Source organism: Manduca sexta, chromosome 4 (genome assembly GCF_014839805.1).
Source record: "Manduca sexta isolate Smith_Timp_Sample1 chromosome 4, JHU_Msex_v1.0, whole genome shotgun sequence".
Taxonomy (NCBI): domain Eukaryota; kingdom Metazoa; phylum Arthropoda; class Insecta; order Lepidoptera; family Sphingidae; genus Manduca; species Manduca sexta.
Genome location: NC_051118.1, coordinates 7,774,470 through 8,062,827, shown reverse-complemented (window position 1 = coordinate 8,062,827; position 288,358 = coordinate 7,774,470). Strand labels below are relative to the sequence as shown.

Below are 288,358 nucleotides of genomic sequence, written 5' to 3'. Positions count from 1 at the left end.
TGTACAAAGGATAGTGTTAACGTAGAAAGAAAAAAAGGCGCTGCAACTGTGGCCGTTTCTGTATAATTCTTTTATGCAGACACTCTTGTCATGAGAATAAAGCGATTTCAAATCTCCACTATATTTTACAAAGTACAAATTCCTTCTTAAGGTTATAACTTGTTTTTGAGGCTTTCTTCAGTAAGGTAAAAAGTAAAATATTTTTTAAACTCTGTTCAGTGAGATAAAGAACTAAGAATTATTAAAATAATGTACATTAGTGTATGAAATTGTTTATTAGGAGCTATTTAGTGGAGACGTCTATAGCCGTTCTGCAGAACGTCTCTAGTATACAAAGGATAGTGTTCATGGCGGCGGTGCACCTGTCGCCGTTCTTGGATAATTCTAAAGTACACAATCGTGTTAAAATAATAAAGCGAGTTATAATCTCTGCTATATTTACGACGTATAAATTTCTTTCTTAGATTTTAAAATATTTTTTAACTCTGTTCAGTGCGGTAACGCAGTAAGAATTATTAAAATATCTTCAATTAGTGTGTAAAATTGTTTATTAGGAGCTATTTAGTAGAGACGTTTATAGCCGTTCTGCAGAGTGTCTCTAGTATACAAAGCATAGTACTAATGCAAGCGGTGCAGCTGTCGCCGTTCCTGGATAATTCTTCTGTGCAAAGGCTCGTGTCATGAGGATAAAGCGATTTCTAATCTCTATCATATTTTACAAAATAGCTTTCTTAGATTATATATGAGTTGTTGCTTACGGTTTATCCTGTGTGAAAAACCTTTCCTGCTACAAAGTTTCCTAAAATACTAAAGATTCATAGTGCTACCTTTACGACGTAAACGTTATGTATTTTAAAATTAATATTGGATTTTTGTACTCAGTATGAGTACGGAGTGGTGATAGCCTAGTTGGTTGTGGAACGGACTGCCGAGATGAATGTCCGCAGGTTCAAATCCCAAGGGCATCTCTCTGACTTAAATAAAAAAAAATATGTGTGTATTCTTAGTGAATTATCGCTTGCTTTAACGGTGAAGGAAACCTGCATACCTGAGAAGTTCTCTATAGGATTTTCGAAGGTGTGTGAAGTCTACCAATCCGCACTAAGCCAGCGTGGTGGACTAAGGCCTAATCCCTCTCAGTAATAGAGGAGGCCCGTGCTCAGAAGTGGGACAGTATATAATACAGGGCTGATGATGATGATCAGTACGGAGTCCGAAACTTGTGATCGAAACGGGGATAGCTTCATTCTCTATCGCATCATGGAATGGAATACACAGAGTGAAAAATAGGTGCATCAGTTGCGCCTCTGCCTACCCCTTTTGGAACAAACAGCTTGTGTGTGTGACAATTAATAAAAATCATCTAAAATCTCCCATCGCTTGTAACATAGACCCAATTAATTTATAGCCGTTGTCTGCTTTGTCTTGGACTTCCGTTCCCTGTGGTGGATAAATAGTTTAATTTGTAATAATGAATGAATTACAGGTTAGCATATAAATATTTTTTAAAAGTACAAAATATATTTAGCGTCTGGGTATTTGTGGCGTAAACTACTTAACAATAAATATACAATTATGATTATTGACCATTGATAAAAAATACGCAATAGTCTTGAGCTTTCTTCTTCTTCTTTTATATTACAGCTTCCATGGTTTTTTTTTTTTTTTTTTTCTCCGTGTTTAACAATGTCATAAATATTTTACATTTTCGCTGTCTACCAGCTAACTTAAGAACTAGTGGTAGCCTGTGGCTGTGGTTCACATTGGGTGTCAGGGGGGGGGGGGGCGAGTTTCCGCTATTTGATACGTAGCTCGCCCCCCCTGCTTCCATGGTTTATTCGTCGGTTTTACCATGGTGAAACAGGATATACACAGTCTGATCCCGGAACGCAATACTTACGTGGGCCACTATAACGGGTTTAAAATCTTGTGTACGTTGATCGCTATCCGGGCGGATATGAAATATTTACCACCAGCAAAGCAGTTAGTGTTTATATCTATCAAGTTAAAAATTTACTGGATCTTATGCATCATATCTGACTCTCACCCTTAATTTATGGCATATAGAGCCGTAGCAAAACAGTTCGTGTTTATTCTATCTGTCATTAAAAGTTGAATGGATCTAATGCATCATATCCAACTCCCATTTTTTAACTTGTGGCTTAGCGCCGTTGTCTAGTTGCATAAAAAAATAATAAATTCCAAATGTAATAAATGTTTATGATAAATTCTATTTACGCTCCCAAGTCTCAGATATTGATCCTTGAAACTAGTCATAAAATTTTGATTAAAAAAAAATTTTACTTTTATGTATAACTATTATGAATTTTGCAAACCACACGTTCCATGAAAAACTTCGTGTGCTCATAAAAACTCACACAACTTACTCTCATCCCTTAGACGCCCTTAGTGTTTGCTTTAGCTTGATTTAATATTTATATAATCTTTAGTAAATGTTTAAATGTGACAATTATTGGAAATCCTAGAAAAAAAAGTTCTGAGCAATAAGAGTGATGCAGTTTCTTTACAAGTAATCACAGCATGCAATAGGACGTCTTATTTCAGTATGTGTTAGGTATCTATCTACCTTTCACGAACTATAAATCGGTGAAATTAATGCAAAATAGGTCTTACTTAATACTATTCTGGCTAAGACTAGTTATTAGCAAAATGTGAGTAAACTGTTTAGTAATAAGGGCTTTTTTTGTCAAACTGGATATCAACAAGGTTACTACAGTAATTTAAAATTTAAAAAAATCGCCGAACTGGAAAGTTGGCACTGGGAACAGATCTACGGGGTGGTAGATAAAGAGGTACGTATAATAATTTTATTTTACTAGTGGTAGGTCTCTCATATGTGACAGTCCGCCTGGGTAGGTACCACCGCAATGTCTATATCTGCCGCCAAGGAGCAATATGTAGTCAAGGTTGTGTTCCGGTTTGAAGAACAGTGTAGCCAGTGTAACTACTGGACATAATAAGACTTAACATCTCATGTCTTAAGATGGTGAGCGCAGTGGAATACCAAACAATAACTTTTTAATTCAAGGTGTTGGATGGTGTTTCTACTGTTAATGGCCAGTCGTATCGCTTACCACCAGGCGAACGGCAAGCTCGGCTCATCATTCAAAGCAATAAAAAATTACACGCACTTACTATAAACTCATTCACCATTATTGACAAGCCTTTAATTCCCAAAGGAATAGACAGATAGCAAATAAACATCTAAAATTCTTTTAAAAATCCAATTTACCAGCAAATATTAAACTCGTATAATTTCTCATATTTGAGACGCAATCTTTCGAAAAACCGACACAAGAATTTGATTAAACTTATACATTTTATAGCAGCGTATATGAAAATAGTTTTCCCTCGCTTGGGGCAAAACTTAGATGTTTAGCTATGCGGAAGTGTTTAAGGTCAATGTGAAGAAATTTACAAGGTCATAATAAAAGGGCAGGTCATGTCTTTATTGTTGAAAGGGTAAGCAGAATCGCAGCTAACACATTTCTTTTTGCTTAGCAGTAAACTTTATATTATCTTTTTCTATGATCATAGAGAGAAAATAAATCGCAATATCTTAGAAATGAATTGGCAGACTAAACACGTTAAATATCAGTATATTATAAATCTTAGTCCAAACAGACAATGTGGACATAGCGAATACTAATACATGAATATAGCTTTGAATTACTAATAACTGCGTAAAATTGGGCGAAGTACGTATCAAATAGCGGAAATTGGCCCTCCTCCCTCCCAACCCCCTATGATACCTAATTTGCGAAAACACATTTACGTAATAACTGATGTAAAATATAATGTAACACTCGTATACTCATTTGGGATTCAAAATTTAAGCTATATAATGTATACAGGGTTTTTTTGCGGAGGCACGCGGGGCCACGTAGAGACCCTAAAGGAAATTTCGAAAGTATCCAAAAAAATCCATAAAAAAGTATAGGAAGGGAGGAGCGAACAAAAATTTTGGACTTACAACATTCGAGAATTAACATGCCCCATATTAAAGTGACAAAAAGGCCTATATATAACAACTGGCTCTATCTAATTTAAAGCACCTGGATATTGTTTTAGAACAATTTATTTGATTATTTATTTAAAACTTTTTTGTACACCAAATATGTAAAAAGAAAACAAAAAGAAGACAAATTTGCATACAGACGGTGGAAAAGAATACATTGGTGGTACAAATGGCGGTCTTATCGCTCGAGGCGATCTCTACCAGACAACCATTGGATGGAGGTGATAAAAATAGTCGAAAGGGCAGTTTAGGGCGTACGTAAAAAGATAAAAAAAATATATATGACTCCAAACAATCTAAAATAAATTACAAATTAAAATGTGTATTTTTCTTATTACTCCACCTATGACCGTGAACAGTAGCATGGATCCAAGAGATGACATCCCCTGCAGAGATCAATGTGACGAAACTAGGAGCAGGCGCTTGCTCGGAGCAGTCTGCTGGTTTCCAAGACGACACAATGCCCATTAAAACTCCGTTTAACACCACTGGTGCTCCAGTGTCCCTCTGGAAAGAGAACGAAGGAATTAATGAAGCGTAGAAGAATAAGGTAGTTAGTTAACTTTTTTAAATACATTTATCCAAAATGTTTTTCATCCAAAATCTAACGAAAATTTATTTTCTAAATTTACAAAATAATAAATGTTATAAAGCTATGAAATTTGGTGGCAAGGGAAACTGTCAAATTACAGACTAGTGAAGTATGACGTCACCCAGTGCCACCGGCCATAACACTTCGGGAGTGAGAAAAGGAAAGCGCGATAGCACCGCCATGCGACCTTTTGCTCACAAATAATTGTAAAAGGATTTCTGTAGCCAGTAATAGTTCTTTTTATTTTAATCAATATCAGTTTCTAACAGTTATCTTTAGTCTTTTAGTATTAAGCTTTGTAATGATCTCTTTATATAATTCCTCACCCCACAAGAATCCGTCTTGATTCCAGGATCCAAGCACATCACCACATCAGTTCTATTGACTTCTAGACTTGTAAGCTCATCAGCGCACTCATCAGGATCTGATGGGTGCAGGTGTGATACCGAGAGTATACGCCGCCGGATAATGGAGTCCATTGATTCTAGGTGGTTGGGTTTGGATTGATTCTGATTCTGAAAAGGATGTACTTACATATTTTGATAACGATGACGGGGGACGAATGGGTACCTTATAAATAAATTAATATTAACTGGTCTCCTATCAGGGGACCAATGGGCACTTGAATAGGTGACGAATCTACAACTTTTATTCTAGGGTATGAGTTATAGGGGTTGAGTGGATTCGAGACCTTATAAAGCTAAGTGACCCTCTGCGTCTCTTTGTTTGATCGCGATAAACTCAGAAATTCGAACGAATTACCGCTGGCAATGCCGCGACAAAAAGCATGTTTTAGATAAATACGAATTCTTTAAGTCTGAGTTTTACTTTATGATATTAATATAAAATAATAGTGGCTTCAACTAAATTGTTTACATTCCTTTGAGACCTTAAATATTTTAAACTAGTCTAGGCTTAAATTATACTTTGTATTCCATTTAGGGCTGTTATTTTAGAAGAGAAACATTAATTACCTCCTATAAAGTTATAAATAGGTATATTAAAAAGAGAAAAATAAAAGTCAACTCTTATACTGAGCAAATAATATTAGTGTAGTAAATCCAAGCAAGCAGTTCATATAAGACTATTTTAAACTTACCAACGCAGAGAACCAAGAAGTAACTAGATAATGGGTTGCAGCAACAACCCTGGATGTCTTCTGCAACCTTATAGCCCTGAGGGTTGGAGTAAATCTCACTGATTTTGGTAGCATCAGCAGTGCGATGTCAAATACCGGCCTTTGGTCGTCGAAATAAGGATGGATATTGAATAACTTGATCGGCAGAAGGATACCACCCTTCTTGTAGTTAATACTGCCGAGTCTCACTCTTAAGGATTTGAGTGATTCTCTTGTCCTGGAAAAGACATGTTGTTATATTCATTTGTTTGGCATTGAGAAAATATTTGATGGAATCTTCTGGAAGGGTGCCGTAGTATTAGCTAGTGTGTGAGCCGATTTTTAAAATATTTTGCCAAGTTATTATTGTATGTTACAAGATCTATACAAACGTTTCACGATTTATTATTCGAAATTATGATAGCATAGCTAAAAGTACTGTAAAAGAAAATGCAGTTTAAGTTATATTTATATTACTGAAATAGTTAAACTCCTGTTTAGTGACCTTTATTTTCATAGTAGGGAATATCAGAAATTTTGATAGTAAGTTTTTTTAATTACGCGGTGGTTCGTCTTCACTTATTTCAAACCAAGAACTATTTGTGGGAACTCAAATTTAACCTTTTGTTATCCATTATCTATACACATTATAAAACTAAGTTACCATTTCTGTCTGTCTGTATGTTATCAATTTTTCCTAAATCTACTGAACGGATATTTATGAAATTTGGTATGCACATAGTTTAAGACCTGAAAAAGTTATAGGATAATTTCTAACCCAGAAAAATATATAGCGGCGTTTTATCCCGGATAACTCCTACACGCGAGCGAAGCCCTGAGCAAAAGTTATGTATAATACCTACTCAAATAAAATAATAAGTTACTTACAGAAAGAGGCTATCAGCAGCTGTCAACACCCAATTTTCGTCGATCAAAGCTCCAGCACTAATATAAGTGGATCTTCTTAAAATAGCTGCTACGTATGGAAATATTTCACTATCTGTCACCATAGTGTGATCTCCCAGATCAGAATACTTAGCTTCCTTTACTTCTAAGGAACTTAGTCTATCTATTTTAGCATTATTTAACGGTAATACTATTATAATATACGGTAGAAGTGATGTAAGCATTGTTAATACGTTCATTGTGGTTGAAACTGCGAGATTGTTGTTCGTGTATTGTTTTCTAAATATTTAAAGTTTTGAAACAATGGTGTTAGGTGCCAAAGCAGTAATCGTTTAGTTGTATACCTTTGTGGTTTCGGAGTTCTGTATTTTAACTAGGCGTTACGATTCCATTTTCTTTGACCTTTCACTGAATAAAAGTCATAATGTGAGAAGACATACAAATAGTCTCAAAATTAATTTAAGACATTGTCGATATGGAAAATTACAGTGGTTGCTACGCAGAGATAAAAATTTGCCTTTAATTTGATTTGAAAATAGTTATCTATATGGAAAATTTCTTACAAATCCATTTAGCAGTTACTACTTTACCTTAAAGTATCTTTGGAAATGTTTGCAGTTAAAGCACCTGTTTTACTAAGAGTATAAGATATAATTTCGAATTTTAGGTTACTTCTAGATTATGATGGACAGAAGAGCTCTTTCCTAAACTACATATATGTCCGACATATATTTTGACATGTAATTGGTTATTGTTAAGATCTAAGTTATTTTCCTTGGCTTTATTATTTATTTAATTATTTTTTTTCACTATTCCTAATAATAATATCAGCACTTCTCAAAATTCTTGGAGAGTTTTTCAGGTATGCAGGTTCTCTGACAATTTTCCTTCACCGTCAAAGCAAGCGATATTTCACAAAGTAGACTCATATAACTTTAAAAAAGTCAGAGGTGCGTGCCATTCCTACCAACTCTAACTAGACTATCGCCGCTTCGTTTTCCCTGTTGATTCCCAACAATATATTATATTTAAATATCTTATTTAGATTGACAATGGCAGCTTTATTGTTCTTTATAACAAACAAAAATTAAAATACATGTTTACAATAGTTTATTATAACAAAGAAGAAAGAAGTAAGACTTTAATGAACGACAATATACCCGATCGTCCACCGCCAATTAAACTAAGTTAGTTTAACTTAGCTCGCATAGTTGAGCCAGTTTTTTATACATGTAGAATAGTTGCCGGTGGTCGATCGTCTTAAGATATAGAAAAAACTACCACGTAGTTACTAAACTACCACGTTCGCTAGAAATAAATAATAATCATAACATTTTTTTTCTATCGAACATTCATGTCATAAAATCATCCCTAATGAAGGTAAATTTTGGTCATGTGATCAAAAATTACCTTCATTTGGGATGGTTTTATGACATGATTTTTCTTTTAAATATCTAAGTAATTGCAACAGATAACGCCATTTTTTTATTCTTGATGAACTAGTCGTGTTTATAGGTAATTATTTAAAGAATTTGATTCTACCTCCATATAATCTGCTATTACCACGGAAAATAAACTTATCAGACGTGAACTAATGCGCCCAGAACTGTCCTTAGAGGCGTTGATCGTGAGTGAAATTCAGACAGAATATTATAACCAAACTTCACATCGCTGTAAAAGAAAGTGTTATTAAACATTCAACAACCACAGCCATAACATATTTTACAAAGCACATTTCACCAAAGTACCCAATGTTACAACGATACACGAGGCCATTAGCGACATCGGAGTTTTCTTAGCATTGCATTACTCCCATGGGCTGTCTTTTCGGAAGCTTACTGAAGCGATAGTCTCAATGGATAAAGATTCTTTTATCTAGGGATGGCTATCTATGGCCCCTTTTGTAGGGGATATCTGTCACAGCCAACGATGGTCTCTGCTGGGGATGTTTATCGGCTAAAACAGCCTTCAGCCACAACGGACTGAAAACCTCGCTGCACCATGGTAAGAAAAAGCCTTCCACGTGATCATGGAACGCGAAGGAGTAAACAAAATGAGTTGAAACCCTCGGTGCACGAGGGTCACTCGGAGAGGCCTGTGGAAGATATACAAAAAAAGTACAACATATACAAAAAAAGAAAAAATATAAAGAAATAATACGATGATTATACGTATTCTGCCAACAATGTTACATCGAAAAAAAAACTGCTTTTATCACGGATTTCGTATTTTAATTTTCTCCGGACGTTTCGAATACTGTAGCCTCGATGCTCACGGGCGGACTGAGGTATACATCGTCCTCGTCAACATTACAATATCTACCTAAACTTTACAATTACACAAATTAAAATTTAAAAAACCGCTGTAAAATCCGAGCACTCATTTTATAAAGATAAAGATATATTTATTCGGCGAATTTGGGTAAATAACGATGACCAAACATGAGATTCGTCAGAGCAACCATATTCAACCAAAAGATGGTATGCGAAATTACATTTTCTTCAAGAGTATAAAACAAAAAAAATTCAAAGCATTTATTTCAATATTTAATATTCGCGTAAATAATATAATAAATTATTAACCAAGACAGTTTGCCTTGAGAATGCACACTGGAACTTTTAAATGGACAGACAAATAAACTACAAATAAGTACAAGTTTTAACAAATTACCCCGAACTGAAATTAAATTCTGTCATCCATTGGTGGTAAGACGTATACTCAACACAAATTATTGGCGGTTTCTCTTTATTTTCATAAGTTCCACTCAATTCTGTATTCACGTCTAAAATGAATGCTTACATTTGCGGCCAATAGTTTCGCTTCCCTAGCTATACAGATAAATAAAATTCAAACGTATATATTTTTTTATTGCTTTGAATGACGAGACGAGCTTGCCGTGCGCCTGATGGTAAGCAATACGACCGCCTATAAACAGTAGAAACACCATCCAACACCTTGAAATACAAAGTATTGTTTTGTATTCCACAGCGCTCGCATTCCTTAGGCATGAGATGTTAAGTCTTAAGTCCAGTGGTTACACTGGCTACAATCTCTGATTCTTAAATAATGTCTTTTCCTTAAAATGATTCCACACGGTTGTTATAAAAGCGAGTTACTTTCTATTTACGCAGTTAAATATTGAACTAATTTTAATATAATTTGGAATGGAGTAACATCAAACCTCAAGAATGGACGAAGTATTCTTTATTAACTGTTTTTATTTGTTTCTGTCTCATCGGAGAGTGAAGGAACAGAGAGTGCTGTATATTTATTTATTTATTTGAACAGCCAACAAAACATACACCTTACATAGTTTTTTTAACAATTCAGTAAATAATTGCTGCAGTGCTGTTTTAATTACAGGCTGTCACAGCATATACATATTATTGTTACATTATTGCGAACACTTCTACATTTCAATAATATATTTCATACTTGGATAATATTCTTTGAAATTGCCGTGGTAGATAAAATTCTGTTAAAGGATTTATCATCATTACTTTTTATCATTTGTAACAAACCGAATTTCGTGGAAGACATAATAAACCTAATATTAGTAATTCCCCCTTACTTTGTACCACTCAGCTGTCGTTACAAATCCTACGTAAGAAAGAAAAGTATTGGAATAAATTCTGTTTGGGCTTTGGCATTTATTTTTTCTTTACTATAATAAGTTTTATTGTACTCCCGTTCTCAAGTGCTGTTCAAAGTACGCTTGAAATATTGAACTGTTTTCTCTATATTTTTTCTTTCGATGTTTACACTGTAATAGTTTTTAGATGGAGAGTAAGTCTATCGACTGCAGGGTAGGTTCTAGTGGGCTCCTCGTACTCAAGATGTCATGATGTATGTATTCATTGTCTTGAATATCAATCAGTCATCATTAACAGGATCGGAGCAATGATATTCAAAAACTATAGATTTGCCAACTATGGACAATTTGAAGACTCGAGATTATTCCAATTAGAACATTGCTTAAGCTACACGGAAGTTTGTTAAATAGTAACTATTTTTAGTGTTCGTACTGGTAGAAAAACTACATTACCTTCACTGGTCATTATGATTATGAAACGCCTGATGTCAGAGCTTCTGCATCACCCGCGAAAAACAATGACGCTTCTGTTGCTAAATAACGACTGAATATTATGAAAAATTATTGAGACAGTACTAAACGAGGGTTTACTGCGAAGTCATAGACTTAAAGAGTATTAAAAACCAATGTAAAAAAATAGGAATGTGCAAGAGTGCACCTGTGTATTGCGTACATACTTGTGTACTATATGTTCTGCGTATTGGCTGATATCCGTTGAGATTGGCCGTCGTGGTCGAATTCAGCTAGGAAGGATTCATTTATATTATATTAAATATTGCTCGCGACTCCACTCGCGTAAACGCGACATGCCTGGAATGAATGTAGCCTGCCTATGTAACCCAAGGAAATATACCTTCCTATCATTGAAATAATTTTCAGAATCCGTTAAGCAGTTTGTTAGATTCATACTCTATTTCAACCATGTAAAGAATGAATTTCCAAAAATCCCATCTTAGTACTTACTGAAGCACTGAGAGACATGCACGCATGCACTGAAATTTTGCCAACCAATTCTTAATTGACATTTAAGAAATGGTTGACAAAATTTCATGCTTCTACATCTAGCGGTTTTAACTCATTTTCTTCTTTTATGTGGAGGTATATAGAATACGGATATATTTAATTTATTATTTCTATGGCCGCAAGTGCAATGTAAATTAGTATTGCTATTATCGAAACAGCTCGTGTGTGAAGTGGCATGTCTCCGCTACTTATATTTAAATTAACTTTATATGCCGCCACGAAGGCGTCATGTAATTGGATTTCGTGAAGAATATTTACTCTTGAAATTGCGAGAATTCGTGCATTCTCATTTTTAGAAGTAAACGTATCTACCGGAGGTCCCATGTAACCTAATTCCTGTTGGCTTCCCTTTTATGTAAAATCTAATTATGCTAAATAATTAAATAAAATCAGACTTTCAATTTACAATGAGAACATTCCAATATAGTTTAGAAACACTAACAAAATTACAAGACATCACAGAACCAACAATTACGGAAAAAAGAATATTATGTTTGAGGGTGCGCAATTTAAAATAGTCTTCCAAACAATATAAAAGATGATAAATCTATAAAGATATTTAAAACAAGGCTAAGGAAATTGGTGAGGGAAGAAATAGCTTAAACACATGTAAAGATTGATTGAGCTAATTATAGTTTTTAAGTAACTTTAATTCACTAACACTCATTGTAAGTGGACATCTTGTCTTTAATGAATAAATAAATTCTCTAAACCCAAATATTATTAGAATGATTTGCAAATTGACTGCTTTCGTAGCGTAGAGTGATACATACGCGGTACAAGTACGACTACCGCGCTAGGCCCTAGGTCTGAATGCCGGGTCGGGCGAAAAGCAATTGTGACTGCGGTTTTTTAAAATATAACATATACTCTGCCACAATGGCGGCCTTTAACGACAAGAGAACCCAGGCGAAAGCAAAAAGAACGACGTGAACCCCGAGCGGAGCAAAAAAAGTTCCACGATTTAGCAATTTTGCCAGTAAGATCATAAAAAAAACCGCCAAGGCATAGCGCGAGGCCCTTGTCAGTACGAGGCTCTGAGCCGATGACCGGTTCACCTTCTCCAAAGACCGCCTCTGCTCCGCCAAATCTACCGTCCTACCGTCAACAAAACAGAAAATAAAAATTAATTTCGTAAAACCGTAGTTTTTGCGTATTTTTACGCAGTTTTCTTCACGGCTAGACAGAGATGATCTTTTTAATTGGGAGCTGTACATTTCGCGTTAAGCGGATTTTTGTAATCTGCCTTGGTAGATGAACTCGAGTGCCGTCTTGCGCGCTCGTTTTGATATATAGTTAAGTACAGTAACGCAACTTTGTAAACTATTATATGTATTATAATTAATAAAGAAATATTAAAAACGTAGAAAAATAAGTAAAGATTTAGATGATTTCTAAATCTCTTTTAGAATTATAGTAAAGTATTGTTACATATAAATAGAGTAGCATCGATATGTATGTACGTCAATGTAGAGTGCGAAGTATATTTAGGCGCTGAAAATTAGAACACGTGCAACGCAACGCGGCGGTGTGGTGAAATCAATATTTCTGACTAAAAACGAATTCAAAATAGAATATCATTTGATTTTTTAATAGTTTTTGATAATACTCCAATCATAAGAGTTTACTCAAGAGAACAGAATCATTTTTTTAAACTGAGGTGTGGCCTGATACGGTTACAAACGACCGAACAAAACGTCAGCGAAAAATCCAAAAAAAAATGTTTACGTTCTATTACCTATTCCTGCTTATTTTTCGCAAAGTGATTGATATATAAGCTCGGTAACTTTGCAACATTATAAAAATATAAATTGAACTTGGCATACTGATCTCCACTTCACGTGCTTACTCTATCGAAAGAGGCTGCGTTATGCGGAGAAACTACGGCACGGTGATCCAAGACCCGTGTCAAGTCTAGACAAAACAACTAAAATCAACGATGCGAACACAGCGCAGATTCATTTTGGTGAGTGCTAAAAATCTTGAAATATAAACAGATAACTTTTAGGCGACGCGCAGACGCTGTCGAGTTATTGCTGTTTACTATAAAGTCGTTGGTAGTAAATGACGTTTGTTGAAGTCATCGAAGCATTGGTGTAATGATTCTTAAAGTTTAAAGCGTCTGCAAAAGCAGTTTTTAACCCAAAAACGGAGCAGTTTATCAATTCGACGTGAATTTTTTTTTTTAATGTTTCAGAGCAAAAATATGTGTGAGTTCCGTTTATTTGTTTGTACTGGGATCAAACATAATCACAAAAAATACAGTGTAAAAGTACTGTCAAAATAGATTAGTTACTCATGCAATAAATATCATATGTCGACCTGGACTTTGGATATATTTGATAACCGCCCGGATAGCGACAACAGTACACAAGGTGTTAAAACCCGCCATAGTGGCCCACATGTATCGCGTTCCGGGGTCAGCCTGTGTACATCCGGTTCCAACAGACCAGCATAATTGTGTCGACTGTCGAGGGGTAATCATCTCTCCTCAGTCGACATTCTATTGGACCCCACTCCACTTACCATCAGGTGCAGAGAGGTGAAATTGGCGTGCACGTATAAAAAAAAAATATATAATGAGTAGTATTTACGCAGAATTTGTGAAAAAAGTCCTTAATATTTCAATTGTTTAAAGTCCTACTTCACAATACACCTTTATGCTACAGTTGAACTAAAGACTGACCCCCTTATTCATATACTTTATTTATCTAAGGACGGAGCATTGCTGCGATAACTAGTCTGTTTCTCAGCTTTGTTTATCTGACAGCTTGCTGTTTGTTCAACTTTGTTTTTCTGACAGCCAACTAGTTCAAGTTGTTTCTCAATATTAGTCAATCACAACAGCCCTATGTCTACGCACTGAGAAGGCTGCCATGCCGTCAGCACTGAGAAACAGATTTGTTATCACAACAATACACCGTCCTTATATACATAACGTCTATGAATAAGGGGGTATCTTTGTAATTTTTCTTATAAATGTAGGCGTCTAAAATTGGTGTTTTATTAATTCCAAGCATCACATTTTTGCTTATTTATTATTTAATAAGTTTAAGGCTGGTTAGAATATCTTCAAAATAAAGAACCAGCGCCCATACAAAAAGCGGGCATGTCCTTTTTGGCAGATTTTGCATCATAATATATTTTTGCCACAATTGTATTTTAAATGCACTGCCATCTAGTTGTTCTATTTAAAACTAATAGCGCATATGAAGCTCAGTTGACTGAAAGCTATGGCTGAATTAGCATTTAGTTTATACATCTCTCATTAGATGTCGCTTTACAATAATAACTGTTTACATAGTAACACGTTTGAGTAGTGTATCTCTTCAAGTATAGAGGTCGAGGTATAACCACATTTGAATGACTATATAAAACAGGGGTGGCCAACCGGTCGATCGCGACAACAAGTCCAGTCGATCGTGGCAAGGCAAAAATAAAAATACGTAGAACAGATCGCGGGACATACCTAATCACTAACTGCTGCACGCATCGTCTTGTATCATTTTTTAATCAAAATAATAATAAATTGTGTACTGAACTATGTTGTTGCATTGAAGATTTCAAGATGTATGTAGCTTGGTAGATCGCACAGAGTATCCTCAGTGAAAAGTAAATCTTGGGTCTTACCAAGTTGGCCACCCCTGATATAAAACATACAAATACACGATTTCAAGTTATAATATACTATTAAAATTAAACTATTTCTCAGATTTTATCGCGGTTTTAATAATTTTTGTTTCCTTTGTGTCGTGTCGTGTCGAAGACTGCAGCCTGGAGAGCTGAGGTGTTGTTTATCCGCAAAGTCAAACTCAAGAACTTTGTTCTAAGTTAAGTTTAGTTAATTCTATTTGACCGCGCTAAATGAAGACAGTCGTGTTCAGGTCTGACAGACCAAGAGGACGATATCACTGGCTATTCGTTGTAAAAATGATTCCCTAAAACTCTAATACCTCACAAGGCCGCAGTTCCGTCCTCGCCGCCCAGGACCACGCCACGTTCACCGTCCTACCGACCCTTGTCATAGTTCCCGCCCGCGTGCCGACGAATACGGTAATACATATATTGTTTAGTTTGCCTATCCCTAATCGTTGATGTCTCACCGTCATCCGGTAGCTGTCCCGAGCCGAGGTTCGTAGCCCTTTAGTGCCTTCAAAACTCCGGTCTGTTTGTATAAGCTCACCCTTGTCATGCAAACAAACGAGTCATATTTTAACTAGACACTTCATTTTCAAAAATATTTGGCGATGTTTGTTTAGTCCAGTCCACTGACTAAATTATTGGAGTTTAATTTCTAAAGATCGATGGCTTAGTTCAGCGCCATGATGCGGTTTCAATCGATGTTCTGCGTGCACTATTTTTTGTGCTACGCTGACCATTTTAATTTTATGGATAAACGGCGATGTTCTTGTAGCGGTACAATTAATATACATACCGCCATCTCGTCAACATCAGCGGAACTTCGAGAAGACCTATGTGGTATTGACACAACTATAGGGATTTATCGCATAGTAATCACGCAAGATGGCGACAGACGATTATGGATTACGCTTGCACAATTTGAGCGACGCGTTGCATATATACCACCTCCGAATAGGAACCGTCGGAGGGGCCGCGGCCGGACACAAGCAACATCTGCCTTACTGGAAATCTTCCCTCTTCCATAGAGGAACGCCACCAGCTGATCCTCTACAGCGGTGTCTACCTTGACGCCGATACATTCTAAAAAATAACGTAGAAATAAAGACTTAATATCTAGCTACGAAGTATATATCTAATACAGACTTCAATTGCCTTAAACAATGCACTTAATCGAATACAGAGGAACAATGTTTTCATGTTAAAATAAATCCAGTTAATATAGAATGTTATATCGAGACGTCGCGATGGCGCTTTGGCCAAACCTTTTAATGGCGGGCATGATCGGTTACTCTCATGAGAGCTTCTAGCTTGTTTCTAAGTCTACGCTTAGAAAATGTCTTTGTGCTATTTAACAAATTTTTTTGGCTACCATTTTATAAAACTGTCAATACTTAAAACCACAAAATAATGAGGTAAACTCAATAAAACACAAACATATTCCAAATATTTATTATAAATACACATATTAAAATAATCACATCGGTATTATAGACAAATTAATTGATTCTACAGAATAACTTTTTACAAATCATGCGTAGATCCCGAAAAAGCCTGCACACCTAAAAATTTTTCATGAAAAATTTGAAGGTAAAAGTTGAAAATACCAGGTTGACACCCACAGTAAATCTGCGTGGTGGACTAAGGCCGAAGCCCTCTCAGTAGTACAAGCCCAGCAGTGGGACACTATAGAATACAGGTATAATTTTATAACATAACTTATATTTAACACCTATTCTTCGAAATTAAACTAGTTTTGGGATTCTATCGCAGTATTGATATTTAAATTTTTTCACGATGTTTCGAAGACTGCACCATTCATAGTCACGGGAGGAGTGTGGTGTTGGTCATCGAAAAAGCCAGTTACAATATCTACCTACATTTTTCTTTTTTTTCAATTTTGTCATGAAAATAGTGTGAGTTCATTCTGCGTAAATCAGACTTTGAATATTATTTTTAAATTGTAAAATGTATGTAGATATTGTAAGTGACGTTTTCGTCCACCTACACCTCAGTCTGCCGCGTGATCATGAGGGCTGCACTAAACATAATAAATCATAACACTTATTCTATTTGACTTAGATCTTACAACACAGAGTAAACAATTTGCAGTAGAATAAAACAGTTAAAAGGTATTATAAAAGCCATCGTCGAAACAGTGGCGGCCTTAACAACGCGAGGCCTGAGACGAAACCAAGATAAAAACGACGCGAGGTTACGGGTGGAGTAAAACAAAGGACTCCGAAACTTCTCTTTTGTAAAAAAGGTCTTCCAAGGCAACGCGAAGCTCCTGTAAGTGCCTCGGGCGGCAGCCCGAGCCCAGGTAGCAACCTGGTCCCCCCCCCCCCCAACCCGCAAAGACCTGTGGTCAAGGTAACATATCTTGATACTTTCAGAACTAGCAGTGCCCGAGACTTCGCCCACGTGGAAATCAGTGTGTCACTATTTTTTCCCGCCTAAATCCTGACTCACAAGATTTTTTAAATACTTAAGAATAATCTTTTGGAGTATTTGTAACACCTTTTGCTATAAATTACTATAATTTGTATTTGAAAAACATTACGCCTCTATCCCTGAAAGGGTAGACAGAGGGGTCATCCATGGCACCCCACTTTCCACCAAGAGTGTTCCTTCTCATGATGTAATCATTTGTATTTGAAGTCCTTAATTTATACAAAACCAGAGTAAATGATTAAGTTTATCATTTTACATAATTAATGGGTATGCTAAAGTGGTTTGGGCATTTGGAGACGATGGATGATGGGAAACTGACAAAGAGGGTTTATAAGGCGAATGTGGATGGAAGAGCCGGTAGGGGTCGACCACATCGAACCTTCGAATGAATATCTGATACTCTCAGTAAACGTCAGGTCAAAAGTATCCGGAACCGGCAGGAATGCATGAAAAGATTGATGAAGGTGGAGGAAGCGAGAGAAGTACGTAAGAATCGTAAAAATTAGCAATCCATAGTCTCTGCATACTCTTATAAGATAGAGGCGCGATACTATGTATGTATGTATGTAAAAATTAACTGTATCACAATTTCTAAGCGTAATATCCACTCTTAAATCCATTCTGAATAAACGTGGTATTGCTAACGTTCCTTTGACTTAAGCTTTTGTCGCAACTCTGTTCCTTCTTCTTGGATGTAGTGACGCGCGTGAGGCTGGTGAAGTTCTCGTGAACCGGCCTTGACGAGCAGCAGAAAGCACGGCGAAATTCACGGCGGAATTTACCTGGAAAATATCGGTCAATATATTAGTCTCTGTCAGAATAAGAGAAGAGAGAAGAGAAGGTTCTTATGAAAGAATTTTTTTTTAAAAATTGCGCGGAAAATTAGAAAATTAAACGAAAATATGTATTTTATATAACTGTCAATTGTTTGAAATAACTGTCAGCAATTGACAGAATGCGCGCTGCAAATTCATAGTTAAGACGGGACAACGTCTGTCGGGTCAACTAGTTAATTTATAATTGTGCATTCGGAGCAGGTAATCAAAGATCTGCAAGATAAAATGTTTATAACTACTCTAATATGATAATATACATAGTTTTATATAAGAAACACACAAACAAATATAATAAGAGATGGGGGTCACTATAAATTCTTGGGACTTTAATCTCTGTAGCTTTTGCGCTCGACCAGAGTGAAAGGTTTTTTCGGGATAAATATTTATCTGGAATAAATGTTACCTTTAGCACTACGGTTTAATGTGACTTTCTATTAGTAAAAAATATATATTCCAGAGGCGTTATTTTCTATAGCTTTTGCCTGCAGCTCCACCAGAGTGAAAAGTTTTTCTGGGTTAAATATTTTCCAAGAGGTAAATATTACCTATAGCACTCACGATTGATGTGGCTTCTTATTAGTGAATAATCAAATTCGGTTTCGTAGTTCCTGATACAAGCGCGTGTAAAGCGTGTTATTTCGTTTTATTGTGATATAACGTTATTAGCTCGAGGGCTATTCATACTTTCAGATGAATTGAACTCTTATAATGCTTTCAGATTCCACATGTATTTTTATCGTCTTCTAAACAGGAGATCTTAACGAGTTGAAAGCAAAAAAATGACGTAAGGCCCCGGGCGAAGCAAAAAACATCCCCAGTTTTTAAAAAATACAGAAAAATTAAAAAAAAATGTCCTCCAAAGCCCCTATAAGTGCGAGGCTCCGGGCGGATTCCCCTAAAAAATTCTTACTTCCAGAACATATCCATAAATGAAAATGGGCTTGTATTCTCAAGGAGGTATACAAGATTTTGTAAAATGAACTGTATCTTACCGCTCATAAAGTTGTAAATTAGTGGGTTGACGGCGGAGTTCGCGTAGCACATGACGTGAGAGACTAGCGCTAAGAAAGTAATGGCGTCGCTCTGTTCCATGTCTAAAGTGTACCTGGTAAAGGAGATTGTCAAATTTAATACAATGATTATGTCTTTTATAAATAAATAAATAATACAATATAAAACTCTATTGTACACACATGAAATATAAAAAAAAAAATGGGCACAAACCAAACATAATGATTTCTTGAGTTTTCGCGAATAAAACAACTTTTCGGATTTGATTGCAGTTTTTTATATTATAGTTTCTCCCGAAGTTTCAAAGACTGCAGTCTTCATGGCATGGGCGGACTGAGGTGTTGATCATCCGAATAGTCAAAGTTACATTATCTACCTAAATTTTACAATTATACAAAATGAAAAATGTAGGCTGCAAAATCTTTAAAATGTCGGGAGAGAATTATAACATAAAAACGCGATGAAATCCGAAAAATAGTTTCATTCCAATGTCTAACATTTGCTGGACATAAGAAATCATTAGTTCGAAAAACTATTAACTATTTTAACACAAATAAAACTGTCAGTCTGTTTGTCCAGTGTCTGAACTAAGCCAATAAGTTTAAGTTCGTATTTATGTTTGTTAAACTGCATTAACATTTTAAACCAATGACGTTTTACACATAGACGCGTCATAGACTAACACAATTGCACATAAAAATAGCGCACTATTTAATATAGTCATATACCTACACAGCCCTAGCAACTCGCATTGATACGGCCCGAGAGTCGACCGCCGCGCCGTGGCCATCTAGTTTATTGGTCTCAGGTCGCCATGACAGTCGAATAAAATAAAAATAAATTAAATAGTATAGTAGTAGTAGTATACTGTATACTTATTACTAACGTATGAAATGAAACGTTTTTTCATTCACAATTGGAGTATAATTTGTACATCGTCTAAAAACACAGGAAGGCATCTTATTTATACAAATACAAAAGTTAGTAAGCCGACTAACCGCGCCAGTAGTTGGAGGTTGACTAAGTGAATGTCGGGCAATTACCTTGCTTTCGACTTGCCAATATTGAGCTCGGACAACGTATCTATGTAATAAATCATCTTAGTTTGATACATTCAATGTTTGTAATTTGTGGTATTATTAATTATATGTTACTATCTGACCAGGCAGACGTTGTCCTGTCTTGCTTTGAATATTCAATACGAACTGCGGTTTTTCGTTTAGTTTCTACTCAAAACCACCTTGGGAACTAAAGCGATATTTCAAAATTTACATTCATCAAACGCAAAGTTGCTTTCGTTACGTTTTCGGGGATTTTCCAATTTCGAAGTAATTTTTTTATTTTTTCTTTTAGTAAGCAATTTCTACGAGGTATTAGAAAACTTAAAAGAAAAGATGAATGAATTCAATTAAGTCGTTCTCAAGTTAGCGTGACCAAGGAAAATAGGGATTCGATTTATACCTATATAGATGTTTCGGTTCAATATACACTGTTTATTTTGTGAATATTCTGTAATTATTGTGTAACTAGCTTTTGCCTGCTCTCCATGTCAAACTCCTCCATAGCAAATTTCATCCTAATACATTGGGTAGTTTTTGAGTTAAACACGTTTAGGCAAACAGATGTAGCGGGGGACTTTGTTTTATAATATATTTTTGTAGAACTTGTTAAGAGGAACAATCCCGTCATACATCATTGTTGCAACAACTTTAAACGTTTACGCAGCAACGGAAGCTCTCAAAAGTAATAAATTTTCCCCGTTTTTGCAACATGTTTCATTACTGCTCCGCTCCTATTGGTCATAGCATGATTATATATAGCCTATAGCACTCCAGGAACAAAGGGGTTAGGTCTTAGTCCACCACGCTGACCTAGTGACGATTGGCAGATTTTACATACCCTCTATATTCTCATAGAAAACTTCTCAGATAAGTTCCTCACTACGTTTTCCTTCATCGTAAACGCGATAATTTACAAAGAATACACATATAAATAGAAAATTCAAAGATGTCCTTGGGTTTTGAAACTGCGAAATTCGCCGTGGTAGTCTGTTCCTCTCCCAACTAGGCTATCGCAGCTTTCACTCCTTGGACTATACTACTCATGTTATATTCACTAGTATGTAAAAACGAATAAAGAACCTCCTCATTTTGGAAGTCAATTAAAATAGATCACTATACAGATAAATTTGAAACGCGTCCTCAATAAATTCTATAAATATCTATTTCTAAGAATTATATAAAAACTCTCGAAGTGCTAATAAACAGATTACAAAATGCTAATAACGAAATTTACCATTCTTAAGGTTCATTATATCGGTAACGGAAACCTTTTAGAACACGAAGTTTATAAAATAGCTGACGTTTCACGAACTAAAACTCATAGAAAACAATGCAATTGGAAATTATGCTTGGCATACAGATTTTGCGCCTAAAGTCTGAATCCAGCTTTTACCGCTCGTCGGCCCACATACGCTACTACAAGTCTGAATCCAAGTCCTGCAGGTCGTCAACCCAAATACGCCGGAGGGGGGGGGGACGAATTACGAATCAAACGGAACCTCACTCACCCCCCTCCCTCGCCCATGTAAGACACAATTTTCTATATGTTAAAGATAATAAAGCCTATTTCAAATCATGAAAAAAATCATATACGCTACCAGTTTTTTATATTATAATTTCTTCGAAGCTCTTGCAGTCTCCGCGGGCGGTGACACGAAGCCTGCAAAGTCTTCGAAACGGGAGAGAATTATAATATAAAACTGCGAGAAAATCCGTAAAATAGTTTTATTACAATTAATATCTACTTGAGATTTTAAGATGAGATTTATATATTACGATCCTAAGACAAGATGGTAATTAAGGATTCTCTGGACACCCCACCGCACAAACACATCAGATCTCAAAAAACTCAAAATAGAAAACACTCAACGTCTGTCTTTTATCTTTCTGCACCATGTTGTGATGTATTTCGACCATATCGCACGTAGAGGCTAACAACCTGGAGAAACTGGTTGTGACGGGAAAGGTCGAGGGCAAAAGACCCAGAGGTCGAAACCTGAAGAGATGGTCGGACCAGATCTCCGGACAGCTGGAGATGCCCATCAGCACTCTTCATCAGGCGACGGATCGTACCAATTCAAAGTCAAATAGTTTATTACAAGACTTACATAAAAGCTTAAAATATACAAAAATTAATAAAATTACAGGAAATTATTATAAAAAACACAAATTACCAGGGGTACCCAAATGTATCGGTAATTGGAAACAGATTTCGCAACGCAGGAGTCACGATCCTCAGTAATTACAACGATTAAGAAGAGAAAAGACAAGATGGTAATACAAAAATTATATTATAACAAGTTATTTGAACGGAACCATTGCTACGACAGCGACAACCAGTTCAAAGTAACGTATATTCACATCCGTGATTCAGAAATTACTGTCGATTTCACACCAAAGTGTTATATTTACCATGGCCTCCGTTCTAGCGTAATTATAATTAACACTGGATAAACATAACATGTTAGTGATATTTTAACCGCATTTATAATGTATACTAGTAAGATATTATACTGGTGGTAGGTCTTTCATATGGAGAGTCCGCCTGGATAGGTTTGTTTGCAAATGTTTCAGCCGCCAAGCAGCAGTATGTAGTCACTGTTGTATTCCGGTTTGACAGACATTGTAGTCAATCTATTGGACATAATAAGACCTAACATCTCATGTCTCAGGATGACGAGCGCAGTGGAATACCAAACATTACTTTGTTATTCAAGGTGTTGAATGGTTTTGTTATATTGATATGGCGGTGGTACCTACCCAAGCGGATTCTCACATATGAGAGGCCTACCACCAGTTATACCTACAATTTACCTTATTTCTCCTACTCCAATGATATTTGCATATTGTATACTTTATAATAAGTATGTCGCGTACATTACGATACCAATTAAAAAGTTACTTTGAATTTGCGACGTTTCGTGTTGATAATCTAAAAAGAATACTTATGAATTTATTTTCGGCAGCGCGCTTTAAGGACCTCTTTTGAGCAAACGGCCTTGAGCATTCGTTTCATACATTTACGGCGCACAAGTTTTGAGTGGAAATATTCAAAGATCTACGAATAATTGCTTTACGAAATCAGCTTTAAAGGTCTTATTGTAAACTTTAAAGTAACAAAATATTCCTTATTTAATTGATGATTAATTATGAGTACTTGTAGGGATGTACGGAATTAAACAAAATTATGGATTTTCATGAAAATTTTACATAATATCCACATTATCAAAATTTGAAACGACCAAAGTAAACATAACATTGCTAGTCACTGCGATTTTGATTAAAATAAAAAGAATTATTTACTACACAAATACTTTCACTAATATCTCACCAACCAAACGACTTATATGAATGTCAGAGACCAACTGCCAACTACCAAATACCTCGGTCTGACAAACGTTCAAGGTTTTTATAGCAAAAGGTGTCATAAACACCCTCACAACAATATTTCTACCCCAAAAAATACTGTAGACATATTCAGGGTCATTTTGACATTGGCGTTACTAAATGAAACCACATACTTATCTACTTGGAAATAAAACTTTACAATTTTTTTTTTTGAGCCGGAGATGTAAAATAAAAAAGTGTAAGTTTCGAACAAAATAAATATTAATAAAAAGTCATTTTAATTTTACGCGTCCTTATGCCACTATTATTACTATAAAATAATTCATCGCAACAGCGATATCATATTTTCATTCAGAAATGCACTCACGAACAGCCCATATTCTCATTAAATTACAAAATTATCAAAAAATCTAAAAACTAAAACCAAGATTTTCGGTAATAATATTGGTTATTAATGTATGATTTTGGCACAATGTCAGCAAAGGTGAAGATGAGAATGTGGTTTCTTTTAGTTACACAATGTCAAAATGACCCTGTATGCCTAAATTTTTTTCTATATTTATTATGAATTTTGAATAGATAGCTTCTAAAAATACGATTGGCGAGTAGAAATAGATAGATTCGATAAAACCAATAATGCCGGCATAATCGTGGACGGAATAGCGGCGTTTTAAGAAAAGAAAGGCATTATTGTCTGCCATCGAATTCGCTCGTGACTTCACCTCCATTCTGTCGTGGATACCAATTAGCACTTTAGTCAATTAAAGAGTAGGCAAATAAGATGTTTTTATTACATAGATACGTTGTCCGAGCTCAATACTGGCAAGACGAAAGCAAGGTAATTGCCCGACATTCACTTAGTCAACCTTCAACCAGTGTCGCGGCTAGTCGGTTTACTAATTTTTTGTATTTTTATAAATAAAATGCCTTCCTGTGTTTTTAGACGATGGTCTAATTATACTGCAATTGTGAATGACAAACTGTGAACGTTTCATTTCATACGTTAGTAATAAGTTTACACTATTTAACTTATTTTTAACTAATAGATGCATTTTATTCGACTATCATGGCGACGGGGCGGTCGACGCTCGAGCCCACTCGTGTCACTCAGGTCGTATCAATGCGAGCCGCTAGGGCTGTGACTATAGTAAGCGCGCTGTTTTTATGTGCAATTTTGTTAGTCTATGACGCGTCTATTTGTAAAACGTCATTGGTAGGCAATATTAAAAAAAGACCAACGGCACCACGAACTTTTGCGCTTATATTAATAATAGCTGTACTGTAAATTTCCCAGGATGAAAGGCTATGTTCTCACCAGGATGTCAAACTATCTCCATACGATATTTCGACGAAATCAGTTTGGTTGTTTTTGAGTTTTTCGCGTTTAAATAGACAGATGCGACGGTAGCATCGTTTTATACTATCTAGAAACACAAGGATAAAAGTGGGGTAAAATAATTTGTTCTTTTTTTAAAAGACATAATTTTAAGTACATTTGGGTTTTTCTGCTCAGTATCAACTCTGATTCTGAAATTTGTGCTCGATATGGCGATAAGCTCGCCCCCTATCACATCATGGGACGGAACACACTTGGCGAAAAGTGTTGCGCCCCTGTATATCCCTTTGGGTATATATGCGAGTATGTTTTGTTTAAATTATAGTTACATTTTTTTAGACTGTTTCTCATCAAATACGACTGGACCAAAAATATGATGAATCTTACCTCAACACAGACAGGAGGTGAACAGGGAAGTAACACACCGCGAACATGACGACAACAGCTACTAACATCTTTGCTGCCTTCCTGCGGGAACGCAGTTGAGCTGAAAATAAAAAAAATAAAATAAATAAAGACTGCGTAGAACGGAGCATCAACCTACCATAGTGTCTGCCTGTGTATGACGGGTTTTAACACTTTTTGTACTGTGGTCGCTATCTGGGCAGATATAAAATATATCCTATCACCAGCAAAGATAGTAAGCTAAGGAGTACGATGAACACCTTTTACAATAAGACTATTTACATACGTATTTGTGTCTTCGTCTGTACTCAAGTATCTAAATCATATATAAATGCACTCCAATATAGAATGAAAGCAACACCCACCATCGTATTAGGCCATGGATTCCCAAAGTGGTCCAGGCCCCCCAGGGGTCGACGGGAGACTTGACGGAGGTCTACCTTGGCGTGACCAAAATAGAGGTTCACAAAACGTAAGCGGGGGTCTACGAAAATGTATCTGGTTTTAATAGTAAAGAACTAAAATGTTGGTTTGACTTCACCTATATAGGCAGATAATATTTCATGAAGCTCAGCGACTTTTACACGTAAAAACTTGCATATTCTGAGGAATATGGTAGAAATTTCGGATCTCCGCTACCTATAATGAAGTTTGTACAAAAGTGCCAGATATTGATATATTTTTCGATTCCCTTAATAGATTTATAAACAAATGTAGAAGTTCTTTTTAATGGCATGTTATAACATTTATATTATTCCTCAGTTACTCGCGGTTAATCTAAGTATGCAATTTTCTTAAGCAATGTGTACATCTTTAATTGGTGCATGTATCAGTTATTAAGCCTGTGTAAAGTGTATTAGACTGTTGAATATATGTACTGTTGATGTTCCTATAATAGTAAATAAATAAATAAATAAATTTAGCTGCCAGAGGTCCACCGGAATGAGAAAATACTGAAAGTGGTGTATGAAAAAAAAGTTTGGGAACCTGTGTATTAGGCAGTAAAATTAGAACCGGTTGAATCATAGACAAAACATTTTAAGGTGGTAGCTCAAGGTCCATTTTCATACATTTTGTTTCGGCTTTAATCTGGGTAACTAAACAAGTATTGGCAAGTAAAGAATTTAAATTCACGTCTAGTTAGTGATTAGTTCTCGCAGTTGAAAGAAAAATGTAAAAATAATTAATAATCATGGATATTTCTGCCTTTAAAATTTCGTCATATTAAATTTTAAAGGCTGAAATATCCATGATTATTAATTATTTTTACGTTTTTCTTTCAACTGCGAGAATTAATCACTAACTAGACGTGAATTTAAATTCTTTACTTGTCAATACTTGTTTAGTTACCCAGATTAAAGCCGAAACAAAATGTATGAAAATGGACCTTGAGCTACCACCTTAACTGCAATGTTTTTTAGTTTATCTATGGCCCTTATGATGATAGACGGTGGCGTGACGTCAGCAGCATCGATATTTCACAATAAATTCGGTCGTTGCCATTTCAACAACGTAAATTGGATTCGTTGTAAATCAATTGGCTGAATGTGATAAGAGAAAATATTTTGTGAAAATATGATGTGGAATGTTTTTGCGACCACCATGTGTGTTATTTAGCGTGTCGAAGTGTTCCTACCAGAGTTCTAAGGTTCTACAGAGTGGGCAGCGGTGAGGGTCGCCGGAGTCTGATGGATGAGGGCGGCCCAGAACCGGTAGGCTCAATGGGGTAGGCTTATATCCAGCAGTGGACGATTACCGGCTAATGATGATGATAGAGCGGGCATTGGCAAGATTGTAATAATTTTGCGCTCATCAATCTATCGTGAAATAGCAAAACACTAATGTAAAATACTTGATATTTTTCGATATCGTGAATTGCACGTTTTTAATGCGCATATTAGTATATTTTCTGTAAATATGTTATTTTTTTATTAATATCTAAGGACGCTATGACATCTTGTTACATTACTTTTAAAGATATTTATATTGTACGAAACTGCAAAAAAAGTCTTTTACATCAGAGGTTCGAGTAACTTGTAAAGTGTTATTTTCAAGAAGGTAAGTACGTGGTTTGTTTAGTAACGCAATGTCAAAATGATCTTTGTCGTTGAATTTTGTTTAGTGATTTTCTAGTGTTGTATACACTTCTATTTGGATTCTGACTAGCCATTAGATCCACTGTAATGTAATTTAGATTATTATTGTTAGTAATCTGTTAAGTGTATCATTATAAATAAATAAATTCGGTTTTATTTTTACTATTCTAGGAGTAGGCATTATCTCTATTGTCGTCATTTATTTTTATTAAAAAAACCGTGACCTCCATCTCCGACCTTTAGATTATCGCGGGTTAAGCGTGAAAGTTCTGATCAATATTATTTATTATGATAACGGCTGAACCAATATAGATAAACTTTGATGGACAAATAATGCATCTAAATCACCCGATAAAGTATTTATCGGTTATTATGCATATTTTGTGGGTAGGCCGGATGTTTGTCGTACTCTCTTAGATAGGGGCCGCATAAATACTGCTAAAAAGCAGATTTCATGTTTAGGAGCTTATCTTTTTTAATCTATGTGTTTAGAGTAGTGATGCAATGGATAGCAATTTAGCCGGATACCGGATATCCGGCCAACCTTGTACCCGGATAGCCGGATATTCGGCCGCCGAATATCTAAGCATTCAAAATACTCATTCCTATAGAGAACTGCTCAGGTATGCAGGTTTCCTCACGATGTTTTCCTTCACCGTTAAAGCAAGTAATAATTCACAAAGAATACTCATATAAGTTCAAAAAGGTCCAAGTAGCGTGTCCTTGGGTTTTGAACCTGCGTACATTCGTCTCGGCAGTCCGTTATACTTTCAACTAGGCTATCGCAACATGTTTCTGTTATATTTCAAAGATGTAACAGAAATCATTTGATTTACGGCCCATCGAACAAGGAAACTTTTGAATCGACATATAAATTGGATCAATTAGATTAAAGTTTCTTCAGAAATACTTACCGTTGGCTTTAATTGGTTTATTCTTAGCATTGATCCGGAGTTTTGGATTGTTAATTGGCCGTAACTAGGGGCGATAACTTTTAAACATGGTAGGTTTCTCACATGTGAGAGTCCGCCTGGGTAGGTACCACCGAAATGTTTATTTCTGAAGCCAAACAGCAGTGTGTAGTTACTGTTGTGTTCCGGTTTGAAGGAAATTGTAGCCAGTGTTACTACTGGATATAATGATACGTAACATTTTATGTGTCAGGATGGCGAGCGCAGTGGAATTACTAAACAATACTTTGTAATTCAAGGTGTTGGATGGTGTTTCTACTGTTTATGAGCGGTCGTATCGCTTACCATCAGGCGAAAGGCAAACTCGTCTCGTCATACAAAGCAATAAAAAAAACGGAAGAAAATTATAATATAAAAACCGTGATAAAGTCCGAAAAATAGTTTGAATGTTTAACATTCGTGTAAACATTAGAAATCATTAGGTTTGGAATGTTTATCTACAGAAACTAATTAAAATATTTCAACCTACAGAAAGAAGGAACGATAACAATATATCAACAGAAAATAAAAGAAAGCGTTTTTCACACAACGGAATAATTAATATTATTTTTGTTCGTCTGTTGTGCAGAAACTGTGGAAAACTGTACACCCACGATTATTTAAACATTGTTAATTTCACGTTTGATTTCAATGAGAACTAGGAGTGAGTACTGCCATGATATAATGTTATTTTTATTCCATCACGGCGAACTGATCGCATCTCACCTCATGGTAAGTGTAGTGGTGTTCAATAGAATGTCGACTGACGAGAGATGATTACCCCTCGGCAGTGGACACAATTATGCCGGCCTGTTGGAACCGGATATACACAGGACAATCCCGAAACGCGACACTGACATGAGCTGTTACGGCGGATGATTACCCCTCGGCAGTCGGCACAATTATGCCGGCCTGTTGGAACCGGATATACACAGGTTGATCCCGGAACGACAGTTATGTGGGCCACTATCGTTGGTTTTAACACCTTGTGTACGGTGGTCGCTATCCGGGCGGATACAAAATATATCCGACTAGGCTACCACAAGCAACAAAACCGGTTCTATTTATTTTTAACGATTTTAGTGAGAACTAGGACTGCCTCGATGTAGTTGTATTACAGTACGACTGCAGTTCTGAAGTCTCGGGTTCGATCCTTTGGTCGGCAGTGATATTGGGTTTTTCTACTCAGTATCAGCCCGGAGTCTGACATTTGTGTCCGATACGGCGATAGGATCGTCCACTATCACATCAAATCTATACACGCAGCGGAACGTGAGTGTATTAGTTGCGTCTCTGTCTACCCGTTCAGGGGTAAAAGCGTGATGTTTTTTACTTTAACACTTACTCTGTTCAGCCGGGGCTAGTTTGATGGTCTCGGCCTGGCCTGGAATCTTGTCTGAATGCCACAGGACCCGCACTATCTGAAGGTACGCCACAGTCATCAGCAGGAGTGGTATCCTGAAACATTTGGGTTTATGAGGTCTAACAATAAAATTATCTTATGGAGTCTACGAGTCAAAGTCATTACTAGATTTCCTTTTTATTGGTTTCGCGGAGAAAGTCCGTTATAACTACCGCCCAGCCTTAATGGGGGGCGACTGAGCGGTTATGTTGGGGTCACTTCACCTGACAACCTGGCGTTGAGCCGCCCGGATTTGATGACCTTCGGGCGACCGCCGGGCCGAGTCCCTAACCCTATATACAACGCACGGCATACCAACTAAAACTCGACGGTAGCACTTTTCGGTGTATTAGGGACGGCTACGGGCTTCCTCTGATGGAAGTGTATAAGTTGTCGTCCGCAGCCGCTGCTGAAAGTCTTTGCTAAACCTAATAATTTCATTGCGTTTTTGGTCTAAAAAGGAGTATAGGAAGGAGAAGGAATATTGTGTAGCCACGATGTGATCGTGGCTGCACAACATACGGGAATGGAATAGAAACGGCCGAAGAACTGTTCCGGCTAGCCATGAACAAGGAAAGGTTCAAGGAACTGACTGCCAACCTTCAGTAATGGAGAGGCACCTAAAGAAGATGTGGTCTAACAGTGACATCGGCTTTTGAGATTTGTGGGGATCCGATATATTCCGATATATTTTTGTTGTGTTTGTTATTGTCAGGAGAAGGATCTTATGAAAGAAAAAAATAAGGAATTTGAGCGAAACGTTAGAAAATTTAAGAAAGTTAATTTCAGCAATTGACGGAATGCGCGCTGCAAATTCATAGTTAAGACGGGACGTCTGTCGGGTCAGCTAGTTAGAAATATATTTATTAATACAATTCCCGACAACCCTTATTCATGAATCACGCTTACGACAAAATTAATATAATATAATTTTCTGAGAAACTTTATTGTTTTACAGGATATTTGGAAAATTGCTATCGAAAACGGTAAACAGGGAAGTAGCTATTGCTAAAGGTTCATCACAACTGAATTTAAAAGTGTTTGTAAAGTATCCTAGATTTAATTATGTTTATAAGGAAATTTATTTACCATTTCAAAGAAATATTTTCGCCCAGTTCCAGCTACCTTTGAGAATAAAAATAAGTTTACGATTTCTTTGTCACGCTACCATTGGTTCTATAATTACAAATACCAAGATATTTTTCTTGCATTGCACGTGTTAACCTACAATATAAAGAAAGAATTATCTTCTGTCATTTGGGACGGAAATAGTGTTACTAAGCATTCGTTGTATGCACCTCTTAAAAGATACAAGCACGACAAATTAGTCTTGAGTATGAACTGAATAGTAATAACCTTGTTAAATAATAAGGCTGCAAAGCGTTAGCTCTTGAATCCAGTTTAGCCTAAAATATTCGAACAAGATGCAACGGATTAAAGTTCACAAATATATGTAATAGTATTAGCCCTGTATACTGTCCCACTGCTGGGCACGACCCTCCTCTACTTCCTATTACTAAGAGGAATTAGGCCTTAGTTCACCACGCTGGCTTAGTGCGGATTGGGAGACTTCGAGGTTCGTAAGCAGTTAGTGGGTTACTATTAGCATAGTCGCTTAATTTTCAAGGGTTGCGAGCGCCTAAAGTCCGTTGTGTTTGTATAAGCCAGCCCTTACCAGACTAACAAACGTAGGGTAACATTAAAAAAAATCATTCTCTGCCTTTCCTCATAAGCTTATTTCACTATTTTATCGCCTTCACTCACCTCTAGGCCACATATGAATTTATCATACGATCCATTCCACTCATCTGGTACAAATCATAAAATAATAACATATTGCATTCCGCATCCCACATACATAGCCTTATACTGACCCACTACTGGATACGGTTGTTTACTTCTAATAGGGTTTAGAGCTTAACCCACCAATAGAGCCTAACGGATTAACTAACAAAAACACGTCCTAAATCAAACCAAAAAAAATTAGAAGACCTAACAAAGTTAAAACTTTCTTTGCGTAACGACTCCACGCCCTTTTTACGAAGCAATTTTCCAAGTCATTTTTTACGGAGAGACTAAGTTTTATAATAAATAAAAGAGACAAAACAGATGCTTTTCCTGTTATCCAAACGGAGGGACGTTTGCGAGTAATTGAAACCGTTTTTCTTCTAGATCATTCCATTTAAGTCCGCCATTGTATACCGTAAGGTAGAATAGATATTAATGATAATAATGAAGGACTTAGCGTGGATACAACAATAATCTATACATATTAAGCTGAAGAGTTGTTTGCTTGAACGCGTTAATCTCTGGATTTTTCCTGTGTATTGTGGAATGAGTGTTAACGATGAGCTAGTACTCAACCACGTAAATTTAAAATAGGCATTATAAGATACTAGCTTTTGCTCGCGGTTCCGCCCGCGTTATAAAGTTTTTCAGGCTAAAGTTTTCCATTATCAAAGTAGTAGTTTCCCGGGAGCCTATGTTCGTCCCAGGGTCTCAAACTGTCTCCATACCAAATTTTATCTCAATACGTTGGGCAGTTTTTGAGTTTAAGACGTTCAGGCAGACGGATGCAGCGGGGACTTTGTTTTATAATATATTTTTTTAGAACTTTTTAAGAGGAATAATCCCGTCATACATCATTGTTGCATAACTTTAACCGTTTACGCAGCGCACGCAACAGAAACTCTCAAAACTAATAAATTGTCCCCGTATTTGCAACATGTTTCATTACTGCTCCGCTCCTATTGGTCATAGCGTGATGATATACAGCCTATAGCACCCCTCAAATAAAGGCTATCCAACGCAAAAAGATTTTTTCAGTTCAAACTGGTAGTTCCTGAGATTAGCCATTACTGCTCCGCTCCTATTGGGTATAGCGTGATGATATATAGCCTATAGCAATCCACGAACAAAGGGCTATCCAACGCAAAAAGATTTTTTTCAGTTTGGACCGGTAGTTCCTGAGATTAGCCATTACTGCTCCGCTCCTATTGGGTATAGCGTGATGATATATAGCCTATAGCACTCCACGAACAAAGGGCTATGCAACGCAAAAATAATTTTTCAGTTTGGACTGGTGGTTCCTGAGATTAGCGCGTTCAAACAAACAAACAAACTCTTCAGCTTTATATAATAGTATATAGATTTACTCACATATGACGAAAAACCCTCAAGTGACAAGTATGTTCATAAAAAACATTACATCGATGGGAATTGAATAATTAAAACCAAAACTATATTTGCTAAAAAGTATTTGCGTTGCCAACAGAGTGGAAGATTAGGTTTAGTGTTGTGTTGGTGTAAGCCGGCAAATGGTAGGGTCTGGCTTTTTGTTACGATGGCCGTGCCCTTTATCGGCTTTATGAGTTAGTGGAGGGAATCTCAGGAAGTATTAAACCGATTTTGATTTTTTTATTCACTAATAAGAAGCTATATTACTCCTGAGTGTTATAGGCTATTTTTTATCCCGGGAAAACTTACACGGGTGGAGCCGTAAGCAAAAGCTATATTATATTAAATTGAAAGATGACAAAGCACAATATTTCATTTTTGTTTGAAACAAAGGTAAACAAAATACATTTTACGTAAATGATACCATAACTTAAAATCCTACTAATATTATATGCGAAAATTAGTGAGGATGGATGTATGTTTGTTCCTGTTTCACGAAAAAACTACTGAACGGATTTGGATGAACCTTTACAGTACTATTGGTTATATATCATAATAACACATAGGCTACGATTTATAATGATTTTGGGCAATTTGGTCATAATATAACGAAACATATCAAGTAAGTCGAAAAAATATGTATCCCGGAAAACTCCTTCACGCGAGCGAAGCCGCGAGAAAAAGCTAGTATACTATAACGCAAAAATTCGTGCTAGACATACTGCTCTCTCTGGATGCAATTCTATACTATGTATATACATATGTATAATCGGTGAGTTAATCCGATTCGATTCGACTCGACGCGCCTAATCGACATGAGCCTCACGTTCTCATTATATTACATACTTTTCGCAATATTCCCTTGCCAGTTGAATAAGACAGACCATTTATCTACGTCCGAGCTGCTGAAACTCATTGGTTCACGTGCTTCTATTATATTTCCACAACGAAGAGCCCTTAAGACGGTTCCTTCCTTCTTAAGTTCCTTCCTTCTTATTTTCCTTCAGCAAAAGGGACGCTAATAGTAATTTTAGAAGTTTTTTTTAAATATGATACGGCAAAGTGACGCCATTGCACCTGATGGAGTGGAGTGGGGTCCCATAGAATGTCGACTGACGAGGGATGATTACCCCTCGGCAGTCGACATAATTATGCCGGCCTGTTGGAACCGGATATACATAGACTGATCCACAGACACACGTGGGCCACTATGGCGGGTTTTAAAACCTTGTGTACGGTGGTCGCTATCCGAGCGGATATAAAATATATTCTACCACCAGCAAAGAGCACCAGTGTGTGCAGCTGTTAACATAGTTTCTTTACTTTCCCTATTAAAGTTAAACAAATTAAACTGACCTTCCAAGGTTAGTAAGGTGACGAATTTGTTTATCCAAAACACTCCCGACGCTTTACGTCTGTTTACGAATGCCTAATGGACTTGTAATCAATGGCTACTCCAAGGGAAACTATTTATAAACGAAACAAATATTTAGAAAGTATTTGATAAACATTACTCTTGGTTAATTAGTTTAACGCATAAATCGGCAAACAAGCAAACAGACCACGTCCTAATCTTTGATTATCTCCACTTCCATCCCTAGAATCAGAACAATCATGGATATTTGGGGCTGCAGAAAAATCTGCACAAAAGCAACAGCTAACTGTCTCTTTAGACTTTTGTTTCCTAACTATATGAAAGTAATATCAGCCCTGTATTATATACTGCCCACTGCTGAGTACGGGCCTCCTTTTCTACTCAGAGGGATAATCTTGCGTCTAGTGCGGATTGGCAGACTTCAAATACCCTCAAAATTCTTATAGAGAATTTCTCCAGTATGCAAGTTTTCTTATGATGTTTTGCTTCACCATTAAAGCAAGCGATAATTCACACATAACGCAAGAATTTTCACATAACCTGCGAAAAGTCAGAGGTATGTGCCCTTTTTTGAACCTGCGGACAATTGTCTCGGCAGTCTGTTTCATTCCCATTTCACTTCACTTCCATTAGCTACCGTTACCTTTTTTCTTAAATATGAAGCGAATGATTTTTATATCAATACTAGCTTCCGCTCGCAGCTTCGCCCGCGTGGATTTCGGGTTTCAAAAATGGAGAAGGTGCTCAATTTGTCGGGATGTTTTTTTAATTTATGGTGGTATGCAGGTGGTCCGATTGTCCGGTCAGGGTCTGATGATGGGATCCTGGTGAAATCGAAGGAACTTTTAACCTTTAAGGTTGCACACGAAATGACGGAAGCTTAAAAAATGGAGTAACTTCTCCCGTTTTCCCAACATTTTCCATCACTGCTATGCTCCTATTAATTGTAGCGTCATGAAAAGTATACTATAACCAGCTCAGGAGTATGAAAAATAATTGTACCAAGTTAAGTTAAAATCCGTCGAGTAGTTTTTGTTTCTATAACGGTTATACAGACAGACAGACAAAAATTTTACTAATTGCATTTTTGGCATCAGTATCGATCCCTAATCACCCCCAGTTATTTTGGAAATATATTTCATGTACAGAATTGACCTCTCTACAGATTTATTACAAGTATAGATATGCAAAAGTAGCTCAAAAATTGTCCATAACGAAAACATGCATTTTAAAGTAAAACAAAAGAAATAATATCGTGAAGCCAACCAAATAACTAATGATATATTAAATTTTGTGACTGTTCAATTTAGTCGGGTCCGCGATATCACTTTTGTTGAGTTTCAGAACGCGACATTACATTATTATATTCTGTGCTCCAACGCACACTGCTTTGATGTTAGGAACACACCTACATTGCTTAGACAACAGTGAACTTTATACAATAGCAATAAAGCTCAAATTGACTCTACGTATTAGTTAGAAAACGTTTGTATGGGAAATAGAAAAATGCTGTTTTGAGGATTTTCCCGGCAATTATTCGAATTTTTCTCACCTTTTAAACCTTCCCTAGACCTCCACGAATAATTCAAGACCAAGATAAGATAAATCCGTTCAGCCGTTCTCGAGTTTTAGCGAGACTAACGAACAGCAATTGATTTTTATATATATAGATAAAAAAATGTTAGTTTTCCAAAATTGACCGAAAATATTTTTTTCCAAACGATAATGCATTATCAGTTAATCAGTTTCCAATCTTGCCCAATCTAGAAGTCAAACCATGATATTCCCAAATAAATACATTAGTACTTACGTGTATATGAACACCACTTTCAAGATATGCCACACCAGGTCAGCCTGCGAAGACCAGGTCGCGATGCACTGCACCAGGTACTCCAACTCGAACCTTAGAGGAACTGGCTTGTCGGTCTTCAGCACCACCAGGTCTGGTGAATCTGGGACCAAAGATTTCTTGATAAACGTATGCATATATCTGACGGTACTAGGTTGTAATGGATTTAAGATTTAGGAGGGGTACAAGAATTTCTTGATTATTGTAGGCATTAATCTGATAGAACTATGTTATAATGGATTTAGGTTAGGTTAGAAGTGGTAGATTAATAAGGAGGGAGGTGGTTTTTGTATGCGAGAGTCGAGCTGGATAAATACTGTCGAATCTGCTGGTAAGAATCTGTTTCAGTTTGCAGGTTACTGGAGCAGAGTAATTACTGGACGTTGAGAGAGTTAGCATTTCGGGATGACGAGCATGTATTGTAAGAATTTGTACAATACATACTTTAGTGATGATAGAAGAGATGCTTAAGCTTAAGAACATTGTAGCCTACGTAACTACTGGACATAATAAGTCTTAACATCTCCTGTCTCAGGATGGCGTGCGCAGTAACGAAACAATACTTTGTAATTCAAGTTGTTAGATGGTGTTTCCACTGTTTATAGGCGGTCTTATCACTTACCATCAGGCGAACGGTAAGCTTGCCTCGTTATTCGAAGCAATAAAAACATCATATCGTAAAATAAATTATCATGTCTTCTGAAGTGTTTGTGAAGTATTTTCCTGGAATTGTCGGGATATGGAACATCTTATAACTCGATCGGATCGTTTACATTCACAAATGGGATAGCTGATTACGACGGAACGACTTCATCGTGACTCGAATAAGAAGGACTAAGATTTCGCTTGTTTATTTTTGCACGATGTCTTTTTCTCAAATAGTAGTCGTCAGATAATAAGACAAAGCATTATGCCTTTTCCTTTTTAGGGCTAGTAGTAGTGTATTATGTATAGTTCGCCAGTCAATTGATTTGATTTAATTAGGATATAAAACAATTGTACAATAAATTCTTTAAAAGTGAAATTAGATATTAAAATTAAACTATTTTATCGCGGTTTTAATGTTTTATCCACTTATTCGTAGACGTTTTTTATCTAAGGATGAAGCATTGCTGAAATAACAAGCCTGTTTCTCAGTGCTGACAGCATGACAACTTTCACAGTGCGTAGACATAGGGCCATTGTGATTGGGTAATATTGAGATACAATAATATCTATGAATAGTTTTCTCACGACGTTTCGAGGACTTTACAGCATTTGTGGTCACGGCGGGGACTGAGGTGTTATTCATCCGTAAAGTCAAAGTTACAATATCAATTTTATTATTTGTTTTATGCGAAAGTTTGGACTGATGTTTTTACTTAATCACTTCAGAACAGCTGAATAGATCTGGATGATGTTTCTCACAGAGATAGATGACAGTCTGGAATAGCATATATGCTACCTTCAGACTGCGTCGGTGGCATAGTTGTAATTGTACACGGTACGAGTACGACTACCGCGCTGAGGTTCTGGGTTCGAATCCCGGGTCGGGCCAAATAATTATAACTGGGTTTTTTCATCTTTCAGTCACAGCTTGGAGTCAGGAAGTTCGCGGTGTGATACCCACGTGCCTCAGAAACCATGTAAAGCCTGCGTCTGATCTCTCTCCGGTCATGTCGGATTGTCGTCTCACCGGACTGTGAGAGTGAACGAACAGAGAGTGCTTGTGTATTACGCGCACACTTGTGCACTACAATATCACTTGCGTACTTGGTTGATCACCGTTGAGATTGGCCACTGTGAACGAAATTCTGTTAGGAATCACTTACTTATATGTACCTCATACACCTAGAAAGTATATAGCGGCTTTTTTAACAGGAAAAAACTTTTTCACAAGGACGTAGCCGTGAGCATTTTATATAACTCCAACCGGGATTGAATTTGAGACTTCAGTACAGCACTCATATCGCATACACTATACAACTCATGGGACATTAAAATAAACTATTTCATTTATTTCCCATGACGTGATATGCAAGAACAGCATTAAAACATCTAACTCCTATAATAGTAAAGGGTTAATCTCATTCAATACTCAAACTATTCCCAAAACAGGAATTGACGACGATAAACGAAATGATATAGGCCATAAAAACTATAAAGGTCTAAGAAACAATTATGCAGTCTCAAAACTAAAATGAGCCATTTTGAACGATTCTATGCCACAAACGAAGCAATATCGAGCGACATATGACCGTAAGTCCCTTTAACACCCTTTAAGCCTAGTCTTAGCAGATCAATGCTATGTCGAAACGCAGGCGAAATAGAGAATCGCAATGTTTTTTGTTGCGACTATGCCTAATTATTGACACACGAAAATAAAACTTAAGTTAATGGAATTAAGGAATATTGCTTGCAGAAGTCGATCTGTCGTTTTATTACTCATATAAACTGAAAACAATTGCTAATAACGCAGTCACTCGTTGATTGACTATTAGAGCCGGGGCAAATATGGAGCGCAGCGTAGAGAATTTTTCACTGTCAAACTATTATCGACATTGTTTCATTGAAAAAATATTCAAAATCCTATAACACAAAAACAAGCTTCATTACATTGTTGTTAATGTAATTACGGACGAATTCGTGCACAAATTCAATTTCATGTGACACTTTTTTATTGCTTTGAATAGCGAGACGAGCTTGCCGTTCGCCTGATGGTAAGCAATACGACCGCCCATAAACTATAGAAACACCATCTAACACCTTGAATTACAAAGTATGGTTTGGTATTCCACTACGCTCGCCATATTGTGACATGACATTTTAAGTCTTATTATGTCCAGAAGTTACACTGGCTACGATGTCCTTCAAACCGAAACACAACAGGCAAAAATAGACATTGCGGTGGTACCTACCCAGACGGACTCTCACATATGAGAGACCTAACACCAGTGAAGGTTCCAGTTTAAAACCAGCGCCAGGCACATTTTTTTTTCTTTTTAATTTCGACGAGGAAGTTCCTTATTACTACCGCCCAGCCTTCGTGGGGGGCGACTGAGCGGTTATGCTGGGGTAACCGTGCCTTACGGCCCGACGTTGAGCCGCCCGGATTTGATGACAGTCCCCTGCTGCCCGCAGACGACCCCCTTCGTGGCCCCTATTAGTCGCCTCTTACGACAGGCAGGGGATACCGTGGTGAAATTCTTTAAACGCCTCCATTCCACAGGTCGGAGCGCCAGGCACATCTTGCCCGTCATTTAGTGCTGAACTGATACCTTTTTGGCAATATCAATCAATATCATATGTGTACTTTGCCCGAACCCTCTATGTATCATTGTTATTTTAGTTATGTTATAAATGTTTGTATGCGTCCCAATATATTGTACGAATAAATGTTTCTTTCTTTCGTTTTTGATCATTCTAAGAGAGCTGGACATGGTCTTCGTGTGTAAATTTTACCCAAGTCTACTTAGCGAACTATGTTTACTTTGAACAAACATAAAAAATAACAATGTTTTGTATTTATAACATTAAACTGATCAAAGGGAACGAAACCGAACCCAATCTTCATTTCAATGCAAATAACTTAGGTAATTTTTATTAGATTAGTTTTTGACAAGGGTCTTCGATAACTGGACATAAATTCCTTCATCTCATTTAACATGACTCGTGATTTTGATCAAAATATTATGAAAGATGTTTCATAACGAAAAGAGTTTGTACTGATTATGTTTATCTTGAATTTTTTCGTCAATATTGCTTATAGAGTAGCTTTTATTCGCGGCTCCAATCTTGTAAAAGTCCTTTCCCAGGTAAATTTTTCACTATGCATATTTTCGTTATTATAATATAATAATATACAATATCAACCCTGTATTATATACTGTCCCACTGTTGGCCTAGTGAATTCCTATAGAAAATTTCTCAGGATGTTTTCCTTAACCGTTAAAGCAAGCGATAATTCACAAAGAATACACACATGATTTTTTAGAAAAGTCAGAGGTGTGTGCCCTTGGGATTTGAACCTGCGGACACTCGTCTCGGGAGTCCGTCCCACAACCAACTAGGCTATCGCCGCTTTCGTTATTATAGCTTATAATAAAATAATATTTATTTATTGGATCGGTAGTGGGTATGTACATTAAGATCTAAAGAAAGCAAACTATCCAGTTACAGGCAACCATAACTAACAAAAAATATTACATCGGACATAATTAATATTAAACAAACACACAGCACGCCTTTAACACAGCGGTAGGCAGAAGTGTAACCATGGCATTCACTTTTATATATTGTTGTAATCACACGGTGGGATGGGAACCTATGGGGTGGGGGAACCTATCTATTAATTATATTTGTCTTTATTTTAAATTATATTTAGTAGTATTAGTACCTACGTCGTATATATCATTCAGTAAGTTATCATAAGGGTAGTCATCACTTAGGCAGCTAGTGAAAGGCTGGTAGGTTAGCTAGGTTAGGGCTCATATCCTCCCCGGTGAGGATCGCGATGTGTTATCCTTATATTTCCCCCTACCTGCCAGCCCGAGCTGGTTACTTCGGTTTGAACCTTGTTTTAAATATAAATTTTATCCCTAATTATAATGTCCATAATTATATAAGTAATTTTAATTGTTGTTTAGAAATAATAATAATTATTATTTTAAATTGTTTTGATGTATCATAAGTGCATTTTTTTTTCGCCTACGTGATAAATAAAGTTTTTTTTTTTGTTATGCCAAATATTTTTTTCTTTCTTTATATTCTATCATCATCAGCTGAATATCCATTGCTGAACATGGGCCTCTCCTAAAGATTTTCAGATTGACCTATTGGAAGCGGCCCGCATCCAGCGACTTCCTTCGACTTTTATGAAGTCATCCATATTGAATACAAATTCTAGAGTAAGCTGATACAGAGCTAAAAATTTATTTGCCTGACCCGAAGAACGCAACAAAACTACGTCACTTAATAAAAATATACCCTTTACAATATTCTCTAACTGGATAATTCAATTATTACTGTTAAAATTGTTACAAGTTTCGTAATCTGACAGTTCAGTTTTAATTGAAGAAATTTATGGAAGTTAGTCCCTCGTTTCAAACCTCGATTTATTATCTAGGAGTGTTGAAGTTTTGATTAATGTAAATACGAGTTCTTTGTGAATTATGGCTTGCATTAACGGTGAAGGATAACATCGTGAGGAAACCTGCATACATGAGAAATTCTCTATAGGAATTTTTCGAGGGTGTGTGAAGTCTCCCAATCCGCACTAGGCCAGCGTGGTGGACTAAGGCCTAATCCCTCTCAGTAGTAGAGGCAGTATATAATACAGAGCTGATAGTATATTAGTTTTGGATTTGATTTTTTTTTCTTGGTTCAGGGCAAGATTTACCTGCCGATGGCCTACTGGGAGCAAGTTGATATGGATAAAGAGAAAAGTATGATTTGTAGATAAAGTCGAGAGCACATGTTCCCCCCACCCTCTTCCGCTTTAACAATAACATAGAGGTGAGCGTAATTGCGCGTACGGAATATTAGGAATGGAATTGGTGAATTCATTCGAGTTTCGACGGTATGGGGCTGATCGATCAAGCAAGTCAAGTCAAAAACTTAGGACTTTGGTTGCTTTCCATTTGCCAACTTTTTTAGAGTCTCTAGGAGGGGGGGTTCAGCTGTGTTCCATGCCCCCCCCCCACCCCTGGTGAAGGGCTGGGATGGTGAACCTTTATGAGATAATTTGCCATTATTAAAAAAATATTTGCCGGTAACATTCCATCAAGAGCCGACCTTATCTGTCCGAGTGTCCCTTTTTAGCTACCTTTTTTATGACCCAACAAAGTTTTGGTTGGCGTTTTATACATGCTCGAATTATTTTTTCTCGTGCCGCCATAGGCACGGTGCCAATGGTTTGCGATGACAGCGCTCTGAGGTCCTGGGTTCGAATCCCGGGTCGGGCAAATGATATTTAGGTTTTTATGCTCAGTATCAGCACGGAGTCTGGAATTTGTACCCGATATGGCGATAGGCTCGCCCCCTATCACATTATCGGATGGAACACACTTAGCGTAAAGTGGGTGCGATGGTAGCGCGTCTGCATATCCCGTCGGAGAGTAATGTTGTAGTTGTTACATTAGCTAATTTTATTCATATTATGTAATATTATTAAGTTATATTGATTGAAGTTATATCTGACATTCTCAGTAAAGGCCAGGTCAAAAGTACCCGGCACCGGCGGGAATGCATGAAAAGATTGATGAAGGTGGAGGAAGCGCGAAAAGTATGCCAGGATCGTGCAAAGTGACAATCCATAGTCTCTGCCTACCCCTTTATGGGATAAAGGCGTGATACTATGTATGTATGTATGTATGTATTTTATTGTAACAACGTTATTATTCCCAAATAAACAAAATTAAAATAAAAAATCACTACGTAACACAAAAACTTCGCCGTCTACTCGGAACACAGTAAATCGAAAAAGAATCAATCCAAGGATTTAAACCGAAGACAGATGGAGGTCAAAAGTGGCCCTACATTGATTTTGTTTACAAATTGGCGGCAATAAAGCCCGTCCCCGTGGCTTAAGCCGCGGCCTCAATTCCTTAAGTCTTTTCCAATGATGCCTTGTGAGGCGAGTTCCGATTATTTCGTAACTTTGTTTTTTTTAGAATGATGACATTAAAGACATATATATTCACGCCTTTCTACGAAGGGGTAAGTAGAGGCGCAACTAGTGTTACGACTAACAACTAATTAAGGTACTACAATGTACCTTAATTACAATTATTATTTGTAATTAAGGTACATTGTGTTTGTTTATGTTGGAACTGTGACTAATAAATCGTTTTTTTTCTTTCATTCTGAAAACCAACTAAATCATAATTATTAAGTTTTGAATATACGCGAAATATAAAAAAAATAGTTTTTTTTTTTTATTTTCATTATTATAATTTATAAATGACCAAAGACTTTCTCGCCCTCACACCCACCACTACAATTCCTGTAAGCCAAGATCAGCAGTGGCACGCATTTTATAACACGTCGCGATGAAGTTCGCCGAGTCTCAGGGAACACTAATTTGTTCTTTGTATACATTACCAATAAGAAAGTAGTCTTATCCGTTTTAGCTCATACAAAATCATTCAAGAAATTACGAAAAATAATTTAGCGAGTGCAGATCCGTGGCCGGCGGTCATGCGCGCCAGCGACGCCGCGCTCCACCACCACCGCGTAACAAAATGCTGTCTTATAAACTTATTTTAGCGCTAAGAGGTGGTTAACAATTGCTTAAATAGCTGTCAAAAACATCACCGGTTCCTAGTTTAAACCTTATTAAGAGGCAAGATTGCGGGTTTTGACTTACAGCTCAAGTAAATTTGTGTTTTAACTAAGTATTGCGAAATTTTTATAAATAATACTGATGATGTCTATATAAAACTAAAACAATCTATCCATAGATATCTGAATTGTAATCCTAAGTCCTTACCAAGAAGGGATAATATAATGTGAAACAATATTTCATTTCATTCAAGAGAAAAATACCATGTTTCCATGTATTTTTCGGTATAATGGAATACTCAAATAAACATTGACGCACACTTATGGAATAGAAAAATATATTTAAACGCAACTTTATTTCTGAAATGTAAGAGACCTAAAGCTTATACGTAAACACATCACGTTATTGTCTCTGGGTAGGCAGAGAGGCAACCGAGGTTCCCTTTTGCTAAGTATATTCCGTTCCGTGTGATAGTAAGCGAACCTACCGTTTTATCAGGAACTTCCTTCAGACTCCTTACTGATACTGAGAAGAAAAACCCAATTAATTTTACCGATTTGGAATTCGAATGCAGGAGTTCAAAAGGTTCGCACCACGCATCCAATAGAACTACGCCATTGAGGCAGTCTTAGGTTTTTTTCCTTTGACTCTTACTTTAACAGTTACTTTTCGTTTCGCAAAAAAATCATAGCTATATTTCCATGATAATATTATAAACACAAAAATCGTCCGTTAGTCTTTTATATTTTCACGAATAAATTGTACGTGGCGCATAAAAAAACAATGAGAAAGAAAAGTATATCGGAAAAAATACATGCTAACGGTTACAATTACACACTATGAGTGTGAGTAATATTAAGATTAAACTAAGATATAAAACCGTTCTGGTCTTTAAGATGCAGGCTTTTCTTAGTTTAGTTTCCCTGTTATATAATTTTTTTAAAATTCTGTGTAAGTTCAAACAATTTTTGTGCATACGTCAGCCTCATGTGAATAGTATTATGTTGTCATTTAATGTTGTGCCAAATATGGTTTCTATATTAAAAAAAAAAAAAACTTAAAGTACGGCGGGAAAGGAGAGCAGAGAGTCTATTTCACAAAACGAACGTCGAAACATCGGTCCGAAACGGAGAAACTACGAAACTACGTATTTCGTTTTTCAAAGTAGACCCTCAGCGCACCTCGTGGCAAAAATGAACATTAAAGTTAAGCTGTGTTCAATAAGCACTAACAATTAATTATATGTGGTATGGAGATAGTGTGAGTCCCGAAGAAGACCATAGAATATTTTAGCCCGGGAAAATATATACAGATCATCTCGGAAGACCTTTTTCACGTAACTTGAAGCTAGCAAAAATCTAATCATACTAATATTATAAATGCGAAAGTTTGTGAGGATGTATTTATGTTTGTTCCTCTTTCACGCAAAAACTACTAAACCGATTTGGATAAAACTTTACATTAATATTGGTTATCCATCAGAATAACACGACGGCTACAATTTATAACGATTTTGTGTAATTTGGTCATAATATAACGATACATATCAAGTCAGTCGGAAAAAAATTGTTATCTTGGCGTACGCTGCCTAAACCGTTGGAGTTGGACGAAGATGATGTACCGTAGGATTGTTTGTCTTAAATAGTTCTAAATAAGAGTCCGTCCTTTTTTAGCGGGGCTTTTATCCCGAAAAACTCCTTCACGCGGGCGAAGCCGCTAGCATAATCTAATTTCTCTAAAATATATTAACTGATAATAAAATTTATTTGAACATTCGGAATAATCCTTTTAGGATCTAGTGTGCCTCAACTTTACCGCATGGAAACAGCGAAGTGGAATTCCATTATTCGCTTCAATGATCTTCTTGGATTGATATATGGGCATAAATCGCTACAAATATTTACTATTTATTGAACATTGCCTTATGTTCCCATGTCTATTACGATGGCAATGTAACTAAACATCATGAGAGTTTTAGTTAGTTTATAAGTAGGAAAATAACGTTAAATATCAACTAGCTGTGCCCGCGGCTTCGCCTGCATAGTAATCAGTGTGTTTCAAAATTTTTACCACGTAAATCCCGACCCGCGAGAATTTCAACCACGCGACTTCTTCAACAGTAATCGTTATATTTCAGTAAATTTACATAAAACCGTAATGTACTAGTAACCTAAACCTTCCTCCAGAATTGCACTATATTTTAGTAAAAACTGTATAAAAATCCGTTCAGTAGATTTTGAGAAAATCGATAACATACAGACAGAACGGACCTTGTTTTATAATATTATTTGTTTTATATGTACAGATTTATGATTCTTTAATAATTTTGTAGGTGTGTTAAGTCTGCCCGCAATAGAACAGCGTGGTGGACTAAGGCCTAAACTCTCTCAGTAGTAGAGGCTCGTGCCCAGCAGTGGGCAGTATATATCTGATATCATAGGGGTGGCATTATTAATTGAAGACTTTGCAGCCCGTCCCGTTACCACAAAAGCTACAATGTCTTCGAAAAGTCGGGGGAAAATTATAATATAAAAACCGCAATAAAATGCGCAAAATTGTTTTAATTTAACGATTTTATGAATTTTATAACACAGTTTAAACCAAACCACATAGTTATACTCTTTAACATAAAGTTAAAACACGTCAATAAAATTCAAACTTAATTTTTTTATCTATATCGATCCAATTAAGATTATTGGCCAAGATATAGTCCTAATAAACGTCTAAAAGTAAAGTTACTTTGTCCAGAATATAACAGTGAAGATCCAAAATAAATCTATACGTACCTAAAAAGCTGACGTGTTTGTTTGTATGTGCTAATCTCCGGAACTACTAGACCTATTTATATTTATCTTCTTTCTCAGTGTCATATTACCGTGATGCACCAACAATGATTATCTCTGCACCACCCTAAGGTTGACTGGTAGATAACGCCTATGGCAATAAGTCCGCCTGTATACATTTGTATATTAAGTGCAATAAATAAATAAATATTTTGATTTTTGTTCACCAATAGGAAGCTACATTAGTCCTGAGGTCTATAGACTATTTTTTATCCCGGGAAAAGTTTCATGGGGCGGAGCCGCAGTCAAATATGTATAATCTTGTTAATAGCAGCAAATATGAGGGTAATTAATGATAATGACCCTATAGAATCATTGACAATTAAATACGATTAAGGCAAATTGACTCCTGATGCCATTAATGGACTTAAGCCTCAAGATGTCAACAGAATTGCTTCCTTAATGTTTTATGGCTTGCGTTTCGCGATATAAGTCGTGTTCCGGGACGCAATAAAACCCGGATTCATTTCTGAAATGTCGTTTATTTGTTAATAACAATTTGGTCGTAATCGGCTTACCCATACTTGTGTTTAACACGAATGAAGAAATAAAATATACTTAGGAAACAATCGGCTTGTTCGTTCCTCATTTTATTATTAAGTTGTTCAGCTTGTCTCATGATTAGCGATATATCTGCACTTAATAATAATATTACTTGAACTTCGAATTTCTAAGCAGTTATACAGCATCACGTGTTCTATTTTTAGGGGTAGCCAGAAGTATTACTAAAGCCACATTTCCTTTAAATAAAAGGGAAGGCTTTGCATTTTATTTACATCTACATTGCAGAAAACTCCATTTGTGAGTTTATCCGACGCAGGAATCGAACCCTGCCTCATAGACTGCCTCGGTGGTGTTGTACTGCATGCGTGGTACAGCAGCGCTCTGAGGACCTGGATCCGAATCCCGGGCCAGGAAGTGATATATGGGATTTTTTGCTTAGTATCAGCCCGGAGTATGGATTTTGTACCCGATATTGAGATAGGCTCGGCCCCTATCACATCATGGGACGGAACACACTTTGCGAAAAGTGGCTGCCCTGGTTGCATTTGCATACCCCTTCGGGGGTAAATGCGTGATGTCTCTGTGTGTGGAATCGAACCCGAGACCTCAGCACGGTAGTCGTACCGCACAACCACGCAACCAAGACAGTCACCTAATAACAAAGCATACTTACTGAAAGACAGAGACATGATCCATATGATGAGTATGGCGGTCTTGGCGCGGCTGGTTGTCGACTTGAACTTGAGCGGGAAGCAGATCGCGTACCAGCGGTCCACCGAGATGAACGTCAGCGTCAGAACGGACACCGTCACGGACACAGACTGGAAAGAGAAGATGATTAACTAACTGCTACAAAGGAAATACATATATTGTTAATTTTTAAGTTTGGTAGTGGAAGGAAAATGAGGGGATCATTTGGTGCTAAGGAATTATTGTCGGAGACAACTGTATTGGATATAATAGATTGGGTTTTGGTTTTGTCAATATTCGAAATAAGTTTCGAATTTTATCGTGGATTTACTAAGTTGTTGGTCATCCGAAAATTCAAACTAATATATGCCTATATTGTACAATTATGCACAATTTTAAATAGTTTTCGCTATTGACGGTGCGATCTACGTAGAATGATTCTTTTGATTTGTTTTCGCGAAAAACAATTTCATAAATCTTTCACAATACATTTGTTTGCGTTCCAGGAAATTAAAAAAACACCCAGTCATACGATGTTTTTGTTATGCATGGTCGGGCGGCGGGTGGGTGCCTAGTTTTACTACGTGGGTAAAATAAAATTGATTCTCAAATAAATAGACGAAATAAGTTTGAGAACCAATTGTCAAGAGACGATATATAAACATAATCAATTATGATTAATTTAAATACAAATTATATTCCAATTGAAACAATGTTATTTGAATGATATTCCCGTGGTATTTTGTCTGTGGCTTATAAAGTATTCGTAAAACAATTTAGAAGGTTAGAAATTTGTGTAAGCCTTTTGGAAATGTTGAATTCCCTCGAATTGTCTTGCGAACAATACTCGCAACTCGGCGTTGATTTTCAAATAATTTTCTCACTTATTATTTTACCTAGGTCGCGGCTTCGTCTAAATAACTTCTGGGATAAAAACTCCGTATGTATTTTAGGAAGCCGATGTCCTTAAGATTCAAAATTACTCCGTACAAAATTATATAAAAAAAAAAACATTACAAAAAATGTAACCCAAATTAAAATTGGTAACCTGTATATATGTGATGTTAAATAATTTTTTTTGTTTTTAGTGGTTTTTGAAGATTGTTTAATTTATTGTTAAAAAGTTTTTATTTTTTTCTTCATTTTTAGTGTTGTAAATGGTCAACGATTATAATTATTTGACACACACACAACACAACTATACTTAACTGTAACAAACTGTAGATGTAACAATGATAAAAATAAAATGATTAAAAATCGGTTTAATGGGTGAGCTATGATAGTGTGGGAAAGGACAGTTTTATTTTGCTTTATATCGGGGGATTATAAAAATGATTCTTGATATGGGTAAAGAAGGTTGGTGTGGTTTTTCGACAGAGGGCGACCTTGAAAAAAGCCAACGCATCTCAATATCCCTTGATATTGCAGATGTTTATGGGCGGTGAACACTTACCATCAGGTGATCCATATGCTCGTTTGCCTCCTATAACATAAACAAAGATATTTTCTGCCCACTGACACTTCAGCTTGATAATCCTGTGTGCTATGTCTATGTAAATATAGTGAATATAAAAAATATTCCAATAAAAGCGCCAAAAGCCTACTTCAACAAACATTTCGCGTAGGTCTTGCTCGACTGATTCCAGATATTCGATTGTTTTAAAAATAGTTCGTCTGAGAATTTTGTCTGAAACTCCGTCAACAAAGCACTTATTAATATTAATGCTGTTAAAACAATGTATATTTGTATCATGTTTGATAAAGTCTAGTTCGACCTGAAACGTTATTGATAATGTTAAAAAAAAGTTAAAGGTCGATTAATATATTTAGTTATAAGCTTTCAAAAACATAAATGTAATAATGAGTAATTAAAAATATTTATAATATAGTCTGTTGCCATCATTTCATTTTATCTGCGTGATACGAGTTACAACAGTAAATGACGTATGCCCTGAGCTTTATGGGAAGTCGCGTGTAATTCTTGACATTAACCTGCGTGAAACCTTATACCCTTAAACCTTATAACCTTGGCTCCTGAAATTATTGATGCTTTTAAGTCAAACGAGCTTTTTCAGTCAGCGCTATCATCATCATCTCAGCCACAGGAAGTCCACTGCTGAACATAGGCCTCCCCCAAGTATCTCCACGTCGACCTGTTGGAAGCGCTATAAATGCTTATAAATTTCAACCAAGTCTCTACATGCACATCTTCGAAATTCTTTAAAGAAAATCACAGCTTATCTTTGAGGAAAAAAAAAGCTCGATTCTTGTCTCCTAATTAAAAGACTTTTACCGTTATTCCTTTGAATTATTTTTTTCTGTAGATATTTCCAAATAACAAGGTACAAACGTCTGATTATCGGCTTTAAAAGGAAAACATGATTAATAAAAATACATTTTTTTGAGGGTCTATAATTATTAAAATAAATAAAAGATTACAATATTTATCATATAACATTTCTAGTAATTGACCAAAAGTGGTAACAGGAAAATAATATATTTTCGTCGAAAAATAATTCTATTATCAGTAACTGCGAATATCCGGGAATATGAAAATTCACATCACTAAAATCTAATGTTGGTTCAGAAACTCGTTCAAGATGCTATAAAATGTAATGTGTCACAAATAACGTAATATTACTAGCGATCCGCCCCGACTGTGCATGGGTAGCATAAGTTATCCATAGCAACGATTTATGGTGGTCTTATCACCAAACTTCATGGGATTATCTGGTAGGCCAAGACTGGTAGAATGTCAACTGACAAGACGATTACCCTCGACAGTCGACACAATTATGCCGGCCTATACACCGGATATACCCAGGCTTTTTCCGGAACGTGAAACTTACGTGAGCCTCTATGGGGGTACACCTTGTGTACGGTGGTCGCTATCCGGGCGGACATAAAATATATCCTACCACCAGCAAATTTTCCAATTTGTTTCCTTGTGCAAAATGTAAACGCGGATTTAAAGTTAAAGGCTTTCTCAAGTGGTCAATCTGATGTCGGATTTGTCAATAAGCCGTATAGACTATAGCTTAGGACGTCATATTAATAATGGAGATTTTTTACCGCAAAGATGCCCCGCGTGGTACATGCGGGGCGGCAAACTATTGGCCCATACATAAGAAAAGGATAAATTCAGCACTTGGTCGAAGGTTGGTTGGTTGAAGTTATTTATTATGACCATCCGAATTATTTTTATACAAGTTATTTAATTACAGAAATATTACCTGAAAATAAAGCAGCATTTTGCACAGCACGTCTCCAAGGAACCATGTCTCAGTAACATCCCACAGCACCGTAGCTGGCAGGCAGAAAAGTATCACCATAAAATCCGCCACGGCCAAATTCACGATGAAGTAGTTCGTCACGGTCCTCATAGAATGGTTTCTATAGACGGCGATGCAGACCAAGGCATTCCCTATTAGTCCAGTAAGGAAGACTATGGAATGAGTAGCTATTAACACCCATTCATACGTCTGTGGGTATATGTATTCTTGAAGCATGGCAATGTATGCTTCTTTGGTCATATTGCAAAACTCCGCTGCTCCTACGCATTCTTCCGTCGTGTTTTCTTTTGTTTCTGGAGGTTCTTTGTCGTTCTCTGGTAAACTTCTTTTATATCTGTTTGGGAGATCTTCATTGCTTTCTTTGATTTCTATTAATCTTATAATTCTTCTATTTAATTCGGTTGCTTTAATTGGTTCTCTTGTTATGTTGTCTTCTATAATTTCCGACGTTGAAGATTCAACGATAATTAGGAGTAGAATTGATATGTTTATGCTTTTGTTAAGCATTTTGAATGTCTTTTTTTCTTCTTTTCAAATCATGGTATCTGTAACAAAAATGTAACTTTAGAATCAGTCAAATAGTAACTTTTCACCAAAGACCATGAACATGCTCATCGAAAATGATACGCCATTAACTGCCATTATGAAAACAAAAGGGGATTTAAGAATAGATTGGGAAAGGTAATAAATGTAGATAATTAACGATTTTTTTTTGTTGATGGATTAGCCTAAATCTCTGAATTTTAATCAACACTAAACTCCTAAATATTACTGCATGAATTTAGATAAGTTATTAAGTTTTGTTGGCGACTTCACCAGGTTAAAGAGATATCTAGAAGTAAAATTCAATTGTATTATTTATATCAAGTAGATAAAAAATACACATTTATGTTAACTCAAAACGTTGTCTAATTCTTTGTATGTGCCAAATTTCATCGAAAACCATACAGAAATACCGCATTTATTTTACATGCAAACCTTCATTAACTTTCGATTTTATTTCGACTTCAAGAATTTGTATAGAATTATAGTGACGTAAGACCGTATCTTAGATGGTTATATTATTTCCAACAGCATCCGTGTCGAGGTGTAATTCGCATTCCCTAAGCGCCGACTCCGAACCCTCCCTCAGGACGCCTGATTACCTCTTGTATCTCGTTAGGCCCGAAAATTCATCCCATATTATATTCTATACGTAATTAATCTTGGGTCTTGAAATACACCTTTGATTCGTCGAATACGTGTATCTTATTAATATTGTGAAAGCGAAAGCTCGTAGAGATGATTGTGTTTAGTTGGAAATATACGCGAAATAACTATAAGGATTTAAAAACAATTTGGAACGCCAAGACTTGGATTACATTGAGTTTTTACTTTTTACACATGGTTCTTACTAGGAAATATAATATATATTTCATCCAAACATATAAAACAAACTATCCGTTTAAAATCAGTTTGGCGCACACATACCAAATCTTGGATATATTGTGTTTTTAAACCCAAAATTACACATAGCTCTTTTATTAAGACAGGTTCTAGACGTGGGTGAAGCCAGTAATTTTTAGTTCGTCCTAACATATTATAAAACAAAGTCCCGAATCTGTTTGAATACGATAATCTCAATAACTACATAACGGATTTCAATAAATTTTAGCATGGCAATAGTTTGATATTCTGGAACATAGGTTATTTTATATCCCGGGGAAATATATAGGAGATTTATCCCGGAAAACTTTCATTCAAGAGAAGCCGAGAGTAACATCTAGTTTAATATTAAAAAATATTGTTACGTTAGGATAGAAATATTTTTGTGAGGGTATTTGTGATACCTTTTTCTATAAAACATAGCATTTGACGGACCGAGGCAGTCGGCAGTTTGCAGTTGGCAGTTGATGGTAAGCAGTTGTTCATTGACAGTCGTATCGATCGTTACGTTTGTGTAATATTTCTGAAAGTATATCTGTAGTTAGTGATATTTCTTTTTACAACATCACGCATTTATCCCAGAAGGGGTACGCAGAGGCGCAACCAGGGCACCCACTTTTCGCCCAGTGTGTTCCGTCCCATGATGTGATAGGGGGCGAGCCTATCGCCATATCATTATATATATAAATTCCAGACTCCAGGTTGATACTGTGCAGAAAATCCCAAATATCACTTTGCCCGACCCGGGATTCGAGCCCAGGACTTCATGGCGCTATCGTACCGCGCAAGCAATACAACTACGCCACCGAAGCAGTATCTCTTTTTATTTTAATTAAAATCGCTTCAGTTTCTAACAGTTATTATTATCCGTCAATATTTTACTTTCTCTTCTTTCTTAAAGTAATGAATTTGTTATGCCTGAGTCTAGAATGGCCTAAAGTCTAAACTAATATTTTGGATGAGGGATCAAAGACCTTCATTACTATGCATTTAGTGTACTTAATTGATGTAATTTCAAATGTTTCCAAGAGGGTAAATAGACTTGTTGAACCTTTACTTTGTATTTTATAGTGGGTATCTTTATCATGGTTTAGTCTGGTGTATGGGCAGACCTGGAGGTATCTAGTTCGATTGCCAGGTCAGGCAAAACTTGTCCCGGAGCGCCAACAAGGTGAAGATGGAGATCAACATGGGGTATTTGATCAAAAATCCGGCATAACTTTCTTTCGACAAGTTAACGGGAAGTCAAAAGGGTTTTCCAATGAAAAAAATATCCTCAAGCAAAACTTTCTGTGGGTTTCTCTAACGCGATTTCTCAATGACTGGCCTATGATGAAGTCGGGTAAGTGTATAGTAGTAAAAACTATGGTAAATATTTTTGTTATCAGACACAGCATTGATTGTATTGGAACTTATGTTAAGCGCAGTGGAGTCCACGTAAAGTATCAATTGACGAGAGACGATTACCTGTTGACACAATTATGCCGGCCTATTCGAAATCCGATCTACACAGGCTAATCCCAGAACAAGACTCACGTGGACTACATACTATAGCTTACATCTAGTACGGTGGTCGCTATCCGGACGAATACAAATATCATCATCATCTCAGCCACAGGAAGTCCACTGCTGAACATAGGCCTCCCCCAAGGATCTCCACGTCGACCTGTTGGAAGCCTGCATCCAGCGACTTCCCGCGACCTTAGCCAGGTCGTCCGTCCACCTTGTATATATTACAATATCACCATTGACCACCTAACAATTCTATAATGTCACGTCACACAAGCCACCAAAGTTCGTAGATATGACCTACAAAATTCTTATAAGACACATAACCAGGCGTATTCGATTGCGTGGAAGAGACTCCATAATCGTTATGATAAAAATAAGGGCCTTATCTATATCTATACTATAATATAAAGCTGAAGAGTTTGTTTGTTTGAACGCGTTAATCTTAGGAACTAATGGTTCGATTTGAAAATATCTTTTAGTGTTAGATAGCCTATCTACTGAGTAACACTATAGGCTATATAACATCACGCTATGACCAATAGGAGAGTAGCATCAATGAAAATGTTGCAAAACGGGGAAATTTATTCCATTTGAGAGCTTTTTTGCCTGCGGTGAGTAAACGGTTAAAGTTACGCCACAAATATGACGAATTGTTCCTTTTAAAAAGATATAAAAATATATTTTAAAACAAAGTCCGCCGTCGCATGTATCTGTCTGAACGCGATAAACTGAAAAACTACCCAACTGATTGCGACGAAATTTGGTATGGAGATAGTTTGAGATCCTAGGAAGGATATAGGTTACCTTTTATCCCAGAAAACCATTCACACAGGCGAAGCCGCGAGCAAAAGCTAGTTCTCTACACACTGATATACACCACAATTCTTTTCATTCCACTCTTTTCCCATCGGAGGTTAAAAACAAAGAAAGCTATTTGTGTCCTTCTATATCTAAACAAGGTCTACACAGAACCTTAATCGTTGCCTATTTAAAAGCGATTTATATTGGAAACGATTAATCGCTACTTTAAAAACATTATTCGTGAAAGCCATAAAGACGCCAGTTGTTTAACATCCATTTCGTTTGCATAACTTAATTCCTGAACAGATCAATCTACGTTGCTCTCTGAAATTACGCGCATAGAGTCCATAATTGAATTTAATTGTTATGTAAGGTAAAGGAACCATTGATGGGATACCTAATTTTAGTGTCTTATAAAATCGCTTTTACGTTTCATATTTGCTCGTGGTAGGATAGATTTTATATCCACCCAGATAGCGACCACGGTACACAAGGTGTAAAACCTGCCATATGTGTATATCCCATTTCATCAGGACGGCATAATTGTGTCGACTGTCGAGGGGTAATCATCTCTCGTCGACATTATCTTGGACCCCACTCCACTTACCATCAAGTTTAGTAGGGCCACTTTGCCCTGCCAATATATAAAAGTAAGTTTACGAAATATTAGTTGATTCATTACTGTAGTCCCTTCACATGGAATAACAATGAAGTTTATAAAGGAGGAACACAACATGTGCTTCTACCTCCTGTATGTATGCAAGAGCATATGATGTTTTTTACACACGCCTTTTGTCCTCGAAGGAGTAGACAGAGGCGGAACTAGTGCAACAAATAATAGGTAATTTACCTAACTGCGTTCTCTAATTATAAGTACGTATATAATTTTTTTTGCATACCGTTGAAACGGTGAAACATGTTGCACATTTAAGATATTTAACATCATAATTTATACCATGTTTTATGTAAAATTAATTGATTTGACTTGATTTGAACAACTTTTCGCCATGCGTATTACTTCACCCACTTTTCGCCAAATGTGTTCCGTCCAATGATGTAATAGAGGGTATGCCTATCGCTATATCGGGCACAAATTCCAAACTCCGGACTGAGGAGAAAAATCCAATATCACTTTGCCCGAACCGGAGATCGAACCCTAGACCTCAGCACTGCTGTCGCATCATAATACAACTACGCCACCGAGACAGTCACAGATGATTTTATAGCATAGATCATGGCGAACCAATAGCAATGGTTAATTCTGACACGTGACAAAATAATTCGCGCACGCGACTATAAAACATTGTATATGTATATTTCTTTGGGTTTCACTTCGCGTAACATTAGGTGCAGTGAAGCCACCGCCGAGCACCGATCAAAAACATAGGTCATAAAAAAGCGGGCTTTTAGGATAAATAAAACCGGCCCTAGATGGCTCGTTACACGCCATATTTTTTTATAAATACAGTAGATCAGGGACGGCGAACCACTGGCACTGGCTAGTGAGTAATATAACGCGAGTAATATAACATTGTATATGTACATTTCTTTGGGTTTCACGTGAAGCCATTGCCGAGCACCGATCAAAAACATAGTTAGGTCATAAAAAAGTCGCTAAAAAGGGGGCTTTTAGGATAGATAAACCCGGACCTAGATGGCACTGTTATACCCTTATTATATGGGTTGCAACGCTGACTCGTGCATCCGACAGCACTTTCAGTATTTCTTATGCATCCCAATTACAGTATCTCAGTTAGTCTTTTACCATCCGCCGAACTAAACAATTGTCTTTTCTATTTAAAATTTGCTATTTCGTGAAAGGTTTATAATAAAGATTTCCAGCGCAAAATCAAAGTTTCTTTTTTTTTTAAATCAAATCCGACAGTCCATATAATAGCACGTTATAGGTCATATTTTTCTTTTCAATAATGGCACGTTAACCGTTAAAGGTTCGCCATCCCTATCATAGATAATATAGATCCATCGACAAACACATTTAATTAAACTATGATATCTTAATACTCGGATATTATTCCGATAAAATTTTGTTTACATTAGAATTTAGTTGAGATTTCTGTTAGGATACTAATCACGTATCATCGTTGTTTTCGACTTACTCGACTATGACTGCCCCGGTGGTATGTGTATGCGGTACGAGTAGACTACTGCGCCGAGGTTCTGGGTTCGAAAAAAATCCAAAAATAAATGTAACTGGGTTTTTCTATATTCAACATTAGTCAGTCGCATCCAGGAGTCAGGATATTGGCGGTGTGAGGTGCTTCGAAAAGCACTTGAAGACGTTCTGAAATGTTCTCTCCCCGAACATGTCGGATTGCCGGTCCGGCTAATGATTACCCCTGACAGTCGACACAATTATGCCGGCTTTTTGGAACCGGATATACACAGGCTGATACGAGACACACTTACGTGGGCCACTATGCCGGGTTTTAACACCTTGTGTACGGTGGTCGCTATCCGGATATAAAATATAACCTACCACCAGCGAAATATATATACTATAGTGCAAGCAATTATTCACAAAGAATACACACATAACTTTAGAAAAGACTGAAGAGCATCTTGGATTTTGAACCTGCGGACATTCATCTCGGCAGTCCATTCAACTCCCAACTAGACTATCGCCGCTTTTTTGCCACCATACTCATTTACATACAATAACTATAATAATCGCTTCAGCTAAATTGCGAAACTAAACAGTTAATAGTTGAGAGCTTCAACTTACATTTACTATATAGACTGCATCTTGAAATTTTTGTTACAACTCTACTATATTTCAATACGTCTATGCTATGACTTTCAACTATATTTCCACTTAAAAAAATACTCACGTATATTCCATAATAATAGGTATATAATAATAATATCAGTCCTGTGTTATACACTGTTCCACTGCAGGGCACGGGCCTCCTCTACTACTGAAAGGGATGAGGCCTTACTCCACCACGATGGCCTAGTGCAGATTGGTACACTTCACACAAATTCGAAATTCCTATAGAGAACTTCTCGGGTATGCAGGTTTCCTCATAATGTTTTCCTTCACCGTTAAAGCAAGCGATAATTCACAAAGAATAAACACATATTTTTTTTTAAATATCAGTGGTGTGCCCTTCGGATTTGAACCTGCGGACATTCGTCTCGGCAGTCCGTTCCACACCCAACTAGGCTATCGTCACTTTTTGAATATACAATAAATTAGGTAATATTCGGCGCCACGAGAGTACTCCGTTAGTGTATCATTAATCCTTGATAAGTCCCAGAGCGCATGACTCGATACGAAAGATCGTGAATTGAGATGCTCTAGGGAATTGTTGAGGAAAATATATTATTAAGATCTGATTTAAAATAAAAAGAGCCATTTCTGAGTTCAGAAATTTACAAAGAGTCCTTCAACCAAATGACCGCTATGATTGCCAATGAACAACTGCTTCGATCTGTACTTTTTTAAATTACTTTTTTTAACATGGCCGTATCTTTGTTAGCCTAGCGAGGGCCAGCTTATACGTACATATTTTTGGGTGAGTTTTTTAGGCGCTCGCAACCCTTGTCTTCGGTCTGTCAAACTTTCAGTGTTTTAAACCAAAATGTCACAAATATCCTCACAAAAATGTTTCAACCCAACAATATTATAAAGCGAAGTAACCGAATAAACTTATAATCGCTGTTACTCGTGGCTCACAATTCGCATAGTTTTCATAATAGGCTTTTGTTCGCAGTTACGCATCGTGAGCTTTTCCGGTATGAAAGTCCGTCTATATATTTTTCCAGGATAAAAAGAACCAAATATTATAATTAATTTTAGATAACCAAATATTTTATTCAATATTAGGGCATATAAGTAACATTATTAGGTAAATCTTTATCCCTTTGTAGTTCAGCACCCCTCTATTATATCCTAAATCTTGTCCATTCCATCCTCAGGTTCTCTGGAAGAAATTTCGGAATTCGATAAGACCGCCAATTGTAATATACAATAAAGTGTAATAAATAAATAAAAAAAAAAAAATACAAACTAAAAAGTTGTCTATGTCCCTCCCAGAGTCTCAATATCTCTATACAAAATTTCATGGAAATCTGTTTTGTAGTTTTCGATTTTATCGCGTTCAGACAGACTCCGTGGATGACTTTGTTTTATAATTGTTAGATATTAGAGGGTAGTTTAGGATTCATTCTGGATAACTGTATTAATACGCGAGCGGCCCGGCCGCATGTTCTCTTTGCACATAATAAATAGGAACAAGTACACCTTTATTTAATAATAATATGTAAGGATAAGGTTTAGTGCAAAATGTTCCAGCTCGAAGGACCATCATGACGAAATTTTTAGTATAGATTTGAGGTGGACAATACACTTCTGATTTAATCGCAACTACTGTTATTTACTGGGTCAATAATCACCCATGCAGATACTGAAAAACCCAATATCACTTCAACCTACCCGGGATTCAAACCTGGAACCTCAGAGCGGAAATCGTACTGCGCACGCAATACAACTACGCTACTGAGACAATCTGCTATCTGATATTGAAAACCTTAATATCACTTTATTCGACCCGTGATTCAAACCTGGAACCTCAGAGCGGAAATCATACCGCGCACGCAATACAACTACACCACTCAGACAGCATCCGAGCTGATACTTAAAACCTCAATATCACTTTACCCGTCCCGGGAATCGAACCCGGGAGCACGAACAAACCCATCGAGCCAACGACCGGTAATTAAGACGAATGATCTATAAATTAGGAGTAAACACATAACTCCAGAAATAATATTTACTTTGGCTGTAAGGATGGATATGTAGCTGTGTTTACGAGACAAGACATGTTTACTTTAACTGCTAATAGATGCGGGACATGCTTTGTATCCTCGTGGGGGTAGGCAGAGACGCAACAAGTGGTTCCACTTTCCGCAGTTTATAGGAGGCGAGAGATAAAAACATATTGCACAGCACTATTTAAAAAAGACTAAAGATTTATTTCGTACTAATAAAATGTGAATTAGTTAATTATAAATATGTGAATAAGACTGGTGGTCTTTTATATGTGAAAGTCCGCCTGGGTTACCTACCATCGCAATGTCTATTTCTGTCGCCAAGCAGCAGTATGTAGTCGCTGTTGTGTTCCGGTTTGAAGGAAATTGTAGCCAGTGTAACTACTGGACATAATGAGCCTTAACATGTCCTGTCTCAGGATGGTGAGCGCAGTGGAATACCAAACAATACTTTGAAATTCAAGGTGTTGGATGGCATATCTACTGTTTATGGGCGGTTGTATCGCTTACTATCAGGCGAACGGCAAGCGCGTCTCGTCATTCAAAGTAATAAAAAAAAATAAAAAAGACCCTAGGGCTGTATGCAGCTTTGATTCGCTCTAAACTACGATATCAGATGAGACGCTGTCAAATTACTGTCAGCATCTTAAGATAGTCACTATGTAATAAACCCATATTAACATCAGCTCAATGATATCTCAAGTCACAGTATGAGACGGATTTTGACAGCAGAGATTTATTTATTAAATAGCACTGACTCAGCTGAGAACAAGCACTCAAACAACAGCTTAAGCTTGGTTTATCAGTTAAATACATTGACAGTCTTGCTTATAGGAATTTCGCAAAGCTATGCTTAATTAAAACACAAATTTACTCGATCAGCTATAAGTCAAAACCCGCCTCTTAATAAGGTTTAAACTAGGAAACTGGTGATGTTTTTGACAGCTATTTAAGCAATTCTTAACCACATCTTAACATTAAAATGAGTTTTTAAGTAAGACTATAATTGGCTACTTGAGATCCTACTAAAAATTGAGCTTGATTTATTAATACGATCCTTAGACACTAATTCAAACTCAAGTGCTATCCTATTAATTGAAAATAAAAACCTAATTAATTAATTATTTATAAAAAGTCGGTGATTAAGTGGGGACCAATTTAAGAACGAACAGAAGGCGTTTATGAACATAAACTTCGAATTCCAGGAATTTTATTTTTATTAGCCAATGCTGATTTATACGGTTGTGTAGGCGGTCTGTATGTTTTTATCCAGAGTGTAATGGAAACCACGATAGTAATGTATTGCAGCGATTTCTAACGTGGCATTCGAAACAGCCCTCTTATTCTCTATGACTATTGATATATATTATATAGACACGAACGTCCATATAAAGTATTTGTTCAAAATCTGAACTAAAATGGCAACCAAAACGTCACTGTTATAACCTATTTATTCACTTGAACAACAAATCATTTTACTTATTTGACTAATATTCTTTATTCAAATCCAGGTTTACACTTAGACTCCAGTTCTTACATCATGAGCGCTACTCCGTACATAACCACAAGGTGTCAATATTGACCATACTAGTCAGTTTGAATGGATTGCAATTCAATTCAATTGAAAACAGTAAATGTTTGGAACGCCAAATCTAGTACGTAGCATGGACAAAAACGTTTCTAGGATGGTTACCGGTCCCTTCCACTCGTGCTCCCTTCTCCCTAGCTGATGAGATTTCGATTAAGTAGTAGACTTGGGAGTAGGTCCCTTGTATCACGCATTTAAGGCCCGTCTAGGTACCTTCGTAATTTCTGACTTTAAGCAGCTATTGGCTTACATGAAGAACCCTTATGCGTGTACCCTCAAATATTCATATTATCGACAAAGAAATTGTGTGCATTGGCGTGGAACAATGGCGTACTTTGTTCGATAAACAAAACCAAATGCGAATCAATCAGAATTCTATAAACAGTTTTGTTTTGAATTCAAATTTGGAATCAGTGACTCATGACTGATGTATTTTGTACTTTTTCTGATTTGACTTTTAACCATAAATGATTGGGCAATACAATGTACCCTGTAGAAAGAGACAAAGCGATGAGCAAAGAATGTCTCTTTTTTTTGTAAAATTTATTGTATCTAAGTATTCATGATGTTTGAATAAAAACTAGGTTAAGTTCTTTTTAGTCTAAATATGTTAGAGCAGATATATTTATTTATTTGGACGCACTAATCTCCTAATCTACTAAAGGGAACCTAGAATTTCTTGAAGTAAAAATAACTGTTGAAGAGTAAATGTAATATTTCCGTTAATGTATTTAAGCTCCTTTGTGAGCAAAACGTTTTAGTACGTGTGTACCTACTATGTATGTTTGGTATAACAAGTGATTTTAGTATATTTCTTAAATTTACGCGAATGTTTGACATTGAAATAATCAAGACAAGATATTAGAATTCATGTTTTCAAAATTATTAATAAAGATTAGTTTTTACTTTTTGCTTTATTTTCAATTCTTTTTCAATTGTTTATAATAACATAAATAGAGCAAACATAAATAGCTTCATTGTGTGTTGTGGTTACTATTTTTAGGAATTACATCAGTATGCTACATTTGTAACTGAATTATTTTTAAAAGTAAGATTAGATGTGCATATTTCAAGTTGTCAAACTAATAATAAAAAAAGACAATGAGCTCATTCTGCGTAAATCGGAGCGTCAACAGATAAAAATAAGAAAAAAAAAAATTAGATAAAGACATATCTCATGATCATCATATCTACATACATATTGACTATTTTGCAACTTTGACTTTTCGGATGACCAACACTTCAGTCTGCCCCGTGACTATGGGCTACAAAGTCTACGATACATCAAGTGAAATTATAATATAAAAACCTCAATGTAATCTGTAAAACAGTTTTATATCAATGATGGTTTTAGGTTTTATCAGTCTATTTCGTGGTACAGAAATAAATTTTATTTTTCTCCTAAAACCTACGTTTCAATAATAATACATTATATTTTTCATGAATAGATTTGGTAATACTAACAAACTAATATTTAAATAACAAAAACAGTCGTCTCTTATTTGGTTAAATCGTTATTATTATGTCGGCTCGGGCAATATTTTCTACTCAGTATCTGGAGTCTAGAATTCGTGCTCGATATGACGATATCCTGGACCCCTATATCATGGGACGGACGGAAGGTGGGTGCTTCTTTCACCTCTGCTTATCCTTCGCCGATGAAGGCGTGATGTATGTTTTTGTCATAACCTATATTCAGTTGGTTAGTCAATCTTTCCTAAAATTGTCCGACAGGTTTACACCTGAGACACTACGAGGGCAGAGATCGATCAACATCATACGTCAATGTCAACAGTTATAACCTGTTAGTAATTGATTTAAGCGGCGATAGTCTAGTTGGTTGTGGAACGGACTGCCAAGACGAATATCCGCAGGTTCAAATCCCAAAGGCACACCTTTGACTTTTCTAAAATGATGTGTGTATTCTTTGTGAATTATCGCTTGCTTTAACGGTGAAGGAAAACATCGTGAGGACACCTGTATACATGATAAGTTCTCTACGGAAATTCGAAGGTGTGTGAAGTCTACCAATCCGCACTAGGCCAGCGTGGTGGAGTAAGGCCTAATCCCTCTCAGTAGTAGAGGAGGCCCGTGCCCAACAGTGGGACAGTATATGATACAGGGCTGGTATTATTATTTATAGTAATTGACTTAGAAAAGGATATACTCAACTAGATAGATACTCAAGGCCGAGTGATGTGTAAAGCTTGGGAGAAACAAAAACAAATACACATCATTTATTCATGAAGGGGAATGCAGAGGCGCAACCAAGGTACCCACTTTTCGCCAAGTGTGTTCCGTGCCATGATGTTATAGAACGAGCCTACCGCCATATCGGGCACAAATTCCAGACTCCAGGCTAATACTGAGCAGAAAAACCCAAATATCACTTTGCCTTCAGTACCGCTCAAGTAGTACAATTACGCCATGGAGGCAATCCCATTTTTAATAAACGATCTCAAGATTCAATCCAATTCCAAAAATGAACCAATCAAAATAACTCATTTGTAAGCTTGTCAAAAATACTTTGTTCTGATTGGTCCTTTTTTGAGACAGATCGAAAAAAGCGATTGTATTCGTTTATTGAAAATGGCGGTTATCCAACCTTGTATTTGAACACAGAAACTGGTTGAATGTAAGAGCTTTTAAAGAAAATATAACTCAATCATCAAATAACACACGAGTAATAGAGATAATCCATAACGCGTTTTATAGTAAACATTTCGTTCAAATACGACGTAATCCAATGTATACATCAATTTTTATTGCGATGGTGTTTGGTATTTCTGAACAGTGATATTGTACATAAATATGTCTTATTCGTCTACAGCATTGATTCGCAAAGTGGTCCAAAGACCTCCAAGGGTCTACAAAAAATATTTGGATTGATAGTAAAGTACTAAAATGGCTTCATTTGTCCTATCAATATATGATAAAATATATTTTATATCAGCCCAGATAGCGACCACCGTACTTATTGTGTTAAAACCCGCCATATTGGCCTACGTAAGTGTATCGCAGTGTATCCCAATAGGCCGGCATAATTGCTTCGACTGCTGGTATACATTTCTCGTCAGTCGATATTCTAATGGACTCCATTTCACTTACCATCAGGTGCAGTGAAGACATATGCCGCGCCGCGTATAAAAAAATATACGCGCAAAAAATGCAACGCAATGTTCTGTTCAAAGTCCGCGTGCTATTTATTTCTAACTAGTTGACCCGACAGACGTTGTCCCGTCTTAACTATGAACTTGCAGCGCGCATTCTGTCAATCGCTGACAGATATTTCAAAACAGACAGTTATAAAATTAATATTTTCGTTAAGTTTTCTTAAATTTTCTAATTTTCCGCGCAATTTTTTGAATTTTTTCTTTCATAAGAATCTTTTCCTGACAATAACAAACACAACAAAAAAAATAGTGAAATCGGTCCAGCCGTTCACGCGTGATGGCGTGACCAAGGGAAATAGGAATTCATTTCTATGTAAGTATATAGTTTCATTTTATTTATAAACAATCATTACGCATACTACCAGTCAAGCGGTTTACTCAACTTGTCCACAACACTGTTTAATCGAACGAATTTTTGACGTAAAATAAATCAAATGGCCCGTTTAATTTCATTACGCCCTTGTAATCTGGTTTACGAAAGTTTGTCTATTAAACAGATCACGGGGATTTTAGTTAAATTGAGTTAGTTGGGCTTCCGTTTAACCTTACACTAGATTTTGCCTGCGGCTCCATCCGAGTGATAGTTTTCCCGGGCTAAAAAGTCACCTATAGTATTCAGACGTAACGTAGCTTCCTATTAGTGAATATTCAAAATTGCTTCAGCAGTTCCTGAGATTAAAGCTTACAAACAAACTTTTTAGCTTTAGTTTATTTATTTTCACTTTATATGTAAATGTTTGTACGTTTGATAATGTTATAAAATTGACGATTAATAATAATTTATTAATGTATTTTTAAAATCTCTTCACAGTTGAACTTCATTAGAAGACTTTTGAATCTGTTATTTGCTTTAAACCATTAACATTCCAACACACACATAAAAACAACAAAAATAACAATATAAAAAAACACAAACTCAGTTAACAATATTAGGCATGTAACGGATATGTTGCTTTAAATGTGGTAGAAGGGTTACTTGCTCAGTATAAGCTGTTAAACAGTCCTGATTTTCACACACGGATATAATGTAGCACAACACTCAATATCACTACATAGTATAAAACAAAGTCGCTTTCTCTGTCCCTATGTGTGCTTAAATCTTTAAAACTAGGTAACGGATTTTGATGCGGTTTTTTTTAATAGATAGAGTGATTCGAGAGGAAGGTTTATATGTATAATAATAACATCCATTAAATAGTCAGCATTGCACCCGTGCGAAGCCGGGGCGGGTCGCTAGTTACCTATAATATAACTGTTCATGCTTCTTATCCCGGAAAATTGTGCGGGACTTATGTTTCCGGATATCGGGAAGACAAATCTGCGAGAAATACCCTAGTTAGAAATATCGATAAGTGGTGGTGGTAATAATAAAATAATACTGGTGGTAGGTCTCTGATATGTGAAAGTCCGCCTGGCTAGGTACCATTTTCATGTCTATTTCTGCCGCGAAGCAGTGTGTAGTCACTGTTTCGTTCCGGTTTGACACTGTAGCCAGTGTAACTACTGGACATAATGTGACTTAACACCTCATGTCCCAGATTGGTAAGCGCAGTGGAATACCAAACAATACTTTATAATTCAAGGTGTTGGATGGTGTTTCTACTGTTTATGGGTGGTCGTATCGCTTATTATCAGGTGAACGGCAAGCTCGTCTCGTCATTCAAAGCAATAAATAAAAGTAAAGTAAAACCTCGTTTCATTGTAGGATATAGAAATAATTTCTTAAACTAAGATCTTTAAAACTAAAAAGGCTTAAAGTTTTTTATATTCCTGGTTATACGTTAACACACGAGTGTTCAATAGGAAACCATGTCTATTGTATGAAAACAGTGGGAAAGTGGCAAGTTAACTTGTAAACAACCATTCATCTAACCTAAAAACAAAGAGGGAACACTTCCTATTACCATTACCATACCATTACCTCCAATAATGTTAATTGTTTACCACAACTCGTATTGACAATTTCTGTATACCAAGAGCTGCGAGAGAATCGAAAATCTCTAAATTTATAATGAATGTATTGAATCTATTTAATATATAAAGCTGGAGAGTTTATTTGTTTGAAAGCGCTAATCTCAGTAACTGCCAAAGCTATTTTGAATATTTTCACTAATGGGAAGCTACATTATTCCTGAGTGCTATAGGCTATTTTTTATCCCGGAAAATCTATTACAGGCGGGCGAAACCGCAACCAAAGTCTGTCATTATAATATGCTGAATGATTGACACGGCGTGAAAGAAGCATCAATACCTTAATGAATATAATATATGATCGACCTTACTTAAATAATAATTAAATATTCTCATGAACTTTGGCTTATCATTAATGCAACTATGTTCGCCTACGTGATCAATAAATAATTATTTTAATTTAATTTAATTCTATAAGAAGAATAAATACAAACAAGCGAATTGCGAACCTCTTCCTTTTTTACAATTAGGATTACGGACAGTTGCGTGCAAGCCGACAAAATAAAAACGGGCATCTATAAATCAAAGTACCAGGATACAATAAAACGTAAGGTCATGAGACTAATAATTAAATTCGATGGCGGACAATTGACTTTTACGATGGTGGATTTATTACCTTTTATTAAGATTAATTAGATTTTTAAATACCGGTTAGGGAGTGGTCAGTAGGCTGACGTCGCAATTGTGTTTTTCTTTGATACATGACCTATGATTTTTCTCATATTTTTATCTATACTTATAATAAATCTGTAGAGAGGTCAATTCTGTACATGAAATATATTTCCAAAATAATAAAACCTATCAGGGGGTGATTAGGGATCGATACTGATGCCAAAAATGCAATTAATAATATTTTTGTCTGTCTGTCTGTCTGTATAACCGTTATAGAAACAAAAACTACTCGACGGATTTTAACGAAACTTGGTACAATTATTTGTCATACTCCTGTGCTGGTTATAGTATATTTTTCATCACGCTACAATTAATAGGAGCAGAGCAGTGAAGGGAAATGTTGGGAAAACGGGAGAAGTTACTCCATTTTTAAAGCTTCCGTTGCGTGTGTAACCTTAATGGTTAAAGCTACACAGAAATCATGTATGACAGAAATGTTCTCCTTAAAATTATATAAAAAATATCCCACGACAGCATATGTCTATCTTTTATGGTTGACTCACAATAACACGTGTAAGTCCCGATAGCTTAGCAGTTTGAAGCTTTCTCATTATATTTGTCTACTCTTACGTTTATAACACTTTCAGTCATCCCTAATTAAAAAAGTTAACATTATTAAATATTCCATAAAAAGAATCATAGAAATCGGTATAGAAACACCAAAGTTATACATGAAATACGCTAATAATAAGCCATCACGCGTGAATACTGAATCATGCTATAAGCTTCCTTCGATTTCACCAGGATCCCATCATCAGACCCTGACCGGACAATCGGACCACCTGCATACCACCATACATTAAAAAAACATCCCGACAAATTGAACACCTCCTCCATTTTTGAAGTCCGAAATCCACGCGGGCGAAGCTGCGAGCGGAAGCTAGTTTGTAATAATTGAGGATTGTGTCCACCATATTTTATTTATCTATATGTATATGGTATATATTAGTTTTTACACCGCTCTTAAGTCCAATGATAGAGAATGCCAATGCCATTAAGTCCCATATACTTCTGTATATAAAGTGGGACCGAATAGTCCAATTCCTAACATGGCTCACCGTACATGTATTTTTTAATACAATAACAAAACTATTTTAGTTTAAAGCTTTTATTATTCAATTTTATCATATGTTGCAATTTAATAAAAAAAAAATCTTTATATTTTTCCATGAATCTATTTTAAAAATGAAGCGACCTATCTATAAATTAAAATCTTTTATTCATCACGTAGGCAAACATAGTTTCGCTTATGATAAGTCAAGGCACATTAGATTTAATTATTACATAAATAATTGTATTTTTATTGGACATATATAAATAGACTATAAAGTAAACAAAGAAGCCATATCGGGCTGGCAGGAAAGAAAAAATAAAAAAGATGTTTCCATTACCTTATAAACAAATATAATTCCATAAAAAATCTCCTATACAGACCCGAGCAACATCTTTTACATTTGTAAATTACATCAAACTACTAACCATTGCCCAACTAAACATCCCCACATTTTTTAACGCAAATAAGAACGTTCGAAATCATTCCATCACCACGACCTCCGATAAACAGCAATAAAAATATCACCGCGCTAAAACTGGCTGCTTAACAATATTTAAATAAAGAATCACGTGGCCATCTTGATGGGTTTATGAACGAAGAAGGTACACAGTGATTATCAGTGGTCACCAGACATAGTCTTGTGTGGTCATTGATTAGAAATTAACGCCTTAGATAAACATTATTTATCTAAGGAAAAATACTGTGATAACAAGTCTGTTTTTCAGCTTTGTTTATCTGACGGGTTGCTGTTTATTCAGCTTTGTTAATCTGACAGCCAAGTAGATTAAAATTTTATCTCAATATTAGCCAATCACAACGGTAAATGACACAAATAAGGGAGTAAATAATTTATTTGAATCCGTAAAATATTAAACATTCCGGCAAAGGCTTTTTACGCGGACGAAGCCGCGAGCAACACCTAGTGTGGCAGTGCAATTAGTGTATACACCGCCATTTCGTCAACACCACTTGAACTGCAAGATAGTTATTGACAATTAGGAAATAATTCTCAATAATAACACTAGATGGCGATAAACGATTCTGACTTGCGATAGCAAAATTTGCGTGACGCGCAGTATATATATCACCACCGAATAGGAATCGCCGACGGAGCCGCGACCGGTCAGGCGCAGCATCTGCCTGACTAGAAATCTTCCTCTTCATTAGAGGAACACAACTATCGATTCCTCTACAGTGGCGTCAACCTACACCTCTCATTCCATAAATATTGTCTTTCTTGGAGTTATCGATGGCGCTATTGTTGCAAAACTTTTCATGCTTGTTGCCGTTGCAATAAATTGCTTGATAATTTGTGACGTCACAATCGACTTGTATTGCTCACAATTTACAGACTTCCATTTCCCTTGAAAGCACACCTTAACACTGACGTGAATGTTACATACCATCAAGCCAAATTGATGCTTGTTACCGTTGCCATAAACTATATAATATTTTATGACGTCACAATCGGCCTGTATTGCTTATAATTGACCGACTTTCATTTCCCATGGAAGCGCACTTTAAGGGACACCGACGTGAATGCAAGATCAAGCCAAATTGATGCTTGTTACCGTTGCTATAAACTATATAATATTTTGTGACGTCACAATCGGCCTGTATTGCTCATGACCAACTTTCATTTCCCGTGTACGATTTTAAGAGACACAATCCTGAATGAATTCTCAAATACCATCAATGTATGGCCCACCTAATCGACACCAAACATTTGCTGAGCTATAAATTATCCACCCTCATAATGGAGACATGATATTAATACATTTTACAAATACATATCAACATTGACGTATATTCTATAGACGCGAACGTCCATATAAACTATTTGTTCAAAATCTGAACTAAAATGGCAACCAAAATGTCACTGTTATAACCTATTTATTCACTTGAACCACAAATTACCTTACTTATTTGACTAATATTTTTTATTCACATCCAGGTTTACACTTAGACTTGAGTTCTTATATCATGAGCGCCTCTGCGTACATAACCACAAGCTGTTAATATTGACCATACTAAAGTCAGTTTGAATGGATCGCAGTTCAATTCAGTTGAACACAGTGAATGTTCGGAACGCAAAATCTAGTACGTAGTACATATATATCGATGCTATCACAATTTAACAAATTATTCAATAATAAAATCGTCATCACATTCAGCCGTTTCAGTGTAATATACTCTTCCTCCTGCTTTCAACGAATGATTATTTTTATGAGTCGTAAACTGCGTAATATTTAACACAAATGGCCGCTCACTCAGCTTTGAATTACGATGTTAAATGTTTACGATTATGGAATATTTCTTAATAAATCATCAAAATGAGAGATTATGTGCACATCAAACTGATGCGATGGTGGAATCATTATTCTGACAAGACATTGTGAGCTCATACTGTGTAGATCGAAATGTAAATAACAAATTTTTATATCTTGAAAAAAGTTTTTTTCTTATTTATGGCACGGTAAAGTAGCCTTCTGCACCTTTTATTATAACGAGATGCCCAATAATATGTTGTTTGGCAAGGGATAAACAACCTCGGACGATCGGCAAAGTTATGCCGGCCTGCTTAATTGCTTCTTCACTCTTCACCTGAAGGATTTGAAGTAGGAAGGAAGAAAAACGTATGCTGGCAAACTGTTCCACAACTTAATGGTGCGGCAAAAATATGAATTACTGAACGTTTTGTTTCGAATCGGGATAGAAGTGACCACGAAGCCGTAGTTAAGGAAAAGAAAGGATGGGATACAGTTAAACAATTCTTCATTCCTGTTATATAATATTGTAATATGAAGAAAAGACCAGGAAGCTGTAGTTCTGTTAAGGAAAAGAGAAAAAGATAAAGTTAAGCAATTCTATATTCTTGTTATGAAATATAGGAACATAACCCTTTCTGACTACTAACATCTCCTCCACATGACCATAAATGTTGCAGCAGTCCAAACGTCGCTTCGGCAGTAAAACTAAACATACAAACTACGAAAAAATTCGAATATCTAAAGTAAAATAGTTCAATACAAGCATTCTTTTAAAAATAGAATCTCACGTATTTTTTACTACTTCTAACTCCTAAGGTACAGTGATGTAACAATAAACATTATCTACCAGACTTGTACGTCGTAAGTCATGACCTACATAACTATGTCGTGAAATCTTCAAACCGCTGATCCTTAAAGGCTTTTAGGTTTATTGTTATTTAATCCTGAGATATTGTGGACGTGGGCTGGGAATGCTCATAATAAAGTTTAAAATACCAAAAGATAGGGAGAAGGGCGGTAAGGCAACGATTTCCACCTCAAAAGAGAGCATCGTCGGCCAAAAATTCACAGTATTAAGGGAATTATTAAATATAATTATTATCCTTGCGTATTATAAAACAAAATCCCCAGCCGCGTCTGTTTAAAGGCGATAAACTCAACAACTACCCAAAGGATTTTAATGATATTTGGTATTGAGACAGATTTTTTTTCAGAGTAGGCGTCTCTGCAGTATACACCGGAGAAACCTGCGAATGGAATATTGGAGTCCGCCAACTTAGCGACTGCCAGATAGGAGTAGGGAGGGAATTAGGGGAAGGATAGGAACCGCTTTAGGATGGGCAGAGGGGAGATGAAGAACAAATTTTCGAGAACTCTTATATCTCTCAATGTGTAGTTACCACCATGAGGTATACACACTTGACTGCGTGACTAGAACCGCGACCAATGTCCCCCCGCGCGTTGGCGAGTATTCTGTGTGGAGATCGAACGTACAAGAATTGCCTCGGGAGAAATACGGAGACAATTTCAGGACCTGGAAAGAACATTTTCTTATTCCGGGAAAATATATAGCTGGAAATATATCCTGGAAAAACTTCTTCACGCAAGCAAAGTCGCGAGCAAAAGCTAAATGTACTAAATAGGAATTGCTTTGCTTAAGAAGTTTACAATGTCTGAAAAGAACTACTAAGTCATAAGAACATAAAATGTAACAACAGCAATCATTATACACTTAGTAAGCAAATAAATAAAAGTTAAAAGTTTAAAATAACTGTTGTCAAGTTCCCTTTAGAAAAATTTGGTATAACAATTTAGTTAAAGCAACTGACTACTGACAAATGACAATATCAGTATGAAAATACCTGACAGCTCGTTGGTGCAATTTTGATATAAACCTGGTGTGTCTACACTACAGCTTATTATCAGCGAGCTTAAACAAAAATATATGACATTGAACAGAGAAAACACTGATTCGGAAAAACAATATAAACATTCCGAGCAAATTTTAATAATTGTGACGACGTTTCGGCGGGATAACGAGGCGCCTTTGACACGTCAATTGTAGTCAATGACATCACAAATAATGGATATAGGCTGTAATTTATTGTGTTTTCGTTGATTGATAGAAAATTATTTAATTAATATAAATCAGTAAAAAATCGACTCTAAAAACTAATACGATCCAAAAAATAATTAAACTTTCGGTTTGAAGACTCCAAGCCAGTAACTGGGGACAGCTGGCGCAAGAAAGGGGCAGCTGGAGGATTGTCATTTCGGAGACCAAGACTTATTTTGGGTCGCTGGGCCAACGAGGTAAATTTAAAAAGAAATTAATGAAACAAAAACACTTTCCAATTATATAACAATATCAGCCTCGTATTATATACTGTCCCACTGCTGGGCACGGGCCTCCTCTTCTACATAGAAGGGATTAGGCCTTAATCCACCACGCCGGCCTATTGCAAATGAGTAGACTTCACACACCCTCAAAATTCTTAAAAAGAACTTCTCACGATGGTTTTCTCACGATGTTTTCCTTCACTGTTAAAGCAAGCGATAATTCACAAAGAATACACACATGATTTTAGAAAAGTCAGAGGTATGTGCCTTTGAGTTTTGAACCTGCGGATATTCGTGTCGGCAGTGCGTTCCACACCTAACTAAACTATCGAGGCTATTCCACTTATATGTTGTTAAGTATAATATTGTATTAGGCGCGCCCCTGGCTTTGCCGTGTCCCCCTATAAGTGAACATTAAAGAGTACAATCAGCAATCGTTCATCAACCCCCATTGGCGTATGGACATATACAGCCGGGTCATTTTGACATTGCGTTACTAAATGAAACCACATGCTTAACTACTTGAAAACAACGCTTTATAATTAGTTACTTGAGCTGTAGATGTAAAATAAAGAAATGTATGTTTCGAACAAAATAAATAATAATAAAAATAATTTTAATTTTACGCGCCCTAATGCCATCATTACTACTCTAAGATAATTCGGTGCAGCAGCAACATCACACTTTCAGTCAGCAATACAGTCATGCACACGCCATATTCGCATCAAACTACAAAATGATTAAAAAATCAGAAAACTACAAGCAGGATTTTTGGTGAAAATATTCGTTATTAATGGATGATTTTTGGCGCAATGTCAGCAAAGGTGAAGACGAGTATATGGTTTAATTTAGTAACGCAATGTCAAAATGACTCTGTATTTATTAAAATAAAACTATTTTACAATTTTGATCCCGGTTTTTATATTATAATTATCTCCGCTTTCCAAGACTTTCCAGCCTTCATGGTCGCTCTTATCTCAGGAACTAGCACACTGATTTTGATTACTTATCTCTAAAAGAAGCTAAGGGTAAAATGGCACATATTGGAGGAGGCCTATGTCCAGCAGTGGACAAAGATATAGGCTGATGATGATGATGATGAAAAGAAGCTACATTACTCCTGAGGGCTATAGCCTTCTTTTTATCGGAGAAAAACTTTTCACGTAGGCGGAATCGAAGGCAAAAGTTATACAAAATAAAATATTTGTTTCTTTAATTCCCTTCTAAATTAAATAAGACTTCACCGCCCCGGTTTTTTCATGTAAAAATATCCAACAAGGTTATATGTACTTAAAAATCTTTACTTCCCACTGACAATTGACTCCATGATTCCATAACATTGTGAAACGTATTAATTAACGAAATTTAATAAATAAACAAGATTTACGATTAAAGATCACGTTTCGGAATCATATTTTGTATTTACCGTTGATGAGCTTTGAAAAGCTGGAGCGAGGAATTAAATTAATGTTTATCGATCGCATTAACTATTGTCTCTGTTTTAAACTAGTGGCAGGGTAAATGAGTTATGAACTTTGTGGTCCTACATTCGATTCTCATGATGGTCAAATTTAGATTATTTTTCTGGAACGGCAATGTACCTGATGGTAAGCGAAGTGAAGTCCAGATAGTGTCGATCGAAGGTTATTATCTCTCGCTAATTGACACAATTATGCCGGTTAAACAGTAGAAACACCATCCAAAGCAACACCTTGAATTACAAAATATTGTTTGGTCTTCTACTGCGCTTGCCATCCTGAGACATGAGGTGTTAAGTCTTACTATGTCCAGTAGTTACACTGGCTACAATGTCCTTCAAACCGGAACACAACAGTGACTACACACTGCTGCTTGGCGGCAGAAATAGACATTGCAGTGGTACCTACCCAGCCGGACTTTCACATATGAGATACCTACCACTAGTGAAAGCTAAACGAAAGCGAAAGACTTGAAGATCTGACATCAATATTGACTGACGTTTGCTTGATCAAGCATAACTTCAGTTTGAACTTTGATAAATGTATCCATTCCGAAAATACTTCATCAATATGAAGGTCGGATATCATGACTCACAATTGACGCTGTTTGCTTCGTTTTGTAAGCTCTATTGTTTAATTTATTAGGTCGTTTTTCGTCTGATACATATTATTTGTTTTTCTTTTATATTTATGGAAAAGTTTGTGGATTTAACGTGTTTAGGTCATATAATCTTTCTTTCTAAATGTGTTTTTCTATATAAGACGTAGGCTATAAGACCAGCATAGACGATAGCTTGAACTAAATCGATAAATGTAACATTAGTGCATACGATTGTTAAGTTGAAAGTATTTATGATCTAAATATTAATTTGCTTCTCTTTTTTGTAAAGTATGTGTGCAACAAATCAATAGCGTCTACGTGGCGCCTTAGCTACAAACCCATTAGGGGGTGTCTTCTGCGGGATCGTTTAAAGCAAGGCTTGGAGCGCCTAAAGCGTTAACCTGAAAGACCGGTGTTCTGTAATTATACAATAAAAAAACTTATTTATTTATTTCAATGTTAATTTATTCATTTTAAAATCCATATTTTACTGGTGGTAGGTCTCTTATATGTGAGAGTCCGCCTGTGTAGGTACCACCGCAATATGTACTTCTACTGCCAAGCAGCAGTGTTTACTCACCGCTGTATTCCGGTTTGAAGGACATTGTAGCCAGTATAACTTCTGAACATTATAATTAGACTTAACATCTCATGTCTCAGGATGGCGAGCGCAGTGGAATACCGAACAATACTTTGTAATTCAAGGTGTTGGATGATGTTTCTTCTGTTTATGGGCGGTTGTATTGCTTACCATCAGGAGAACGGCAAGCTCGTCTCTTCATTCAAAGCAATAAAAAAATATTTTTTTCTCAGTTCTTCCATACTTCCTATCACGCTAACCTCAAGTGGTACACAGTACACACAGACATAGACGGAGTACACAAGTAACTAATAAATAATTGTGCGATCAGCCAAAACCCCTAAGGAGAAGGAAGGACGACGTGGATTGATAATGAAACATAGCATTGACAAAAAATAATTACACTCACGCCATTTATCCCCGAAGGGCAGGCAGAGGCGCAACAGGTGCCCCCACATCCGCCGTGGGTATTCCGTCCCGTGATGTGATATACGTCGAGCGAGTCGAATAAAACGTGTATGTGTGTAAACGAAGTAATAAATCCTTAAGCGAGTCGAGCGAACCTACTTCCAGATTAATTAAAAGTCCTGAATTTATTATTACAGAATTTCAAACGAGTCATAAATTATGAATAATGTAGCAAAACCATCTTAGTAGTAAGCGGCGATAGCTTTGTTGTCCGCAGGTTTAATTCCCAAAGGCACAAACCGCTAAGTTTTCTAAATTTATTTGTGTATTCTTTGTGAATTATCTTCTGCTTTCGATTAAGGAAAACATCGTGAAGAAACCTGCATAACTGAGAAGTTCTCTATAGGAATTTTGAGGGGGTGTGAAGTCCACCAATCCGCACTAGGCCAGCGGTGAACTACGGCTAAATGCCGCTCAGTAGAAGAAGAGGCCCGTGCCCAGCAGTGGGACAGTATATAAGAGCTTTAAAAACCACGATAAAATCCGTAAAAAGTTTTATTTCAAAGTGCATTCATAAAGTGAGATAATATATTTTCGCAGGTCAACTCGCGCTAAAGTTTACAAATTCCGCCAAAATATTACCCATGAAGGCTGAACATTAGTTTTTTTTTTTTTTAATCTTTATTTCGGGGTTTTTGTCCAGCTAGGATATGCCAACCGTTTATATGAACATTAGTTTCAAACAATTTAGACGGTTTCAAAGCCTTCTGGATACAAGTGTATTATATTTGTACTGGAGGTAAATTAGTTTTAAACATATTCAAAATGAGCGTTCCTTACTTCGTTGAATGAAAGGGAATGTTTATTTCTCCGACAAGGATATGAAACGGGTAAACTTGGGTATGAAAAATGTACTTAAGATCTGTCCTATTTTTATAGATCTATAGTTTTTTTTTATTTTCTATCACTTATATCTAATATTAACTAACACCTTCAGTTCGAATGCAAAAATGGACAAATCGTGATACATATTTGACATGCTTACATATTGAATTGACTGCCTCGGTGGCGTAGTTGTACTGCATGCGCGGTACGACAGCGCTCTGAGGTCTTGGGTTCGAATCCCGGGTCGGGCAAAGTGATATTTGGGTTTTTCTGCTCAGCCCTGAGTCTGGCATTTGTGCCCGATATAGCGATAGGCTCGCCCCCTATCACATCATGGGACGGAACATACTTGGCGAAAAGTGGGTGCCTTGGTTGCGCCTCTGCATACCCCTTCGGGGATAAATGCGTGATATTGTTGTGTGCTTACATATTAATCATATCGAATGTTTTTTTTTATCAAGAACGACACATTACTGCAATGCACCTGATGAAAAGCGCGATGCCGTCCAGATAAAGTATCGAATGGCAACAAATGGCTATCTCATACCATTTGACATAATCCTGTCGGTCTAATAAGATGCTTCTCCACACTACTACGGAAGGACCCAGTATTATAGATTTATTCTTCCCATTAGTAAGGATGAGATAATTTATTACAACCAGGTATTTTAGGGCCGCGATTATTTTATCTCTCATGCTTTTTGGCCATATGTATTCATTACACAATTAAAAAAAAAGTAAAAAATTTTTTTTAAGTTAAACGGTTTTATAGTGCAGATAAATGTACTAAAAGCTAAAAAATAATTTCATGGATACAGTCATGGGTACCAATATGTATACATTGTTATATTTTCAAAATAAAGTAACTCGTAACCTACTCACTTTCTGGAAATATCTATGGTCACATAAATTCCTAAAAATGCAATATACATTTATGTAAACACCTATGACAAAAGATGTCATTTTTGAAAATACAAATTTTAAACATACGCATTGATTAAACTAAAATAAAATCGTGGGGCACGTCCACTTTAAATGACTTTTGGATGACCTTGGGATTAACTGTATCATATTCATTGAATAATGAAATGATAACTTTAAGATAATCTTTGATAGTTTTAAGGGTAGTGAAGATTTTACAAGGCAAAACCCGTCAAATGTCTCATGCAAATGAGTTCATGTTTTGGTTTCAGTTTGTGATTGATATACTTTCGTTCGTCAACCTCATTCATGGACGACACATGCTGCTTACCACTAGGTGGGTGAAGTCACATGCCATGTCTTTCGATTGTAGATGTTGGACGTGCCCCACGATTTTATTTTAGTTTAATCAATGCATATGTTTAAAATTTGTATTTTCAAAAATGACATCTTTTGTCATAGGTGTTTACATAAATGTATATTGCATTTTTAGGATTTTATGTGACCACAGATATTTCCAGAAAGTGAGTAGGTTACGAGTTACTTTATTTTGAAAATATAACAATGTATACATATTGGTACCCATGACTGTATCCATGAAATTATTTTTTAGCTTTTAGTACATTTATCTGCACTATAAAACCGTTTAACTTAATTTTTTTTTTACTTTTTTATTTTTAAGTTTTTAGTTTTTATTTCTCATTCTATTTTGTGTTTTTTATTTTTGTTTCTGTTTTTTTTTGTGTTTTTTGTATTTTTTTCTGCTTTTTCTATGTTTTTATTTTTTGTAGAATTTGTTGTTACCATTTTGTTCCCACGAGGACTGGACATTTTTACGGTCGACCCACCCAGGGGTCCAATAGAGAGGCCAGGCTATGTACAACAAGATGTGCCTGAATCTTGAGGGGAAAACGCTAACGACATATCATTTTTATCCACCCTAATGCCATACAGTTCTCGGCGCGCTTTTACCTTTTACCTTAACTTGGGTGGTGTACCCCTAGCGAGGTATCATTTTTAGCCACCCTAACGCCACACAGTTCTCGACAGGATACCAGATCTTGACTTGTGTGGGAGATTCATATTGTAATTTTGTATAGTATATTGTATTATATTTACTAAGCCCTTTATTTTGATACCCATATTGATGGGATTGAAAACTACATTATCCGCCATTTTGTAGCAGTGGCCATCTTTGATTTTGATTTTGTATAGTGCACTGAATTCTACTTGACAAGCCCTTTCATTTGATACCCATATTGATGGGATTGAAAAAACTAAGTTGTCCGCCATCTTGTAGCGGCGGCCATCTTGGATTCACAATAATATTGAATATGGATAATTGTATTGTCACCAGAATCAAAGGCGTATACCAAATTTCAGATCAATCGGTTAACGGGAAGAGGGTTAAATTTCAATTACTAAATTTGACCCAAACAAACAAACGGGGTGAGCTAAATAAAACCGTTTAATAAAACCGTTTAATAACGTAGTCAATTATTAATCTATGGTAAATAATTTATTACCTGGCAGAATGTTTTTCTACCCTAGCCTGTTGCTAACGGTACTAATTAAAAATCTCTATGGTTGTTTTTTTTTATTTGTAAATCGAACTTTACCTCCTAATTAATATGCAGACAATCAAATCTTTTGTTGATTTTAAATACAACTTCAATGAAGCTTATCAGGTTTTGAAGTACAATGGTTATATTTGACGCGCATTATTTAATGGAAAATGGATTGTATTTGAAGATTTGATGGATGCGTTACTCTAATATAAGGTAAGTTTTACATGCCTTAATGAAACCACATGCTCGTCTTTACATTGTGCCAAAACTAATCTATAATAACAAATACTCTCGTCAAAAATATCGGTTTTAGTTTTCAGATTTTTTTACCATATTGTTGTTTACTACGCATATGGTGTGATTCTTCTGATTATATATTGTATTGTTCACGTACGCAATTTAATTGGCATGCAATCTACAGTAACAGACAGTTTTACATTCAACGATTTTATTTGGTGGAAAAGTTACATAATACAAATGGACTTTTGATACAAATTCGTAATGACTTGCTAGAAATAGCTCCCCAGAGAAAGCAATACCTTGTAGTCACGACAAGTTAACGATCGTTAAATCCTAATGTTCCGACTTAAATAATTCATCATGAATTTTGACAATTATTCGTGTTGGTAGGAAGTTACAATCGTAAACTTTAGGACTGCTGCGTTTCACTTTGAATTATAAAAGTTAGAAGGTCACTGCGCATGTCATCCTGCGGTATCTCAAGATGTCCAGTAATTGGCTACATCTAAAAATATCTTACTTTGTATAAGAGTTTCCTGGTACTTTTAGTCTTGCGTTGCTATAGAGGTAAGTGCACAATTAATGAATCAATCCCTCCTAGCCGAATTTCGACCACGGCGGCCAATCTCAACAGAGATCAGCCAGGTACGCAGGAGATATTATAGTGCACAAGTGTGTGCGCAGTACACAGATGCACTCTCTGTTCCTTCACTCTCATAGTTCGGTGAGACGGCCATCCGACATGACCGGAGAGAGACCAGGCGCAGGACCAACGGCTTTACGTGCTTTCCGAGGCACGGGGGTATCACACCTCCAACTTCCTGACTCCGAGCTGCGACTGAGTAATTTTTAAGATGGAAAAACCCAGTCACAATTATTTTGGCCCGACCCAGGATTCGAACCCAAGACCTCAGCGCGGTAGTTGTACTTGTACCCTGTACAGTTACAACTACGCCATCGAGGCGTACGGACAATTAATATTTACTTACTCGTCCCTATCTTTCTATTTGATTAATTTCGTTGCGGGATAATGACAAATTAGTTATCCCTGACTCGCCGAGCTTCACTGCTCGGTGTCATAAAATGTGCCACTGCTGAACCTGGCTTACAGGAGTTGTAGTGGTGGGTGTGACGTCGAGAAAGTATCTAATACTTTTATTCGCATATTCATAAACGTTATTTATCTAAGGACGGAGCATTGCTGTGATAACAAGTCTATTTCTCAGTACTGACGGCATGGCAGCCTTCGCAGTGCGTAGACATAGGGCCAGCTATTGGCTAATATTGAGATACAACTTGAATCCAGTTGGCTGTCAGATAAACAAAGCTGAACAAACAGATTTATTATCACAGCAATGCTCCGTCCTTAGATAAATAACGTTTATGAATAAGGGGGTTAGTCTTTATAAAATAATTAAAATCAACTTTTTTCGGGCTTGACTGTGACCGCAATGCACTTGATGGTGACCGCAATTAGTTTCAGATAGAATATCGACTGAGGAGAGATGATTATCTCGTTAGTCGACAGTTTAAGACCATACACAGGCTGATCCCGGAGCGCGATACTTATGTGAGCTTGGGTTTAACTCGTGTATGGTAGTTGCAATCCGGACGGATACCAATATCTTGCCACCAGCTTTGAATACTATTGGGAATTAACATCTACGGGAGATGATTAAGTAGTGTTCGTAGAAGATGCGAGGTACGATACACCAACGCTGGTGACTTATCAGACCGATTCTAGCCCGAAAGATCGACCACAGTTTTGGCAGCGGATTTCTGTATTTCTGTATTTGAATACTATACCCATGCATATTTAAGTTTGTTTTCTGAGACTGGTAATGGTCTAGTCGAGCCACTTATGCTGCAGACATGTCTACAGCGTTACCATTTCTTAAGTCACGCCTTTAATAATAAGATTATATTAATGTCGTTTTTATTAGAATAACGAAAAAAATCGGTTTGTTTAATATGTTAACTGTTTTTCTAATAGGTTGATTCATAAAGAACTCAAAGTGATGAATTGTAAAAAATGTACGCTAATCATTTTAATGCATGTTATAAAATAGGTAAAAGAAAAATTTAAGAAATCGAGAAAATTTCGAAAATGATATGCTTTAAACCTCTCTTTGAATATATTTTAAATAATTTTAATATTTTATGATGTGTTGACAAATGAAACACTTTGTCCAAATCTACAAGATATCTGTCTTTATAACAAGTTAAATTTCTATCATTAAAATTAATAAGGCATGCTTACGGGTACATTTTAAAAGATGGAATTTTATTGAGAAACGTTTTTTATAAATAATATATCAAAGACATAAGTAAAGTGTCTATTTTTTTCGGTTTAGTATATTTAAATATTTTTAATATATCTCTCCAACAGAGAATTGTCGACTTAATTTACATCAAACAAAATTATAACTGAATATATGATATTCTACAGTAAATTGTTATCTAGTATCACATTATTAATTAGATATTTTTGTAATTCTGGCACGGCAAAGACACTGCACTACGCCTGATGGTAAGCATGATGCTGTCCAGATAAAGTATCGAAATTGCCCTGGCTATCTCATGCCATTCGACATAATCATGTCATACTAAGATGCTTCTTCAGGCTACGGCAGAAGAACCAAGATTATAGGAAGAAGGGAACACGTGTCAATACAAACTATTCCAAAGCTTGATGGTGCAGCAAATAATAATCTTAGTGTGCATTCCTTTTTCTGTTCATCATCCCATTTCATTCTCCTGCCTGCCATTTATAATAATATCAGCCCTGTATTATATACTTGCCCACTGCTGCGCACGGGCCTCCTCTACTACTGAGAGGGTTTAGGCCTTAGTCCACCACGCTGGCCTAGTGCGGATTGGTAGACTTCACACACCTTCGAAATTCCTATAGAAAACTTCTCAGATGTCCAGGTTTCCTCACGATGTTTTCCTTCGCCGTTAAAGCGAACGATATATTCACAAAGAATACACACATGATTTTTTAGAAAAGTCAGAGGTGTGTGCCCTTGGGATTTGAACCAGCGGACATTCGTCTTGGCAGACCGTTCCATAGCCAACTACGCTATCGCCTGCCATTTATTAACGCAAAATTTAACAAATGAAATCGGTGGACCATATTCTGTCGATAGGTGAATCCGTCTTTTGGCAATTACGGGCATTCTAATCGAAGGACAGCTTTGATATAATGTAGGAATAGGGCCTTCTAGTATATCCAAACGTGTATAAATTGAATTATGTGGCTTTTGAATATTTACAGTCGATTGCTTCGACAACCACAGCACTGCCGACATTGCGGTTACAATGTTTGGAAGTTAAGAGAGAAGGTTCTCGAACAAAACACAAATTATAATCATGAGCAGCATTTTCCCTTTGCGAAGAATGTTAAAATAGAAGGTTCTCGAATGAAACACCAACTATAAACATCAGCCTTTTTTCCTTTGTAAGGGTAGACAGCTGTATCAGACTCATATTGGTGGTAGGTTTTTTCTATGCCAGTAGAAGTCTGGCTAGGACATAGGTAGGTACTATTTGTAAAAAATGAATTTTAATAATTACAAACTGAGGTTAGTTTTGTAATAAGTTCAACGGCCCGTACGGTCGCGCCGGTCCACGAATATACATCTGATTGTGAAGTTATCGTTATATTACTCGTCCTAGTATTCCCGTTATTCCTTAAACTACACTATCGTAATGTAGGTCCAAGGTTGGATGAATACGTCACGGATGGCGAACCATTGACCACACCAGTACTGGCAATTTCGAGACTTTTCCCGCCCTCACACCCACCACTACAACTCCTGTAAGCCAGGATCAGCAGGGGCACGCATTTTATGACACCGAGCAGTGAAGCTCGGCGAGTCTCAGAGAAAACTAATATGTCATTATCCTGCAACGAAATTAATCAAATAGAAAGATAGGGAGGAGTTGGAAATATTAATTGTCCACTTCCCTCCAGAGCAAAGCGGGTGACAAAATCATGATAAGGAGGCGATTTAACCTCAAGGATAGGGACGTTTACAACTAGATAAGCTAGTTATAAAGCACCACGGATAAAATTAAATGAAAGGGTCCTATCACATGAGCTGTAAAGATTTGATAAGTGAGTGACAAAATAATTTTGGCACGCGATTAATATAACATTGTATATGTATCTTTCTTTGAGCTTTACGTCGCTTAACATCATGCAGTTCCGCATGCCGAGCCAATAAAAAGCACTGTTGGGTCATAAGGAAATCGCTAAACAGTGGACATGGATAGATACAATTGGTCTTTGATAGCATGTTACAAGACATATTTCATTTAAAAAATAACGGCACGTTGACCATTAAAGATTTGCCACCCTTGTCTTACGCAGAATATACTGAACTCACAATAAGGACACACCAAGCAGCTCAACCAAAACTGAACCTTATAATGATTATATGTCAGCCCTGTGCTACATACTCTCCCACTGTTGGGCACGGGCCTCCTCTGCTACTGAGAGGGATTAGGCCTTAGTCCACCACGCTGGCCTAGTGCAGATTAGTAGACTTCACACACCTTCGAAAATCCTATAGAGAACTTCTCAGGTATGCTGATTTCCTCACGATATTTTCCTTCACCGTTAAAGCAAGCTATAATTCACAAAGAATATAAACATCATTTTAGAAAAGTCAGAGGTGTGTGCCCTTGCGTTTTGAACCTGCGCACATTCGTCTTGGCAGTCCGTTCTACAACTAACTAGGCTATTGCCGCTTCTAAAACTAAACCTTGAATCCCAGAAATATTATAAGATATGTACAATTTTTGAATACATCCAATCTTACTAAATTATATCGAATATGAATTCTAAATCGCAAACTGAGCGAAAAATAAACGCTTCCAAGAATTTTAATGGAAAATCCGTCAATATTTCACACTAACGCAAACAAATATACATCAATTTAAATAACAGCATTGAGAATCTGTATTAAGGAACTCAAAATAACTTGAACAATAGCTTAAGCGAGGTTTAGACTACGAAGCAAACTTGCAGAGTGTCTACTTCGAAAAACGAAATCCGTTTCGAATGACGGATCGCACTGTTACTACGAAGTGTTACGGATCCGATGACGGATTCGACGACGGATCCGAACCGCATCAACGCAATATTTCAGACATGGAATTTGTAAGAACTTATAGTTATACTTTTTAAAACCATCTGCGAGGACTGTTCTACTGCTTTCTAAAAAAAAATACGGGGAATTGATCCTACCACCAAGATAAGCTCGAGAACGTTGACGGATCCGAAGTAATTTGGTAATAGAGTTAAATCCGAAGTTCGTCGTTTTTTCATTTCGGACCGACGTTTCGACGTTCGTTTTTCGAAGTAGATCTACAGACGTCGAAATCCGCCAGCAGTTTTCCGTCAGGCGTCTAAACGAACCATATCTATCTGGCCCGTGTGATAAATAATGAGCAGCGATAGCCTAGTTGGTAGTGGAACGAACTGCGGAGACGAATGTTCGCAGTTTCAAAACCCTAGAGCATGCGCCTCCGAGTTTTTTTTAGGTTTTGTGTATATACTTTGTGAATTATCGCTTGCGCACGGTGAAGGAAATTGTGAGGAAACCTGCATACCTGTGAAATTCTTCAAGAATTTTGAGTGAATGTCAATCCGCACTAGGCCAACGTGGTGGACTAAGGCCTAATCCCTATCAGTAGCAAAGGGGGCCCGTGCCCAGCAGTGGGATAGTATATAATACAGGGCTGATATTTTTATATTATTACAACCCTGTTGCTCGCTGGCAACACTAGATGTATTGTGGCAACACACACTGCACATTTTTCTTCAGCACGCACGCGCACTCGCATCGTTATTTTGATTCTTTTATATTTAAACAGACAATAAACAGTTAAAATCGCTAAACTCTTGGTAATTAATAACCCACAAAGAGTCTTACAAGTGTAACATACCAAGCCGACTTCAATCATATCGTATGTGTATAGTATTATTTTTAAATATTGGTGGTGTCAACGTATTTGAAATTCCTGTGCAATATATTGCTGCGAAAGCTTGCTAGTGTAAACATAGCTTAAGAAAAAGTTAAATAACTAAATAATGAGATCATACGAAAAAATATATGTTACAAAATTTCAGTCCGAATATATCAGTGCGGTCAGGGGTATCATGCCAGATGATGTAACTCATAGTAATAGGGTTACCCCTTATTCATAAACGTTTTTTATCTAAGGACAGAGTAAAGCTGTGATACCATAATAGGGGACCGGCCTATGTTTGATTTTGTACATTATTCTACATGTAATGGTTAATAATACGAAAAAGAAGCACTCCTGCGAAAACTGCATAAAAATTTGTTAAAAAATGAACGAGTAATTCATATTTAAAATATTGTAATGTGCAGAAGTGGGTACGATGTGGGGATATCGCTTCATCTCTTTTTTTCGCACGCGTCGTAATTCCCGATGACGTCACATGTGGCTATTTCGTCTCTTTTCTGTTTCTTGTTCATTACCCTTTCCACCGATATTCAAAGACTTATAACTTGTTGATTTTTTACCGGATTTTAATAATTCCTTCTGTGTTATAATTTATATTATGTAAATATTTGATAATAGTAAAGAACAAAAATTAGTCCGGTATCCTATAGTCTACATAATCATAATCTATACTATTATATAAAGAGACGATAATTAGCGTCTCCACCCTATTAATAAACATAGGATTATCAGAGACTTTATCAAGTTTACTTCATTGCATTAATTTAACTTATTTCAGTACAATTTCTAAGATAACTATTAATAGATTTCTCATTATCTCTTTAATCGATATTGTATTAAGCCAACGACTATGGAAATTTCAGCTTTCATTAAATTTACATTTGGATATTGAAATTAAACTATTTTCACGATTTAATCGGGTTTTTTTTTATAATTTTCTCTCGACGTTTCAAAGACGTAGGGGACTAAATAAAGGTGTAAAATCTTCCAAACGTCTGGAGAAAAGTATAATTTATAAAAAACCGCAATAAAATCATTTTTTTTTTTATTTCAACGTGTTAACATTTGCGTAAACGTAAGAAATCATTACCTTAGGATGCTAATGAAAAGATGTTGAAAATAAATAAGGCTTCGACCTAGTTGAAGCATTTTCGACCGTGTACCGTACGGTCCTAGGTTATTTTTTTAATAACACTTAACGCTAGATCCAGTTGTCGCTGAATTGTCTCCCAAGACGTTGATACCACCACGGTCAAGCCGGCCTTTCCATACTGTAGACGAACATGTCAACACCATGGCTTTACCACTTCAACATTCATTTAAAAAATATAAAATCTAGCAAGACCTGGAAATCTGGAAGCGCAGTTGAAGAATACTTATTTCAAAATGCAACTCCTAATCCGATTTCACACGGGCCGGCATAATTGTGACGACTGGCGAGATATAATCACTTGTCAATCGACACTATTTAGTCACCACTCGTCTTACCATCAGGTGCAGTGGAGTCAAATAAAAAAATAGATACAAAGTTTAAGGCAAACTGTAACGAGCATATATTCGTAATACTTCAAATTTGCGAAAAACATTTTTATTTCAATAGCAATTAGGGTTATATTACCCCCGTTACCCATGTCAAGCGTAATTAATGTGCTTTTATGTACGCTTATACGAATAATGGCTGTTATTAGATATTTTCTTGTTATAATACTTGTAAATGTACGTAATACAAAAGTGATTTACTACGACGCTCTTCGTCCCGTTCATTCGTAGAACTTATTTATTTACGAGCAATTTGATCACTAGTTATTTGTGTTTATTCCAGATTTTGACTTCCCGAATTTTAGACGCCCTATTACTTTTACTGGTGGTAGGTCTCTCATATGAGAGAGTCCGCTTGGATAGGTACTACCGCAATGTCTATTTCTACCGCCAAGCAGCTGTGTAGTTACTGTTGTTTTCCGGTTTGAAGGACATTATAGCTAGTGTAACTACTGGACATAAGAGTTAACATGTCATGTCTCAGGCGAGTGCAGTGTAATACCAAACAATACTTTGTATTTCAAGGTGTTGGATGGCGTTCCTACTGTTTATGGGCGGTCGTATCGCTTACCATCAGGCGAACGACAAGCTCGTCTTTTCATTCAAAGCAATAAGAAATATGACTAATCTAAGACAATTTGTCACAGTGGGAAACTTCAGTCAGAAATATTCACACAACTACCATATTTACTACATATGAAAAACAAGTCAGAAAAACAAATCTGGGTGTTTTGGCGAAAATATTCATGCATTATTTTGGCACAATGTTAGTAGAGATGAATATGTAGTTTAATTTATTAACACAATGTCCTAATGTGGGTATAAGTAAAAACTTAAGTTACACAAAGTTCTGAGAAAGCAATTTCACACATTGAAAAGAGCATTGATATTTTAAGCTTTGAATTTAACGCTTCAAAGCCAATTCTATAGTGGAACTAAAGACATTCACCACAAAGGATGTTCTTTTGATCAAGAAACTCGATATGGGACGACTACAGATTAATCGGCCATTGCCCTGAATCTCAAAGATATTTTAAGGACCACTGGTTTCATGATTTTTTGTAAAAGTTCATGGAACTCATACCTGATGGACCTTATCGTTCGTTGACCTACAAACGAAGAAATACTTAGATATACTCTTATTCTAAATGTAGACATTTTGTAAAATTTTGATTACCCTATAAATGTATTGACAGATATATTTAAGCATAATGCCTTTTATTCTAAATGTAGACATTTGTAAAATTTTAATTAGCCTGTAAATGCATTGATTTGAAGGTTTGCTGGTGGTAGGAGATATTTTATATTCGCCCGGATAGCGACCACCGTACACAAGGTGTTAAAACCCGCTATGGTGGCCCTAGTGTTTCGCGTTCCGGGATCAGCCTGTATATATCCGATTCTAACGGGCCGGCATAATTATATCGACTGCCGAGGGGTAATCATCTCTCGTCAGTCGACGTTCTATTGGAACTCACTCCGCTTACCATCAGATACAGTGGGGTCACTTTGCCGTAGACATATTTTTGTTTATCTTTTACTTTAAAGCAAGCAATTAATTATTGATTATTCTTCAAGAGCGTTTATACGTAGTAGAGATCTTTACTATTTGAACTGCTTGCCTGTGATATGCTACAAAGATTTGTCAATCTTCAAATAAGTTGCGTTACCAACTCATTTGTGTCTGAGACTTCGATGGCTCACTATTACAAGGTCCTATGTAATTATTCTTTTAATTATTATAGGTATAATATTATTAGGTAAACCAACAGCTTCACTAACTTAAATATGTTAATAAAGTTAAACTAGAAAGCCATTTATAATTTCTCTCAGATATGCACTAAATTAAAAACTAGTAGAACACAGCGAGCAGAGCAACAGTGCCCTTAACAAATAATAAATGTATATAAAGGGAAACAAAAACACAATACTACAATTAATAAAATACTTTATATTGCAATAAAATTATTTAACATTTGCATATTGGTAAAAAATTTAAAACAATAATTCATGGTTTCCCTTTTATTTATCTTTCAGGATTGTTGGAAATTTTCACTAAAAAAGATTTTTAATCATGTGATATAAACAAGTTGCACATTAAATATAGCATGCGACCTTGTCAATCTAAGTCGACGACTTACCCCCTTATTCATAGACGTTTTTTGTCTAACGACCGAGTAAGGCTGTGATAACAAGTCTGTTTCTCAGTGCTGACTGCATGACAGTCTGCACAGTGCGTTGACTTAGGGCCGTTGTGATTGGCTAATATTGAAATACAACAATAATAACCAATCACAACGGCCCTATGTCTGTTTCTCAGTGCCGTTGGGCATTGAGAAACAGGCTTGTTATCACAGCTTTACTCCGTCCTTAGATAAAAAACGTTTATGAATAAGGGGGTTAGTCTTTAATGAGAATATATCACGTTTCCGATCTTAAAGAAGTTGCTGAGGTTCAATCAGTATAATTGAGATGGACGATGCCTGCGGAGTCAACTGCCCCACTGCAGTGCCGGATTTATATTTTTTATGAGTGTAGGCCACTTTATTTCCGCCGCCCCATGTAGGTAAGTTTATGTATGTATGTAGGTTTCTAAAATACTTAATAATTTTCCATTTGTTTGTTTTATGGAAGGCCTTAAAGTTAAATAAACGAATGATTAATTAAATCGAGTGAGCGTCCACTGAAATCTGCCACCCCTAAGAGGATGCCGCCCATAGGCCGCGGCCTATACGGCCTATTTACAAATCCAGGACAGCCCCAGTGGCGTAGCTGTATTGTATGCACGGTATTACTTCTGCTCTGAGGTCTCTAATTCGAATCCTGAATCAGTCATGATATTGGGTATAAATCCACACTTTACCACAACATGGTGGGGCTCGGTGATTAAAGGTGAAGTTTACCTAAAGAGAACCCGATACAACATATAGGTATTTTTAAGGATAATGGTCTGCAAATCGTTCTGATGATAAATAGATTCTACATAACGGGAAGCCCGCAGGAATCGGATTATATGGACAATTCGCCACTACTTACTAATTTCCTGGTCAGGCCTGTTATAATTGACATCAGAAACACCATTATTACAAAAGCAGAAAGACATTTATTTGGAACGTGGCACTAGTGACGTTCGCTAATTGGTCCGAATAATTTCCTGGTCCGACTTGTTATGAAACAACATTAGAAGTACCATTATACGAAAAACAGAAAGACTTACTCGAAAATTTGTATTTTACAATATTCGCATGGAATCTCATTCGTCACTGAATGGACTCCCTAGTTGAAAGGACCAAGTTATATCCGTACCCTGGAGTGTTGACAAGGTCAGTAGGTGCTCCTCGTTTCTCAATACAGTTTATTTACGAGCATCATTATGTGATCACGTAGATATTTACTTATCTGTCTTTATAGCCAAAGGGATAGAGGTGTAAGTAGTGCACCATTCCGGCATGTTTTAGGATGGCGAGCGCAGTGGACCAAACAATAATTTGTAATTCAAGGTGTTGGATGTTTACTGTTTATGGGCGGTCGTATCGCTTACATTCAGGCGAACGGCAAGCTCGTCTTGTCATTCAATAAAATAAAAAGAAAATATATACATAATATATAGTTTTATTTAAATGCCTAACATTCGCGTAAACATAAGAAATCATTAACGGTCACCAATTAATTTCAAAGGTCAAAGGACACTATCACAATTCAGTAATGAGAGATAAAAGGGATTAAACGATTCACTCTAGTTAAACCTTATTGCCCTTTTTCCTGACCTATTATAAATAGATATTCGCTATTTGATATTGGCTTATTTGAAGAGTGACTGAAATCTGTAGCATATCTCGGCAAACAAGCAAGCAGGTCAAATAATAAACATCTTTAATAATAAATATATCAGCCCTGTATTATATACTGTCCCACTGTTAGGCACGGGCCTCCTCTGCTGAGAGGGATTAGGCCTTAGTCCACCACGCTGGCCTAGTGCGGATTGGTAAGACTTCAAACACACTCGAAATTTCATATAGAGAACTCAGGCATGCAAGTTTCCTCACGATGTTTTCCTTCACCATTAAAGCAAGCGATAATTCACAAAGAAAACACATAATTTTAGAAAAGGCAGAGATGTGTGCCCTTGGGATTTGAACCTGCGGACATTCGTCTCGGCAGTCCGTTCCACAACCAACTAGGCTATCGCTTATAGACTTAAGATCTTTACTAAGTATAAATTCTCTTGAAGAATAAACAACAATTATTTGCTCGCTTTAAGGTTATAGCTTAAGGTCCATTTTTCATACATTTTGTTTCATATTTAATCTGGGTAACTAAACAAGTATTGACAAGTAAAGAATTTAAATTCACGTCTAGTTAGTGATTAGTTCTCGCAGTTGAAAGAAAAACGTAAAAATAATTAATATGCATGGATATTTCGGCCTTTAAAATTTCGTCGTATTAAATTGGATGGATCTTAAGCTATAACCTTAAAGTAAAAGATCATCAAAGAGACGACAAAGTGCACCCTCTGCACCTGATGGTAAGCGAAGTGGGATCCAACATTGCCACTGAGGCAGTCTAGATACGCGCAAGACAAATTCAATTAGAAATTACATAGATACTACGTGGAGACGCTAAGTATACATTTTTTTGAATGTACACGGCAAAATGACCTCTCTATATGTGATGGTAAGTGGAGTAGGTTCCAATAGAATGTCGACTAAGAGAGATTATCCCTCGACAGTCGACACAATTATGCCGGCCTGTTGAAACCGAACACAGGCAGATCCCGAAGCGTAACTCACTAGAGCCACTATGGCGGGTTTTAACAACTTGTGTACGGTTCCTATCCGGGTTATATAAAATATATCCTACTATAAGCAAAATGATGTTTAAGTCGCTGGTATAACGGTCATACAGACGTTATGGAGCGATACTGTGATTATTGTAGATGGAAAGGTTTTAACTCGAAGCCCCGAGGGACAGCCTGTTTCTCAAATTTAACTACAATTCTACCCTCTCACACTCACGCGCTTTTATTCCTCTAACCGTCATACAGATGGCATTATGAAGCGATACAGTGATTATTATAGCTAGAAAGGTTTTTGGGAGGCCGCAAGGGACACTCTGTTTCTCAAACAATCATTTAACTTCAATTATACCCTCACACACTCACGCCTTAATCCTCGAAGAGGCAGGCATAGGCACAACTGGTGAACCCATTGTCCGCCATGTGTTTTCCGTCCCATGATGTGATGCGGGCAAGCTCATCGCTTTACTCAAGACTCCGAGCTGATATTGAGCAGAGAAACCAATATCACCTTATCCAGTACTGGAAGTAGTAGTCGTATTCAACGCTTTGTCATCGAAGCAGTCTAGTAATAATAATAATATCGACTGTTCAAAGGTCAAGCAATATTTTTTCGAAAAATTTTAAATAGGTTAAAAAATAGAAAAAATTCTGATTTTAAATATGTATGAAATTTGTGTCGGAAAAAAATGTCGTTTAATTCAATTTAACCGTCGATATAATAATCACGACTGTAAAAGTCACAGGAAAGCAAAATTCGCAATTTCGTTTACTTGAACGACATACTTCAGTTATGCCGATTTAAAAACCAAACTACTGAATCGATTTTAAAAACATTTCTATGGGACCAATTTGAAAGTATAACCTGTCGAATAAAAAAAGAATTTTCCAAATAGGTTCATAAATGACTGAGTTTTGAGTTAACAAACAAAAAAAAGACGTAGAAAAAACAAATATTTAAAAAGCCGTTACAACAAAATGTGGACGGCTTAATCCTCCTAAGTAGTAGAGGAGGCCCGTGCCCAGCAGTGGGATAGTATATAATACAAGGCTGATATTATTATTATTATAAAACGAAGTGTAACCATAACCATTTAGTAAAATACATGTATTATACATGTCGACAGTCTATTTGTATTTTTAACACTTCATTAATTCCTGTAACAACGTGGGCGGCAGGGATACCATAGATCATGGCAAATGTATGTGTTTAAGTCATTATATAATAGTAAAGAATCATCTCAGTAGACCGGCATGATTGTATCAAATAGCATCAGATAGCCGTCTGTTGCCATTAGATACTCTATCTGAACGACATTGCACTTATCATCAGGAGCAGGGCAGTCACATTGCTGTGGCAGAAAAAAAAAAAAAAAAAAAAAAAAAAAACATAATATTTATCCGTCGTTTTTGACGAAAAAGCGGCGATAGCTTATTTGGTTTTGAAACGCACTGCCGAAACGAATGTCCGCAGGTTCAAATCCCAATGTACTCCTCTGACTTTTCTAAAATTATGTGTGTATTCTTTATGAATTATCGCTTGCTTTAACGGTGAAGGAAAACATCGTGAGAAAATCTGCATACCTGAGAAGTTCTCTATAGGAATTTTGAGGGTGTGTAAAGTCTACCAATCTGCACTAGGCCAGCGTGGTGGACTAAGGCCTAATCCCTCTCAGTAGTAGAGGAGGCTCGTGCTCAGCAGTTGAACAGTATATAATACAGGGCTGATATTATTATTTGTTTATTTTTTTGTAACAAAACCGCAATGTGGCTACTACACCTGATGATGATGTTGATTCTAAATAGTATCGATTGAAGAGAAGTGGTTATTCCATCGCCAGTCGACACAATTATGCCGGCCTTTGTAATCGGATATACACGGCGTAATCCCAGAACTATGAAAATGTGTATTGTAAGTATAAATTTCATATTTTTGTATGTAATTTAAAAAACTACAATTAAAACTATAATTAAAATTCATAAAAATATACTATACGATAATAACAGTTAAAATTACCGAAATGTTAAAAATTTTGTTTTAAAAATTTTGTATACTTACCATTAGGTGGCTTCATTTAAATTTTCACGTAAACAGAACTAATGTTTTGTTTAAAAATGTCCACTCACACTTTACCAAAACAAATTAAACACTAGTCGAAAATAAATAAATAATCAAATATTAAAAACTTCTTAAACATAAGAATAAAATCTTTGTAGACGGTAAAAAATAAAAAAAGTAAAACTTTAAAAAAAAAATTGAAATTAGAACAACTTTACTCAAACACTTATTTGAAAAAGAAACAGCGATTCTATCTGCGTAGAAAAAAAGCAAACATTTTTTCGAAAAAGGAATGTTCGTCGAATAATTTCGAATCTCCCGCCAGTGTTCAAACACAAGCGCCTCACGCGAAGTTCACCGAACAACTGGCAATTTTGTGTAACCGCCCAACGCCCTGTAATATTGGGCGCAAAACATTCAACATTTAACTTTGTTGTCATTCCATTTATTTAAACTGGTGTAAAAATATTTTTGTAATTTTGCCGTGACCGGAAATATTTTGTTTTTAAAGCGTAATGAAGAACTAAGCAGGCCAGCTATTACTGCCGCCGCGCCGTCGGAATATACAGGAAGGTATCTCTTTTGATAATTTATTTTCTTTATACTAAGTGCATTGACTGCCTCGGTGGCGTAGTTGTATTGCATGTCCGGTACAATAGCGCTCTGAGGTCCTGGGTTCGAATCCCGGGTCGGGCAAAGTGATATTTGGGTTTTTCTGCTCAGTATCAGCCCGGAGTCTGGAATTTGTGCCCGATATGGCGATAGGCTCGCCCCCTATCACATCATGGGACGGAACATACTTGGCGAAAAGTGGGTGCCCTAGTTGCGCCTCTGCATACCCCTTCGGGGATAAATGCGTGATGTTATGTTATGTATGTATGTACTAAGTGCATAATATACGGGATGAGTTGGGTAAGCAATTGTGTTAGCATGTTCTTATTATATTCTGTTTTAAATTCCTTTCAAAAATTTTATTGTGTCAAATTACTGTAACTTCCATAAATGTATATATGTCTTAATAATATTAACAACATAAATTTTATACCGCTGTACAAATATTTAAATTTGCATGCTGTGGTCTCCACAAAGCACGTCACATTGTTAATTGTAAAAATGCTACGACATTGTTTTTATTACATGCCGTGTATCCTTCGTTGGAGGTCCTTAAATAAATAAATAAACATGTGTATTATGGAATAAATACTTACATATTTTCACGCTTGTGTTACTGAAGGTAGAAGTAAAAACCAATCGGTAATGGCCTTAAATATTTTAACTTTGTAATCGACTTCAAAAGAAAGTTATTTAATAGCCTTGTCAACGCCATCTTCTATCATAAAATTTATTATTACGGATTAAAACTTTCTAAAATTTAGGATAAATTGCGTCTCTCCCTACCCTCTAATGTATTACTTACTATCCTTATTAAATATCGTTAGTTTACTGTTACAAGGTCCTATGTTAATCTTTAGGTACTTATATTGCAAAATTTAAATAAAAAAATTTCATGTTCATAAAAGTTAGAAAAGCCAATATTTCAAGATCCCTTTTTTTACCTTTCGGGACTATTGTAGATTTTCACAGAAAAAGACGTAAAATTATATGATATACTAGCTTTTTCTCGCGGCTTCGCCTACGTGAAAGAGTTTTCCGGAATAAAAGTCCCGCTATATATTTTCCCGGGATAGAAAGTAGCCTATAACCTTCCCACGGTCTTAAACTATCTCCATACCAAATTTCATCAAAATCCGTTCAGTAGATTTTAATAAAATCGACAACATACAGATAGACAGAAAAGGAAACTTTGTTTTATAATATGTATGGATCATTCAATTTGCACATTGCCTAACATAGAACTATGTAATAGTGTATTATATATAGGTATAATAACATTTCGTCAGGAACAAGGGATTCGGTAACAGCTGTCCAACAGCCCATTCATCTCATTTATATTCGATTTTGCAGACCTTTCGCAAGTAGGTCGATTTGCGGGTTCACAGTTTTATACAATACTAGGTGCTGCTCACGTGTTCGCCTGTTAATAAATAACCCCTTTATTCATAGACGTTATTTATCTAAGGACGGAGCATTTCTGTGATAACAAGTCTGTTTCTTAGTGCTGACAGCATGGCAGCCTTCGCAGTGCGTAGACATAGGGCCGTTATGATTGGCTAATATTGAGATACACATTGAATCTAATTGGCTGTCAGATAAACAAAGCTGAACACACAGCAAGCTGTCAGATAAACAAAGCTGAGAAACAGACTTGTTATCACAGCAATGCCCCGTCCTTAGATAAATAACGTCTATAAATAAGGAGATCAGTGTAAAAGTCCCTTAAACTCCGTACTACCGCGGCGTCATCTATTTAAAAAATCGGATAAACATCCAAAACTTACAGATAAACGTGACTGCCTCGGTGGCGTAGTTGTACTGTATGGCACGGCAGCGCTCTGAAGTCTTGGGTTCGATTTTCGGGTCGGTCAAAGTGATATTTGGGTTTTTCTGCTCAGTATCAGCCCGGAGTTTAAAGTTTGTGCTGATGTGTTGGTACACTAGTTTATGTAACGTTACGTTAATACTCGGACAATGTGGGTTATTTATATGTTTGTATATTTCTTTATTCTGAGATCTAAATATATATAACTCAAAGGTGACTGACTGACTGACTGACATAGTGATCTAACGCACAGCCCAAACCACAGAACGGATTGGGCTGAAATTTGGTATGCAGGTAGATTTTATGACGTAGACATCCCCTAAGAAAGGATTTTGATAAATTCCGCCCCTAAGGGGATAAAATTAGTTTGAATCTATCAGTACCGGGAAAATATGTAGCAAGACTTATCATACAGTGGACTTTTATCCCGGAAAACTCCTTCACGCGGGCGAAGCCGCGAGCAAAAGCTAGTTAGTTTATATAGTGTTTTTTTTAATGCTTTGAATGACAAGACGAGCTTGCTGTTCACCTGGTGGTAAGCGATACGACCGCCCATAAACAGTAGAAACACCATCCAATACCTAGAATTACAAAGTATTGTTTGGTATTCCACTGCGCCAGCCATCCTGAGATGTAAGATGTTAAGTTTTATTATCATGTAACGGTTTTTCGTCCCCAAAATAAATAAACGAGGGAGTTGACTTAATAATTTAATTTATGACAAGCAAATGTTGTACGAAATGCGTATAGTAATGAATAAATGAGTGACGGTCAATTAAAAGTTTTAATTTGACGGACAGATTTTGTGGTACAAAAGTCTACTCCATACATATAATGTTTACTTTCCTCACATATCTAGCTTCAACGCTTAGGAATCCGGCGGACCTCTGAATTCGAACTCTTGGTTTCGAAAAGTCATCACGATTTGAGAACGGAATTGCCTCATCATTTCAGCCGGGAATCGTCCACTGCTGGACATAGGCCTCCCCACTGAGCGCCACAGGTACCGGTTCTGGGCCGCCCTCATCCATCGGACTCCGGCGACCCTCACCAGATCGTCGGTCCATCTCGTGGGGGGCCTGCATACGCTGCGTCTCCGGAATTACCTAAAGTCAAAATATTATGACCCCCCCTGAAGGCAATTCTTGTGCGCTCGGTCTCCACACCTAATGCTCGCCCATGCACGGAGGACATTTGTCGCGGCTTTAGGCACACAGTAAAGTTTGTATACCTCATGGTTGCCAATTCACATCGAGGTCTATAAGAGCTAGCTAACAGTTCCTAGCCTTCCCCTCCTCCCGTCCTTCCCAGCTATGTCCTACCAACTATACTCCACAACCCTGCAGTCGCTACGCCGGAACATTCTAGTATCCCATTCTCTTTTGTTTTATTATGACCCGATATAATCTTACAAGTTCTGCAAACCATGCAATTTCTATGTCTGCTTACGCCTAAAGGATATATGCGTAAGCATAAATATTATGATATTTATCATAATGCTTAGGGATTTACGCGTAAGCACTATGTATGATAATGAATTATTTTTTCAGCAATTCGGCATCATAATGAACTTTTACAACTAATCCATAATAAGAAAAACTGAGCAAAGCTGAAGTCAATTTTCCGAGACAAACATTTGTCAAGTAGGCAAATATTTGTTTTATGGACAATGTTGGTTAGGAAATTGGCGCCAATATTTTATTGCCAACGTTTGGCGAAACAATACCTTGCCAATCGATAGCCATTGACAAATGTTGGTAACCATCAATTAAGTTAAAGTTCGGTGTACAATGGGGAGAATCCCACGTTCAGATCTGCTGTAGGTTGCCATCAGGCCGGCATAATTGTGTCGACTGGCGAAGGATATTTGTGCTTACATAAAAGGATCTCATATTCAAAATTCTGTAGGGGTAGGTACCTATGTTCTATGTTGGAAGGCTCCTTTTTCCACACTTAGCCCGCAGTAGGTCGGTTCGTTATGCGTGACATGCCGGCTATGGGTCTAGCCAGCCCAACTCCTTCCAGAAGCGTAGGATCTTCCTGGTTCCTCCACAGGCCTCTCGGAGTGACCCTGGTATACCGAGGATTTCAGCTCGTCGTTGCAGCTACAACTTAGAGGTAGATACTACATTGTCTATTTCTTCCGCCAAGCAAAAAGCAATATTGCGTTCCGTTTAGGATAATAGACAGGATGGCAAGCCATTATGAGACTTCATATCTGGCATCTCAAGATCATGGACACCGCCAAGATTATTTTGATGAGGTCTGAATATATAATTTTACTTTTGCCTGCAAATGCGCACGCGTGAAGTAGTTTTACCAGAATAAATATTTTGCCAAGATAAAAACCAAATACTGGTCTACCTCTGCTACATTATGCACAAATCATTCATGATTAACGAATATTTTCACCAAAATTCCCGGTTTTACTTTTTTTTTTATCGTTTTGCAACTTTGTGCAAATATGATGAAGGCATGAGTTTATTTGATGATAGTGTGATATTGGTGCGACGAATTCACTTAGAGCAGTAATAGTGGCATTTGGTGTAAAATTAAAATTACTAACAAGAAAATAAATGTATGGACTAATTTAGTAACATAATGTCAAAATCGGCCATTTTATGTCAATGTATAATATTAGGGAAAAATTATTACACAATGTAATTAGCCTGTAATTTAGGGCTAATATTTTTAGTCTGGAATCTAGGTATAAATTTCAATTAACTATCAAGTTTCAATTTGTAAGAAGATTGGATAGGATCTTAAGGGAATGGGATTAAAAGGAAACTAGACTGAAGCCGACAAAATAAACGCGATTCTTAAGGCAATATTGCATTAGTGGACTAAGACTACTGACTTCCTCGGTGGTGTAGTTGTACTACATGCATGTTACAGCAGCGCTCTGAGGTCCTGAGTTCGAATCCCGGGCCGGGCAGTGATATTTGTTTTTTTTTTGCTCATCACAGGCCGGAGTCTGAAATTTGTGCCCGATATGGCGATAGGCTCGCCCCCTATCACATCATGGGACGGAACACACTTGGCGAAAAGTGGGTGCCCTGGTTGCGCCTCTGCATACCCCTTCGAGGATAAATGCGTGATGTTTATTAACTTAAATTCTAAACCGTCGACCGGTAACTATGTTAATAGATGTAATTGATCTAAATAACTCATCTGAATGTGACACAAAGTTGATTCTGCATTTTCCCTATGGCTTCAGGATTTGGCATTCCTGTTTAATACTTGGTGTTTTTAAAGTAAAAAATGTAGGTGACCTCACAAATGCCTTCACAGAAATCTCTATAAAAAAATTCTGAATCTAACCTAACCTAACCTTACCGAAAATTACATCTAATAATTTCTATTTCGTATTTTATATAGTTCCCACGAGGTGAACAGGTCTAAGAAGACCTGCCGGAGGTCGCTCGATGCGTGTCACTTTCATCGATCTGGAAAACTTTGAAGCCCATGTTCCGTAGTGGACATCCAGTGGCTGATGATGATAGTTCCCACACTGGTATAGTTCATCAAACATATCCTTATCAGCCACATGAAGTACACTGCTGATCATAGACCACTTAAAAATTTCTAGACGGACCTGTTAAAAATCGCCTGCACCCAGGTTTAACTTACAATCTTTATCAAGTCGTTGGTACAATATCTAACCGACTTTCCCCCGAGGTAATTCTTGTGCACTCGGTCTCCACACCGAATGCACGCCCATGCATGGGGGACATGTGTCGCGGCCCTAGGCACACAGTTATGTGTATATACCTCATGGTTGCCAATTCACATTGAGGTCTACAAGGGCTCGAAACATCTCCCTTTCTTCTCCTCCCTCCACACTTTCTTCCCAGCTATCCCCACTCTATTCCCCTAGAGACTGCCTTGGTTGCTCAGCCAGGAGATCGCTTGTATACCGTTCGCAGGGTAGCCCAGGCGACAACCATGGTGGCTCCCCAAAAAAAAATCTATCCGACCCTTCTAAAATAAAAACGTGTTCAAATTGCGCTGTGTTCAATGTCTCACCACCTTTATTATCAAATGATTAATGGCATACTTGATCGTGACGTCACCGCAGACGACCTTCAGATCAATTGATACCCATTAAAAAAATTATAATCCCACTTTATCTATGGGAGAAAGGTCAAGTACTTTATTTTGACTATTACCTTCAGTTTTTCAGACAGAGTTAGAAGAAGTACATTCTTTGTTTTTTTATCATTTGCTAATATTATTGCTTTTATATGAAATGACAAAATAGGAAATCCGAATATTTTTATGTCGTATATTTGAAATTTTGCTGGTGGTAGGATATATTTAATATCCGCCCAGATAGCGAACAGAAAACAAAATGCGTTAAAACCCGTAGTGGCCCACGTAAGTGTCGCGTTCTGAGGCCTTGCGTAGTTTAGGGCCGCTACTGCCTCAGCATCATTAAAGATACCAAATGCAAATTACATGTTTAGAGAAATTGAGATACAAATCTATATATATAAAAATGAGTCCCTATTTCCCTTGGTCACGCTATCACGCGTGTAAGGCTGGGCCGATATCACATTTTTTTTGTTGTGTTTGTTATTGTCAGGAGAAGGTTCTTATGAGAGAAAAAATTAAAAAAATTGCCCGAAAAATTAGAAAATTTAAGAAAACTTAACGAACATATTAATTTTATATAACTGTCAGCGATTGACAGAATGCGCGCTGCAAATTCATAGTTAAGACGGGACGACGTCTGTCGGGTCAACTAGTACCAAATATATTTTATATTTCAATACGTTTATTTCGTATACCTTCGTATATTTATTGCGTAAAATTCAAATACTCTACTTGGAGTTTTGTTTACACAAGCTTTAATCAACGCCATTTCCCGGGATAAAAAAATATATCATAATAATCACGATTAATATAGTAGATTAATGGATATTAAAAAAAACACTGGCATATTTACCTACCTGTAAGCTCTTCTCTCTTCTAGATAAGTCGTATGATAATAAATACAATATTATTTATTTATTCATTACACGATAATGGTAATAAACAAAGTGGGAGAGTAATGATGACCTACTTCAAGCTTCTGCCTTGACGCCTATTCAGTATGGGCAGGAAGCGTAACCTAACAAGTTAAGATGGGGTTGCCATATCTGCTAAAGAGAAAAGCCCCGAAAAAAACAAAATAAAAAGTGTACATACAGGGTACACCACAACTGCCTTCTCTTTTTCCTTTTCAATGCCCATGCCATATGCTGTAAGATATTGCCTCGAGTGATAAGACCGCAAATTGTACTCTTTATAAGTGGATATACTATATATTCTTTTCCTCATATATGTACAATAAAGAATTAAATAAATAAAACATGTTCCGCCATTTATTTTATTAATTTACCAGCTTTTACTCGCGGTTTCTCCCGCGTGAAAATGTTCCGCGACAAAAGTTCCGCTATATATTTTCCCGGGATAGGAAATAGCCTATGTCCTTTCCAATGTCTCTAACTATCGCCATACTAAATTTCATCGAAATCCGTTTAGTAGTTTTTGAGTTAATCGCGTTCAGGCAGGCAAATGCCGCGGGGGACTTTGTTTTAAAATATATTTTTGGAACTTTTTAAGAGGAGTTTACGCGGCGCACGCAACAGCAGCTTTTAATGGAATAAATTTTCCCCGTTTTTGCAACATTTTTCACTGATGCTCCTATTGGTCATAGCGTGATGTTATATAGCGTATAGGCTTCCTCGATAAATGGACTATCCAACACTAAAAGTTTTTTTCTTTCGAACCGGTAGTTCCTTAGATTAGCACGTTAAAAAAAACAACTCTTCAGCTTTATATAATAAGTATAGAAGAATATATAATTGGGTTATCCAACACTAAAAAAGTACCATCGACCGATCGATCGAGTATCGATAAGTACCAAAACGACGGGTCTTTTATAAAAAGATCATTCGTCCAACAAAACTGCAACACGCAGTGGATAATAAACCTTAATAGTCTAATTTTTATAGCGTTTTTATGATAGACGAATGGTCAAATATATTTTATGGACGCTATTTCCGTTCCCATTTGAACGCCATGTTAATTAAATAAATATGAACTGTGTGGTAAAAAAATCAATATCTAATAAAATATGACAGCCTCGGTGGCGTAGTGTTACAGTACGACTGCAACTGAGGTCACAGGTTCGATCCCCGGGTCGGACAAAGTGATATTGGGATTTTCTACTCTGTATCAGCCTGAAGTCTGAAACTTGTGCTCGATATGCCCGCCCCATCACATCATGGGACGGAATACACACATGGGTACATACAGCATGGGTGCACAAGTTGCGCCTCTGCCTACCCCCTTCGGGGATAAAAGATGTGAGTGCACACACTCGTGCCTTTCTATGTATCTAGCAAAATAGGGTGATCTAGTTTTAGGAATTATAATTGACAAATAAAGGAATATGCCTCCATATTCCTTTATTTGTGTTTTTAAGTGAATTAAGTGTGTGAGACATAATTAAAAAGAAATGTTTTTCGTTATCAGTATCAGATATTTTAAATAGTACGTTTTGCATTGATTGTTTCAAATCCCTCTAACAAATACGCAAGTTTGTGAAAGTCTTTTTTTATCATGGCATACGTTTGTTAGCTTGAGAAGGACCGGCTTATACAAACACATCTAACTTTTGGGTGAGAGCTTGAGGCCCTTGCAACCTTGAAAATTAAGCAACCATACTGAGGACAACCATCTAAGGGGTACGAACCTCGGCTCAGGACGGCCACTGGGAAAAGATGCAACATCAACGATTAGGAATGAGCGTACTGAACAATCTTCCCATTAATATATTCGTCGGCACGGCGGACGGAACTCTTGGAAGGGCCCGGGGCTAGGGAATGCGGCGAAGTCCACGGCGACGAGGACAAAACTGCTGTTTTGTGGAAGAATGTGTTATGTAAACGCAGAAACCGTTGTAAAGATTAGCATGGAATTTATCACTGAGGTTTGTCGGTCGGTCTTTTGGGTCCGGATACACACAGGCTGATCCCTGAACGCGACACACTTACTTGGGTCATTATGGTGGGTTTTAACACCTTGTGTACGGTGGTCGCTATCCGAATATAAAATATATCCTACGCCCAGTATTGCATGTCACAAAATGGTATCGATACATAAAATGCGTATGCCAAGATAAATGCAAGCAATTTTGGTAACAAGAGAAAATGCTATTAATTATAGAACATGCCGAGCATTAAAAAAAACACTCAATTTTGCTTTTCATTTGATTTCTTTCTAATAAATTTGAATGTGTTTAAGCGCAGATTTTTTTTCACACAATCTCTCATTACACTTGAAACATCTGCATTTGTGTTCCTTTTAATTCGACTATGACTGTATAATGAGCCCTCTAAATTTACTTTACGGTTATCGCAAAATAAAACATACATAATAGTATTAATACTTATGCTAAAAGCAATCAATCATTTTTTACACAAAGCAAAATGTACTATAAGTTTTACTTGAACGAAATAAAGCACTTAAATTTTTGCATAAATATCCTTTTGTCTGTAATATAAAAATAATGTTGATGATCATTAAACGCAATCCATAATTTAATGAATACTTTACTGCGCCTGATAAGAAAAATAGCAATATACGCCACATGCAATTTGCTACAACAGTTAATCAGGAACTTGATTCAAGCAAAAGGACAATAAAATTATATTATACTACCTTTTGCTCGCGGCTTCGCCTGCGTGTAAATATTTTTCCAGGATAAGTAAATTCCAGCTAAAAGTCCCCAGGAGTAATGTAGCTTCCTATTAGTGAAAAAAATATTAAAATCGGTTTAGTAGTTCGTGAAACTATCGCGTTCAAACAAACAAATTATTTAGCTTTATATATACTAGTTGATCCGACAGACGTTGTCTCGTCTTAACTATAAATTTGCAGCGCGCCTTCTGTCAATCGCTGACAATTATTTCAAACAATTGACAGTTATATAAAATTAATATTCTCGTTAAATTTTGTAAATTTTCTAATTTTCCGCGCAATTTATTGATTTTTTTCTTTCATAAGAACCTTCTCCTGGCAACAAGTAATACAACAAAAAAGAATTAACAAAATTGTTCCACCCGTTCACGCGTGGTGCGATGACCAAGGGAAATAGAGATACATTTTTATATATATAGATTATTGCTTGTGGCTTCACCAATGTGAAAATATGTGGCTGATAGCCCAAGATGGCGGTCTACTTATTTTTTACATACAAATAATAATAAAGTGTTTTAATTGAAAATAATTTTCTTGGAATCGTACAATGCACTCAAAACAAAATTATCATGAAACCAAAACAATTAAGGTTCAAATTAACTAAACTATTCAACTATTTACTAATATCAAACTAATATTTAAAGTTTGATGGATTGTTTCAATGTCAACAGCATTTGTAATGCCAGCGTTGAAGTTTTCACCGCGAAAGCATAAGTTTGATTCTCGGGTTGGAAAGACACACATTTGTGCACTATAATATATCCTGCGTACCTGGCTGATCTCCGTTGAGATTGGCCGCCGTGGTCGAAATTCGGCTAGGAGGAAGTAATGGTTATGGTTATGATAGTCAGTGGAGTGAGGACCAGAAAGAGGACTGTAACGAGAGATGATTAGCCCTCGCCAGCCGACACAATTATTCTAGAGAATTTGTGCCTGATATGTGGATAGGCTCGCGCTTATCACATCATGGGACGGAATACACACGGCGGAGAGTGAGTGCACCATTGACGTATATTTTAGACACGAACGTCCATATAAACTATTTGTTCAAAATCTGAACTAAAAGGCAACTAAATTTGCTTTTTAATTCGGCATCATATTAACCGCGGTGGCCGACAAGCCGATCTTAGTAACATATTTGTCTCGTTCTTTTCAACGGTTTTGGCCTATTTGAAAAAATAGGATAAGCATATGCGGATAATTTAGACTCCTTCTATGCTTGTTATTGTTCCGAGTCGTAATCTTAGAACAATGGGTCATAATTGTTTTAAGCTGTGATAAATAAATGTGTGTTCTTTCTTTCTTATTTCATCATCATCGTCATTAGCCCTATATTATATACTGTCCCAGTGTTGGGCACGGGCCTCCTGTACTATTGAGAGAGATAAGGCCTTAGTCCACCACGCTGGCCTAGTGCGGATTGGTAGACTTCAACACACCCTCAAAATTCCTTTAGAGAATTTCTCAGGTATGCAGATTTCCTCACGACGTTTTCCTTCACCATTAAAGCAAGCGATAATTCACAAAGAATACATACATGATTTTTAGAAAAGTCAGAGGTGTGTCTTGGGTTTTGAACCTGCGAACATTCGTCTCCGCAGTCCGTTCCACACCCATCTAGGCTATCGCCGCCTTTACACACTTTCTTCTTTACACTGTTGTAATCTAGAGCTCATTTTAAACGGTCACTATGCTAGACATAAGCCAGCCAGTTCACTAGAACGCGGTTATAATATCTAAATTTGTAGCTCAGTAGATAACTAGGAAGCTCGTGCATCTATTTGTATTTTTCTTTTATACTTTCCTTGTATAATCACAAACATTAATTGTTTATTTATTAAAATGTATACCAACAGCTTACATATAAAACATTACATATTTAGCATTGCTTAAACTAAAGGTCTAGTATGTATGCCAAATTATAAGTACATACATCATTCAACAATTTAACGTTAAAGCAGCTTACACTAAGAAAAATAATAACCTTCAGACAATAATGATAACATTACAACTAATATTGAGAAATCTATGTTAATTAAGCTAACCTAAAAGTAAACAATTTGTTGATAGGATGTATTTTGTTTCTTAGATATCCACCACTGTACACAAGTTAAACCGCCATAGTGGCCCACGTACGTATCTCGCGTTCCGGGATTAGCCTGTGTATCCGGTTCAAACAGGCCGGCATAATTATGTCGACTGTAGAGGGATAATCATCTCTCGTCAGTCAAAAAAATATATGCCGGCGTTTTAAAATTACTTCATTGTCGTTCCAATACTCTCACACACATCATCACGCATTTATCCTCGAAGGGGTATACAAAGGCGTAACCAGGGCACCCACTTTTCGTTACGTGTGTTCCGTCCCGTGACGTGATAGGGGGCGAGCCTTTTGACATATTGGGCACAGATTCCAGACTCTGGACTAATACTGAGCAGAAAAACCCAAATATCACTTTGCCCGACCTGGGATTCGAATTTCGAACCCAGGACCTCAGAGCGCTGCAGTACCGCGCATGCTGTACAACTACTCCACAAAAGCGATCAATCCAGTCAATAACCTCGCCATATTGATATTTTCCAGGCATTCCATATTCAAATTGCCATTAAAACTAAACACCACATCTACAAAGGTTGCAACTCAACACATGAATCCTCGTTGCAGATCAAATTAAAACCGCTCTCAATGAAGACAACCATATCCTAAATGGCTACCAGGTATGCAACATGATAGTTCATGGACTTATACGTCAATGACTGTCCCGTGTGTCAAACGCTCTGTGTTTTTATAACAAAAAGCATCACAAATACCCTCACAAGAATATTTTTATGCCAACAATATTATAAAAAATATTATATTATATAATATATTATGAAGGAAGTAGTTAGCTTGAAACCGTCATCTCTATAACCTGTGGTGACGGCTAGACCTCTGGCCTCAGAAGAAAACGCACTGCTGACTAATAATCATAATTATATGTTTACATTCTGATAGCTTTCTTATTGACGTATTTATTTTGTTATGCTATGGACTTTGAATTTAATCATTAACGGATATAGTTAAATAATTATTTTAAATGTCTTGTTGTATTGTTAAGTTCGCTTATATTTAGCTGTCGAATACGGTAGTTTCCTATGTATGACTTAGTTTATTATTTTATATACAACAGAAAATAATATGAAAAAGAAATTCTTCTGTGAAATCAGCATCAAAATTGTATGAAAAATAAAACAGTTATTTATTTGAAATATTGTTGTGAGCCAAAGTGGAGTTATCGCACTGTCCTTTTCACACTCACGCAGCGTTATGGCCGGTGGCACTGGGTGACGTCATATATCACTATTACTGTAATTTGACAGCTTCCCTTTCCACCAAATTTCAAAGCTTTATACCTTATTTATTATTGCGTGGATTTTGATTCTTTTTACGATATATTTTGGATGAAACACATTTTTTAATAAATATATTTAAAAAATAACTCGTCAAAAACAACATCGTAAATGATATATAAACCGCCACAGTATCTTAGGCAAGCATGTCTTTTTCCAGGACAAGCCTGAGTATATCTGGCCTTGAATTAGGTTTCATCGATAGCCATCTCTGTAGAGGATGTCTGCGGCCTACTAACCGCCTCCCACGTTATCCTAGCATGCGAAGGTGTAGCTGCACAACGGGTTCAAATTATCTGTGAGGAACCAAGGAGATTTTGCGCTTCTGGAAGAAGCTGGGCTGGCTAGACCGTAGGGGATACATCACCCCCAAAGACCCGACCTTCTACGGAATAAGTGAGGAAAAAGAAGCCCCTTAACTCATCTAATTTCGAACCCCCCGGAATAATTGTGTCGACTGTCAAGGGGTAATTAACTCTCGTTAGTAGACATTCTATTGGACCCCACTCCACTTACTATCAGGTGAAATGAGATCACTAAAAAAATATTTGGACGCTACTCTACTTACCGTAAGTGCAATGGCGTCACTTTACACAAAACAATACCTTAAACAATTAAGTTATTTTTTTTCTAATATCACATATATAGGCTATTGGATTTCTGGGTTTCACAGCGTAGATCTTCCATTATCAACGTTGTTTCTTTTCTAATTAGAATCCATTATTCCTTGCCGTTGCTTCCTATTTTTTTCCTATCTCTCACACGTCAAGTCTTAACAAAATTAGCAGAAACTGTACTACAACTTATCAGTAAAGGTCGCGACACGGAGCACGCGCTACTCTGCTATCTATGTTATGTCTTTTCCTTATCAGCGAGGCTTACAATGAGTCCATTGCGAATGTGAGGCTTGTTTGTAAACCAAAACATGTAGGATGTTGGCGGTTGGACGCAAAAATTTAAATGCGCAATAATGCCCTGGCAATCGCTATAGTAAAAAAAAGCGAAAAAAGCGGCGATAGCCTAGTTGGGTGTGGAACGGACTGCCAAGATGAATGTCCGCAGGTTCAAATTCCATGGGCACACACCTCTGACTCTTTTAAAATCATGTGTGTATTCTATGTGAATTTATCGTTCGCTTTAACGGTGAAGGAAAACATCGGGAGGAACCCTACACATCTGAGAAGTGAGAAGTTCTTTATAGGAATTTCGAAGGTGTGTGAATTCTACCAATCCGCACTAGGCCAGCGGCGTGCTCAGCAGTGGGCAAGTATATAATACAGGGCTGATATTATTAATCGATATAGTAGTAAATCACGAAAGGTGGATCTGCTCTATTATATGGCCTTCACAATTATGTTATCTTACTGCTGTTTATGAAACCAGAAAACGCATTTCTAATTTACGTAGAAGTATAAAACTTAGATAGCAAGAAAGTTCGTACGTACATTCCAAATCAGTAATAAAAGAATTAGTTTGCAGAAAAGGGACGTGTTAATGAAATACTTTTATATATTTTTATACCAAATTCTAGATTTTATGCGCAAATTCCATACTCTGAGCTTATATTGTGTAGAAAAACCCAAAGTAACTACTCAACCCGACGATCAAAGCCGAGAGCTCAGCGCAGTCGTGCCGTAATACAACTATAGCACCAAAAGTGATATTGGGTCGGGAAAAGTGATGTTAGGCTGTTATAGTCAGTGTTTGAAATTTGTGCCTGATATGGCGATGGGTTCGCCTTTTATAACAGACGGAATACACATGGCGGAAAGTCGGTGCACCATATGCGCCTCTGCCTACCCCTTCGACGAAAAAAAACTTGAGTTTACAGATACATGTATCTCGCTCTCTTAATAAAATAATGACCTATTCCAAAATTGCTAATTTGTGGGAGTCAAAAACTCATTTCAGTTTGCGTTTTTTTTTATTCTTCCTTCTTTTTCATGCTATAGGTTTAATTTTTGACTTATCTTTAACAATTACAATTTTATAGCAACTTAAAAATAAAATATCGCTAACAGAAATGAGTTTTTTGATGATGATTGATTGATGATCAATGATTCCCACAAATTAATTTTGGAATAGGTCATTGTTTTATTTAGAGAGCGATATGTAGGATTCATAAAATCCCCAATTTACATATACAGCGCTCAAAGGCCTCCTTCATTTAGAACGCTCATCATTGCAAAGATATGCCTTCATAGACGGAATAAGGACCGCCCCTGATGAGATAGTGAGATGGCAAAGGGTCCTCAATGCACCTGATGGTAAGTAGAGTGAGGCCCAATAGAATGTGGTGAGATGATTTCCCCTCGATAGACGGAGGACTCATCTCTAGAGTCGAGTCGACACAATTATGCCGGCCTATTGGAACCGGATATACACAGACTGATCCCGTAACGTTCACACTAGTTTTAATGCTTTATGTACGGCGGTCGCTACGGGTAGATATAAAATATATCCTACCACCAGCAAAGCAAGCAACAGCAAATTTCTAACACAAATTCAAAGTCACGTAAACACACGTCAGTTCGTTCATTTGTTTAGGTATATATTAGACAAATTCTATTGAAACGAAGGCATACTATAAAACGTTTAATGTACCATAAAGTGAACGTATTCATCTGCTAGTGTCGGTTATGTAAAAGGAAAAACGTAGGGGAAGCCCGTGTCTTCAAAAGTAGCACTGCATAATCTTCGCAACACGATTACTAAACTAGGGTAATAATCTGTACACATGTTTTGAAGTTTCTAGAAATTCAGAATTAAGAATGTTCTATTTTCTTATCTGAATAGGATGAACTGTTGCATTGCTTGATGTGAGTATGTGATGGAGTTATACTTTTCATATTTAAACTTTGCGAAATAATTATCTACTATACTATACTATTATATAAAGATGAAGAGTTTGTTTGAATGCGCTAATCTCAGGAACTACTAGTTCGAATTGAAAAAATATTTTAGTGTTAGATAACCCATTTATCGAAGAAAGCTATAGGATATATAAAATCACGCTATGACCAATCAGAGTATTTTTTTTTTATTTTGTTTTTTTTATATTTTTTTTTTTATTAAATGAAATATGTTGCAAAAACGGGAAAAACTTATTCCTTTTGAGAGTTTACGTTGCGTGCGCTGCGTAAACGGTTAAAGTTACGCAACAACCATGTAGAACGTAAATGTTCCTTTTAAAAACTTCGAAAAATACGAGTATATGATAAAACACAGTCCCCCGCTACATCTGTCAGTCTGCCTGAACGCAATAAACTCAAAAACTACGCAACAGTTAAGATGAAAATTGTATGGAGATAGTTTGAGACCCTGGGAAGGAAATAGGCTACTTTTATCTTGTAAAACTTACACGCAGGCGACGCCGCGAGCGAAAAGCTAGTAAGTAATATGGTCAATTGTCTTTACTTTAAAGGCTTTTTTTTATTTTCATTAAAAAATTAATGACCCTCCGATGGCGAAGCTTAAGACCCAGGCTACCGGCGGTTAGGGATTCAAAGTGAGGAATCTCCTCACAATGCGCGCTGTGTCAAGCAATACTGCCTTCGCAGTAATATAATTATTATGATGTTAATTTGTAATAATATATATTTTTAGAAATATTGCGATGTTTTGATGTATTCGCCGAAGTAGGAAGGGTTTATCACCCAGATAAACCCATACCTAGATTAATGTTTTAAGTGCATACAATTTAATTCCTGTACCAAAAAAGGTTCAATACAACGTGTCAAAAACCGTTAACCATATTTACATCAACCGAATGGCGAATATAGAGGAAGGTTAAGAATTTATTATATAATTTAGTATGCAGGGTGCATGCGTCAGTTATGGTCATCGAACTTCCTGATCGATGTAAATCTTCCACTTTCGTGGTCTTATGATTTATTTTGTTTCACACCAGAATGCACGGGCCTCCTCTACTGTAAGGGATTGTGCCTTAGTCTACCACGCTTGTTAAGTATGAGTTCACAGACTTCATATGCCATAGTTTTTTTAGTTTTTAGAGCTTTCCTTTTATTGCTTTAATGATGAGACGAGCTTGCCGTGCGCCTAATGATAAGCAGTTGACCGCCTATAAACAGTAGAAACACCATCCAACACCTTGAATTACAAAATTTTATTTGGTGTTCCACTGCGCTTACCAATCTGGAACATGAAATGTTAAGTCTTATTATGTCCAGTAGTTACACTGGCTACAATGTCCTTCAAACCGGAACACAACAGTGACTACACATTGCTGCGTGGCGGCAGAAATAGACATTGCGATGGTACCTTCCCAGGCGGACTCTAACACACGAGAGATCTACCACCAGTGGTATTAGGTTGTTACTAAAGTTCATTGAGGGAGTGACTAGCTCGTGAAAATTCAGGGGTATAGAAAACACTAATCCATCTTTTCCACGCTTCCGCCGCCCTATGTAGGTAAGTTTATGTATGTATGTATGTAGGTTTCTAAAATATATAATAATTTTCCATTTCTTTGTGTTATAGAAGGCACTAAAGTTAAATAAACGAATAATTAATTAAACCGAGTGAGCGTCGTCTGAAATCTGCCGCCCATAAGGGGCTGCCGCCCGTAGACCGCGGCCTATACGGCCTATTTACAAATCCAGGACTGACCTTTGCTGGTGATATATTTTTTAAATCCTCCCGGATAACGACCACCATACACAAGGTGTTAAAACCCGCCATAGTCGCCCACGTAAGTGTACCGCGCTCCGTGATCAGCCTGTGTATATCCGGTTCCAAAAGGCCCGCATAATTATGTCGACTATTGCGGGATAATCATCTCTCGTCAATCGACATTCTATTAGACCCCACTCCACCCCATCACGTGCAATGGGATCACGTTGCCGTTCACTATGAAAAAAGCAGGGTATTTCATAATTGACATATATCTCGAGTGGAGACCACGTTCCAGCAAGCGCAGCGTTAGACGTCCACCTGCAAGATGGACAGACGACTTGGTGAAGGTCGCAGGAACACGTTGGATGCAGGCCTTTCGACAGGTCCGTCTGGAATCTTTAGGCGAGGCCTATGTTCAGCAGTGGACTTCATGTGGCTGATGATGATGATATATCTTTATATTATAATATACTAGCGACCCGCCCCGGCTTCGCACGGGTGCAATGCTGATACTAAATACACAATACAGAAAAACTGTGAACGTTGTATATAAAAACATAGCGGCCCGCTCTGGCTTCGCACGGGTATAACATAACAAAATATCAGTGTTTCTCCACTATTTAATGGATTTTATTATACATATAAACCTTCCTCTTGAATCACTGTATCAATTAACAAAAACCGCATCAAAATCCGTTGCGTAGTTTTAAAGATTTAAGCATACAAAGTGACATAGGGACAGAGAAAGCGACTTTGTTTTTTACTATGTAGTGATATTCAGTTACTATATTAGTAGGAAGTATTGTGATTGAGAAACGAATGAATACGAAACTTGTGCGTAATAAAAAGTAAACATTGATGAGTCAAATACAGTTACGAATATTTATAATCTTTACTGTAGTGTGTAATCTTTATTTTCCTCAGAAACAATATTTACATTTACTTACATCTTTATACATGTGACGTTTAAGTTTAAATTGCAAAAGCCAGAAAACGAACATGACTAATCTTAAGTAGTCTTTATAGTTCGCACTATGATAGTCTTATACAGGATCATTTTGACATTACTAAATGGAACTACGTACTGGTCAACTTAAAAATAGCATATAACAATAATTTACTCGAACGTAATGTAAAATAAAAGAGTAAGTTTCGAACAAAATATAGTAACAAAAAGTAATTTTGATATTACACGCCCTAATGCCACTACTACTACTAAGAGAATTCATCGGAGCAATATAATTTCAGTCAATACACTCACACAGGCCATATTCGCACTAAACTACTAAATGATTAAAAAAATCTGAAAACTAAACTGGGATTTTTGGAGAAAATGTTTCGTTGTTCATAGATGATTTTTGGCACAATTTTAGCAGAAGTAAGACGAGTATATTCTATCATTTAACAACGCTATAACAAAATTTCCCTATATATGTGTATTAGGTTAGTAAGATTGCATGTAGGTACATATAAAAATTATAAGAAACAGAATGCCAATGACTGATGTACGATAAAATGACTTAATGCATCTACGTTTTCCTTAAGGAAAAAGCGGGGCTTCCTCCTTAACCTCAGGTTACGAGATAAGGTTAAAGCCGATCTGTTGAAGACAAAATAGTTCTTGAAATTTCTTTCATCGGATACAAGCAGAATTTATAGATAACAATACAACAAAATTAATTAAAAATACAACATATTCAGCTCACTGTCTCGGTGCCATAATTATTGCGTGCGCAGTACTACCGCTGAGGTCTCTAGTTGGTATCAGGGCAGTGATATTGGATTTTCTTCAAATTCTTCGGAGATCGGAATTATTCCCGATACATGGCAATAGATGCCACCTCAACACGGTACCTAACATAACTGGCCAAAAAATACCATACGTTATACGTTTCTATTTTTTCCCCCTCCCTCATTAGTACCTAAATTTATAGCAAATTACGTTTCTTACTACTCAACCAGACAATAAACGTCTTTTCCTCTCATTGGGTGATACCTACATCTCTTTTATCATCTCTATCGGCCTCTGAAAAGGGACAGGCGTGTTGCAGTGGCCGTGATAGGCTACTGTCTATCCCGGGAAAGTATATAGCGGGACTTTTATCCCGGAAAACACCTTCACACGAGCGAAGCCGCGATCAAAAGCGAGTTTTACATAAATTACGAAAGGGAAGCTGGTAGGAATCGATTTATATGGACCCTTTTCCACTGGCGTGTTGCTATGTATCAACAGATTGCATTGTATGTGTAAATTGCAAACAATTATTCATCATACGTTCCACGCAAAATATTTTTATGTAATTAAAACGCGCTGTCGACAAGCGCTTGGATTATCTATCCAATATCTTATTAAACTGTGCCTAATGTCGTTCCATTATCTCCGATATTTATGTATTTTTTTAAAATTTATTATACAATTAATATCTCAAATCATAAAAACACGTTGGATGCAGGCCGCTTTCGACAGGTCCGTCTGGAATCTTTAGGGAAGGGCTTATGTTCAGCAGTGGACTTTATGTGGCTGATGATGATTATCCCAAATAAATATATTAACTAGCGACACGCTCTGGCTTCGGGTAACAGAGCATATGTCTACAGTTTTACTGTCGGACAAAACATTAATTAATTATTCATATAACCTTCGGTCTAATAAACTGTTCCAGCGTTATTTTTACCACGTACATGTAAACTCTGGAATTAAATACTTGTGTAGGTGTTCCCTGAGCGCTATGACCTGTTCTTCAAACGAGGCTTAAAAAGAGTATTGAGTAGGTAGGTAGCGAGTTGTCTGAGTTCCGGGCATCGCCGAGTCTATGAGAAGCGGTGGCGGCTTATCATCAGGTGGACCGCTAGCTTGTCTGTCTATACTGACATAAAATACAACTTCTAGAATCACTCCGTCTTTTTTTTTAAAGCTGTATGTCCTTTCAGTAGTTCTTTTAGTTACTTTTATTTTCTTCTGTTTGTTTCGTTATTGTTTTATATCAAAGTTCCCAATGAAAATTTTCAATCAATCTCAAATCAATCATTTCATTATTCCGAAAGTTGTGCATTCGTTTGGGAATTTGAAAATTTTATTATGTATTTTGCGAGTATATGAACGAATTGCTCTAAACAATAAAAACATACTTATTCTGTATCATGCACGTAATTTTATACCTTAAACTGATTTTAAAAGTAACACCAGAGTTTCTTGCCCGTTCTTCTCTGGTGAGAACAGCTTTCCGAACTGGTGGTAGAGTTAATATTGACGGAATCTAAATGTAACATTTTACAGGTTCAAATAAATTATTTTGTTAATACAAATATTTAATTAGGACGTTCGGGTGCCGTATGATTATCGCGTTCAGACAGAAGCGGCGGGGGACTTTGTTTTATAATATGTAGGGGTCCGAAAGTATCTGACTGTCCGATTTTAATAAACGTATGAAGTACGCTTAATTTCCGAAAAAGGACTTGAGCAACTTATGTAATCATCAAATTTATTCCGCTTACCTGATGGCAAGCATGGTGCAGTGAATTGAGTCCGTAAAAAAACTCAGTTTTTAAAGAAAGATTATCTCAAGACAGGTCATTAATAACGTTAAGTCGAAAAATTACATTGACTCAATCGCTAACTCCTCATTGATTTGTGTTCAAATGGTTATAAAAATTTTGGATAAAAAATATTTAGCTATCCGTAATGCTATCCATGAGTATATCTTCCTAATGGTGGTAGGTATCTCATATGTGAGAGTCCGCCTGGGTAGGTACCACCGAAATGTCTATTTCTACCGCCAATCAGCTATATGGTGTTCCGGTTTGAAGAACATTGTAGCCACTGTTACTACTGGACATAATCAGACTAAACATCTCATGTCTCAGAATGGCGAGCGCAGTAGAATTCCAACCAATACTTTGTTATTCAAGATGTTGGATGGTGTCCCTACTGTTTATGGGCGGTCGTATCGCTTACCATCAGACGAACGGCAAGCTCGTCTCATCATTCAAAGCAGTAAAAAAAATCCGCTGCTTGTCCCGTATTAATAAGAACGTCGGCTGACTAGGGAAATCATTCTCGTTAAATACTGAGTTTTTTTTTGAGACCTCGATGTACAAAATACTTAGAACATTTTTCCATTGCTCTTGGTTCCGGGGCGAATTATGTATGGGCACAGAACAATGTCCTTTACCATTATGTAGCTCCTTGATGCCGAAGCCTGCAATTTTTTTTATGTCACCATCCTATTGTTACACTGGGCAAAAAATATTCAGAGTATAAATATATCTTGTAACAAACGTATCATTCCAATAATTCTATTAAGATTATCAGAGTTATTAATCAACTATTTTATAACATGAATATTCTTGGAAAATGACGCACGACAAACTTATAAAGATTACTCCACACACTCACGCCTTTTATACACGAGGAGTAGGCAGAGGCGCATCAGTTGCTATTACTTATTTTTGTACACTGGCCTTTCATATTGACCCAACTACACCTGATGATAAGTGGAGTAGATTCCAATAGAATGTCGACTGACGAGAGATGATTACTCCTCGACAATCAACATAACTACGTGCTTTGTATTCCATCCCATGATGAGATAGGGGGCGATCCTACAGCCACAAATTTAGACTCCGAATACTGAGTAGCAAAACCAAAAATCACTTTGTCCGACCCGGGGATCAAACCCGAGACTTCAGTTGTATTCGTACCGTAATACAACTAAGTCATCGAGGCAGTCGATTATATAAACATTATAGACAATTGCCTTGCATGGAGTGTTAATTGTTATATACAGTCTTACTTATTAAAAATTCGCAAAGCTATGCTTAGTTTAAACACAAATTTACTCGATCAGCTGTAAGTCAAAACCCGCCATATTGTCTCTTTATAAGGTTTAACTAGGAACCGGTGATGTTTTGACAGCTATTTAAGCAATTCTTAACCATGTATTATGCTAAAACAAGTTTATAATTAAGACTGATAATATCAGCCCTGTATTATATACTTGCCCACCGCTGAGCACGGGCCTCCTCTACTACTGAGAGGGATTAGGCTTTAGTCTACTACGCTGGCTTAGTGCGGATTGGTATACTTCACACACACTCAAAATTCACATAAAGAATTTCTCAAGAATGCAGATTTTCTTCACGATGTTTTCGTTCATTGTCAAAGAAAGCGATAATTCACAAAGACACACATAAATAAAGAAGTCAGAGGTGCGTGCCCTTGGGTTTTGAATCTACGGCTATTCGTATCGACAGTCCGTTCCACTAGACTATCGCCACTTTTTAATTACCACCACGTTATTTTTTAATTGATTTATACAGCCTTTATTTTTTCTGGCATGGTAAAGTGGCCCCACTGTACATTGGAGTAGAGTCCTGTATCGACTGATGATGATGACCCTTAGTCAACATACCGGCCTGTTTGAACGACATGTTACTAGCCAATATACAATAAAGCATCGATAATAGATAAGGAAAATGATTAGAATTTTCCTTATTTCCATGCGCATTGGTTACTACAGAGTTTTTTATATACTTAATATTTCCACTTATATTGCGGTTTAAAGGTAAATAACTAGACGGGCTGACGTTAATCCCCTGTCAGTTTGGTTTCAACTTATCTTTGCGCGTTCAGTTAAAGGCCGGCAAATTCAGTGCTTTAACATGCAGCTTTTTGATTTAGGTGCCCGCGGCCTTTTAATTTAGGTGTGATGGACTTTTAGCAAACAGTTTACGATCAGATCTGTAGCAACGATAGCTTAGTTGGGTATGAAACGGACTGCCAAGGCAAATGTTCGCAGGTTCAAATCCCAAAGGAACCTCTGACTTTTCTAAAATTATGTGTGTATTCTTTGTGAATTATCGCCTGCTTAACGTTGAAGGAAAACATCGTGAGGAAATCTGCATACCTGAGAAGTTCTCTATAGGAATTTTGAGGGTGTGTGAAGTCTACTAATCCGCACTAGGCCAGCGTGGTGGACTAAGGCCTGATTCCTCTCAGTAGTAGAGGAGGCCCGTGCCCAGCATTGGGACAGTATATAATACAGAGCTGATTAGCTGATTAGCACTGAAAGAAATGACTATAATATATTATATCCAGAGGCAGGGTCATGGGGTCATAAGCCCTTCCTCGGGTTAGGAACAGGACCTAGGTGGACCAATAATTAAAATTGTTAAACGTAATGTTTTTTTATAATTTTTTTCAATGCATAAATTTTATTTCAGTACTTTCAATATTTAATTTTTAATATAATACTTTGACGACACACGCATTATTAATAAACTAGCGACCCGCCCCGGCTTCGCACGGGTGCAATGCTGACTATTTAATGTATGTTAATATTATACGTATAAACCTTCCTCTTGAATCTACTCTATCTATTAAAAAAAGAAGAAGAAGAAGAATATCACTCCATCTCTTTCTTTCACGCATCGTAATGCCCGCTGACGTCACAAGCAAGTATTTCGTCTCTTTTCTGTTTTTTGACACTCACCCCTACTGGCAAATTTCAATGGCTAATAACTTGTGGATTTTTCATCAAATTTCAATGTCTTCTGTTTTTCAATTTACACGACGTACATATTTGATAAAAGTTATAAAAAGTCAAATACCCTATTTGTCTATTCCTGCGACGGATTTAAAATTATTTAGGTCGTATATTGTAAGTAAACATCAATAAGGACACTACTCGTATGGGTTTATACCATCACACACATGTTTGCAATTAACATACCGCCGCTGACCAGTATTGAATTGATTTGCGCGGGATTCTTAAACTTGTGAACTGTTTAATATTTTCCGCAGGTCAATACGATTTTTTAATAACAGGATGTATTTGCTGGTGGTAGGATATTTTATATCCGGATAGCGACCACTGTACACAAGGTGTTAAAACCCGCCATAGTGGCCCTAGTGCGTTGCATTCCGTAATCAGTCTGTATATATCCAGCTCCACAGGCTGGCGAAATTGTGTCGACTGTCGAGGGATAATCATCTGTAGTCAGTCGATATTCTATTGGAACCCACTCAATTTGCCATCGGGCAATATAAAACAAATATCCCTGATTGAGATAGGTTACCTTTATCGGAAAAGGAAGTCGCATGCAGAACCGCGAGTAAATCTTATTTTATATTAAATAATCTAAATATATATAATGAATCCCTATATCCCTTGGTCACGCCATCACGCGTGAGCGGCTGGACCGATTACAGTTTTTTTTTTTTGTTGTGTTTATTATTGTCAGGAGAAGAATCTTATGAAAGAAAAAATTGAGGAAGTTGAGCGGAATGTTAGAATATTTAAGAAAAGTTAATTTCAGCGATTGACAGAAATCGCGCAGCAAATTCATAATTAAGATGGGACAACGTCTGTCGGGTCAACTAGTATCTGATATGAATTAAACATTTCTTACAATGGACATTGACATAAAAAAATTATAACTATTGTTTAACGAAAAATATAAAAAAAAACAAATGTCATATAGAATGTCTGGCCCACTGACGTATATTCTAGTTTGGCCGATATCCGCTCGTCACTCCATCTTTTGAGTGGATGTTAAATTATTTGGTAAACACGTTTAGAAATTTTTCCCAGAGTTAAAAACCGGCTAAACCATAACATAATTAGAGGGCGCTTTAAATACCCTGGTATTGATTACACACTTTTGACCCCAAAAGGGTAGGCAGAAAGGCAAATAATTCCCTAAATTCAAACCGTATATTCCATCCCATGATAATAGGAGGCGAGTATTACCGTAACAGGCGATTTGCAGACCTCGGTTTGATACTGAGCAGAAGAACCAGAGGTCACTTTAGTAGACTTAAGGACCCAAGACCCTTAGAAACGAAATCCTAACGTACAATAAGACGCCATTAAGGCAATCTAAAAAGACCGACTCCAAAAACCGTCTTTTTGATTTGTGTTTTATATTTATGTATTTTTTATACACGGGCAAGACTATATGACCTGACCACATCTGATGGTAAATGAGGTCCAATAGAATGTCGATTGACGAGAAATGATTACCCCATAACAGTCGACATAATTATGCCGGCCTGTTGGAACTGGATATCCGGTATACCTGTATTATTTTATTTTATATCGATGTAAGATTTTAATTGAATATTGAAATTAAATGAAATGATTTATTTGAATCTGTAAAATGTTATCCATTATTTAGATTCCGTCAATATTAACTCTACCACCAGAGAAGAACGGGCGAGAAACTCTGGTGTTGCTCTTTTCAATCAGTTTAGGGTAAAGACTTACAGTACATGATAAAGATAGAAGAGAGAAAAAAAAAACAATTTGTTTATTGTTAATTTTATTGTTATTTAGAGCAGTTCATTTATAGGCTCGTAAAATAAGGAATAAATTTATTTAAATTTTCATATGACTGCACAACCCACTCAGGAATCATGAAATTTCTCTATTTTTGTTATTGTTTTAATATATCTGTTACTAAGCTAACAGCAGCAACAGCTAGCCTCATGAGAAGTTTAAAAATACGATATGAATAATTGCGGTTGAGAACCACTGAGAATCATTTTAATATAGAATGAACCAATTTATCGAGCGACCTACTACGTCGATTGATTTGTTCTCACTGCGTATTGATCCGTTTACCTACTGTTTAAAGGAGGGTTATGTTTACAAGACTAAGTTGGTATACTGTAGTTGGAACCCTCAAAGGCCAGCGTGGTGACGGAAGCCCAAAATCTCTGTAGAGAAAGCCCGTGTATCAGTAGGCATAGGGCAGGTGTAATATATAATTATATCCTCTTAACAATAAAGTAGGCCCGTGGCATTGAATTTATTTATTTATATTTACCAATGTTTATAAGCATTTCCCATTTGGCACCCATAAAAACGTACTTACTGTAGCGACATAAAGGCACACTTACGTTTTAAGAAATAAATTTTAAGCAAAATAAAAATATCAAAAAGCAATTTCGACCGTGACAGGACTCGAACCTGCAATCTTCGGATCCGAAGTCCGACGCCTTATCCATTAGGCCACACGGTCATATCGATTCTTTGAACAGGGAGGGAAGGCTTTCGCCTCCAATCGAGTTACGTAACGAAGTTTGGAAACAAAACAAAAAAAACAAACTCACATCACGCCTTCTTCCCCAAAGAGATAGGCAGTGCAACTAGAACACCCACTTTTGATGATGTGTTTACTTCAATTCTAAGGGTCTATCGCCTTATCAGATAAATTCCAGACTTCGGGCTGAAACTGAGCACAAAACAATACTTAGAAACAACGAACGTGTGAAGGAAGAAAACATGTTTGATATTAACAACTCCAAAATGTTTTGAGTTCTTGAAAACTTAAAGAACCCTTCCTAATCCCCATATCTTTCATTAAAAGTCAGCACAAACATGATTCCCATGATAATTATTAATGGACTGTATAGTTCACATAGTGTTACGTTTCGCATTGACCAGCCTACGCCATAGAAATATACACTATAACATATGACCAAAAAATTGAAGCAAATTAAACACGAAACGACAACCCAAGACAGAACAGCTTGGCACACATTAAGGGGGAATGAGCAAAGACGATGATGATGATAATACAGGGTCATTATGACATCGCGTTACTAAATGAAACCACATACTTATCTACTTGGAAATAACACTTTACAATAAGTTACTTGAGCCGTATATGTAAAATAAAAAAGTGTATGTTTCGAACAAAATAAATATTAATAAAAAGTAATTTTAATTTTACGCGCCCTAATACCATCATGACTACTGTAAGAGAATTCGTTGCAGCGGTAACATCATACTTTCAGACAGAAATACACTCACGCACACGTCATAATCGCATTAAACTACAAAAGGATCAAAAAATGTGAAAACTGAAAACCAGGATTTTTCGTGAAAGTATTTGTTATTAAAGGATGATTTTTGGCAAAATGTCAGCAAAGGGAAAGTCGAGTATGTGGTTTCATTTAGTAACGCAATGTCAAAATGACCCTGTACTCAGCATCAGTGGCGAAAGGTTCATAATACCCCAATTCCTGCCACCTTCCCTTTCATGTAATTTTTTTTGTCATTAGAATTATTTGTAAACGGATTAAAAAAAAAAAACTTTATTAATCACGTAGGCGAACAAAGTTGCACTTATGATACGTCAAAACAAAGAATAATAATAATTATTATACATATTAGTACCTAAGGTAAAGTCGACTTTCTTTTCGAAAAACAACACCCTTCGCCACTGCATAGCATCACGCCTTTCCCTTTCCAGGTAATTAAACGTTTCCAGGTAATCATACACATTTCCCGAGCTATCTTGTGTCTCGAAGCGTCTATAGGCATATACTAGATACAATTCCAGACTCCAAGCTGATGATGATTAAAAAATCAATCTTATTTAACCATAAACTAAATTGAAAATAACATCAGCTAACCGATAAGTTATTATTATTAACTAGCTTTTGCTTGCTGCTTCGCCCGCGTGAATCAGTTTTCCGGGATAAAAATCCCGCTATATATTTTCCCGGGATACAGTAGCGTATAACCTTCCCAGGGTCTTACACTATCTCCATACTAAATTTCATAAAAATCCGTTCAGATTTTGATAAAATATAACATATAGACAGAAAAGGGGACTTTGTTTTATAATATGTATAGATTTTGTAAATCAAAATCCCCAGTCCCTTTTCCTTCTTTCTATCATAAGACTGACCCCGACCTCTCTGAATGTAATCGGGTATTCCCTATAAAGTAATTAGTGATAAATCTCGCAACTCTTATCATTTGACTGATAACAAGAGGTCTTGCGTAGAGTGTTTGTAATTAATGCAATTACTTTGATTACAGTCGAGATCTGTTGCACTGGCTTCTATGTGAAACGGAACGTAACGCACACTGTTGCTTGATGGAAGTAGACAAAGCAGAAGACTCCGATAGACAACTACCTATGTCTGGAAATCAAACGGATTTTTTCGCGGTTATTTCACAGTCACGGGGAGGACTATGAAGCCTGCAAAGTCTTTAATACAATCCGTAAATAGTTTTATTTTAATGTCTAACAATTTTAATTCGCGTTTGCTTTTTGATATTTATATTTCCTTCCTTTTTAATTTTGTATCAATCTACGGCAACTTGTTTTCTTTGTAGTAAACTGTGGATAACATTGTTGTACACTTAAGTAAACGTTGATACAGTAACAACCTGTTTGTAAATTTCGTTGTGCAGCTGTTTGTTATCCCATAATAAATAAATAAATAAACATAAGAAATCATTCTAGCTATGTCTTTCACAATATGCATACGCTAATATAATATCTTCATGTTTTTATTCGTAATTCAAAAAATGGGTTAATGCACATAACAGCCCGAAGTCTGGAATTTGTGTCCTATATGGCGGTAGGCTCGCTCCCATCACATCATGTGACATATTTAGCGATAAATGGGTGTCCTGGATGATGCCTACCTCCTCGGGAATGAAGACAATATGTATTTTTTAAAATAAAAATCTGATTCCTTCATCCAGGCGTCTTATTCTCTATCATCAGTCCGTTGCAGTCCATTGCTGGACATAGGTCTGTCCCAGGTACGCCACAGAGCTCGGTCTTATGCATTTAGTCTCTGCCGTCCCTCTTGTATAAGTCATCCCTCTTATTATCTATGCCACACTTTATTTTGACAGTACGTGATAAACACGTAACGCACCGCGTCGCGTTTCAGACTATAGAAATTGGCATATAATAATAATAAATAACAATATCAGCCCTGTATTATATATTTGCCCACTGCTGAGCACGGGCCTCCTCTACTACTGAGAGGGATTAGGCCTTAGTCCACCACGCTGGCCTAGTGCGGATTGGTAGACTTCACACACCTTCGAAATTCCTATAGAAAACTTCTCAGATGTGCAGGTTTCCTCACGATGTTTCCCTTCACCGTTAAAGCAAGCGATAATTCACAAAGAGTACACACATAAAACTTAGAAAAGGCAGTGGTGTGTGCCCTTGGGTTTTGAATCTACGGACATTCGTCTTGGCAGTGCGTTCAACACCCAACTAGGCTATCGCCGCTTATAACTTGGCATACAGACTACCATTCCACAATCATTTCAGGAAGATGTCGTAACATGGAGGCGTTACGAGTTTACATCGACAAAGAGCATAAGCCTCAGTTGACTCACCAAATCACAACAATTTTACTATCGAGTTTTGTAACGTTTGTAATGAAGTCGAGTACCTTATTAAGTGTACTTTTGGGGTATCCATTGGGCCGTCCCCGGTCAAATAGGCCGTCGACCTGCGAAGGTCTTGAAGTATAGCGCCCTCTGATAAGCTTTTAGTCTTTGTTCTCTACCAATATGCTGTTTATATAACCGTCTTTATAAAGGTTTATACAGAATTTATAATAATCTATATATATAAAAATGAATCCCGATTTCCCTTGGTCACGCCATCACGCGTGAACGGCTGGACCGATTTCATATTTTTTTTTGTTGTGTTTGTTATTGTCAGAAGGTTCTTATGAAAGAAAGAATTCAAAAATTTGCGCGGAAAATTAGAAAACTTAACGAAAATATTAATTCTATATAACTGTCAATTGTTTGAAATAACAGTCAGCGATTGACAGAATGCGCGCTGCAAATTCATAGTTAAGACGGGAAAACGTCTGTCGGGTCAACTAGTATTATATAAAGTCGTTCGTGTGGACTGGTGAGCACAATATTAGCATCTTTGATTCCTCGTTTGTGGTTTTTTTTTTTATGTGGGCACGAGAAAGCGACCCCACAGCACTGGTAAGTGGAGTGCCAATCTCAACGCAGATCAGCCAGGTACGCTGGAGATATTATAGTACACTAGTATATGCGGAATACACAAGCACTCTCTGTTCCTTCACTCTCATAGTCCGGTGAGACGGCGAACCGACATGACCGGAGAGAGATCAGGCGCAGGACCAACGGCTTTACGTGTTTTCCGAGGCACGGAGGTAACACACCGCCAAGTTCCTGAGTCCGAGCTGTGACTGAGTTATTTTTAATTATGTAAATAATTCCCGAAGAAAGGATTTTTAAAGGCATTCTTTATTTTTTCCTGGATAATATGGTATAGTAACCTTTCCCTACCCATTAGGAGATAAAGGCATACTATGTACGTAACATACTCATTTTCGGTGTCGTCAACCCGAAATTCTTGTTTTGCAATCAATGTTTAACTTCTTTATTGCTGTGATAAGCTAAATATAACTGTAGTTCAGTAGTTTTTGAAATCTAGACTATAACCTAAAAGACTCGGCTTAGAAGTCTGTTTCCGAAATCCAAAAAATAATGTTTTTCTGGACAACGCGGTCGACTTTTTATTAACGTTATTTGATGTTTTTTTAAATGACGTAACATCGTACAACAAATTGATAAGATACTAACAAAACCCATTTAAAAAAAAAACATAATAACATTTAAAAATTATATATATTTTTTTTATGTAATTATGTTATAAACTTTTTAATTAAATTTGAACAATCGTGCTTGCTAGAATGACGTATGCCATTTACTATAAAAAAAATAAACAAACTTGTAAACAAAGAATTCGGAACAGGTTCTTTTTTCAAATTTGTGTAGCTGTTTTGTATTTAAACAGTGTTCAAAATTGGAACACAATGGACTGTTAATACGCGTATTGACTGAAAAACGTTAGTCATTGTAGGAATCCCCGCTCGCGACCTTACTGCCAGCATCTTGAGGTAGGGTTGCCACTCATATATTAATAATATTTTTTGTATTAAGTAAAAAGTGGGCTTTAGAGGTGACTTATTAATATTTCTGAGACCCTATCATACCTTTGCCCTTTTACCATTGAAGGAAAAAAATCTTACAATGTCTAATATCTATGGTCATAGTTCAAATTTTCTCTTTATAGTGGTTAAAAAGGCGTATTTCATTGCTGTTTATTTTCGTCGCTAATAATAATTTATTCTACAATTTGTAGGCAACCCTACCTTCAAGTATTGACAATTGATAAATAAAAAGAGGCGCGCTTGCATCGCTAGCTTTTGTCCGCGATGTTTACCGACTGCTGTTTGTTTTTAAGTGACAAGGGCAAAGGTTCAAATGAGTGCTTTCATTAACCGACTACAAAAAAAGGAGGAGGTTCTCATTTAGATTTTTTTGTTTGTTACCTCAGAATTCAGTCATTTATTAACTGATTTGGAAAATTATTTTTTTAATCGAGATTAGTCCCATAGAAATTTTTAAAATCGGGTCATGACATTGGATTTTGAACCTTAATAACTGGAATAAGTGTGTCGTCCAAGTAAACGAAATTGGTATTTTTTTATGTTATATTGGCATCAAAACGATGTTACATCGATATTTGATATCGGTAGGTTGTTAAGACTATGTCGGTGGAGTAGTTGTGTTAGCGTGCTCTCAGGTCTCGGGGTCGAATCCCGGGTCAGGCAGTCATATTGGATTTTCGTTCAGTATTCTGAATCCAACTACATGACATTACGCGTGTCACGGAAAAATAACCTTATTATGTAGTATATAAGGTTATATTCCCGTGACACACGTAAATGTCAATATAGCTGTTATGTTTGCCGGCAAATATTCAGATGCTTCACGGGTTCGTGGCGATATTCAAGGAATATAATGGTTGACGAACTTACTGGTCGACAATGTCTTTGGATTACACTTCACTATCATTAATTCACTATAGTAGAATGAAGAAAAAATCTACTTCGACAATAATGCAACTTTGAACAACATCAATCAACCATTTATAACAAATGAAAGAATTGTTTTAACCGTTAAATCCATAAGCGCCTAAAACTAAACACCGTTTCAAATAAAATTAAATTGCAATCCATATATACTAAACCGTTTCGAAAAATTCGAAATTTAAAAACCATTTCGGCCATGTTCCACCCCGATGTGACAAATAGCTATAATACTGATATTACAAAGTAAATTCCACTTTTTTATTTACATCAACTATTAACAAGATGGCGCTAGTAGTAAAAAAGCTAAGTAATAAAAAAATTTAAATAATGATTAATGTAATTAATTAATATATTAATCAAAGGTACATTTATGACTTCAAATAAATAGTTTCACGTAAAGAAAGTTTTGAAAGAAAGTGATAACAGTAAAAGTTTTAAAATACAGTTCAATGGAGTTTATATATAGTAACAAGGTAATAAGAAGATTTACATCGCCCCCTTGTTCTTACAGATGGGTTGTTGACTTAGTAGTCCTGGATTTGAGTTCTAGGTCAAGTCATTTATAAGGATTTTTTCTAGCACATTTTCCTCCTGATCGGACCTCGGACATAGACAGGCATGCGATCTGTCTTAAAAACTAAATTACTTGACTGATTTTGATGAAATTTGGTACGGAATAATTTTGAACTACAAAAAAGGACATAGACTGTTTTATATATATCTGAATTCTGAAATAGGCAAAGCCACGAGCAAAAGCTAGTAAGTATCTACAGGCTTTTTTGTCACTTCTTTTTTGAGGGCATGCTAATTGTCGAAAATTGTAAATCCATAATTTTTTGTAATACAACAGCCCCCCCTCCCCCCCTGTACTTTTGATTGGTATTTTGTCGATATTTTTGAAACTCCCTTTGGGTTTAATGCGTGATCTCGCGTGCCCCCATAAAAAAGACATTTATACGTTTACCATAATCCATTTCTATTACCATGATCAACTAACGTTATGATATATCCACACATTTTATCCCCGAAGAGGTAGGCAGAGAAGCAATTGTTACCCACCTTCTGACTTGTGTATTCCGTCCCATGATAGGGGGTGAGCTTATTACCATATCGACAAATTCCGGACTCCGCGTTGATATTAAAAAATCCAATATTACCACACCCGGCGATCGAACTCGAAACCTCAGTACCGCAGTCTTACCGTAACACAACTATGCCATCAAGGCATTCAGTTATGATCTTAACTATATTTCCTTTCGCCGTTAAACAAATTGCTAATTAACTATAAACACACCATTGACGTATATTCTATAGACACGAACGATATAAACTATTTGTTCAAAATCTGGAGTTATAACTAAAGTTCGCTGCAGCGTTAAACAGCAATCGTCTAACCAAATTTTAAACATGCAGTGCTAAAGCGCTTTAAATAGAGTATAAGTAAAATAGCAATCAATGCCGGATTGCAGTACACTTCAGTTGAACACAGTGAGTGTTCGGAACGCCAAATCTAGTAAATACATAATGCGGATCTAAATTAAAAGAGAGCTAATTCAAAAATCTCCCTTTTCACTTATACCATCGAATTCTAATACTCACTACCTACCAATAAAGCAAATTCAAAAATATCTCTACTATTCATTGATAGATGACGCTAGAAGCCTCTTTTGTTGAACGACCAAGCCCTACTCCCCCCTCACCAAAAACAGGAATATTGCTATTTGCAGTCAATATTAGCTGGGGAGTGCTCAATCCTATGATTAAAACACAAGATTTCTAAAACATATTTGTTCTACTTGCTAAAGCATTGGTCAATTCAGAACGCACGGGGACATGGTAATCAGGTTTTCACATCGAATTATATGTACTACGTACTAGATTTGACGTTTCGAACATTCACTGTGTTCAACTGAATTGAACTGCTATCCATTCAAACTGACTTTAGTATGGTCAATATTGACAGCTTGTGGTTGTGTACGGAGTGGCGCTCATGATATAATAACTCGAGTCTAATTATAAACCTGGATTTGAAAAAAAAATAGTCAAATAATTAAAATTATTTGTTGTTTTGGTACGTTTTGGTTTCCATTTTAGTTCAGATTTTGAACGAATAGTTTATATGGACGTTCAGGTCTATAGAATATACGTCAATGGTTTATCACCTTTTGTGAAAAAAGTGATTTTTTGAGTTGATCGCCGTGTAGATCGAGATGCGATATATTATGTCAATGAAATACTCACTTAACGTATACGTCAGACTTGCGCGCCCTATGACCGAGACCTCTACCGCAGCTGTCGTCCGATGGCCGTATGCTCTGTCTCCCATGCCCAATATCGGTATTAAATTATAAAATACGTAACTTCATGCTTTTTTTAGGTAACTAACTCGTCTTAAGCCTCAATTAGACGGATTGCCTTGCAGCAAGTTCTTTTTTCTTTTCTAATTGCTTTCAATGACACGACGAGCTTAGCGTTCGCCTGATGGTAATTGATACAACCGCCCATAAAGCAACACCTTGAATTACATTTTTTTTTTGGTAGGTATTCCAGGGCCCTCGCCATCCTGAGACATGAGATGTTAAGTATTATTATGTCCAGTAGTTACACTAGCTACAATGGCCTTCAAACCGAAACACAACAGTGGCGACACACTGTTGCCTGGCGGCAGAAATAGACATTACAGTGGTAGCTACCCAGCCGGGCTCTTAAATATGAGAGACCTACCACTAGTGAAGTCTTGGGCTTTGACTATCAACGCGGGCAAAAATTCTCTCGCCGTGTTCAGACGAGGCAACTTTTATGTCCTATAAGGATGATACGTGCACGAGGAAAATTGGTCTAGTTATGGTGCGAAATATTTGAAATTTTTTAGATAAGAAGTAATATAATTTATATATTGACGTTCAGGCTATTTTACAGAGAGCTTTTGCACACAAAAATCGTCTTATTGTTGTTACCTAAAAAAATATTGACAGATTTTGCAATGGCTAGGGACCCCATTCGAAGAATATTCCACAGACATCCACAAGTGTAGTCAGGTAATGCACAATACAAGTATAATGTAAGAAAGTATTCATTTACATTATGTCCTAACACTAACATTTAAATATGGAATAAAAAATATTTTGAGTCGTAGTAAACCTTTTCTATTTCTGTTAATTATATAGTTTTTAACTTTAAGAATGAGGTTTACAGTCCTTAACTATATATACTTGAGATTATTACTTGCATCTTTTTTTATTAGAAGAACCGTTTGACATTGGCATAATGTACAACAATTGCCATATAAAAAAAAAGAACCGTTTTGTATTCCATTTTCGAAATAGAATTACTTTTTTTTTCCAATATAAAAACTACTTCCCGCTTGAGTTTTATACATAAGGAGGTTAATTCTTAAAACTTATGATCATTAATCTAGCTATACCTTTTATTAAATTTTTAATTATTGATATAATTATCTATCATATTGTTCCAATAAGCTCAGTACAGAAAGAGCAATATCGCAACTGTTATAACTTATTTTAGATTTTAGTTTGTAAAACTGGCAATAACTATTAATAATTGCATATTTTTTTTTTTACTTTTTAAATCATTTTTGTCTCAAGAGCAATAATCACCATCTTTTTTATTTCATATCCGCATGACTGAAAACCACGTACAGCCAAAAAATACCGCATAATTAAATTTTGATTGACGTAAACTGTACATTAACGTCCACTGTTAGTAAACAAAATAATTTACGTATATTATCATAGTTCCAAGGAATAAATTCATCCCCTGAGCGTATATAAAAGAGCGGGAAATCTCTAAACACGCAGTGTGCGGTCGTATCGAACGCGCGCGATCACGCTTGCGGCACTCCGGCCGGCGCGACGCAAATTAATACGACAATTCGAATTTTAAATTCTATAATTTAAAAAAAAATATATTTTTATATAAAAACTTTTTTGTGCTAATACAATTTAAATTAAGAACAAATATTTATTGACGTGTTTTAGTGTTTCTTTTTTATTTGTGGTGTGATAAACTAATTCAAAATGGTGAACAAAGCGTATAACGTAAATTCTCCGACTGAAGAAAAAAAAGGAAGCAAACATCACCAAGTGATAATGTCCATTATTGGTAAGTTTATTTAATAAATGAGCCAACATGAAAACATTAATAGTAAGACACGCAAATCAACTCACTATGTATTTATTAAAATTGTAAAGTTGAGAGTTTGACCTACTTTTGCGATTATTTTTTTAGATTATATTAAATTATACAAACAAAGACGATGATGATAACATACTGTTAAATCTTAAATTGCCAACGGGAGCAACAATTTATCTACAAGAATCTCTTTAATCTGTCTCATTATACGGACACATTTTTTCATCATAAAAAAAATACGTAGCCCCTTTTATTCAATTCATGACAGTCATTTTTTATTTTGAAATAAATGTAACTGGCACATAATTTATACATGTGATTGGACTTACCAATGCTATAATGTGTGCCAAAATAATTTAAGTTTATATTTTGTTTTAGATTTTAACATAATTAGCTAAAAAAATCCATTAGTCCATGCAAACGTAAATAAAAAAAAAAACTGAAAATTCTGACTCAATTCATGAACTTGAAAAGAAATCCGTTAAAAACACGAACGCCTACAATAAAAGAAAGTATCAAAGCATTTTTAATTACGCGCAAGTATCAAAAACTGAATTCAATGTTTGATATGTCCATCCCGCTCTTTCTCATCGGGAATTATATTACTATCCCTTTTCTGTTCCCTAAATACATTATCGCAACTCTGTACTAATTCCGGGTGTTGCATCACACTATTTTTCAGTTTCAGCATGATTTTCAAGGTAATAGTGGCAGTTATATGCCAGGGCCGGATTTAGGGAATCTGGGAGGGGCCATACTATTAATTCGATTAAGTATTTATTCTGAGATCCTATTTGATTATTTGCGTTGCATCTAAATAGTGTAGACTCAAAGAGCTTCACCGCTCGGTGTTTTTTTTATAAATTAATGTCGAAACAAAATGGGAGACACGATTGGCCATTAACATTAGCAACTAGCAACAACACGAACTTTTGGTTATAAAGCATGACGTGCATCTTTGCAATTCGACAAATAGTCAAAGAAGATTAGATATAAATAGAAAAAATAATTTTCATCTCTTTTTGTCTGGGCTTTGAATGTCTTTTTGTTTGGGTTGAATAATTTCAACATGTTAAAATTATAAAAACAAACTCATATTATTATCTGATTAATCATTTCTGGCAATAATCCAGCATTGAATAATAATTCGGTCCATTTGTGTTATAAGAGGCTAATTACAGCCCTGTCCACCGAACTTTTACGGACTATAAAGTGTAAGTGTATTACATTTATTTTATAGTAAATTTTGATTCCCTTTAACTTTTCAAATTGCTATTGTAGTTATTTATCTACAATAACAATTTGTTATTTTTGTATAAAAAATACATTGTTCAGATAATAAAAACTAATTTAATCAACAAACCTTACAGTCATTTAATTTTTATATGCTATGTAATATCTAGTAATGACTAAATATACTGTAAATCCATATTTTGGTCTTAATACCTAAGTAAAATTATAACTACATAGGTTCCTATATGTTAGGAAAATATTATGTAACTAAGAATTCTGATCAATTGATTATTGTAATGTAACTTAATAGTTAAAATAAGAATATTGTATATTTTTATTACATATTTATCTATCTATACATATTACAAAACAAAGTCCCCAAAAGCTGTCTGTGGGTATGTGATAGATTTTCTCAAAATCTACGGAACGGATTTTTGTACGGTTTTTACTAAGATATAGTGCAATTCTTGAAGAAGGTTTAGGTTAATAGTACATTACGGTTTTATGTAAATTGACTGAAATATAACGATTACTGTTGAAGAGGTCGCGTGGTTGAAATTCTCGCGGGTCGGGATTTACGTGGGAAAAACTTTGTGACACACTGAATTCCATGCGGATGCAGCCGTGAGCATATCTAGTTCTGGAATTATAGTTATTTATCATCTACCTATTTACAGATTTATTTATTTATTTAAGGACCTCCAACGGGTACACGGCATATAATAAATACAATGTAGCATTTGTACAATTAGCAACGGGACGTGCTTCTTCAATTATAGGAGATGATGTTAGTTCTTACACGCAAACATTAAGTAACCTTCTTTCTGACTTTTCTCTTGTTTAGTAGATAAATATATTCCCAACTCCTATCTGATTCGTTACGGATTAAGACTGGTTAGTGCTCCCAGACTCGGCGCGCTTCGACGCTCGGACGAGCCGAACCTGGCTTGCAGGAGTTTTTTTTTGCGGGGCGGGGGGGGGGGATAGTCTCCAGAGATTTTACTTGATATCACTTTTTTAAATAGCATAGTGAGCCCGCTACGCCTGATGGTAAATGGAATGTGGTCAAATAAAATGTTAACTGACGACAGATTTATCCCTTGACAGTTGACATAATTATGCCGGCCTATTAGAACCGGATGTATACCAGCTCATTCCGGAACGCGACACTTACGTGTGCCACTATGGCGGTTTTTAACTCCTTGAGTATGATAGTAGCTATCCGGGCGGATATAAAATATATCCTACCACGAGGAAATAACACTACAGTAAGGGGTGTTAAGGATCGATTTTCTTAGAATTAGGTCAAGCAGGCATACGCCATTCACTCCCGCCTATCGAAAGGAAACCCCATATCTGTCTCTTATTACATTCCTGCATAATTAATCTATGGATGCCATATGTTTTTTTTTATTGCTTCGAATGACGAGACGAGTGTGCCATTCGCCTGATGGTAAGCGATACGACCGCCCATAAACAGTAGAAACACCATCTAACACCTTGAATTACAAAGTATTGTTTGGTATTCCACTGCGCTCGCCATCCTGAGACAACGTTAACTCTTATTATGACCAGTAGTTACACTGACTACCAAGTCCTTCAAACCGGAATGCAACACTGACTACACATTGCTGCTTGCAGGCAGAAATAGAGATTGCGGTATATTAGACATATTGTATAAAAATCGTTTACGCTAAATAAAATGTAGACATAAAAATTGCAACCAACGAGAAACAACAAAGAGACATCATATTTCAATAATGTTATCGTAATTAACAAGAAATACGTTGCATAACCGATAATCAGGTTGAACAACAAATGCAGACACATTGATTAGTAATCAATGGGTAAATATTGCTGATTGCGCTAATACTGGTGGTCTCTCATATGTGAGTCCGCCTGGGTATGTACCACTGCAGTATCTATTTCTGCCGCCAAGCATCAGTGTGTAGTCACTGTTGTGTTCCGGTTTGAAGGAAATTGTAGCCAGTGTAACTACTGGACATAAGACTTAACATCTCACGTCTTATGATGACAACATAAGACGTGAAACAATACTTTGTAATTCAAAGTGTTGGATGGTGTTTGTACTGTTTATGGGCGGTCGTATCGCTTACCAGCAGGCGAACGGAAAGCTCGTCTCGTCATTCAAAGTATTAAAAAAATACTGGAAGGGTTAGCAGTAATTGTTTTAACGATCTTGCCGTGTCACCTATCTTTGTCCCACTGTAATATGGGGTGGCGCAATACGGTTCAATCAGAATGAGTTAAATTATTTTTTACAACCGCATGCATGATTTTTTTTGTGTACTAAACAGTTTAAAAAAACATAAATAATAACAATATCAGCCCTGTATTATATACTGTCCCACTGTTGGGCACGAGCCTCCTCTACTAAGAGGCATCAGGCCTTAGTCCACCACGCTGGCCTAGTGCGGTTGGTAGACTTCGAACACCCTCGAAAATTCCTATAGACAATTTCTCAGGTATGCAGGTTTCCTCACGATGTTTTCCTTCACCGTTAAAGCAAACTATAATTCTCAAAGAATACACACATATTTTTTTATAAAAGTCAGAGGTGTATGCCCTTAGGATTTGAACCTGCGGACATTCGTCTCGACAGTCCGTTCCACAACTAACTAGGCTATCACTGATTAAAAAAAAAACATTTCAATGTGTAATTACATTTAAAAACTAGTCTTTACTATAGTTTAAAGTACTTAAGCATGCTGTGCCTACATGTAAAAGGTTAAAAACATAGCAACCATTCCTTGTGAATAGTATTTAAGACCTATTATGTCCTTTGTATCCAGTAGTGTAGACCAAATAAAAAAGACGATAATGTTTATATTCCAGACAGTCCTAACCTGGAATTTGAACCCAAGTCCTCCCTCGATACGCCGTTAAACCTATATGCGGCTAACTTGAAAATGAACAATACATTTTCCTTAAACACTTATACTTATGTTTGGAACACCTCAACAGGAAATCATAATTCAATAGTTATATAATCTATACTATGTAAACCTGAGAAACGCTCTAATCTCAGGAACTGCTAAACAGATTTTGAAATTGTTTTACTAATAGGAAGGTACATTATCCAGGTGCTATAGGCTTTTTATGTCGAAAAAATATATAGTGGGACTTTTATTCTGGAAAACTCCTTCACGCGGGTTAAGCCGCGAGCAAAAACTATTAGATAAAACATAATTTTAAATATTAAACAGATAACATTTATAAACTATAAACCGCTTATTTTTTTTTTCTTTTTATTTGAACCTCGTCGAACTTTTACTAATGATTGTAATTAAAAATATAATACAATTAACACATAATTTAAAACAATAGGCTAATTCGTTTTGCAAATCAAATTTGCGCGTACGCAATATAAAACTACATTTTGTTATCATTTTTATTATCGCCGCTGACCCCGAATAGATTGAACTGTGGGGCGTTATGTTATGATAATTTTTTGGGTTCCGTAAAGAAAAATAAACCTTGTTAGAATATCTCTGTCTTTTTGTATAAAATGGCTTTTTTTATAATTTAAATTTCAATAATTTTTTACTCTTAATTTTCTTTATTTTGATTTTTTTTATATACTACTAGCTTTTTCTATCGGCTTCGCCCGCGTGAAGGAGTTTACCGGGATACATTTTTTTTTCCGACTTACTTGATTATGTATCGTTATATTATAACCAAATTACACAAAATCATTATAAATTGTAGCCTATGTGTTATTCTGATGTATAACCAATATTACTGTAAAGTTTCATTCAAATCCGTTCGGTAGTTTTTTCGTAAAACAGGATCAAATATGCATCCATCCCCACAAACTTTCGCATTTATAAGATGAGTAGGATATTTGAAAACATTACTACATGTAAGAATATTAAAAAACAATAATCACCGTTCGTTCGCGACGCTTTCTTAAGCTTTCAAACCACCGCTGATAAAAAAAAAAACGTTAAGAATTCAATGGCTATCTATTATATAATTATCTTATAAAAAATGACAAGGGAAATAATAAAGTACGGAACACTCTACACACGATACTGGCCCACTCTTGGCATACTTTTACATTATTACGTAGTTATTTTGATAATCGAGTTATCACTTTAGTTGATGTAAAAAATATTGTTAATAGGAAAGACTTGAATGCTTCATTAATTAACAATTATTTCTGGTTAATACCCAATTAAACCAAAAACGATGTTGGGTCTTCTGCTCCAGGTCGCTTTTCTTTAGTTGGTTTGACAGGCGCCATATTGCATCGACATTCCGTCTGACACAGATGCTGACGGATCACGGGTGTTTTGGCTCGTTTTAAAGGGTCTACTTCGCAAAACGAACGTCGAAACGAAGAAACGACGAACTTCGTAACTTTACTACCAAATTACTTCGGATCCATCCGTTCTGTAGCTTATCTTAGTAGGATCAATTTCCCGATTTTTATGGAGAAAGCAGTGGAACTTTATCCTCGCAGATGGTTTTAATAATTATAACTGTAAATTCTTACAAATTCCATGTCTGATATTGCGATGAACGGATCTGATCCGTCGTCGAATCCGTCATCGGATCCGTAACACTTCGTAGTAACAGTGCGACCCGTAATCCGAAACTACGGATTTCGTTTTTCAAAAAAAGGAGGCGACTGTGTGCCGCCATTGTGGTGGTATCGGCCGTGATTCGGTTCAACACACTCTCGAGGAGTGCCCAGCCTGGGATCTACAACGCAGCGCTCTTAGTGTCGGAGGAGACCTCTGGCTGCCGGCCGTGGTTTCTGCTATGATCGGCTAGAGGTTACGGCGAGCGATGGCCTCCTTCTGCGAGTGCATCATTCGCGGAAGGAGAGTGCCAAACGGGATTATGAGCAGAACGATCCCGCTCGAAGTGTGATTGAAATAATGTCAACTGATAAAAGGTTTGTAAGGGTTCGACCTCATATTGTGAGATATAAAAAAAAAAACTAAAAAAACCGCGATTAAATCCGAAAAATTGTTTTTCGTTTCAAAAATCATTAAATACTTTGAAAAAATTATTATCTATAGTTTGCTATATATTTTTAAGTTATTATAGAATATGGTTCGGTCACTTCGTATGCCTTCAAACGCATCGCCAGAAACAGTACTCAAAGTGAAACTGGAAACACCGTTAACTACTTAACCCATTCCGAGCTCAGTTAAGTGACAAGTTTAACTAGTACCACGAAAGCGTGTTACTTAAACAAACCATAAGTTAACTAAAAATACAATATGATACAACCCTGTCTACTCGTGAAAAATTGTGCGTGAGGTTATGTAAGTACTTCGCTATAATAATCCTGACATTTGACATATGGAAATTCATTTTCGTTTAGTCACTTTCGATAAATAACCCCAATCGGTTTTTTCGATCTTGTTTATTGTTTTGAATGACGAGACAAACTTGCCGTTCGCCTGATGGTAAGCGATACGACCGCCCATAAACAGTAGAAACACCATCCAACACCTTGAATAACAAAGTATTGTATGACTAGCTGACCCGACAGACGTTGTCCTGTCTTAACTATGTATGCACGCGCGCATTCTGTCGATCGCTGACAGTTATTTCAAATCACTGACAGTTTGTAAAATTAATATTGTCGTTAAGTTGTCTTAAGTTTTCTAATTTTCTGCACAATTTTTTGATTTTTATCTTTCATAAGAACCTTCTCCTGACAATAACAAATACAACAGAAAAATAGAGAAATCGGTCCAGCCGTTCACGCGTGATGGCGTGACCAAGGGAAATAGGGATTCATTTTTATATATATAGATATTCCACTGCGCTCGCCATCCTGAGACATGAAATGTTAAGTCTTATTATGTCCAATAGTTACACTTGCTACAATGTCCTTCAAATCGGGACACAACGGTGGCTGCACATTGCTTGGCGGCAGAAATAGAAATTGCGGTGGTACCTACCCAAGCGGACTCTCACGTATGAGATACCTACCACCGGTAACTATACTTTTGCGAAATTAAAATATGTTTTATCAGCCATTCCAAATAAGTGCAATACAGTGGATAAGTAATCAGTTTTGCGAACACAGCCAACGCGACACGAGCTTATCTCAAGATCATAGAAAACCAATGTTTATTAGATTAACATTACTGCTTCCGATTATTAAATAGGGTTGTCACACGGTTGTTTTTTAATATAATTTTTTTTTATTAAGTAATGAAATAATCTTTTTGAATACTTATGTGACTTGTAAATACATCTTAAGAGCTATGATAATTTGTATTATTTTATATGTATTTTGATTGTTAGTTATTTAGTTTAAATAAGAAAATAAAAAAAATAATAGTGCCTAATCGCTGGCTCACTATTACGAGGTCTTATCTTAATTTTTCCTTATATTTCAAAAATAAAATAAAAAAAATCATATTCATAAACATTTGCAAAGACAATAATTATTGATTCTCCCTTTTTTGATCTTTCGAAATTATTGTAAATATTCACTGAAAAAGACTTAGAATCATGTGATATATATAATTCAATTTTCAAATCTTAAAACATAGCACCTTGTAACAGTAAGCGAAATCGCAAGTGCCAACCCTACAAAAGACACGCATGACGCTCAGTCTTTAGTTTTCCTCAATCAATCACCATTATCTTGTCCTTAACTTTATTTTCGCATTTATTATGTAACGCCCCTAATCTTACGGTGCTGCGTTAACTGAATGAACATACTATTTTTAACTAGGTTTTACTCACGGTTTCCCATGTTTACTATTCTCTGAATAGATGATAGTATTCTATTCTTAAGCTAGCATTATTCGCGGTTTTGTTCGCGTACATCTCAACCTTATATATACTGTAAATGTTTTTCTTTTTTAAAGATTTTACAAAGTTTGGAATATATTTGTCAATTTCTTTAACAAATTATCATGTTTTTAACAATTAGAGTGTGGATGGGCAAGGTACTGCTACTAGATACATAGCTTATCCCCCTAATGTGTCGTAGATTTGGTTAATTTATTAAACAGTTACAAATAATTCGTTTTAAATCGAAATAAAAAATTCTAAAATAGGAATCGTAGAGGGATAAAGCGGCGATAGCCTAGTTGGTTGTGGAACGGACTGCCGAGACGAATGTTCGCAGGTTCAAATCCCAAGGGCACCTCTGACTATTCGATGTGTGTATTCTTTGTGAATTATCGCTTGCTGTAACTGTGAAGGAAAACATCGTGAGGAAACCTGCATACCTGAGAAGTTCTCTATAGGAATTTCGAGGGTATGTGAAGTCTACCAGCACTAGGCCAGCGTGGTGGACTAAGACCTAATCCCTCTCAGTAGTTTAGGAGGCCCGTGCCCAGCAGTGGGACAGTATAATTATAATACACGGCTGATATTATTATTATATTATTAAAATAGGAATCGATGCGATAACCTGTGCAGCAGTGGCTAATGATCCATAACCCGATTTTTGTCACTTTCCCTTTCGTAATTTATATAAAATCTAATTATCATTATAACCATTTACAGACCGCATTTATGGATATTAATACCTATTTGTTGTGTCAAGCTCCTTTTGGAAAACTTCGCTCCTCACCACTGCTGTATAGTAAAATTTTAATGGAATTTAACTAATTCTGTCTATAATACTAAACAATCATTGTTTAAGCTATTATTAAATCAATAAGTCTTATGTGAATCAATAGTTGAACGACACAAGCGGAATCATATCCAGACTTGACGCGTTGCGTTTCTTTTCCCATGCCTCCGTCTATATTTACCATCGGGCAACGCGTCTCAAACTTTACCACGCTCCTGGAAAATCGAAAATAGATTTTAGTGCTGGCTCATTAAGTGCAGAATGTCTATACGTCACGAAATAGTTTTAACGAAATATTGTTACAACATTTTCAATCTCATTTAACCATTTGTTTATTTTGATATATTCATTCTATTCAATATGTATAAAAAGATTATATTGAGATAAAAAAATTGATTACACGAAAAATAAATAAAATAGGTATGCTTTTAGCCGACATAAGGTATTAATTTTTCTCCTCTAATTTGAGATAGCCTCATTAAATTGCTCCCTACTTATGCTTTCCTAGTACCTGCGTCGTAAGATTCATATTTGTAAAGCCGACAAAATAATTGCGATTTATGAACATACACTTACTAGTGGAAGTCTCTCATTTGAGAGTCCGTCTGGGTAGGTACCACAGTAATGTCTATTTCTACCGCCAAGCAGTTGTGTATAGTCGCTGTTGTGTTCCGGTTTGAAGAACATTGTAGCCAGTGTAACTACTGGTCTTAATAAGACTTAACATCTCATGTCTCAGGATGGCGAGCGCAGTGGAATACCGAACAATACTTTGTAATTCAAGGTGTAGGATGGTGTTTCTATTTATGGGCGATCGTGTCGCTCACCATCAGGCGAACGGCAAGCTCGTCTCGTCATTCAAAGCAATAAAAAAACATACTAATAAATCAGTATTTTCCTCTACACCACTATAAAAAAACCGTTACCAACTGCGGGACTTTTCTTAAGATAAAATTATCATACAATTACGATACGGTACCCAATGACTCACAATACAAGAATCCCACGTAATATTTATTGATATTCAAAGCACACGCGTGATTCCTTTGCCAATCCTTTCACTGTAAAAAATACGAGGAAAAAAGGACGTATTACGTATACTTTGGAAGTAAATATTGAGACGTGAGGAAATTCTAAGTAATTGGTACAATAATTCATAAAATATTGAACTCGCTTGTTGAAACGCAAAACTAGTTTTATATTCAGTCTTATATTCAGAATATACTGCACTTATGGTGCAGCCAACTGTTTATTGTTATGTATTAATATGTTCATACTGTGACAGCTTGTAATTAAAACAGCACTGCAGCAATTACTTACTGAATTGTTAAAAAAAACTATGTATGGTGTATGTTTTGTTGGCTGTTCAAATAAATAAATAAATATGCTTGATAACCTATAGATGGGTTTTGGTTTTACTTCATTAAGATGTTTGTTATTGTAGCTGTTGGTTTTCCTAATAATTTCTAAAAATCATATATATTTTTATTTCGAATTTTATCGCGATTTTGTATAATTTACTCCCGAAATTTCGACTTCAGCCTTTATGATTACAGGGTATTGGTCATCCGTAAAGTCAGTTACAATATCTACCAACGTTTTAGAATTATACAAAATATAAAATAATTAGTTGGTGACGATTTCTAGTTATCGCTTATTTAACATCAAGTGCTGGACTTAGCCATGTCCGTGCATAAAAAATGTATTCACAACATTCCACAGTCTCAAAATGAACACAAATCAAAGAGAAGGTACGTTATTTTTCGACTTAAATTATGGGCTACATTTAAATACTTTTTGTGAGTAAATGCTATTTTACGAACATGACAAAGTAACCGCACTACACCTACTGGTAAGTGGAATGGGGTCCAAATAGAGTGTTGACTAACAAATAAATATCCCTCGCCAGTCGTTACAATTATGCCGGCTAGTTCGAAACTAAATTAATTATTAGAGGCTTCTTATTCTGCAATTAGCTCATTGAAGGTTAGGACGTTGTGATGTATTAGCTACCGGCCTAGCCAGCCCAACTCCTGCCAGAACCATAGGATCTTCTTGATTCCTCAAAGAGGATTTCAGCCCGTTGTGCAACTACTTCGCATTCCTGGATAACGTGGGAGGCGGTCTTGTTCTCACGTGGGCCACTATGGCGGATTTTACAATGGGGTTGCTATTGGGGCGGATCCAAATATTATACCACCAGCGTAATAATTTTTCCAGCATACCCATGATCTTTCTACCCTGCATAAGGGAGCGTTTAAGTATTAAGCACCACTGTCTTGTGTATTTTTAGCTCAGAAACAGCAAAGCAGGCTTGAACGGGTGCAATGTACTAACTACATTTATATGACCATATTTACACTAGGATAGATGCTCATAAGTTTATTTTTAAACGTTCTAAACCTCTTTTTCCTTTATTTTGTTCTTGGAGACACGGGCGTAGTCACGAGGAAAAGTTAGTTTAAAATATAACAATGTTTATTATAAATCAGAAAATATTTATAATTGAATAAAAACTTATTATACAAGTAACGCCATCTACAAATGATTTATGCAAACATAAAATATGGCGCAATTAAAATGGAATCAATAATTTTTTCCTTATTCGTTCATAGGGAAATATAGAAATCTATAAGATGTTATCGCTATTCACTTCGTGAGATACCAGTGTATCAATTATCTATGACTTTCCTAGAAATATACAGTAAAACCCATAAAAACAATAAGATGCATAGATCGCGAGAAAAATACCGCGCCATTGAAGATCGTTTTTATACATTATGCATTTAAAAAAAGAACACTTTGTCCATAAAATATTAATACGTAGAGAATTATGCGATAATAATATAATTGTATCCTCCTTCGCAGCAATATATTGTGCTACGACATAAATCAAGTCGGGTAAATTGAAATTGTATTTTTCTGCTCAATTTTTCTCATTCGAGCGCGGCAAAGTTACCTCACTGCACCTGAAGTTAAGTGGAGTTCGGTCCATAGAATGTCGACTGACGATAGATGATTACCTCTCAAAAGTCGACACAATTATGCCGGCCTGTTGGAACCGGATATTCGTTCAGTATCAGCTTGGGATCCAGGCAGTGCCAGTAAAGGACAGTAGACCAGCCATACAATATTCTTCATTCCTGTTATTTAAGATCGTTTCTGGATCCCATATGGTACATTTATGTCTCCCTACTGAAAAGTGGAACATTTTACTATAAACTAGCTTTTGCTTGTGGCTACGCCCGCGTTAAATATTTTCCCGGGATAAAACAAGTTATCGCCACCACCACTTGGGGGGTGAGTAGAACTATTATGTTGGTTTTACCGGTCTTACTCAATGTCGACACTCGGGAGTATAGCATCATCCGAGCGAGCATTGGACCGAGTCCCTAACCCTGTGTATACTTCAAAGACTCCATACAAAACCCACATGAGAGAAAACAGGAGAAAAAATAAAGAAAACCCTGTGTATACCCTACACCGACATACCAACCAAAACCAGCGGTGGCCTTCATCAGCGCATTCGGGACAGCCCTGAGGTATCTTGTTGTACTGATATAGCTGCGCGGAACCGTCCCTGAGACAAACCAATGCCTACCAAGTACCATAATCATTATTATAAGGCATTCTCCCTTCCATTTATATCTAACAGTTCTGTTCTTTCCAGTATGCCTGCCAATCGTCGCGTACGGCACAGCGATGGGCTGGATATCACCCAACAAAGACCTTCTGACTGACGTCAACAACAGCCCTTCCCCAAAACCCATCACGGAAGAAGACATCTCTTGGATGGCCTCCATCATGTTCATATTTGCACCCATAGCAGTTTTCATCTACGGCAGTGCTGCGGATAGGTTCGGAAGAAAGAAGGCGTTGCTGTGCTGTTCTGTGCCTATAGCAGTAAGTTTTTTTTATACGAGCATGCCAAAGTGACCCTACTGTAGCTCAGGGTTTAGGTAGAGTGTCGAATGACGAGATATGATTACCTCTCGCCAGATACAATTATGCCGGACTGTTTGAAACCAAATATAGAGACACCGAACCGGTGACGTGACCCTCTTACGTGGGTCAATTAAGACACTTGTATGTAAATCAATCTTGTGTAGAATTCTCTGATATGCAGGTTTCCTCGTGATGGTTTCCTTCACAGTTAAAGCTAACGCTTATAATTATTAATAATAGAGAATACGCTATTAAAATAACGTAAATCTACCGTTAAAGCACCAAATGAGGACAGATTACCAGCAAAAATGATAGGATAGTTGATAACTTTTTTATATATATTTATAAAAAATATATCATTCGAAGTCTAACAAAAAAAAGGAATTTTGAAATTCCTCGCAATAATACATATGTTTAAAGCATTGTAATTTAGTAAAAGGGGTAGCTGTCAAATAACAGTAATAGCAAATTGTGACGTCAACAAGTGTCACTATATGCGTGAGAGTGAGAAAGCGCGAGAACCCCACCGTACCTCACATTTGCTCACAACAATATTTCAATTATGAGTAGCTTTATTTTTTTACATATTTAGATACAAATTTCACAGAAGAATTTATTTTTCGTACTATTTTCTGTTACAAATCAAACTACTCTATTTAAAATCGGATATACACGGCTGATCTCTGAAAGGTAGACTTGTGGAAAAAATACGATTCTTTACGTTGAGCAATTAGTATGCAAGTATAATATTCTTCTTAAAACTATAAAAAAAAATATTCTGCGAAGCAAAATTTTCCTTTCTTTTAAATGCATAAATACACAGTACTTGCATATGCACTGTGCCGTTTATTTGACGGTAAGAAATGAAATAGAGTTTAAAACACAATTATGTTATTTATCGTTCACTTTAACGTTGAAGGAAAACATCGTGAGGAAAGCTACATACCAGATAATTCTCCATAAAAATTTCAATGGATATATGAAGCCTGCAAACTCGCACTAGGCCAGCGTAGTGGAGCGTCTAAACCCTTTTAGTAGTAGACGAGTCCCGTGTTCAGCAATAGACAGCATAAACATGACTCAGTTATAGCTCGGAGTCAGGTAGGTGGCTGTGACCGCCGTGCCTCGGAAAGCACGTAAAGTTGTTCCTGCCCCTGATCTCTCTCCCGTTATTGCCGTCTCTCCGAACTATGAAAGTGCAGGAACAGAAAATGCAGCTGTGTATTGCGTACACACTTGTGCACTATAATATCTCCTGCGTACTTAACTGATATCCGTTGAGATGGGCCGCCATGGCAGAAATTCGGCTAGGAAGGAACGAATCAATCAATTATTTACACCCATTTTTTGCCAACAGCTCGGCTGGCTAGTAAAGATCATCTGGGCCCATCCGATATCGTACATCGCTGCGCGCGGCCTCATCGGCTTCGGAGCAGGAGGCGCGTTTGTCGTCTGCCCTCTCTACGTAAAAGAGATCAGCGAAGACAGCATCAGAGGGATGACTGGCACCTTCGTTATATTCTCTCAAGTGAGTATCATTTATTTATTTAGTTTTATAGGTTCCATATTTGGGAGCTAATTAAGTTACGTCTCACAAACTTTTTGAGCTTTTGATCCCTCTCGCCGTCCTTGTCACACGAGACGCATGCATTGGTGTGACGTCACATGTTTTTACTTTTATACATACCTATTACCTTATAGTCAGAGATAGAACATTTTTTTTGTTTATAATTAATGATGTGTTATAAAACATTTTGGCATGTGACGTCACGAATCTTATGATCCGGCACCCTTATTGCACTATAGTGCATGATACAGAGAAAAAAAAATACAATCGTTTTATTGTTTAGAGCAGTTTATTCATATTTATGCTCGCAAAATAAGTAGTGTAATATGGTAGGGTAATGTGGATGGAGGAGCCGGTAGGGGTCGACCGCATCGAACCTTCGAAAATAAAAATAAATAAAATAAAATACTTTATTTATCAAGTAGGCGAACAAAGTTGCACTTATGATACGTCAAAACAAAGAATAAGAATAATTATTATTTCTAAACAACTATTAAAATTACTTATATAACTATGGACATTTTAAATTAGGGATAAAGTTTATACAAAAGACAAGGTACAAACCGAAGTAACCAGCTCGGGCTGGCAAGTAGGGGGAATGTCGAATGTCAGATATCTGACATACTCAGTAAAGACCAGGTCAAAAGTACCCGGAACCGGCGGGAATGCATGAAAAGATTGATGAAGGTGGAGGAAGCGAGAGAAGTATGCCAGGATCGTGCAAAGTAGCAATCTATAGTCTCTGCCTACCCCTATGGGATAAAGACGTGATACTATGTATGTATGTATGTAAAATAAGTAGTAAATTTTTTATTTTTATACGAGAGCACAACCCTCTCAAGATTGATTGATTATTATTTTACGATACACGATCCCAATCTCAATTTTCAATTCGATGCCGAGAATGAACCAATCAAAATAACTCATTTGTGAACATGTCAAAAATACTTTGTTCTGATTGGTTCATTTTTGAGATAGACCGAAAAAGGGGATTAGGATCGTTTATTGATAATAGCGGTAAGTTATCCTTTAAACAAGATCGGAACTGTTCGTACTTTTGCTTGGTGGTAGCATAGACAATATCTGCCCAGACTTTCCCACAGACTTGCCTAGCAAACGTCAACAATGTGCTCAACAAAATTTCACAGCTTTGTAGAGTCTAATTTATCCCTTTTACCATTTCCCTGACATAACCTTAAAGTAGGCAAATCAGATGCCATATTAAATACTAATTAAACGTCACAAGTTATTCGAAACTTAATTTATAATACTTTAAAGTTCAAATCACAATAGTAACCACGACAAGATACTCCGAAATATACACAACCAACATTCGACTCTATCACACCGCATTAAGATGTTGATTAGCTCGACGTATGTAAACGAGGGTAGTTGGAAATTTTAATTCAGACGTGAGCGTTTTGATTAAATCGAATGTGACAGTTATAGGCGCCAGGTAGACGTTTCTAGAAGTTTAATTAGTGCTTAAAGTTAGGTACTCTACATAATGAGCCTATATAGAAACTAGAAAGGCCCTCTACTACGAGAAAATTGTTTGTATGTAGGTCACACCACTCTATGAAAGCGTTGGTTTGGTTTTAAATATTAACTTACACTTAATGGAAATAGAGTGGGGTCCAATAGAATGTCGACTGACGAGCGATGATTACCCCTCGGCAGTCGACACAATTATGCCGGCCTGTTGGGACCGGATATACAAGCTGATCCCGGAACGCGAGACACTTACGTGGGCCACGATGGCGGGTTTTAATACATTGTGTACGGTGGTCGCTATCTGGGTGGATATGAAATATATCCTAGACATGAGATGTTAAGTCTTATTATGTCCAGTAGTTACACTGGCTACAATATTCTTTAAACCGGAACATTACAAATAAACATTACGGTAGTACCTACCCAGGCGGACTCTCACATGTGAGGGACCTACCACCAGTAAGATTAGACAAAATATTTACTATATAATAAGATAATGCTATCTTCTGTTGGGGTCAGTATGTTAGTCGTTATTAATCCAATTTTTATATCTTGCGCTACTGTGTACATAGCAACTTAAAAATGACCTAATTTTGTGTGTCAAAGTCTTATAATATTATCAATTATTAACGAATACCAGTTCATATTTTCATAAATAACGACTTAAAAATTACTTCGTTTTCTGGAATTATTTGTGTACAGAAAAATTCACAACCAGTTTGATTTAATTTGTTCTTACTCACAATTGAATTCTTAAAGATTTTGCTTTTAAATAATTTTAAATAAATTAAAAAAAAAACTTTAAATTAGCTATATGCTATTATACAAAAACATCGTAGCAAGAATCCCTGGCACTATATCACGACAGCGCCGTAAGAAATAAAAATAAATATCGGCTTCCCTTTTTCAAAATTATTTCACTATTCTGATTGACAAAAAAGCTCGTTTTTGCACTAAATTCTCACGTGCTCCGAAACACGAGTTGCAAATCTGTACTATCTGTTTATCTATTTTCGACCACTTGGACGTTTGACAATTTTTTCGCGACACGACTACACGGAAACATGACTAGAACTACGTCTGAGTGACTCATACTTTTGAAACGGGTCGACGCGGTAATCGAACCGCTATCGTTCACAAACAGGTACGAATTAGGATTCAAATTTAGAACGTCACGGTTCACCGACCACTATACCAATGGAGTAGTTAAAGAAACCTTATAAGTCGAATGAATGCGAGAGTAAATAGGTTTGAAAATACTATGATTATTACATATTTATCAATCGAATAGTATATTACTATCACGTAACCGGTTCAAAATCAAAATTATGTATATTTTTTTTTGAGAATTTTAGGTTTTGAATTTCGATGCTTATTATATTTAGATTAATTTTAGGAATATGCTACCATAACTACCATATTTCAACCATTTTGTTATTTACATATTCATTTAATGGCTTTATTTCCTTTATTTGGGAATATAATTATTTTTACTCTGATATACTTTTTGAGTTTAGTAGCATTGACCCACGATATAATAGTAGAATAAAAAGATAAAAAAATATAAATCATCAATATTGACTGAATTTTATCTTATTGCTTGAGGAAAATGTTTCTTATTGGCACAGATGCAGGTGCTTCCCGGTATTAACATTCGGTTTTTCCGATCATACGATGCCAAATAATTTTCGTCGAAATTAGATTCCTCATTTGTTTACTAAAATTGTAGAGTATTATCCCTCTACTAGGCATAAGCAAGGCTTAAGATCAATTCACTTTTGTCAACAATTTTTGGAGTTAATTATATATCAGCCCTATATTGTATACAATCCTACTACTAAACATAGGCCTCCTCTATTACTGAGGGGAATTATTCTTTAGTCCACCACACTGGACTAGTGCTGATTAGTAGAATTCACATACCCTCGAAATTCCTATAGAGAACTTCTCAGATATGCACTATGCAGGTTTCCTCGCGGTGTTTTCCTTCACCGTTAAAGCAAGCGATAATTCACAAAAGAATACAATTGACTTTAAAAAAGTCAGAAGTGAAAACAATACTGCTCAACTTCTATAAAAACAAAACTGCTCAACTTGTATAGAGTCGGGTTACAATTTGCTAGATCTGTCCATTGAACGATTGGGCTTAATGTCTCCGTTACACCCAAATTAAAGTGGTATAGTGAGGAATATGAACTCTTTTCTATTGCGAATGGATGGCGAGGTGGGCATGCCGCTCGCCTGAATGTAAGCGAACCTGCCATAAACAGTAGCAAACCCATACAGAACTTTGACAAAGTATTTTGCGACATTTCACTGCGCTCATCACCCAATAAAATGTTAAGTCTTGAAGGAATATGAACGCAACCTCTTTGTTAATGTAATTCATTGTGACTGCATAGGTTTCTTATAAAAACAAAATACTGTGCTCACTGTCTTCTTCCATGATTCAACTCGTGTAATCTATCTATATATATAAAAATGAATCCCTATTTCCCTTGGTCACGACATCACGCGTGAACGGCTGGACCGATTTCACTATTTTTTTTTGTTGTGTTTGTTATTGTCAGGAGAAGGTTCTTATGAAAGCAAAAAATAAAACAATTGCACGGAAAATTAGTAAATTTAAGAAAACTTAACGAAAATATTAATTTTATATAACTGTCAATTGTTTGAAATAACTGTCAGCGATTGACAGAATGCGCGCTGCAAATTCATAGTTAAGACGGGACAACGTCTGTCGGGTCAATAGTTCTTAATAAAAACTAACTCTGTTTAAATACGATAATTTATTATTTTATTACGTCTCATAAGAACCAGTGATCATGCTGACTACAATGTCCTTCAAACCGGAATCAATAATACATTCCCACTGCTGCTTGGTAGTAAAAATAGACAGTGGTATACACAGAAAGCTCCAATAATAAATTAATAACTCTTGTTCTAGACCCTCGGAAACCTGTTCATCTTCATCCTTGGAGATCTATTGGACTTCCACATTGGCCTCTGGATCCTGCTGGCCATCCCTCTGATCCACTTCTGCATCATGCTGCGACTCCCGGAGACACCATCGTACCTCGTCAAGTGCGGTAAAACTGAGGTAACTTATTTGGCGAGGTGAAGTAAACAAAATGGTGGTAGGATATGTTTTATATCCGCCCGGATAGCGAACACCACACAAGGTTTTAGCACTCGCCATAGTGCCCCACGTGGAGGTGTTAAAACCCGTCATAGTGGCCTACATAAGTGTGTCGCGTTCCGAGATCTGCCTGTGTATATTTGGTTCCAACAGGCCAGCATAATTGTATCAACCGTCGAGGAGTAATCATCTCTCGTCAGACGACATTCTATTGGACCCCACTCCACTTACCATCAAGTGCAGTCACAAAAAAGCTCTAAAAGTTCTTTGTATCCCATCCCGGTTGACTCCATTCATATTTATGTTACTAACTTCTGTATTTACCAAAAACGTGACGAAACATGCGCGCGCAGTTTCATGACAACATAAAAACTGTCTAGATATTCTTTAGTACATCTTGGATGGATGCCAGACTAGATGAAAAGCTATTTTTAACTTACATTTCCACTGAATGTGTTTCCGAACGTGATAGGTGCAATATGATATTTATAAATACTTAACTTTTACCTGCGGCTCTGTCCGAAAAAATAAAGATTTTCTTGGATAAACGTAGCCTACAGCATTCTGGAGTAATGTAGCTTCCTATTAGGAGAAACATTTTCAAAATCGTTTAGTAGCAGCCCCGGATTTTGATTTTTTTTAAGCGATCAAATCTATGAAATGCCGCCACTGCCCACCTATATTTTTAACTATATCATCATCATAATCATCATCACTTAAACATAATTTATGTGTTTAATGCATTGGACGTCTCAGAATATTAATGATGTTTTTACTTTTTTACATTTCTGTCATTTTCACTTCATTTGTTTTATACTCATAATACATTATAAAAACGCACATACACACAAACAAATACACGCTTCTCTAAAAATTCTATCATAGTTTTGACTGCTTCTTATTTAATTGTGTAAATAAATTTTAAATCGGTTTTTGGTCTTAAGATATATCAATCAGATTGCATCACTCTAGTATTAAGAGATGTGAATTTTAATAAATAAATACTTACCCCTTTATTCATAGACGTTTTTAATCTAAAGACGGAGTAAAGCTGTGATAACAAGTCTGTTTCTCAGTGCTGACGGCATGGCAGCCTTCGCAGTGCGTACACAGTAGGGCCGTTGTGATTGACCAATATTTAGATACAATACAAAAAAAACAAAGCCTACAAATAAATATCTGATAATTGAAAAATCTGGCCTTAACATGAGTACCACGTAGAGTGTCTATTGTGGTTCGTCTCGTGAGCATGCGCATGACTCCAATGTTTACAAGCGCACAACTCTATGTAACCGTCTTGTTATAACTATTTATTACAATTATAAGCGGGGCCATGGAAAGTGACCGTTATTGGATTTTAGACTTTATGGTAGATAATACTTCTCCCTATTCTTAAGAAAGGAAAACGCTAATGTCGTCACGCCATTTCTTAGGCAGGGATAGGCAAAGGTATGATAAAATAATAAATATCAGCTCTGTATAATATACTGCCCCACTGCTGGACACGGGCCTTCTCTACTGAGAGGGTTTAGGTCTTAGTCCACCACGCTGGGCTAGTGCGAATTGGTACACACCCTCGAAATTCCTATAGAGAGCTTCTCTGGTATGCAGATATTTTCACGATGTTTTCCTTCCCCGTTAAAGCAAGCGATAATTCACAAACAATACATACATAAGTTTAGAAGAGTCAGAGGTGTGTGCCGTTGGGTTTTGAACCTGCAGACATTCGTCTCGACAGTCCATTCCACTCCCAACTAGGCTATCGCCTCTATATACATTGTAGTAGGGAAATATAGCTGATGTATTTCTAGACTCGAATCTCAAATAAACATAACACGTGTGTCTTTTTTTACTGTAGGTCAAATATTTTATTTTTACACACGCCTTATTAGTCTTTATTGACCAGTAGCTCACATTCCATCAGCTAAATTAAACCTTGTAATAAGAGAAACCTACGTTATTTTTTTTATTTCTTTGCATGACGATACGAGCTTGCCGTTCGCCTGATGGTAAGCGATACGACCGCCCATAAACAGTAAAAACACCATTTTATACCTTGAATTACAAAGTATTGTTTGGTATTCCACCGCGCTCGCCATCCTGAAACATGACATGTTAAGTCTCATTATGTCCAGTAGTTACACTGGCTACAATATCCTTCAAACCGGAACACAACAGTAACTACACACTGCTGCTTGGCGGCAGAAATAGAGATTGCGATGGTACCTACCCAGGCGGACTCCCACATGTGAGAGACCTACCACCAGTTTACGCAAACCGTTTTAGCTATCAACATTAAGAGGAAAACCTTATATAGATTTACCCGACACAAGAGTCGATCCCGAGACCACCGCGACAGTCGTAAAGCGTATGCAATACTACGCTACGGAGGGAGTCAATTTATTTTTAACCTACATTATTAGTTCGTTGTTCTGTATTATTAAAAGAAAAATATATTTTTGGAATACTAGGAACACAGTGCCAAAAAGTAGGTTGTGTTCTACTTTTTCTAATTGAAGTTTATGACAATTTGTCTTGTTGTGAACTAAGGCGTCGCGCAGACGCGCTCAGAATTATTGCCGTGATAAATTATGAAATTGATTTAAATTTCTTTTTATGGTTTGAATGACGAGACGAGCTTCCCGTTCGCCTGATGGTAAGCGATACGATCACCTATAAACAGTAGAAACACTAACACTTCCATATATCAAATATTGCGATATTAGCTATATAGAAGTATTACTTGGCAATAAAATAGCGTCTACGCGTTGCCAAACATACATCTCACGAGAAGTCACGTGTTTATTTTTTTGGTCTATTACGCATCAGTTTCACGCGAAGTGTTTGTTTCATATCGCCATGTGATAAATTCGTAGTAAATTTACGCTTCACTACTGCCAGTCTAGCAAACAACAACATAACAAGCGGCGATAGCTCAACAAGCGGCGATATCCTAGTTATATCTTATTACAAGGCTTAATTTAGCTGATAGAATGTGAGCTACTGGTCAATAAAGACTAATAAGGCATGTGTAAAAATAAATTTAAAAATTTGACCTACAGTCAAAAAAGAGACACGTGTTATGTTTATTTGAGATTCGTGTCTAGGAATACATCAGCTATATTTAGCTACTACAATGTATAAAGGTGCGATAGCCTAGTTGGGAGTGGAATGGACTGCCGAGACGAATGACTGCAGGTTCAAATCCCAAGGGCACACACCTGTGACTTCTAAAATCATGTGTGTATTCTTTGTGAATTTATCGTTCGCTTTAACGGTGAAGGAAAACATCGTGAGGAAACCTGCACATCTGAGAAGTTCTCTATAGGAATTTCGAAGGTGTGTGAAGTCTACCAATCCGCACTAGGCCAGCGGGATGGCCTAATCCCTCTCAGTAGTAGAGGAGGCCCGTGCAGTGAGACAGTATATAATACAGGGCTGATATTGTTATTATTATTACTGCCAGTCTAGTCCACTTTGTCTTCGGCCATTTGTAGAAATTTAACCGGCGAATTTGATATATGAAAGAAATGATTTATTTGAACCCGTAAAATGTTATCATTATTTCAATTCCGTCAATATTAACTCCACCACCAGCTCAGAAAGTAGTTTTCACCAGAGAAGAACGGGCAAGAAACTCTGGTGTTGCTCTATTCAAAATCAGTTTAAAGTATAAACTACAGAACACGATGCACAGAAAAGAGAAAAATTTCAATTTTTTTCTTTTTATTGCTGTTTATAAGTAGCAGTTCATTTATATGCTCGTAAAATAAAATAAATTTTCATACGAGTGCACAATCCTCTCAGGAAAAATAATACTTATAATCATGAAATATAATACTTATAATACCCGTAGCAAAAAGTATTTGCAAAACATATTATAAACTAGCTTTTGCCCGCGGCTCCGCCCGCGTTATAAAGTTTTTCAGGCTAAAGTTTTCGTTTTTTATAAAAGTAGTAGTTCCCCGGGAGCCTATGTTCTTCCCGGGGTCTCAAACTGTCTCCATACCAAATTTCATCTTAATACGTTGGGTAGTTTTTGAGTTTAAAACGTTCGGGCGGACAGATGCAGCGGGGGACGTTGTTGTATAATATATTTTTTAGAACTTTTTAAGAGGAACAATCCCGTCATACATCATTATTGCATAACTTTAACCGTTTACGCAGCGCACGCAACGGAAACTCTCAAAACTAATAAATTGTCCCCGTTTTTGCAACATGTTTCATTACTGCTCCGCTCCTATTGGGTATAGCGTGATGATATATAGCCTATAGCACTCCACGAACAAAGGGCTATCCAACGCAAAAAGATTTTTTCAGTTTGGACCGGTAGTTCCTGAGATTAGCGCGTTCAAACAAACAAACAAACAAACTCTTCAGCTTTATATAATAGTATATAGATAAATTTAATTTTTCTGCACACCTGTATATGAACTTTGATCTTGCTGAATTTCACACTCCTCGAGCACTCAATATGCTTAAAAAGGAGTATGTTTTTTCTTCATATATTAATTTATAGATACTCCAATATAAGGTTCTTATTAGCAACTAGCGTTGACTCGCGACTCCGTCTGCATTACTTTTCTCTCGGAATAGAAATAATCAAAATACTATACAGCTTATATTACTCAGCAATTCTGAAATCATGGGGCGGAACACAAGGGCGTAAATGGGTGCACTAAGTTACGCCTCTCTCGATCCTTTTTGGGATAAAAGATGCTAGTGTGACTTAAACCTAAAAATCAGTTTTATATCAGATACTATCAGTCTTATTTATAAAAAAATCGCAAAGCTATGCTTAGTTAAGACACAAATTTACTCGATCAGCTGTAAGTCAAAATCCGCCATTTCTTCGTAATAAGGTTTAAACTAGAAATCCGGTGATATTTCTGACAGCTATTTAATCAATTCGCAATGTTAAGAAACAAATTTACTCGATCAGCTGTAAGTCAAAACCCGCCATCTTGCTTCTTAATAAGGTTTAAACTAGGAATCCGGTGATGTTTTTGACAACTATTTAAGCAATTCTTAATCACTTCTTAACGCTAAAACAAGTTTATAAGTAATTCTATGTGTCTAGGCAAGAACTCAACATTAAATATAGCGTTATAAGTAAACAATTACGCATTTACCCACAGGTAATTGTTCCTAATATACACTTCCAAGTAAATCGATTTGCGGTAAATTACTCACTGGTGACACGAAATTAAATCCATTGTTTCGAACAACGAAACAATAAAAACAAATTAAAGATTTGTTGTTCAGGAAAACACTATTTCAGCTTGTGTAGGTGCGGTTACGAGGAATAACAGGAAAATCCCATCTGATAAAGCAAAAAATATTATTAATTAAGCCAACCAATTTGAAGTTAAACGTGTAAAATAGACGTATATGTCAATATCAAAATATTTGTCATTTTATTGAGGTGTAATGACATATCATATCAGCCCTGCATTATGTAATTCCCAGTGGCGAGCACTTGCCTTCTCTGCTACTAAATGTTTAGGTCAGAGGTTCCCAAACTTTTTTACTCATAGACCACTTCAAAAATTTTGCTGGGTTTCGTTGGACCTTTTTATCTGCCTACATTGATAGATAAAATAGACCGATATGTCTATTTCAAAATATTTGTCATTTTATTGAGACGTAAATCACATATATCAGCCCTGCATTATATAATTCCCAGTGGCGAGCACTTGCCTTCTCTGCTACTAAAGATTTAGGTCAGAGGTTCCCAAACTTTTTTACTCATAGACCACTTTAAAAATTTTGCTGGGTTTTGTTGGACCTTTTTATCTGCCTACATTGATAGATAAAATAGACCGATATGTCTATTTCAAAATATTTGTCATTTTATTGAGACGTAAATCACATATATCAGCCTTGTATTATATAATTCCCAGTGGCGAACACTTGCCTCCTCTGCTACTGAAGGTGTAGGTTCCCAAACTTATTACTCATAGACCACTTTAAAAATTTTGCTGGGTTTTGTTGGACCTTTTATCTGCCTACATTGATAGATAAAATAGACCGATATGTCTATTTCAAAATATTTGTCATTTTATTGAGACGTAAATCACATATATCAGCCTTGTATTATATAATTCCCAGTGGCGAACACTTGCCTCCTCTGCTACTGAAGGTGTAGGTTCCCAAACTTTTTTACTCATAGACCACTTTAAAAATTTTGCTGGGTTTTGTTGGACCTTTTTATCTGCCTACATTGATAGATAAAATAGACCGATATGTCTATTTCAAAATATTTGTCATTTTATTGAGACGTAAATCACATATATCAGCCTTGTATTATATAATTCCCAGTGGCGAACACTTGCCTCCTCTGCTACTGAAGGTGTAAGTCAGAGGTTCGCAAACTTTTTTACTCATAGACCCCTTTCAAAATTTTCTGGTGCAGGTGGGCTTCTTTCATCTGCTACTTTGAAGTCAAGCCAACATTTTAGTACTTTACTATCAAACCAGATCTATTTTCGTAGCCCCCGCTTACGACTTGTAGTCCCTCATTTTTTGGTCCCGCCAACATAGACCCCTGTCAAGTCTCCCGAAAATCCCTGCGGGCCCACCCGGACAACTTTGGGAATCAATTCTTTAGGTTTTACCATCACGCTAACCCAGTGAGGGCTGACTTGACATACGGTTCAAATTCGAATGTAGAATTCTCGGGTATGTATGTTTCCTTCCGATATATTCGACACCGTTTTGATAGTGTTTTGTTTATCTTCATGGGCGGTGGTTATCACTTAACATCAACTATCAAGTGAGCCGTATGCTCATTTGCCCCTATATTAAAAGTCTTACTACGAAAAGTCATAAGTTTGTGTCTTGAGTTTTGAGCCTGCGGACATTGTTTCGGCAGGCCGTTTCATTCCAAACTACGCTCTCATGCATGATAATACTCATAATACAGCTAAAAAAAATATTATATTTTTCTGATCTTTTAAACCAAAATTAAAATCTACCAAAAGACTTGCAATTACCAGACAAACAGCGTTTAACAAATACCTACTGATGATCCTTTCTTTTTCCAATAAATGTGTTTACACGGTCGCTTGTGAAAATCTATTTATAATTTTTAACATTTGTTTCAGTAGGGTTATTTCCATAACACAACTAATTTGGACCCCAGAAACCTCAAACAAGGTTTACGGGTTATGCGATACAACACTACCTTTACCGCATTAACGGTAGCGCTGATTGGTCCACCACGCTGGCCTAGTACGAATTGGTAGACTTCACACACCCTCAAAATGTCCTATAGAGAATTTCACAAGTATGCAGGTTTCCTCACACTCCGCCCTGTGGAATGGGGCCGTTTGGAGAATTCCACCACGCTATCCTGCCTGTTGTTAGAGCGGCGATAGCCTAGTTGGGTGTGGAACGGACTGCAGAGACGAATGTCCTCAGGTTCAAATCCCAAAGGGCACACACCTCTGACTTTTCTAAAAAATCATGTGTGTATTCTTTGTGAATTTATCGTTCGCTTTAACGGTGAAGGAAAACATCGTGAGGAAACCTGGACATCTGAGAAGTTCTCTTAGAAATTTCGAAGGTGTGTGAAGTCTACCAATCCGCACTAGGCCGGCTTGGTGGACTAAGGCCTAATCCCTCTCAGTAGTAGAGTTGGCCAGTGCTCAGCAGTGGGCAAGTATATAATACAGGGCTGGTATTATTATTATTAATATCCTGCCTGTCGTAAAAGACGAGTAATAGGAGCCAACGGGGGGTTCAACTCCAACGCTCAACTCTCAACGCCGGGTCGTACAACATACTGACCCCAACATAACCGCTCAGTCGCCCCCCGAAGGCTGGGCGGTAGTCATAAGGCAATTTCTCCGCGAAAACAAAAAAAAAGGTTTCCTCACGATGTTTTCTTTCACCGTTAAAACATGCAATAATTCACAAAGACAACACACATAATTGAAATTAAAATCAGAGATGTATGGGCCCTTGGGATTTGAACCTGCGGACATTCGTCTCCGCATTCCATTCTACACCCAATAGGTTATCGTCGTATTTTTTTAGTATTTGCATTTATCGTTTTTTACAGTATAATTCAAAATACCTTTTTGTTTGAAGAGTTTTTGTTGGCTCGAAACACCTATATTAAAAGTAATCACTTTGTTCACATTGTCATTTATAGTGTCCAACATTACAAAAACAATTACAAACGCACACAGTTATCTTAGCAATTTGTCTGAGTGCGTAGTAAAGTGTAAATCATAAATAATAGTTTAGAATTATTCAAACTGTTGTCAAGTATTGGCGACATTATTATAAATTTAAATTCTTTTGTTTATATAATACTAGTTTTTGCTCGCTCCGTCTGTTATCGCCCATTCCTGTAATAAAAAATAATCTATAACACTCAAGGATAATGCAGCTTCCTAATAATGAAACTATTTTGAAAATCGGTTTTTTATTTATCCAAATAACAAACAAGGACAATAATAACACGTTTTATAGCTTTTGCTATAAAATCTTTGCTATCTCTTTATAGCTTTTGCTTACGGTTAACACTTACAAAAAAATGATCACTTTAGGTACAGCTTTTGCTTACGGTTCCGCCCGTGTGAATTTTATTGCGGGATAAATATTTTTCCGGGATGAAAAGTAGCATATAGCAATCCTTATAACTTCCTTTAAGTGAAAAAAATAATATCGGTTTAGTAGTTCCTGAAATTAACGCGTTTAAACTCTTTAGCTTTATATATTAGTATAGATAGATAATTATAATACATTAGACTATCTCAGACCAATATTATAGGTATCTCATTGCTGAGAACGTACCTTCAGACGAGAGCATTTCTAGTCGCGTCAAACGTAATGAATATACTTAAGAATTTCACAGGTGGTGTTCCGATTTGAAGGTTATTATAGCCATTGATACTACTGGATATATGACTTAATGTCTCATGTCACAGGATGGCGAGCGCAGTGGAATACCAAACAATACTTTGTAATAAAAGGTGTTGGGTGGCGTTTTCTTCTGTTTATGAGCGGTCGTATCGCTTACCATCAGGCGAAGGGCAAGCTCTTCTCGTTATTCAAAGCAATAAAAAAAATCAAAGCTCTACATGATAATTAATCCTCCTACAATTTTCCGCATTACTCACCATGAGGCAAGAGACTAGCTCGTTCCATTATAAATCCAGATGTCTCCAGTAGGCATAGTAACGCCCCTAGCAACATTTGTTTACGAATCACCGAGCACTGATTCCGAGAACCCATTGCTTATTCATCCAGAAATTTTAGACATAACATCCGCATTGTGATGTCATCAATTGTTTCAGAAACACGTGGCATTTGACCGGAAATACGAATTTGATAATAAAAATTAAGATATATTTACGCGTAAACTGTAATCTGAATTCTTTATTCCGTATATTGACACTTTATTTTATATTATAAAGTGTCTGCGAAATAAGTTTCAAGCTGAAATTTTACCAGGATACGTGATATGTTACTTTAGCATGTCTTACTGGTGGTAGGTCTCTCTTATGTGAGAGTCGGCCTGGGTAGGTACTACCGCAATGTCTATTTCTGCCGCCAGAAATGTAGTCACTGTTGTGTTCCGGTTTGAAGGACATTGTAGCCACTGTAATTACTGGACATAATAAGACTTAACATCTCATGTCTCAGGATGGCGAGCGCAGTGGAATACCAAACAATACTTTGTAATTCAAGGTGTTGCTTTGCAATGGTACCTACCCAGGCGGTTTCTCATATTTATCTTATTACCACCAGTAGAGTTGCAGTAAGGCGCTATACATTATTTTTAAAGTAACCACTTTTGTTACAGGAAGTAGCCAAGGTGGTAGGGTGGTTGCGGTCCCTCCCGCACGACCACAAACTAGTAATGGAAGAGGTAGACCGCATCACAATTGAACAAACCACCAGCGAGCCGAAATTCTCGCCAAAACTTCTCTGTAAGTACTTTGATCAATATTTCCTGTTGCAATCTAAGAACGAAACTCTGGGACATCATCGATATGCTATGTACTAGATTTGGCGTTCCTAACATTCACTGTGTTCAACTGAATTGAACTGCAATCCATTCAAACTGACTTTAGTATGGTCAATACTGACAGCTTGTGGTTGTGTACGGAGCGGCGCTCATGATATAAAAACTCGAGTGCAAGTGTAAACCGGGATTTGATTAAAATATTAATCAAATAAGTGAAATTATTTGTTGTTCAAGAGAATAAATAGGTTATAACAGTGACGTTTCGTTTTCCATTTTAGTTCAGTTTGAACAAATAGTTTATATGGACGTTCGTGTCTATAGAATATACGTCAATGATGGAACATAAAATGAATGTAACCTTTGAGTAAAATTTCAAGTAGATATTTCATTTATTTATCTATTTAATAAGTAAAGGTTAAGCTGCCCTTTGAAAGCTTGTTGTCAGTTGAGTTGGCTATCAACATCCGTCACATTCTTTTTATGCAATTATGTTGTGATTTGAAAGTCATTAGAGGTGAAATTAATACGGATTATTTAAATGCTATCAAAAACACCTATCTTCATAATGATTTCTTATATTTAGGCGAATGTTTATTTTATTTATTTATTTTATTTTATTTTATTCAAAAGGAACATAAAACAGTCACACATTAAATAAGTAAAGAGTAAAACTACACTGGTACTGCATTAATAAACATGTAACCAACGCCGCTGTTCATAGTTTAACAGAAAACTTTACAAAAAAGCAATAAACGTCTATTATAACTGTTCTGCCATACCCACGCTGGAGAACAAATACCATTAATTCATACTTTTCTAATGTAGATTTACTCTCTCTCCAGAAATTATTTCAAAAGGGCAATGACTGACACATTAGTCACACGCGATGCGAATGTAATATCTACTTTAGTATAAGATTACATATTAATTATAATTGAACTTGTAGCTAGTGAACATTTAATCATATACATTTGTTGTTTGTGATCGTATCTATCTTTATATATTTTGTATAACTTTGTTTTTTTGATATTATGTTTCCTTCCTTTTTAATTTTGTATCAATCAACGGCAACTTGTTTTCTTTGTAGTAAACTGTGGATAACGTTGTTGCACACTTATGTAAACGTTGATACAGTAACAACCTGTTTGTAAACATCGTTGTGCAGCTGTTTGTTATCCCATAGTAAATAAATAAATAAATTTATTAGTCATAAGTATGATAAATTTTGTTAGACATTAAAATAAAATTATTTAACGGATTTTATCACGAAATCAGAGAAAATTATAATATAAAAACATGATAAAAATCCGTAACATAGTTTTATTTTAATTTGAATACCAATCTTTGTTTGATAGCATCAGCTGATATTGTACTTGAGAGCGAACTCCCTATACGATTAAGATACCTGAGAGTCTACTTCGAAAAACGAAATCCGTAGTTTCGGTTGACGGGTCGCACTGTTACTACGAAGTGTTACGGATCCGATGACGGATTCGACGGCGGACCGATCCGTTCATCGCAATATCAGACATGGAATTTGTAAGAATTTACAGTTATAATTATTAAAACCATCTGCGAGGATAAAGATTCACTGTTTTCTCCAAAAAAATATACGTGAAATTGTTCCTACCGCTAATGCAAGCTACAGAACGGTGACGGATCCGAAGTAATTTAGTAGTAAAGTTAAATTCGAAGTTGGCCGTTGCTTCGTTTCTGACCGACGTTTTGACTTTCGTTTTTCGAAGTAGACCCTCTTTCCTCCAAGTTTGTACGAAACCCTCGGTGCGTGAGTCCAACTCGCAATTCTCCGGTTTTCCAATGAAACGTTATTCATCATCATCATCATCAGCCCTGTATTATATACTGTCGCACTGTTGGGCACGGGCCTCCTCTACTACTGAGAGGGATTAGGCCTTAGTCCACCACGCTAGCCTAGTGCGGATTGGTAGACTTCACACACCCTCGAAATTCCTATAGAGAACTTCTCAGGTATGCCGGTTTCCTCACGATGTTTTCCTTCACCGTTAAAGCAAGCGATAATTCACAAAGAATACACACATATTTTTTTAGAAAAGTCAGAGGTGTGTGCCCTTGTGATTAGAACCCGCGGACATTCGTCTCGGCAGTCCGTTCCTCACCCAACTAGACTATCGCCGCTTTTATGTAACGTTATTAGTCCCGATATTGACCCCTAATAGTGACGCCATTGTATGGCCATATTTCACCATTCAGTGGTATAATTAATTGCTATCAACAGCTTTGAACTAAGAACCCCCATTTAAAGTCAACGAAACAAACAAATTAAATCATTGTACAGGCGACATGAGATATGTTTGCAAACATGTGCCAATTGTTCACGTTTCAGGACTTATTCCCGACGTCCTTGATATTTGACCGATTCTTAGGGTTGGCACGCGATATCATTTTATTTTTTTTCTTATCTTACAACTGACACGTCACGCTTTTATCGCCGAAGGGGCATGCATGGCGCAACCGGGGCACCCACTTTTCGCCAAGTGAAATATCACTTCGCTCGACCCGGGATTCGAACCCAGGACCTCAGAGCACTGCCATACCGCACATGCAGTACAACTGCGTTGTCGTGCCGTAGTCGGTCGGCATTTTATCTTACTAATATTATAAAAGTGCGAAATATTGTGAAAAAAAAATTGATATTTGTTTTTAGACACATAGGCTACTTTTAATCCTAGTAATTTGTTCCTGTGGGAAATAATGGATGTGTTTTAGTTTTTTTTTTAAAGATGGCGTCATTGTGTTTTGTTACCATGGGGAATGGTGGATTTTTTAATCTGACCTTTTAAATAGATGACGCAGTCGTAGTGTTTTAGGGACTTTTGTAACAGAAAAGACGATTTTGTGGTTTCATTTATTAACGCAATATCAAAATGAACCTGAATATCTTCAATATGTACTACGAACTAAATCTGGCGTTCCGTACACTCATTGTGTTCGACTCAACTGTACCGCAATCCGTACACCTGAATTTATGATTACAACATTGACAGCGTGGTCTTGTACAGAGTGTCGCTCACAATATAAGAACTCGAGTCTAAGTAAACCATATATGAATAAAAAATATTAGTGAAATAATGAAAATTATTTGTTATTTAAGATAATAAATAGATTATGACAGTGACATTTTGGTTGCCATTTTAGTTCAGATTCTGATAGTTTATATGGAAGTACGTGTCTAAAACACAGTAGTAGTACATATACATAATATCACGCATTTTATCCCCCGAAGGGGTATGCAGAGGCGCAACTAGGGCACCCACTTTTCGCCAAGTATGTTCCGACCCATGATGTGATAGGGGGCGAGCCTATCGCCATATCGGGCACAAATTCCAGACTCCGGGCTAATACTGAGCAGAAAAACCCAAATATCACTTTGCCCGACCCGGGATTCGAACCCAGGACCTCAGAGCGCTATTGTACCGGACGTGCAATACAACTACGCCACCGAGGCAGTCGAGTAGTAGTAATAATAACAAATATGCAGTTTGTATGGAGGTTCGTGTCTATAGAATATACGTCAATGCGTATATTATCGCCGTCGCCAACCCTGCTTGTGGCTATCAATAATTTGGTTGCTGTCCGGTGTCACACGACGCAAGTCAATTGCCACATGTGCTATTCATTCATAGGTTAATTAGCTTTTTAATGTTGACCTCGCGTTTATTCGCTGTTCCTGGTACTGAGGGATCAATGTTACAATTTAATATATTCGTGGGAGCTGATAAATGCGTCTGACTTGATACAATCGTTAGTCAACGAAATGTTTAGACTTTGAGCTTTTGATAGGCGGATTGGGGGAAGTAATAAGAAATCAATCTTAAGTTTAAGTAAAATCTAAAGTAGACATATTATATTGAACTAATTAAACAAAGCTTAAGTTCCCATTTAAGAGCTTGTTCTCAGCTGAGTCGGCATTAAATGAATGAATGATAGCCGAATTCGGCCACGGCGGCCAACCTCAACGGAGATCAGCCAAGTATGTTCCTCACTCTTTGTTCCTTCACTGTGATAATCCAATGAGACAGCGATCCGACATGACCAGAGGGAGATTAGGCGCAGGAACAATGGCTTTATGTACATACATGCTTTCCGAGCTAAGATAGTCGTCTGAAACTTTCCTAAAATAGGTTTTTAATAGGTTTATTAAATAAATACTATCTTAAGACGCTATCTTTGTGAATTTATCGTTCGCTTTAACGGTGAAGGAAAACATCGTGAGGAAACCTGCACATCTGAGAAGTTCTCTACAGGAATTTCGAAGGTGTGTGAAGTCTACCAACCCGCACTAGGCCAGCGTGGTGGACTAAGGCCTAATCCCTCTCAGTAGTTAGAGGCGGCCCGTGCTCAGCAGTGGGACAGTATATAATACAGGGCTGATATTATTATAAGACGCTAACCTTAATTTGACAGCGTCTCAGCTGATATCGGACTAAATGAGTTGGGACTGAGTTGCATCTATTAATGTGGCCCTACATAAGATGGCCCTTATGCATTCGATTTTCAAACGTATCATGAATATCTTAGAACAAAATAATCTAGGTCGATCAATAAAATATTAACTACTTATATAAATTAAAATACAACTTAGAAAATAATTAGTAAAATTTGTTGTTGATCTAGAAAAGAGTGGGTGTGATTTGAGTATCTGTTTTATTTTTTTTGTTATTTTGTTCTTAATGTATCAAAAAAATCGGGATAAATTAGAAAAATATTTGTATTTCGATATCTGAGGCCTTATTATCGGCATACGATATTTTGACAGTTCAAAACAAGCACGTAACGCACCGCGTCGCGTTAACAATAAAAATTGGCATACAGACTACCATTCCACGGTAATTTCACGAAGATAACCTAACACAGCAACGTTACGAGTCAACTCTCGTAGAGAATTATACCCCTAGATAGTTTAAACTGAGAAGTTATACGATCGGAGTCATGTCGTCATATTACAACGTTATTACTCAGAATTAACAAAGTCATTAAGTTTGATAGCACCGGTATTGTATAACTTCCTCAACCCCCCCCCCCCCCCAAGACCATTCTTCTGCGCTCGGTCCACAGTCTACACCGAATGCACGCCTAGGCACGGAGGGACAACAGTTTCCACGAGACTTTCCCGCCCTCACACCCACCACTACAACTCCTGAAAGCCAGGATCAGCAGTAGCACGCATTTTATGACACCGAGCAGTGAAGCTTGGCGAGTCTCAGGGAAAACTAATATGTCATTGTCCCGCAATGAAATTAATCAAATAGAAAGATAGGGAGGAGTTGGAAATATTAATTGTCCACTTCCCTCCAGAGCAATGCGGGTGACAAAATCATGATGTAAGGAGGCGATTTAACCTCAAGGATAGGGACGTTTACAACTAGATAAGCTAGTTATAAAGCACCACGGATAAAATTAAATGAAAGGGTCCTATCACATGAGCTGTTAGATTGTGTGTATACAGTATACTTCATGGTTGCCAATTCACATTAAGGCCTGCAGAGATTCGCAAACATTTCCCGGCCTTCTCCATTCGTCCCATCCTTAGATGTTTTCTTATCCTTCCTAGCTATCCTCTCTGAACTTTCCTCCAGGACCTTACAGTTGCTAAGCCAGGGTATTCCAGTATGCCATTCACAGTTTCCCTCCGTGTTGACTGCGGAGTCCGATACCCACAAAAACAATTTTTCGCCTCGTCATTACTGGCAGTGTATATGTAAAGATCCTGGATTCGATTTTCAAGTCGTTTTAAATAAGATTTTTCAACAATTTATAGTTGTTCTCAAAGGGTTTGACAGAAATATCTGTTGTAAAATTATATCAAACTTTTTGCAATTAGTAAAGATTAGGTATTGTGTATTGTAAAACAAAAAATAATATAGCATGAATATAAAAGTATAATTTCACAAATATATTCAATAAATATAATAAACTACTAATAAAAATATATAAAATACCAGTGGCAAAAGGTGAAATTTTACGAAAGTAAACCCAACACAACATATAGGTACTAATGTGAATGCAGTCTGCAAACAGTTTTAATGATAATTAGAATCTACATAAAGGAAAGCTAGGAATCGAGTTATATGCACCCTTCGCCACCGTAAAATATATACTTTCTAAGCAAATATTATAGTCTGTTCAGATTTCAGAACAAGACCCGTCGTGGGATTTGAGGTCGCTACTGTGCTTAATTACATCCTTTTAATTTTTTCTAACATTCGCGTAAACATAAGAAATCATTATACATCTTTTGTTTAGTTTCGGTATATTTCCATACAAAAATCCCTAAAAAACAACACGCAAGATCGTTTATAACAAAGCAATACGACGTGACAAATGAGTTTAACATTTACCAAATGGCGGGGAAGGGTTGCTATGTAAAATTCGAAAGTTCACTCTTCGGCCACGACGGTTCTCTTTTTGAATCACTACATAGTATAAAACAAAGTCGCTTTCTCTGTCCCTATGTATGCTTAAATCTTTAAAACTACGCAACGGATTTTGATGCGGTTTTTTTAATAGATAGAGTGATTCAAGAGGAAGGTTTATATGTATAATAACATCCATTAAATAGTGGAGAAATACTGTTATTTTGTTATGTTATACCCGTGCGAAGCCAGAGCGGGCCGCTATGTTTTTATATACAACGTTCACAGTTTTTCTGTTTTGTATTTAGTATCAGCATTGCACCCGTGCGAAGCCGGGACGGGTCGATTGTATACTATATAATGGTTGACTGTTCGAAGGCGCGACTGCGATAAAAAAATTACAGTCCAATAAAACATGGCGAATGACTCATTGGCGCTAAACAATAAAATTTCCGTCCTTGAAGTATTTTGCCCATCTGTACTATTCCGTACGCATCGTATATTATTCACTTATTCTCTCTTATTTATGGCATAATTTATTACTACGTGTTGCCCAAGCTTCGTCCGCTTCAAAATGTTTTTTTGGGATAAAATAAATATAATAAAATACTTTATTTATCACGTAGGCGAACAAAGTTGCACTGATGATACGTCAAAACAAATTATAAGTATAATTATTATTAAATAACATTTAAGATCATGTATACAACTACAACATTTTAAATTAAGGATAAAATTCTTAAGGAATACAAGGCATGGGATAAAACAAGGTAACCAGATCGGGTTGGCAGGAAGGGAGGAATGTAAGGCCAAAAAGTCCCGCTTTATATTTTCCCAGGATAAAACTAACCCTCAGGAGCAATGTAGCTTCCTACTAGTAAAAGAATTTTCAAATCGATTCCGTTTATATCCGGTATCCATAATGTTTTTCTACTAATATTATAAATGCGAAAGTTTGTGTGGATGGATGTATATTTGTTCCTCTTTCACGAAAGAACTACTGAACGGATTTGAATGAAACTTTACAGTAATATTGATTATACATCAGAATAACATTTAGGTTAAAATTTATAATGATTTTGTGTAATTTTGTCATAATATAAATCGGAAAAAAAAAAATCCGAAAGCTCCTTCACGCAGGCGAAGCACCGAGCAAAAGGTAGTATAACTAATAAATTATCAGACTCAAAGAGACGAAACACTAATTAAAAATACCTTATTAGAGAAACCCTTTGCCTTTTTCGCTTATAACAGAAATTTCCATCAAAATACGCCAGTTGTTTCGGCATAATGCGTGCTAATTAACAAGACTGTTTTCTGAGACTTCGAGGTGCGTGCTAAAACAATTTAAATTCTATATCAATTTAAATAAGGTGTTAAAAACTACGATAAATAGTCTAATTTTATCACAAAGTGTGAAATACCATGACGTAAGTTCGAAATGTCTCTGACCTACTTTATCTACTAAAATTGACTTATTGCTCGCATTCCTCACGCCTTTTAAAATTGACGTAAAACAAAGGTGCTTTTTTTTCGGTTCCTGTATCGGAAGAGGCTAGGGTTTTATTAAAAAAATATTTGGAAGGCATGGAAAGTGAGTAGGCATTGGTAAAAGTGGACGCACGGAGCGACATAGTCGTGAAATATCGACCAAGCTCCTTAAATAAAGATTTAAAGAAAAACAAACGCCAGCTCGAAGGACCATTTCTTGAGATATCAAACCAGTTTTTAGTATAGAGGACTGTAAATTTAATATAAGGTAAATACAAAAGACAAAAACTATAATGATGGTTACGTTCGGTGGTCTCGAAGTCAAGTCCAATATGGCACCCGTCCGTCCTTCCTGTCATCGGTGTTGCCAGCGCGGGAAGGCCATAAACACCCGTGCGAGGCATAGACAGTGCTATCCGTTAAATAACAAATGGAGCTGAGAAACTAGCAAAAAGTCGTTATAACCCGCTTTCTGATCGATTCCCATTCGTAATTTATACACACACCACGCATTTATCCCCGAAGGGGTATACAGAGGCGTAACCAGGGCACCGACTTTTCGTCAAGTGTATTCCGTCCCATAATGTGATAGAGGGCGAGTCTATCGCCATATTGAGCGCAAATTCCAGACTCCGCACTGATACTGAGCAGAAAACCCAAATATCGCTTTGCCCGATCGGGATTGGAACACAGGAGTTCACAGCGCTACCGAACCGCGCATACAGTACAACTACGCCACCGAGGCTAGTTTTCATAGAGACCTTTCATAATTTATGTAAAATCTAATTATCAGAACGATTTGCAGACCTCATGTATGCATAATATTAGTAATAATTATATGTTATCTCGGATCCACTTTCGGAAAATTAAAGTCTTCGCTACTGGAGCCGCGCTTCTGTCTTGCATATAACGGAAGAAATAAATAGCCTCAAGGCGTTCCTCGCAGCAAAATTTATTTATTTATCATGATGTCAACAATATCCTTACAGGTACCTTAAACCTAATACAATATTGTCGTTATTAACTATAGTAACTATTAACTAATACACTACAATAATAAATAAACGCACTGACCCTATTTTTAGAAGTTATCTATTCGAAATTTTTAATACTTATACAAAAATCTAACATATTTCTGCAATATGTTATCTCTACTTTGATTGTTTCCAAATGGTTCTAAGGTAAAGAGGACATTGGGAAGATTGTCATTCAAATATTTTACGCTCATGCGATGTTTCAATATACCGTGGAACAGTAAAACAAATAAAATACTTCACAGCGGCGATATCCTAGTTGGGTGTGGAACGGACTGCCGAGATGAATGTCCGCAGGTTCAAATCCCAAGGGCACACACCTCTGACTTTTCTTAAATCATGTGTGTATTCTTTGTGAATTTATCGTTCGATTTAACTGTGAAGGAAAACATCGTGAGAGAACCTGCACATCTAAGAAGTTCTCTATAGGAATTTCGAAGGTGTGTGAAGTCTACCAATCCGCACTAGGCCAGCGTGGTGGACTAAGGCCTAATCCCTCTCAGTAGTAGAGGAGGCCCGTGCTCAACAGTGGGCAAGTGTATAATACAGGACTGATATTATTATTATTATTACTTCACATTCTTATATATTTGTTATATATATTTGGTGTAAATATGTTCTTCTTTTATATTATATAATAGCTGCCACCTTTTATTTGTCGGTGATAAATGTCGAGTAATGATAGTAGATACAAAACAAAAAGAGACTATAAAATCAGATCGCCAAACCTCGAAATATTTTATTATTGTATCAACTTCTAAGGACGCTGTGACATCTTGTCGCTCGGACATTTCTAATAAGACAGTGAATTTTATTTTTTATTCCAATCCAGGTTTACTCTTAGACTCGAGTTTTTATATCATGAACGCCACTCCGTACTCAATCACAAGCTGTCAATATTGACCATACTGGTCAGTTTGAATGGATATCAGTTCAAATCAGTTGAACACAGTGAATGTTCGGAACGGCAAATCTAGTACGTAGTACATATTATATCGATACCAATTGGTAATGACTTCTAGCACTAATTTATACCTGATGGCCGATCTATAACTAACTATATTAATATGTTTGTTAGTTAAATTATTTTATAAGGTGGATATATTTCCTCAATTTCACGTTGAAATACCATTAAATTGCTAATTCTCCTAAAGTACACATGATTAAAATTTTCAACCAATAAATTAAGAAAGATAAATAAGGAAAATTTTGAATCAAAACTATTTTGCGTATTTTATCGCGGTATTTTATTTTAAGTAAACGTCACAACGTCGGAAGAAAAGTATTATATATAAAACGTAATAAAATCCGCAAAATGCTTTTATTTTAATGTCTAACATTCGTAAAACATAAAAAAATCTGTAAAGTTTATGGTTTGTAATTCTTCAAAAAGACCCAAAATTGATTTTATTGTTTATTCGTAAAGCTTGCGTATTCCCAACCGTAACTCATGCGTAAATGTATGGAAAGAAAAATCAAGGTCTTTTGTTCGGCGGCCCTAACACAGAATATAGCAAATATCTCAAACTTCCACATTTTTAATATGATGAGTATTAAGTAACTAACCAGTATTCCAATTTCTCTCTGGCCATGTCGGATTGCCGTCTCACCGGACTATGATAGTGGAGGAATAGAGAGTGCTTGTGTATTCCGCACACACTTCTGCACTATAATATATCCTGCGTACCTGGCTGATCTCCGTTGAGATTGGCTGCCGTGGGCGAAAAATTCGGCTAGGATTCTTTATTATTAACTATCAAATCTATAGTACCTATTAGTATGACCATAAGAACATAAAATCTGATCCAGGGTACGCATATTTTGCTTATTATTTTAAAGCTAAGCTCAGTACAAGAAATAATAATAAAAACGTTTATTGCCAAAATTAACACTTTTACAGAAATTAAAAACATAAAAACAAAACAATCGTACAAATAAAAATGGCAAAAGGAAGGGCTCAGCTAATTGCTGTCTTAGCTGTGAAACTCAGCCAGCGCTGGTTTTCAGCCACTCCTGGCTCCTTGGTGTTAGGCGGGGTTAGGAAGAACTAGTTCCATATTTTCCCACAACATGGCGAGGTTTTTATTATCCAGATCTATAGTAGAAATATGTTAATTGACTAACATTATCTCTTTGCAGTTTCACAACGCATCACAATCAAGGCATTCTCAGTCGCCTTGCTCGTGAACCTGGCCAGGGAGTTCTGCGGGTGCATCGCCGTCTTGGTGTATGCGAGCCACATCTTCTCTGAAGCTAGCAAGGACCCTAATACCAGCATCGCCCTGTCTCCAAACAAACAGTCGATAGCCCTCGCGTGTGTTCAAATCGTCGGGTCAGTGCTAGCTGGTCAACTTGTGGACCGGGCTGGAAGAAAGGTTGGTCATCATCATCAGCCCTGTATTATACACCATCCCACTGCTGGGCACGGGCCTCCTCTACTACTGAGAGGGATTAGGCCTTAGTCCACCACGCTGACCCAGTGCGGATTGGCAGACTTCACACACCCTCGAAATTCCTATAAAGAACTTCTCAGTTATGCAGGTTTCATCACGATGTTTTCCTTCACCGTTAAAGCAAGCAATAATTCACAAAGAATACAAACATAAGTAATTTCTTTTTAAGTAGTCGGAGATGTGTGCCCTGGTGTTTTATTTTTTTGGAAAGGTTGGTAACTTGGTTTAAATTCACGTATATTAAGTTTCATTTTACACTACTCAGTAGATTCTTAATAAAGAATGGCGTAACTGTCATCCATTACCAAACAGACATCACGCTTTTATACATGCAGAGGTAGGCTAAAAGGAAACTAGTGCATCGACTTATCGCCATGTGCGTTCCGCCTAATGCTGTGATAGGAAACGAAACTATCGCCATATCGAGTACAAATGCTACCAAAGTTAAAATGGTATTATAATCAAATTAAAACCAAAGGCATTTTGGTTGACCGAAAACTGTTTTATAGATATTAAAATGTCTATAAGTGAGAACTTGTTATTGGCTTTTTGACACTTAAATGCTATCTCTGATAAAATTATACAGCTGTAAGTTTTTCATACTTTAAATAAATAAATAATTAATAAATTCATTTATATTAAATTATCTACATACAAAAATGAAAGTAAGCCTTACGAAGTGAGTAAATCAGAGGCACATAAACTGTAGTGACGTACATGGCGTCATGTCAGTAAATTAATTAAACAACAAATTATTCCTTAACATTACGTTCAGAGTGTAGAATATTAATCTACACCATGAAGTCATACTAGTTAATTTTCGAACGAATTTTATGATCCGTTGAACCAAAGATGACGCAACTCCTTGTTATTGCCAGATGGTTTACAAGAAAATGATAACATTTTAGAACATGGTTCGATAAGAAATATTTCAGGAATATGTACCTTGTTGAAATGGTTTTAAGTGCGAACAACGTTTGACAGTGGATAATTAATGTCCTACTTTTTATTTATGTCGTCTGACACTAAATCGGACTGCTGTATGTCCAAAAAAAGTACTTTGAACTCTGATTGTAGGTTTCTTATATGTGAGAATCCGTATGGGTAGATACCACCGCAATATTTATTACTGCCGCTAAACAGCAGTGTATAGTTACTGTTGTGTTCCGGATTGAAGGACATTGTAGATGGTGTAACTACTGGATATACTAACATAGTAACACTTAACATCTCACGTCTCAGGATGGCGAGCGCAATGGAATATCAAACAATACTCTGTAGTATGTAATACAAGATGGTGTTTCTACTGTTTATGGGAGGTCGTATCGCTTACCATTAGGCAAACGGCAAGCTCGACTAGTCATGCAAAGCAATAATAATTCTAAAAAAAATATCAATAGTTTAATAGAAATTATATAAGAATTGACCATAGATAATTGACGATGTTTATACTTTGCTAATCAATGTAAAAATATTATCGGATGTCAAATTAACTGACCCGATTCAAAAGCGTTACGCACATGACACGAAGGCATTAATTACTATATTAATTTTAATTGGTTGGGTAATCACTAATAAGAAACATTGACAAATGGTTTTTATTTCCTTGAGTGTAATTTTTAACCGACTTCAAAAATACTTCAGAACTCATTCGTTTATAAACCGAATTGGAAAATATTTTTTTATTTGAAAGGACATGCTTCCCTGCTGGTGCTGTAGAAATAGTTTTAAAATCGCTTTAATAATTTGGTTTTTAAACCGCATTATTTAAGTTAAAATAAGTCTGTTGTCCAAGTAAAAGAATTGAGAATGTTGCTTACCTTCACTTTTTCAGTGGTGTTATATAATGTTGTATTGATTATGGTTAAATAAAACGATAGCCTAGTTGTGTCGGACTGCGGAAATTAATATTTGCAGGTTGAAATCCCAAGGGCACACACTGACTTTTCTAAAATTATGTGTGTATTCTTTATGCATTATCGTTTGCTTTAACGGTGAAGGAAAATTGTCAGGAAACCTACATACCCGAAAAGTTAACTATAGGAGTGATCATGTAGACTGCAGTCCTTAAAACATCGAGAGAAAATAATAATATAAATACCGCGATGAAATCCGTAAACAGTTTTATTTCAAAAATAAAGTAATTAAAACAGATTTTGTAAATATTATACCCGTACTTACGTAAGCATAAAAAGAGGGGATAAGATCTTTGATTAATTTGCTAACAACGAGGACGGCAGCGTTAAAAACTACGTATTTATTTATTTTAAGGACAAACAGTGGTAATTACATTAAAACAACTGAACCTTACAAACAACTAACAATATTTTAAATGCATTACCTTTAGTTGCCACGGCATGCAATGATATGTTGAAAAAAAACAATTATAAAATATAAAATAAGTAACGTTAACAATCATAAAATTAAGGAACAAAAATTAAACTGTACTTAATGTTAATAGCTTATATGAAATAGGAACATAATGACCTTTACCTTCTATTTTGTAAATTATAAATTAGTTAGATAATACCATCATTCAAAGCCTTCAAAACCTCAGTTTCAAAACATCTTAGTGAACTGTTGAACACGTCTATACTGGCCAAGAGAATAATAATAATAAGAACGTATAATTAGTTTACATAATAATACATGCGTGGACCCTAAAGTGTGATACAAATACCATACGAAGAGCAGGAACTTTTGCCCCTCTGCTATAAAAGCAAAAAAATCCCATCTTAAGCATTTTTACTTCAATAGCAACTGTGGAAATACCATGAAATATGCTAATTCATCAGTTATTACATGACGCGACAAACTTATGTCAGCGACTGGTACTTATAGTAACTGATAATTACAAAGAAACGGCCTGTAGTTTTCATTATGACGGTACTGAGATTTTCAACTCTATGTTAACAGTACCTATTTCTAGTGTACGTATATATGGCATACAATATGTATAGGTGGAGAAAAAAGATGGTGTCTGATTTTAAATTATAATTTACTCTGTGTTCGTGGCTTCACTCGCATTTATTACTATAGCGATTCATGCCGCCATTTGTGCGACGTTAGCGCCATCTAATTTAGAATCTGATTAAGAATTAAAATTAATCAATTTTTCGGAATTTATCGCGGTTATAATACTTTAGTATTCTCCCGACATTTCGAAGACTTGAGATTTAAGTATTTCAATTATATCCCACGGGAGCACATTATTGGGACAATGTTTTGGCCTATGTTTTGTTCCAGGACATGTTCTATCCAAATATCAATCCAAATCCGTTCAGCTGTTTTTGACATTCTACGTCTATAGACATTTTCACAACTTATATTTATAATATTAGTAAGAAAAATACGTAGTAAAAAAAATTCAAATATCGTACAATTCTTGTTCAGGCAAATTACAAACAAAATTACTGAAGAGTGCCGTCATTGGCTGCCTATCCAACAATAAAATACACTAAATTATAGGATGTGGAATACATTTTAGAAAAATACTTATCTGGTTCTTATTTTATGAAAATCGTCGCAGTTATATAATATTTCCTAACTTTTCTGAGTATTGTCTCCTATAATATCTTAACACAAACCTAAGAATTCTCCAAAAATTCGAAGGTATGTGAAGCCTGCCAACCAGCAATAGGCCACCGTGATCTAAGACCTAACCATCTCTATTGTAGAGGAGGACCATGTCCAGCAGAGGAGCAGAATGTACAAGACTTGATATATTTGTATATCGAACAGAGTATAACACAGTTTGAAGTGAATTTATATTCTTTTCAGCCTCTCCTGGCCGTGACGAGCTGCGTGGCCGGGTTCAGCATGGCGCTCCTCGGCGTCTGGTTCTACCTGCAAAGCATCAGCGTGTCAATGCCAGGTTGGGTGCCCATCGTGGCGCTCTGCACCACCATCTTCTCTGATGCTGCTGGTCTACAACCCTTGCCTTTCGTTATTATGACGGAGATGTTTAGCTTCCAGGTAATTTTTTTTTATTTATTCTCAGTTTTTATATGAAAATATGTATAAATAAATATGGTATTAAGTCCGCCTATGTAGAAAAATAAAAATGTTTGTGAAGTGCAAAAAAATACACAGGTTAACTTAATAGCATATCTCTATCAGTAGACTTTTAGATAGCCCAAAGATGAAGTGTCATGAAAAGTAAAATTAATTCTAGCTGAAAATGTTTTTCCGCTGACTAAAAATTAATTGACTTTAAGATGGTGTCTTGAAAAGTAAAATTAATTCTGTTTGGATATTTTTTCCGCTGATTAAATACTAATATTATTGCCTTCTTAGAAGGCAATTGTGTCGTCAAGGTATACAAAGCCAGTCGATATTTCCCTTAAGCATCATTTAACATCAGATATATTAATTAAATATTAATTATACATCATTAAATATCCAGATCATCTCTTACCATCTCGCATACCATCAAGAGCAGACTCTTTGTCGTGCTCGATTAAAAAAAAAGGATACAGTGAGGTCACTGTGCTAGAGATATAAATATTCAGATATTTATATGCATAAACAAGCAATATGTAATTGGTAAAAATAAAAAATATGTTTAAAATTATTAAGCTGCATTTAATTCAGAGTTAAAGTAAAACGTAACAAGGCAATTTTTATATTATATCGACATATTTTTATTTCTTTTATTTTTGTATATTCCCGTAATAATGATTTACTTTGCCCCCAGCTCCGAGGAACCGTGGCAACACTCATCATGGCCATATCACTAGCCACCGACTTCGCTCTGCTCAAACTCTTCGCACCTCTAAACGCCATGATTGGTCTTCACTCCACATTCTGGATTTTCAGCGTCGTATGCCTCTCTAACGTATTTTACCTCATCTTCTGCGTCCCTGAAACTAAAAAGAGGAATCTAGAAGACATCTACGCGGATTTAGAAGGAAAGAAGAGGAAACAGAAGGAAGTTAAAGAAGACGTCGAGACTAGCCCGGTTTAGGTTGATAGTTTTATTTGTTTTGTACCAGTTTCGTGTTGGAGTGGACTAAAGACATTATTATTGACGATGGCAAATGAAGAGCGCAAAAAAACGGCCTAACTGAAACTATTAACCAGTGATGTCATTTGATGAGGAAACTAAATATTCATAGAATCCAGTGCTTATTAGAGATGTGAACAAAGTGAAAGAATTACTCTAAAAAACTGGATCTTTACAAATGATTATCCCATTGTTTAATTGCGATAAGACTGTATTAAAGCAATTTCCAAAGTAGGCCTTTTTTTATTCGCGCAAAAATAAAATGAAAATATTTTTTTCCCGTCAATAATTGAAAAAATCTACTCACTTTATTAAAATATAACAAGCTATAATGTGATATTATGACGAATTGGCGTGTTATATTGTCTATGGTAGTATCTGACAATGCCATATTTGCTCTGGCTATGCCACATTTGCTCTAGCAATGCCAATGGCCGTGCCAGTTTGCTTAGTGATATTTATGTTGTGCCTGTTAAATGGATGTATTTTTCGTTAGTTTTACAACGTGGAGGATCCAGTATTACTCACTGGCATAACTATAGATGTATTTTTTGTAGTTTAGATTAGGAGAGGGCGAATAACAGCGCATGAATCTTACAAAATATAAGCCTATATATCGTCTTGCAACCAATATATTAAAATTATTGTATATACTTAGCATAAAAGTTCCAAGAAAAAAGTCTTAATAATTTAATAAATATATTTTTTTAAGATATTTTTTATTACCGATTGAATTGATAGCACTAAGCTGATCCCTGCCAAGCTTTAGCTATTAATCATATTAACACAAACCTCTAACCGAGAAAGGAATTCATGCGTTGTTTTACGTATCTTTATACTACGCTCGCAGAACCTAGTCACTTCTTGATAGAGAAAGCCAAATCTGCCTCATCGACTCGCCAGTTCGGGTTACGCCACGACTACTACGAATATTTTATTCGATTACAGAGTAAATTAGTAATTAAACGTGTTTGAACTTCGAGAATGTTGTCGAGTAATTTACTAAACATGTTTTAATCATTACTCGCTACTGGATTAAAATAGATAAATTCGAAATTGCCTCGGTGGCGTATCACAGTGGGACTGCAGTGCTGATGTCTTGAGTTAAATCCCCAGGTCGGGTAAAGTAATATTGGGTTTTTCTACTCAAAATCAGCTCGAATCCTGGAATTTGGGACGGAATACATGGTGGAATCGGTGTGTCAGTTGCACCTCTGCCTACCCCTTTGGAAATAAAAGGCGTGAGTCGACTAAAATACTAGCGTAGTTCGAACTAGGCTTAAGGATGCTATACCACCGTAAATGTGCCAGCTAAGGTGTGTAAGCGGTACGAGGTTCTTAAACTGTTCCTGATAATTTGCATTAGGTTTTTTCTGTGCTAGGCTGTGATTGGTAGATGCTGTCGGTGTATTTTTCTAGCACAAATGATACGTATTTGGCTATCGCAGTATACCAACTTCTACACATTTATTATTGTTCGCGGTTTGCTAGCGCGCTATGTATTATTCTGATGTATCAACAATATTACTGTAAAGTTTCATCCAAATCCGTTCAGTAGTTTTTTCGTGAAAGAGGAACAAATATACATCCATACATCCAGCCTCACAAATTTTCGCATTTATATTAGTAGGATTCAATCATTTTGACATGGCTTTTCTAAATGTTGATGCGAGTCAACTCTAGTGATAGGAATTGGAATGTCAATGAATATGAAAAATAGCAGAAGTGACTAGGATCTGTGCGTGGACTATTACCTATATCATTCCATGTTGCCATATTTTATTGATATTACGTCAACATTGTCTTATCTAGTCAATATCCATACAAATACTAATGAATTAACAGTTTTAAATTATAAATTGACCGTGCCTTAGTTTTGAAGGTATTTTTTTTACTCTGACTCGACAATGTGACCCCACTGCATCTGATGGTAAGTGGAGTGGGCTCCAATAGAATGTCGACTGACGAGAGATAATCACTCCTCAACAGTCGACACAATTATGCCGGCATATACACAAGCTAATCCCGAAACGCGACATTTACATGGGCCACTATGGCGGGTTTTAAAACCTTGTGTACGGCGGTCGCTATCCAATTTTCTTTTCTGTTTTGCTACATTGTTTAAAATGTCTTAAACAAAATTTTACTTATCTCCAAGTTTACGTAGTCTGAGAACACGACACTATCTTAATGGAAGGTCCTGTTACTAGTTTAACTAAGTTAACCTACTTAAAGAACAAAGTTGCATCGTCCTTTACTTAGCAAATACTAGCATTTATAATTGCACATTATTATACTATAGGTAATTGAATAATTAATTATATTGGTCGAATTTTGGACGAGTAAACAATGTAGTGTCAAAAGGTCAATGTTCCTTCATTAGAAACAATAAAACAAAAGGCAATGTTGACAATTGAATGATGTGTGTAGTATTGGATATGTCGTTTTTGTTTGCCAAAAAATCAAACTGAAATCACTCGATATTATATTTGTTCAAAATATTGTAAATATGAAAAAAAAACGTGTGATTTTTCTTTAATATTTTCGCAAACAATGATTTTATCGATGATCTATTGGCGTAAAATGATCTGTAGCCAACGCCTTCTACAATCGTCAATGCAATCGAAACCAGAATAAATGTATGCGAATGAGACATCGATAAGTGTATCGCTAGGTGTCCATTCTCATACATAACTTTAGCGTTTGCGATTGTAGATATCGTGTTGTTGTTACCCCATTGATAAAATACGCCAAATATTTATATTGTAAAAAAAATATCACATCTTAAAATATTAAGGCAATTTGAAAACCTCAATAATGTAAACGTTTAATAAAAATGTATGTCCATCCCGAATTATTAGGTATAAACGTGGTAAATAATTTGATGACATATTAGGGCCGCCGCAAACATGGCGGAGTGCAACGCAGATAATATTTTACTATCAATCTATTATCGACATTGTATACATTGAAATAATATTCAAAATCCATTAACACAATAATAAATTGCATTACGTTGTTGTGTTAATTAAATTTGAATATTATTTCAATGAAGACAGTGTTGATAATAGATGGACAGTAAAAACTTCTCTGCGCTGCGTTCCGCCATATATGCACCAGCTTTAAGACTTATTGATGCTAATATAGTGTTGCACTACAAGGGCACCAGACGAGATGTTCTACGGCCCCTGTTCCAAGTATTCAAATATCTACCCACTTATTATATAAATTCAACGTAACAATAACTTGCCTTGTAATTTCAAGAATATGTATAGCAGTGGCGAAGCGTCCATACAATCCGATTCCTACCGGCTTCCCTTTTAGGTTTGTTTACGTTTGCCTAAGTTTTTGTTTTTAGTTAAATATGTCGCGATATATTAACTAAGGCAGTATTTTTTGCCTCGGGTTACCTTCTCAAAAATTTCACCCTTCGCCACTGATGTATAGTATACTTAGGAGGCTTATTACGTCTCCGGGCGTATCCGTATTTACTTATAGAATTACGGATGCTCTAAGACAAGGATATCTGCCATAACCGTATTAATAACATAAAAAAATCCCCTATTTTACCTATACGGCTGTCAATGCTATCTTTCGATTTCGCATATTACTACAAGACGTAATCGCCCCCGTAGAAGGTATAGGCCTCGACTACATACTATGCGTAGATATGGTTGTCTTGCCGCCATTTTCAACAAACCCAACCGCCATTTTCGATCCACACAATTGGACCAATCAGAGCACTTTTTTTTGATATACAAATGACGTGTGATTAGTTCCTTTTTTGGGATCGAAGATAAGGATTGTGATCCTTTATGTGGCATAATTAAGAGGTCCTAAAAGGACGTATAAGTGGATAGATATTTTCTTACATTTCTGTAACTGGGTGATGTGAATATCGCCAATTAGAAACTATGGTAGTCAGACCTAATTAAAAATAATTTGATTTATATTATTCGGCTATCAACAGGTGAAATAGCATTGCGGAATATTTAATTGTAGATATTTAAATATAATGTATAATTCGATTAACAAAAGCTGACACGTTATTGAACTCACAGCAGTACAATTTTACACAGTGTGTTAAAAAAACTTATTGTAATTGAAGGGTCAGATACATAGATGCAAACAAAACATTCCATTTTAACAACAATAAATTGTTGTGTTAATTAATTTTCAATATTATTTCAATGGAGACAATGTCGATAATAGTTTAACAGTAAAAATGTACTGCGCTGCGCTCGGCCATATGAGCGCCGGCCCTTTGACGTGACAGCTATGCGTTGTCATGATTGACGTAAGTTTTAGGGTTGCCAACCGTACTATAATATAGTATTGTACTATATTTTGAGTTTGCGTAGTATGTACTGTTGTAGAAATATATACTACGCAAAAATACTATATTTTACCGAAGAATTGTTGGCAACCCTAGTACGTTTACTTACAGACAGCACACACGGTAATATAAATGTGTAGTACGCGCCAGCTTTAGACACTCGACATACCGCCATTTTTAATAACGATCCGTTTTTTTCGATATCTCAAAAATGGACCAATCAGAAGCAAGTTCTTTTTGACATGCTTAGATATTTGGATTGGTTTATTTTCAGAATCTAATTGAAGATTGAGATTGGGATCGTATATTCAAAATGGCTGCTAACCACCCGTGTTTGATCCAACATATTTGACTGTGAATTTAAAAAATAACATTTTTTACATTCAAATAATAGAAATCTATAGTATACCCACAATGTAATTCTACAGTGCAAATGCAACGTTAATAATTGCGTTTTATACTCTCATGTAACCATCTTAAAATACTAGGTCTGATACTGTAGTTCTCATTGAAAAATGTAAATATTTTATATAGCATTATAATAATTAGATATACCCATAAATAAAACCGATTATAATGGAACCTACTTAAATATGGCGGTAAAATTATCTATGGTGTTACAGATAAAGAAATGCTTTGGAATTGGTGTCCAAAAGCAACCCGGCCCTTGTACCCGTTAATAAAGCTAGCTTATACGTTTTGTATTTGGGAATATCTAATTAAACCTAGATATATAAGGCATAAAGTTAGGTTTTAAAATATAACTGGCTTTATATCTGTATGTTAATTTAGTTTTAACGTCATCCTCAAAAGTAGATTAGTTATCGTATAAAGCGGTATTGTAATGTTTTGAACGTATATTGTCTTTTTATAAATATGTTTAGGAACAGGCAGCTCATATAAATATGAATTATAAATAAAAGTTTGTTTAAATGTAAATATTTATTTTATTTCCCTATTGTATTTGCAACATTCATGTGCTGGCTAGTGACTGGTCTACAAATGAAACGTTTTATTTTACTTGTTTTATTTAGTAGATATTCGTCTACATGACGCGACAAGGAGAAAGGACCAGAAGGATGTCTAAGCTCCTTTTTTTTATTCTATAAATTACAAACTCTGATATTCTTAGATTATTTTTTATTAATACTTAATATCACATGCTCTCACACAAAATATAAGCGTCAATAGATTTTGAAAAGGGTTCAAAAATTCCTGTTTTCTGTTACACATGACTAGCTCAGTGTATTTAAACTTGTAGAGAACATAGATTGCGTTTGTTAAACATTCTAAACCGCATATCAAATTTGGCTTTAAGAATTTTATTCTCAAAAAAGACAATAAAAGTCACTTACATGAGAATACTTGTAAGTGATAGTGAGTGAGTAATTACTTAGGAGTAGATACAATATTGATCAGTATTTGTACATAGATGCTCTTGCAACACATTCATCGTATTATTAGTTTCAACATCAGTATTTGTCTAACATATTGAGCAAATTCAATTATAGATACACACGCCTTTGTTCCCGAAAGAGTAGACAGAGGCGCTACTGGAGCACCCATTTTCCGACGTGTATTCCGTCCCATAATGTGATAAGGGGCGAGCTTATCTATCGCTATATCGGACAAAAATTCCAGACCCCGGGCTGATAATGAGTAGAAAAACCCAATATCACTGCCTGACCCGGAGGTCGAACCCAAGGATCACTGCAGTCATTTCGTCATACAACTCCGCCACCAAGGCGGTCTAGGTATGCGCAAGACATATGCAATCAGAAGCTACATATTTTACATAGATACGCAGACAGGCTAAGAATCCATCACACACACATCATTTATCCCCAAAGGGGTATGCAGATGTGCAACCGAGGCACCCACTTTTCGCCAAGTGTGTTCCGTCCCATGATGTGATAGGGGGCGAGCCTATCGCCATATCGGGCACAAATTCCCGAACCCGGGCTGATACTGAGCAGAAAAACCCAAACATCACTTTGCCCGACCCGGGATTCGAACCCAGAACCTCACACCGCTGCCGTACCGCACATCCAATACTACCGAAGCAGTTCACCAATTTTAAGTTACTTTCAAAACGTATGCACAACCAAATTCATTTAAATAAAACAACAAATATTTTAGAAGATTTACTAATCGTAATAAATAACCAGCATAGTTTACAAAAAGCATACCACATTTTTTTATACAAAACTTTCTCGACACAAAAATCAATACATGTTTCCCTTTAATATCTTGTAACATTTTTAAAATTATCCCAAGCCTGGGACTTCCGTACTTATACAAACAGACTAGTATTACATGATTAAATAATATCCATAGTGGCGGATATTTGCGAGAATCGTTGGTTTTGCGAAATGCCCAATATTAATCTGATTTTTTCTACTTTTTTGCAATTTAGATCGTCTAATGTATTTTGTTTTCTTTTTTTGTCAGTTTTTTTTCGTCTACATTATATTTTACAGAATGCATGAGTATTTAAAACTTTTTTTATGCTTGTACGGCAGTGAACCTCGCTGTATCTGATGGTAAGTGGAATAGGATCGAATAGAATGTTGACTGACGAGAGATGATTAACCCTAGGCAGTCGACACAATTATGCCGGCCTCTTGGAACCGGATGTACACAAGCTGATCCCAGAATGCGACTCACTGACGTGGGCCGTGATGGCGGGTTTTAACACCTTGTGTACGGTGGTCGCTATCCGGGCGGATATAAATTATATCTCACCACCAGCAAGATATATAATCTAGAGCCTCGTATAATTTTATTAGGATATGGTTTACTTGATTTAACATACTAACATAGAAGTTACAAATCTAAAGATCATTTTTTATTCTTTTATAAGTTATAATACTTTTAAAACAGATTTTGATCTCTATTCGTCTTGATTTAATTTGAAAAACCTTAAACTTACCCTTAACTTTACATCATAAGGAGGTATTTTAATAATAACAATATTAATATTAATTAAATTCTCTTTATGTCAATAAAATAAACTACAGAACAATATTTCGCAAAACATCGATTTTCGCAAATCGTCATATTTTTAAATGTGGAAGATGTAAATGGAACCTAGCACTAGCGGAACATATAATCTCACATACAAATACTATATAGTTAAAAACAAGAGATTTCACAATGATATGAATATCTAATCGTTACGCGCGAAACTTGTTGCATTGCTGAATTATTATTTTTTTTAAACACATAGAAACTCTTTTGAATTCATTAGTAAATTTAATGGTAGCCAGTGTCAAATAATTCGAAATTTGAAAATTCATAAGTAACTTAAGTATGGTGGCCAAAGTATTCGAAATTTTAAAACTACTGTTAATGCCTATCTAAATGAAAGTCGGTTTTTCCTTTTTAAATATAAACAAGATATCTGATGCAAGAGTGTACAGGTTATCATCTATCAAGCGAGATGTTCGAGAGAGTTCATAGATTATCGTCGCTGAAGCTAATTTATACTACTTTTTAATCAAAAAATCCAATTCAGCAAGATAACAAGAATCGCACGAAACGCACTTATAAACAGACAACATCATCTTTACGTATAAAATTTCTTAACTCATATCCATAGCAACCACATATTCTTAAGTAGGAACACAGCTTGAATCCGTATGGTATACATTAAACATTGCTCCCGAACTTGTTACTCATACAATTTCCTATTGCATTGGCGCGGATATATGCAAATACATAATTGTCATGCAATGGGGTCAAACGAAAACCGTCCGCATTGCGTCACTCACACGAACTACAATGAACGAATCAGGTAAAATAATTATTTACTGGTAGATAATTAGAACATTCTAATTACGAAGTTTATCTATTCATGTGATTGGGAATAAATACACCTAAGACGGAAAGCTATAAGTAAAAATATCTATGTTATATACTGTCCCACTGCTAGGCTGGGACCTCCTGTACTACTGCGAGGGATTAGGCCTTAGTCCACCACGCTGTAGTGCGGACTGGCGGACTTCACTACCCTTAAAATTCCTATAAAGAACTTCTAAGGTATGCTTCTTCACGATATTTTCCTTCACCGTTAAAGCTTGTGATAATTCACAAAGAATACACACAAGATTTTAGAAAAGTCAAGTGTGTGCCCTTGGGTTTTGAACCTAGGGACATTCGTATCGGCAGTCCATTCCCAACTAGGCTATCGCCGGTGTTGTCATGGAATTAACTAAACCTGCTAATTTTGTTCGAAACATAAATCCGCGCCAAGGCCCTTCGATTACATAAACCACTTCAAATCCAACTCTGCATTGAATATAAGGACCATATTCGAATAACCAAGAACACAATTTTCAAACAGCTCCGAGTAAGTACATACCCTGTACTCTATCCCTACTCCATAAAGTTTAAGTTACTCGGCAAAAATAGAATTATTGAAAGTAGAAATAGTAATTGACTAAACGCCAGATTCAATAACTATGATGGCATTATACTCAGAATATTTGAAAAAATATTAGCGTATTTTGCACAAAGCAATATCGACGTTGTGTTCTTTATCTACTAAGTTGATGTTGGATTGGCAAAATGTCGCAAATATTAATTCAAATACGCTAATTGTCACGCCGCAATGTCAGTCAAAGTTATCATTACTTTTGCCTAAATAACGTTTGTCGTGGCAACTCTTATGGCCTTTACTTTAGCAACGTTTGTAGTGTGGCATTTTAAGGACAATTTTTTTTAACTCTTACAATTAATTATGTCACTGTAAATAAAAGGAAAACTGATATATTGATATTTTTACTTTATTAGAACGTATAGTAACTAGATTCAATGAATGGTTTTTATAATGAAATTTCAAATCAAAGTTCATGTGTCCTATAATTCATACATGCCTTTTTTATGTACATGCACATATTATATGAGCTATAATTCAAAATTGGAACGCAATAAAATGTCATGAAAAACTCACTATTTTATTGACATCTGCTTATTTTCCGGACTTTTTACAAAGTAATGGATTTCACAATCAAACTGCGACATATGATTTTTTTCTCGTCTTCCTTAATACATATTTTTTTTAAAAGCGAATAACTTTTTATATTATGAACAAAAAACCGCATTCATTTAAAACTGAATCATATTTCCATTTAAGTAGGGTAGAATTAAAAATATTACGAATCTTCCTGTAAATTAAAACATTTATTTAATTTAAGCCAATACAAAATAGGTATATTTTACAATAATTTATAAAATGTACGCCGGATCTGGCGATCAAACGTTCAATTGGAAATGAGATCTTATATTCATATAAATATTGTCGAAAATTGTGTGAAGAAACAAAAGCCATATAGCTGGAGACATTAGGTAAAGTAAATCAGTACATATCCGTCTACAAAGACATTCGATCTGAACTAAGGCAAGTACAATACACAGAATATTGAGTATGCATTCTGAGTTCCACATAGTTATTTCCTGAACGTATGACTACTAAGGGTGTCCTACTCCGTCTACGGGGGCAATACCGCCTTTTTAAAATGACTGCGGTGGCGTAGTTGTACTGTATGCGCGGTACGGCAGCGCTCTGAGGTCCTGGGTTCGAATCCCGGGTCGGGCAGTAATATTTGGGTTTTTCTACTCAGTATCAGCCTGGAGTCGTGAATTTGTGCCCGATATTACGACAGGCTCGCCTCCTATTACATCATGGAACGGAACACACTTGGCAAAAAGTGGGTGCCCTGGTTGCGCCTCAGCATACCTCTTCGTGGATAAATGCGTGATGTATGTGTGTGTGCAAATTACGGGCCTTTTAATCGAAGGAAAGCTTTGTTAGTTGTAAAGATAAAAGCGTCGAAAACATCCCCTATTCACCTATAAATGGGGAAGAGTGAAATTTTCCGAAAGGAAACCTAACACAACATATAAGTACTAATAATATTATGAACAAATGCGGTCTGCTAATCGCTTTTATAATAATTAGATTTTCCAAAAATTACAAAAGGGAAGCCGGTAAGGGTTATATGCACCGTTCGCTACAGTGACCTGTATGTCTTTGAAAGCTGTCCTTCGATTAGAAAGCCTGTAATTGCAAAAAGACGGATTTGCCCTCGTAGACGGTATTAGACCCCTTGCGTTAATATTAATATTACAATTTTGCCATCGTTCTGTTTCTTACTATAAATTTCTTAGGTCTCAAATATAATTAATTATTAAAACTTGCTCCACACTATTTTTTGTTTATGTTATTGAAACATTTAGGTATAATATAACATTTTTATTCATATTAAAATTTGTCAGAGTAAACTTTGTTCTTGTAAATCTTAAATGAAGAAATAAATATTGTTCTGTAATTTTCAAAAATGAACCATGAAGTTAAGAACATTATACATATTTTCAAATGCTGAACATACAATGCATCTGTTGAATTTCAAAATTAGTCTATATACAGAATGACCAGATTTTAAAATCATACATACAACTCAAAAACTATAATATTCAGTCACATAGTATTTTATAAAAAATCTTCGCATCTAATAAATTTGTGATAAATCAACTTAAAGTTTATATTTTTTGGTTATCACTTGCATTTTTTATTCATCCCGACATTTCGTATGAAAATAATATTTTTGTTTCGTGAAATTATAACCAAGATGGACATTACTTGAACATTTTTATTGCTGCATCAACTTAAGTATATAAAAACATATTATTTTCCACTGTTGCCTCAATGCCAAGAAGACAAAATACATGTGATATAATTTAAATATTTTAAACTCTACCATCCAACTGGAACAAGACACGAGTAAAGCGTACAATGAACAGACATACGTACGATAAATTTATATATCTAACCGCGTCAATAACCAAGTATAACTTTGGACTCTCGTATATTTTTTTTTTCATCAACACTGGATATTAGGACAGTTGTGTCCCTCGATATTCTCCATAATTACACTATATTATATCGTCATATGATTGTATAGTTGACAGTTCATATACACCCAAAGTTATACCATATTCAAACGACGCGCATAAACTTTACACGCCGATGGGTTGTAAAAATAATATAATTTCATTTATAAAAATCATTCTTGTTCAGAACATTATAGAGGAGAAATTTGATTGCAACAAAAATAAATGAGATCCGGATATTGATAATATCTTAAACTGCTCACTCATAGACCAAGGAAAATAATTATCGGAAAATGCCTTTTGCTGGTGGTAGGTCTCATGTGTGAGAGTCCGCCTGGTTAGGTACCACCACAATGTCTATTTCTACCGTCAAGCAGCAGTGTTTAGCCACTGTTGTGTTCCGATTTGAAGGGCATTGCAGCCAGTGTAACTACTGGACATAATAAGACTTAACATCTCATGTCTCAGGATGGCGAGCGGAGTGGAATACCAAACAATACTTTGTAAATCAAGGTGTTGGATGGAGTTTCTACTATTTATGGGCGGTCGTATAGCTTACCATCAGGCGAACGGCAAACTCGTCTCGTCATTCAAAGCAATAAAAAAAATGCCAAAAGGTGATATTTCTGTTTCATAAAATAGATAATATCATCTTTATTTATTATTAAGATAGTCAACTAGTCATATATTATGTTTTATCTAATTCCACTGCTTTTAACCTTATCATAGTACATATTAAAAATTATTTTACTTCAAAGATTTAACACTAGGAAGTGACTGTTTATTCAAGAAGAAATGACTGCCATATCTATTAGACCAGTCGAGAAGTACCCTTATTTTCATAATTATAGAATCGAAACTACATTATAAGGTTTCTTGAAAATATAAGATCTAATTGATACTTATTAGACTCAAATACACTCTTAATTATAAAAGTAGTGTGGATTTTAACTCTAGTTACACTTGGGCAGATTTAAGTAATTTTAATGGATTTAATGAATTATTTAATCATCGATTACCTCGATTAACCGTAACCTTACCGAGCGGTTAACTCGATCAGTTAAAATGATCGATCAGTTGATATCTATTGCTCAAGCAGAGGCAACGATTTATTGCAGTAACACGGAGGGCATACGTAATCTAAAATGCCACCACTTTGAAAACGAATTTACAGTGATAACATGTTTTTTGATTTAGAATAATTCCGGCTCTTAAATTGCCTATATGGGATGTATTAAAGAGCTAATTTTCAACAATAATATATTGTATATTTTTACAACCCACAGTGACTAACACAGCCAAATAGTGTTTAGAAAACTTTTTGTGTCAGACCACTTTAGAACCAAATGGTTTGGAAAACGTTTTTTTTATTTGTTGAGTCGAGTAAAAATGCAAATAATATTGATATTATTGTCATTATTTGAACTGAGTTTTTTTTTACTTGGAAGATATTTTTTTTTTTCAATATTTTCATGTGATTAGGATAAAATAAGAATTAGGCGCTTTCCAAAACACCTGATTCGAAAGTTTGTCTGCGACAAAAGTATAAATAATTTAGAATACAACAGACGGTCATGGCGGCTTTCAAAATGAGGGTAATTCGATATATTGGCAGTTTTGTCAATTTCTCCCTACTACATAAATCTCACTGCATATTATTCCCACTACAATTTCTTTTAATTTTGCTTGAGGTCGAATTGATGCTTGAATGTTTAATTCCTTAATTGTTTTATATTTATTATAATTTTAGAATTAATACAAAGTTAATTTGTATTTTAATATGTCATTCCCATGAAATACTTAAAGTTTTTTAGACCTTTCTTTATTTTTCAAATATTTTCAACGAAATTCAATATCTACAGACATAAATGTCAGCCGCTTGTAATTTATTTATAAATTTATAGCCAATGTAATTTTCGGATTAATTACATTAACTATAAGATATACTTTAAAAAATCAAATGTGGGATTTTGAAATATGCAGTAAAAAAATCACACGCATCAATTGTTCAAAGAAGAAAAAAGAATTAATAATGGCGCTTACGTTTGTGACGTATAAAAAAAACAATCCATTTGTAGCAAATTATCAGTAAACCGACTTCATTAAACAATGGAAGTTCTAAATTCCACGTGTATGTATGTTTTTTTCACTAGACTGGGTTACATAGTAACATTCAATGCCAATAATAGTTTTTAATAGTCCTCATAGGACTTCAAAAACTGCCCTATTCTGAGCTGTACTACGTCATTAACGCCAATACGCTCCGTTTAACTATTGAGAACGGAATTATTATCCATGTCAACTGCCAGAAACACAAAAAAAAGTTTTTTTTATACTATAACCAAAATTTCAAGAAGCGAAGCAATAACATAATTAGGCATGTATGAAAAAAAAACAAAGCCTTAAAATTTCACAAAAAAAAATCTTAACGAGACGAATTACGAATCACAACGATTTTTTTCAACCCCCAAAACCGCTCACAACCGTCCGCAAAACAAACAAGTTACCTTTTACTATAATATTTCGATTGATAACATTCGTACAGCTTTATCCTTACCAGTCAGGCATCCGTCGTGCACTCCTGCGCCGCGTCCGGCTCCTGTTTCTTATCGCCTTCCGTTTTTTCGTCTTTGTCCGTCTTGTCGTCTTTATCCGTCTTTTCCGACGGCTTCGAGTCGGTTGATATTGAACTGGATGTGAGACTGTTGGGCTGGGACGACTCTTTGCTCTGGGGCTCCTGTGAGCTGCGGTTGTCTGTTGATTTTTCTTTATCTGAAATTTTAATGTTTACACTTTTTTTTGGGGCTCACTGTACACTGTATATGCTATTTATTAGTAATTATATGAATGAATTACTATGCTATTATTAGTGAGATGATGTTAATATGTGAAAATATGCTTTATTTTTAACAGTACAATGACTTTTTTGAAATCGTTTTTTTACTGAGGTTTTAGTTAAAACTCAGAGCAGTTTATATGAATGTGTAATGTGTATGTCTAGTTGAATATGCAATTTCGCAAAGGGCACATGACCGAAAATGTAAAAAGTCCAGGAAATTGACATTTTCTTAAGTAGTATAAAAAAAATGTGTTAGAATTTGGGTTCAATTAGCAATAAAAAATTACAGAAGTTTGATTGTTATTTGTTATTATATATATATTTCTCGATATAGAATTAGATATTATATTTATTAGATATGCCCTTTTCGAAATTGCATATTTAGTTATAGTACGATGAAAAACTATAAACCATAAACAATAACTAATGAATACTTATTGGTAGATATAATGAACATACTCTATCCACAAATATATAATAAATAATCGATACATGTACATTAGACGATCTCAATCGATATCTACTGTTCGATATTGAATATGAACCAATCAAAACAAATAATATGCGACAGTGTGATCAAACTTTGTTCTGATTGGTCCATTTCCGAGATCGATCTAACAATATGGATAGAGATCGTTCATTTCGGTCATAAACATTATAAGAGACTTAAATTCTCAATTTACTAAATATACTTTGTTACAGAATTTGCCTAAAACGTAAACAAATAATTTAATTACCCAACAGGTTATACATTATATTGAAAATAGCTTTAATTATATTATTTATTAAAATAGCACTTCTTGAAATTCAGACAAAACCAAATAACTCGTGAAAATAGCAAAGTTTGTTTACACTTTTAACAAATTCAATTGTAATGAATATTACATAGTTTTCCTATTTGGCCAAATCTATGATACAAAATACTGACGTAATAAAAACGAAAGGCGCAACAAACTGAAAATGGACACATCCGGTGTCCGTATAACGGAACGTTCTTCTAACAATCTTGTAATGTTTAGTGCATGCGCGCGCGCAGCCACGCACGCAGCCGCAGACGGGCCCAGAGTAAATCTTCGAAATAGACCACAATTTACTGTGACTACACTATATGAAGTATAGTTTTAAGCCTCCATTTTTGAAAGATAAAAATTATAGATATTCCATAATGTAATCTAGCATTGCTATTTTTATACAGATTGGTATAGCGACTTCACTGCCTGACTATCCTGACGCTAAGTGGAATAGTCCACGGGCTGATTTCAATCCACGATCCCAATCTTTAATTCGATCCAAATATTATTATTTGGATATCTAACCGCGTCAATTGGTTTATACCAATTAGGATAAATAATTAGTAAGCATGTCAGTGTCTCGTCATGTCTTGAGGAATGATACTATGTCAGTATGTATGTTAAAAAAACTGTTCCGATTGCTCCGATCGATCGAGAAAAAGGATTAGGATTGTTTATTGCCGATACAGTATCGTCTCAAGATAGACTATTCCTTACTAGACACAATGCAAGGTTGTAAAGAAACGGACGGATCCCGAAACCCTACTCGTCGGAACTGGTTATTTTTTGCAGAATTTCAAGTTTTATAGAGAAGAACAAGTTGTAGTTTATCATATAACTAAATTATATGGGATTGTTATAGTTTATAAATATATTCAGAAAACAAAAAAAAAAACAAATAAAAAAAAAATCTAAGCAGATATTTATATACCAAAAACGCCTTATTTGTCTAGTGGCAGCGTAACAGGCTATATACCGGGAGGTTAAAGATTAGATTTCTAATATTCAAAAACAATTTCAATATCCCAATCTCTATCCACGTCGTTCAGAGGGTGGATCCATAAACTATCTGTCCGATAACTTATTGGGTCTGCTACGGGTATGCGACCCCGAACTACTCTAGCTACTAGTGTCACAAACCTTATCTTCCGTGACAGTAGTATCCTTGTCCCTTCCATTTCCCTCTTCCTTTCTAATTATCCCTCCTTATATAAATTCCTTTCCTTTCTCCAACCGGCTAAAGGCGGTATAACCTAGCTCAACTAGGCACAGCCAGCCCCCCAGACCGTTGACAGGCAGCAGTATTAACGGTGCGAAGAACTGTGCCTCTGCGATCGCCAACCCGTTTGCCCAGCGTGGCGATTATGGGCATAAACCCTCCAATGATACAGAATCATAGGAAATGGCCCCCAGTTCCCGGTCGCCCTGTTATTCCTGGCCAAGGCGGCGGTCACGGTAACGGCAGGGCAGGGGTGCGAAGAATCCCCGGGCTACGATAGGCCGCCCATCTCAACTGACCCTGGCAACCTACAACGGCAGAAGTCTTCGGCTTGATGAACATCTCGCACAGTTGGAGACGGAGCTAGAGAACATAAGGTGGCATGTCCTAGGGTTGTGTGAAGTCCGTAGAGAGGGAGAGGACTCTATCACCTTAGACTCGGGCCACCTTATATACTACCGCGAAGGCGATAGGATATCCCAGGGTGGCGTAGGCTTTCTCGTCAATAGAGCCCTCACTAACAACGTTGAAGAAATTTCCAGTGTGTCGACCAGGGTAGCTTATATGGTTCTTCGGTTATCTAAACGATATACCATGAAGATCATACAGGTCTACGCACCGACTTCGACACATTCGGACGACGACGTGGAGGATATGTACGAGGACATATCAAAAGCCTTGCACAATACCACAAAGGCCCATTTCAACGTTGTTATGGGGGACTTCAACGCTAAAGTGGGAACCCAAAGTCACGGCGAATCCAGAGTGGGACCACATGGTTATGGATGTCGGAATCACAGAGGACAAATGCTCGTAAACTTTCTTGAGAAAGAGGGGCTCTTTTTGATGAATTCATTCTTCAAAAAGGGACCCCAGAGGAAGTGGACGTGGCGAAGTCCGGATACTGTGACAAAGAACGAGATCGACTTCATCATGACGGACAAAAAGCACATATTCAGAGATGTCTCAGTGATCAATAGGTTTAATACCGGATCCGATCACCGACTTGTACGAGGCTCTCTGAATATCGATATTAAGCTTGAAAGAAGCCGTCTCATGAAGTCCACGCTCCGACCTAATCCACTCCAAATCATGGCGGGTTCCGAAAAGTTCCAGAGAATGCTCGGAAATAGATTCGCTGCATTGGCACCCTCTGAAGATATTGACGAGATCCTACACAATCTGGTTGATGCGCTTAAGGGAGAGGGCATCAAAATCTGTAAAATGCAGCGTAGAGGCAGAAAGTCCAAACTCTCGGATGAGACTCTACGGCTTATGGCAAATAGACGCGAAAGCACCCAAGTTACTACGTCAGAGAGGTCAGACCTTAACAGGCGCATAGCAAAATGATACGCCGAGACCTTCGGAGCTTCAATACACGCCTCATTGAAGAAGCGATAGAGCGAAACCGAGGGTCTAAGGTATTTGCTCAGCAGCTTAGAAGGAGCCACCTGACGAAGTTAACGACACAAAAGGGCAAAACCGTTTCGTCACAGTCGGAGATTTTTGCCGAGATTGAGGACTTTTATGGTCGATTATACGCTGCACATGCTCCTTATCCACGGCATGTCGACCATGATCCCAGAGCCACCCTGACGCGCCACTACAGCGACGATCTGCCAGAAATCGACCAAGGCGAGATCGTGTTGGCTCTGAGACAACTTAAAAATGGAAAAGCCCCCGGTGAGGACGGAGTTACTTCGGAGCTCCTGCAGGCAGGTGGCCTTCCTGTCATACAGGAGCTACAAAAGCTGTTTAACACCGTTCTACACTGTGGGAGAACTCCAAATGCGTGGAGTAGGAGTCTGGTGGTTCTTTTCTTTAAGAGGGGGGATCAAACCCTTCTAAAGAATTATAGGCCCATCTCACTCCTGAGCCACGTCTATAAGTTGTTCTCCAGGGTTATCACGAATCGCCTCGCTAGGAGACTCGACGAGTTTCAGCCCCGGAGCAGGCTGGGTTTCGCGGAGGATACAGTACCATAGACCACATACACACAGTGAGGCAGATTATACAGAAATCCGAGGAGTATAATCGGCCCCTGTGTTTGGCATTTGTGGACTATGAGAAGGCCTTCGACTCTGTCGAAACCTGGGCTGTCCTGGAATCCTTACAGCGTTGTCAAGTAGATTATCGCTATGTCGAAGTGCTGAGATGTCTATATAAATCTGCCACTATGTGTGTCCAAGTACAGAACCAGCAGTCGGGACCCATTCAGCTGCGCAGAGGGGTGAGACAGGGGGATGTTATTTCCCCAAAACTGTTCACAAGCGCACTGGAGGATTTGTTCAAGACTCTGGACTGGAAAGGTATGGGCATTAACATAAATGGTGAGTACATCTCGCATTTGCGTTTCGCAGACGACATAGTGATAATGGCAGAAACACTGGAGGAACTACAACAGATGCTAAACAGCCTAGCTTCGGCCTCACAGCGAATAGGTCTAACAATGAATCTGGATAAGACAAAACTTATGATCAATGACCACCTAGATCCAAGACCTATCGTTGTCAATGGCCACCTTCTCGAAGTTGTTTCGGAATACACCTACCTTGGGCAGATTCTGCAATTAGGAAGAAACAGCCTTGAGAGGGAGGTTAAAAAGAGAATCCAGCTGGGCTGGGCCGCATTTGGCAAACTGCGTCGGGTTTTCTCGTCACTTCTACCACAATGTCTGAAAACGAAGGTTTTCAACCAGTGCGTCCTACCTGTCATGACCTACGGTGCCGAGACGTGGACGCTCACAGTACGGCTGGTCCACCAGCTCAAAGTCGCTCAGCGAGCTATGGAACGTGCTATGCTCGGAGTTTCTCTGAAGGATAAACTTCGTAACGAGGTCATTCGTCAGAGAACCAATGTCATCGACATAGCACACAGGATTAGCAAACTGAAGTGGCAGTGGGCAGGGCATATCTGTCGAAGAACCGATAACCGATGGGGTAAACGAGTTCTTGAGTGGAGACCACGGCTCGGCAAACGTAGTGTAGGACGCCCTCCAGCTAGGTGGAGTGACGATCTGCGAAAGGTCGCTGGTAAGAACTGGATGCGACAGGCCGAAGACAGGGTAAAATGGCGTATATTGGAGGAGGCCTATGTCCAGCAGTGGACAAAGATATAGGCTGATGATGATGATGATGATGAATCTCTATCCACGGATAGATTGCGAAAGTCGACCAATCAGAATAAACGCTTACTGATGGCTTATTTTGATTGGTTTTCTCTCGAAATTGATCCGGAGATAGATATTATATAGTTTATTGTTAGTAAATATGTAATAATTTCTTAAATGTTTTGCCCGGGATTGTGATCCTCGCAGGGATTGCAAACAGACCACCGAATGTAAAAACTATGTTAAATATTATATAATTCCTTGTAAATTTACGCGCGTAGTCCAAAATCACATCTTGTATTATTATTATACGCTTTTTATATCCACGTCGATTAAATGTAGGTTTCAAATGTTTGTTAGTGTTACCTTTAACTTATAAATTCTGACCTTCTTGTAGTTCAATTTTGTAGTTTTGTAGTTCAATTTTGTTAGTTGATTAACGCTTGCAGGGAGGGAATTTTTAAACCAACTTCCATGGAGAAAGTTTTCAAATCATGTTATTTTTTTAAAGTATTTTACATATAATCGATTTTTTTTCGGTCGATTTAGTTAGTCGATACACATTTGACTGGTCGGGATATTTTGTTAGTTAGTTGATCCACACTTTACGGGTCGGAATATGTTGTTAGTTAGTTGATTCACACTTTACGGGTCGGAATATTTTGTTAGTTAGTTGGTTCACAGTTGACGGGTCGGAATATTTTGTTAGTTCGTTGATTCACACATGACGGGTCGGAATATTTTGTTAGTTGATTCACACATGACGGCTCAGAATATTTTGTTAGTTAGTTGATTCACACTTGACGGCTCAGAATATTTTGTTAGTTAGTTGATTCACATTTGACGGCTCGGAATATTTTGTTAGTTGATTCAAATTAGACGGCTCAGAATATTTTGTTTGTTAGTTGATTTACACTTGACGGGTCGGAATATTTTGTTAGTTAGTTGATTCACAATTGACGGCTTGAAATATTTCGTTAGTTAGTTGATTCACACTTAACGGGTCGGAATATTTCGTTAATTAGTTGATTCACATTTGACGGGTCGGAATATTTTGGTAGTTGATTCACACTTGACGGGACGGTATATTTAGTTAGTTGATTTACACTTGACAAAATATTTTGTTAATTAGTTGATTCAAATTTGACGGGTCAGAATATTTTGTTAGTTAGTTGATTCACACTTGACGACGGGTTGGAATATTTAGTTAGTCGATGACATATCCAGGAGGGATTGAGTGTGGACTACTCACCGGCGCCGTGCGTCGCTGGCCATGGTTTCCTCACGAACATGTTTTCCACTATTCTGTCTATGTTGTCCTTCTCCGTCGAGTTAGCTGCTCTGTTTCAACAAAAATTATACATAAACTAAAATTAAAATAGGGGTCGGCAGAGGGACAGTGGTGGGTAGATGCCACCTTTGGATTTTGTTTATATGCACTGTACGTGCACTTGTGTTGACCTATTGGGAATAACTTTTAATGATCCACCTTGATAAAAAAATTAGTCCTTGCCCCCCACGAACTTAAGGCTAAGTATGCCAATGGTATTGCTTTTTTCGGACTCATAAAGTTACGTTCGTAATACCTAATTTCCTTTCTTAAAGGATTGACGAATTATTCTTTTAGTACTGTGTATTTATAGGTAGTAGAGGTCGATTAAAATCAAACGAGTTACTTGCTTGCTGTTTGGGCTACGTCATGAAAAATTCAAGCAAATGCACATTTTGTTATTTTCATTAAATTTGTTTAAACATTCGTTAAAACGTTCAATCCCGGGCAACCTATTTTTTTATCGAATACAAATACATGGCTGTCATGTAAGTGTACTTTTTTATGGGTCCTTAATTACTTGAATTTAATAAATAAATAAAATAACACATTAAATGAAGCATGAAGAAAACTAGTATATTATACTCATGAATTAATATGATTATGTCAAAATTTCAAGATATACGCTGTTTATATAATAAATATCGAAATAAAATATACCTTTTGCGACACCTAGATATAAAAATCTATTAAAAAAACAATGTTAGTTGTACGCAACTCTATGTCCTATATAGCTATAAACTTCTCTCATACCATTGAACGAAAATTAACCTAGAACAAAAAAAAAACGTGCATTTAATTATTTCGAAACCGAAAAACACAAATACATTGGAAATAAAACCATTTTACGAATTTTATCGCTTTTTTTTATATAAATTTCTCCCGATGTTTAAAGAATACAACCAGAATGGTCACGAGAGGGACTAGAGTCCCGTAAAAGAGTTTTATTTCAATGTCTAACAATCGCGTAAACCTAAATCATTTCTTATTTATTTATTTAATATATTTGGGAAACAAACAGAAAATATCAAATATAAATAATAAAAGAATATGTTACAGAATCCAGCGAAGTTTCTACTAATAAATAACACAGGTATGGAAAGAGTGAACAATGACATTAATTAAAATACAATGAAATAAAGGTAACAAAAAAAAAAAAAATCTCTTAAATAAAATTATGCATAAAATGTAGTTGGAGAATTAACAAATTAGTTTCCACATAGAGATTCTATTATATGACGTTTAAAACTATTCATAGATATAAAAAACATATCGATGTCGGATAACTGCATGTTATAAATATTATTAGCTCGTCGTACGAATTATCACAAATACCCATTTTCTTTATCAAACCCAACGCCTCTCAGTTTATAAAACTCATTACGCTGCCATTAAATTATAAGGCCTGTGCGAATAAGTACATCACACGGCCGTCTTCAATAAGCGATAACAATTTTAATCGTCAATCCGATTCCAAGAATCGACCAACCAAAATAAATAATTCTTACGCGTGTCAAAAACACCGCCCTGATTGGTCCATTATCGCAATGGATCAAAGAATAGATTGGTATCGTTTATCGAAAACGGCGGTTCGAGATATTATTAAAATAAACAAGAAATATATTACGGTAAATGGCCTATTGATTGTAATAAAAAAAAAAATAGGTAATGTACTTTCTTCTTTTTTAAGAAATTTAACAAGTCGGATTTGGTAAAATCCAAGGCATCACAAATGTAGAAAAACAATATTTCTTAAATTATCGTTAGTTGAACTGTAAAATGTTATTTTATGATTAAAAGAAGTATAAGTATTTCTAAAAATAAATGTACACAACGAATTAATTTTTACGAATTATAACTATTTCTGTCTCATCTGTTTTAATATATTACTAGCTTTTACCTGTTGGCTCCAGCCATTTAAAATGTTTATTCTGGGATAAAAAGTAGCCTATAACACTCAGGAGTAATGTAGCTCCCTATTAAAAAAAAAAACAATATTCGTTTAATAGTTCCTGAGATTAACACATTCAAACAAACTCTTCAGCCTTATATTAGTATAGATTTTGCTTGTTCTGTAAAATATTAAAACAGACAAATGAGACAGAAAAAACATAATATTTAATGACCGGAGAGAGATCAGGCGCAGGACCAACTGCTTTACGTGTGGAACGGAGGTATCACACCGACAACTTCCTGATTCCCTGAACTCTATCACAATTATTTTTGGCCCGAGCCGGGATTCGAACCCAAGATCCCAGAAAGCTGCCGTACCACGCATGCAATACGCCACCGAGAGAACGGGTGACGTTGCGATCTACCCAAATAGAGGCACCAGTCGTGAGCACACTCGTGATTGGTCGGTTCCGAGTCCAACGTACCGAACTTTACCGAAGATTACCGAAGATGCTGTGATAGGTTCCTCAGATGCTCGTTGTGTATTGGCTTACATGCCATGCGGTTATACACTTTCATTCAACTTTTAAATACGCTCTCTCGTTCCTACTACTGTTCATCGGTGGTTTATGACTTTTACCGTATACTATTTATTTGCAGCTATAAAACTCGAGTTATCAACTTTGAACGTTAGTCTTTGTTTTGTAAGGTCATTTTTACATTGCGTTAATAAATTAAATCACATACCCGTCTACTATATTGCGCTAAAAAATGTCCATGAATAACGAATATTTTCGGTAAAAATGTCGGTTTTCGTTTTCAAAATTTAATATTGTTTTGTAGTTTAATGTGAATATGAGTGTGTAAGTGTATTATTGACAAAATATATATATATATATTGTACCTTCGATAAATTATTTTTGTATAAATTTTTATTAATTTTTATTTAGTTCGAAACTTACTTTTTTTTACATCTACGGTTAAAATAACTTATGGTAAAGATTGTTTTTTAAAAAGATATGTAAATATTATTTCAGTACTCGTATTATCAAATGTAGTCCGTATAATATACAGTAGAGTAGCGCCTGACCTGTCGGGCGCGTGCTGCGCGTGCTGCGCGTGCGGCGCGTGCTGCGCGTGCGGCGCGTGCGGGCGCACGATGGGTATGGCGGCGGTGGGGCGGCGCTGCGCGCGCGGCTGCTGCTCCTGCTGCTCGCAGCTGTAGTACGTCACGCCGCCCGCCTGCTGCGGCACCTGCGCACGCGCACACACCGTCAAACACCAACACGCTACGTATTTATTATCGATGCGCACCAGCGGCGAAGAGTCTGTATAATCCGATTCCTGCCGGATTATATTACCGTATTTTCACACGGCATTTATGTATGTTATTAGTACTTATAAGTTGTCAAATTCCTCTTTTGAAATATTTCAACTTCGCCACTGGTGTGCACATACAAATTTATAACAATGCCTACATAAAACCGTCGCAATGGTACATCATCTTTACCATAACATTTTCGAACAGGCCAGCGTGGTGGGCTAAGGCCTTATCCCTCTTAGTAATAGAAGAGGCCCGTGCCCAGCAGTGGGACAGTATATAATACTGGGCTGATACGCTGATGATTATATACTTGACCCAATCCGGACATCCTACAACAATGACGCACTATATAATATTGTCATTCAAGTGTGCGTAGTATAGTCGATGTTGGACAGGTGCGCCATCTAGTATCAAGCGCACGACTTGTTAAAGTCGTTATTTAGTTGCAAAAAAAATTAAATGGCACAATTTTCATATCTCAAAATCTCAAGTGATTAATCTGTTTCTAGTATTTGTATAGAAATTTTCTTCTTCTGTATAAAAAAAATATTTTTTTTATTATTTACTTACACAGTATAATATCATAATTGTAATATTTCCCCAATGTTTAGGAAAAAAATATAGTCACTAAAATAGATTTAGCTGATAAAACCTTATCAAGCATACAGCTTTACAAGTTTTTACACTATGTTCTCTTCAATTAAAATTTGATACCCCCTTTCCGAAACACCCTGTATATCATGATACTTACGAAGTTATGGTGTGGATAGATCTGGTGTTGGTACGGTGCTGGCGGCGGCTGCGCGTACATCGCCGCGCCGCCGAATACAGCGCCGCTACCACTTTGCGGAACCCCAGTCTTGTAAGGGCAACAAAGTGTTTTAAGTTAAAAAAAAACATATCGCAGACAGGGTAAAGGTATAAGCACAAGATATAAGATCCCAAACTCAAATAACATTCTTTTTTTCTCGTTAAATATGTAAATATCCCTTCTGCTGACGAGGTAAAGAATTTAAATTATTTTTTTATCTCGTAATATATAATTGCATAATATATAATTTACCTGCATGTATTGAGCGGGCATCATGGCGGGTGGCGCGTATCCTTGCGATGGCTGAAGTTGACCTGCGGAAGCACCACTTACGTTATAAATACTTTTTTAAACATATAAGGCAGTTATAAAGTCTTGAAATATTTCCATCTAACAATTATTATAATGCTTGTACCAAAACTGTACTGGGTATGAAACTTTCATAACGATTTTCATATTGATATGTACCTCCTTTTAGAAACACCCTGTATTTTTAAATCATTATGGAACATAATCTATTTTTATCGCATGATATATATTTACAAGGCGGTATTAAAGAATTTGAAATTTTTAACCTTTTTCAACTACATTCTACTTAAAAAATATCACAGATTTGCAGTTCGAAATTCTAGTTAAATTTTCAATCTTATGTCGAACTTCTACACTCACCAATGGCGTGTTGTTGTGGTATGTTGTGCATGGAGTGGTGTTGATGTTGGACCAGCTGTTGCTGTTCCAACATGCCTAACCGCACTTGCTGTGGAAAAAAAAAATGATAATTCGTTTAGAATTCCAATAGGCCGCCATAATTGTGTCGACTGCTGAGGGGTAATCATCTCTCGTCAGTCGACAGTGGGCAGGATGTGGTATAAGTGCCGCAGGTACCTGTGGCTCAGGGGCGGCTGTGGAAGTAGACCTAGACATTTCCGTCAGAGGAAGCTCGCAGTCGTCCCTAATGCGCCGAAGAGGGCCACCGCGGAGTTTTAGTTGGTATGCCGTGCGTTGTATATAGGTTAGGGACTCGGCCCGGCGGTCGCCTGAAGGTCGACATCAAATCCGGGCGGCGCAACGCCGGGTCGGAAGACACGGTGACCCCAACATAACCGCTCAGTCGCCCCCCACGAAGGCTGAGCGGTAGTCATAAGACACTTTCTCCGCGAAAACAAAAAAAAAAAAACAAAAAAAAAAATAAAGGTACCTGTGGCTGCGTGTGCGGCGGCGCGAGCGGCGCGTGCGGCGGCGACGGCGCGTGCGCGGGGGTCGGCACCGACGCCGCGCGGTGCACCTGCACAACGTGGACACTGTTACACACTTGCATATAATATAACTCACTTTTTTTCTCAGTCAATTGATGCGTTTTTCAAATTTAGAATCAAAAATATATTTTAGATAAAAAAATATAAAAATGAACTCAAAAAATAAGAACAGCCTGTATGTATATTCTTTTTATATAGGATAAAAGTCCCACTACACGTTTACAAGGGAAAAAAAAATTGCCCGTGTCCATCCTAGTGTCACATTATCTCCATACTAAAATCGTCGAAATACTCTATAGTTTTTATATTAATCGCTATATTAAACAATTGATTACATTACCATACATGTAAAAGTATGTCAAGTTATATAACAATCGTGCTAGTCTACAACTTTTACAATCGCGTGCGCAATCTATTTTATTGCCCTTATGCACGAAATCCCACTCGTACGTCGGCAGCATACGAACAATCGCTTACGCGTAATCACAATCGATTACAATGTAACATGATTTTGTCGATTACTTGTTTTCTATATAGCACTAGTGTCGCTTCCGTCTCCGTCCGAGTGGAAGGTATACATGTCACGCTGGTTAATTTTATCCGACTACGGCTACGCAAAGGAAGAGTAATGATTTTAAAACCATATGTATGAATGTATATAATATGTATGTATCTATTTCATGTTCCACCCTAGTGTCGCCCCTCCTTTTTTTTAAATACATATCAAAAATGTATTTCATCCAAAATCTATCGGGAAAATAATTTTCAAAATCCACGCAATAAAAAGTTATAAATCTTCGAAATTTGGTGGAAAGGAAGCTATCAAATTACAGTAATATTGAAATGTTACGTCACCCAGTACCACCGGCCATAATGCTGTGTGAGAGAGAAAAGGTCTGGGAAAAGGAATATCGAGTCGACATAATACAGGGCTAGTAGTATTAGATTGCAAGCATACCTGGTGCATGAGGTGTGGCGGGTGAGCGGCGGGGCTGCCCTGGTGGGGCGGCGCCGCGCCAGTGTATTCACCGGGACCTGGGGGTAACACATACGTATAATAACTGGCATACAACATGAACACACTACAGATCATTTGATTCAAGAAGACGCGCCCCAGTACTTTAACTAATCGCTTACAATGTGTGTGGGCAGCATGCGTGTACGCACGCTACGATGGACAGCGTCGACGCAGAGGCTTATTATCGGTCCCTTAACCCTGCGACATTCTGCGACAACCCCCCCTGCCCCTCTCCAAAAGGTGCTGTGTTGCGTCTTTGTGGATGAAATTACCTACAGTGTGTAATATCTACCTAGGGAGACATTTCTGTGAGTTAGGTCACATAGTGGAATTCATGTATTCCTTGGGAATGATATTCAAATAGAGGTTTAAGGACCTCGTAAATATTTCCCACTCTATTCAACCCATATCGTACTAATTGATCTCCTGTTCCTTCTCCCCATTTCCTCTCCTGAGTTTGCAATGAAGCCGAGGGTGTCTTGGTATCCCATTATGCCGAAAAAAAAATTTGAGGGTAAATTTAAGCGTAAATCCAAGTCGTACCATTGTGATATCTGTGCTGTTGCTGTTGCTGTTGTTGCTGTTGCTGTGTCTGTGCGGGTTGCGCTTGCTGTTGCTGCGCCTGCGGTTGCGGCGTGTAGGAGTCGCCGAGCGGCCGCTGTCGCAGACTGCTGTACCGCTTGCTGCCGCCGCGCGACTCCGCCCCTGGTGACAAATGGACAATTCATTTACATTTTTACTTTACTGGTAGCAGATTTGTCATATGTGAAAGTCCGCCTGAGTCGGTACCACCGCAATATCTATTTCTGCCGCCAAGCCGGAGTGTGGTCACTCTTGTGTTCCGGTTTGATGGGCATTGTAGCCAGTGTAACTAAATACTGGACATAATGAGATTTAGAATCTAATGTCTCAGGATGGCGAGCGCAGTGGAATACCAAACAATACTTTGTAATTCAAGGATTTGGATTATGTTTCTACTGTTTGTGGGCGGTCGTATGGCTTACCATCAGGCGAAAGGCTAGCTCGTCTCGTCATTCAAAGCAATAAAAAAACACTTTAATTCTAATTTCCACAAAAAAAAACAATATCGACTGATGATATGCTAATTGACATAAGCGACTTTTGTGGAAAAATTAAAAAATAAAGTAATCAAAAGACCAGAAATATGTCGCGAAAAAAATCTCTTGGACTTTGCACAGTCGTTATACTAAGTTCAATAAACACATTAATTACATTTTTTAACATTTACTCATGTTTTTTTGTTAAGTCTAAAAATGGCACTTTTAATATTAAAGATAATTCTGCGAAATACAGCATTCAGTTATATATGAAAATGCTATAATTACCAGCATTTTGTTGTTGGTGCTGTTGGTTGTTCGGTTTTTGTTGTGCATTCTGTTGTTGCGGCGGCGACTTATTCGGCGCGGGGGACGACTGCTGCTGCGCCTGCGCATACAAATACGTTAACACAATTTTTATTAGGTTGAGATGCTATAATTATTCCAGAAAGTATCTTTAACATATTTTTCCTCTTATACAACATCGCATGGCCAAGTGTAATAATGTTTATTAGAAAGCTTACCTCACCTCTATGTGGGATCTATATTCGGAAAGAGACAGCTATATATTCCTTTAACACTGCTTTGACTTATTAAAGGATGGAAAATGGACTCATGAGACACACAAACACACAGACATATTTAAAAAAAAAGTATTTCTCTTAAGAAAACTAAAGAAACCCTTGGCCCTGATTCCCTGAGCCTATGCTAATGTTATTTTGACAATTCAAACACGCAAGTAACATAACCCATCGCGTTTATGGTTATTTAAGTGGCATACAGAATATTTTTTTTATTTTCTATTTAGAATACATAATTTATTACAAATTTCACGAAGATATCGTGACAAGGTCGCGTTACGAGTTTGCAGTCATAAAGTATAGGGCTCCTGAGTTTTTATACTATCCGTGTAGAACAATAGACACTGGACAGTGTATGTACCTGCGTGGGTTTCTTCCTGGCCTGGTCGGTGGGCACGGGCCGCTGCTGCGCCACCGTCGCGTTCACCTTGCGCTGGGGCTGACCTTGACTGGAAAATGGACTCATGAGACACACAAACAAACACACAGATCTCAACTGTACTATATAGTCAGGCTGTCAAAAAAATATAAGCAAAAGTAGAACTTATTTCATGCTCTTAAATCACTCTCAGAGAGCAGCCGGCAGCAAATTATCACTTGATGGGTTTGTACTTTGTATGTATCTTTTTATAAGGATTACATATTAAATGTATGCCTTATAAAAATAGACAAAGGAACTAAACCGTACAGCCTTAGATTTTTTTCTATTCACGTATATCAATGTATTAAAAACGAATATTGGTACAGTCTTAAATGTTAAACATATTCTCTACATCTGTATACAAGACAGTATCAATCATCCATAGACAATAAAGAATTTTAAAAAAAATATATCTATAGTAGTTTGTATTGGCGCCGCAAAACCTCACCTATTATTAGTGGTGATGGTGAGATTCTCCAAGGCGGGCAGTTTCTTATCGTTCTTGTTGAGTTTGGGCGCGGGTTTGGGTTTGGGTCGGGCGCGGGTCTTGATGGAGGCGTGTCGGCGCAGCGCCGCCCCCGGACCTGCGCCTGCGCCGCCGCCCGCCGCGCCCGCCTCCGACGACTCGTTGGAGGCTGGTTGAGACTTAGAACGCGGCCGGGTCATGCGAGGCTTTCTCGTTCTGTCAACACAAAATTATATTTAATTGTATTGATTTTGCTTAATGTTGTCAAATCCTGAGATCCAATTCTACGGTTAAATATTAATTTTGCTTAATTTTATTAAAGCCTGGGATCCAATTCTACTTTAAATTATATCGGAACCCAAAAGACCGGATGCGTGACTTCAAGGCACTGTGAGCCCATTCTGCATAGATTGGACCGTAAATCTATACTATTATATAAAGCTGAAGAGTTTGTTTGTTTGTTTGTTTGTTTGTTTGTTTGTTTGTTTGTTTGTTTGTTTGTTTGTTTGTTTGAACGCGCTAATCTCAGGAACTACCGGTCCAAACTGAAAAATTCTTTTTGCGTTGGATAGCCCTATGTTCGTGGAGTGCTATAGGCTATATATCATCACGCTATACCCAATAGGAGCGGAGCAGTAATGCCTAATCTCAGGAACTACCGGTCCGATCTGAAAAATTATTTTTGCGTTGGATAGCCCTTTGTTCGTGGAGTGCTATAGGCTATATATCATCACGCTATACCCAATAGGAGCGGAGCAGTAAAGGCTAATCTCAGGAACTACCGGTCCAAACTGAAAAATTCTTTTTGCGTTGGATAGCCCTATGTTCGTGGAGTGCTATAGGCTATATATCATCACGCTATACCCAATAGGAGCAGAGCAGTAATGGCTAATCTCAGGAACTACCGGTTCGAACTAAAAAAAACATTTTGTATTTGATAGCCCTTTGTTCGTGAAGTGCTATAGGCTATATATCATCACGCTATGACCAATAGGAGCAGAGCAGTAATGGCTAATTTCAGAAACTAGGAATTTGAACTGAATAATTCTTTTTGTGTTGGATAGCCCTTTGTTCCTGGAATGCTATAGGCTATATATATCATCACGCTATGCCCAATAGGAGCGGAGCAGTAATCGCTAATCTCAGGAACTACCGGTTCGAACTGAAAAAATATTTTTGTGTTGGATAGCCCTTTGTTCCTGGAGTGCTATAGGTTATATATCGTCACGCTATGACCAATAGGAGCGGAGCAGTAATGAAACATGATGCAAAAACGGGGACAATTTATTAGTTTTGAGAGCTTCTGTTGCGTGCGCTGCGTAAACGGTTAAAGTTATGCAACAATAATGTATGACGGGATTGTTCCTCTTAAAAAGTTCTACAAAAATATATCATAAAACAAAGTCCCCCGCTGTATCGGTCTGCCCGAACGTGTTAAACTCAAAAACTACCCAATGTATTAGGATAAAATTTGGTATGGAGACAGTTTGAGACCCTGGGAAGAACATAGGCTCCCGGGAAAATATATAGCGTGACTTTTATAACGGAAAACTTTAGCCCGAAAAACTTTATAACGCGGGCGGAGCCGCGGGCAAAAGCTAGTTAATAAATATAAGCTATTTCTACAATATTTAAAACCTTACTAGGCTTCATTGACTACTATGAAATTAACAGTCAACTAGGCATTAACAGCCGATTTCATCGATCCGTTTCTGAGAATAAACCAATCAAAATAAATCATTTGCAACCTTTATCCGGTTCTAACGGGCCGGCATAATTGTGTCGACTGTCGAGGGGTAATCATCTCTAGTCAGTCAGCATTCTATTCACTTCCCCCACTTCACTTCTATCAGGTACAGTGAGGTCACTTTGCCATCACCGTATAAGAAAAAACGCTTGTCAAAAATACTTTATTCTGATTGGTCCATATTCACGATCGGTCGAAAAAAAATTGGGATCATTATTAAAAACGGCGTTATGTCTGATGCCACTGCCTCTGTGGCGTAGTTGCACTACATGCGCAGTACAGCAGCACCATTAGGTCCTGGGTTCGAATTCCGGGTCGGGCAGTGATATTTAGGTTTTTCACCTCATAGTGTCCGATATGGCGATAGGCTCGCGCCCTATCACATCATGGGACGGAAAAGTGGGTACCCTGGTTGCACCTCTACATAAAAGGTATACCTCTACATAATATAGGGTATAACGCGCGACGATGTGCATGCGTGCGTGCGTACACTGACACGTGCAAGTCCGTCGACTAAACAATCCACTGACCCTTGTTTGTTGTTGGCGGCGTCCAGCTCCGGGAAGTCCTCAGGGTTTGGCGGCTTGCGGGGCTGGTTCGCGTTCTGCCGCCGGTAAGCCTCCTCGTCCTCCCAGGTGCGAGTGTACTTGTTGGGGCCGCGACTGGTATAGAAAAAAAACAAAATATATTTTCTGTCTAGACAAAAAAAAATTATAGACTTAAACATGCAACATGATTTCAGTTAGGTATCCTCATGAGAAAGATGTCACGAGAAAGATAAAAAAAACACATGCACTATTGTGCCAAACCATACGATATCTATACTATTATATAAAGCTGTAGAGTTTGTTTGTTTCAACGCGCTAATCTCAGGAACTACTGGTCCGAATTGAAAAAATATTTTAGTGTTGGATAGCCCATTTATCGAGGTAGGCTATTGGCCATCACGCTATGACCAATAGGAGCGGAGCATTAATGAAAAATGTTGCAATACTACATAAGATCAGTGAAAACAGACGTAAATTGAAAAAAAAAATAAGAAATTATTTTCATCATGACTATTTGAACCTTATATCGTCACACATGTTCCGACGAATTCTATTGGCTAGGAAATTGGCCCTAATAATAGCACTACACCCTGGAAGTGACCAAATTTGCAGTGTCAAGGACTGCAAGTGGCGTTGTAAGAGCTTCGAAGATTCCCCCTCAGTTGCGTCAGTTCGTTGAAAAGCAAGCTTTCAACGGCTGAAGGCATGTTGCAGGCATTTTACTTTATGTTTCACCTTTCGAGGAAATAGCCAAACGAACTAGCTACTTTGACAACCAAAATATTATATTTTTTTTTAAGAAAATTTAAACTATTGTGATGATTATTGTATTTCTCAATATATATTTTTTTTTACGCCGTCGTCGATTTAAAGCGACGATTCGACATTTATTAATTATGCCACATCTTAGCTCTGCTTTGCAATTGGTTGATTTCCAACTTAGCTCAGTTAATCGATAATGGACACCTTCAGAGTTGACAGAAATATCACTGATCCTGTACAGCTGATACAAACGAAAAGAAGCATAAACACCTAAAAAATAATACTCAGAATCGTTCAACACATGCATGCATAAACATTGACAACACTGACCGCCAATTTCGATTCCTCCATTTAGATTTGCGAATGAACAAATTATATTTATTTATCATTAATTTTGAAAAACATTTTTAAAAAAAGTATTACACTGTTACAGTGGCGAAGAGTGAAGTTTTGAAAAAGGTAATCCGAGCCAAAAAAATACTTTGGTTAACATATCGCGGTCAATTTAACAGAAAACAAAAACTAAGACAAACGACAATAAACCTTAAACGTAAGCCGGTAGGAATAGATTTGTATAGACGCTTCGCCGCTGCACAATTGAATACTAAAAATGGCAATAATGCCAATAAGGGTTACTGAAAGATTTTAGTTCATAAAAGCGTCGATTAAAGTCTATCCGCCATTTTTAATAAACGATCCCAATCGCTTTTCTCGATCTATGTCATAATCATCATGGACCAATCAGAACAAAGTATTTTTTGACAAGCTTACAAATGAGTTATTTTGATTAGTTCATTCTAGGAATCGGATTGAAAATTGAGATTGGGATCATTTATTGAACAGGGCTGTTAAAGACATGTATTTTATGTAAAGCTTTTTTCACAAAAGCAATGACAAAGCTTCTGTTTTATTAATCTTATTCTGGAATATGTCTTGGACCAAATCAATTCATCATGAACAGAACATAGTATTAAAACATATAAACTATTACTTAAATTAAAGCTCCTGCCAATGCGAACCCTCATAAATTAAATTAAGAAAATTATTATTATAATTTTGGATAATTTTTTTTTTATATGTGGCAAGTACCACCGATATTGTCAAATGTGCGATGAATACTCGTGTGTATTTGTACTGTATGGTTTAAAACAAAGATCATTGCATTTTAATATCTATTGATTTGATTTTAACCAGTTACCAGTTACTCAAATAGTACACTCCAAAACTATTTGATCATCTGTAGCGGTAAGTTAGTAATATATTTTTCCTTATCTAAAATTAAATTAAATTATACATTATTTTGAACTTTTGAATATGTTCAGATATTTGTGTCTGACTGTACATGTCTATATATAAGCGTGTAGTACTGACCCGTATCTCCTGTTGCGGCGCGCGTGGGGAGGCGCGTCCTCGTTCCTGATGTCATATCCGTAAATGGCGACCAGCTCCTCGCGACTCTTCGGGGTCTGTAGACAAAGAATCAATATTAAAACAGAGCTGCTGTGGTTGCTAAGTGGGAAAATCACTAGTAACCCCATACTGAAAAAAACAAGCTTTAAGAGCGCCACCATCGATATATATGTACTACGTACTTTGGCGTTCCATTTGATATTGTCGTTGCGATGAATTCTCTTACAGTAGTAGTAGTGGCATTAGGGCACGTAAAATTAAAATTACTTTTTATTAATATTTATTTTACATCTACGGCTCAAGTAACTTATTCTAAAGCGTTATTTCCGAGTAGACATGTATGTGATTTTATTTAGTATAGCGATGTCATAATGACCCTGAATACACAGGTTGATCCCGGAACGCGACACTTACGTGGGTCACTATGGCGGGTTTTAACACCTAGTGTACGGTGGTCGCTATCAGGCGGATATAAAATATATCCTACCACCTTTTTTATCACTTACAGTATGGCGGGTTTTAACACCTAGTGTACGGTGGTCGCTATCAGGCGGATATAAAATATATCCTACCACCTTTTTTATCACTTACAGTATGGCGGGTTTTAACACCTAGTGTACGGTGGTCGCTATCAGGCGGATATAAAATATATCCTACCACCTTTTTTATCACTTACAGTATGGCGGGTTTTAACACCTAGTGTACGGTGGTCGCTATCAGGCGGATATAAAATATATCCTACCACCTTTTTTATCACTTACAGTATGGCGGGTTTTAACACCTAGTGTACGGTGGTCGCTATCAGGGCGGATATAAAATATATCCTACCACCTGTTTTATCACTTACAGTATGGCGGGTTTTAACACCTAGTGTACGGTGGTCGCTATCAGGGCGGATATAAAATATATCCTACCACCTTTTTTATCACTTACAGTATGGCGGGTTTTAACACCTAGTGTACGGTGGTCGCTATCAGGGCGGATATAAAATATATCCTACCACCTTTTTTATCACTTACAGTATGGCGGGTTTTAACACCTAGTGTACGGTGGTCGCTATCAGGGCGGATATAAAATATATCCTACCACCTGTTTTATCACTTACAGTATGGCGGGTTTTAACACCTAGTGTACGGTGGTCGCTATCCGGGCGGATATAAAATATATACTACCACCTTTTATCACTTATTGATCCCAAGTCCTCAGCGTCTTGTTTTGTACGTACCTGCTCGTTCTCGATGTACTTGTCGTGCGACCACTTATTGACGGTCTCGGACTTGCGCGGCGGGCGGCGCCGGTCCGAGGGGGTCTCCGCGCCGTCCTTCTTCTCGGACACCGCCTCGGACGTGGTGTTAGTCGACTCTTCGCCGCTGATGATAGGGAAATAGACCATATATGTGTTGTGTTAAGATTGATTTTTGAATGGGCAGGGTTATTGATAAGCAGTCTCCGTAGAACATATCAAAATTACAAAGTTTCTGTATTGGTAGAATAACTGATTAATTTGCAAATTAAAAAAAAAATATCTAAAATATACTAGGTGAGTATATTATAGATATTATTTCACAAGTTTAAAGTAAATTTTATTTATCAGTTATCATATAAAACAGTTAATGTAGACAGTACTTATTACCATTTATTTGAGATAGATTAGTCTTGAATTTGGTTGGATTATACATTTACTTGGATGTAACATTTACTCAGAAGTTGTAAAACTCTGAGTCTCTCGTATGCCAGTCCATCTAAATACCTACCTCACTGTTCTGCATATGGCTCAAGCACTTATGTTCTAATTTGAAGAACAATGTAATCAGTAGTACGAAGCATTATGAGACATTATATTTATTGCCTATAGCAAATACTACAATATATTGGTAAGTTTTTAGTATAAACTGTATTTGAGCAGTCATCATCATGGATGTAGCCAGGGGAGGGTAAGGTTGATCAGCGCCCACCTTACAAAGTCTTATTCGACGAGTTTTTTTTTTGCTCTCAGCACCTGGTCTCCCTGCGCTCACTATCCTGAGACATGAGATGTTAAGTCTTATCATGTCCAGTCGTTACACTGGCTACAATGTCAAACCGGAACACATCAGTGACTACACACTGCTGCTTCAGAAATAGACATAGCGGTGGTACCTACCCAGGCGGACCCTCACATGAGAGACCTACCACCAGTAAACGTCTGCAAACCAACAGTGACTAAACACTTGGCGGCAGAAATAGACATTGCGGTGGTACCTACCCAGGCGGACCCTCACATGAGAGACCTACCACCAGTAAACGTCTGCAAACCAACAGTGACTACACACTTGGCGGCAGAAATAGACATTGCGGTGGTACCTACCCAAGCGGACCCTCACATATGAGAGACCTACCACTAGTGTCCTCACCCCGAGGCAATTCTTGTGCGCCTGGTCTCCACACCAAATGCACGCCCATGCATGGCGGCACATTTGCCGCGACCCTAGGCGCATAGCTCGTGCGTATGTCTCTTGGTTGCTAAGTTCACATTGAGGTCTGTCTAAGGGTTCGTGAACATTTCCCTTCCCTGCCTTCCAACCATCCTAAGAACTCCTATTCCTTCCTCTTCTCTTCCTTCCCTCTATCCCCTCCCTTCTTTCTCCCGGGCCGTAAGACCGTCTAGCTGGAGGCTACCGAGCCTCCAGTGATAGCGGTAGGGCCCACCAACTCATCATGGGGCTGCCGTGGTTGCTAAGCCGGGGGATCGCTTGTACACCGTTAGCAGGGTACCCCCGGAGACAACCACGGCAGTTCCCAAAAAAAAATAAAAAAAAATACACCAGTATCTGTACAGTGGTAAGTGCATAACATTTAACATGAACGAACCGCACGCGATGCATTACGCGCTAACTTTCTAAACGTTTATCGACGCACCAATGATCATACTGGTCATTGTCGTTTCATTGTAACAATTGAATAGGATATTCACAGGATATCTGTTTGATACGGGTTTCGGGTTTACTGTATGAGCATTGATAGTTATTTATATAGACCAGGGATGGCGAACCATTAATGGTTAATGTCACAATTAAAAAAAAAAACGTGAATCCCCATCCCTAATCCAGACTATAAATTGAGAGGAGGTTATATGATACGCCCTAGAGATATAAATACTAACTTTACACTATCAGACTAACAGTCTTACTTATAAAATTTTCGCAAAGCTATGCTTAGTCAAAATACAAATTTACTCGATCAGCTGTAAGTCAAAACCCGTCATCTTGCCTCTTAATAAGGTGTAAACTAGGAATCCGGTGACGTTTTTGACAGCTATTTAAGCAATTCTTAAACACCTCTTAACGCTAAAACAAATTTATAATAAAGACTGTATATGACTAATGATTTCTTTTGTCTACGTCTATGTTAGACATCGATGAATAAAACTATTTTTCGGATTTTACCGCGGTTTTTTATATTATTATTTTCACTCGACGTTTCAGACTGCAGCCTTCATGGTCACGGGTGGAAGTTAGGTTTTGGTCGGAATATCAAAATTACAGTATTTACCTATATTTTACAATTATACTTTCTTTTTTTAGTTTTTAGCTGTTGAAGTTCTGATCTACGCAGAATGAGCTCACAATGTGTTTTACTCACTGTGCGTAAATTTAATAATTAAATATTTAATAAAATATCATAAGCCATATTACCCACGCTAAATAAACAAGAGACTATAGAAACTATATCTATATTTTTCAATACATCAAATCCAAAATGGCTGACATATAAAATTGCGGTAAATTAGGAAGTCTAGTTCCTGAATACAGAACCTATTATAGAGTTATATTGAACACAATTTCCACAACTCTAAGGTTCAAAATCCAACAAAGACAATGCAAGTTTTACCTGGCAGCGGTACGGTCGTCATGTTCATAGAACGTTCCCCGCTTGGGAATGTACTGCGGGTTGCTTCTGTCCTCGTCATCGTCTACCCGACGCTCGGAGGTCTCCTGGAAAAGGATATTACAATTAAAAATGAACCTTATCTTCTAGATATAGAGGTGATTTTTATAGTTATTTCTATTAATATTACAATTAAACATGAACCTTATGCTCTGGCCATAAAGGCGCATTTATAGTTATTTGTATTTTTTTATGTAATAAAGAAGTTTGGAATATCATTTTTTTACCGGAACGGTACTACAGTCTGACTGACTGCTTTGGTAGTCTAGTTGTATTACGATACAACTGCAGTGCTGAGGTCTCGGATTCGATCCCCGGATCGGACAGTAATATTTTTGTACTCAGTATCAGCCCAGAGTTTCAAATTTGCGCCCGATATGACGAAAGGCTCGCCCCCCTATCCCATCATGGGACTGATATTTACGCACTGTGCGAATAATGGGTGCAATAGTTGCGCCTCTGCCTTCCCCTTCGGGTATAAAAGGCGTGAGTTTAGTAATGTTATCAATTACTTTAAACTATGAGGGTATAAATCCGCTACAGTAGTGTGCACACAGCATTACAACACTCGGCTCCAGTATAAACGCACCCTTAAGTTTGCTATACAAATCATTAAAATGAGTCCATACTTATTAATATTCTCAGTTCATATTGTTATGTCCTTTTTATAACCTTCCATTGCTCTTGTATTGTTCTAGATTCATATATAATTAATATTTTTAACATTACTCATGCATAAACAATTAGATATACATTTTTACCAAATTTCAGCAAAGGGAGGTGTTCAAGATCGTATTCCTCGAGAACTATAGGCGACATCTATTATTTGTCACAGGAATAAGTATTGACGTACAGTACATGTTTTATCGCGATTGGTGGATTGTTCCCCTCCCTTTTACTCCACGAACGTTGTAACACACTTGATTTGATTTCTATTGTAACGACTAGGTTAATTTAAAAATTAGTAAATTCAAGTTCAAATATCCGAAGTTTATTCATTTATCCCACGAGCCAAAGTCCAAAATAAGTCTAAACCAGCATCAAGCCACAACAGAGGACATTAATGATTTTAACACCCTATGTATGCATTTTAGTATTATGTATACAATATACATAGTGTTTCCAATGCGTTGAATGTTTCCATTAACGCAGCACTTCATCAGGCAGAAGACCAAAGCCAATGGAGAGATATCATCATGAAGATAATTAAGAATCATGAACCTCAACAATGAGGGACCAACTGGCGAGATCATAGTGTATGAGTGTATGATGTATTTGGATTCTTATTTAAATTTGGAATTTATTCATTACTAGCTGACCCTACAGACGTTGTCCCGTCTTAACTATGAATTTGCAGAGAGCATTCTGTCAATCCTGACAGTTATTTCAAACAAATTACAGTTATATAAAACTAACATTTTTGTTAAGTTTTCTAATTTCCCGCGCAATTCTTTGATTTTTTTTTTTCTTAAGAACCTTCTTCTGACAATAACAAATACAACAAAAACAATAGTGAAATCGGTCCAGCCGTTCACGCGTGATGGCGTGACCAAGGGACATAGGGATTCATTTTATCTATATAAATAGATCGATAAATTTGAAATTTATTCATTATAATTATTAACACTTTCACAAAAAAAAAATCTTTTTAAGTGTTGTCAGCACATTTTTTTTCTTTTACTATTCGTGGTCCATACATAAGAAACTATACTTTACTGTAAACAAACAAAATAGTTTCCATTTGCCATATCAAGATAAAGATCTAGATGTAATCAGTAATACGATTATTTTATGAACAATGATCCAATTATAAATAACAAGATAATTGCAGAGTAACTTAGCAACAATTAAATATTGTGTTTTATAATGTATGAGTACTGTCCTGCAGGGATAATAACATTCAATACTTGGTTGTTCAAAATATTAAATAAATTTACTGGTGGTAAGATATATTTTATATCCGCCCAGATAGCGACCACCGCACACAAGGTGTTAAAACCCGCCATAGTGGCCCACGTAAGTGTCACATTCCGGGATCAGCCTGTGTCAATAAATGGCTATAAAAATTATTTTAATATACATTTTAAAATAAGATTTATAGGTGCATTAGCTAACTATTGCCTAAAACATTGGCCATGATGACTACAAAAACATCAGATAAGATTGCAAAAAACATTCATTTGACTATCACACTTAGCAATAAAAATTTATAAAAAAAAAAAGATAGTTCCTTTTACAAATAATTACAACTTATTGTTATATAGTAAGTTGATTCAGGTCAGTAATTGTATATAAGCTATGTAAATTTCTTGATGCTTCCAAATATGAAACAACTAATTAATTTAATAAAATATTGGATCTCCAATTCACTAAAACCGTTGATATTTTAGACATTTATGAGTAATAACTACTTATTATATACAACAAACAAATACTCATGCCTTTTATCCCCAAAGGTTAGGCAAGGAGCAACAGATGCACCCACTTTTCTTCCTTACCCCTTTATATATATATACTCCTTGTAACATTTAGTGTTTGAACTCAATTTTAACATAAAACATCACTATAATACAAAAAAACAATCAAGCTATTCAGGTCTCTGTTATTATTAAATTTCTAAACTGGTTATCAGATAACTATATTCATTCTATTGTACATTTCAATGTCATGGCCACAGATGTTTTTAAAAACATTTTCCACAGATGTTTTGAGATCTTTTCAAATACAGATAGGGGAGAGAACATAAGGGATTGCCCTTCAAACTGATTATACATATACATATTAATATGTAAAGTTTGGCACATTTTTAACTGACATTAATGTACATAGTCATAAATATTTGTAATGTTCTATAATAACTGTGACACAGTTTATACTAATGCAGTTATGGTTACTCATATCTCATATTGGTAACTTCTTACTGTTCTAAATAAATTCTTATCATTTACTTTCTTTCTTTTTTAGTTTCGCTTATTTAACACCATTTAAATGTAGAGTTGGCTCTTATACAACTATGGGTGATCACCTTTAGGTCTGAGCATTGTGAGGAAATTGATAAAAGACAGCAACTAAAGGACTGTCTAGCTGTAGCACTTAAATATATAATAATTTATGTCAATGGGGTACAATGCCCAAAATACACTGTCATAAACAAAATAGGCTATATAAGCTAGGTAAGAGAGCTTCAAAGGGCAACCAAATGACTATTAGGTACTCAGTCAGCCTTAGTTGAATATGCCTGTCCAGTTGTTAAATTGTCCAATGTCCTAATTAAAGATGTAAGCAGCAGATAGGATTTGCACACAAATATGTGATAATGAATATAAAACATAAAGAAGATAGTCCATAATTCTACTTGCAACAGCTACAAAATACATATTACAAGTAAATATAACATTAAAATAAACATATAACAAATTAGATGAATCATTAATTTTATTGGTGTGCGTAAACAACTTTGTGACACAAATTAATTTAATTTGAATATTTTACAGCTGACATTATAAATTTAATTTTAAGATATTTAACATATTGTTTAATTATTTTATTCTCCCTATTTATTCCATATACAGCTTTTTAGCCATAATTAGATGAGATCTTATTGTGGTAATTATTTAATTTATTGCAAATTTATTCTCTAAGCTCAGCATACATAATGCAATATAAGAGATTTCAAAATTATGATCATCTTTTGTTTAACCCTTTTTTGAACATGGTCAAAATATTTACCAGAGCTCATTTAAAAATTATATGCCGAAATTCATAATTTGTATTGTATAACTACATAGTATAAGTGCGAAGCCAGAGCGGGCCGCTATGTTTTTATATACAACGTTCACAGTTTTTCTGTAGTGTATTTAGTATCAGCATTGCACCCGTGCGAAGCCGGGGCGGGTTACTAGTTATTTAATACAGCTAACACCATCACTTTTTTAGGGGTAGTTGGCGAGGTAGAGGGAGGGGAGGAATTGATTATGTATATTTATTGGTCTATAGTAATGCTTAAAAAAGAAATCTGTATTTAAAACCATAATTTATAAGCTTTGCCTGCAAAAGGATTACATTAATAAATATAAATATAATTAAGAGTTAGAAATGCCAGTTATTGTATAAATAAATGACTGTTGTCTTTATAAAGTAGACATTCATTGACCATATTGATTATTCATGGAATTATGTATACTATATGTTATATATAGGGGTATTTGAGTCATCATTATCTTCATTTCGCTTTATACCGCTGATTTTATCTACCATCACATATTTATTCAACCTTAATAATTAACAAAGTTTATTAAACCCATTTATTTTTTTGTGTCTGTGTGAATAATTTTTATTAGACATGGAAAATACTTGTTTATATGTTTATTGTACACAAGACACACTTATTTCAGTCTTATTATGACTAAATTTATAAGACCTACTTTTACCAAAATGAATGATATTTGGAACATACTTATAAGGAAACTCACCTGGCTGTCAGGGTCACGTTCAGACGTCTCCGACTCACTGCCCTGCGAGTCGTAGTCGGACTCATGCTGCCCATCCTGCAAGCAATCCTCCACTTTCAACAACTGCATGCTACAGCTTAAACAAACTTGTTTACAATCAACGTGGCGTTCTAAAATTAAAGTCTAAACACAACGGCTGCGTTACAGTGAGTGGTGGACACTCGTGACCTCAATATAATGAAAAGAAATGTGAATTCCGTCACGCGAGAACGCGGGAGAAAGTGTCGTAATACTGGCTTCAAAACGAAAGTACCGGCCACCGTGGCCGCCTGGTCAAAACTCACATTCAAAGAGTTATTGTGCTCGATATCTTGCGATGCGTCCGAGTATTCGCCGGAATCGTCTTGATCCCGTCTCCGCGCTTCGGACGTCATGTCGCCCTCCTCCCTCGGCACTTGTAAAACTTCCAGATTGATAGTTTAATTTCACAGTTGAAAAACAAACGGCGGCGTCGTTCGCGCACGGTTTTCGGCGGCTAACAAGAAAATCCCCCTCTCGTTTTACAGAAAAATGAAATGAAAGATCAAAGAACGTCAAAACAAGCAAGGGAATCCGGCGGCCATAAAAAAATTACGTTCCGTTTGTCATTGACACACAATTTATTGCATTCGCCTAAGGCATTCGCATTCAATCACACTTGTTGGACTCCTTGTAATTTAATAAATTTAAGACATATGTATTTAAATCTTATATCATAAAGACGAAATAAAAATGATTACACAAGAATTCATTTATTGTATTTTTATTAAAAATGAAAAGCAGATACGCATATCATTATTATCATCTAGAATGTCATCCCAAAAACTGAAATCTGAATCATATGACAGATGTCAAACTACCGTTTGTTGACATTGTTCAGGTGAAACTACCAAACTGCATAAAGCAAAGAATAAAAAAAATATATGGTGCAGTTATTCTGTATTTAGAACAGTGGACAAAAAAATACAATGGAAAGGTAACAGATCTGAGTACTAGTTATATTGTTACTATTATATTCGTTCGGTGGCTGACTGATAAAACATCACGATCTTATTGAATTTATACATAAAATGTTTTTAGCACAACCCCTACCAATGAAGAGGATGCAAAGACCGTCAAGTTGTTGGCTAAAGGTTTACTAGAGCTGTACGAACCACCGCTTACAACAATAAATACACATTTAAAAGAATTAACGTGAGTAACTACTTTTCGTACATTATCACAAAATATATCAGCACTGTATTTTTCACTGCTGTGCACCTTTTCAGTAATAATAGGGGTTATATTTTCACTCGTCAAGAGAGTTTGTTATTTAAATATTAAATATCGCCCGTGTCCAACAGTAGGTCGGCGTATAGTACAGGGTTGTTATTATGATAATAAATCTATGGCTCACGAATTTCGTCTAAAGAAGTGTATACTTCATATTACATTCATAAATACACTAAATTTGTATGCAAACTCAGAATCTATCCCACAAAGTCCTGATCTTGTGGTTGAGAACCTATACCTATACCTATAGTTTATAATAAAAACAATAATTTATGTATGTTTAGTTGCTTAATTTCAAGAGCTAAGTATTACAAAGTTAATATATTTCAGGTGATTTTCGTAAGCTTATTACCTACACTGTTGTACGCTCTCTTAAATTTGTAGTTCAAGAACCTTAAATACTCTATGTGACATCATGCTAAAGAAGAAATTATCACTATAGTTAACATTACAGTAACTTACAATATGTACATTTATAGCATAATGCCTTTTCCCTTTTGTTTTTTTTACTCCAAATGAGTTCACAAAATTTCAATATATTTCTAAGTTGTGAATTTGCCGTTGTCACATAGGGTTAGGAGGTGACATGGTTCTGCTTTTTGATACATCATTCATCCCCCCCTCTCTCCCCAGCTCTTTTCAGAGGTAGGAAGAGGTGTAAGACACCTATATTTCTCCAGGTATATTAGGTTGAATATAGGAGGAGATTCGATTGCCACTTACTGCACACAATTCTAGACTGGTTGATATTAAACTAAAAAAAACTCATTATCGCCCTGCCCAACCCAAAATTCGAACTGGATATCTTAATATGGTGGTTGTACTAACAATATGTAATAAAACATTTTGCAGAGAGAAGCAAGAAGCAGTTCACAGTATGATTACATCTGAAAGACAGAAGATGGAGAACATACAGAATGATGCTATGCTTGATGCATTGGTAACATTTTTTAATAAGTAACCTGACACAAATATTAATTACAGAGGTTTAAGAGAATATTGGATGTGGAACTTACAAAAAGAGAAGTAAATGAGTATTTCTCAAAATAAATGAACGAAAAAAAAATACTTGTTGAAAATATTATGAAATTTCATATCTCATTTGCCTTTTTTGTTTGTCTTAATACATTCATTTTATCAAATAATATTATATAGAATCAATATATTGTATTATATACCATTTCTTAAAAACAATTTTGTTTAAATACATGTTTATTTTAAGAAATACTTAAATAAGTATACAAACTTCATTTGCACTTCCAGATATTTCTTTTATCATAGCTAAACTACTGTTTAGCTATAGCTATAAAAATATAGAGTAAACTTGCTATACTATAGCAAGTTCACTCTATATTTTTTTATTGCCGCCTAAGGCATATAAACTAATGGCCCACCTGATGGTAAGTGATCACCATCGCCCATAGAGGTCAGCAATACCAGAAGCACAATCTTACTGCTGCTTGCTGTAATAAAATTATCAGGATCGATCACTAGGTTGTTCAAGGTTTGATTCTTATATTCAATATCAGCTCAGAGTCTGGACTTTGCGTTCGATACAGCGATAGGCGCGCCCTCTGTCGCATCATGGGACGGAATACACACGGCGAAAAGTTAACCTAACCATTCAGGGATATAAGTTATAAATATATGTGTAGGTAAACAATTATATTTTCTTTTGTACAGCTTGCAGATATTGCTACAAACAGAGAAAGATTAATGGCGTTATCCAGCTCAATGATGCAAATTCATAAACGCGTGCAGTCTTTACAAGTGAGTTTTTTATATCAATTTTTATTTTGACATTGCGTTAAATGAAACTGTATACTTATACATCATAAAAATATCAAAATTGATGATTCAGCACAGTGTTCGCAGAGGTGTAAGAAAAGCGGTTTCATTTATTAACGCATTGTCCAAATGATCCTGTATGTTCAAATACTAGCAATTACCTTGACACAGACCTCCATAATCACTATTAATTAACCCATTTCATTTGATAGTCTTACATGGGCGCCGTCAAATTTAGTTTTAGGGAGGTGCATCTGCACCTACGCACTATACCACACAATATCATTAATTTTATTTTCAAATTAAAATCGCACGGGTTTTTAAAAATGCTTCATCATAAAAAAAACCTCTGTGTTCGATAGTGCCCATTGTTGCAGATTTATTCAGTGACTTATATTTTTTGTGGTTTCTTTCTGGGCAGGGGGGTGTACGTGCACCTACTTGCACCCCTCTCCCGGCGCCCATATAGTCTTATGTCATTAATAATTCCACTTTTGCCAGACAAGAGCAGCTAATGTGGAGAAGGCAGCTAAAAACAGAGCGGCGAGCACAGCGGCAAGTCAAAGCAAGCCGGCTAGCAGCTAGTACTGAAGGAATTAATAAACATGGACAACAAAAAAGGAAAAATGTGTTGGTAAGACTCTACATAATTAGTCATTATTGGTTTTATGTAATAAGATATATTTTATCATTCGTAAAGTTTTTATTTAGTGGTGTTTAAATATTAAAGGCCCTTAACTGTTTGACTGAAAATGCCAGTTTGACATTTAAAAATGACATACTCATGCTATCTAGATGGCTATCGAGGGCTTAATATAAAAAATTACTTGTTGAGTAGTCAAATAAATTCACTAAGAATATTTAAATTTGGAGCATAATTTAAATCATTGTTATGTCAAAAAATATGACAGATACAGTGACATACGTCAGTTGTCTATAGGTGGAGGAATTCCCCGCTTTTGGCTATTAGTATGGTTGCAGTCGTGGAAGGCATGAAGTTAGTGACAAGTGTCTACATAGTTATTGTTTCTAGAGATTAGCGGGCGCCGATATATTGTGTAGAAGGCGCTGTGTGGCTAACTTCAAGCCTACTGTGGGTGGACCTACTATAGATTAGTATAAATGTGCACAATAATGTATTGCAATTTTTCGTATTCCATAAAAAAATACATACATACATAACATCACGCATTTTATCCCCGAAGGGGTATGCAGAGGCGCAACTAGGGCACCCACTTTTCGCCAAGTATGTTCCGTCCCATGATGTGATAGGGGGCGAACCTATCGCCATATCGGGCACAAATTCCAGACTCCGGACTGATACTGAGCTGAAAAACCCAAATATCACTTTGCCCGACCCGGGATTCGAACCCAGGACCTCAGAGCGCTATTGTACCGGACGTGCAATACAACTACGCCACCGAGGCAGTATAAAAAAATACTCTACAATTAATTGTTCATAATGTACAGTCAGTCAGAAAAATAGGTGCACAAATTAGGACACTCCAAATCGCCTATATTTGCGCCCTTTTTGCAGGGTTTAGTGTATTTTAAATCCCAAAAAGATATTCTAATATGTATGTTTGAACTTTTTAATTCGTCCAAATATTTTTGAGGCTGTTTGTAATAAATGCAATGGTTTTAAATCAAATAAAACACATTTATATAATTTTATATTTATTTAAAGTACTTATGTTACATTTGTAAGTACTAATACAAAATAAATACTAAGTTACCATATTGGATACAGTAGCTAATCAATGTTATATGATAAAGGCTTAAATGGCGCCAAAATGTAACACTCAACACGACTCAAAATTTTGTACTAATTTTTTAACCAAATTAATTGGCCTTTGAGACCATGTTTTTAATTTTTAACATGTCAAAAATATTTTCTTTTTTATTACACTATTTAACCTTAAAACTACGAGTAGAGCTTAAAATCTTTGCATTTTAGATCTAATTAAATACCCTGAATTCAATATCGAAAATAGATAGGCATTAAAATTTTTTGGTAAAGATGAATTTAAAAAAATAGATTTTAAGCAATACCCGCTTTATATCTTAATATCTTATGAATAAAGACTAAAATTGAAACTTTGCATTCCTTTATCACTGAATATACTGACTTCGGTCAATTTCGTTTACACACTATGCTAGTTGATGTGTTGACAGTTCGGAATTAAATGCATTTTTTTAACAACTGACACTTCCAACAGTAATTCATAAATCGCAGTTCCATTTTTGAAAATTCTAAAACAGATATAACGCTAGTAACAATTTGAATCGATATTATGTTCTTTACTATCCCATATGAAACTAACATAGTGTGAAACGAACCTTAATTTATAGTCTAGAAATGTATAACTGACATTAAGTTTTTATAATCAGAGAAAATATCTTTATAAACAAGAGTAAACTATTTAATGTATTATAGGTCAACAATAACTTGGTATTTGGCGTAGATGAAAATGTAAGCTATGATGTGCGCCCTTAGGATATCCAAAACCACGCGATTTAAATCGATGTCGTTTAATTGTAACGTTTGTGATTGGTCGAGAGACCGATGCGTCAGTCACGGGTTAGTCTTTCAACCAATCACAATAAAGACAAGGAGTCGTGTATTTTTTGCCAAATTCTCTGCTCACTGCAATGTGGCGAATGCACTAGTCCAATACCATCGACTCGAGACGAAGCGTGGGTAACGTCTTAACGCACCGTAATATCATGAATAAGAATTTGACATTTGACGTTTGTTTGACAGTTGGAAATTGTAAATCATAATTATTGGGCATAGACAAGTAGCTTTAGTGTGGTCGAAGCCTTAAAATAACTTTCGAATACAGTGCCCTTTAAATAACCAACTTTTGTTGACCTCTAAGTACTTTATATTGTCTAAGTTACTTAAATTTACATTTTAAAATGTCCTAAGACTAGTTATAATTGTTTAAATTATTATTTTTTTGTTTTTGTTATACTTGGTAATGGCAGTTAGATTCACACAAAAAATATTAATGTACTAAATACTGTACAATAAATATTATTTTATGACTATTTTTTGTTTTGATTTTTAGCAGCGATATGTCGAATTAAGTTTTAATCAGTGATGTTTTATGCTAATGTATAAAAAAAATAATTTTCTTAAATTAATCGGTCAGAGATCGTATCCTAAAGTAACGAATCAACAATAATGTCGTTTGTCGATGTTTAGGGATTTTGGGAGTAAGAACTATTTATACTATCTATGGTTACTTCCCGCCATTTTGACGTTTGGTACATAACCTAAAAATGGGACGTGCAAATGGTGATTTCTAGAAGTTTGTATTTTTAAGTACACTAAATCAGGAGTATAATTTGGATCTATTTAAGTATGCATGCCTGTTTAAGTTATTAATCACTAGACAGTTGACAAAATTAGCACAAATTTATTAACTTTTACTAGTACAGAAAGACTGAACACATTTACTTAATCTAGGGTTGCCGTAAATTCCGGAAGACAAACATTTAAAATTAGAAATCGAAACATTTTGTTTAACATATTAACCAGGACGTCAAAGATATATCTCCTAAATCATGTACCAATACATGTTATATGGCAGATGCAACCCTAACTCAATTCCTACTCCAGATAAACGGCAACCCTAATTCCTTCAATGGCAACCCTAACCCAGTCCCTACCCAAAATCCCTCGTAACATTCAACAGCACAACACCGCGCCGCGTGTTCACCACCTTGGTGGTAACACAAAGTGGCGTGATGAGGTGAGCGCGATGTTATTTGCGCTGGTAGGCCTCCGTGACGTCAGTGAGGACGGTGACCACGAACGACTCGATGCCGGACTCGTTGGAACCCCGCGCGATGTGGAAGTACCCGTTCAAACCCCAAGCGGTACCCCAGCTGTTTGCTACGATCTGTGAATTAGAATTTTTTTTAATGCAATTGATTGAGGTCGCCTGAGAAAAAAAAATAGCAATGACACTAAAATTTTTTTAAAACTTGCAGTTAAATAAGTTTTTTGTTTATATAGCGAGGGATGAAATTTTTTGAAAGGGAATCCGACAATATATCGGTACTAATATGCAAAAATGCTGCAAATCGTTCTGATAATTATATTATTTTTCATAAAATACGAAAGGGATTGTATAAAACCTTCACTATTGTTATAAACTTGTTAAGAGATGGTTAAGAATTACTTAAATAGCTGTCAAAAACATCATCGATTTCCTAGTTTCAACCTTATTAAGAGGCAAGATGGCCGGTTTTGACTTACAGCTGATCGAGTAAATTTGTTTTAACTAAGCATAGCTTTACGAAATTTTTATAAGTAAGACTGCATACATTTATTTAGATGTTTAAGCTTTATAAAAAAAAACAATTACAGACCGTAAGCAGAACGTTCTTGGACCTCGTGTTACCTACTTCTGCTCTATGGTATAATATCAACTCACCCAATATTTGTCGCCGCGTTCCTCACCCCAGCCTACAATCTTGACGCTGTGCAGGCCTTGCAACTGGTTGTCGCCGTGCGTCGTGTGCCGGTACACGCCGTCGCGGTAATGGAAGAAATCTTGGTACACAGTCATTATAGCTAAAACAAATGGAAACAATTAGTCATCAATTTCGTTTAGTATTGAGTTCTACACATTATTTTACCGTTAGGATTGTACTATTGTACTCGATGGTGGTAAATGGTCATTTTCTGCACAAATCTGTTTATTCAATTCAATCATTGTTATTATAATTATCTAATCATAGTCTGGCAAAGTACAATTTGTAATTTCTGTCTACCAGTATAGTATAGAGGCGTGATACTACGTAATATAATAATAATAATAATTTATTTCCAAAACAAAAGAATACCACAGTCAGATTTAGCAAAACATTCTACACTAACATTTTGGACGGGTGTGCCGTGTTTAAGCAATTTCAATAACAATATATAGAATACTTAAATTACAAACTAATAATAACTAATATTAAGATCTATTTTATGAGATGGCTACGATATTATAGTTACATTATGTTTTTCATAATTTTTTTTATCTACCAATGATCTTCAGAAAACCTTAGCGGCATATCATAAGGCATAAAACACTATCAAATGGAGCACTAGTATTTGCTTAAGGCCAGATAAAAGAATCCTTCTTAACGATAACGCACTCGAATGTAATGACACCGTACTCTGATTTTATAAACAAATAAATGTGGCTCTATATTATTTTTCACTAATGCTGGAAACGTACTAGCTAATGTTAGCATTATGGCTTTTCATATTGAGAGATGAGCAGAGGTTGTATAATACTCATTTCACCAGCTATGTTATTTCCTTTGTAATAGAGGGTGACAGAGCCATGTACAGGGCACAATATTAGCCTCTGGGCTGATACAGCAACATCCAGTAGGTACATTTTCAATCTTTCCTCACGCGGGAATCGAAGTCTCTCAACTCATGTTATACCGCAATGAAATGGGGGCAAGTCTCTAGTTTTGTTTCGGGGACGCTAAGTGGAAATATCATCTAGATAGTGCCAATAATTCCATTCGCTCATACGGATGTATGTACTCGTGTGGAATCCAGGGAGAGGGGGCAGCTGCCCTCCCCTGGCTCCCCTGGAACTACAACCTAGGAAACTCGTTTTTAAAACTCTATACTCATTTTTCACTTTTAATACTCATTTTTCACTTACCATGCACGGGTCCTGATGTCATGATATCATACATGATGTCTTCTTCGGTCTTTAGCCTGCCGGGAGGTCCGACCTTGTAGCGGGATGTGCGTTGAGGAAGAGCAGGAGGGCATCCGTCACTCAAGAGATTACCCGAAGGCCTGTATGGACAGGAGGTCAGAGCGCCCTTGTAGGGGAAGCAATCGGCTTCCACTAAACTGAAAAAAATAATTAAAAATAGGCTATAAATTATGGTGACAAGTTTTAATGCAGTCAAAACTAGAGTAGTTGCACAGATTAGCGTGTTCAAACAGGAAATAAACTCTTTAGTATATTTATACAACAGCCACCATTTAGATAAAATGGTGGCTGTTGTACAAATTCGTTATTTTTAGGCCTCGTCCAGAGGCGAAGTGTCTACAACAAAAATGCTAGTTTCGTCACCAGTACCATGAAGTCCACTACTGAATAGACCTCCCCTAAATATTTCCAGAGTCACCTGTCAAACGTCTCCTTAGTGAGAATTATCCCCCAAGATTGTCAAAAGATGATTGGTTACTGCCATGACGGTTAGGTTAGGATGGGTTAGAAACTTACCCATGTTCCCTGGCGAAGTTCCAGGCCACGTCAATGTTACCTCCGTGGCATCCTCGCTGTTGTCTTCTATTACACGAGAGCAGAGTCTGGGCACTCAGCAACCTTTTCTCAGCACCGTTTGATTGAATTGCGAATCTATAATCAAGATGTTTTTTGTTACTTTTAGTTACTATAACAAGGCTGCAAAAACTTGATCAAGAAATTTGCATTCTTTGATCGTCGTGGTTTGTTTATAGAAGAAAATAGCGAAAATAGTATCACATTCGTACCTCATAACTTTTCATACAAGATACCTTGTAAACATAAAATCATATATTAGAAGAGTTTTATTTATAAATGAATGAGATGAGCAAACCCTATCCAAAAAGCTTTTAGGAAAGACAAAAAAATATGGGAATGACATATCCTATCTATAAGTCTATTGCTAACTTATTCTCACGGGACTCCATAATGAACCTCTGAGTTATGGCTAAAATGTATAGCACTGGAATAGCTTCGGCGTGTTCGGTTAAAGGTCCCGATGTCGTTCTAAAATACTAATAGAGACCACCATGAGTTTTTAGTCGGTAATCCGACATACCCTATCCAACTTGCATACGCACGACGGCATTGTAGGAAGGTATCTTGGAGCCCTGCTCGCGACTCGTCGACTACCCATAACAACCATATTCCACTGCGCTTTACCCAGAGACTTTAGTTGTCTCACAATGCCTATTAACTGACAAAACATGCATAATATTGCTTCGCCGCAAAAATATACATTACATTTACACCTCTACTCTCATACGAGATAGCGTAATAAACGCCATTCATTAAAAACATAACTAATGTACTCTATTCAATAGAACATTTTAACCTGCAATAAACAGCGCCCGCCGAGTTGGTTGCAACAAGCTCTTGAGTCGGGAATGTCAAGTAACGCTAAAAATAACACAGCCGCGGGTCGAGTGTTTCTCCGTTGTTGCTACCTGAGCTGGTTTAGGGTTGGTGCTTTTTCTTTTATCTATAGACTTTTAAAAGGGTTTGTAAACAACGAAAGTCTGAAGGGTATAAACCATTGTAACTTAAGTACGTATTTAAACTTAAGGCATACATTTAATTATTTAGAAGTTACCTCCGTGTGACAACATCGTGAGGATACCTACAAAACTAAGAGTTTCACAGAAAAGAGGTATGATGTCTGCAAACGCCCAGGCCTGTCTGATGCACTAAGGTCTAACTTGAGTTAATCAATAAAGCAGTCAATAATAAAGTATAGACTGGAGATTTGAGAAGGAGAACAAGCTAACTTCATATATTTGTACTTTTACAGCTAAGATGTTTATATTAGCACATTGTTTTACAGGCTCTTTGTTGTTAATATACAAAAGATATTACCTACTTTCCGCGTCGTTGGACCAAAGTAGCAACCCTATTCAATTACTAAGAATTGAAGAGTTTTACTAGACTTTACCAACATTTCTTGCGATTCGCTGATTATAATGAAGGTACCAACTTCAAGCAATTCCTGAGCATTTAAGAAACTTAAACTTCATTTTACTACTTGATAAAATAGTCTACTTGAGTCCACACCACCTTGATCACGAAGGCTGCAGTCTTCGAAAAGTAGAGAGAAGATTAAAATATAAAAACCGATAAAATACGCGTGAACATAAGAAATCAAACTTGATAAACTTTACCCGTCTTTTGTGCAGTCGGGTGTTGAGGTGGCAACCCTAAGCAGTTCCTGAATGGATTAAGTTTCATTGGGCGTTCCCTGTGTCATCCGATCTCGTCTCACGGTGAGAACTTCGCGCGAAACAAGTTCCTTAACGAACTTGAAATGATAAAAATATGCATCCGCGGTTATTTTTGTGCTTGCTAGTAAGAGAAACTAAAATTCTTACAAATGGTATTAGAAACACTGTAACCGTAAAGGGCGAAAGCATAGAATATGTTGACGAATACGTGTACCTCGGACAAGTAGTCTCATTTAAGAACTATACCAACAATGAGATACAAAGGAGAATAGCTACGGCATGGAAGAAATATTGGAGCATGAAAGAAATAATGAAAAAAAAAAACAAATAAATATATGTACAAAGAAAAAGCTATATGAGATAACAATACTGCCATGCTTGACATATGGTTGCCAAACCTGGTCACTAAAGAAAGAACATGAAAATAGACTAGCTATCTGCCAAAGAAAAATGGAAAGAAGTATGTTGGGAATAAAACAAAAAGAAAAAATCAACAATACAACTATACGAGAAAAAACCAAACTAATTAGTGTGATAAAAGTAATACGATCTTTAAAGTGGAAATGGGCAGGACATATTTGTAGGATGGCAAATAATAGATGGGCAAAAATTATAACGGAATGGATACCACGAAATAATACGAGAGGTAGAGGCGCCCAATGAGGAGATGGAAAGATATTTTCTTGAAGTTAGCAGGACCAGACTGGATGACGAAAGCAAGAGATAGGAAGCTGTGGAAGTCGATGGGGGAGGCCTACGCCGAGGGGGCGACTACTACGTGAAGGTGTAACAATAATGTAAAGTATATTAAGTCCTATGAAATGTATTTAAGTAGTAGAAATAAAGGCTTATTTATTTATTTATTTATTAGTAAGAGAAACAGAGTTGTTATCACAGCTTTACTCTGTCCTTAGATAAAAAACGTCTATGAATAAGGGGGAAAGTGTATAAATAAAAAAAAAATGTTCCAGAACTTCCTTACCTGTCAGAAGCAATGCTAGCGATAGATACGGCCCAGTCGGAGCCGCACCAGCCCTGGTCCAGGATCGGAGAGATGAACAGCGGCCAGCGGACTCGCGAGTCGAAGTGTGAGTCGTAGTGGATATCCTTGTCGTAACGTATTGGATTCATGCGTTTCGTCTCTCGACTCAGCGGGAAGGTTCCTGGAAAACCATTCAGCTGTTTTAAACGACTTTAAAAAACGTTCTATATCCGCCCATATTTATGTCCGCAAATTTCTCTAAAACTACTAATTTGATTTGGATGGGGTTTTCGTTGTTTAAATGTCTAGTTTTCAGGGAAAATATGTATAGTCTACGAAAGTGGATAAGCTGATAACAAATGGTAGGAAATGATATATATAAATAAGTAAGTGCGCTTTAAAGTGCCTGCTAAGTGCCGCGCTGTCTGCTGCAAACTTAAAGGCACTCTAGACATTTATAATTTGCTATGATTGAAGAATAATTTATTTGGTCTTTATCTAGTTATTGAGTTTAGTGCAATATCTCAAGCTTTTATTTATTGCCGCCTGCCTGACGTCAACTTCCTCAGCAAACCCAAGCAAATCCTCTTAGAAAAATACAAATTATTTGACATGGGTTTCGAATTCGAGTCTTCATAAATCCAGTCCTTTTTCAAGTCAATAATACACACTTTTTAATGCTACATAATACCTAATAAACACAAACACACACCCAGGCCCAAAACCCAAACCAAAATATTACTCTTCCTCCGTGCAGTTGGGTGAAGATCAAATCGTGAGCCATAACTGTGTCAGTGCATTGAAAGTAAAATATGTATCTAATAAATTCTAGTGTGTTTCCTTCAGTCGCTTTCTATGTCTAGACGGCGTGTGAAAGGCGTAAATATAATACCTGACGTTGACTAGAGTAGCAAGAATGCCGAAGCGAATCGAATTTGTTTTGTATACGCGGTTATTGAGGACCAAAGGCTTTAGTACACCGTAAAGTCAAATTAACCAGAGGATCTGAACTTAAAAAATCTGTATAAAAAATCTTTTTCCGACGATCTTTTTTTAACTTGCCAAAATCCAAAATGTTTCTCTTTTAGGACTCTTCTGAACAGTTGTCGTCCTGACTAGAGGCTTCCTCGAGCCGAGGCTGGTGATGTTTCACCTGCCCTGCCATTCTATTGTTAAGCCACTGCTGAAAGCGTTCCAAATGGACGCGTTTTCGTTTGTGAGTTAACAAATCTAGTCGACGTTGGCTATTATTCTGAACTCTAGTCGATATTCCCAGCCGCTTGAAGATGACACCAAGGCTTTTTCGCGTTTCAAATATGTCAACAGCACGTTTAATAGTTACACTGGCTACAATGTCCTTCAAACCGAAACACAAAAGTGATTGCATATTGCTGCTTGGCGGCAGAAATAGACCTACCCAGGTGAACTCGCATAATTACATAACCTACCGTCAGTAAGCCTAAACCTTCTAGTATTTAAAGTCTCCAGGCAAGGTCTCTTATCAAACTTGCCTCGAACCCAGACCAGCTTACACCTACGTACAAAACAATACACGAAAGCAAACAAATGTACATACACTTGAATAATAAAGATTTCTTAAAATTTATAAATGTTTGAACACATGGTTTCATTTCTAGATAGGTTACCTACATGTTTTGTTTCTTTGTTTACTCGAAAACACAATGAAGAGGGGCCAGTAAGAATTTTCAAGGCGAATACAATGTAGCCAAAGAAATTAAAATGTATAATTAGTTATAGATCGAACATCAGGATCACATTTTTGCTCCAAAAGTTATTACCCATTGGTAATAAGTCGTTGTCTTATTTGAAATGTCCATGTGACAAGATATCATAGCGTATTTATATGTAGATATAGATACAAAAATAACATTAACTAAAATAAGCCAATATGCGCATTAAAAAGTGCAAATTATGATATGGAAAACCTAAAATATTTTACATTGCCGTTTTGCTATTTCACGGTGGATTTAGTGCATGAGCGCAATATTTTTGTATGACTTTCTTCCCAATGCCCGCTCTATATATTCTTAGAACTTAGGCAAAATTCACTAGCCTTAAGCAACATCGACAATTTTGTAATACAAAATTCTGAGCATTAAACTACGTCCGTCAACTTGAGGCTAGATGCCTTACAATACCCAGTAATTGACTACAATAGGCTCTAAACAAGAACGTTCGCGCATTGTGATTTTGTGAATCAGAACAAATTCACTTCATCTATAAAGTGCTGTTGTCCGCATTACTTGAATGGACACTTTCATTTCTATCTTACAATTGTTTAGTCCTTAATGGTTATCGCACACCTATGGCTCAGGCAGGACGTCGCATATCTTCGTCTTAAATCGAAAAGCTTGTATCTCCGTTTAGGCATTTTTCGATGGATAAATGAATATTTTTATTAAAAATATATGTATAATGCTGTCTTTGATATAAAGAAAGATGGTTCAGTCATCAAATTCAACTATATTTACCTAAATATATTTTAATTAATATTTTTTAATATATTACATTAACAAGTTTACTTCGTCAAAAGCATCACTTGAGCTTTTCGAATTAAGCCGATAATATTAAATATTATAAAACAATAATAATGCTATTCAATATTTCGATACTTAAATTTTGAATTTGCTAAATTAATTATGTTCTGCATAAATAAATTACTCATATTTTTTTAAGCTGCAAATGAAATAATATTCAAAACAGGACATTTGACTGGAGGCAAATTTTTCCGGAAATCATGGTTAAAAACACTTAAAATGTCCAGGTTCAAAAAAGATAAAATATAGCAAAGAGACTGTATATCCAATTGCAACAAGCCGGCATGATTGCGTCGACTGAATCATCATCAGCCGCAGGATGTCCACTACTGAACATGGGTCTCTCCCAAAGATTTCCAGATCGACCTATTGGATTACCATCAGCTTCCTATCAGTGAAAACTAATTCAAATCAGTTCAGTAGTTCCTGAGATTGGGGTGTTTAAACGAACAAACTCCTCAGCTTTATATTATAGCATTCTCTCGCCATATTCCACCGGTATAGGTATGCAATAACCTTTAACATTTCTTTCAATGCATACTTTCTTTCCTGTCAAATGCACAATAACTCTTGTTCGCATTTAAGTCCGGTCACGACTCAATTCTTTAAAATATTTCGCGATACATTTTAACTTGAACTTGCAGCTCGGAATACGTAAACCCTTTTCTGATATAAAATAGTCTATGTATCAATAATATATATTTCAATAGGTCGATTTGGATATTTGGGGAAGGCATATGTTCAACAGTGGACATCCTGCGGCTGATGATGATGATGTATTAACACTAGCTTTTGCCTGCGGCCCCGCCCGAGTCAAAAGTTTTTCTGGTATAAAAAGTGAAAAGCACCCGTGAGTAATGTAGCTTTCTATTAGTGAAACAAAATCAAAATAGGTTTTCTAGTTTCTGACTGGGTTCAAACAAACTCTTCAGCTTTATAATTTTAATACAGATACCAGTGGCGAAGGATCCATATAAACAGATTCCTACCGGCTTTCCTTTATGTTAAAATTTCTATAGAATCTAATTATCATTAGGATGTATTGCAATCGCATTCATTCAGAAGTAGGTACGTATATGTTATGCCCATTAATAGATAGGGCATGATCTATCTGTGTAGCAAATTTCATCAAATACAGTTTAGAAGTTTCTCATATGTGCACGGCAAAATGAATCCCACTACACCTGATGGTAAGTGGAAAGGGGTCTATTAGAATGTCGACTGACGAGAGATGATTATTGAAATTAAACTAATTTTTCGGATTCTATCGCGGTTTTTTGTTTTTTATTTTTCTCCCGACGTTTCGAAGACTTTGCAGCCTTCATGGTCACGGGGGGGACTGAGGTGTTGTTCATCCTAAAAGACCGGCTGCCAGACCTCAAGACACTGTGAGTTCATTCTGCGTAGATCGGACCGCCAATGTCTAAATTTAAAAAAGTTGTATAATTGTAAAATGTAGGTAGATATTGTAACTTTGACTTTGCGGATGAACAACACCTCAGTCCCCCCCGTGACCATGAAGGCTGCAAAGTCTTTGAAACGTCGGGAGAAAAATAAAAAACAAAAAACCGCGATAGAATCCGAAAAATTAGTTTAATTTCAATGTCTAACATTCGCGTAAATATGAGAGATGATTATCCCTTCGCAGTCAACATAATTATACCGGCCTGTTGGAACCGGATATACACAGGATTCGTTTAAAGGACATTGTAGCCAGTGTAACTCCTGAAGATAATTTAAGGTAACATCTAATATCCCAGGATCGCAAGCGCAGTGGAATACCAAACAATACTTTGTAATTCAAGGTGTTGGATGGTGTTTCTACTGTTTATGGGCGGTCGTATCGCTTACTATCAGGCGAACGGCAAGCTCGTCTCGTCATAAACAAAATAAAAAAAATTTGCTGACTGATATGATCTTCAGCTTGTTTTTGTATTAATGCCATTATTTATGATAATCATCCTGCCATTATTCGTTTTGGATTCCAATAAAGTTATTGAAAGGTCGTAATGGCATCCATCGATTGCAGTTAATATACAGGATCGTGTTTAAAAAATAATATTATTTTATTTCGTTATGCACAATTTAGTTAATTGTTTTAGAAAGGAGGTCTGATGTGTAAACCCGGAAATCAATTTTATAATTTCGTTTTTTAAATATTTCTGATTGTAACGTTATATAAGGACCTCTAAAACTTAGAATACGAAGATGTTTTAATATATTATTTCAAAGTCTAAATCTGTATTTTGAAATGATGTATTTCAAAGCTTAACTCTTTGGGGCGGCTTTCACACGCGGCTCCACAATCGTGATTTTTTTTCCAAATAGATATTTTCCCGGTATAAAAAGCCTTAAGTAATGTAGCTTCTTTGGATTAAACCCGCGATTTCTTTTCCAAATATAATTTTCCCTGTATAAAAAGCATATATCACTTAAAAGTAATGTAGCTTCCTTTGAGTAAAAGAATTTTGAAAATCTGTTCAGCAGTTTCACAGATTAAGCTCTATAAACCTTTTCCTCATTATAATATTAATATATATATTATGAATTACTTTCAAGTCTACTCCATGTCGTAAATTTAATATCTCCTTTCTAAAACACCCTTTATATATAAGTACATTAAGTAGCCAGTAAATCATACATAAATTCTCCACAGACAACAATTTACGAGCCATGCATCGCCATATTGTATTTGGCTAACATTCTGATTATTTTAATGATCTTCGTCAAGTTTGATTTATCGTTTGCGATAACAACAACTTGACTTTAACCTTATAACGGTTGAATAAAGCTCATTATCTAACGTATCGTGTCGAACTTTGACACAAATGCACAATTGACAATTGACGTGCTTTTGTGTTTCTCCCGTACGTAATATGATTAATGATGAGTGAATTAGGTGTGGTCAAGACGTGACTAATCTATTTTCTGATGTTACTATCTGCCATTTTAAATACACCCGATCTCTCTTTTCAATCCATCGCGAAAAAGGATCAATCAGAAAAAAGTTTTTGGCATGCTTACCAAACTTATTGTGATTGATATACTCGGAACCGGATCGAAGATTAAAATTAGGATCGTTTCTTAACAACGACTGTATAAATGGAACCACTGACCTTTCGAGGATTGACAGCATTTTTAGTAACAAGATCATGGACTTTTATTTTATTTTTTGCTGGCACAGCATTTTCGTATTTATTATCTAATGCCAAAGGGTGACAAATGCAGCCCAATGACATAGAAGTTACATAAAATATTTTTTCATTTTGCTCATTAGTCGTCATTTTTCTGGTGGTAGGATATATTTTATATCCACCCGGATAGCGACCACCGTACACTAGGTGTTAAAACCCGCCATAGTGGCCCACGTAAGTGTCACATTCCGGGATCAACCTGCGTATATCCTGTACCAACAGGCCGGCATAATTTTAATGACTGTCAAGGGGTAATCATCTCTCGTCAGTCGGTATTCTATTGGACCACACTTCAATACCATTAGATACCGTGGGGTAATTTAACCGTGTCTGTACAAAAAGTTTCTTGCAAGTTTCTTTACCAGCCTATGTTAAAACAAAACTAATATGTAAGAGCCAGGAACAAATCAGCTACAAAGCAATAGCGCTTCAGTGTTTAATTAAAAACTCACCCAATTTATAAATGAGTCCATCCTTCAACTTCTTGCCGGCGAACTGGGAGTAGTTGTACGCGCGCCAGGAGTTTCCAGGCTGGTTGACGCCGTAGATCACGTCGTCGCTGATGATGCACGGGTCTGCGTCACATTGCTTCTTGCTTGTGTTGTGCTCGGCGTCTTCAACGCACGTGCTGTTGATAAAGTTGTTTTTAGAATGGTATTTACTGGTGGGACATTCGCTTAATCATAGGATCTTTCCTGCCAGTTCGAGCTGGCTTCTTTGTTTACTTTGTAGTCTTTTATTTATTTTATGTGCAATATAACATGTCTTTTGTTATATAAGGGATTTTATTTAAGTGATAATTAAATATTCTCATGTACTTTGACTTATAAGCACAACTAGTGCTTACTAATTGAAATTAAAATTTGTTTGAACGCGATAATCTCGATAATAAACCGATTTTGAAATTGTTTTCACTAATAATAAGTTACATTACTCCTGAGTGCTATACGTTGCTTTATTTCCCGGAAAATCTTTTTCGCGGGCGAAGCCGCAGTCTATAGCTAGTCAATTATAATTAAATCAAAATTATTTGGCTCAACTCGGAATTCGAACCCAGAACCTCAGCACGGTAGTCGTACTAGTACCAATTACAATAACAACTAAATCTTCGCCTACGTGATGAATTAAGCATTTTTTTATTATGTTGCGGTGAATGGTCATTAAACTAACTCGAATGGTTTATCCTCTTCAGCCTTCTCAATAGACTCGTGTTGTCACTGCATCACCTCGACGTTCACTTGAGTGATCTAACATAAAAATATACGAGTTGAATTGAGAACCTCAATTTTTCGTCGGTTAAAAAGTATGGTATCAGTTGCAAAGGATATTTCATTCATACGAGTAAACATCACCTATCTTATCAATGCCTAATAAATCACAGTAACTAAGTCCGATAAAGTTAGGAAATTTGTAAATAGATAGCCTAACGGGAGTGAAAACGTGGTCTCCAGTTTCGATCCAGGGTTAGGGAAAATAAAAAAATTGGGGGAAATAAGTAAACGATAATATCTTCGGATCGATCCCGAGATTAAAGGCCTTTACAAGGACATACTTAAATAAATAGCTTCGGATTTATCCCAAGATCTGGTCCGTTTTACAAAACGACAATATCTTCGGATCGATCCGGAGATTAAAAGCCTTTACAAGGACATACTGAAATAAATGACGATATCTGCGGATTTATCCCAAGATCTGGCCTTTACAAGTTTCAAATGAATTTTATTTGACAATTATTGCATTAAACAGCAAAGTAAGATAGTACTAATTTGAATTCCAATTGTTTGGAAATATAGATTAGAGTGTGAATTTTGTATCCAATCGGCTTAAAAGAGAAATTATGAAACAAACCAAACATTAGTAATCTGTAAGCATGTCAAACTTTATTCTGATTGGCCCATTTTTACGATCGATCTGGAGACTGAGTTTATTAATTTTGACCCTTAAGTTTATATACATAGAAACTAACCTAACTGCTAAGCTAACTAATCCTGGGTACCTAGGCAGCCCTACCTAACGTTATCTCATATAGAGATGTTATCAAAAAAGTATTTCGTTTGTAAACATATGAAAGACCTTGGAATTTGTTACAAACATTTGTGTTTTTATGTCGAACAAAATTTCCAGACATACGATAGACTTTTATCTCACGACTGTTTTTGATTGTATGCATCTATTCATATTCTAACCACTAAAAATGGGTATTTTTTTTAAATCATTACTTATATTCGTAGTCTTAAATATAATTATTTATGTTAATTCTAAAATTTATTTAAAGAAAACTTAACACAACTGAAAAATCCAGTACAAATAAAATTCACATCCCTGGCGTATAAGTTAAATTGATAGTTCTAGAAATCTTGTTAACAATAAAAAATATAATTAAATTCCTTATAATTTCCTGGGCCTCTCACGAAGTACATTTCCACGTGTCAAGCCCTTACTTATGAATGCAGTGAGCCGACTCGTTGGTATTTCAAAAATGAATAAATAAATATTCAATCCGCGGAAACATTGCTCAAGGTTTTATAATCTACATGCTTCTATGGCAATAAAAATTGTTCAACTGTCAATATTTAAAGAGCTCTCGATTAGCGCGCTTATAAAAAGTAGCTACATCTACTTATTTTAAAAATGGAATCGAAATATAACTTTAAAAATAAATAAATATCCATTACATACTTATTCAAATTAACCGTTTCGGAATATCTTTTAAATGTGCATTCCTTTTTTAAAAATACTTTATGACCACGTAATACGAGTGCACTATAAATATTGACTGTTGCTAATCTTATTGACATTTCAATCCAAAACGGTAAATATTTGGAATGCACTCGATTAACGCGGTTCAAATGTATTTTTTAAAAATAGAATAGAAATGGACGTTATTTTTATTTTAAAAGCTCAATATTTATAAAACATTTTGTTAATCTTAGTGACATTGATTTTAAATTGTTATAAATGAGATTGGCTAACAAATTATTATTATTTCATTAATAATTCCGGTTACAAACATAAATATTTACTTAATTAAGGCAAGTATCACTGTTATAGTCTTTTATTGACATGGCTCTTTTGCATTTTTGTTCGAAATTCAAAGGCTTTTTAAACCCGCAAAAAAACATAAATAAAACATAAATGTGCAAGTTTATGAAGATTTGGATGTTAGAAGGAAACGCAGGAAATGCTGAATTAATTTGGATGACATTTGATACACAGGCGATCATGTCCTGAATTAACTTGTAGACTACTTTCTATCCCGGAAAACATAGTGGGACTTTCCCGAGAAATGTCCCATTTGACTAATCTATCTTACTCACATTAGTTAAACGTTACCGAATATCCGTTTGTTAATTAAATTATAGTTATAAGGTGCGTTGGGGTTAAATCGGACGCTTTTTCGACGTGTTAAACAGTCTTCTCGAATTATTTTTTTATAATAATTCTATAGGAGCTATCATAATGAATCATTAACTTAGCTATAAGTTATTAAATATACTAAATGGTATATATTTTTTCAATCCCTTATATATACTAGTCAACGTTTTATAGGGCTTTAAAAAAGTACCATACTTTTAGAAATGTGTGAGAAAGATAGGACCTTCACAGGCATAGTTCGGACTACTATCTAAAATCGTCTATGATACAGGGATTCTAAAATCCATAAAAAGAGCATATTCTGATCTAGATATTCATTTATAACCATTCAAAAAAAATATATTTTTCGTAAGATATTTTTAGAAGCGAACTATGTTTTTTTAATAGTTCTAGGCATACGATCATACCCCACATGAGTGACACTGTAGATATTTTTAAAAATATTCGAAGAAATAGTACATACACGTGTAAATAAACAATAAATAAACCAAATCGACCATTCATCTGAGCTAAAAAAAAATACACAATTAGTGAGTTTAGACGTTTTCGTGTATAAATTTTGATAAAAACTTGCAATATTTTACAAGTGCTAGATCGAACGATTTTTATCCGTTCTTTAACGACAAATAATTGTATGTGTAAAGATCGGATCTCAGGGAATATACGTGTTTCGACAAATTTGAATAAACAAGTCACAAGATTTATTTCCTTTATGATAGTATATACCGACAAAATTAATTGAAAACAGTAAATACTCAATTAAAATTAGGCAAATTCTTGCATGGAGTTAATCCGGATCTGCCATGGAATGACAAAACACCAATATTCTGTTTGTTAGCACCGTAAACATTATTTACTTGACGGATTCACTCATGTGAACTAGTGGAACGTAGGGTACAAGATGGGGTCGCAGGTAGTGTTGTCCGAAAACAAAAATTATAACACAATTACGAGTTATTTGATTTATACGATGTTATACCTCCTACGATCTTACCCCAACGCGCCTTAAATGCTGAACTCAATTTAATTTGGATATTCCCTGTGATTTTTTATGTTGGTAAACACCTATGAATAACAAAAACAAAAGGGAGACGGAAAATTTCGTAACAATATTTCATAAAAACTATTTCGTTACATATATTATTTTTTTTGAGAAATACACACGATCTATTTTATCGTGGATTGTAACTCAGTCCTCATAACTTGGAGGAGACAAAGTTGTTTGATTTAGATCATGTAGGTCTTAGCTTTACTAAACGTAAGCTTCATATGAAGTTATTCGTCCAACTATTTTCGCTGCTGACTACCAGAAATGCCATCGGGTTCCTAGTACCAATTAGCTTTAGTTTCTGATGACTAACAAATGTTTAACTGATGTCATACAATGCACGACCTAAATCTTACAACTGTTGGCACGAGCTTGCATTTTCAAAGAGAATGTAGTTTACTATCCACCACTACGAATTAGATACACACAACATCACGCATTCATGCTCGAAGGGGTATGCAGAGGTGCAACCAGGGCACCCACCTTTCGCCAAATGTGTTCTGCCCCATGATGTGATAGGGGACAAGCCCATCGCTATATCGGGCACAAATTCTAGACTCCGGGCTGATATTGAGCAGAAAAACCCAAATATCACTTTTCCCGACCCGGGACTCAAACCCAGGACCTCAGAGCGCTGTCGTACCGCACATGCAGCACATCTACGCCACTGAGGCTGTCTACGAATTAGATAGTTACTCATAATATAGTTTAAAGCGCCATTATATGGATTTAAAGGACTTGCAATGCTTATATGGTTGAACTAACTAAAATTAATCCAAACAATTATCTTTTATAATGAAATGGCACTTCAATCCGTGTTATCAATAAATGGTAACAACCAGAACTTTAAATTCAAGTCCACACCGCACTTGTAGTCACCCTGACCCAAATTAAATATTTAGTACCATTTACTAGCTATAATGTTCTTAGCTAAAACAATGTGCATAGCTTCGCAGCAGAAAAAGACATCGCGGTAATCCTAAGCTACACGAGAGACCTAGTTTTTTCTTTATTGCTTTGAATGACGAGACGAGCTTGCCGTTCACCTGATGGTAAGCGATACTACCGCCCGTAAACAGTAGAAACACCATCCAACACCTTGAATTACAAAGTATTATTTGGTATTCCACTGCCCTCGCCATCCTGAGACATGAGATGTTACGTCTTATTATGTCCAGTAGTTACACTGGCTACAATATCCTTCAAACCGGAACACAACAGTGACTATATACTGCTGCTTGGCGGCAGAAATAGACATTACGGTGGTACCTACTCACATATGAGAGTGCTACTATCAGTAAATAAATATACTCTAATTACTCTCTCCGAAAGGAATAATAAAGTAATTGACGTAATGTCTTACATCACGTTGTTTTCATTATAAATGTGGTTCAAAAATTACTTTATGGGTATTAATTTTGACGCCTAAGGTTATAAACTGCAAACTGTTAATTAAAATGAAGATGAGGCTGTAGGGCATTTGTTTCTTGGACAAAATGATTAACGACTTAGGAATAAACGTTAGTGAAATTCTACTAATTATGAACACAAATTAAATGAACTCGCTAAATTAACTTATGAAATTTAACAAAAAATAACTGTAACTTTGTCTTGAATTAATACTTATACTCTACTTCAAATATAGAAAAAATCTGAGTCCTATTTTATTCCGGGAAATATCAACGCGGTTAGAGCAAACATAAATTAATTACAAAGATGTACGAATTTGTTCCTTTGCCATAAATACTAATAAAAAATACGAAATTATAAACAGGTATCATGAGAATTCATACGATCTACGCACACATCAGGATGTGGCGCAGACGCTAACAAAGCATATTTTAGTAAACAGAGCTGAAGGCATATCTATGTACCTAATGCTAGGTGTTTTAAGTTATTATTGTCACGATTACTATTCATGCCAGCGCCATATTGACAAACTTCAAGCTTCGACCTTTTTCAGACCACGGATTTTGTAGACGCAAGTGCAGCATTTGCTTATTTTATGTTCAAAACCAAGCGACCAAACCAAATTGGATTGGAATAAAGTACACACACTTCCAAAGCCCACGCAAGCCAAGTCAAACATATTATCCATACCCAGTGGTTTAGTAAGATTTTGCAAGCGTACAAAATGTTGCACATTTTTAACAGTAAATACACTGTAGTTTTTGTTGAAGGTTTTATATATTATATCAAATTTACTAGCTGATATTGTATCTGAGCGGTTTCCATAACGATGAAAAATAACAAGAAATTGGTGTTACTGTTATAAATTCAATATAGTGTAACCCAAAGAGCATTACAATACTACGGAAATTGTAACCTCTGCTAATCTATATACATAAAGATGAATCTCTATTTCCTTTGGTCGCATCACGCATGAACGAATGGAACAATTTCGCTAATTATTTTATTGTTGTGTTAATTATTGTCAGGAGAAGGTTCTTATGAAAGAAATAATTAAGGAAGTTGAGCGGAACATTAAAAAACATAAGAGAACTTAACGACAATATCTATTTTACGTATCTGGTTTGAAGGACATTGTAGCCAATGTAACTACTGTACATAATGAGACTAACAGCTCATGTCTCAGGATGGCGAGCGCAGTGGAGTACCAAACAATACTTGTAATTCAAGGTGTTGGATGGTGTTCCTATTGTTTATGGGCGGTCCAATCGCTCATCATCAGGCGAACGGCAAACTCGTCATTCAAAACCATAGTTAAGACAGAACGTCTGTCGAATCAGCTAGTAGTAAATAAATATTTCCAATGATAGAGCTTTCTGTGTAGTCCAGTTAATAAATTCTAAAGGCATAATTTACTCTGCCACATACGCTATGTCCCATTTTTTCGGTAGTTACTGCTAAAATATTTATCCAAAACATACATCAGCTTTAAAATAATAGACATTATGTTCATAATAAAATGTCGAAATATTTAGGATATCCATTTCGTGCAAACATTATGATAATTTGTACGAATCTTGACATGTTTTACATAATATTAGTGAGCGGTTTGTGAACACCCGCATTGTTATCACTTTCGCCTTTCAAAATATATTATTTGTCTAAAACATTATTATGATTTAGTCCTGCGTTATATTTCCTAAATTTTTATTCAAGTAGCTATGCAAGTCTCTTTTTAAATTATCCATGTTATAGACGCCATTCTCAAACCTAAGGAGTGGAAGGGGTATGCGCTTCTGGATATAATATAAGATATAAGATTTATTTATTTTATTCCAAAAACCCTTTAGGTAATATACAGTACAAGTATCTTTAATGAAGTATGAGGGTATAGATATCAGTGTGTTTACCTCTTAAAGGTTTTTACAGCTTACTCCAAAAAAGTACAAGATTATCAATGCTTTGTTTTTCCATGTACTAGTATGCAAGCTTCAGTATTTTTTTTTATATGGACATGGCCAAGTGATTCCACTGCACATGCTGATTAGTGCAGTGCAGATGAAGCATCGAGTGTCGAAAAATTATCCCTCGCCAGTCGACACAATTATGCCAGCCTGTTTCAAATCTGATACACAAACTGATACAGGAACGCGACACTTATGTGGAGCCACTATGGATTGAAGGACAACTTAGTACAAAGGACAACACAATGGTATTACTAGACATATTGTATTATAGTAACGAGCACAGTTCAGCATTTTAAAATATCCCGTTATGTTTCTGAATATCATTTCTTTTTATAGACAGGCAAATGACTTGCAAGTCATTGATTAACATAATCACAAACGTAAACAAACAGACAACTATCTTTATGGTCCCGATATGCAAAACAGATAAAATCAACGAAAAACATTCCAAAGTATCTTCTTTTTTCCCATTGTCTTCATTTTTGCTATAACAAAAACTGCAAAGTTTTTTCGAAATAAATTATTGCCTGTCAGTTCGCAGGCTGGGATCCAGGGGCGGTCACGGGCATCGTGACCACCCAGAACCTTTTTAAGTTAATGCATGTTTGGAATTAGTTTTTATTTTATTCGGATTTTGATTGACTGACACAGAAAGGTAACGTGATATTTATTTTTAAGATGTTCTTTAAGGATTCAATTGTTAATTTTTGTTTACCAGTGATCTTTGTTATAAAAATGATAAACATACATCATTAATTTTGTTTTGTTGATAAACCTGTACCGATTGAGTAAGTATCAAGTAACTTTATGTATATTAGAACATTTATAGTGCATTTATATGCGATAGAGTTGATTATAATCGTATTTTTTTATTGATATCTTTCCCAAAATATTTATTCTAAATCCGATTCTGGTCGACTTTACAACTTTTTATAACTTTCTGCTCATAAAAAAGGTGTGGCATGCAGAAAGTTTTTATTCAAAATCAAAAACAGAATCTTCAGAGAAAAGAGATTTTAAATTATTGGTTTCGTTAATGGTAAAAGGGATTTGTGTGTATTCTACTAGGTTTTGCCTGCGTGAAAAGCTTGTCTTGAATCAAGTCATTGGCTATATTACTACAATATCTACAAAAAAATCTATCTTATCAACAGAGAAACAAAAAGTCAATCCCAAAACCACATTATTAAGTAATAAAGTAACACACTTAAATGCGCAATATTTGTTATTCAACTAACAAAATCCAAGGTTTTAAGTTAAGGTCACTGGCCGATTTAGTGCCTACGTCTAGATTGGCCAAAATGAAGTAAAGCAAATATTTGAACAAATGTTTGTCAATGCTGGCTTTGACGCATTATTACAAGATATTGAAATACTTAAAATAAAGAGCTCCATGTTTCATTAAGGAGGTCGATATTTAAGTAATTTCTGTAGCCTATGGGAACATTTTACAAAACCATAAAGGACTTTACATTCTTCTTCAAATTTACCGTTATTAATAACTACAGCAAGCCCTCCCAAAATCTTTTTAATATTCTCGATAACACACCAGTTATAAATTCTAAAAATAACAACTAACACATATCACGCCTTTATTCTAGAATAGGTTAGCAGAAATGTCAACAAGTCACCCCCTTTACGCCAGGAACGTTGCATCCCGTGATATAATAGGGGACGACCCTGTCGCCATATTAGCAACAATTTACAGCCTCTGATGAGGAGAAAACCCAATATCTACCTAACCCAAGATTTAAAACATTTAAACCATTTATTTCTCTACACATACATAAATACAACAAAAAAAAAGTATAAAAAGGAAAAAACGCACACACAGTTAACAATACAAGGCACACAACGGATGCCTAGCATGTTGTGTGGTAGAAGGGGTACCAGCTCAGTATACGCTATAAAACAGCACTGATTTTCAGCTGAGCCCCACTATTATCACAGCACAACAAATCTTTTTGAGCATGCGGTCAGCTACAGAATACAAAAAGTCGAACCCGAAACTTAAGAGCCATCGTACTTTATACGCAATTAATACGCCACAGAGGCAGTCGATACAGACTTGACCATATTAAATATCATTGATAATAACAGAATCAATATGAATCATTAACAAATCACAATATGTCAAGGCCGGCATGATTAATACATGTCACAAATAATCATCGGATAAAGATGTTTACACACAATCCGATACTAGTGTCAGAGGCGATCTTTGGGGGAGTCGAATCGGCCAACCGTGGTCTCACACTCAGAGGCTTCGTATGGTACCTTGGAGGACCTTTTTTGCGATTTTACCCACGAAACTGTTAGAACTGGGATACTTTTTTGAATCCGCCGGGGCCTCGCGTCGTTTTTTTTTGCGTTTGCCTGAAGCCTTTGTTTAAGGCCGTATTGACTAGTGTTTATTAACGTCCTATTTTAATAAATAAGAATCTTAATCCATAACTAAATTCTGTGTGCCAAGTCATCCAAACTATCCGTTTCTGCGTCCATTTCTAACAATCAAAACATTTCCAAATAACGTATTTGAGTATTTCTCAAAATAAATATAACATAACGAAATAGTTTCTGACGAAATATAGTTACGAAATTTTCTGTTTTTCTTTTTAATTGTTATTAATGAATGTAATAAGACAACCAAAAAAGAAAACCAAGTGAGCCGGAAAAATATGTAATAATAATATCTCGTAAAACTATTTCGTTACGTACATTTATTTTGAGAAATACTCATTTATACATTTTTTTTTTAATTTTTATACTTTAGACTTAACTAATAAACTCAAATATTTTGTCTCGCTTGCTTTGACGGCAAATGTCATTCAACAAAACGAAACAAAATATTTAATAACTATTACAATCGTAAACAACATTTATTAGTAACTTAGTACTTATATTTTGTAATACTAAAGTGCTCAAACTTAGTACTTAGTGTTCATAGTATAAGTGCTAATGTTTATTGAATATAAACTACCTCCCACAAAATGACATTGCACCTGTCAGTATAACAGCGCCATAAGTTATCTGACGTCACCTTGCATTGTCAATCATTTGGACGAGTATCGACATTGACTCAGTTTACAATTGATTTGAATTAGATACATCAGCCTCCATATGAAGTTAAGTGTAATCTATACTATAATAAATCTAAACTGTTATATTAAGCTGAAGAGTTTATTTGAACGCGTTTATCTCAGGAACTACTGGATCGACTGACTGCCTCGGTGGCGTAGTTACATTGCATGTCCGGTACAATAGCGCTCTGAGGTCCTGGGATCGAATCCCGGGTCGGGCAAAGTGATATTTGGGTTTTTCTGCTCAGTATCAGCCCGAAGTCTGGAATTTGTGCCCGATATGGCGATAGGCTCGCCCCCTATCACATCATGGGACGGAACATACTTGGCGAAAAGTGGGTGCCCTAGTTGCGCCTCTGCATACCCCTTCGGGGATAAATGCGTGATGTTATGTATGTATGTACTACTGGATCGAATTAAAAAATTCATTTAGTTTTGGATAGCCCATTTATCGAGAAAGGCTATTATATAACATCACGCTATGGCTTGTAGAAGCGGAGCATTAACGAAAAAATTGCAAAAATATTCATCCTGGAAATAAAATCCACGCAATTGCAGCCTCAGACAACAGCTAGTGACTTATAAAATGCCTAGATTGTTTTAACAATTGCATGAAAAGTGTAATAGGCTCGCCTGCTATCGCATCACAAAAAAAGGGCACTGGTAGCGACTCTGCCTACCACATCGAAAATGAAAGTCGGTGTGTGTATGAAACATAAACAAAGTGAAATGTTGTTTTTAAATTTTTAGCTACTGTATCAAGTCTTGTCTATTTTAATACGAAGTTTACTGTAATTTACCAATTATATAATAATAAAATAATAATATCAGCCCTGTATTATATACTGTCCCACTGCCCGGGCCTCCTCTACTACTGAGAGGGATTAGGCCTTCGTCCACCACGCTGGCCTAGTGCGGATTGATAAACACACCCTCAAAATTCCTATAGAGAACTTCTCAGATATACAGTTATCCACGATTTACCATTTACGGGACATAATTCCAGACTTCAGGTCAAATTTTACCCTGAGAAGAAACATCCAATACTATTTTACGTGATTGAAACATCGAATCATAAACTTTAGAAAGTCTGTACAATTGAGACAGACTTTATTTATATACGAATTCTTGTGCGTCGACGGAAAAATTCCGAATAAGAATGACGGGTATTTCACTACCGCATTATTACCAATACGTGATTATTTTTATTTAAGTGACGAGGAAATGATGTCACAATGATAAATTGTTTTTATAAATTGTCCGCTCAAGGCTGTACAAACAGATTCCTTAGTTGTGATCGAAAATATTGTACTTCGCCCTTTAATGTGTGGTTTGAAGGACATTGTAGGCGTTATTATTAGGTAATATTATGTGAGTTGATATCTAATGTCTCTTACAACGTATTCTGTCTCTTTACCCCCGCATAGAGTCAACAATTTCATAGTATTCCGTAGCTTTGTTAAACTTTTTTATCTAAAAGCCAAAGGAAATATGTTTTTTTGCTCCAAATAAGTCTAAAGGATAATGTGTTTTACAATTGGGGTGTCGTGGGAATTGATGGGCAAATTTCCGCTATTTGATACGTAGACTCCCTCCTGATAGTACGATGAGGAATGTTGGGAGGAGAGTTAGGAAGGAATTTAGGAGAGGACAGGGTGGGGGAAGGATAGCACCCTTCTTTTAGGATAGGTGGAGAGGAGAAGTATGGGAAATGTTCGCGAGCCCTTATAGTTTTCAAAGTGAAGTGTGAACACGGTCCATTGTGACATGGGCATTGCATCACGCAGTGCTTCGTAATTACGTTCGGGTGGTGTTACTGCTGTTTTTCGACGATTGAGCCGAGCGACTTGCTCGTCTAGTCAATATAAAAAAAATATCACGTCTTTATTACCCTAGGGGTGTAACCAGGGTACTTTTCGCCATATATGTTCCATCTCATGATATTTTTTTTTATTCCTTTGAATGACGAGACGCGTTCGCCTGACTGTAAGCGATACGACCGCCCATAAACAGTAAAAGCACCATCCAACATCTTGAATTACAAAGTATTGTTTAGTATTGCACTGCGCTCGCTATCCTTAGACGTGAAATATTAAGTCTTATTATGTCCAGTAGCTACACTGGCTACAATGTCCTTCAAACCAGAACATAACCGTGGCTACACACTTACTTGACGGCAGAAATAGACATTGCGGTGGTACCTACCCAGGCGGACTCTCATATGAAAGACCTACCACCACTAGTGTGATAGGAGAGCCTATCTTCAAATCGGGCACAAATTCCGTCTCTGACACTAAACAGAAAAACCCAATATCACAGCCCGATACAAAGTCTTAAATCTTAGGTATCAGACTGCTAACGGCGCCTTTAAATCTTATTGCATTTTTTGCACATAAATTCTCTGTTTAAATTGAATACCAGATCGACAAGTTTTGAAAGAACCGCAGTCTGTATACCATATTGTACACTCCAAGGATCATCGTTAATTTGTTTGGTGCGGTTTAGTAGAGTTTTTGCAGCACTTTGTACGGTTATTATACGGTATTTAAATTGCTTGAGACAAGTGAAGAATCTACCAAAATCTCGAAGTGAGACTTCGAGATTTTGGTAGATTTTAACTCGCGAATATCAAGATTTGCAAAGATTGGATGTTTCTATGTAAACGCGGAAACCGCTGAACAGATTTCGATGTAATTTGGCATATAGATAGATCATGTCCGAGATAAACACATAAACTACTTTTAATACCGGAAAATACATAACAGAATTTATATACTGGGAAAGTAAGTGGCCCTTATTTAGTTTAAGCAACTGTCAGTTTTAAATATCGGCAAGATTAAGTTAATAGGACCATATTTATTTTCCTTAGCATCTTTTATTTGTACGTAGATTACAGTTAATTTATATTATCTAGGTATATTTTTCGATATTTTTGACCCACTCATCATATAATACATGAAAACGAAATATTGACAGCCCGCCGCCGCCATTTTGTAACATATCTGCGCCTGCGCAGTTGTCAGATTTAACATAAACCCATATTTTAACAGTAAAGCTAAAACAAACGGTGGCCCACTTACGAGCCATTAAATATGTAGTACAATTTCTAAATATCCATCTGTGCAAATGTAGCTTCTTTGATATTAAGAAAAATAAACATCTTTTAATACAACGCTATTGCATTTAATTTTATTGCTTGTTATTAAACTACAATTTCAAGGATTTTATTCGTTATCTGTCATATATTTATTACATATGCTTCGATTTAATCCTCAGGTAGACGGAGCAATTTTTCTTCTCGCACGTGCGATTTGAAACGATATAAAAAATGCCCCGTTTGAACACATTGACTAGGCAAGATTCGCCTCGATAAACTTGCCGCAAGGAACTCGCTCCGTCTACTTAAGGTTTTAGGCTATATTTTTATTTTAAATTATGAATCCATGATGAGCAACATTTCAACAAACGTGAATATCTATAGCAACCCTAAGCTAGCCAATTTAGCAACCATACTTTTTCTTTTCTTTCTGTTTAAATTTTAAATGATTTGTCTAAGATGGTTTGGGCATTCAGAGTAGATGGATGGTAGTAGACTGAAAAAGATGATATTAAAGCGAATGTGGATGGAAGAGCCGGTAGGGGTCGACCGTACCAAACCATCGAATGTCAGATATCTGACTTCTTAGCATAGGCCAAATCCAAAGTACTCTGAATCGGCGAGAATACATGAAAAGTTTGATGAAGGTGGAGGAAGCGAGAGAAGTATGCCAGAATCTGCTTATCCCTAAGGGATAGATGTATGTATGTAGTTTGTCATTGTCAGTGTCATTAAAGAAAATATTTTAAAGCATGAGAAGTGAGAAACACCATTGATAGCGAATATATGGAGCGACATTGTCGTAAAAATATATATTTTTTAATTGCTTTGAATGACCAGACGAGCTTACCGTTCGCCTAATGGTTAGCGATACAACCGCCCATAAACAGTAGCACCACCATCCAATATCTTTAATTACAATATATTGTTTGGTGTAGCACCTGGTGGTGCTACTGTTTACTGTGCTACTGTCCAATGTCTTTAATTACAAAGTATTGTTTCGGTATTCCACTGCGCTCGCCATCCTGAGACATGAGATGTTAAGTCTTATTATGTCCAGAAGTTGCACTGGCTACAATGTCTTTCAAACCGGAACTCAACAGTGATTATGCACTGCTGCTTGACCTCAGTAATAGACATTGCGGTGGTACCTACCCAGGCGGACTCTCACATATGAGAGACCAGTAAATATGACGAAACTCCTTAAAGATTACAAAAAAACACGTTTAAGTGCCTGGTATCAGTACATAACCTGGCGGATTACCATAAGCTCGCAAGGTAATAAAATTAAATGCCACATTTATCAGAATATACTCCACGGTCAATTCTGATTTTACTAATTTGTTAATTAAAATATATTTGAGGTTGGCTTCGATTTGACTTTTAGAAAAGGTTAAATGTTTTATTGATAACGTAATTACTAATTTAAGTCGTGTCGCTTCCTCTGTCTAGCGGCAGCTCATAATTACATATAGGTCTGTCTGTCTTTCTAATAGGGTTCAAAATGTATTTGCTGGTGGTAGGATATATTTTAAATCCGCCCGGATAGCGACCACCGCACACAACGTGTTAAAACCCGCCATAGTGGCCCACATGTGTCGCGTTCCGGCATCAGCCTGTGATGTCCGATTTCAACAGACCGGCATAATTGTGTCAACGAGGCAGTCATCTCTCTTTAGTCGAGATTCTATTGGACCCTACTCCTTACCATCAGGTGCAATGGGTGATCCATTGCGGTGCAGGTATAAAAAATTGTGGTTTGGTAAACACTTCCATGTTCCTGGAAATAGGCTCATTCCAACCAGTACCTATAAGATGTGTTCTAAGAAGAGTACCCTACAACAGGCAACGGAAAAAGCTCTCTCAAATTTAAAAAGTCACACAAAATATTTTCGACCGGGGAACCGAACTCAGAACCTCACGATTCACAACTTAGCACTACCGATACAAAGCAATATCAATATAAAGATTATATTGGTCTCAACATCACTAAGATAAATATTAGACTCTCGAATACAACTGACAAATATTACATACAAATAAAACGGTAAAGAAAAAATATTTGTTCTGCGTGGCGCCAGGCGTGGCCTTGTTTACAAAACCACTAGGAAATGCTTGAGTGCATTCCGCTAAAGTTAAAACTTAAATAAATATTTTTAATATAACAATAAGAGAATGAAAGCCACGACGGTCCAAAATCGAGCAGCACTGGATCACTCTGAAACATTTACACTCTCATTCAAAACAATACTATTTATTTATTTATTAAAATTAAAAATGTAACTATTTCTCTGATTTTATCGAGGTTTTAATACTTTAGTTTTCTCCCGACGTTATTTATTTATTTTTATTCCGGCATGGCAAAGGATGTGAATGAGAACTAATTGAAAAAACTAATCGCACTTTTGAGTAGATTTTAAGTAGACGTTTAAAGTACTGACTAATCTATATATGTAAAAATGAATCCCTATTTCCCTTGGTCACGCCATCACGCGTGAACGGCTGGACCGATTTCACTATTATTTTTCGTTGTGTTTTTTATTGTCAGGAGAAGGTTCTTATGAAAGAAAAAAATCAAAAAATGCGCGGAAAATTGGAAAATTTAAGAAAACTTAACGACACTAATTTAATTTTACATAACTGTCGGTTGTTTGAAATAATTGTCAGCGATTGATAGAATGCGCACTTCAAATTCATAGTTAGACAGAACAATTGTCGGGTCAGCTAGTAATTAATAAACAAAACTTGAGCTATTGATTGAGCGCGTGTTGTCAGCATCGGCGCTGTTTACTAAACAAAACTTAGCTGTCAAAATCCGTCGTGGTGTGACTTAAGATATCATTTGAGATGGTATTGATATCTGAATGGCAGACAGCGACTGACGAGACGTGATTATCCCTCGGCAGTCGACACAATTACGCCGACTTGTTGGTTGATCCCGAACCGCGACACTTACGTGGGCCACTATGGCGGGTTTTAGCACCTTGTGTACGGTGGTCGCTATCCGGGCGGATATAAAATATATCCTACCACCAACATACCACCAATCCTATAATATCCAAGAAAATTAAATCTATTTCAGTGATATTCAAAAACATTTTTAAATAAACATGACCTCTATCGAGTAAATAGGCTCATAACAACAAAAATATATTTAATAATTTAAATACAGGTTAATTCCTTTATTTATAACGCGAATGTTTACATCAAAAGCCCGTTGACATTATGGTCTATTTTCGTATAACTATTACAACAGGTGTTATTGTAATTCTGTTTCAATAATTTTTATTTAGACTGTTCAGTAGAAATAAAAAGCATGTATCTTTTTTAGTTTTCTTTAAATATAAATATATGAGATATATTATAAGCTTTTTCTACTTATAATCAGTCCGGAGTTTTGAATTGGTTCCTGATATGGCGATATGGGGAGTGAAGACAGATGAAAAGTGGCTGCTCTAGCATCACTTCTGCTTACCCCTTTGGCGATAAAGACATGATTTATGTAAAAAATATGCCAATTTCTTTTCGAAGTATGCGTAGACTACATTGGAATGGGATAGGCAGCGTAGATTTTTTTTTAGATTAATAATTATACCAACTCTATAGGTCCCACTGTTGGGCAAGACCTTCTACTACTGAAACGGTTACGCCTTAGTCCAAGACGCCATGACGCTTGTCTAGTGCGTCGGCATACTTTATAAATTCCTATCAAGAATTTTCAGATATGATTTAAATATTTAGCGTATTTGTTCCGTTTATTTATCTCTTACAACAATTATTAAAATCCACTTTCCATTTTACTGGAATTTTGGCATCGGTCCAAGAGAAATCACGGCTAAGAATAGCTAAATGCATCAAGACATAGTGACGTCACCAGGTGTCACTGTCGCTAGTGAGGTGCCGCAAGGTCGACAATTATCGATGATTAATCACTAGAGATGTACGATACATTAATGACAAATTTCCAAGGTCTCTCCTAACGTAACATGTTGTAGTAACGGAGTGTCATCCATAATTTGTCATATTTATATTTAGAAAGTAGAGCGAACTAATAAATATGATTGATGATTGGAGTAGCATTTTTAATTTCTTGATTGATGTTAATGCAATTTTGACCTATTATCCTAGATATGTGAAGGTTAAGTGTCGATTGAGGGATTACGAGACCACAATGTAGGAGCATACCGTTTGAATCATACATCTAACTTCCTATTTATTTATGGCAATAACGCTGACTTTCAGCTCCTTCCGAATAATTAGGTATACATTAGAAATATCTCGCATGAAAGATTTGCATTTTAAAAATAATATATTTCGAAAAGAGATATTATTTTAAAATATTGGCAAAGATGAAAATGATAGCATCCGCCAAGACATAATAGACGCATTTGAATATTTTCGAAGCAATTTGCACCTGCGAACGATGGATTTTTAGCCAAAATTATGCAAATATAAAATAAATCTGATGTGGCCTTTCAATAGTTTATTTTTTGCCTCAGTTTTGTAGTTAATTGCGTTTGATGGTCTTGATTTAATGGCTGAAGACGGGAATATTGAATAAAAGATAACAAAAATATTATCGATTTACTAGGAATAGCCTATGATTCTAGCTTCCAAACGGGAGAAAAGTCGATCCGTGTAAATGAGGACCTAACATTGATATTGGCACTCATCCGAGGCCATTCTTGTGCACTCGATCTCCAATGAATGCTCGCACAGGCACTAGCGGACATTTGTCGCGGCCTTAGACACAGTATAGTGTGTATACCTCATAGTTGTGAATTCACATTGAGGTTTAAAAGGGGCGAATATTTCCCGTCCTTCTTCGCTCCGCCCATCTTAAGAGGGTCCCTATTCTTCCCTCACACATCTCTCTCAGATATTCTCTCCTAACTTTCCTGCGGGCCCCTGCAGTCGCTAAACTAGAAGACCCTAATATCCCATCCACAAGTTGGGATCCTGATGCACTGACTGATAGACTGCACTGGTCTTTTACAAAAAAAAAACACTGTTATAAGGTCATAAGATAACCTTAATTTAACATCCTTTTTAGGATGTGGATAAGCTGTGATAATCCATTTAAAAAGGACCTAATTATTAAAAGCCGTTTTATGATAACTTTTTATCTAACCAGGACGAGTATCCTGTGGAAGAAAAGTTGGTCACGTGATTATGTTAATCGTGATTGACATTACATCACGTCTTTCTGCTTTTTCAGAGGTAGGCAGAAGTGTTACCACGCATTTCGTCTAGTTTGATCTTTTAATGAGGGGAGAACCTATTGCAAATTTACAGGGTATAATACTCCGGGCTGATACTGAGCATAAAATCGCAATATTACTTTACTCGACCCAGGAATCGAAGACCTCAGCAAGGCATACCGGAATACTATTCGAATCAAATCTTAAAGCTGTAATGGTAGAACCCATTCAAGTTTATCCTTCGTTCTTTACATCGGGCTTTTCTAGTAAATATTTATGATTAAAATTCAAAATACCTTTTGAGTAATTTTGTCTTCTATACTATGGAGGGAAGTGGATATATTTCCAACTCCTCCCTATCCTATTTTATTTGTTGCGAGCTAGGATTAATAAGTGCTTAAAGAATTGCCGAGCTTCACCGGTCGGTGTTATGCGTGCTGCCGATCCTCGGTCAGAGAAGTTAGAGTGACGGGTGTGAGGGCAGGATAGCCATTTTTTTATTACATTTGTAGGCGAACAAGCAAGCGATCCGCCTGATGATAAACAGCATCCGCTATCCATAAACTTTGCAATGTCAGAGGCACAGCCAAACTGTTGCCTACCAGGAAAGCTTTGCCAAAAAGTATGATACCTACACACATTCCTGAGTGTTTGAAAATTCACAAAATTCATTAAAAGTCTGCGCGAGTGATGTTTCACTTGGGTCATCGTGATCTGACTTCGTATTGGTATTATCGGTTCTCATTGCGTAAATCTTATTGCGTTAGAACTAGAGCACAATTCAGTTAAACAATTTCCTATATGATTTCATTACTGTTTAAAGATAACGTCTTCGCGTTTCACTTAAAGAATTCAAGGGGAAGTTTTGCTAGTGGATAAATTTTATATCCGCCCTGATTGCTACCGTACAAGGTGTTAAACCCCGACATAGTGGTCCACGTAAGTCTGCGGTTCGGGATCAGCCTGTGTATATCCGGTTAAACAGGCCGGTATAATTGTGTCGACTGTCGAGGGGTAATCATCTCTCGTCAGTCGACATTCTATTGGACCCCACTCCGCTTACCAACAGGTGCAGTGGCACTTTAAAAAAAAAAGAGTAGGGTACACATTTGCTGGCAACTCGTTTCACAGGTTATGGATGACGTAAAGGTATTCAGAAATTCGTCGACCTTCTCTGTACCGTGTCATAAATGTCAATATTGGCTCACAGAAGCAGAGAAGAGCACTCCACTTACCATCAGATGCAGTAGGGTCTCAAAGCCGCGACCGTTAAAAAAAATACTAAAATAGTCCACTTTTTTTCATTCATTCATCTCAGCCACAGGAAGTCCACTGCTAAACATAGGCCTCCCCCAAGGATCTCCATGTCGACCTGGTAGAAGCGGCATGCATCCAGCGACTTCCTGCGACCTTAGCCAGGTCGTCCGTCCACCTTGTAGGCGGACGTCCGACATTCCGCTTGCCTAAATAGTCCACTTACTAGCCCAGTATTCGGTTAATCGAACTAAATCCGGATAAAGTAATACTTAACATTTTAACATGTCGTCTGAAGTCATAGTTGGCAATGCTTTGCATGACTAATGTGATGACACAACACTTGTATAAAAGCAATAAACTTTACCGCCTAGACAGCCCGGGGCTACGCGACTGCGTTACTAAGTGATTTCTAATTGAAACTAGGCGATACATCAGTATTATTTAAAACAGGCAAAATCCTATGCACATGATGGTAGGCGAAATGGGGTCCAAATAGAGTGATTAGTGATGAGAGATGGTTTCATCACCAGTTACTCATGCTAGCCTTTTTCAAACCAGATGTAATTACAGGCTGATCCCAGATCGCGACGCACTTCTAACACTATAGGTTAGTACCCTGGTAGTTATCTGAGCGTATACAATTAATATCCCACCAGGATAGATGATAGATGTATATGCGATCCATAGGCGCTTAGTTGTCGATTTATGTCACCAAGCAGTATTGTACATTGTTGTCATAAGGAAATTGTTGCCAGAGTGTTGGATATTATGTAATTATACCAAATAGAGTATTTTATCTATACTATTATATAAAGCTGAAGAGTTTGTTTATTTGTTTGTTTGAACGCGCTAATCTCAGGAACTACCAGTCCAAATTGAAAAATTCTTTTTGCGTTGGATAGCCCTTTGTTCGTCGAGTGCTATAGGCTATATATCATCACGCTATACCCAATAGGAGCGGGGCAGTAATGGCTAATCTCAGGAACTACCGGTCCAAACTGAAAAATTCTTTTTGTGTTGGATAGCCCTTTGTTCGTGGAGTGCTATAGGCTATATATCATCACGCTATGACCAATAGGAGCGGAGCAGTAATGACTAATCTCAGGAACTACCGGTTCGAAATGAAAAATTCTTTTTGTGTTGGATAGCTCTTTATTAGTGTAGTGCTATAGGCTATATATCATCACGCTATGACCAATAGGAGCGGAGCAGTAATGGCTAATCTCAGGAACTACCGGTTCAAACTGAAACAATATTTTTGTGTTGGATAGTTCTTTGTTGGTGGAGTACTATGGGGTATATATCATCACGCTATGACCAATAGGAGCGGAGCAGTAATGGCTAATCTCAGGAACTATCAGATCGAAATGAAAAAATCTTTTTGTGTTGGATAGCCCTTTGTTCCTGGAGTGCTATAGGCTATATATCATCACGCTATGACCAATCGGAGCAGAGCAGTAATGAAACATGTTGCAAAAACGGGGAAAAATTATTAGTTTTGAGAGCTTCCGTTGCGTGCGCTGCGTAAACGGTTAAAGTTATGCAACAATGATGTATGACGGGATTATTCCTCTTAAAAAGTTCTAAAAAATATATTATAAAAACAAAAGTCCCCCGCTGCATCTGTCTGCCTGAACGTGTTAAACTCAAAAACTACTCAACGTATTAAGATGAAATTTGGTATGGAGACAGTTTGAGAGGCTCCCGGGAAACTACTACTTTTATAACGGAAAACTTTAGCCTGAAAAACTTTATAACGCGGGCGGAGCCGCGGGCAAAAGCTAGTATACTATAAGCGGCGATAGCCTAGTTGAAAGTTGAGTGATGACGACGAATTTCCGCCGGTTCAAAATCCAAGAGCACGCACCTCTTACTTTTCAAAAGTTATGTGATTATTCTTTTTGAATTATCGCTTGCTTTAACAATGAACATAACACCGTGAAGTAACCTGCATACCTGAGAACCTCTCTATAAATCTTTTGAGGGTATATGAAGTCTGCCAGTCCGTCAGTGAGCGTGGTGGACTAAAGAATAATCCATCTCAGTAGTAAAGGAGGCCCTGAGACAGTATATAATACAGAGCTAATATTATTATAAAATTATCTAAGAGGGTCACGAGCGCAGTAGAAAACCACTGAATGCATTAATTTGTTACTGTTTATGGGTAGCCGTATCGCTAATATGTATCGCTCCCTAAGGTTGACTGGTAGAAAATGCCTATGGCATTAAGTCTGCCTGTATACTTTTGTATATTAAGTGCAATAAATAAATAATATGTTAAATCGTGTGTCTTGCTCAGGTGACATATTGTCATTCTATGCTACACAAAAAAAAGTATTGCGTTTAAAGATTACAATCAGAAAAGTACGTAGTGGCATTCATTCCGAGAAATATATTTCGGGCGAAACGAGTAACATCTAGAATAGAATATTTATAACTAAATAATTGCTATTTAGTTTCATATTTGTTTTCAAAACGTATGATTCAATATCAATACATGATGCAAATTTGTATTTTTACTGTATTACGGCCGACTCCCACGATTTGCGTCGGCGACACTCGAAGTCTATTCACCGCATTTTGGGAAAAACAAACACTAAATTATGTTACACGTAATTTTCCTTAAATAATAATAAATTTGAATAAAAATGCCAGTGTACTTTGGATGTGGTAAAAAATACATGACTCCGTGTCGTTTTATTGTGATTGGTTGAAAGACTAACACGTGACCGACGCATTGCTCTTTCGACCAATCACAGACGTCAATTCAACGACATCGATTTACGAGTCGCGTTTTTGGACATTCTAAGGGGATCATAAATAGAAACTGATGGGGATTTAGGTGCAACGAGATTCACTTGCCTTGCCACCTTGCCTTAATAAAGAAATCTTATAGTTAAATATTCCGAACTATAGATATCTTACTAATATATATACGAAAGTTTTTAATGATGTTTGGATTTTAGTTAAAAGTATACACAGAACGAATGAATTTTGGTACACAGATTATTTTCAAAATGAACATATTATCTAAGTATAAAATGTTGTTTTTATTCCCAGTAATTTTTTTACGCGCCCGGAGCGATGGACACCTTCTACTTACAAATAAACAAAAAAATATGTTCTTGGATCTGCACTGAATTAGAAGCATCTATAAATGAGCATTTCTCAGTAATCATTGTAATTGTTGGAAATTCTACAGACTTGATCTGAAGGAATAATAATAATAATAATAATATCAGCCCTGTATTATATACTTGCCCACTACTGAGCACGGGCCTCCTCTACTACTGAGAGGGATGAGGCCTTAGTCCACCACGCTGGCCTAGTGCGGATTGGTAGACTTCACACACCTTCGAAATTCTTATGGAGAACTTCTCAGATGTGCAGGTTTCCTCACGATGTTTTCCTTCACCGTTATAGCGAACGATAAATTCACAAAGAATACACACATGATTTTAGAGAAGTCAGAGGTGTGTGCCATTGGGTTTCGAACCTGCGGACATTCGTCTTGGCAGTCCGTTCCACACCCAACTAGGCTATCGCCGATCTGAAGGAATATTCTACAGAAACTGATCTAAGAGGGAGAAAAAGAAAAAGAATTAAATCATAGGTCGTAATCACTCAAACAGCCACGAAATTCAATGATAATTTTTTTAAGAATTTCAAAGGCATATGAATATCAAACCTAACATAGTATGGAAACTCATTGAAAAAAAAGTCCAGCAATTCATCAGTATAGTGCTTACCACGCGGGCAAACCCATGAACAACATCTAGTTTAAATAAAATACTTTCAGACGAAAATATTTAGGACCACAGGTTAAGTGCCCGAATGTTCTCAAACGATAATAATATCTTTATGGTTATGGTTTAATCTTAATGCTAACAATCACATTCCATTGGATTTATGAAGATATGTCTGTATCATTGTGGATTCTGTTACATTTCAAGTAACGAAATGTATGTATGTTTCTCATATTATAATCATAGAATAGATTTCGTTATCTTTCGTCAATGAGGTATACCAATGACTTAATTTTTCACTTCCTCTATTTTATCCGATGTAATCGTCAGATATGCGATTAATTTGTAAATCTGTTTGTTTATTCTTCGGCCACGGATTTCCTTTACGACTGAGTTAGGCTTAGTTCACCACGCTGACCCACTACTAATTGGCTGACTTCACTTACGTTCGAAATTATTCTGACAAGGTTTTTTTTGTAACATAACACTACGTTTGTTAGCCTGGCAAGGGCCTGCTTATACACACACAGCGGACTTTTGGATGAGCGCTTTAGGCGATCGCAACCCTCAAAATTAAAGCGACCATGCTGTGGACAACCCACTAACGGTTATCCAAGTCCCCCCTATCTTCCTATTTGATTCATTTCGTTGCGGGATAATGACACATTAGTTTTCCCTGAGACTCGCCGACCTTCACTGCTCGGTGTCATAATGCGTGCCACTGCTGCTCCTGGCTTGCAGGAGTTGTAGTGGTGGGTGTGAGGGCGGGAAAGTCTCTCTAGCGGTTTACAAACCTCGACTCGGAACGATCACTGGGAGAGGATGAGACATCAAGGATTGTGGATGCGCGTGGTCGATGCAAACTTACAATCTCATTATCGTTTATTAAACTATAGTTCAATATGTTTTAAAAAGAATCACAGACACCTAATGGAAATCTTGAAAATCAATAACAATTGAATGGTACATTCAATAAATTGATAAATCACTGACACACATTTTTAAGAAGGCATAGATTTTTTATTGGTCCAATAAATAAATTCGAGAACATGCGAATGGACGTACATTTGGGTCAATTACTTTCGTATTAGTGTTGGTTCGGGACTTTCTTTGTTTTGTAAATAGCTGTTGTAAATCTTAATATTATAAATTTGCAATTAGTCATAGCATAATATTAATAGCCCTCATCGATAAATGGGCAATCCAACACTAAAACAATTCAATTCGAACCATTAATTCCTGAGAATGGCGCGTTCAAACGAACAAACTCTTCAGCTTTATTAAATAGAAAATATGTACGAAATTTAGGAGACAAACTATGTTTATATGCCGAAGGATACCGTGCCTTTTGTAATAGGAAAACTTAACTTGGTTAAGACCATGAGCAAATAATATATATCAGCCCTGTAATATATTTTACCCACTGCTGGCCACAGGCTTCCTCTATTACTGCGAAAATTTAGACCTGAGTTCATCTCTCTTAACGCAGCTTGGCAGAACTCGCATGTTCTTGAAATTTTTACGGAGATCCTCATTTAGTTTACTCACGATATTTTTCTTTACTATTGAACAGTGAATGAGTTGCCATGCAGTAATATAAGGTGATTAATTTACCAATTACCCCTTAATTAAAAAATCTAGCAAAAAGTGTTTTGTTAAGTTCATTTTTTAAAACGAAATCAGAATTTCTTCTTAGTTTATTAACATCTACCTTTAACTGTTTTGCCACAATCGCTCTACTAATCGAAATATAACTTTATCTTTCCCCCAAACTAGCCCAGACAATACGAGATCCATAATATTTGCACAACACTAGTGTTATGCCACTCGGCGGCGCGCCAGACCCCGATTGATGGGGATTCATTCCCACCTGGGTCACTCCTAAATATAAACACTGTATCATTCTAACTCACACCTACTAATAGATTGTATATTCGGCCGACGTCCTCGATGCCTACATCTGAATTGTATTTATTGGCCTATATTGTTTTTGGATGGGTTAATCCTGTCACCCCGATCCTAAATGAGATAGATCTAGTCTAATGAGTTCCAAAATCTGACTATCCTATATAAATTATTAATATATTGTTTATTAAGATGTTTGGTTGTTCCAAACGCGAAAACCCTTGAATAAATTTGATTACACTTAGCCACAGATTTGCTGGTTTAAATAGAGGCTGTTTTTATCTTGCAGGAATAAGTGGGATTTTTATTACAAAGGAAGTGTCCTTTGTAATAAAAATCCCACTCATTAGTTAGCAAAATTTACGGTTAGATGAGTGCATCTAACCGTAAATTTTGCTAATTGTAAAGCTATTTTTACTGTTACAAGCAATTCTTTGTCTGATGATCAGCACCACCATTATCCGTGTACAGAAGCAACACCTTCCAGAAATTTCCCTTACAAACTCAATGGTATGAGACATAACATCAATATAAGAATTCAGTAAGACTACTGCTATAGCGATAGGCTCTCCTTCTATCTCTTTATGGGATGGAATAACACGGAGGAAGGTGGGTGTACCAGTTGTGCCTCTACCTACCCATTCGGTAATATAAGGTCAGTATGTGTTCGCATAGGTCGATCTAGACATCTTTGAGGGAAGTCCATGTTCAGCAGGACATCTTGCGGCTGATGATGCTAATGTGTGTTTCTATCTCTTGATATTTTGTGGTCAAAAACCAAGCTACAATGACTTTTGCTAAAACACTCCTGGTTAGGGAAAGAAACAGATAATGGTACCTAGACCCTTGAACACAAGCGAGTTACTTTAACTGCCTTAAGTAGTTTTCTCGTTTATAAATTCCTTTTGTAATTCCTATTGAAGTTCATCAATCGCCAATAAAATGCCAAATCATTATATTGGCCTTCATTTTGTATACTCTTGGAACAATTGGATCCAATGTTTGATGTACTCACATGTCATTTATATTGATGTCTTGAGTTACAACAAATTGGTGCAAATTAATTATATTGTTGGGCAAGGTGACATTGGTGGTAGACGGTCTTGGATCATATGTTATCTCCAACTGATTATATTGGGACAAGTGGGTGACCTGATGGGATTGCTTGCAAACGTCCGTTCCAGAGGTCATTACTGTTACCAGCCTTTTTTATAATAACGACGGCAAACAAGCAAGTGGGTTATATTTAATTATGATCTCTCGATGTTAAATGATATGCACTATTCATTTTTTATTCACAGCAGTGATACCGTTGCATCTGATGGTAAGTGGAATAGTTTAGATACATTGTCAACTGACGAGAAATTATTATCCCTCGCCAGTCGACATAATTATGCCGGCCTGTTGAAACGCGACATATACATGGTCCACATGGAATTTAAAACTACATCATGTATACGGTGGTTGCTATAAGAGCGGATACAAATATCCTATCATTGGAATAAATGCCTTAAAGACGATGAATATAATTAAGGAAAGGATTATAGTACCGATTATCAAAGGATACAGCCTTTCTAGTCAGATTCTCTTTTAGCTACACTTATCACGTGTAGTAATATCTTATTACCAAAGAATAAAAATGAACGAAGAGTTTGCAAGATTTAAGGTTTTCATGTACTTTGACACAAAAATACTGCGTTGGTTGGATGCATTTATCATAGTCAAATATGTCTACAGTTTGGAGCTACTTTTAGCCTCAGTACAGAGAGTTTAGTTGAGGCTACTTAAAGATATTTAGATTTTAACAATCTTACTTATAAACTTGTTTTAGCGTTAAGAGATGGTTAAGAATTGCTTAAATAGCTGTCAGAAACATCACCGGCTCCTTGTTTAAACCTTATTCTGAGACAAGATGGCTGATTTTGACTTACATCTGATCGAGTAAATTTGTGTTTTAACTAAGCATAGCTTTGCAATTTTTTTTTAAGTAAAACTATATCTGTACAATTTACAGTTGCTACCTATTTTATTTAAATTATTTCATGTTCTATTACATTTATTTGCAGAGTCGCAGAAGACCTAAATTGCTACATTAATATTTTCTGGAACAATTCAAAGAGTATTTTCAACGATTCACGAATTTGTAACAAGCTTGCGAAATATCCGAGACAAAAATAATGGGGTCATCAACCTACATCCCACTTCGTTCGATATAATTTTGATTTTTGCACGTTTATACGATGATTCAGTTGCTCTGGCGCCGAATGGCGATGACATATTTCAGAACGAATGGGACTCTTCAGAGCATTAACATATATTTCATCACGCCCTCTTTGCAACTTGGGAAGAACTATCACACGCAAACTTTCCCTGGCTACGTTAGGCTCTATGTAATAGATTTTTTTTCGGGCACCGCAAATTTGACCCCACTGCACCTGATGGTAAATGGAGTAGGGTCCTAAAGAATATCGACCGACGAGAGATGATTACCCCTCGACAGTCGACACAATTATGCCGGCCTGTTTAAACCGGATATACACAGGCTGATCCCGAAACGCCATACACTTAAGTGGGCTACTATGGCGGATTTTAAAGTATGGCTCGTTTATTTTATATTTGTAAAAAAAAGTATACGATCATAAAATCATACAGGCTATTTAAAGTCTTGAATTTGCTCGTACTATATGTATTTGTTTATATATGTATGTAATGATCATGACTTACCAAATGTTGCAGTTTTCTACCCAGGTATCTCCCGGAAAGTATAGCTTCCCCCCGTGACGGCACGGTTGTTTTATATGTTCGGGGGGCGGCGTAGGAGTTGGAACACCGAGGCAGACCGGAGCGTAATCAGGGCAACAGTCGTCGTGAGACCGGGTACGATTGCAGAAGTCATCACAGTAACACAGGGTGTCTGAAAAAAGAATCTTATGTGAATGAAGATAAACCAGGTTTTAATTTACCAGATATATAAAGAAAGAAATATTTATTACTGGCATTTAAACACAGAACAAGAAAAAAATCGAAAGATATAATATATATTAAGTATTTATCTTCCTTAACATTACAATAAAAAAGCAAATACTAGCAACGGCACCTCCCATTCAGCCGGATGCTGTCGTACCACGTTAGTAGTATTGCAGCGCTGATTTTCTATGAGAGGTTCAGTTGACGTGCTGACGCATAGTTAGTTTATATAATATTTACATTATGCATTTATGATCTTACTTACGGATACTTACTACTATTATAGCATAGTATCTGTCATTTCATTGCAAGCACTGTGTCAATGACATTACTAGGGTATAGCAGAGCTTTGGATATGAATTTTAAAGTTTTTCGATCGTTTAAATTTTTCTTGATACTGCTCAATGTCATCATCAACATCATCATCAGCTGCAGGATGTCCACTGCGGAACATGGGCCTCCCCCAAAGATTTTCAGACCGACCTCTTGTAAGCGGCCCGCATCCAGCGACCTCTTGCAACTTTTATGAGATCATCTGTCCACCGCGTGGGTGGACGTTCGATGCTGCGCTTGCCAGTTCATGGCCTCCACTCTAGAACCTTCTTGTTCCATCGGCCATCAGTTCTACAAGCTTTGTGCCCTGCTCACTGCCACTTCAGCTCAATGTGAAGTTTGCCAATCCGCATTAGACTAGCATGGAGAACTAAGAACTAAATCAGTAATAGGGACCGTGACCTCTGCCCAGCAGTGGGATAGCTATAGCTCCCGCTAAATAACAATAGTCTGACTCCCTATCCCCTAACAATACCAGGCGCAATATGAGTGTACTATAACCTCTGGCTACCTGAAAAGGGATAAAGGTTGATATTATGTATGTATTTACTTACTGAGTATTCGGTGCGCGCATCCATCCTGCCGACCAGTGCAGCACTGGGCTCTGGAGTCACTACCGCAGTAGGGTCCTGGTGGGAGGTCCGGGCCCCAGTAGGCCGAGCAGACGCCGGCCGCCGCGCATAGCAACACGACGATATGTAATCTGCAAGAAAATACAGATGATTATTGAACGTACTAATGCGCACAATATTTTTTTTAGTTACAATATATGTTATTGAAAAAAGAATACAAATACACGAATTGAGAACACCATCCTTTTTTAAGTCGGTTAAACGTATTATTCGTTAATTTTGTTTGTTCCTGAACAAACTTTTTGATCCATAGATCCTCTGATAATGTAGCGATAAACTTGTGCAAATGAAATCCAATTAATAACGGTCTTTCAGCTCGCTTATCAACATCATTTGTAAGAAATAGGTCGTGGACATAGAATTAAAAAACAGACGTGATATTTAAAATTATATTATCTAGCTGTTATCATTGTGAATGTAATCTTTTTTTTTTCTTTTTTTTTATTGCTTGGAATGACGAGACCTTGCCGTTCGCCTGATGGTAAGTGATACGACCGCCCATAAACAAAAGAAACATCATCCAAAACGTTGAATTACATTGTATTATTTGGTATTAAACTGCGCTCGCCATCCTGAGACATGAGATGTTAAATCTAATTATGTCCAGTAGTTACACTGGCTACAATGTCCTTCAAACCACAACCTACCACCAGTGAAAAATATGTATCGATTGCTAACCTAAAGGAATCTACGTTACTTAATTAAAAATGAATAAATTGTAATGTGGAATCGGAATATTTTTAATGCAATTTTTAGATTCAGCTTAGTTAGGGGGATTTAATTCTATAACCTGACGTTAACCTCATCATGAGAAATTATGAACTAGATTGACTGTCATATATTTCGTCCTATGACAGGGTGACCTTATAGCCATATCGAGCACCAATTCCATACTCCAAACTGATACACAAAACCCAATATAATTTTAACCGAAAACAAACCCGAGACTGTTGCTCTCAGTTCCAACTACATCGCATTAACATCGTTCCGTAATCAATCCGATATCTGTGGAACGCTGTTAGGCATTAATAAAATCGTTAAGAAACCTGTCTCATCTGATTTATTCTATGTTCGTCGAGAGTTTATAGCACTATAAACTGCCGTGCATTGTTTATCTTGTGTTTTCGTAAATATTTTCACTTTAAGAACGCATAAATCTTTATACAACAGCGTAGTGGCCAATTTGTAATGTATGGAACCAAATAAAATTCTTAACTAACGACATGTTGCTTTATTAGTAACAACAATCAGTTACTGTAAAGTTTGCTTACATCGGATTTTTTATGAGAATTCATTGCTTTTACTATCGTTATTAGATAGGTTACTTTAACAGTTTAGAATATAGAGTAAATGCTGATTTGGAAACATGAAATTTTGTTCACGATTTCTTTATGTAACGTAGGTGAGTTTTAAGTAAGATTTTTAATTCATCTATTAAAGGGTTTAAATCCCTTAGAATATGCGGTTAATACTTATGTAAAGACGGTAAACCTTATAAGTTGGGGTGTAAGGGAGAATCTCAAGAACTATCGCTCCGAACTTGAGAATACTTTCTTTAATATATATGTATCAACCCATATAATCGGATTGCTGGGCATGGGCCTTCTCTACTACTGAAAGGGATTAGGCCTTTGTCCACCACGCTGGCCTAGTGCGGATTGGTAGACTTCATACACCCTCGAAATTCCTATTGAGAACTTCTCAGGTATGCAGGTTTCCTCGCGATGTTTCCATTCACCGTTAAAGCAAGCGATACTTCACAAAGAATACACAGATAACTCTAGAAAAATCAGAGGTGCGTGCCTTTGGGTTTTGAATCAACGGACTCATTCGTCTCCGTCCGTTCCGCTTCCAACTAGGCTATTGCCGCTAGTATCTACGAATCCTATACCCTAATATTAATCCTAGGAAACGAGTTTTTACAGACAGAACCGTGAGCAAAAGTTAGTTTTAATGTGACAGTTGGACCAATTATCATCATATTGAGTTGGCAACGCTCCTCGCTTATTAATTTGGCATTGTATTTATCTGTTGTTTTTTTTTATGTAATGATGACGAAAATTTGTTATCGATGTACCCAGGGTAGACAGGGCAAGAGCATCTCTGGATTATATATACCTTCGCACTCTTATGTGTTGGATTACTAGAACTGTCTCAGTCTTATTTATTTATTTACTATCTGACCCGACAGACGTTGTCCCGTCTTAACTATGAATTTGCAGCGCGCATTCTGTCAATCGCTGACAATTATTTCAAACAATTGACAGTTATATAAAATTAATATTGTCGTAAAGTTTTTTTAAATTTCCTAATTTGTCGCGCAATTTTTTCTTTTATAAGAACCTTCTCCTGACAATAACAAACACAACAAAAAAAAATATTGAAATCGGTCCAGCCGTTCACGCGTGATGACGTGACCAAGGGAAATAGGGATTCATTTTTATACATATAAATTTATTTATTTAAATATCACTACCTTAGACATATTATCTTATTGCTAAATTTAAATTATACATGTATTATATATGCAGATATGCCGGCAATTTTGGTGTGCATAACATTTTCATAAAGTTTTAAAAAAATAATAAACTATTTGTTCAAAATCTGAACTAAAATGGCAACCAAAACTTCACTGTCATTATCTATTTATTCACCTAAATAACAAATAATTTTACTTATTTCACTAATATTTTTTATTCAAATCCAGGTTTGCACTTAGACTCGCGTTTTTATATCATGAGCGCCACTCCGTACACAACCACAAGCATCAATATTGACACCATACTAAAATCAATTTGAATGGATGACAGTTCAATTCAGTTTAACACAGTGAATGTTCGGAAAGCCAAATCTAGTACGTAATACATATACATATATCGATGACTCTTGTTGTGTACCCTAATATCCTTACTTGTTTAAATAATAACTAACGCCTACCAGAAAGCCGGTACAAATCTTGTATTCATTTCTTTGGCAAACAATACCCAATTTCGAAAACAAATGCATCCGATATTCAGTTACGTCCCAGCTCGATTTCACCAATAAATCGAACTTGAATACCGAATTTACGATGCATTGACATATCGCGTTTTAATCTCACACGACTGTCTTGGTGGCCTGGGCAATGAACCGTAAAATTACGCCTTTATTTAAAGGGTAGACAGAGGCGAAACTAGATCAGTTTTTGCCATATATATTTCGTCCGCGATGGGGTCTAGCCTACAAATTACAGACTCCAAAATACACAAAAAGCTCAATATCACTTTACCCGAGAATCGAATCTGAGACTTCAAAACTGCAGACAACCGCAATACAAATATACTACCGAGACAGTTCTTTTTTTTATTTAATTTGTTTAGGGTTTTTGTCCACAAAGTCCTATCTTTAATTGGATAAGCGTAACAAAATGCTGACGCTGTACCTATGCTTAACCATTCGGTAAAGTAAGTTTATTTTTTCCTTACTCCATATTACGTCACCTCTGTTCCCGGAATCCGATAAACAGGCCCTTAAGCTTTGACCTCTAAAACAGAAATGTGCCAAACACGACCATATTTACATAAAATATTTCGAGAATTCTGACCGGCTTGTAACAATAGGCTTTTGTGTTGGCAGGGAAATAACTGACAATAATATATATTATTTTTTTATTGCTTTAAATGATGAGACGAGCTTGCCGTTCACCCAAGGTTAAGCGATACGACCACCATCCAACACCTTGAATTACAAAGTATTGTTTGGTATTCCAATGCGCTCGCCATCCTGAGACATGAGATATTAAGTGTTATTATGTCCAAGTTACACTGTCTACAATGTTCTGCAACCCGGAATACAACAGTGACTACACACTGCTGCATAGCGGCAGATATAGATATTGCGGTAGTGCCTACCAAGGCAGACTCTCACATATGAGAGACATACCACCAGTATTTATTATGACATATTAAAATTGATTTTATGTCCATGTCAGGTGGCTTACTTGGTAGTAAATCACCAAGGGATGGGAAGATATCAATGTTGCAGCTGAACCTTACACAAAGAATATCAGAGGAATTGGAACTTCTTCCCCTCAAAAATGTAGGCCCTACACATATTTTCAAGAAAGAAGACCATTCTATATTAGTGTGCACAGCTGTATAATAAATTACCGAATAATGTGAAAGACAGTAAAAGTGCAAATACTTAAAAAAAAAACTTACATGTTATCGCGACGAGTAACAGTAACTAAGTAATATTATTACTTTAAGAAATACATTAATGTATCTCATTATAAGTGAGTGAGTGTGCCGCCCGCTCTCACCTATATTTTTGTTTGTCATCTTCATCATCATTTTGCGTCCCGCGGGAAATAATTTTAGTATTGAATGTACTGTATGTCTTAGTAGCCAAGTTGCATTAATTATGAGTTATGTATTCGTCTGCTAAGTTTGAATTTGCCGCCGTCTGAATTCGCCGCACGGGGCATGGGCCCTGGCTAGCCCCCCTTAGATCCCGGGCTGGTGAGTGTGAGTGTGCTCTTTAAACCTAATGATGCAGAATGGATTTGACTAAATTTTGACGTTTACTTCCTAAGTCCCTGTTTGACCCGATTCCAAATCATAGAAAATAGAGCATGTTCAAAAATATGATTTGAGACTTCGCGTCATCAAGTTACGGATACATGACGTTATTTTATATTTAACATGAATACGCTAAGTGATTACGGTGATGTCAATATAATCTTCCGCTATGATATCAGATGGCTATACAGGGTATTTTTTACATTTACTAAATAAAACCACATATTCATTTGCATCTTAGTAATATTAATTTTAGTGAGATACACCAGCTTCTAGTACATGTTTTGTTTCTACATCACCCTAATTTTACTGCTAGAGAATGCCTTTTGTATGAAGGAAACCTTTACGTACTATGTATAAAAACCTTTCTTGATTTTAACAATTTCCTTGCAGTTCTTTGGAATATTGGTCTGGTTAACTCAGGCTATATGACAAATGTCATGTAAAAATATTTACCTTTTGACATTGTGGCAAGAACATAGTAGTTTAAAGGACTTTGTAGCCAGTGTAACTCGACATAATTAGACTTAACATCTCATGTCTCAGGATAGCAAGCGCAGTGGAATACCAACCAATACTTTGTAATTCAAGGTGTTGGATGTTTACTGTTTATGGGCGGTCGTATCGCTTACCATCAGGCGAACGGCAAGTCCTGTCATTCAAAGCAATAAAAAAATGCATATCCTATACCAAAAAGACCAGTATTAGTCTGTCGACTGGTAAGAGGTTATCATCTCCCGTCAGTCGACACTATCTGACGGCAATACGACTTACCATCAGGTGCAGTGAAGTCACTTTACCAAGCCTGTATCAAATAAGGTGATCTATTTGAATGAATGAATCCCTCCTAGCCGAATTTCGACCACGGCGGCCAATCTCAACGGAGATCAGCCACGCAGGACATATTATAGTGCACAAGTGTGTGCGCAATACACAAGCACTCTCTGTTCCTTCACGCTTATAGTCCAGTGAGACGGCAATCCGACATGACCGGAGAGAGATCAGGCGCAGGACCAACGGCTTTACGTGCTTTCCGAAGCACAGGGGTGTCACACCGCCTTCCTGACTCCGAGCTGCGACTGAGTAATTTTTAAGATGGAAAATCCCAGTCACAGTTATTTTGGCCCGACCCGGGATTCGAACCCAGGACCTCAGCGCGGCAGTCGTATTTCTACCGTGTACAATTACAACTACGCCACCGCGGCAGTCAACTATTTCAAATTTTCAGTGACCTATTTACCAATGTACCAGCCTGTGCCATAAAACCTAACATATGCTTATGTATCACAAAAGAGCTCGACATTAATCCATCTGCCAGATTACTGGGGCAAGTGTAATGACAATTTCAAATCATAAAACTAGGGCAACTAGCAACACAATCACTGATTGCTTTGCCGGCCTGCCGAGACGCATAATCATTGTTGGATAATTTGTTTATTTTGTATTTTGAAGTTGCTTGATGGTTTTTATGGAGTTTTATAATGGTGAAAATAAGCAGAGCGATTACTGACAATTTTTTTATTGCTTTGAATGACGAGACAAGCTTGCCTTTTCGCCTGATGGTAAGCAATATGACCGCCCATAAACAGAAGAAACACCATCCAACACCTTGATTTACAAAGTATTGTTTGGTATTCCACTGCGCTCGCCATCCTGAGACATGAGATGTTAAGTCTAATTATGTCCAGTATTTACACTGGCTACAATGCCCTTCAAACTGGTACACAACAGTGACTAATCACTGCTGCTTGGCGGTAGAAATAGACATTGCGGTGGTACCTACCCAAGCGGACTCTTACATGAGAGACCTACCACCAGTAACACACTGTACTGTGTTTTTTTACACTTGTACAAAACCGGGATATTTCGCTAGTGCTGCTAATTTTACAGGAAATTTGTGAAGTTGTGTGGATATAAAACTAAAAGTCAGCAATTGATAAAAATCTTTTACATGAACGAAACAAAATATTTTAACCTAACCAAGAAAAAAAGTCAGGCCATATTGTAAAATGTGGAACTAATTTCTTATACTGACACTACAACTTTAAAACAAAAAAGCAACTGCCCGTTCCAAAGCAGGATTTTATTTTTCTAGTCAAGCTATAAAATCAAATCAAAACATCGACATTGACTTTCACAATATCATTTTCTTTCTTATCTCCATATCTTTAGATATCAAAGTCGATTTAACAAAGACCGAATATTATCACGCATCGTTGGATGCAAAATATTTTGTTTAGATAACCTTCGTTTTCTTTGTGACATGGACGGAATGTTTTCTTGTTCCGATTTGTTTGTTTATCAAACTAGATATTACTTGCAAATATACCTGCAAGCCTTTCTGGAAGTCTCGATGTGCTTTCCGGAAAAAAAGGATGTATTTTGGTGCTCAATTTTACTGACAATCGTTCATTCATAACTTTTGATTTAATTTGTACATAATTGTGCAATTTCGTTCGGACTTTCCCCCGTGAATGTGTTATAAAAAATATCTTAATTACGTCGATAATTATGTTTTTAATCACCGGATAAAAACAAACAATGTGCCCCTTATCTCCTTGTAATAAAGTTATTGTGAACATTGTTTTGACAACAGCTCCAACAGAATTTATCAAAGTTAATGTACGAATTCAAATTTCGAATCTAAAGACGAACAAAACTCCATTTATTCCGCAAACAAACTTATATTTGCAGCTACGAAACTGGATTACCAAACATCATTTGAATTGGCCCTTAATCGTTTCACTGCACTTTAACTTTGTCATGCGAATGGGTGTTCCATTTAATTATGATAAATTGATGCTATAACGTCAAACGGTGCATTTACACTGGACAGATTGATTTATGACGTTTAGTATCTTGTGCGGACTCCTTTACAATGAAGAGATTCGTTCCGCAACATAGAAAATTTATAAGTATGATTGACTTGTTCTGATGACATTAGCTTATAGAGGTTATTTAGGTCAATAGACATGTAGGGCTAATGATGGCTGGTGCCGCTTCCGCATCGTGAATTAACAGTGTATCTTCCTTTATCTTGGTACAATTAAGTAGTATGATGCACAGTATAGTCCAAATAGTTTTCAATTAGAATTGTTGTATCCCCAATAATCATCATTGTAGCGCCTATCTTATTTATGACTTAGTTACCTAAAAGTGCTACTATAGCTTAGTCATAGGGAAAAAATCTGCACATATATTCTACAACCTTCACAGTCCAAGAAAGCAAGATTCCCTTTGCTTTAAGTATTTATTTAAGCCCTATTCCTTTACCATAAGGTGACCTATCGCCATTTAAAATAACATAGGACAGATGCTTATCATAGCCTCCAAGGTCTCTGACAAGCCCCTTCTACATTATCATAGACACACGCAATCGCTAATTTGAAATGTCAAAGCTAACTGGGCTAGGTAGGCATTTACTGCGTCCACTAACGACTAACCAGTGCTAAAGTACGATGTTGTTAAGAGTTAATTATGATAAATAATGAAAATTGTATAAGTGTGCCAAATATCTCACAATACAAGCAAGAAATTGTATAAAAAAAAATTGTGTAAAAAATTCAATGACAAACTTATATTTGCGGTTGCGAAATATTCACAATCAGATAGGTAAATTTCGTTTATTTATTACTGAACCGATTTTGAATTTTTTTCACTTGTAGAAAGCTATATTAATTCCGAGTTCTTTTGTTTCTGTGGCTTTTTATCCCGGAAAAGTTTCATGCACGCGGAGCCACGCGTAAAAGCTAGTGATTAATGAAATAGCCTTTTCTAGGAGAACTATCAATTTTAAGATCTATAAATATCGATCCGATAGATCCCATATGATGTTGAATAAGAATTTTCTTTACAAATCATATCGTTAGAATGCTTTCAAACCAGAGGATGGGGATGAATTCTCAATTATTGTTAATTGCGTAAGAAACAAATATGAAAATCATTATTCATCCACATGCCTTATTCCACTCGACTTGGGGTCGACCCCAAATATACAACCGCAGAAAATTTCAAGCTTACATTTATGAAACGGCGCGGATATCTACTTAACACTCTGGGGTTATTTTCTTGAATTCCGTGAATATAATTTTACAAAATGTTCCCTGACTTCGAATTCTAGAACCTTCCAGCCCACAGCCAATCCGCTGCCACTTTACCGATTACCGATTTCACAATAGAAAGATTTTTTTTAACTAATTTGTTTTGTCAACTTATTTATAGTCAGAGGAAAAACAATGAGTCATTGAATTAAAATTTATTGATAAGACCCACATATAATCCTCCTTCCTGCTAAAAAGATTGTGTTTGGATATTTATTAACCATGACAAAACGTTGGCTGTTCATAGAAGAAATTCAGTAAGGAACGAAGTTGGAGCAGTAATTACGACATATAACCTAAGGTAACTAATGAGACAATATTGATATATTGTAACAAAACTTACTTCCATAGTTTCGTCATAATTTAACATAAGGAACCCAATATAGTTAAATTTAAATGTGATAAAATTTAAATCAAGTTGTCACTTTTTTTATTAATGATGTTAAACGATAAGAACCCATGAAAAATCGGTTTTATGTCATTCCGTTAATCCTGGACCCTAATTATATTCCGGAAAATTTTGTACTTTGATTCCGGTAAATTCGCAACGTAGCAAGCACCAGTTTATAATTTACCAGCCATTCTAGGAACAACGTTGGATTCATTTTAAAGCGTTTGTAAGAATCCGAAGGCCGAGCGGTTGCTAATTAACTGTTAGTTAATGTGTGTTCAGTGATACAGCTAACAACGGGCTATTAGGCAGTTAGCGTGTTATTGAGGAGCCATTTATAGCTCGGTTGTATTATCTCATATCTAAGGACCGTATGTTGTTACTTTTTTTTATTGTATTTGCTTTGAATGACGAGACGAGCTTGCCGTTAGCGTGATGGTAAGCGATACGACCGCCAAAAAACAGTAGAAACACCAAGCTCCACCTTGAATTACAAAGTATTGTTTAGTATTCCAATGCGCTCGCCATCTTAAGACATGAGATGTTAAGTCTTATAATGTCCAGTAGTTACACTGGCTACAATGTCCTTCAAACCGGAACACAACAGTGACTACAGACTGCTGCTTGGCGGTAGTAACAGACATTGCGGTGGTACCTACCCATGCGGACTCTCACATATGAGAGACCTACCACCAGTAATGTAGTAATTCTTGCAGAGAACTCGTCATCAAATGATGTTAAATCATACACCATCGGACTATGCATTGGCGTTCCCTCTACTTTTATAATACAGGAATGAACCCTAAGCGCTGTGAACCGTTCGCCTTTAACGAGGCTTAGAAAGACTGCTCTTTTCTGAGAAGGTATCTAGATTGCCCCTAGCATTGTTAAAGTCCATCCAGTCCATGATCGTCAAAACTTATCATAGGCGAAACTCACCTTTAAGTGGGATCTCAAGTACGCGTTTAATGTATTGAACTATTTAAGAAACCAAGCTTGAGCTGCCATTTAAGAACATGTTTTCTGAGTCGCCGCTGTTAAATAAACAAAACTCGACTGTCAAAATCCGTCAGTCGCTGCGACTTAAGATATCACTTGAGATGTTATTAAACGCCTTAATCCAGAGATATCAAACAATAATTAAACAATATTTTGATCATGAATGAAATGTAAATTATTGAATTACAACGTCCAGTTTATCTAGACCCCCGCAGCGGATGTAAGCGGAGGCGTAGGTGACCGGTTATGTAATGTCTGTTTAGTCTGGCCGCGATATCGTTAGCCAATGCCGGGAACAACCGGTTCTAGATACATTTAGGCTTTAGGTTTTAGTTAGGTCTAAATGAATGATTTAGTATTAAGCCTACGTAATAAATATTTATAATAAATGTGTATCGGAATCTGAGCTTGTAATGTTGACAGGCCGATCCTGGATTCTATTTCCACATCAGATATTGGTTAAATTTTTATCTATCATCATCGGCTTGGGTAATCAATTTTTTTAAACACTTTATTGTACCTACACATAAAACATGGAACAAGAAAAAAAAGGACAAATGACGGTTTTTCGTACAAGGCAATCTCTTACAAATCACCATTAGATGAATATAAGAGAAAACGCAATAATGTGCATAAATACAAAAAAATTGTGGTGCCCCACATTTTAATGGGAATGGAATATGGGCAGCACTGGTGAAGGGCTCATATACTCCGATTACTGTTGATTTCTCTTTAGAAATTGATGTAAAATCTAATCTTCATTAAAACTATTTTCAGAAGTTGTGATGGGTTCCCTTTGGGATAATTACATACTTCACCACAAAATTAGGCAGATGGTTGTGTTAAAATTTGATCCTTTGCTATTGAAATGGGGAGATGATTGTGTTAAAAATGCGGGCGTTAAACAAAAAAGTATATTAACTATGTAATACTCAATTCTGCGCAGGCGCCGGGTTTTTATCTCTTTAATTAGCTGTCAACAAAAAGGTCAGTTTTCGGCGGTCGCGTGCTCTCACGGAGCCCGTTAATCGACGCCGGCGCCAAGCCGACGAAAAAAAAACTATAAAAAATAACTCGGTTCCGTATATCTTTTCTATGATTGTCGGCTTCTTTGGTACAGTTATATCTACATATTTTATGAATATCGGCTTCTTTAGTATATCTACTGTGGAATATAGTTTGATAGTAGAAAATATATTGTCAAATATTTTATTTCGCGTTAGAACAGAGTGCGGCTGGAGTCTGAGGTTTGAAATTTTTGGCTCTCCCCCTATGACATTATGGGATGGAACACATTTGGCGAAAAGTGGGTGCTCTGGTTACACCTCTGCCTACTCCTTCGAGTATGAGGCGTGATGTGTGTTTGTTTGGTTTTTTTATTACATTTACGCGCAGTAAATCTTTTCTTTGATTTGAAACAGAGATTATAATAAATGGACAACAGCTCGCGACTTCGCTCGTGTTAAAAACTGTAGAAAATGATTAAAACATTTAACGACGCCAGCGTCATCTATTAAAATAAAATCAAATTTAATTCCATAATTTTCTATTGGAGCCAAATGTGGAGATAAAAAGTCAACGTGCTAATCCCGGACATGGTTTACCCGTATGTCAAATATCATCCAAATTCATTGAGTGGTTTCAACGTTTACTTCGTAAGTTGTTGCTGCGTAATATTATGACGGACTGAAATAAATACGTCATTCTGGAATGCGTTATCGTGTAGCCTAATCTTTACAATCGCTTTCGATAAATGAATTACATTTCCGCACGATAACATTTGAACGCCTCTGGTCTACTGACTGATGGCTGGTGGGCAAGCTACGTATCACCCCCCCACCGGCCCTCCGACAGCATACTTGGAAAACGTAAGCATAAGGTGGTATTTTTACATTTTTCTTTCAACTGCGAGAACTAATCACTAACTAGACGTGAATTTAAATTCTTTACTTGCCAATACTTGTTTAGTTACCCAGATTAAAGCCGAAACAAAATGTATGAAAATGGACCTTGAGGTATCGCCATAATATTTATTTTTTTAACTGCGTTAAATTATACTCTTAAAGACTCTTTTGTAAAATATAAAAAAGAAGGAAACCAAACTAAGGGTCTCATGACGATGATGCAACTGAACGGTGTGAGCCACATGATATTCTTATGTAAATGATATTCTTTTATTGACAATTTTCTTTAACCTTAACCTGAAATCCCTTTAGGCTCCAGCCAGATTCTATTTCCCGCTAATTTTTCCCCAGAAATTATTGAAATATCCCGAAAGGACTATAAAGAAGTGTCGCCTCTGCTTAACCCTCCAGCACAACGCGTAAACGTAAATTTAAGATTGTGGCTACTGGTTTTGGCCCTCGGTACCCTACAGAATCGGGACCAAGACCCACTTTCAAAAGAAATAAACAATTTAACAGTGTAAAATGAATTTAAATGCGGCCCGTTACAAGAATAAAATATTGACACCTTTTTGTATAACACCGTTTAATAACAGGTTTTTTTTTGTTCTTTTTTTAAATGCTTATGCAAAAACATTTTTTGTTTATTAAACGCGTTAATAATGACAGATGGATTGATTACATTTAAAAATAAATAAATCATATAAATTGTTTTTTATGAAAATCAAGTCTTATATGTATATGAGAATGTTTTTTTTTTATTAGAATGATAATAGTATGTTGTACAGATACTTTTTTATAGTACAGATGCTTCTGTGACGTCACAGGCATAGCTTAGAGAATAGGTATTTGCATTCATAATGACTACGTTAAATGGACAGGAATGCTTCATATTACAAAATATCTATTCCGATTATAAGACAGAATATCTCAGGATGACGAAATGCACGCAGTTTTGCAAGCCGGACTTGAGTAGCTGTTTTTGCGAAGGCGTTACGACTTCAACCTCTCAAGTCTACGAATGTATGGCCAATGACCTCTAGTTATTGTTCGAATGTCAAAACGAATTATGCATAAACAAACGAAATGAGGAATTTAATATTATGTAAATGATTTTATAAAAATCCATAAGTTGCCCGACACGGGAATCGAACCAAGGGCCTTCTCGTCCACTGTCTACTGCCTCTAGACTAGTAGTAATAAAACCATCCATTACACACTTAACGCTGACGAAATATGATAAACATCTGCCTACCTAAGCAAAGTAAAATCGTGATATTTATAAAATTCCCTTGAAAACCCAATCACATCGGAATTGGGATGAGCTATTTTTAAAACAAATTCCCTACGAAAACAGAACTATAAATCTTTACAAAAATAATAGCACGTTTCAACCACTTGAGGATGATCTGTTACCATGCTAGATGTTCGTAATAGATCGGACCGACTTTTTTATCGAAACGATATGTCATATTTTTCTGTATACTACTAGTTGACCCGTCTTAACTATGAATTTGCAGCGCGCATTCTGTCAATCGCTGACAGTTATTTCAAACAATTGATACATATATAAAATTAATATGTTCGTTAAGTTTTCTTAAATTTTCTAATTTTCCGCGCAATTTTTTGAATGTTTTCTTTCATAAGAACCTTCTCCTGACAATAACATACACAACAACAACAAAAAAACAGTGAAGTCGGTCCAGCCGCTCACGCGTGATGGCGTGACCAAGGGAAATAAGGATTCATTTTTATATATATAGATTTAGAAACCATAATGTATAGTACAATAGATTATAGCCTAGTTGGGACTGACATCTTCATTTGTACTCATTAGGGTAGGTACACTGGTATGCTGTCCATGAATACACAGCTTAAATACGGAGCTAGAATCTTGCAGCAAGTTTTTTGAAAGACTCGCGTCGGGCAAGAATTGCCTCGCCATTGTGCTTAAGCAACTTTTTTACTGGCGACGATCATCTCTCGTCAGTCGACACTATGTAGACACAACTTCACTTATCATCAGATGCTGTGGGTCACTTTTCCGCATCAGTATAAGAACATGAAAATCGGCGAAATGCTTTGTAAAATTTCGGTATTTTTGCCGGTGACGATCACTTATCAGAAATGCTGACCCGCCTCGACTTTCGACATAAAATAAGTATTTACAATGATTATAAATTATCAAAACACGAACAAGCAATTAACACGATTTACATTTGATACAAGCAATTATATTTTGCTTAAAAGGAGACTTCATACCTTTAAGTGAAATATAAATATAAAAACAAGAAAATACAATGGCGGAAACCCCCATTTTTATTTACGGTAAATAAACTAATTAGCAAGATGTGTTAACGGCATTTACGCTAAATAACTCGTAGATAACTGAAGTATTATGTCATCTATAAAAATTTGACCCTGATAGATGATGACCCTGTTCTTAACATAACGTGGGTGACTGAGAAAGAATTTTTGAAAATTTATCCCCTTAGAATTTTTATTTCTTTATTTAAGAAGCTTGGTCGTTATTTCACGACTATGTCGCTCCGTACGTCCGCTTTTACCGGTGCCTATTCACTTCTCATGATATCGAAATATTTTTTTAATAAAGCCGATAAAGCAACCGATAAAAAACTATTTATAATGCCCACATTGTTGTTTAGAGTGTGAGGTCCGCTCCGCACACACTCCGAAGAACATACATAGGGCACACGTCTCTGTATACACTCATACGTATTTTAATCCTGAAGCGGTAGATAGAGGTTTGAATAGTGCAGTTGCTCCAGAAACTGTACCCGAAACCTCCCGTTCATTATCCTTAATACATCTTAACATTCACCAGATAAAATATGCATTCATTATGTATGTAATACCAAACAGCAGCATTATAGAACGCCCGTCTTTATAAAAATATCAGACTTCATATTGAATAAACGAATTTGATTCATAGATACGTGGCACCAATATAATCTATAATTATTTTTCTTTAGAGGTGCAACCATTACATCACGCCATGTTGATTCAATTACCAGCATACAATTTAGTATTGTGAAAGGAGTATTTTAGTAAGCCTTTACATTAATTTGAATATATTTTTCTATCTCAACATAGAAATCTTAATTTGGAAAAAATAATGTCATAAATGAAAACATATTTTGACGTCGAAATTGTTCACATTATCCTAAACTATATAACGTAACATAATCGCGACAGACGTGTAACTGCATGTTTATTTTGCATTCAAATGTCAACTGAAGGACCTTTACTGAGAATTTCTGTTAATACTAAGTTAGGTCATAGGGATATAAATAAACTAAACCAAAAATTGAACACAATTTCGAAAGGAACGAAACGAATTTACGGCCAGTACCTATGTCGGTAGATTGCATACATCTACTTGATAGGTTTGAATGTCTCGGTGGCGAAGTTGTTATGCGAATGCGGTACAAGTACGACTATAGCGCTGAAGTCCTGGATTCAAATCCTGGGTCTGGTAAAAAATAATAAGGTTTTTCTATCTTAAAAAATTACTCAGTTGCAGCTCAAAGTCAGGAAGTTGGCAGTGTGATACCTCCTCGAAACGAACGTTAAGCCGTTGGTGCTTCGCCTGATCTCTCTCGGGTCATGTCAGATCGCCGTCTCGTCGGACTATGAGTGAGGAACAGAGATCTCCTGCGTGCCTGGATTATCTCCGTTGAGATAGGCCGCAATCGCCGTAATTCGGCTAAGAGGGATTCATTCAGGTTCATCACACTCACAGAAACAGTTAACGGGGTAACAGTATTATTTTTATAAAGAGAAGTAGTTATAAACACCATAACATCAATGTTATAACAGCTCAGGAATTTGCAAAATAATTTAAAAATGTATTATCACCGTATATTTTTGACAACATTATCGCTAAAACTATGGTATCGTGTCAAGGGCAACACTTATCATGCTAATTGCATTAAAGTTTGAAATAAGTTCGAAATATTTCATTCATTAGGTCATTTCGCAGTGAGTAAATTCTAGGAAATATTTGGCAGATTCCACACACTCTCACAAATACACACAATGACGTCTTTATCCCTGAAGGGGTAGGCAAAGGTGTAACCAGGGCTTCCAATTTAAGCCAGTTTATTCCGTCCCATGATGTAATAGATGTGGAGGCTTTCTCCATATCGGACACAAATTCCAGACTCCAAGTTATAATTGAGCAGAAAAACCCAATATCAGTTCGTCCCCCTGGATTCGAACCGGAAACCTCGTAGCAGTATCGCACACATAATACATCTACTCAACCAAACAGCTGTTTGGCGGTTCCCTCAATCTATACATCAATACGGGAAAAAAAATGTTTGCACCCCTGTTTAAGCTCCTTGCTACGCATGAAGGAGTGTGAGAATTGGTATGATTAAAGTCCATATAAAGGAGTGCAGAGAAAGAGAGAAAGTTTTATGTGTGTATTCTTTGTGAATTATCGCTTGCTTTAACGGTGAAGGGAAACATCGTGAGGAAACCTGCATACCTGAGAAGTTCTCTATAGGAATTTCGAAGGGGTGTGAAGTCTACCAATCCGCAAGGCCTAATCCCTCTCAGTAGTAGAGGAGGCCCGTGCTCAGCAGTGGGCAAGTATATAATTCAGGGCTGATATTATTATTATTATGAAAAAATTTCGGAAAAAATGATTCGCTTAAGTCAATCAGCCTTCCCAACCGTCGATATATATTACAAATATAAAATAAATTCGACGGTAAAATTAAGACGACTAGACGACCACTAGTCCGCATAAATGCATGTTAATGTATTTTTCCAAGAATAATAATACAGAATGGCTTAGGATGTTGACGACAAGTTTACAGACGAAGCCAAACTGCAAGATACTTCAAAAGGAAACTACAATGGAGTGAATAAGGACAAATAAAAGACAATGGAAGTCGCTGGATGCTGGCTTTCAATAGCTCGATCTGGATATTTTGGGGGATGCTATTGTTCAGCAGTGGACATCATGAAATAAAGACGAAATAGCTATTAGAAAAGTACATTATTCGAAAAGAAGATTTTTTCCCTGTCAAACTGCGATTTCCACCATTCTTTAATTTTAAATCAATGAAATAGCTTTTTCTTTTTATTATTAGTTATTACATAAAGAATAATTATACAGTCGAACATAATTCACTACTGAACAAAACGAGCTAGCAGCTCGTCTAATATAATCACATCTTCCTATAAACTGTAGTAACAACATCTAGAACTACAATTACTGCGTATCTTCACTACTCCGATATCAACCCTACTTAACATTGACCCAAAAAGCATACTTTCAATAATCTATCTAGAATTTGTACATACCAAATAGATAAGGAAACGATTCATTCATGACAAGTGTATGCTATGACTCCGCTTTCTTTTTGATAAAGCCCAAATATGGCTGATGTTAACCGGATTTGGATTTTTTTCTAGTAACACGTCATGGATAGTTATTATCTATTTCCTTTTAGCTGGCAAAAAGGCAAACTTCTCATTACTGTTGGTAGGTGTCTCATGTGAGAGTCCGCCTGGATAGATGCCACCGTAATGTCTATTTCTGCCGCCAAGCAACACTGTGTGTAGTGTGTAGTCACTGTTATGTTCCGGCTTGAAGGACATTGTAGCCAGTGTCACTACTGGACATAATAAGACTTAACATCTCATGTCTCTGGATGGCGAGCGCAGTGGAATAACAAACAATACTTTATAATTCAAGGTGTTGGATAGTGTTTCTATTGTTTATGGGTGGTCGTGTGTACATAGCAGCAGTACTCATCATTCAAAGCAATAAAAAAAGATGTACAGCTAATGTAGACTCATTGTAATTATTTTAGTTCTAAAATAATGTCGGCATAATAATAATTATCGAATACAGATCCTGTGAAGTGACTTTGTTTAATCGAATTAAATTTTCCTACAAATTATTGTCTAGTATAATGAATCTTTATTCCAAGTGATGTCGGTGCATAGGAATGTTGTGGATTGGCGGTTTTATCAACATCTGACGTCATCATGTCTAGGGACTATAATTACAGAAAAACTAACACTCACTGATGCTTATTTCGAATGTTTGACCTACGAGTACACGAGCCACGAATAGACGAAGAAAGGAGGACCATTATCGAAGGTAATTAAGATAAAATAATGAAGAAATCCAAAAAAGCTTTAATGAAGAAATCTCTTCGAGACGGCTGTGAGTGCTACAGGTAACACTATAAAATCAAACGCTGAGAATTTATATCTTTAAGTAATTAAGAATGAAAAAATATATCGTTAATAGAACTTAGTTCGAAAAATGAAGCTTCTGCACGAATTTATAATTTTAAAAGGAAAATATATAGTAGATAGCAGGCAATAGATATAGGATATTCCATCCACGAAAACGCGCTTCACTACCTTTTAAAAAGGGGCGGTCGCAGAGTAAGAGGACTGATCCAAGCACTTCTTCCAATACCATCCATCATAGTGTGCCTGTGTTATACTGCTCCCGCACATTGAAAGCAGTCAGGAGAAGTAGTGGGGCGCGTCTTCGTGGATGCAAATATACGTTTATAATCAGACATATATTTTTATGAATTTAGAAACGACATTAACAGGTTTTGAGAAATGGACCGGTATGTTCAACAAAATTATAATTCTAACTTATACTATACCTAAATTTCAAAGTTTGTGAACATGTTTGGTTGTTAGGAGAGTACTCAGAAAGCGCAGAATTTCAAAATACAGTCTAAATCATGGATTAATTTAAAGCTTACATTTTATCCTGAAATATTTCTATTGGGAGAACCAGGAAAGAACTTTTAAGCAGCCAAAGCGACCAAACGTATTTCAATATTTTTATCTTAACAATTTTTTTTTTGTTCGAGCACGGAAAATTGACCCCCCTGCACCTGATGATAAGTGGAGTGGTCCAATAGAATGTCGACTGGCCAGTGATGATTACCAATAGACAATCGACACAATTATGCCGGCCTGTTGGAACCTTATATACGCAGGCTGATCCTGGAACGCGGCTCATGTAGGCCACTATGGCGGGCTTAACACCTGGTGTACGTTGGTCGCTATCCGGGCGGATATAAAATATACTTAGGTATCCCATCACCAGCAAACTAGAAGTCTAGCTAATAATTTAATCATTTTGAACGAAATAATTTCTCTATAACATAAGCCACAGACAGACAATTTCGAGCCATAAATCTTGTACATTAATTGACATCTTATCTAAAGATTATAATTTGGTTTACTGTTTTATTATCATGGTGAGGCACTGATTTTTTTGATATAATCGCGAAGAACTTTAAACAACCGAAGTTAGCGCCGCTTCGTATTTACGCATTTATAATTATTCACATTAATTTAGGTACACGACATTTTATTACACAAAATTTTTTATATAATTTAAATCATGTTTAACATAAATACCTACATTTATTATATAGTACGTCTCTGTCTAGCTATGTATTGTTACATCTACCAATATAGAGCGAAGAGTGTTCTATTTTTAAATAGTTCAGAAATACGAGGGACTCCAAGGAATGAAAAATATACAGCCCGCATCAAATACGGCCAGTCTGATATGAAAATGAAAAAATCTTAATTTAAATATAAGAAAGGTACAGAAAAAATTGTCAGAGGTTGTAATAACTTTAATTAAAATAATGACTGAATTTTCAATTGTTTTTTAGATAAAGTCCAACTAAGATCCTATCTTAATTCCCAAGCAAGATGCTTGCTACATTTAGTGCTGTATTTGAAAACACCACTTTAACTTGTATAGCCATAGAGATTTACGATAACTGTTGTACAATAATGAATAAACATATCTTGCTGTTCTGTCCATACTATTGTCCACAATATATTAAAGTTTGTGAAGATTGGTTTGTTAGAAGTAAAGGCAGAAATTGTTGAATCGAATTTTATTTGCACATATGGGTGCATCAGTTGCTTCCCTGGACACCCCTTCAGGGATAGACCTGGATTTTGCTAGTCGTGTATCCGCCTGACTAGGACAAAGGTATACTAAGTTTTAAACCCATCATAATCACGTAGTTGCGTCCTGGGATCACCCTGTGTATCCGGCTTAAAACAGGCCGGCATTTTCGTCGAAGGAGATACCCAAATCTCGTCAATCGGCACGATCTAGATCCACCTTCGCTTACCATCATGTACAATAATTACTATGCCATGGCAATAAAAAAATAAATAAAAAAAAACATTTATCCTGGAATGTGTCCTTTATTCACGAAATGGTGTTTCACGAGTGAAGTCGTGCACAAAACCTATATTTAACGCAACATCAAGTTCAGTATTCTAAACTTTGCATTTATGTAAATACTTCGCCTAATTAATTACTGTTTGTACTGTTGAAGTAATAAGTTATTCTAATAGTGACATTGTTTCCACTTGAATATTTAACGCTTATATTTTTATAGGTTATTAAATTAGTTTAGAATTTTATGAGTCGTAAAACGTGTATAATTCATTTTATGTTATCGAATATTAATTTTATTTGGCGATATTGAGAGAGATTGAATGCTTGAAAGCCTTTTTAAACTAGATAACTTTTATCGAAGTGTTGCTAATTTGCGAACAGGTTTTTTTTACGAGCGTAGGTGGGTATGTAAATTTTCATTTACCTACGCATTAATAATTTTTATTTGTTTTTTTGTAGTACCACAATCTGCACTTTATTTAGCGAAAGAAAAACAAATATGCCGCATGTTTTCAAATAATTTAAATTATTATTATTAGATATGATTTTTTTTAAATAAGCCGTATTTTTTTCCTATTCTGATTCTATTTGGTATTGTAGTCGTTAAACAAATCATTGTGCCGAATACCGATATTTAAAATGGGTAAACCCATGGAGAAAACTGAATATTTATAAAGCAAAGGTAGGCATAAAAACAAATTCTTACTGTTGAAGGTAGTTGTAAAACGTTTTGTTAGACCAACATAATTTGCATTAAAATACAGCCTTTCACAACACATCCGCCTGAAAACGAAATAATTTAAATATTTCTAACGAATATACATTACAAAAGCACTTACGTATTCGTCATGACGGCTTAACACTAATAAAACACAATCGGCGAAAAGGCCAAAATATTAAAAATGCAGTGCAGTCCACAGAGTTCAATAAAAAATTAAAAACAAAATTTAAAAAATCATCTGCCCATTTTGCGCTGTCCAAAAACACTGGCAGTTTATTTAAAAAAATACGAGACACAACGAAGTTTTCGAACGGCCGCGCGTCAGTTTCGCTCCGAAATCGCCCGCAGACTGAGCTCGGTGCGCGGGAACTCCTGATTTTAATATGCCGCGAAAACATAACCAAATGTTTAATAGCAAAGATACGTTATGTCGAATTAATAATGTCTCATTTTTTAACAATGAGTTCACGCTGAATTTTATAAATTGAAGATGTCTTGTAAGCCTTATTTTTTGTTCGTAGGTACAGTCCAATGAGATGAGACAAAGATGAAACTCTATTTGTTTTTGCATTTGAGTACATTTTAGAAGCCTTTGAATTGTCTGTCTTAATTTAAAAATGTAGAGCGACATCTGTTTTAGCAGCTGAAAAGGTCACACTTTTTTTCCTTCAAAGAAACAAATAAAGAGCATTATTTGCTATATTCTTAATTGTTTTTTTTTTTCTAATCCGTTGAAACAGTTGGTAAAGCTATCAACCTCTTTCATAAATACATATTAAATATTATAAAAATGACGTCTTATGTTATTTAAAAACAAGAGGTGATAATATAACATAATAATTAGCGACCACTTTTAAGCATGACCTAATTTAATATAAATATTTATGACGAGGGAGCTTGCATGTATCTCAATATTTTTTCGTGGGAATTTTCAAAGTATTTAAGTAGATATATGAAATTTGTCCGCACTATGTTGGTGGACGATGGCCAAATACTCTTAGTAGCAGAGGAAGTCTGTGCCCAAAAGTGGTTAAGTATACAGGGTGTTCATAATGGAAGCCTTTTCCTTCATAATTTATGACGCTATCTAAATTAACCCATTTGGTACAGTGGCGCCACCATAATTAGACGGTTTTTGACGGAAACTTTTTCATAACCAGAGCTGTTTCTTTCCTCGACCCTCTATATACTTAACTCTTCGAGCATAATGAGATAAACTTAGTTCTATAGTAAAGAGAAAATTAATAACTTGACATTGGCTAAACTAAACTGGGAAGCCATAAAGGAAAAAAAGAGTAGTATAACAATATTATCTATCTGTTATTTTGCAAAGGTTGCCGTGATTAGTTTTCTTAGTATAAGTAAATCAGCAAATACACTTGTTACTTGTAATAACCAACACCAAAAAAAAAAAATGCTAGACTCCGAGATAATACCTAGTATGTAGTATGAAACATCACTTTGCCCGACCGGAATCGAACTTGTTACCTCAGCGTGGTTGCACAGTCGTACCACATTACTACGCTAAAGCGGTCAGAAAGCTAACCGCTATTATAAAATGA

The 288,358-nt window shown here is 36.4% G+C and overlaps 6 protein-coding genes and 1 non-coding gene across 10 annotated transcripts; 2 read left to right on the top strand and 5 right to left on the bottom strand.

Moving 5' to 3' along the window:
* Positions 1 to 4,300: 4,300 nt before the first annotated feature.
* LOC115449957 (hypodermin-A) lies at positions 4,301 to 6,953 on the bottom strand. The gene is made up of 4 exons (XM_030177859.2): positions 6,637 to 6,953; positions 5,731 to 5,986; positions 4,958 to 5,146; positions 4,301 to 4,546 (listed from the first exon to the last, which is right to left on the bottom strand). Exons 1-4 carry the CDS (start codon positions 6,891 to 6,893, stop codon positions 4,346 to 4,348), a joined length of 903 nt encoding a protein of 300 aa, XP_030033719.2. The 5' UTR covers positions 6,894 to 6,953; the 3' UTR covers positions 4,301 to 4,345.
* A 9,393-nt stretch (positions 6,954 to 16,346) lies between these two features.
* LOC115449958 (orexin receptor type 1) lies at positions 16,347 to 107,822 on the bottom strand. Of its 3 annotated transcripts, XM_037442558.1 has the most exons (9): positions 107,618 to 107,822; positions 52,629 to 52,747; positions 50,740 to 51,344; positions 47,490 to 47,637; positions 36,170 to 36,311; positions 29,751 to 29,863; positions 25,342 to 25,441; positions 19,191 to 19,303; positions 16,347 to 18,144 (listed from the first exon to the last, which is right to left on the bottom strand). In XM_037442558.1, the coding sequence occupies exons 3-9, from the start codon at positions 51,304 to 51,306 to the stop codon at positions 17,954 to 17,956; spliced, it is 1,374 nt and encodes a 457-aa protein (XP_037298455.1). In that variant the 5' UTR covers positions 51,307 to 51,344; positions 52,629 to 52,747; positions 107,618 to 107,822; the 3' UTR covers positions 16,347 to 17,953. The 3 variants fall into 3 exon arrangements, with proteins under 3 accessions (XP_037298455.1, XP_037298453.1, XP_037298460.1); XM_037442556.1 differs by lacking the exon at positions 52,629 to 52,747; XM_037442563.1 differs by lacking the exons at positions 52,629 to 52,747; positions 107,618 to 107,822 and adding an exon at positions 93,471 to 93,840.
* Positions 107,823 to 120,635: 12,813 nt separating this feature from the next.
* Trnar-ucg lies at positions 120,636 to 120,708 on the bottom strand. The gene has a single exon. It is a non-coding gene; the product is annotated as a tRNA-Arg (tRNA).
* Positions 120,709 to 130,185: 9,477 nt separating this feature from the next.
* Positions 130,186 to 176,085, top strand: LOC115449956 (facilitated trehalose transporter Tret1). The gene is made up of 8 exons (XM_037442781.1): positions 130,186 to 130,501; positions 143,017 to 143,249; positions 144,649 to 144,819; positions 149,300 to 149,452; positions 159,309 to 159,435; positions 170,533 to 170,768; positions 174,627 to 174,821; positions 175,543 to 176,085. The coding sequence occupies exons 1-8, from the start codon at positions 130,417 to 130,419 to the stop codon at positions 175,810 to 175,812; spliced, it is 1,470 nt and encodes a 489-aa protein (XP_037298678.1). The 5' UTR covers positions 130,186 to 130,416; the 3' UTR covers positions 175,813 to 176,085.
* LOC115454428 (protein CASC3-like) lies at positions 175,410 to 218,664 on the bottom strand. Of its 2 annotated transcripts, XM_037442776.1 has the most exons (19): positions 218,387 to 218,664; positions 218,064 to 218,138; positions 213,535 to 213,638; positions 210,890 to 211,034; positions 209,626 to 209,720; positions 207,475 to 207,606; positions 205,180 to 205,413; positions 204,672 to 204,759; positions 204,018 to 204,117; positions 203,215 to 203,376; positions 202,612 to 202,688; positions 201,596 to 201,682; positions 201,067 to 201,154; positions 200,650 to 200,711; positions 200,338 to 200,445; positions 199,353 to 199,516; positions 196,292 to 196,380; positions 189,639 to 189,853; positions 175,410 to 175,714 (listed from the first exon to the last, which is right to left on the bottom strand). In XM_037442776.1, the coding sequence occupies exons 1-18, from the start codon at positions 218,474 to 218,476 to the stop codon at positions 189,642 to 189,644; spliced, it is 2,112 nt and encodes a 703-aa protein (XP_037298673.1). In that variant the 5' UTR covers positions 218,477 to 218,664; the 3' UTR covers positions 175,410 to 175,714; positions 189,639 to 189,641. The 2 variants fall into 2 exon arrangements, with proteins under 2 accessions (XP_037298673.1, XP_037298666.1); XM_037442769.1 differs by lacking the exon at positions 175,410 to 175,714 and having other exon boundaries at positions 182,319 to 189,853.
* A 259-nt stretch (positions 218,665 to 218,923) lies between these two features.
* LOC115452831 (biogenesis of lysosome-related organelles complex 1 subunit 6) lies at positions 218,924 to 224,195 on the top strand. The gene is made up of 5 exons (XM_037442858.1): positions 218,924 to 219,057; positions 219,162 to 219,275; positions 220,206 to 220,293; positions 221,037 to 221,123; positions 221,643 to 224,195. Exons 1-5 carry the CDS (start codon positions 219,050 to 219,052, stop codon positions 221,724 to 221,726), a joined length of 381 nt encoding a protein of 126 aa, XP_037298755.1. The 5' UTR covers positions 218,924 to 219,049; the 3' UTR covers positions 221,727 to 224,195.
* Positions 222,806 to 287,161, bottom strand: LOC115452830 (tubulointerstitial nephritis antigen-like). Its single transcript, XM_037442855.1, has 9 exons — positions 286,915 to 287,161; positions 265,818 to 265,966; positions 264,688 to 264,877; positions 236,330 to 236,505; positions 230,126 to 230,306; positions 227,405 to 227,539; positions 226,829 to 227,025; positions 225,590 to 225,729; positions 222,806 to 225,052 (listed from the first exon to the last, which is right to left on the bottom strand). The coding sequence occupies exons 1-9, from the start codon at positions 286,923 to 286,925 to the stop codon at positions 224,915 to 224,917; spliced, it is 1,317 nt and encodes a 438-aa protein (XP_037298752.1). The 5' UTR covers positions 286,926 to 287,161; the 3' UTR covers positions 222,806 to 224,914.
* Between the last annotated feature and the right edge of the window lie 1,197 nt (positions 287,162 to 288,358).

Coding starts and splice junctions, on each gene's coding strand:
- LOC115449957 (XM_030177859.2), bottom strand. CDS start 6,893: ATGAACGTATTAACAATGCTTACATCACTTCTACCGTATATTATAATA. Junction 5,987..6,636: donor GCTGCTGATAGCCTCTTTCT/GTAAGTAACTTA, acceptor TGTCTTTTCCAG/GACAAGAGAATCACTCAAAT. Junction 5,147..5,730: donor CTTCTTGGTTCTCTGCGTTG/GTAAGTTTAAAA, acceptor CATCCTTTTCAG/AATCAGAATCAATCCAAACC.
- LOC115449958 (XM_037442558.1), bottom strand. CDS start 51,306: ATGCTTAACAAAAGCATAAACATATCAATTCTACTCCTAATTATCGTT. Junction 47,638..50,739: donor AAATGCTGCTTTATTTTCAG/GTAATATTTCTG, acceptor TTCTCTTTCCAG/TCTGTGTCCGTGACGGTGTC. Junction 25,442..29,750: donor ACTAGCCCCGGCTGAACAGA/GTAAGTGTTAAA, acceptor TTTTATTTTCAG/CTCAACTGCGTTCCCGCAGG.
- LOC115449956 (XM_037442781.1), top strand. CDS start 130,417: ATGGTGAACAAAGCGTATAACGTAAATTCTCCGACTGAAGAAAAAAAA. Junction 143,250..144,648: donor GCTGTTCTGTGCCTATAGCA/GTAAGTTTTTTT, acceptor TTTTGCCAACAG/CTCGGCTGGCTAGTAAAGAT. Junction 149,453..159,308: donor TCAAGTGCGGTAAAACTGAG/GTAACTTATTTG, acceptor CTTTTGTTACAG/GAAGTAGCCAAGGTGGTAGG.
- LOC115454428 (XM_037442776.1), bottom strand. CDS start 218,476: ATGACGTCCGAAGCGCGGAGACGGGATCAAGACGATTCCGGCGAATAC. Junction 218,139..218,386: donor AGCACAATAACTCTTTGAAT/GTGAGTTTTGAC, acceptor GATTGCTTGCAG/GATGGGCAGCATGAGTCCGA. Junction 205,414..207,474: donor GCCGCCAACAACAAACAAGG/GTCAGTGGATTG, acceptor TTGTGTTGACAG/AACGAGAAAGCCTCGCATGA.
- LOC115452831 (XM_037442858.1), top strand. Junction 219,276..220,205: donor ACACATTTAAAAGAATTAAC/GTGAGTAACTAC, acceptor AACATTTTGCAG/AGAGAAGCAAGAAGCAGTTC. Junction 220,294..221,036: donor ATGCTATGCTTGATGCATTG/GTAACATTTTTT, acceptor TCTTTTGTACAG/CTTGCAGATATTGCTACAAA.
- LOC115452830 (XM_037442855.1), bottom strand. Junction 230,307..236,329: donor TGGACTCATTTATAAATTGG/GTGAGTTTTTAA, acceptor ATGGTTTTCCAG/GAACCTTCCCGCTGAGTCGA. Junction 225,053..225,589: donor AACGCGGCGACAAATATTGG/GTGAGTTGATAT, acceptor TCTAATTCACAG/ATCGTAGCAAACAGCTGGGG.